This window comes from Talpa europaea (assembly GCF_964194135.1).
Source record: "Talpa europaea genome assembly, chromosome: 5".
NCBI lineage: Eukaryota > Metazoa > Chordata > Mammalia > Eulipotyphla > Talpidae > Talpa > Talpa europaea.
The window spans coordinates 32,114,582-32,366,457 of NC_140071.1; the positions used below are offsets into that span (position 1 = coordinate 32,114,582).

General features: G+C 38.3%; 4 protein-coding genes across 4 annotated transcripts; 2 read left to right on the forward strand and 2 right to left on the reverse strand.

Annotated features, from left to right (window-relative positions):
- Nucleotides 1-23,077: 23,077 nt before the first annotated feature.
- Nucleotides 23,078-39,055, forward strand: RIOK2 (RIO kinase 2; the record flags this gene model as incomplete). The annotated part of the gene is made up of 10 exons (XM_084233212.1): nucleotides 23,078-23,143; nucleotides 24,866-25,004; nucleotides 25,745-25,861; nucleotides 27,497-27,672; nucleotides 30,181-30,269; nucleotides 32,124-32,315; nucleotides 33,556-33,648; nucleotides 35,033-35,521; nucleotides 37,364-37,460; nucleotides 38,891-39,055. 10 exons carry the CDS (start codon nucleotides 23,078-23,080, stop codon nucleotides 39,053-39,055), a joined length of 1,623 nt encoding a protein of 540 aa, XP_084089338.1.
- Nucleotides 39,056-48,824: 9,769 nt separating this feature from the next.
- LIX1 (limb and CNS expressed 1) lies at nucleotides 48,825-99,143 on the forward strand (the record flags this gene model as incomplete). The annotated part of the gene is made up of 6 exons (XM_084233403.1): nucleotides 48,825-49,074; nucleotides 68,928-69,091; nucleotides 88,487-88,627; nucleotides 90,766-90,861; nucleotides 96,643-96,720; nucleotides 98,856-99,143. The coding sequence occupies exons 1-6, from the start codon at nucleotides 48,993-48,995 to the stop codon at nucleotides 99,141-99,143; spliced, it is 849 nt and encodes a 282-aa protein (XP_084089529.1). The 5' UTR covers nucleotides 48,825-48,992.
- Nucleotides 99,144-107,870: 8,727 nt separating this feature from the next.
- Nucleotides 107,871-125,646, reverse strand: LOC311170503 (2'-5'-oligoadenylate synthase 1-like; the record flags this gene model as incomplete). The annotated part of the gene is made up of 7 exons (XM_084232918.1): nucleotides 107,871-108,027; nucleotides 108,669-108,878; nucleotides 113,139-113,328; nucleotides 116,272-116,376; nucleotides 118,613-118,683; nucleotides 123,370-123,530; nucleotides 125,530-125,646. The coding sequence occupies 7 exons, from the start codon at nucleotides 125,644-125,646 to the stop codon at nucleotides 107,871-107,873; spliced, it is 1,011 nt and encodes a 336-aa protein (XP_084089044.1).
- Nucleotides 125,647-147,952: 22,306 nt separating this feature from the next.
- Nucleotides 147,953-233,570, reverse strand: LNPEP (leucyl and cystinyl aminopeptidase; the record flags this gene model as incomplete). The annotated part of the gene is made up of 18 exons (XM_084232869.1): nucleotides 233,435-233,570; nucleotides 195,998-196,835; nucleotides 192,771-192,909; nucleotides 190,963-191,094; nucleotides 185,545-185,665; nucleotides 184,750-184,904; nucleotides 182,101-182,214; nucleotides 180,308-180,439; nucleotides 176,424-176,555; nucleotides 173,687-173,847; nucleotides 173,345-173,433; nucleotides 165,802-165,985; nucleotides 164,259-164,415; nucleotides 153,879-154,063; nucleotides 152,315-152,476; nucleotides 150,046-150,186; nucleotides 149,330-149,411; nucleotides 147,953-148,084 (listed from the first exon to the last, which is right to left on the reverse strand). The coding sequence occupies exons 1-18, from the start codon at nucleotides 233,451-233,453 to the stop codon at nucleotides 147,953-147,955; spliced, it is 3,075 nt and encodes a 1,024-aa protein (XP_084088995.1). The 5' UTR covers nucleotides 233,454-233,570.
- Nucleotides 233,571-251,876: the final 18,306 nt, after the last annotated feature.

The following is a 251,876-nucleotide window of genomic DNA, read 5'->3' on the forward strand; positions in this document are numbered from 1 at the left end:
TTTTTCAGTACTCAGATCTCTGTGTGTGCTCCAAAAAGAAGAAATTACACAACCAGACTAAATAAAATAAAAAATGAATCATATAATAGAGCTATGAACTCTCTAACAGTTCTGAAAAATGTTCAAGCTAAATTATAAAATAAATGTTCAAATATATATTTTAATATCCTCCCTTGCACATTTCAGTATTTCCCTGTACCAATTTTATGTACATATAATTTATGTCTCTATGTCAAACACCTGCATGTTATAAATATATTAGCACAAAAACCCATTTTGAGGATTTTATTAAATCAGAAGTATGTACCAGTGCGCTTCCATCCAGTTGAAGAAGTTAATACAAGAGTTGTTGGCTAGTTATGGTACAAAACTGAGCCAGGAAAAACATTCATTTATTTATACACTGTAGCACCTGAAAATGTTTCATTTACACTGTGCCCAGAATCCCAAAATTTATCAAATAAATTTCCAGACTCCCCCATCCAAGTAAAGGCTACATTTCTAAATACACTGTAAAATTCATTTTTTTTTAAATATTAGTACTATATAATTGTATCTAAAAAGAAAAAATAGAGTTCTGTAAATGATAAAAAAGAATAATGTATAAAAGATTTTGTAAAATAAAGCATCTTGTTCAGAAATAATAATCCTTATATTTTATGTAAAAAGATTAAGATTTCATATGGTAACGTTAAAAAAACAAGGAGCCCTGACTTAAACCAAATTTATACTATTGTAACAAGCATATGTAGGGAGATGTGAAAATTTCTATTTTAAAATAATACTATGATCAGACTAAAATTATGTCATCTAAATATTCAAATCAAGTCAGTTAGCACTATAAGCATGGAGCCTAGCCAAAAAGTCCCATCCCTATAGATCAGTGTTTCACAAGTAGAGGCAATTTTGCCCCCAGGGACATTTGACAAAGTCTGAAGAAGACATTTTGTTGATTATAACTGGGGACAAGAGGAGGCAGTGTTACAGCATCTTACAGGTAGAACTCCGGAATTCTTTGAAACATCCTCAATGTGAGTACAGCAACCCACATAAAAGACTTAACCAGTCCGAAGTGTCAATAATTCCCCAAGTTGAGACACCCTGGTGTACAGTAGATGCTTTCAGACACCCTCCTTGGCAAACCTGCTATGAGCAAGATAGCAGGGTCAAGTGGAACAAAGGATAGTAATTTCTAGAATGAATCCCCAAAAAAGGGCAATGTATTTGAACGTAATATGATCTATCTAGCTGATGTCTCAGTAAAATAGAGTGGCTTCTATTCCTCTGTCCCATCTCTTCAAGACCTCTGCTTAGCTAAAAGTACATTCAAAGTGTCCTTCATTTTCACTTATAAGATCCATAGTACACAAAATAGAATAGCATGATATAGCCATTACCCAAGTTAAACAAGTATCAGCATTCCTTCATTTTTGATCTTTTCATTTGCATTTTTGCTTTTGCCACTGTTCTTGTTCAGTGGTTTAGTAAGGCACTTATTTTTGGCCATTTTGTTTACTTTTTATTCTTTTTTAAATTAGTTTATAATATAACATTATTTTTAATTTTTTGGACAGTATTATTGCTAAGGCATTTAAAAGCAAATCTCAGACAACATATTTCACCAATTAGTATTTCATTTCCTCCCTACTTATTTTCTCCTCAACATAGATACTCAGAATAAACTGAGTATGTTCAGCATGGGAAGTGGGCAATAATGAAATGAGGTTAATTAGTCAAAAGGAAGATGGATGGACCAGAACAGACATTCCAGACCTAGACAGAAGTAGGGCAATTCCTCCATGTCTACAAGAAGTGAGGCGAGGGTGGCTTACATAAAATGGCAATAGCAAAGACATTTATGGTAACTGCAGCCAGACACAAATCCAATAGTTAGGATCTGTAGGGGAAGTAAAACAGCAGTGGGATGGTATCACATAAATGCCAGCAATAAATAGTCTACAACAGGAATACTGATAAGTTCTAATGCTCTTGCCAACTCTAACAAGTTAATAGCTACCTAGAGTACTCCTTATAAGGATTCTGGCACTCAAAGGAGAAGGAAAAAAAATACAAGATGGGTGGAAAATAGAGAGATGATAGTACCTATGCCACAGAGTTGTCATTTCTTTTCTGGGAATTAAGGTAATAAAGCATTGAGAGGAAAGAAAACTTCCATGTAAAGGCAGACATTAGCTGAGGATCTAGGCAGCCAGACGATGGAATGCAAAAGTAACATGCATCATACTCAGAGACTCAAATGTAAGGCTGATGTCCTTCTCAGCATCCTGCCTGTTCTTTATCAAATGCAGGTGGACCTACATCCACAAGTTTGTTCAAAATATACCAAGAACATAGACATGGCTTGACTTGTGTGTTATGACTATGTCTAAATAAAACTAGGAAGCTAAGATTCCAGGTGAGTACTCATGGGAAGGATGTAAAACCACTGTTACAAGTCAAATATGCTCAACTCATAAACATACAATCCAAAGAAAGAACATGTATCCTCTCTCCTTTGGTTTATTCAGTTTCCCAAAAGTAGCCTGTCTTTTATGAAATGCAAATCTGATGAGGCCACACCTTGCTTAAAACCCTTCAGTGATCCTCACCGCACCCCAGGATAAATTCCAAAATCCTAACATAGCCTTCCCTAGCTCTTGCCTACTTTTGCTCTTCCCATGACAAGGCATCCTGCTTCAGGATCCATCCACACTGGCCTTCTTTCAGTTGTTCTTCCTTTCTCAGATAAGAATAATGTCATGCTTGTCATGTCCCAGATAGTGTGGTAAGCATTTTGCAATATATTTCATTTAATCCCCTCAAAACTGTATAGGACAGGTGTTGTTATCATCTCCAAAAGAGAAATAAATACCTGCAGTGGAAGAGTCAAGTGCAGTGTCTAGTCAGGCACTAAAACCTTCTGCAGTAAAGAATTCCCCTAAACAATGTGTTTTAGATCACAAGTAAGGACTATTCTCAAGATGTTGGGTCAGATTTCTTTTTAATTAAGGAAGCTAAAGCAACACAAGTACAAGTCCCGACTTAAACCAGGTCAGACCTCTGATAATCTCTAGCCTTGAACTACAAATTGGTTTAAAAAAAAAAAAAAAAAGGCTAGGGTCTCCCCTGGTGGTGCAGGCAGTTGAGCGCAGCACTGTGAAGCTGTCCGCAGCCTCTGCAGGACAGGTTCAATTCCCGGCCAGGCCAGCTGGCCAGGCCAGCTGGCGCAGCAAACCTTTCCTGTCTCTCCCAATGCTCCCCTCAGCAGTGTATTTCAGTAGATCTGCCTGTTCTACTCCCCGCTCTGTCTCTGGTGAATCCTCTCACCCTCCCGCACATCTGGCCTGTACCCCGGTTCCTGTATGCATGAATAAATAAATCTTCAAAAAAAAAAAAGGCTAAAAGAGCCATTGTAGAAACAAAAGTATATTGTTACATGTTTTAAAATACAATTAGATCAATGAGGATTGTAAAGATAGTTTATTTTAAGTAAGAATAATAAATAACCCCCAGAGGCCTCCCCTGGTGGCGCAGAGGTTGGTTGAGCGCTGGGCTGCAATGCTGCCTGCAGCCTCTGCAGCGCTGTTTCCATCCCTGGCTTCCAGCAAGGATCCCACATGGCGCGACAGACCTCGCCTGTCTCGCCCACTGCTCCCCTCAGCAGTGTATTTTGTCGGTATGCCTGTTCTGTTCCCCGCTGTCTCTGGTAAATTCTCTCACCCTCCTGCGCTTCTGACTATACCCAGTGCTTATATAAATAGATAGATAGATAGATAGATAGATAGATAGATAGATAGATAGATAGATAGATAGATAGATAGATAAATAAATCTTTAAAGGAAAAAAAAAGAATTTTTGAGAATACTATTGATGTGAAGTGCCCTTACCAAGGCATCATATCACAAGGTACATGATATCGACAGCACCCACCTGGTGACCTTGATGACTTAATTAATATAATGTCAGGCAAGTTTTTTACTGCAAAATTACTATTCTTTCCTTTCTATACTCTATTTTACAATAAATGGGTCACTAAATTGCAAACCACCCTACAGGGATATAATTAAGCTTTATCTTTGGAGGGAAATATGTCAGACCATTAGTGGGCATATATTATATGATCATAGTAATTAATAAGTATTTGGGGGAGATACTTTCAGGCTACACAATACCCTATTTCTTATAGTGTTGCCCACTAATTTTAAGATCCATTATTAGATCTGCCTGCAGCAGTTATTATCATGGTCTGCTAATTATTATTTTCTTTCCTTATTCCTTTTACATGTATTATTTGGAATTCTTTTATAAGAAAAATTTGTCCCTTCTCCAGTTACTCATGTATTCATTTATTTACTTATGTAAGTATAGACTCACAAATATTTATTTTATTCTTTGGGTTATAATCCAGTGCTATTGGTATTCATTTTGTTGCTAAAGATATTCCAGCATTTGCTACTGTTTCTTTCAGTTTGGTGCTGGCATCCTCAAAACAGTCATTTTTTAAGCATAAAATTCAGTGTTTTTTAGTATACTCTCAAGGTTGTGCAGCAGTCACCACTATTAAATTTCTGAATATGCTCATCATCCTAAAAAGAAACTGACATGATTCTTTCTCTGAAACTTCTGACATCAACTATGTGTCATTTCCATATCAACAAACAATTCTCTGTCACCAACTGTGTGTTCAACAATTCAATTTAATTCTAACACGAATTCCTGGAGTTAGTGAAACCCCACAGGTTATGAGCTCAGTTTACAAGATTGCCTCAACTTCAGATGCCAGCTGCAAATGGGGTACACATGCTATCCACACTTCTACTCAGCCAACCACATATTCAGAGATTCCCACATCCCCCATTATGATCAATAATTCACTAGAATGGCTCACAGTACACAGAAACCACTTTACTAATGTTTTTCTGATTTATTATAAAGGATACAACTCAGAAGAGCCAAATAGAAGAAACACAGACAATATATCGGATGGGTTGGCACAGAGTTCCTATGCCCTTTCCAGAGGTGCTACTCTGCCAGCATGTCGATATATTTAGCAACCCCAAAAACCCTATCCATTTAAGGCATTTTATGGAGATATTATATTGAAGTCATGATTGATTGGCCATTGATGACTGAATTCAATATCCAATCCTGCTCCCATCCCAGATTGTAAGTGGGTGGAGCTGAAAGTTCTAACCCTCTGGCAATCAGCTCCAACTACAGTTCCCCATGACTGCATTAAAATAAAATAACACCAACTGTGTATCCAACAATTCAATTTAATTCTAACAATAATTCCTGGAGTGGACAGTGTTAAAATAAAATAAAATGGAGAACATGTTTGAAGACCCTTCCAAGCAGGCAAAAACAATCATGTAAGCAAAACCTAACTAGTTTATTTCATGAATGGAAAAGAAACAATTTAGGCTATTTCTTATAAATGCCTGATAATCATAAATATAATTTGTTATTTACCTAAAATAGTAAAAGATAATCACTTTTAACCAACCACCTGCCATATGAAATTCACCATTATAACTAATCATATTTATGATTAGTTTATAATCACAATTATAAAGGTTAAAAAACTTCTTCATAAGAAGAAATAAAAAAAAACCCATCCCTTTTATTATTGAAACAAAAAAAGTCAAATACTTGGGAATAAATCTAACAAAAGAGGTAAAGAACCTATACAAAGAAAACTATAAAACACAGTTAAAAGAAATAGAAGAAGACACAAAGAAATGGAAAGACATCCCCTGCTCATGGATTGGAAGAATTAACATTATCAAAATGGCCATCCTACCAATTATTGATGAAATCCTACCAAAAGCAATGTACAGATTCAATGCTATTCCAATAAAAATTTCGATGACATTCTTCAAAGAAATAGAATAATTATTGATGAAATTCATATGGAATCACCAAAAACCCCAAATAGCCAAAGCTATTCTGAAAAAAAAAAAGAAGTGAATGGAAACATCACACTCCCAGACTTCAAACTATACTACAAAGCCATAATCATCAAAACTGCATGGTATTGGAACAAGAACAGACACACAGAACAATGGAATAGAATAGAAAATCCAGAAATAAACCCACAGATTTATGGTCAACTAATCTTTGACAAAGGAGCAAAGAATATGCACTGGAGCAAAGAAAGTTTGTTCAATAAATGGTGCTGGGAAAACTGGGTCGCTACATGCAAAAGAATGAAGTTTGACTACTAGCTCACACCATGCACAAAAACCAACTCAAAATGGATTAAAGAACTAGACATAAGACCTGAAACCATAAAATACATAGAAGGAAATATAGGCGAAACACTACATGACATGCACATCAAAGACATCTTTATAGACACATCACCCAAAGCAGTGATAATGAAGGCAAAGATAAACAGCTGGGACTACATCAAATTAAAGAGCTTCTGCACAGCAAAAGAGACAATAACAAAAACAAAGAGAAACCCCACCGACTGGGAGAACATTTTTGCACACAACACTAATGATAAAGGACTGATTGCAAAAATCTGCAAAGAGCTGATGAGACTCAACAACAACAAAGAAAATAATCCAGTCAAAAAATGGGCAGAAGAGCTAAAAAGAAACTTCTCTGAAGAGGAAATGCAAATGGCCAACAGGCATATGAAAAAATGTTCAACATCACTTGAAATCAGGGAAATGCAAATCAAAACTATAATGACATACCATCTTACACCAGTGACAATGGCACATATTAAAAAAAAAATAGCAACAACAAATGTTGGTGAGGTTGTGGAGAAAAAGGAACTCTTCTGCACTGCTGGTGGGAGTGCAAACTGGTCGAACCACTGTGAAGAGCTGTGTGGAGCTTTCTTGACCTACTAAACATAGAGCTTCCATATGATCCAGCAATTCCACTCCTAGGTATTTACCCAAAGGACACAGAAACAGTAATTCCAAAGGGCACCTGCACACCTATGTTTATAGCAGCACTATTTACAATAGCTAAGCTATGGAAACAACCCAAATGCCCAAAAATAGATGACTAAATCAAGAAGATGTGGTACATATACACAATGGAATATTACTCAGCAACCAAAAAAAGATAAACACATGCATTTTGCAGCAACATGGATGGAGCTAGAAGGGATCATGCTCAGCAAAATAAGTCAGAAAGAAAAAGAAAAATACTGAATGGTCTCACTCATAGCAGGAATTTAGAAAACCTAAATAAGAGACCAGGAAAAAGACTAATCAATACAAAGTAAAAATCAAAATCAACAAGCAACTATAAACCAGAGACACACTACAGGGGGGAGGGAAGGGTGGGGAGAGGAAGGACTAGAGTCAAAATGGGGGGGGGTGCAATTGTAAGGGGAATATAACCAAAATGAAAATGCATATATTGTGCAAAGATGAAAAAAGATGTAAGAATTATATAAAATAAAATATTTTAAAATAAATAAATATAAAAATAAAAAACTTCTTCATTCTCATGTTATAAGCTATCCTCTACCTCATACCTCTGTGCTTCATACCACATTTGAGTTTGAACTCTCCCTATCCAAAACACTTTGGTTTTTTTTGTTTTTTGTTTTTAAAGATTTATTTTATTATTTATTTATACAAGCACTGGGTACAGTCAGAAACATGGGAGGGTGAGAGAATTCACCAGAGCCGGAGCAGAGAACAGAACAGGCAGACTGATGAAATACACTGCTGAGGGGGATCAGGGGGCAAAGCAGGAGAGGTCTGCACACCATGTGGGACCCTCGCGGTGGCCAGGGATCGAACCAGCACTGCAGAGGCTGAGGGCAGCTTCTCAGCCCAGCGCTCAACTGCTGCCCCATCAGGGGAGGCCCCAAAACACTTTGTTTCTCACTCAACAAAACATTCTCACCAAGTAAAGCTCTTTGAGTTTTCTTTTGACAACAGTAAATTCCAAGACTTTTAGGAGCTCTGTGCCAGGAATCAGGGTTAAACACCAAATATTTATTTATTATACCACAGCATGTCATACCAATAGGACATCATTCCAGATCCCTACTCCCCCATTCCCTGGCAACCACTAGCCTACATTTTTGTTTCTATTTATCTCCATATTTTGGACATTTCTCACAAATAGAGTTAAATAACATGTGGCTTTTTATGTATTTCTTTCATTTAGTGTCATGTTTTCTAAGTTGGTATGTGTTACTGAGTGCAGCAGTACTTCATTCAACTTTGTAGCAAAATATTATTCCACAAAATGGATATACCACGTTTTTTTCCATCATCAGCTAATGAACATTTGGATTGTTTCCACTTCTCAGCTATCATGAGAAATGATACTGTGAATATTGATGTAAAAGATTTGATAATATCCATTTTTTTTCCTCTCAGACTGTGCCTTTGGTGTCACACCTGAGAAAAAATTTCCAATATCTCAAAGATGTACGCCCCTGTTTTCTTGTAAGATTTTTATAGTTTGAGTTATTACATCTCAGTCTGAATCATTTTGAGTTAATTTTTGAGGTAGGAGTCCAACTTCATTTTTTTGCATATAGACATCAAGTTGTCCCAACACACTTCTTAATTCTCAGTTCTACTCCATTTATCTACATTTCCATCTTAATTCCCTCAATGTTTTAACTACTGTTAACTTTGATATAAGTTTTATAATTAAAAAGTGTTTATGCTCCAACACGGTTCTTTTTCAAGACTGTTGGGCTATTATGTATCCCTTACCTTTCCCTCCAAATTTTAAAATCAATTTGCCAATTTCAGTCAAAAAGGAATCTGAGGGCTTCCCCGGTGGCACAGCAGTTGAGCACTGGGTTGCAAAGCTGCCTGCAGCCTCTGCAGCGCTGGTTCAATCCCCGGCCACCGGGTGAGGGTCCCACATGGCGCGCAGACCTCTCCTGCCGCCCGCTGCTCCCCTCAGCAGTGTACTTCGTCCGTCTGCCTGTTCTGCTTCCTGCTCTGGCTCTGGTGAATTCTCTCACCCTCCCGTGCTTCTGACTGTACCCAGTGCTTGTATAAATAAATAAATAAATCTTAAAAAAAAAAAAGGAATCTGGGGTTTTAAAAGGAATTACATTGAATCTGCAGATCAAATGGATGTTTCTATCTTAACAATAATAAGTCTTCCAATCCGTGTATTTCAATTTATTCAGATGCCTTTTCAGTGTTGTTTTATAGTTTTCTGTATACAAGTCTAACACCTCTCTCACTAAATTTACTCTAACATGTTTTATCCTTTTTGGTGCCACTGTAAATTAAAGTCTTCTTAATTTCATTTTTGCATTATTTATTGCTGGTGAATAGACATGGAATAGAGTTGCATATTGATCATTATACTGCAACCTTCCTGCACTTGTTTATTAGCTCTAATAATTGTGTGTGTGTGTTCCTTTGGATTTCATACACACAAAATCATGCTATCTCCAAATACAAATACTTTTATTTATTTCTTTCCTATGTGGATGACTTTTATTTATTTTTCCTGTCTAATTGCCCCCAGCTTGATCTTTTAGTACAATCTGAACAGAGGTAATTAGAATGGGCATCTTAGTCCTGTTCTAATCTTAGAGGTAAAACCATCAGTCATTCACCATAAAATGTTAGACTTGGATTTTTCATAGATGCCACTTATTGGATTAAAGAAGTTCACCATGTACACAGCATACTGAGTGTTTTCATCATGAAAAGGTGTTAGATTTTTTTCAAATGCTTTTTCAGCCTCTTTTGAGATGGTCATTAGTTTGAATCTTATATAGTATTAATATGGTTATTATGTTAATAGGTTTTTGTACATTAAATCAACCTTACATTCTCTAGGATAAACCTCACTTGAGCATAATACACAATCCTGTTCAAATGTTTGCTGGATTCAGTTCATTGTAAGTTTGTTGAGGAATTCTTGTTTCTACATTCATAGAGAATGAAGTTTTCCTTTCTTATAATGTCTTTAGTTTTGGTAAAAGAGAAATAGAATGATTTGAGGTTTTATATCATCTTCTAGCTTTTGTAAAATATTCAAAAAGTTTTATAGCATTTTATGTAGTCATTTAGCAGTCACATTTTGAGTGGAAAAAAGGTAACTATAGAAAGGATTTGGAAGAGCATACATACTTTTAGCCACTGCACAATAACTAGTACTGAATTTACCTCTGCTACAATTAAAAAATAGGACTAAATTTTTGATTTACTGTTTTTATAAACTGAACAGCTAACAGCACAAAAAAGAAAAAAAACGTTATGAGGTAAGCTCTTGGATTCTTTCTGCACTATGGTGCAGTGAGGAAAAGTTCAAGTGGGAAGTGTCATCTCAGTCAGCTGATGTGGCAGAGATTGGAAGATAAGGTAGTAAATTACTGAAATTTAGGGGCCATATTCATGGGAGAGAAAATTGTGTGAGGGGATAACACAAGTGTCCGTATAGACGTTGCCCTAAATGCTTGGGCCAAGACCAAAGCCATTCATTTCAAACTGAGATTCCCTAAGGCTTAGTAGTAAGCAGAAGCTAAGAGTTGACTGAAAAGAGAGAGAAGTTACACAAAACAAGAAAAATATTATATTTGGAACAAAGAAAGAGGAAAGGTCTTATAGAGCTGGTCATACATGCAGTTATAACACCTAAAAAGGATACAGTTCAATAATAAGAAACACATCCTAAAAGAAACCCCAGGACTAAGGAAAGATCTGAAATTAACCCACAATAACAAACCACATTTCTAGTTCTGATAGATTAAATGGATCTTTTAATAATTTAACTTCTTACCAGAAAAAGAAGAATTAAATACCCAAAGGAAGACAATATAATACAGAATCCCTACAAATCACCATTTATAATGTCCAGCATAAAATGAAAAACTACTATATTTGAGAAAAGACATAAAACCTGATCCATGTAAGAGGAAAAAAGAGTCAATAGAAAAAGGTCCTGAAATGTCTCAGATGCTGAAAGTAGCAGAAAAACTGTTAGAAGTATGTTCAATTGCTTCAGGTGAAGATAGACATGATGAATGAAAAGATGAGGGAGGCCTGCAGAGAATTGGAAACTACAAAAAATACTCAACCTGGGGCCTCCCCAGTGGCACAGCGGTTGAGCACTGGGTTGTGAAGCTGCCCACAGGCTCTGCAGTACCAGTTCAATCCCCGGCTGCTCCCAGGGCACCGGAGGAGGGTCCCACATGCCGCGCAGACCTCTCCTGCCGCCCACTGCTCCCCTCAGCAGTGTACTTCGGTCCTTCTGCCTGCTCTGCTCCCCGCTCTGGCTCTCCTGAATCCTCTCACCCTCCAGCACTTCTGACTGTACCCAGTGCTTGTATAAATAAATAAAAATAAATTAAAAAAAAAACTCAACCTGAAATTCTAGAAAGATGATTGATAGCTAGCTAGCTAGCTAGATATAAATATTTACAATCCTTAACTCAGTAAGAAAACTGGAATAACTGAAATTTTAATACATTTCTAAATTATTATTGTTAAAATTATTAGAATTAAATCAGAAACAAAAACAATAAAAGATACAGGTTAAATTAGAAAGGCCATTATAAAAGATAATTTTAAAGGCTATGAATTATTATCAACATTAGCCAAAAGCAAAAAACTTCATCAAAATTGAATTTTAAATGTCAGTTATTTAAATCCCAGAAACACAGAATTCACCGTTATGAAGAAATTCTGTTGGTAAGAACTGTTAAAATGTTAACCGTATATTTGTGATACAGATTCTTCACCAGAGACATGAAATATGATGGTAGAGACCTCAATGTTGTATTACTTAGTATATTTAAATATGAATCAAGAGGAGAAGAAATATTGATTTATGGCTCCTTGAAGTTTTAGCTTATGACACATTTTATGCCATCATATACTTCTAGATAAAAACTACACTTAATATAAATGATCTCCTGTCTTCTCAGTGGCAAATCCAATTAAAAGGGTTTTTTTAACCAACATGAATATATAAACTTTTCTGTATGTAGAGGGAATCACCTATTCCTAACTATAACATTAAATTTATTGATACACTTTATCACTTACTTAAAACACATAGCATACTGGGCCTCCCTGGTGGCACAGGGGTTAAAGTCTCAGCACTATCAAGCTATCGCCAGCCACTGGGGCAAGAGTTTGACCAGGCCAGGGAGCTAACCCACATATGGCGCAGCAGACCTCTCCTGTTTCACCTACTGCTTGCTCCCTCCTCAGCAGTGTGTTTCAGTAGATCTGCCTGTTCTGATCCCCAATCTGTCTCTGGTGAATCCTCTCACCTCCTACACCTCTGGCCTACACCCCAGTTCTTTATACACAAATAAATTTTGTTAAATCTTTTTTAAAAAATATCACATTACATAATAATCCAGAAATGATGCTTTCTTCCACTTAGGGAATGATGAAACAATTTTAATCAAACTTTTCACACACATCTTCAGTGTCTAACTCTTCAATATTACCAGAGCCATTCACACCATGAGGAAATTTCAAAGTATTTTCAAGAAATGAATAGACAATTCACCTTTATCATTGCTACAAAGGATTTTGTTAGTGGGTTTTAGAAAAGTATTTGTAAAAAGGAATTCATGAAAAAAACCTATAATTCTGACCTAGAGAGAGACTTAAAAAAAATAACCACCTGAAACTTCTGTGTTCCGTGCAGCTCGCTGGGGGGGGGGGGGGGGGGGGCGGGGGCGGGGCGGGGTGGATACATCTACTGAGTGACTTGCTCCTAAGAAAACCAAAACAGATTATGACAAAATAGATAGGGCTGCAGCCGGGAGGTAACTCACTCTCTTCCAGTGGCTTTAAGATTCAAACTGTATGAATCTTAAAGACAAAATGTGAAATTCATTGTAGGTATGTTGGCTTAGGAGCTTTCAAATCAAGATCCTATCCAAAAGGAATACTTGGCTTTCTATTCTATTCTGTCAATAGGTTCAAATGAGGAGACTAGGGGAAAGGAGGTAGGGAAAAGAATGTCAGTAACACCCAGCAATGACAATACATCCTGGCAGAAAGTTGACCCTAAAGCATTAGGGGTTATAGTTTCACTCCCAAAACTACCTGCATGTGTTCCTCAGAGACACCAGACCAGATTTGCCAGTACCCCTCCCCAGATACTTCAGCCCAGTACCCATAAACCTGGAGTACCAGCATTAATCAGGCAATGACAACTTCTTAGAGGCCGCAGTCCAATTCAGGATCCTGGATTCAAGTCCCTAAGATTTAAAGGTACCAACATTTTCCCTTTCGCATCCCCAGATTTAAAGAGAGTGTCTGTTTTCTAATACCTGGTTAATAATTCTTTATATAAAATTCTCTGTTAAAATAATTGGAATGGTTCCTGCTTCCTAACTAGACTTTGACTGATTTACTTTATAAATTTTGCAGTCCTCAATAAAATCTAATGCATAACCCATGAATATTATATTGGGGAATTTATTCTGAAGTTCATACTGAATATGTGGTAACTACAAAAAGACCTTCCCCTGGCATAATAATGCACCCTTACTGGCTTTATACCCAGTAACTTGCTGTGAAAGGGCAAAATCCTTTAACCCCTTCGAGGTTTACCCAACCAAAGTCTGGAAGCACAAGATGATCTCAATACATCTTGTGTTTTAGTAACAGTCCCTTTCAGCCTGCCTCTGGATTTAAGACACTTAGGAGTACTATAGCTGCTCTATATCCCCAAAATTTCCTGGGCCACTTGTTAAGTTCTATTAGTGCGTCTTTTTAAGGCCATATCACTTGACTTGAGGTAGAAGCTAGCATCACTCTTCCATTTGTGGAAGACAAAACATTACAAAACACTGATCTCTCTACCAAAAAATACTCAGTACATACCTTTGCTTTTTAATTTTTAATAAATAATTTCCAGTCTACTTTTATATAGGATAGAGTTAGGGGATAAAATATTGAGTGCAGGACTGAGTTTTGGAAACCCTCTAATCTTGCATTAAGTTGAGGTATGAAGAGTGCTCAAATTTAGAATGTAAATACCAAGCATCTATGGGCCCTGGCTTCTAGTACCTCCTTTGAAACTGTAAGCCATCAGAAAAATTTTCACTTAATAATCCTATATGGATTAATTCAGATATAAACTAATCTTTTATAACCAAAGACCCTAAAATAAAGTAGATCAAAGAAGATAGAAGATTGCTGTTCTCTCATGTAACAACCAGAGTAACAGGTAGGGCAGGATGAGAAGGTCACCTGTTCCATGGGGTCAGCCAGGAACCAGGTCCTGCCACCTTATTTTTCAGACATACCATTCAAAATAACCTACACTCATCAGAGTTGAAGCTGCTTCATTACCACAATGATCGAGGTCCCAACTATTTAACAATGGAATGAAAAACAGGGATGTGCATACTCAATTTTTTAAAAAAGACTCAGAAGGAGCATTTAAAATTTCTACTATATGTTATAGATAAAAACTTACTCAGTTACCACATCTAGCTCCACAGGTTGGAAAATGTGTCCTTAGTTCATCGCCCATTTGCCCAGCTAAGATCAACTGCTTCTATCGCTAAAAGGAAAAAGGAAAGAATGGACATTGGGGATATGTAGCAAATCCTGCTAACAAACATTTATAAACACATTCAAGATTAAAAATGAATACTGAAAAATAAATTACTAAAAAAGTTTAATATGAAGTGCTACATTCAGAATATACTTTCAAAAAATGAAAAGGGTTTCTCTAAATATTTAGTTCCCAAATATTTAAACATTCATAAACTATGATCTATCTTGACATTTAAGGAACTAATGTTGAGAACATGGAGCTCTACTTTCAGTGGTCTAGAGAAACAATGCAAACGATGAAAAAGAAGATGCTTTGGATGAGCTAGGACCCTCAATGGTAACACCTTCAAAACTCACAAGAAACAATTTATCAGTCATCTAAAATAATAATAATAAAACAGCAGAGATTGTGCTTTATTTCTTTTATTCATCTATCCTGAGTTAGATGGGAAAACTTTTAGAACAGGGAGCTCAGTTTATTCGCAAAAGGGAGCTAACCTAAAAGGGAGCTCAGTTTATTAGCAAACTAAAAAATCAGTTCCTCCAGTGACTGTAAAGAGGCCACATATTAAGTACTAGAAGACACAACTCTAATATTTATAGATAGTGAAAGTTCTAAGAATTACCAGCTAATAGGCTCTTTTTAGCTAAACTACACTGTAGGAGCTTGATTCCATACAAGTTTCACTTTTGCCAGGCATGTTCACAAGAACAAAACAGTTCAACATGAACTAATATTCAGCTGGCAACCACTGATTAAAGCCCACCTCTGACTGGCTTGAAGAACTCCCGAATTAGTTAATAAATGAATTTGGGGCATCGGAATATCAGTGACTGTAGTAATCCCAGTCATTTTTAAAAAGCTCACGCCAACGTTTCCAGATGTCCCCTCACTACAGATAGCAGTTTAAACAAGTTGAGAATTCTAAGATAAGCAAACGATTTACCCTTGGGTGACCTGAGGAAAAGGGACACTGGCAGTTTTAAAAGTAGAGCCATTTGAACATGTCTTGAGAAGAGTGGTTTCCCCAAATGAAGATGAAAGAATCCAGTATGTGATGAAAGAATCAAGTGTATGAACTGCCCTTTTCAGTATGGACTTCTAGCAAGCATTTATAAATTTACCTACGGAAAAGAATTTGTAGTATTTGGGAGGCTGGCACAGTTACTGCCTTTCATTAAGCTTAACTAGAAGCCATATTCACAATTTGGATCTTAGAGAAAGTGTGTTTTGGGACCATCATATATATATTTTTTTTTAAATAGAAAATGCAAGTTTTTTCCTAGATTATTCTTTATAATAAAGTTTCAACTGATAAACAAGTAACTAAATAACTACATTTTCATGTTTGTTAGTTTATGTCAACAGATATTTTAAGTACTCTTCAGCTAATTAAACCACCATTCCACTTTTAAACACCTCGTTTTTAATATTCTCTATTCATCTGACAATTTCCTACTGAAAGTGTAATACCACATTTTATATAAAGTCCACTTTCCATGAGAAATCCTTGTGAGCAAATAATATTTTCATCTTAAGGGAGCATATTAAGCCATGTTAAAAGGGGAATAGTAAGAATGTTTAAGTTTAGAAGTCAATCAGTAGCTTAGACTGAAAATAAAAAATGCTATTCTAACACAGGGCCAGTTAAGTAACACATAGTCTAAAGAATATTTTTAGAGCCAAATTTCATTATTCAAAGACAAAATCCATAAAAGTATGTAAAACTTAATGTGTGGAAACATTTAAAATTCCAGCATTTGAAAAAGTAACTTGGAATAATGTCAAATGTTCTAATTTGTAACCAAGACAATTACAATACTAGTTTTAGGTAACTGAAATGCCTTTATTTAACAAAAACTTTCAACACAATGAAGGGATTATTTTAACTCTTATAAACAACAAATATAATAACAATCACAAAAAAAGGCACAAAACTAAAATAGGTACATTCATTAATTCAAGTAAGAAAATGAAACAGAAGACTAAAAATCTGAAACAAGTTATTCACTCCCTATCACGGTATATAAAAAGAAAACATCTCAAGAAAAGGCAAACCATTAAGATGCTTACTTGATTATTATCCTGTGCAGATCTAATAGGCAGACAAATAGAATCTTAAAGATGAAATTTATTCTAGAGGTTGTGCCATTTACAAAGTTATTGTCTCTTAGTTCCAAATCCAGACTTCCACACTCCCCTCTCTTATGCTAGGGTTGAGACTTTGTAAACCAAATTTCTGCTTTACCAGCTGGCTCCATGTTGAACTCCACCAAAACGAATCCTGGGAGGAAGAATCAACTTCTCTGTCCGCTTCCCATTTGTGTCCCCCAGGCTTCCAGGGTGTGACATTTTTATTAGCATCACCTCAAAGCTTCTTCAGTGTGGCGGCAGCAGTGCCCATCCATAGCATAGCTGACTCTAGTTTGCAATTATTCCAACATTTGCCATGTCAGTCTTATCATACCCATCATGCCCTCCTTCTTCAGAACAAACTTCACAATGGCTCCTCTTCAGAGGTCTGGATCTCAGGTCCATGTGGCCTCATTAAGTCATTAAAATCTTTTGTTTTTGTTGCTCCAGCCAGCCTTACCGGTAGTAGTTGCAATGCCTTAGTATTCACCTTTCCCCTTTTCAGTTTTTTTAGTTCACTTTATGCTAAGTTCATAATTCTTAATATTTATTTCTCTACTTAAATAACTACTATGGTTTCTGTTCTCTGAAAGAACCCAGCCTGATCCAGTTCCTAAGGTGAATGTGCTATCAAAACACCAGGGGATTGCTCCCTCAGTTCAAGTTTGAAAAGGCCTATCTAATACCATGCTATATAATTTTCTATTTGTAAAATATAAAAATATTATTTTCATAAAAAAATTCTTTGTTCCAAGTGAGGCACAGAAGAGAGTGGTTCTCAACCAGAGCAAAATGGAGGTTATGGGTCCTGAGATGCGGACTTAAAGTAACAGAAGGTTTAGAAATATCAATTCAACTCTAATCCTTTCATAATATAAGAAACCTAAGATCTATTAGACCTATTAGCTCCTTAATCAAAAGAGCTAATCTGCCTACTAAAAATTTTGATATAGTAAACATTCAAATAAAAACCTGTGAGTTAAGAGTTCCAAAAAAGTTGTTAGTGGCAGAATTAAATCTAATGGCCCATCTCTCAGTGGGAGGTTTCATCCTGCCTATATCAATTTCACAGTCCCATTAACATTGAGGATCCAGAATCAGAGGGAGGGAGGGAGAAGCACAGGGGACTGTGGTGATGGTGCACAGGTGCACTGGTGAAGGAAATTCTATAGGGACTACACCCGAGGGCAGGGGGGGAGCAAATATTGTTTAAAAATGAACAGTGATATAAAAAAAATTAAATTAAATTTAAAAAATTAAATCATCATATTCCACTACAAAAAAAAAATTGAGGATCCAGAAAAACATTGGTAAAGGTTGATTTCCCCAGGAAGCAGAATTTGTACTGTCAGGAGTAGTAATAGCAATATTTTTATTATCAACTGCTGGAGAGAGAGAAAGAAACAGGATTAAGCAAAGGGAGAATTCAACTGTGAACAGTACCAAAGGAGGCTTCAGTTGACTCTACAGGAATTCTGAAGATAGGATGATCCTTTAAAGTTATGCTGAACTGACGTAAAATAGTTGAGCCTTTAGACGTCTATGTCAATCAGTCTTTAGATCCAGACCCAGGCAAACCCAAAAAGGAAGTACATCCTTAGCCAAAGGGCTTCATTCAGCCTACTCAAGCCAAGTAGAAGAAGACAGTATATCACAGTATCCATGACAGTCCAACTTGTGTGCTGCTTGGACTCACTTCTTTGTTTCTGGAAGCAGTTTCTTCGGGATTCCAGTAAGCCCTCATCACTGCAGCTAGTCTGGGCTATAAATGATACACATTATTGCCTTCATTCACTACCCAATTTTCAGTCCTCTCATTCTCAATTGGCTTGCCTGCTAATATCCATAAGTTCTCTTACTATATAATCCAGATCCTCTCCTAAAGTTTCCATGTCCTCTCATGGCATGTCTCCTTGAAGACTTGGTAGTAGCCACCTAGTGTCCCCTGGTAGAAATATTCTCCCTTTAAAAACCAAAACTTCTAAATCCTCAGAACCCAGAATTGCTGATATGGAAATTCCACAAGTAGATTATTGAGAAAGACAGCAGGCAGAGCCAATAGCTATTTCCACTCCTTGATCCCTGAATCCATGCAGTCTACCAATTAGGGGCCATATAAAAGTGTTTGGCCTCCTGGAGGATAGCAATCCAAACTCAGAGTATTATCTCTCAGCTAACACTTCAGCAGCTCCTGCAATAGGCTGTTCCTTCAACACTTTCTATCATCCTATCACACCAGCAGCTTCTGAGTGGTGTAATAGGTAATATAAGCAGGACTCCCAGGGTTACGTGCATTCTGCTGTATCTCTTCGGATGCAAAGTGCAGTCTCATGTTATTAGAGCAAACATTCTATAAGTCTTATGATATTGCTTACTTCATTGAGGGAACTTAGGGCAGTGCATTAAGGAAAAGGAAATCGATGCCCAAAAGACACATCTATTACTGTCAATGCAAGTCTCTGGTTCTGGTGACTCTATGTTAGAAGGAGTCCTATCCAGTCAATTTAACATGTGAGTGATTAGTTTCTTCAAGGGATGGCATCACACTGGGAACTCAGTATTGATGTCTGTTTAAGGCCAATCGGTGTTCAGGAACAACAGTAGCTGTTTTAGCCTCAATAATTTGGGGCCAATATTGTCAAACCATGCATAGCCTTCTCCATTTCTACTACATCACTGATTCATCCTACCAACTGTGCCTTCACTGGACTGGTTGCAATAACAGAGGTTACCTTTCTGGTGGATGTTGATATACAATGCAAAGATCTTCCCACTTCTTGTTCACTCCCATATACTCATAACTCTACCTCAGACTACCTTTGATCCAAGCTAACAACTTTTCTCCTTCTAAGCCCTTGATCAACCAGCCAACCTGAATCAACCTGGTTAATCTGACCCTGAATCCAATATTGGCTATTTCTCTTGCAACATCAAATGGAAAACCAGTTGGATCCCAAGGTACTGACCATTGGAAGGCTATTCTATAACACTTCTTTGAAAGCCACTCGAGTGAGGCTATTGCTCAACCACAATATCACACTGAATCCTCCATGAACCAAATGGAGATTTTTCTTCTCCTTCACTAACTTATCAAAAAAATTATCCATACAGGTCTAAGCTGAAGATGAGGTATTTGGGCAATAGCAGTAGATAAATAGCATGGGTGTCCAGTCTACCTACTCATACAAGTTGTGTCCTCTAGTCCCATTTGTGTTTAATCCTGAATGTACCACTAGGTTTGCTCAACCTTTAAACAAGGCTGATTCAACAGAAACCAGTCCACAGAGGACAGATGTTACCACAATGTCATTCAGTACCACCATGTCAAGCACTCCACCTCTCTCAGGACTCTGCTGATTTTCAAAAGGAAGATAATTCTCTGCAGCATATATAGTCATGCTTTAGAGCCCTATAAATCTGTAGTTAAATCTCTCATTGGTAGATACCATAGTTTCTACACATCCATATATTCCATACTGTGTCTTTTCCCACCAGATCTCTACTACCCAAACACATGGCACTACAGCCAATGTGTATCTTAAACATGTCATTTTTCTTTTCCTTGACTTTAAACTTTTTATTTATTAAGATTCACATTTTTCCATAATTAATCCAATTTATGAACTATCAGGAGGTTTAAAAGTGGCCAGTTCATTAAAGATAAAGGGCTACAGAAGATTAGAGAAGGGAGAGTTTACTTCCCTGTGAGACTATGATAGGATGAATAATGAATGACATCCCAAAAGATATCTATGTTCTAATTCCTAGAACCTAACAATTTACTCTCTATGGCCAAAATTGGGGAAAAAAAAAGACTTTGCAGATGTGATTAAGTATTTAGGTTGGGCCCTCAATGCAATTATATTTAATTTTATATGTAGAAACAGAGGAAGTAAGACACTAAAGTGGAGAAGTAGTAACTACAGAAGCAGAGACTGCCATGATACAAACATAAGCCAAGAAATGTCAGCAGTCACTAAATGGTGTAAGAAGCTGCATGAAGCAAGAAAGAGCCTGTTTTAGAGCTTCCAGAGAGTGCATGGTCCAAAACTATAAAAGAAAAAAAAATTACACTGTTTTAAGCAAACAATTTATGGTAATTTGGTACGGTAGCCCTATGATACTACTGTAGAAATCCAGACAGGTTGCAGAGCATTTGAAGAATGGTAGGTAAGGTGTACAGACATGGTGACTGAAAAAAAAAGGAAAAGGGAAGGAAAACGAGTGTTACAGATGAAGAAGAGAGGTGATAAAAGAGGAAATCAAGGGAATTGTACAAAAAAAGTTGTTATACAAGAGTATATGCAACTTCAAAGTAAGTAATGATATACACTAGATCCTAATGCCACTCTAAGAAGTCTGAACATTAACCTAAGAAGAGTGAACTGTAATCTGCAAACACTCAAAATGCTCTACATCTTTTGAGCACAAGAGAGTGTGCTCTTGTGTGATGGAAGTGGGGGTCTGGAAGGGGAAATAATGATGTGATAAATTCTGTGAATACATGTCACACTAGTCTATAATTTTTTGTCCCTCTCCTTCCACAAGATTTAAGTGTTGAGATTGAATTTTATCAGGACTGGCTGAAAATTCTGGCCAAAGTGTGTAAGTGGTATGAAGAATATCACACATTATTTTGGTTTAGTCATTACTAAAAGTGGTAACACAAAGTAGAACAGAATATTGTGCAGTACTTACATTGCTCTTCAACAGTCTGATTAAGATGACTGCATTTTTAAAAATACTGAAATTATAAGAGATTTGGGTTCAATATAAATAACCTCAGAAAAAGACTCCAAAACCAAGATAGCCATTCTAGCCAAATCCAATCAATGAGCGATAGTTGTCTGGGGCAGAATTGAGACTTAATGTAAGGTTTGTGCCATAACAGATCAGCAGTGTGTTTATATGTTGGATTAGGAGCAGAAATCTAAATGACTTGTTTCCCATTCCATTCTTGTTCCAAAAGTTAGTCTTTAAAAACCTTTCATACATATATTTTATGTGAAGTACTGAAATAAATATTCCATTTCCATGGAGGTTTCCATTAGTTGAGCATGTTTGAGCAAGGATTTACTGCATTCAAGTAAAAAGGCAGCAAAAGCTTGTAGTGTATAAGAGATAGGGAGTTATTCTGCTTTCTGATTTCCATGATTTCAAAGTACTGACAGGAAAAACAAGGCAGTTTCAACGGTCAATCTTGAAATACCAGTGCATGTTTTATGAAAAGTCTAACTCTGTTTTGGAAGGAGCAATCTACTCTTGGAGATTGTAAGGCCTTGGAGAGGAGGAAAATCAGCATTTCACAGTCAGTGGAGTCAGCTGGGAGTTAGAGGGAGTAGATGCAACTTTCTAAACTGAATTCCACTTACACTGAAAGTTTTAAAACTGGACCCAGAGAAAAATTAAACATCAGTGATTGGAACTTAGATCATGTATGAAATGGAGCACAAACTTCCGTGACGACTTGTAGCACCCACACTTAACGTGTGCCAAAATAACTGCCTTTTCAATGTTTAAAATACAGTTCATGAAACAAGATATAAAAAACGCAAAGATTATTACACAAGGTTTGTTATCTCTGTTGCTAATACGCACCCTCTGGTCGGGGTGCAAGATGTTTAAGGTCCCACTCCAGTTATCATTTTTGTTGACGTAAAAGGATGTCGTGGGCCCGTGTGGGAAGCCCCTTAAGAGTGGCTGGGTCTTCAATAGTCCAACCCACTGAGCTTCGCTCTGAATCATCAAAAAGCTCGTTTTCCTCCAATTGCGCGGGCGAAGAGCACTTCACCTAGATGCTCCAGACGTTGCCCTGAACCCCGCCCACAACGGACGCAGGCGCATTACGGTGCCTCGAGGACCAATTTCACAGGGCAAGCGCGAAAATAGTTCTCTATAACCACGCCTCCCCAGCTCTGAGTGGGCACGTGTAGAAGCGCGTCTATGCGACTGCTACAGTTTTTTCAGCTTTTTGACTTTTTACCGTTAACGGCCTTGACTGCCCGAATCCTGCTTAGGTTCATTTCCCCCTATCTCAATGGAAGTCGCTATGTCTAAATAGGAGTTGCCGTTTGGGGTAAAACGCGCTCCTCCCGTTAAGTTACCTTCTGCTCTTAGAAGCGGCAACAGGCCCTGACAGAGGTGAAAAACAAAATGGTACATCGCAGAGAAGACCTGCAGTCCGCCAACTCGGTCACATGGCAGAGTCACTATTTTAAAAACTCGACCTTGTGCCACACTAAATTCTTCATCATACTCAGGAGTCGTTTTATTTTCGCGTGTCAGGGAGACCAGTACTTCCGTTTCTTTTTAAGGACCTGTCAGTAGTAAGCAACAGCGCATGCGCGCGCGCCCCGCGGCTGCCCGGCACGTTGAGTGGCGGAAGTACCGACATGCCCTGCGCCTTCCGGCTGTTGTGGAAGCGGCTTCTGGGCTCGGTGGGGCTGCCATGGGGAAGGTAAATGTGGCTAAGTTGCGATACATGAGCCGGGATGACTTCAGGGTTCTGACGGCCGTAAGTAGCTCCCTGATTGTCCCGTATCTCCTTCCTTTTCCACCGCGCGTCCTCTTTCTCTTTACTGGGAACTGAGCGCTCTGCCCTGCAACTCGATCTGGATTGGAAATGGGGGAAAAGAGGTCGCGGAAGGGGATCAATACAGGCTTTTGTTTGGAAGCTTTGATCCACACCCCACATAGTGCAAGGGTCCCTCGTGTGATATTTCTTCCTTTATGCTACTTTCTTGCCCTGAAGAGCGACACTCTCAGCTCTGTGGCCTGAGAACAGTCTCAGACCCCAGACTTCCTACCTGTTTAGAAGGTTTAAGAATTCTGAAGAGTTGATAGCTTTAAATTCCCACTCAGGGACTAATCACATGGCATTCCCTTAGGGTTATTCAGTCAACTCATATTTCTACGGTTTTTAGTGACAATTTTAGGCAACGCAGTGATGTACAAAGCAGACAAGACAAAGGAGGCAGATCATTCATTATCAAATAAACGAATAAGCAGGATAATATCAGATAAATGCTGTGAACACATAGAAGACAATGAAATAGAAAGTATGCATGATGGGGAGCTAGGGCACGAATGCTGATTTCCCATTTTGTTGTCAGACTGCCTAAGTGCCAGAATTTTGTCTGTTTCCTTTTGTAAGCACATGTATAATGCCTTTTTTAAAAAGGTCCTGGCCTTGGTAGATACAGAATAAATATTTGGTAACTAAAATAAGGTTGAGTAGATAGGGAGTTAATAGGACCTAAATGAGAAGAAGCCTGCCCAGTCACGTACTTGAAGGAGTTGGGAGCACATGAAACAACAGTGTAGTAAGTGCAAAGGCCCTGGGGCAGGAGCAGTTTTTGAAAGACTTTCCAGAACGCCAGTGTGACTGGAGCATAGTGAGCAGGAGGCTCAGTGGTTGGAGATATTGCTGGAAAAGGTGAGAGCCAGATCATGTGCTATAAACCTTGTAGGCTTCAAGTGTTTTCCTAGTTTTCTCAGTTTAAAGTCTCAAACTCCTTGGTCTCTATTTCAAGACCCTAACTTACAAGAAAGTGTTTTCAGGCCATCATGAAGTCTACATGTTATCCCATCTGATGCTCCACTATACGAGCTGATACCTGTGCTCTGTGCTTTTCTTCATAGGTGCTATCTTTAAAACTTTTTTCAATTATTTCTCTGACATTCTCTTGTCTGCTTTTTCTGTATTCTGCATTTTTCAAACTAAATCTCAAGTGCTGCTTTTTCCTAGAAATTTTCCCTCACCTAAAAATATTCACGTTCTGCTTCTAGCCAGTCTTTTTTAAGCATTTATCATTTCTTACCTTCTAATAAAATTAGATTTGTATATCCTTATTTCCCCAATTAGATAGTATATTGTCCAGAAGTAGTGTATTTTTACATGTTTCTTACCATCCACAGTGTCTGCATATGGCACTTTCTCAAATATAATCTTTATATGAAATATATGTAGTTTTTAAGGACAAGTATATAGATGTTAATAATATATTTTGCACATCAGTGACTGTTAACACTCAGAATTTTTACTCTTAAAGTACATATAGTTTAGTGGACAGATGGAGTGGTGAACATCAGTGATTATATATCAAATATGATTTAAAATATGCCCAGAAGTAGTAATTATATCTCAGAATTGGTTGGGAAGCTGCATAGTCAGAGAAGTTAATTTCTTGGCAAGATTTTGATTTTGGCTATTACAAAATGATTCCTTTCATTTCAGGTTGAAATGGGCATGAAGAACCATGAAATAGTTCCTTGCAGTTTGGTTACTTCTATAGCCAGCCTTAAACATGGTGGCTGTAATAAAGTTTTAAGAGAATTAGTGAAACATAAGCTCATAGCTTGGGAGCGGACTAAAAGTAAGTATTTGAGGCATCATTTGTGATTTTTCCTGTAACTGGCTTCCCCTAGAGATGTTCCAAAAGGCAGGTAGTGGCAATTGTCAGACCAGAAAAGCACTTGACCTGGAAGTGACATACCATATATCCACCATACTCTATTGGTAAGAGCAGTCACATTGCCCACCCAGATCAAAAAGAGTGAGGAAATAGTCTCAGCTTCCTAATAGAAGATTAGCAAGGTCCAATTGCAGAAGAGCAACTATGATAGAGAGATTGTTACTGCCATCTTTGGAGAATACAGTCTGTCACAAAACTCTAGAAAATTATTTTTCAAACCATCCATGGAAAGGAATATGAGTTTCTTTTTTCAATTTACTGTGAAAACATATTTTTATAAACTAATAAAGAATAATTACTAGAAAAATAAAAATCTTATACACAATTTTTTATTAGGGTTTAAGGTATATTTAATTCAGTCAAATTGATATAAAAATTTCTGGACTTAAACCTTAATTACTTCATTTCAGCTCTATATCTTGTCACAGACTTGTAACAAACATTTATAGACTGATTTCAGTATGTGAATCACACTTTAAGTAACACTGTTCTGAAGAAGAAATACAAATTATAGGAAGAAATGCCAACCTAAAATCTTTTCCCATGAAGATTTCCATGTTTAAATTCTTATCATGTCTTGAACTGTTATAACTTGGTACAATGTAACTAAAATATGATCTTTCTCCTTTGATTTTGTCTAGCTGTTCAGGGTTATCGACTAACAAATGCAGGCTATGATTATCTAGCTTTGAAAACACTCTCTGCCAGACAAGTGGTTGAGTCTGTTGGCAGCCAAATGGGTGTTGGCAAAGAATCTGGTAAGTGCTAGCAGTACTTCTAATCACATTTTCTTTGGTTTAGTTTGTACTAGAAGACAGTATCTAAAACCCACAAACATTTTTTCACTACAGTCATGTGATCAGGAAGACAAAGCTAGGTATGTGTAGAACATAGAAAAAAGCATTCTGAAATAGTATTGAACAATACTTCTGTATCTATTTTCTATGTGGAAAATAGGTAGAAATAAAAAACAGGGCATGATTTTCTTTATACCATGCCCTCTTGTATACTGCTTTTTATCTCTATTATTACTTTTAATCTAAACTGAGAAAGCAAAATTAAAATTGCAAGTAAAGATATTATTTGGAAGCCTGTCCCAAAGAAGACTGTGGTGGTGCTGTACATGGTTTATATTTCTTTTGTGTTAATATCCAGATCATCATCAAAAAGTAGTGCAGAAGTGCTGCATATAGCTGTGTGTGTGTGTGTGTGTGTGTGTATAAAATGAGGTGATTAAACACCTTCTGAGATGATGCTTCCTCTTAATTTTCTGGTGTACATTTTGTAATTTCAAAAATAGTAGCTTTTTTACTTTCAAAAGCTTAATTGCATGCCAAATGTGAATACAATAAAATGTAAGTCTTATTCCTAACCCAGGTCTCAGCCTCCTGTTACTTTCCAAAGCTATCATTGTTTATTGTTCTCTGACATATCCTTCTAGAAATATTTTTTGTTAATACAAATATATAATGCACTAAGGAGATAGACACACATACACACACATCACAGAGTCACAAATTTTGATGGCCAGTGAAACAAACAGTGCTTGCTATTGTGTACTTTGATAGTTTCCACTTGATGGCTCCCTAATGTCAGCAAATACGTCTTTCTCTTAGCTGCCAAGTATAACATTATGTGGATGCTCTGTATTTGATTTTACTAGTCCCATTTGTTTAGGACATTTAAGTTACTCCCTATCTTTTTTTGTGTGTGTGGTAATAATTATGTGAATAATCTTTTACAAATGTCTCTGTGAAGATGTACAAATAAATTTGTAAATACATTCTTAGAAATTGGATTATTAGAGTAAAAATTTGATATTACCACATTTCCCTCCAAAAGTTAGACCAATTTATAACCCCACCAATGCAACAGAGGCTGTTCCTTGATAGAAATGTAATAATTAAAATTTTTCATGAATAATTAAGACATTTTCTAAATGTCAGCGTTGCAAATAGCAACTTGTTTTTGATAGTTGGAGTAGTTCTGGGGAAGTCTCTATTCTGCTTATTATAAGATTATATTCTGAGTATTATTCATTGCAGCAATTGAAGATTTGAACTTTGTGTTATTGAAAAGCAAGATAATAAGAATTCACTTCTCATTTGTAGGGCTCTAAGAAACACTTGGTATTTTTCCATTAAGTTGATTTGAGCATTGAACATCTTTAGAAGCTATAACCTTTAAGACATTGCATTACTGTTTTCTTTTATCATACATATTAGTATGTGTCATCTTTTGGGATCATAATTAAAGAATTTTGCTGAATGTTAAGTATTCCTGAAAATTAGGCAAGATAAAATTGGATACCAATAAAGTCAAAAAGAAAGTTAAAATTGTTTCAACTTACTGGAATAAAATAATAATTTTTTTTTTTAAACTTTGGACTCTAGATATTTATATTGTTGCAAATGAAGAAGGACAGCAATTTGCGTTAAAACTTCACAGACTGGGAAGAACCTCTTTTCGAAATCTGAAAAACAAGCGTGACTACCATAAACACAGACATAATATGTCTTGGCTTTATTTATCTCGTCTCTCTGCCATGAAAGAATTTGCCTATATGAAGGTATTTTGTAAATTTTGTATTTTTAATCAAAAATATGTTTATCTGAGAAGCTGTACTGACAAACATCAGTCTGTTGCCACCATATCTCCCCAGCCCCAATCCTTATAGTCACCTTTAACTTTATCGATTATTTCTTTTATTTAATTTTCTGGTGATTTCCTTCTGTGTAAAGGTATTTTAAATTGTTATAAATGCATAAAGACACTGTGTATTCTAGAGTATTAATAAGTTAACCTGAAATAATTAATGATGTAAGTGCCTCATAAATGTGTATGTGAATGTATTATCTAGTCAATGCATGTAACTATATAATGTCTATTTCTAATTGAAACTGCCAGGTGATTGCTATCTGTAGTAGAAATATTAGTGTCTCAAATAAGTTGACTAGTATTTTTCTTAAAATAGAAATGTCAATTTACAAATTTGCATATTAGAAATAGTAAAAATCTTTAGTTTTTAACCTTTCACTTTTAAAATTAAAGTCAGCATAGATTTGCTAAATATCTTTAGTAATGACCAAATTAATTATCTTTAGCAATACTAAAGCTCAAAATAACATTGCCTTCTTATTCTCTCTAATACGATTTATTTGTTATGATTTATCTTCACTTTTTGAATTTGAATTATTAAAAGTTGAGTCCATGTATGACCAATTTCTTGGTAATTTTAGTTAGCTAACCTCTTTGAATAGGTTATTTTGTGTGCTTAAATTTTTAGTGATCATTGGGGGGGGATTTCTTGAGGCATATAAATAAGTGATAGCATTGTATATGTAATGTATTTCATATCTTATACTAATAGTTTGTATCCAGTGATAGTCAATAAGTAGGTATAAGGATCATACTTTTTAAAATTGTGTTGGGCTTTTTTCTCCGGGTTTTACATGAAGGTACAGCAATGATTGTGGTTGTATATAAATATGCTTCTTAAATGAATTGATATTTTTTCTTAAGAGCAGTTAAGATAAATTTAAGCTATGGTGGGCCTCCCCGGTGGCGCAGCGGTTGAGTGCTGGGTTGCGAAGCTGCCCGCAGGCTCTGCAGTGCCGGTTCGATCCCCAGCTGCTCCCGGCTACCGGAGGAGGGTCCCACATGGCGCGCAGACCTCTCCTGCTGCCCACTGCTCCCCTCAGCAGTGTACCTCGGTCCTTCTGCCTGCTCTGCTCCCCGCTCTGGCTCTGGTGAATTCTCTCACCCTCCCGTGCTTCTGACTGTACCCAGTGCTTTTATAAATAAAAATAAATCTTTAAAAAAAAAAAAATTAAGCTATGGTACAAGGGCTAGACCACCACTAAGGTTATAGGCTATTGAGGTACCGAGGCATGTTCAAAATCACTTAAATTGAATAAAAAAATCTTTAAAGTTCAATTTCTGTCCAAAGAAGGTAGGGAGTTGACATCCTTTTAAAATTCATCCTATTAATCACTAATGATATATTTAGTATGAGCACTGTGTTTACCACTTTATTGAGAACTAGGGTAGGGTGTGGTGAAGAAATAGATATCAAAGAAATGCAGTCTGTATCTTAAAAATCAGATCATGTGTTTGGAGAAACGTTTATAGGGTAGACAAATCAATGAAGGAGATTTCATGAAGTAAAGGAGAGTTAAGCAGAGTCATAAAGTATGCATAGGAGATTTGGGTACAAGGAGAGGACAGTAAGTATACAAGAGAGAAGCCAGTATAGGCAAAGACATGAATATAGGTGTGAACCTTTGTGTAGGTGACAGTCACTAATGTGACTATCCTGATACTACCCCAGAGTGCTTATTAGAGAGTGTTATCAGAGCCTGATCTAGAAAAGTAGATTGAAGGGCATTTTGAAAACTTAAAAAAGGTAATTTGGGCTGAAATCAATATTTACAGCCATTGTAGATTTTTATTTTGTAAGAAGTAGTAACAGGATTTGTAAACAATGGGATAGAAAAAGTTAAAGGGGAAAAGATGGATTCATTGATGATGTGAAATAATATTTGACTCAGACTGTTACATTATGTATGTTTGTCCCTTAATAGATGTATCAGATATTTTGTGGTCTGAATAAAAGGTCAGTGCTCTATAAACAAAAATGTCTAATCGTTTTGTATATTTAATTTCCTAATATGCCAGGACACAGTTTTTCCTAAATTATAATTTATTTCCATTTGAACAGTTTACACTGTTTACGCTCCAAAAAATGGCACAGAAACAAATTAGGATATATTCTAAGAAACCATAGCTTTTTGAGGGCAGATACTTCTTCACTAATTTTTTTTATAACATTCACACTGTGCATAATATTTAGCAAATGTCCAATAAATGACTGGTGAAAGTAGTTTAAGTAAACTGGTTTAAGTTTTTCTTTTTTTATATACTGCTCTCTCTATAAGTTACCATACGTAAGTAATCATGTGTTAACTATAATTTTATAATAGATTTTTCCTAATTGTAAGCAGACACATTTACTTTTATTGTTCCCCCAAAATTAATGTCCTTTTCATTTTTTTATACTTGTTTTCCTATGCTTTAGGCACTGCATGAGAGAAAATTTCCAGTTCCAAAGCCAGTTGATTATAATCGCCATGCAGTGGTCATGGAGCTCATAAATGGCTATCCTTTGTAAGTATTTGCTATTCTTGAAACTATGGGTCCTTAATAAATCTAGGTTCTGTTCTTACGCATATTGCTCCTGTGAGGTTAGAAATTAATAAAAAGCAGTTGACACCAAAGCAAATTAAAAATTCAATTTCATTCTTAAAATATGGACTTTGTAATCTCTGTGAGTTATTCAATAACATTAACAGACTAATGTGCACCAAGCACTCTCCTAAGTTCAGCAGTAAGTGAAACAAAGCTCTTATCCACTGATGGTAGGAGACATGCAATAAATAGCTAAATAAAGGAGTGCTTGACATATGGTAGTAAAAGGAGGGAGATAGAAATTATAAGGTGGGAATTGGAGACAGATACTTTACATGCAGTGGTCAGAAAAGGTCTCACTGGTAAGGTGATTTTTTTTTTTTGGGTGGGGGGAGTGCAGAATCCAAAAAGAAATGAGAGACAAAATCATGCATATAGCTAAGAAAGCATTCCAGGCAGAAAGAATAGCACTGCCTAAGTCCTGAGATAAGACTATACCTAGATGTTCAGGGAACAGTGAAGAGGCCACTGTAGCTGAAACTGAATGAGTAAAGGAGAAAGTGTAAGTGACAAGATCAAAGAAGTAACAAGGCACCAGGTCATTTAGGGTTTGTAAGCCATTATAAGGACTTTTTTATATTTATTTGGTTTAAATGCATTTGATGTAACACATATAAATTTAAGGTATATAATGTTGATGTGATTCATTTATGTTTGTGATATGATTGCCATTTATAGAGAGTTTGCACAAAGATTTTTTATTTTGGTTGAGATAAGAAGCCATAGAGGATTTTGAGTTGAGAAGAGACAAGATTTCTGACTAAGGTTTTCAGTTGGATCACTCTGGCTGCTGTATTGAAAACAGACTGGAAGGAGACAAGGACAGAATAAGGAAGACAAGTTAGTAGATTACTGTAATAATCTGTGAAGGAGATGAGGATAGTATAGATAATGAAAGACATGAAGGTGATAAAAGGTTGTCTGATTCTGGATATATTTTGTTGATGGGGCTAATATGATTTGTTTGGAATTCTGTAATAATCAGAAGGAAGGGCAGGTCAAGGATAACACCAAGTTTTTTTTAGCCTGAATAGTGAATTAATTGGAGGAATTAAGTTGCCATTTACAGAAATTGGAAAGACTATAGGATGAGCAGGTTGGAATTAGATGATAAGGCAAAATCAGAGGTTCAGTTTGGGACATGATGTTTGAGATGCCCAGAAATTTGAGAAAAGTCTAGATTGAAATCAGTATGTATATTAGTGTTTAAATCTATGAGTCTAGGTGAGGTCACTAAGAGTTATTCTCAAAAGGTCCTAGGATTGATCTTCAAAGAGCTCCAAAATTTGCAGGTTTGGAAGAAGATGAAGAACTCTTCAAAAATTCTGAGACAAAATAATCAGTGCATAAAAAGGATGGACTGAAGATTTGGGGTACCAGGAGTCAAGTGAAGGAAGTACTTAAGGAGTACTGAGATAGACTGGATGTGGTGAGCATAGAATTGACTGCTGGATTAGTAACACAGAGGTCATTGCTTGGATTGACGAGTTATTTCATTGGGACAGATGGTTGAAAGCTTGCTTGGAATGGGGAAAAAAAATGGAGAAAGCACATGAAGGGGAGTTTGATTGTAATTATCAAAGAAAGAATATGGTAGTAAAAATCTGAGGCAGAGTGTGACTTTTTTTAATGGGTGGGTACTTTTATATCATGTTTTTATGCTGATGGGAATGAAAACTGTTAAGACAAGGAATGAAAATTTTATACACACACAGTAGTTTTCATTAAAATTATGAGTACAAATAGTTTATTTCATACTTAAAATACTTTCAGGTGTCAGATACACCATGTTGAAGATCCTGCATCAGTATATGATGAAGCTATGGAACTAATAGTCAAACTTGCAAATCATGGACTGATTCATGGAGATTTCAATGAATTCAATCTCATTTTGGATAAAGATGACCACATCACCATGATTGATTTTCCACAGATGGTTTCAACTTCTCATCCCAATGCTGAATGGTATATGCTGAAACTAATTCTAGATTTGTGTGTGTTTATGTGATGCAATCATTTTATTCATAGTTTTTCAACTCTGTAATACTGTCTTTTGGTCAGTAACTCTTGTAATCTGACAGACTTCCAAAACTCAAACTTTCTTAGCCTTGCAACTCTTTATTCAAATAATTTTTTAGGTAGAAGCCCAAATTTTAAAACAAAGGCTGAATCAGAAGTAGATACATAAAGAGAACCCTAGAACCCCATCCTCTCTGCCTTCCTCCTTTTTCTCTCCGCTTCATGGTTACATCCAAGAGAACTTGACCAAGCAGAATTTGATATCTTGTTGACCTTAATGAAAGTTGTGGTTTTGAATTGCGCTCAAGTTGTCAGATCATCTTTAGGTTTTATTTTATTATTAGAAAATAATTCACCAAAAAACCCTCATCCTTTACACAAGGAAGAATCACTTTATTTACTGATTAACCAAGTTGAGAAATCATACCTTTGGCTTTGTTTTCTGTGATGCAATTGGTTATAATCCAGGGCATTTTTCTCTCCTGTTCCAAGTCATAATATGAAAATAATAACTATTATTGCTTACATAATAGAATATGTAAAATAATAACTATTATTGCTTACATAATAGAATATATTCATTCTTCAAAGTTTGAACTCAAATCAGTTTGTGTTCAGTGAAGCTCTTCTTCCTTTTGATTTTCATTGAAAAATATCTACTTATTCTAGAGAGAGAAATGTCATTTAAAAATAAATTTAAGCAATATTTCCAACAAAACAATACTGATATATTAATCCTGGACTTTTGGTCTCATATCTTTGGGTGATGACTAATCACTATTTTTATTAAAATGGAGTGGCATAGTCATACTGTAAATGAACATCCTGGAACCACTAGAATTAGAAATGACATTTTCCAAGTTTGAGCTGCATTATTCTATAGGGAGACATGAGTTAACTTGAAAAATACTGTTCATAATGAGGGGAAATCTTGAGTTTTTTATCTTAGGAATTATATGATTTTAATAGCTTATATTCCTGGTTAATTCCTCTGATTTTAACTTTTCAAAACACACTGGTAACTAATCTGCTTTTTCTTGTTTAGTGATGTCTTTTTTTTTTTTTTTTTTTTTTTTTCATGAAGGAGTAGGAGTGTCATAACAAACAGTAAAGATGTTGTCATTCATTGGCTAATGAGGAAAAAGATGAACAAAGGCTATATCAAAAATGATTCTTGCTTTTGCAGGTATTTTGACAGAGATGTTAAATGCATTAGAGATTTCTTCATGAAACGTTTCAGCTATGAAAGTGAGCTTTATCCAACCTTTAGTGACATCAGGTTTGTACTCTTCATTACTTAAAATGATAGAACTCCAGGTATCTAATTTCACTTTTTTTCAAATTTCTGTCTAAAAGTGTTTGAAGAGTGACCTTTGACACATTATAATCACTGCTACCATTGCTGTATAGTATGTAAAAGAAAGTTAAAATACCTGCCTTTGGTTCAGTAAGGCAATGTTACTAAATTTGGGAAAGGAACACCCCTAAGTTCTTATAAATAAAAGGACCTTTATTCATTATTGGGTGCTCTGTAAATAACCCATTTATTTTTTTTTTGTTTGCTTGTTTGTTTGTTTTTAAGATTTTTTTATTTATTCATTTACACAAACACTGGGTACAGTCAGAACCACGGGAGGGTGAGAGAATTCACCAGAGACAAAGCAGGGAGCAGAACAGGCAGACTGACGAAGTACACTGCTGAGGGGAGCAGTGGGCGTGGCAGAAGAGGTCTGCGCACCATGTGGGACCCTCCCCTGCAGCCGCAGGTGCTGCAGAGACTGCGGGGCAGCTTCGCAGCCCTGCACTCAACCACTGCGCCACCAGGGGAGGCCCTGTAAATAACCCATTTGTAAGGAACCAAACCAGTCTGCTTTTCCTTTGTTTCCTTTATTCAGAAAAGAAGCTATCTTTAATTGACTCACAATGATGATAGGTACATTCTTAATGCCAAGTTTTCTCATTTATGTACTTACGATTGTTTCCTGATTTGAGGTAATTTACGTAATTTAAAAGAAGAAATCCTTAGTCCCCTTAGAAGTTAATTTAAGTCAATTATCAACCAAATTATCAACCAAAGTTTCACTAACCTTTCCACCAATGCATGTAGCTTTTTACAGTCATGCTATTTTATTTTTTAATAATATACAATACTTTTACATTTCTATACTGAAGTAATTTAATCATTATATTTTAGGCAGAGAAAATCTTTAAAAGATATAAATGATGAGGGCCTCCCCAGTGGCGCAGCAGTTGAGTGCTGGGTTGCGAAGCTGCCTGCGGCCTCTGCGATGCCGGTTCGATTCCCGACTGCTCCCCGGCCACCAGAGGAGGGTCCCACATGGCATGCAGACCTCTCCTGCCGCCCACTGCTCCCCTCAGCAGTGTACTTCGGTCCTTCTGCCTCCTCTGCTCCCCGCTGTGGCTCTGGTGAATTCTCTCACCCTCCCGCGCTTCTGACTGTACCCAGTGCATGTATAAACAAAACAAACAAACAAACAAATAAATAAAACATGCCTCTATTTAAAATAAAAAAGACTATTCTATTAAAAAAAAAGATATAAATGATGAAACACACTTAAGCTAATAACTTACCAGAATAATAATATTTATTCATGTCAGATGGATTTTTACCTCTCTGAATTCTAGACATTCTTTTTTCCTAGGAGAGAGGACTCTCTTGATATAGAGGTTTCTGCCAGTGGTTACACAAAAGAAATGCAGGCAGATGATGAACTGCTTCATCCAGTTGGTCCAAATGATAAAAATGAAACAGAGGAGGGATCTGAATTCTCATTTTCTGATGAAGAGTTGTCAGAAAAAGCAAAGGTTTATAGATCGGACAATGAAAGTGAACAAAACTCTATAGATCAGTCAGCTGACTGCCATTGCATATCATCTGGAGACCTTCAACAAATAAAGGAAGATGATTTGTCAGAGGAGAGTGCTGATGCACAGAACTTTAAAATGACTGGATTCAATCAAGCTTTAGAAGAAATAAAAGATCAGGTTGTTAAAAATAATTCTGTAACTGAATTTTCTGAGAAGATAAAGAAAACTGGAAATGACATCAGGCAAGATGATCAGACAGGTCAAGGAGTAATCCCTACAAGTTCTGAAGAATATGAAGATGAATGTCCTCATCTGATTGCCTTGTAAGTAAACAATGAATCCAGGTCTAGCAGCTATAGATTTCTATTGATTGATTTTTTTACTTTAATCTGGAGACCTTCATTTCTGGTAAAAGTGTTTTTTTTTTGGTTTTTGGATTTTTCCCAAATGATGTGACAGAGCTGTACCCTGCACTTTATATGCAAAATAAAAACAAATAATCTTTGTGTTAAAATTCAAATCATTGGGGCCTCCCTGGTGGTGCAAGGGGTTTAAGTCTCAACATTATCAAACTATGTATGGCCAGCCACTATGGCATGAGTTTGATCCCCAGTCAGGGAACTGACCCATATATGGTGCAGCAGACCTCTTGTCTCGCCTGCTGCTCCCCTCAGCAGTGTATTTCAGTAGATCCTCCTGTTCTGCTCCCCACTCTGTCTCCTGGTGAATCCTGTCACCACCACCACCCCCCAGCATTTCTGACCTAGACTCCAGTTCTTGATTGCATAAATAAATTTAAAGAAAAAAAAAAACTTAAAAAAATAAATAAAATTCAAATTATCTTCTACAACTGACCAGATCATGGATAGCCTATTGATTAAATTTTAAGCAGTCCTGCCTTAAAATACAAACTGCTGATTAATTTCAAAGAATATAGGTTTCTTGACAAATTGATCAGGTTTTAGATAGGGGAGTTGTTCCTGTAGTTTTGTAATTATGCATCTAACATATAGCCCAATAAATATATTGTAAATTTATTCTCCATAAAGTATCTGTTTGCAGTGAATACTCTCTGGTACTTTAAATATTCTGTCCTTATTCACATACAGGTAATAATAGTTAATGTTATGTCATTTTTTTTCTAAGAATATTTTTTTCTTATAAATACTAAAATCCACCCTCAGCTTAGATTAGCAAAATATCTAAAATTTAATTTTTTGGATTTGGGATAGCTTACCCAGGATCAAACAGCTGTAGTTTAATTAGGTTTTCAGTAAAGGCATATATGACAATTAAAATTAAATAAGCAATACATTTTTACATTTCTCAATACTTTTCCAAACTTACATGCTCAGGCTACTTTTATCTGTAGAGTTTTATTGTAAAGCAAAGCATGGGAATTTTATTCCCTTTTTCATACAGCTTTTATCTTGAATCTTTGCACTACTACCACTTGAACAGTAAACATGTAAAAATTAAAATCAACGATGGTAGTGTCTCAGCATTTTCTGTATTATAAGAAAATCTACATAGGTTAACTAGTCTTCTCAACACAGAATAATTTGTTCTGACTCTGAACACGTGTTCAGTAAGGTTTTTATTCACAGTAGGAACATAAAAGAACAAATGCTGTTTAAAAATACAGACTTTTGGAGTTAATATTGTCTGAATTTCTTATACATTGTATACATTAAAACTTTGAGCAATGTGTAAAGTAAGTTAGACCGGTTTCATGTTTGCAGTTTTTTCTGACTTCACAGAGCAGACTGTGGAGACTACTGTCTGTTCCCATCAAATATACTACTGTTTGGGACAGTGGCAAAAGGTGTTCCAAGAATCTGCATGATGAGAAGCAGATTTGTGTAATTCAATGAGGAAGAAGATTACTAGAAAAGAGGCATATGAATTGTGGGAAAGTGATCAATTTTGATTACTAAAAAGCACTCTAACATTTTGAAATTTTGATAGTGACTATCAGAATGCTTAGAAATGAAAATTGTTGATATATTTGGTAAAATTTGTATACAGTTTTACCTTTTCCTTCACAGAAGCTTTAATCTCTCTGAGGTATTTTATCTTTTAAGCTTTACTATCATGAAGGTATATAAATTAGACATAATCATAAAAATTGACTGAGATAAATTGTAATTTTGTTTTAATTTTAGAGAAGAAGAAAATATGGAAAATACTAATCAATGTCGAACAAGAACTCTGAGTGTTACTTCTATGGGCAGTGTATTAAGCTGTTCAACAATTCCTCCGGTAACTATTCATTCAGCAATTTCCAAATGTTTATTAAGTCACTACTGTGGACAGATTACTGAGCTTTAAGGCACTATGAGGATTGCATGATATGAAACAGCCTCAACCATTTGAATCCTATGTGTGAATAGTACAAAATTGCAGCAGGTATAGATGTAGTGTTAGTGTTTGCTCTTTAAGTGGAATGATCCAAGCTTTCAAGGAAAAAGCAACATGTGACTTAGCTTAAACTTGAAAGATATAAATGAAAAATTTAGAACAAAGGGTAACTTTGTTGATTTTCATGAGGTCTAGTATAAGCGTTAGAGCGATGAAGAAATTGAGATCCAGATATGTTACCCATAATGAACAGCTTACAGCTGAAATGTGAAAATGCATCAGTTTCACTAGCTAGCTAGATCTTAGATTTTGAAAGAGAAAATGAGGCACTTTTAAAATTTAGATCTTGTTGTACATTTGGCAGCAATGGCTAAATGAATTTCGTAAGGAACATTTTCTAGGCAGCATAATCAAACAGTCTACCTCCAACCAAGGAGGTTTTCTGCCAGTCAGCTCCTCACTAGGCCACCCAGGAGGAAGAATCAGCTTGTTTCCTTTTGTAGGTTGTACAGAGAGATCAAATTACTTAACTGGCATTTTGGGTTTTTGCCTTCTACTTCAAGGTATTAAGTTGAATACCGTTGTAACCAATTTTCACTGGTAACTTAAAATAAGCAAAAGAAGAAAATAACTTTTGAATGTGGAAAAGAGAAAAATAAAATTATGTGCAAAGTAAATTCAAAAGAAAAGGGGACTTGGTTTTTTCCTGAATTTCCTATTTCTCCTTTAGAAATACTGTCAGTAAGTTAAAATGTATGTCCTGTGGTAAATATGAGATATTTACCCAGTTAAATTAGAATTATCAAAAGCAAGCTAAAAATAACATCTGTTTTTAGAATTTCTGGGAACTATACTTGACAATAAAAAGTTTGTTGAAGTGCTTTTTATCTACTATAGTGATTAAAAATATCAATTGCATATTTAAAAGATAATCACTTTTAAGTGATAAAAGCTTTTAAAAAATAATTTCCCACTGAAAAGCTATACCTACTTTTACCTAGCAGTTTTTGTTGATTTTTGTTTTGATTTTTTTTTTAATTTTTTTCCAGTTTTCCTGATGGACACTAGGTGGCACTGTTGTTATTTGTTAGTCCAAGAATTGTGACTGGATTACTTTTGCTCTAACTTGTAGTCCTATAGGAATTTAATTTCTTCTTTGTAACTATTATTTGGTATTTTATTGCTTGTTCATACAGAACTATCAGTGTTTAGAATTTAAAATTCAAGATCTTTAAAAAAGTATCAGTAATATAAATAATGTAAATCTTTGATTAAATATCCTTGTCAAAATGGTCAATTATCAATGATAGTAATTCATGAAATCTTTCCAGGAACTGGTGAAACAGAAGGTGAAACGTCAGTTGACAAAACAACAAAAATCAGCCATCAGACGTCGACTGCAAAAAGGAGAAGCAAATATATTTACCAAACAGCGGAGAGAAAACATGCAAAATATTAAATCAAGCTTGGAGGCAGCTAGCTTTTGGGGAGAATAATATATCTACAGTCTTAAATAATGTCTGTATATTGTTCAAAAAAGTTGTTATGATCCCTTTTTAAACTTCTTTAAAGTCTCTTTTTGAACCAGGGCAGTTATGTAAACTATTTCATCTATAAATTTGACTCGTTCATTGTTTCTTCTAAAGAATAATTGTAAGGCCTCCCTGGTGGTACAGGGGGGTAAGCATCAGCACTGTGAAGCTGTCCCCAACTACTGCAGCACTAGTTCAATCCCCAGCCAAGGAAGGTGACCCACATGGTGCAGCAGACCTCTCCTGTCTCACCTGTTGCTCCCCTCAGCAGTGTATTTTAGTCAATCCACCTGTTCTGCTCTCCACTTTGTCTCTGGTGAATCCTCTCACCACCCACACCTCTGGCCTGTACCCGAGCTTTTGTATGCATCAATAAATCTTAAAAAAAATAAAGAATAATTATAATAATTCTGCTAAAGCAATCCAGTTTTCCAAGTAATTATATGACTGGTAAATTTGCTAAAATCTATTTTTAAAAATAGTTTTATTAGGAACATTTGATATTTAAAGATCTTAATACCATATTTCTATTAAAGAGATTGCTTAATTTGAAGTATCAGCTTTCCCACTATTTCTCCTCTGTTCACAGTTCTCTTGTTTTAAAGAACATGAGAAAATGCTCAGAAATCATTTAGAACATTGCCCAGCCTAATGTAAACAGCCAGTAAAATACAGCAATTGTAATAATATTTATCTTTTCTGAAATTTTGCTGACAACTTGGTTGCTGCACTTTTTTAACTGTATGCATAATTTTATTTTCTGCTATTTATATTGATAATGTGGCCATAGGAACAGGAATTTGAGTCCCATCAGGATTTTTACAGTTGCCAATTTTCATGTAAACCTGGGCCATGAAGAGTTAAGGGTTAAGGGAGGTAGTAGAAGGAATAGACAAAAGAAATGCCCTATTATTCCTAGCTGGGTAGGTCCAAAATATGTTCATTTCAGCATGGACACATAACTTACTGAGTAAGGAAAGAAAGAAAATACATGGTTCTATCTCCAAGATTTTATAATCCAGTGAGATATGATGGGTGCGTAAGTATGTATACCTCAAAGTATTCAAGTTTCTTCAACATTTGGAATCCAGAACAGTTAACAGTGCCTGTGAAAAATGACCACCAGATGGCAGTGTCACCCCACAGTCACCAGACGGCATTCTTAAATAACTTGTGTTGGTGATTAGATTTACCAGAGAAGATAAAGGCAGAGATTTTTCCAAGACACATAAAGGCGGCAGATTTCCTTTCAACCTCTAAAAATTAATTCTGACTACTTGCAGGACCTATCATTACCTAATAAATTCACTTTAAAAATACAGGTGCGGGCCTCCCCGGTGGCACAGCGGTTGAGCGCTGGGTTGCGAAGCTGCCTGTCAGCCTCTGCAGTGCCGGTTCCATCCCCGGCTGCTCCCCGGCCACCTGAGGAGGGTCCCGCATGGCGCGCAGACCTCTCCTGCCGCGCCCCGCTGCTCCCCTCAGCAGTGTACTTCGGTCCTTCTGCCTGCTCTGCTCCCCGCTCTGGCTCTGGTGAATTCTCTCACCCTCCCGCTCTTCTGACTGTACCCAGTGCTTGTATAAATAAATAAACAAATCTTTAAAAAAAAAAAAAAAGAAATAGATGATGCTTTTTAAAAAATAAATAAATAAAATTAAAAAAAAATAAAAATACAGGTGCAAGAAAAGGCCAAACAATGCCCTTGAAAATTAACTTACACCAATTTTGGAAATAGGTAGTTTTGAATTTTAGGTATGTTTGTAAACTCAGGTTTTCATTTCTTATAATATCTACTTTAAAGCATTTTGATAACAGCTTAATAGACCCACAGGATGTTCATTTTAGAATGTATTTTTTTTCACTGTCAAAGTATTTGGGAAGGAAACTGTGACCAATTCTACTCAGCTTTACTCAGTGAACACTGGGTACCAACTATATGTATGTGAAAAGCATATTACTGTTTGAGGTCTTAAGAAAGCAAGTCTTAACCTTGTGGGTCACAGAACAAATTATTCAAATGTACAAATCTGAGCAATTATTTAGATTGCAAAATAAAGTCTAACCTTTTGGGATAATGATTAGTGCTAGCTACTAAAGATTTAGTAATAAATGATCTGGTAAGGGTTTAATTTTTTCTGAGTTACATCGTTGGTGCTCATAGGAAAGGGTACTAACTGAAGCTCAAGATAATAATTCTTTTAGCCAAGTACTCAGTAAATTTTCTGACAAAATAGTTGCCTCGTTAACTCAGCATATAAACCTGCTGCCTACATGTTTATCACTCACTTCTCCAGGATGGAAGGATGAGTTTAGTAGGTGCTCTGTAAGAGCACTTCCTCACACCGTCTCTGGGGCAGAGGGTCATTTCATCATCAGATTCAATACCCTTGGGGGATGAAGGCTTACTATCTTCATTGTTCTTCATCCCTCAGAAGTTTGACCCTGATTTGCTTTCTGCAGTACTAAAGCCATCTTATGCAACAGTATAGGGCTGAGGAAGAGGTCAAGTTCAGGATAACCATGAGTGACACATAACCATGGGAATGGAAGTAACTCCAAAGCTTTTACAATATTTGCAAAGACTGATATTTCATTTTAAAGATAAATTTTTCTTCTACCTTAATACCGTAAATAATGATGTCAAAATTGATATTTTATATTACATTTAGAATTGGATTATTGTTGACTTGGTTCCATAAGTAGGAGCATATCTCATAATACTAATAATACATATTAATGGGAATGTATATCATAATACTACCTGCTTCCATTTAAAAATAACCACTTGAACTAAACAATTTTTTTTAAATGCTTACGATAAACTTTCAGTGGGTATAAGAGGGTTAACTTACTTTTAGGGGGAAAAAAATACATGTTCACACATCAGTTTCCAATTGTTTGGTATCATATGAATGATATCAGGAGGAAGTACACGAATGTCTAAAGAATTTCTGCTAGCTGAAAGTGTCCTCTATTTGGAGAGATGAGAATAAAGACACACAGTTACAAAGCAGACTACTAAAGAGCCTGGCATCATTGAGGCATGCTGAGGAAATTCCAAGTACTGTGGATGAGTAGAAGGCCAGAGTGATTTGGTGAATTTTCGAGAGAGAAGGAGGATTTGGTTGAATAGGTAGACTGAAAAAGAGAGAGATTGTAAAGAGGAAATCATGCATAAAATCTGAAAGCCAGCAATGAATGTAGTACCCTCATTATGCTGTAGTTGGGAAAATAGTGTTTGTTTAGCAAAGGACAAACTAAAGAGGAATTTGAATTTTTTTTTAAGTCCAACTTGACTTATTAGGAAAAGGAATAATTGTAGGTTTTTAAGAAGGGCAGTAATTTGATTTTAAAAGGAGGAAAGGGTAGAACAAAGGGAACTTTGCCAGTGTTGGAATAAATTGAAGGGACCTGGAAAGAATCTTAGTTTGTTTCTACAGTGTCCTAAGTATTAAGGTTAAGAAAACCTGGAATCAAATATTCTTATATCATGCAAGTGTTTTAGGGATTCTTTGTTGTTTTTATTTTAGGGCTAAGTAAACACTTTTACATGTTAAATTGCTTGCCCAAAGTCACATTGAGTGAGTACAATTGAGGTTGAGTAGAGGAAAACAAACTTTGTGTTGAGCCCAATGGTTTCTTCTGCAAATTCACTAGGGACCATGACCTTTGACTTGTCTTTCTGGTACTGTAGACGTGTGAGAGAAGACAGTACTCACAATCTCACAAGAGGTCCAAGTTCAAAGTCCTATCCTCCAGAAAGTTTTCTCCCCTTTTAGAAAACAATGACTTTCGTGCATCCCTGGTGGCGCAAGGGGTTAAGATACAACCTATGAAACTATCCACAGCCACTGCAGCCTGAGTTCAATCCCCAGCCAGGCCAGGGAACAACCCGCATGGTACAGCAGACCTCTCCTGACTAGCCCGCTGCTCCCCTTAGCAATGTGTTTCAGTCAGTCTGCCCGTTCTGTTCCCCTCTGCCTCTGGTGAATCCTTTCACCCCCCACACCACTGGCCTATACCCCAGTTCTTGTATGCATAAATAAATCTTAAAAAAAGAAAAGAAAACAATGACTTTCCCATAAGTCTTTTCATCTCACAAACCCAAGAAAACCCATATCCACAGATGAAAGTCCTAACTGGAACTTTTCTAATTTTTCATGGGCAAATTGGATGGCAGCAGAATGGTTGGCCTTGGAGAAGTTTTTTTTCCTTGAACTCAAGGCTACTGAGTTACCTTAAGAAGATAAGAAGAATATATTACCCTCTAACCTGGTCTTTCTTCAGTTTCAATTTGTGGGGGGAAAAAAGTCCCAGCCCTCTTTTTATAGTTTCTTATTTCTCCTTTAAACAAATTTTCAAAAGAAATAATGTTTCTTCTGTGTCAGCAAGATGCATGCTAAATGCAGTGCTCTGGTTGGGGCTGCATAGGAAGTAAAATGGAAATTATAGTTTACAGTGTGAAATGGATGGGCACAGGCTTTTATCTTAATGTAAGCATAACCAGAAATGTGGCCTGAATTGAATTAAGAGTATACTAATGATGCAGTCTTTACAGGAAGCTCCATCTAAAATATATGGAGCTGTGAAATTACTGGCTTGCTTGAACCTAAGATCTCCATCAGCTAGCTAACCTCCGGTTTAAGTTATTTGTTTATAACCAATCAACATTCTCCCTGGGTTTGTTTTAATCTAATAATAATTTTTTTTCATTCTTTATCTGCTCACTAATGTTGCAAAGATTTCAACATCTCATTCAACTCATATCCCCAGAAACATTACTTTAGCTAAAGAAGAAAAGGTAGTTCCAGTTAGCCGGTGCAGACTGGGTGTGTGTCTCCTCCACAGCAAGTCCAATGAAGACTGACTCAGTCTCAGCTGGAGTTTCCATGCCTCTCAGGATCAGTCTGATCACTTGATAGCCACAATTTGTGTAGTTTTCTCCTGACTACCCAACATAATAAATTCCTGTCCTAAATAGGGGGAGTGGGGGGAGGGGGAGATTTTTGTGGTAAAATGTGGGGAGAGGGAGAGGCATAAACAATTAGATTAACGTTTATGAAAATGTAAAGGTTGCTGGCTAAATCCACTCCAAAATCAAAACAAAAAAAATTTAAACTATCCTTTTCAAAATACACACATATTACGCTGGAAGTCAGCCAGTTACACTTAAGGTAATCAGTTCAGCTTTCACAAAACACATATCTAGTGACCCTAGAGTTTGGTGTCCTTATCTCCAATCTTACACATCTGAGCTTCCAAATTCTCCCACTTTTACATAACTGACTTTATCCTGGAAGTGTAGGCCCAGGAACTAGCAAAGGCTCCCTCAAGGATCTCTTTTGTCTCTAGAGTATTTCTTAAAGAATCAATGTTATTTCCCTTGGAGATCAACCAATATAAGGCTGAATAACAGAGCACATAAAACAATCCAAGATGACATGGGCTCAGGGAGATTGGATTCTCAGGTAAAGGGGTCAACTGCATGGTAGAAAATAGAAACCAGGCTTTGGGTGGCAATCATAATGCTGTATACCTGAGTTCTATACAGTGGAATAAGTCAATGTTCAATAAATTTTTTTTAATTACCCCATGAAAAGAAAAACCATTAAAAAAATAATAAAGATGATTGGGGCACATTCAGGATGTCAGAGAGAGAGGTATGTGTTTGTATGTGTCCTAGATAAATGAGAGATTTGCTTTCAAAGTGTTTTCTGTTTAAGAGTGTTAGCTCTGCTCAGGAAAATAAGAGGCACTTTACTAGTGGCTTTATCTGCATGGGGGGTATTATTTTAGAAAAGCATTTTTCATAATTTTCTATGAAAGTGAAACATATTTCTGTAATCTCTAAATGAGATAAAATCAGTTTCATATTTGTTCATGTAGTTCAACAGATTAATACTTATTGATGATTTCCTAATTGTAATGAAATACCAATGAACAAATGTCCAAGATCAAGTTTTTATGTAGCCTGCGATTTTAAATTTCTTTTGTCTAATAATCTGAAGTTGCCTTTCTAATTGACCGGCTCTTAAATACATTGATTAAAACATCTCTTTGGTCCTTTCTTAGTTGAGAGTAAACAAAGTAACAATGAGCAACCATTCCATTCCTTTGACTTGTTCCTTCCCTGTCAAGAGTTGATGTTACCCAGCCATTTATTTCTCCCACTGGTCTCTTCCTATTTGAGGTTAAACAAAGCTGACACTGAACAGTCATTAGCCAGTCATTACCGCTGCAAATTCCATTTCTTCTTGGCCATTTTCCCTCCCACAAATGCCCCAGGCAGCTCTGGCCCTTCCCATGCCCCCTACCCAACTCCCATTGGAATCTGGAAGGACATGATGTCAGTCATTTCCCATTGTTTTTATAAACTATTTGCTCTCTCTTTTAATCCATTTAGTTACATGACTCCAACTAGCTATCCTTTATTTACTCTATCTTAAATTATACATTTTTAAGAATTGAGGCATTAGCAAGTAAACAAAGAAATTATTTCAGGAAAAATAACTTTCCTGAAACTCAATCAATATCTGTTCCCTTCCACAATCACCTGATTCTCTAGAGATGAATGGTTATATATTGATTCGCTCAGGCCCGATTACTGCAGATTTAGTCTTTGGTGTCCGCATGTCTTGTTCTGAAAACTTTCAAGACTGGCGTCTCAGCAATTTCACTGCAGCTTCCCCATCATTACCACTCTCTTGCTTTACCTACCCTAGCCTCTTCTGAACATAGCAGATTATGTTGTGGGGAGTCCAGGAGGATATTGGAGGCTCCTTCCTGCTGTTAACTAAAGATGATTCTTTGATGCATTGGTTATGTTTTCTAACAATCTGGAGTTTATTTCAATTGGTGACTCCCATCTTTTTATCATTTGTGTACCTGTAAGGAACCATTTAACAGCAAAAATGTTATGAGGATGCCTTTCTCCCTAACAATAGGAATGAGTTTTCTTTCCCTTATCAGAAAAAAATCATTGCCATAGACATTTTTGTCTCATTGTGCATAAAATGGTGCAAAATATTGACCTTGATTTGACATATTCTCAGAGGTCTCTGTATTCCCTGGGGCTTGGACTGTGTGCTATTACATGAGCCTTTCTATTTCCCCAAACTCTCTATACTTGGTATTAGTCTGATAAGAATTATGAAAACATCATTTTGGTTTTCATCATAGTCATCTGCCGTTGTTTCAATTCTTTAATTTTTCTGCTAGCATTTGCCTCAGGTGGTTGTGGTTGATAGTGAAATCTAACATGTGAACTATATAGCATCTGCACTAAAAATAGACACATGGCACAGGGGTTTTTCAGACTCTTCCATTTCTATATCAAAAGAGAATAGTGAGAAACCAGCTAGTTGTTTTTCTAGAGCAAAAGACTTTGAAGAGGAGAAATCGTTGTGGGCAGAGAAGGAAAAAATACATAAGCCAGGGTTTTAAAAAACATCTACTAAAAGATGAAGCTTAATGGGAAAGAAGAAATTATAACTATTCAAATGAGAGCTTGTAAAATCCACCTTTCTAGAATTCTCTTTTCATTTCTTAAAGTATAATTCATTAAAGATTATGTTATTTTTGTGAAATTATCTTGGCAAAGTTGTCTTGGGGGTTTCTAAGAAGATGCTCAGTTTGCCACTTTTATAAAAAAGTCTTGTGAAGGTTGAAAATTAATTTCTTAACACATTCATATCTTTCATTTTAGTTACTAGCATTGGTGTGAGTATATTTGAATTTATCCTATTTCTTTGTGTCTCTTGTATTAATAAAAGGATATGAAATTATAGGAATACAAGTGATTTGTTTGAAGACCAGTTCAGCTTTTAGGAAATAAATGCATGACTACCCCAAAGATTAAAAAAGTCTTAATAGGACATTTATTTTACATGGGAAAAATTATTTGGAATAATAAAGCAGGAACTTTTCCTGAAGTTGCAATTTGAAAAAAAAGTTTTGATAATATCTTTGCTTATTTGTAATATAACCACAGGATCGTAGAAGCTAGATCTAAAAGAGACCATTTAGTTCAACCCCCTAGTTTTGTAGCTGAGATCTCTGAGCCCAGCAAAGACAAGTGACTTCCACTAAGTTAGACACATAACAAAAATTGAATTCCGAGTCTTACTAATTCCAAATTCAGTGCTCCCTACACTACTTTACACAACGAAAATATTTCTATGTACTACTTGAATTAAATTTAATACCATATAAAGGCCCATTTGTTGATTGAAATCGCAGCCTCAATCATTTCTTTTTTTTCCTGTGTTTTATATTATCAGCCTCACTCCTTTAAAAATTCTATATTACTTTTCCTGTTTCTGTATCAAAAATCTTGAACATCTTGGCTTCCAATTCAATATCACACAGAAAATACTCATTTATTTGTACTTTGTGACCAGTCAATGTATAATAGTTTCTGTCCATAGAATGTCTAGTTTCTGTTTTAAATTATAAACTCTTAGATGGCGAGGACACAGGCAATTTCCCATTCTGAACAACCCATGAAAGCACACATTGGGACCCTAAACAAGTATCTTAACATGAAGTGCTACTACGTTCAAGTTCTTTTTTACAATACTATCCGCACTGCACAGCTCTGTGTCTCTGTCGTGTGTGGCACACACTCCCTGTGGGTGCTTGCTAAGTGTGATCATTATAATAGGAATTACTACTGCAGCTCTGTTCCTTCTGTTTCCTTTTATTAAGCTCACCCTCCTACCAACGAGCTGGAGAAGCTTATCACATGGAAAACATTATTTTTATATAATCTTTAAAGGACTGGTTTCACTTAATCACATAATGCAACATAATTATGGAATCTAGAATGTGGAAAGAATCTCTTGTGCCTAGCCTTGAACAATATTTTTCTAAAAAATAAAGAAGTTCTCAATAACCCTTCCACATAGGTTACAGTCTTTTGTCTCTGACAGAATCCTTATTACTTCAATGGATTACCATGACTTATATTTCTGTCTCCTGTGGAAAAACATTTAGCATTGTTGTGAGACGTGTAGCACATTGGTTAAAAAAAAAAAAGCTGTTTTCTTAAGATCTTTTAATGGCCACTATATTCTTTTGCTAAGTTTTTGTTTGTTTGTTTTGCTTCTCCTGAAATTTTTAACAGAGAGGAATAACATAAAATGAGAGCGAGGAGTGCATGATATCAGAATTAAAGTCAATCTTGGGAATGATTTGTCTTGAAGAGTAAATAGGGAAAGAAGTATCCCCAGGCAAGTTGTAAGTGTCCCAGATTTGACTTGCTGATACCTCTCAAATATGACTATAATGGGGGGGGGGGGCTTACAACCAGGTTCCCAAAAAGATGCTCCTGGATTCAAATAGAAGTGACCCTTTGATGCCTGCCTGCATCCACAATCTTTATAGCTCTTCTTTATCAAGAAAGAATTAAGTTACTCTGATTATGAGCCTGAAGCCCAGAGCTGGAAACTCCTTTGTTACTATGGAAATTTCCTTGAGAAACAACCTTCTTGATTCTAGGTAGTTGGGGGCAGCACAGTTGAAATTGAGGGACCAGAAGAAATAGCCACGTCAGAAAGCTGCACACCATTCAGGCAAAATCTGGTTGGAGAGGAAAGCTATTCCATGATTCCGGAACTTCCCCAACTAGCCTGTAGGTGGGTGTGTTTAACAGAAGGAAGCAATGGGAATTCGCCTGTCAGCCAGCCTTTAGAGCTAATTAGCTCAGCATACAACAAAGATAAGTGAGCCTAGGAGGAGGGGCCCCTGTGGGGTCTTTAGATTCTGGGAAATGTCTGATTGGCAGATGTTAAAAGGGATTCTTTGGTAATCCTGTGCATCAATGAGCTGCACAAATTCAGTCCAGGACTGCAAGAATTCAGGCATGAGGACACTGTGCAGCAAGCGCGCACAGGCAGACTCAAGATGGACAGAACCTTGGAGTCCCTGAGACATATCATTGCCCAAGTCTTGCCTCACAGAGACCCAGCTCTGGTCTTCAAAGACTGTAAGTACTGAAAGGGAAAAAGTTGTGTTTTTTTTTTTTTTTTTTACTTTTTTAGAAAATAGCCCTAAACGCCTAGTCACATCCTATTTAAGCATGATTTCTCCTAAATCTCTGTAGTCGTGTGCTGTGGTCAGAGTGATATTTAACTTGTTCCTGACTTCAGTCAGATGAATCATTTCATTTCAGCTATGGGTATTGGTCACTGGGTTATTTTGTCAATGATAGAACTTGCTAACCATTTAGAAGTCTTGCCTAAAAATCTAAGGCTCATCTAAGATGTAGTGAACTTTTCCAGATGCTGATTTAAGTAAAGCAAGGCTGATTGGTACTAAGATTAAAACTGAAAATAACTTGAGTATGATAATAATATTTCCCTTTATTTGTTAACCTGCTTAAGCTATTAACATTGATTAATAGATTCTGTTAAAACAAGTTTTGTGTTTGTTGAAATTTTTGTTGCAAACAAAAACTAACAATAAATCACCACTGAGGACTTGAATTTTGGTGATAAATTATAACACTTCAGTAAAATACCAATAAAATAAGATTTCTCTTCATCAATACCCTCCTCCCACACCCCCCAAGAAATCTAAATGTCTATGGCAAAGTTATTTCAAAATATTTTTTTAATGACTATGAAAAATAATTCAATCAAGGTTTCCAATTCTAACAATACTATTAAACCATTTGTCATGTAACTTTGTTTCTGGAACCAATTTGATTTCTTGCTGCTGCAAAACAGACTATCTTCAAGTTGTATCTTATCTACAGTGGGTTTCGCATTACAAAGGGCTTCTGAAATAGAACTTTGCTATGGAACTGCCCAAAAGGTAAAATGCATATGGATTTTTTTTTTTTACTTCAATAGGTTACAGGTTTCTTTGTGGATTTCGTTATGTTTGTCTCCATCAAACATCAATGGTTTGCCTTCTGATTGCTGAATAATGTTAGTTTCCAGATGTCCCTTTGGTTTATATTTCTCATGTGTGATGAAGAAAGAAATGTTAGACCATTTTATTCTATAAATTTTTCTTCTTAGAAATTAAATTGTAACCAATCTGTTCTCTCAGGCATAAAGAAAAAATTCCTCTCTCTCTCTCTCTCTCTCTCTCTCTCTCTCTCTCTTTCTCTTGCGCTCTCACCAATATTGTCTTCAAGGAAGTGTCAATAGCTGTTAGAACTAATAAAAATCACTCTCTCCCCCAGTCTAGCCTAGAGACTATTCGCATGTGATGTTTCTTTAAGTCAAAAGGGAAGGAAAGAATGTCTCTTTCTTACAATAACACAGAATTTACTAGTGAAAGGCAAAAGGGCTCTTGACCTGCCTAAAACTTTAGATAAACTGCACAGGACCAGTGGTCTTATAATGAGGGTTTAGCTAGTGGAATCAATGAAAAGAAGCAGAGGGAAAGTTTTTCACTGAGCTCATTGTGAATTTTAGAAGTTTAATCCAAAATTCTGTGGTCCACTTTTTTTTTTTAAAGATTTATTTTTGCATGCAAGAGCTGGGGTACAGACCAGAGATGTTGGGGGGGGAGGGCGGTGAGAGGATTCACCAGAGACAGAGTGGGGAACAGAACAGGCAGATTGACTGAAATACACTGCTGAGGGGAGCAGGGATGAGGCAGAAGAGATCTGCTGTGCCATGTGGGTTGCTCCCTGCGGTGGTTAACCCCTTGCGCCAGCAGGGAGGCCCCTGGGGTCCACTTTTTAAACTGAATTAAATTCCAGCAATTGTTTACAGTTTCGCAGAGAGAATAAAATAGAAAAGTGTTAAAATAAAAGTGTACATTTTATTCTTCCATCCAGACTTTTGGAGTCCTTTTTTATATGTTTTCATTCATTAACAAAGAGGCTAAATTTGTTTCATTGCCTCTTATTTACGCTAGAATAGACGATCCCTCTAAATCTATTGCATGCCTTAGAAAGTGTGAATATATTATACCGCTGATCCCCTCTCATAAGCCAAATGGCAAATTTTTTTTTTTTTTTTATAGAGAGGCATGTTTTATTTATTTATTTATTTGTTTGTTTGTTTGTTTTGTTTATACATGCACTGGGTACAGTCAGAAGCGCGGGAGGGTGAGAGAATTCACCAGAGCCAGAGCGGGGAGCAGAGCAGGCAGAAGGACCCAAGTACACTGCTGAGGGGAGCAGCGGGCGGCAGGAGAGGTCTGCGCGCCATGTGGGACCCTCCTCCGGTGGCCGGGGAGCAGCCGGGGATCGAACCGGCGCCACAGAGGCTGCGGGCAGCTTCGCAACCCAGCGCTCAACCGCTGCGCCACCGGGGAGGCCCCAAATGGCAAATTTTGTACCAGGATTTTTCATACCATCAAAACATTCAAACACTTATTATCCTCCTGGAATAAATGGGCACGAGCTTTCTTACATTCTGGAAAAGGATATAAAACATCTGCCTGAGGGCCATGCCAGACATTGGAAACCTATCTAGCACATGGCAGAGGTTAGCATGAGGAGTCATTTTCTTTGGCCAACCCCTAAGTTGCTGCCGCCACACTCCTGTTTTACACAGCCTGTAAAAAGCTGCCATCAGCCTTGAATGGCAGATTCTGAGCCTCCTCTCCTAGAAGTTCCTGACTTCTCTGCCCCCAGCCCAGTCCAATTGCTTCCTGCCAGAAAGAAAGAACTAAGCACATGTCACTGCCAATTCCTTAAGAAAAATTGCTACCTTGCTTTCCTGTAAGATGAAAAACCAATCCACAAATTTTTAAAATCCAGCCCAGCTGAACAAAGAAGAACAAAAATCACTCAGAGGTCTTTTTCTAAATATCTCTCCTATAATTGCAAAGGCATTTTTCTCTCTTCATTTTTGGAAACACACAGTAGAGAAGATGCAGAGGATCATTTGATTAATCTGTTGCCCTCAGTTGGCTTCTGACTTGTTAAGAACAAGCAATAGTACATGGAGTTTTTCCTTCAAGTTGGCCAAGAGACGCACCAACAGAATTTTTCTGGTCTGAGACAGATGCACATAGGATTAGTATCATTCACTTAATTAAATAAAATTTGCTTTTCTCAGCCAAGGAGTCCCTCCAAGTGACATTTTGCAAGCATTAAACCTCTCATTTCTTTTAGACAAAGTGTTCATCTGGCAAAGTTGTGATTTGTTTTTTATTTCCTTTCCTGGAAGGAAAAGAATTCTGTACCATGCCCACCCCCCCTTCCCTATTTCACTTTTCAAATGAAAAGGCATTTGAGGTTTATGCAAATCGACAGTGGGCTGTTCTCCACTATCTGCAAGTCTCCATCTTGTACCAAGTAGCACTGGGAATCCCTGCACCACCAAACAGAATGTCTCTGCAGAGAAATTAAGGCGTATCTCCAAGCTGCTCTCCATTCTTGGCTTTGTGTAATATCCAGTTTCTTTTCATGTGTCATGTCCAAATTCTAGCAACCAAAGATGAGCTATTCTAAAAACCAGCCCCTGTCAGCAATTCTGAGTATATGTGAGCTTACTATTTGTTTGCCACTGTTTGACAATTCCTCATACGTTTTCTCAAAGGAAACCACCACATGATTTCAAGATGCTTGCACTTTCAGATTCTAATCTGAGTCTTAACTCTTTCAAATTATAAGAGCAGGTAATAGTCTTATCTGCCATCTTTGGACTCTTTCTTCATCCATTCATAGTAATACTCAGATGTCAAGTCCTTATCGTGTGAAGATGGGCACTATGCTAGGAACATTTATTCTTCACAGCAAGCCAGTTATGTGGGTACTGTTGCTATCGATAGGTGAGGGAACTCAGATGCATTATGGCAGTTAAGGTGACTTGTCCAAGGTTACAACAGCTTGTAAGTAAAAGAGCCAGGGTTTGCTCTTCCAACTCACCTTGAAGTCATTACAAAACATTGCCTCTTAAAGTTGCTATATTACATATTAGTCATGCTGTTAGATCAATAACTGTTTGGAAAACAGAGGAGGTAGAGACCTGAACTTTTCTGAAAGTAAGGAGAAAACCCATTCAATAGGCAAATCTGAACAAGGGTATAAGAGAGAAGGGCATCTTTGAGGAGAGAGAACTTGTCCAAAGCCAGATCAGGCAATGCAAAAAAAATCGATGCATTGAGGGAGGTGGAGACAAGTCTGAGAAGGCAGGTGGAGTCACACTGAAATGTAGGCAATGGGGAGCCATTGGAGTTTACAGTGATCCTAGATTAGTTCTGGAAGTTTATGGCCTATGTTGCTTTCGGGAAAAGATTATATTGACATCTGTTGGAAGTACACTTCCTGACACCAGGCTGGAGAGAACTAGCTTTTTCACAGCAAGATTCCTTTTGTCTATTCAGGCAAGATACAAGATTTGTGAATGTGAGCCTGCCCCAGGGAAGAAACCACTTTTTCTAAGTGAAGGCCAAGGTCAAGGCAAAAGTTCTCAGATTGTTGAAAAGTAGCTTAGTTGTCACTGCAGCCATGAGCATGCTTAAGTTTCTTACAAAGTGACATGATAGATTTCATTGACATGTTTCCACAAATTTTATAATGAAAAAATAGACTTGAAACTTCTCCAAACATTGCACAGGTAGGAGGAAATTTCTCACATATTTACATTACCTCTTCAACTTAGGGGAACATTTTTATGCATAAAAGGTTCTATTACATCAGATAGGTGAACACATAAAAAAAGTACATTTTATTTATAAAAAGTACATTTTATTTTTATTTAAAAATATCTTTGTAAACATGAATCTGGCTGTATGCAACATGAGAGCAAAAATCCTCAAGAGTCATGTATTTTCTCCATCCTCTGCCTCTTGGTGTAGTTACCTGAAATCTATGAATTTGATGATACATTTATGGATTTTGCATTTCACAGAGTAGGATGTAAGGGATGAAGGTACTTATGCAGTAAAATCCCTACACATATTGCATTGCATTCCACTACATAAAGTGTGCCTGAAAAAATATAGTTTAGGAAAAAAAAACCAAAAACCTCCACTGCTGCATAGTTCATTTTACATTAATGATAACATCTTAATTACAATAATTGAACTCTGCTAATTGTGGCATCTAAACTGTGGGAGTCTGTTCCACTGAAGCCTATTTAAATACTAATTTTACTTTATTTACTACAGGATATGTCTTTTTTTATCTGAATTTATGCTCAGAGAAAAATGCATATTTCATTTTCAGCTATTACTGACTTAAGCACTATCCTGTTCTTTTTAATTTAGTAACTATACAGTGTGAAGACTTCAAATACTGAAAATATCAGCCTTAATTTTTTGATCACGAGTGGCCACATCTGCCCTAATACATTTATTTCTTAGTATGAAAATGAGATTAAACAAATCAAAATAAAATTTTGATTGACATCCATTCTGTGATCAAATCTGATACCTCTTCATGGTCTGCTGTCTCATCTCACCACAGGCTTTTTTTTTTAACAGTTGAGATTTGTTAGCCTGAACTCAACTTTAACAACTTCTGAAATTCATGTGTTAAGTTACAGCCCATAATAGGATACAGCTGCACGAGGGTGAGTTTCTAAGCATATGATTTTTCTGTTTAAATGACACGGTTTTACTGATTATGTGCTACAGATTGATTTAAGAAATGTAAGACAACTTTAGAAGCCTTTCATACAAGAATCTTCTTTATTTAATACATTTCATATTGAAGTTTTAACCCTAAAGGCTCTGATTTCTTTTCCTCTGTGTTCAAATGCTCACAAAAACTTACTCTATCAAGATAGTTAAAACAATCCTATTTTAACAAAAAGAAAAAAAAGAATCCCATTGGAAGTTCAATATTGACAAAACAGGCAAGGCACTCCCTGAGTCTCTCTGTGTTCTCTCACTGGTGCCCATGGAATGCTATTTGAGTTATGGTTTTGCTTTTTTTTTCCCAGCTGCGATGATAATCAGTTGATCCCTATTTTGATCTCATCCACTTAGGCAGCTGCAGGGACCCATCATCTAGTCACCACTCCTCTGGCACATCCGCCTGTCCTGTGTAGTTTACATTTCTCTCGTATGGTTTTGTACAATGAGTTATAGCTTGGCGGGCATGTTTTTATCCACAGCTACATAGGAAGTCCCAAGAAGGCAGAGCCATACCTTGCACTTCTGTGTAACCCAAGGTGCCCCCCACAGCACCAGGCACCGAGCAGGTACACAACAGACATTTTCTGGTTGTGCATTGGTTTTCTCCTTCATTAAAAGGATGTTATATTTTTTCCCATTATTAGGTGTTAGATGTTTCCCATTGTTTATGATGAAATAAACTGTTTCATTTCAATCATGCCTTCTAAGACTTCCTCCACTGGCACCTTGATCACAACTGAGTTGCACACAGGTTAAGTAACAGTCAGGTGAGACAGAAACCTCCATAGGAAAAGAGGCTCCAAAAATAAACACAGCTACCTTGGACAACTTCCCCAGAACACTGCGTGATTGGCGATGCCCCACATTGGCACCGTAACTTAGTTGCTAATCCTATGTCTCTCCTAGGTCTGGCCTTTAGTGTGGGTCCCCAAAGGCTATGCGCCTTGCTCTTTAGAACCAAGCAATCTCTGTCCCTTGTACATAAACCCTAGGTAGATTGCTGCAGTGGGGTCCTTAAGAACTTTCATTTAATGACTAAACTCACATTTGCACAGATTTGATCATTTTAGCTAAACAGAATTGGTCAGCAAAACAACAATTTTGTTTCTTTTTTTCTTGGCAGGGTGGGGATTCCTTCTTAGTTATCTAAAATCAATAGTCCTACAAAGTCTCTTTTAACTACAATGAAATATTGATGCCTAATGGAACATGGGAAAAATATATACTTTCTAATTGGTTAAATAGATTACATCGGGCTTTTATTTTATGCAGTTTTTGTGATTGGATGACGTCATCTGACCCAGAGTGCACATATTAGCCACACATGGGAACTCAGGCTTGCTGTTACTGTTTAATCCAGTACTCAATGATATTTCATTTCAATTTAACTTTGTCATTCCCCCTTGCTCCTTCATAGTCTTTCCTCTCTACTTTCTTTAAAAAAAAAATTACCCTGCACTTCCAAAGATATATAAGGGTTTTAAAAATGTGTTATTTAAATTCCTCCCACAAATGATTTACAGTTTAGTAATTTTAATTCTAAAGATGAAAATTAAAGCAAAAAGAATGATATCTTGCTTTCATATTTTGGAGAATCTCCCAAGAAGTTAACTGTGTAAAACAACCCAAAGGATTATAATTCTCTCAGGAAAGTATTCAGGATAGGGGATGGAGACCAGACCAGAAGAAAAGAAAAAGCAAACAAAGGAGAAACACAACCAGCTTGCCAGCTGCTGCAGGGGCTGGGCATTGACTCTGGAGCATTAACTAAAAGAAAGTTCCTCTGCTGGGAACAAAGCAAGACTCCGAGCTGTCTCAGTCCTGCTGTGTGGCTGTGGCTACCTTTGAAAGAATGTCTACACAAAAGAAAAAGGGGCCCAAGATTCCTGCACATTGTGGCCAACCCACAAGCTTTGTCAGCAAGATTTCATTAGCCTGGTAAAACCTGGAAATGCCTGAGGATGGTTGGAAGCCACTAGACAGCCCCTCGGCTGGTCCATCAATGTCCTGGGTTCCCTCAAGCCAAGCACAAGACCCAAAGATACCCCATTTTGCTACCAATTCTGTGAGAAGGGAACCTTGGTGTGAAGTCTTGAGCCCATTAAACTCTTGGGGGGATGGATCCTTTTCCATTTTTTCCTCAATAAAACTAGGAAATCACAGTGGTTGATTGAATTGCTAGAAAAGAAAATACAAATTAACTTTTAAAATATCACCTGTTAAGGCTAATTTAATTAGAGATTATATTAAAATATTACATAACATAAATCCATCTGCTTAAAGGCAGAGAATCAATTTGAAAATATGTGAATCATCTTGAAAGCCTCTTAATGATTTATCCTTAAATGGTAGTCTTTCCAATTTGTCGTTAATTGTTTTTGGCAAGGGAAATTACACCCAGCTTGAATTTTTTCTCTTGGAAGGCATAAAAACAATTGGTTCTTTTTTATTTTAGGTAGATTTATAACACACTTTAGGATCCGTTTTTGCTGACAAATGACTGTCTTCCATGCAGGACTCACCTCATATTAGGTAATTGAACTGGACAATGAACTATATTTCTACATTCCTGAAGCATAAGCAGTGATTAAACATTAATTTAAAATAATTACCTTCCTTTGTAGTTTTTGCTAAGAACAGATCTATTGCCTTGAGATTCATTAAAAAGTGAAAAATGGGGCAAACCTCCATGTTCCCAAATTTTGAGACTTATGTAGCATTTCATCCATTCATTTTCTGACTGTGATAGTGTTGACTTTACAAATGAATAAATATAAAAAAGATTTTTTTCCTTTCCATCTCTGAACTCTTGCATATTTTAGAAATAAATTAAATAGCACAATGTACACAATTAGAAAGCTTCCAGACTTGCTGACTATTTTTAGAATATTTAATGACATGGTTTCCAATCCAGGAACACTTAGTAGCAAGATGCAATATGCAAGCATATAATCATGCCTTTTCCTTTCTTCCTTTACCTTCTCTAACTGCACAAATAATAGCTACCACTCTAGTGCTTTCTATGTTTGAAACTATTCTGAACATTTTCCAATGTAAGCCTTACACCACCACCACCTGTGATGTAGATACTGTATTTTACATCTAGAACTGAAGTGTGGAGAAGTTAGGTGTCTGTTTTTTAAAGATTTATTTATTTATGCATACAAGAACTGGGGTATAGGCCAGAGGTGCAGGGGGTAAGAGGATTCACCAGAGACAGAGTGGGGTAAAGAACAGGCAGACTGACTGAAATACACTGCTGACGGGAGCAGTGGGCGAGGCAGGAGAGGTCTGCTGTGCCATGTGGATAGCTCCCTGGCTGGCCAGGGATAGAACTAGTGCTACAGAGGCTGCGGATAGCTTCGTAGTGCTGTGCTTAACCCCTTGCACCACCAGGGAGGCCCTAGGTAGGTGTCTTGCAGTGAGAGCGACAGATTCAGACCTAGGTAATCAGAGTTCAAGCTTTTAACTACTAGGGAAACTGCCTGTTGATAAAAAGTAGTGAGATAAGATGCAGTATGCATTTTTGGGGTGTTTCAACCAGCATCTGTATTTGAGGGCTCCTCTCTAATGTACACTATAAGCCATGGGGCATTTTCACTCTCCTCACCTCAAATTCCACATGAAAACACAGATCATGTGTCCCTATTAGCGGCTCCATCATGTCCAGTCTATGAAAATGACAAGCCCTGAATTTTCAGAATTAAAATGCTCTGAGTGTCAAGTTGTTGACACTCGGACTTCCTGCCTCCTTTAGGCTGGCAGAAAAAACAGCCTTGCTTGCGTCATCTCCTACCCACTTCTCAGAGTTTTCTGTCCGAGTTCCTCCCAGAAAGCATTCTTCTCAGGCTCACCCAGATGTACAAGAGCAACTGTACATTTTCCACAACTGTCTGGACCCTTTCTCTGCATGAAGGCACCACCACAGGCAGGGCAGCACCTTAGCAAAAACAAAGGACAGGGGACTCTGTGCTTGGCTGTCCCCCCTACTTGGTTAAAGCTGGGGCACAGGGATCATGGAACTGGCTTCCAATTTTTAGGAGAAACTAGCTCTCCTTACTCCACCTCTTGTCAAAGTGTACCCCCTTCCTTATGGTGCCTTTTCCTATCCTTCCTGCACATAATTCCTTGAATGAGACATAACTATTTTCCTTACGCTTTTTGTCAAATGCCACCCTCACTCCTCATGGGGCACACCTGTCTCCCCACATCTGGGTCTGAACCTGAGGTGATTCAGCTTAGGTCCTCCTCCTATATGAAGATTTTTCCTGATCTTTTCAGCCCATATGTATCCACCTTTTCCCCTTGCGTTTATTTAATTACTATGCTATAAACTTTTAAGTTTAAAATACTAATATAAAATCATCTCTGTTCTGCAATGTAGCACACTAATATTTTGTCCAGTAATTATATTGTGAATATACTATGTCTGCAATCCAATTGTAGGTCTTTATGAACAGACGCCTGTCTTGAACTTTTTTTTCGCTCTAAACTCAAAGTCAAGGTCACCAGGTAGACCATGCCAGCGTCTCATTGCTGGATAATCATGGTGTTCTGTTCCACTGATATCAGAAGCAACTTTCAATCCTTTTCAAAGATGTCCCAGAGAGTCAACATAAATTAATTTAGCGTTGGCACTCCAAGAGAAAAGTCCTCACCATCCCCACTTAGCATTTTTCTAAGTTTAGATATCATAAAGCAAGCAAGTGACCAGCAATCACATGTCTACTCTGACAAGCCTTCATTTTTCTGTACCTGCTCCACTATTTCCAACTGGATCATGCTCTGTGGGCACCAGAGAGATTGACACATGAAACTTACTCTTCCACAAGCATGTTTTGACCTCTCCATGAATCCCAGTGATTTCCCTAACCTTCTACACCTTTAGACAATTGCACTGGAAATTTTCAGATATGTAGAGTTTTCTGATTCCAAATAAATTCAACAACTCCTTCTAGGTGAATAGCCTTGTGCTGGACACCAAGGAAGCTATAGAAGAATAAACTTGAGCTCCTGCCCTCTATAATCTCACAGTCTGCTGTGAGTTAAAAACAGGAAGCTGGACTCTGTAAGATGAATTGTTATCACAAGTCCTTTCATTCCTCTGAACAGAAGGAAGTCCAGCCAAGTCTGACTTGATAAATTTAGCCAGGAGCACCACATCCATTTTATTAGCATGGTTTCCAAGAGATTAAGTGCTAAGTCACAGGGCCACTAATGGAATAGAGCTCAGTAAAGAAGATTCATGTAGGCTGGAACCAGTGAACAAGGTATGATGGAGGAGGCGGTATTTCCTTTGAGGTATGGATGGATAGAGGGGAGGGGAAGAAACAACACTCAAGTAGAAGGGAGAACTTCAACAAAGGCAAAAATAAGCACGATGTTTTCAGAGATAGGTAAAGACACTGCTTTGGTTAATTGAGGATTTCTGCTCAAGTGTCAAAGTTTGGACAGCCGAGGAGTGACACATTGTTGGATGCCTTCACTGGTTGTTTGCCCTCGTTAAAGCCTCAGTGATGGCCTTTATAACCAAAGAGAAAGCTAAAGGACGGAGAAAAGAAAATGGAAACCTCATTTATTAGAGATTTGCTTAGGAATCTAATTACCACTCTGAAAACTGTCATGTTCAAATGTTAAAACTGAGTGAAGAAGAAAGCAGAAACACTAATATGTATAAACTATGTAACAAATTGTCTTATTGTTGATACATAAAATATTCACAACTGCTGAAAGGATTTGTCTTGGTCAGTTTGGGCTGCTGTAAAAAAAATATATCTATATCTATATATCTATATATATATATTATATAGATATAGATATATTTATAGATATGTATATATATACCATAGACTGGCTGGTTTAAGCCACAGAAATTTATTTTCTCACACTTTTGGAGGCTGGGAAGTCCAAGATCAAGTTGTCACCAGATTCACTTCTTGGTGACTACTCTTCTTGGCTTGTCAATGGCTGCCTTCTTGTTGTAGCCTCACTGAATTGAGAGAGGAAGTCCTACTATTTCTTCTTCTTATAAAGGCTCCATTCTCATGACCTCATATAAATCTAATTGCCTCCCAATGGCCCCACGTTCTAATACCATCTTATTTGGAGTTGGGATTTCAGCACATGGATTTGGTAGGGGATTTGGGGAAAATAAATGATCAGTCCATAATAGCATCTATCACTTGTGTTTGAACAAGCAATGTAGAGTGGAAGAATTAAGAAATGTAATGTGCAAAGTCAATTCAGAGGTTCAATGACTTTCTTTACCCCTCAGATGTTACAAGCTAATAGAATTCACAAAGAGAACTGAATTTCATGTCACTATTCCCAGGATCTCTCCAATGATCTCCTCTCCCTCTAGTTCCTTCCACACCCCAGCCTCAACTATTTAGTAATTCTATTTCTTTATAGTAATCAGTTACTTGACCACCTGTATAGTCATCTGTTATATATCAGTTACAATGACAAAGGCAAAACCAAAAAGTGACCTTTGGTTGCTAAACCCTGAGTTAGAAGGGCTGTTCTGCTTGTTCAGCATCAAATTGCTATTATCTGCTCTTCAGGTCCCCAGTTGAGGATTCACTCCCTCCTTCATGGCTGGTGGCTAGATTCACTGGATGACCAATTTATCTTGTCCTAACTGTGGATAAAGTCCTTTTTCTCTAGTCAATTGGGACTAAGTAGAAACTTTTCAGAAAGAACTTTACTAAATGTTGGGAGAAATAGTACATGGCCAGTAAAGGATGAATTCCAGACTGTAGCTTCCTGACCTTGTAGTAGAAGGCACATTCAGGCAGAGAGACCTGACCTTGACTATGCATATGCCCCTCTACCCAGGAAACCTCCTCTAAAACCTTGGTCTAGAGAGTCATCTGTTTTTGTTCCTCTTGTAGTCTCTCCTTTAGCCATTTTTTTCCTTGAAAGAAAGAACTAGAGATGGAGACCTCATCACAATTCTCTCTGAGGCAAATATTGACTGAAGGTGGGTCATCACCATACTTGTTCACATGGACACAGGCTGCTCATTCCATTTAAAAGTTTCAAGCTCGGGCCTCCCCGGTGGCGCAGCGGTTGAGCGCTGGGTTGCGAAGCTGCCCGCAGCCTCTGCAGCGCCAGTTCGATCCCCGGCCGCTCGCCGGCCACCGGAGGAGGGTCCCACATGGCGCGCAGACCTCTCCTGCCGCCCGCTGCTCCCCTCAGCAGTGTACTTGGGTCCTTCTGCCTGCTCTGCTCCCCGCTCTGGCTCTGGTGAATTCTCTCACCCTCCCGCCCTTCTGACTGTACCCAGTGCTTGTATAAATAAATAAATAAATCTGTAAAAAATAAATAAAGTTTCAAGCTGGAAAATTGGCAAATCATTTTATGAAAAATATATAAATATTGGCCTTGCTTTATTTGACTTGGTCAAGAAAAAGTGCCAGGAAAAATGGACCCTGGGAAAAGGTTAGTGAAGTAATTCTTATAAGAGCTCCTTATACCGCCCCCCACCAATAAATATCCTCACAAACGCAGCATGTCTTCTACACTTTTGATGACATTCAAATACTCAGCTAACATGTATCCATTCCTACTATGTTCTAGACATTGTGGGGTTGGAGAAAAATTTGTAATTATTTTTCTAAAGATCACTGTCTCCAGTGGAGCTAGATGGGTATGAAATAAACTTAAATGCTAAAATAATTAAGACTTGACTTGAGGTGAAAGCAGAATATAGAGTCAATGGTTATGTGATTATACCCTGAGCATCTTTTATTTCTTATCTATAAGTTTTGGCTGATATAATTTTCTAGGAAGCATAGTAAGGATAAAATGAGAAAATAGTGCCTGTCGTATAACAGGTATATGATCAGAGATATAAAGATAGCACTATCTTCCTAAAGCAATACTTTTCGAACTTTAACTCAAGAAACTGTATCAGTTGCCTGAGAATCTTGTTAAAAATGCAGATTCTGATTCAATAGGGCTTTGATGGGAACTAAGAGCCTGAATTTCTTACAGGTGCCCAGGTAATATCTGCTTTTCAGGGGCCTGCACTTTCAACACTTAGAAATAGTTTTGTTTTTGTTTTCATTTTTGAGGAGCTAACGCTGGAGGTGAAATCTTAAAAAATGAGTAGGTGCCATCCAGGAAGACTACTAACAGTAGAAAGAAGGATATGCCAGTAGCATTAAAAGTATGGGAGAGTGTGAGATATGGAGTAAAGTTTGGAATGAGAGTAGCAAGACCATAGGGTTTCTACATTTGCCAGGAGTTACTTATTCTGAAGGACTCAGTAAGATTTTAAGATGTGAGTGATTTGATCAATTATGAGATTCAGAGAGATTATCATGGAAACAACTGTAGAATGGGTCAGATGGGAGGCGATCAATGGGATATTGTGGTATATTTGATGATATGAACCAATCCAGGCAGTATGGACTCAGTGGAAGTGATCACAATAGGAGACATTAAGGATATGGAATTGACAAAACTTGGCCATTTATTAGCTACAGCAAGAGGAAATGAAGTTTAAAGCGTCCTGATTTTGGTGACTGTAGGTGATAACATCACTTAAAAATTCAGGTGGAATAAAAAAAGTTCAAAAGCAAGAGAAGAGCTTATGGAAAAGAAAATGAGGTCAGTTTGGGAATATGTTGAATTTGTGTGACATCCAAATGTATCTTTGTTAGTATCTGATAGCAAAGGTGGAGTTATAAGAGGATGATTTGGGAAATGTTGGCCTATATTGTGGTAGGTAGAGTCATGAAAATGAGCTCTGGCATTCAAAGAGAACAGTAAAGAGGAATCAAGAGACGACAAGGACAAGATTCTTATACAAATCAACATAAGGGATGAGCAGATGAGAGAAATCCACAAAGAAACTGGAAGAACAGATTAGAGACAAGCAGAAACAGGAAAATGCTGTCTGAAACGTCTAGAGAGCTAAGAGTTTCCAGAAGAAATTGATCATCTCTAGCAAATGCAGCTTGAGGTCAGTTAAATTAGGATTTAAATTAGGAATTGGAGTTTTGCCAGAGGTTTTTTTTTTGGGGGGGGAGAAGGGGGGAATGGATGTCCTGAATGAACTCCACAAGGTTTTATGGACCCCACCCCCTCCCCCCAGACCAAAGAAATCCAAGACACCAAGGACTACAAATCCAATAATGTCATCACCACCAAAGGGAGAATTGCTGGGAGCTGAGAGTAGAGTTAAGCAGCAGGCTTGGTGTATAACCAGACATGTGGGCCATGGGGGGAGGTCCTTGGTTTTTTTGCTGGTTTTCAGTGTGCTATTGGGGTTTCAGCTCAGTGGAATTGGTAGGACACATTCACCAATTTTTCTCTCTTTCTCTCTGAGTTTTTCCTTTCTTCATTTGCCCTTCTTATAAATAAACCCTCTAACCTTTATGTGTGTAACCGCAGTTGAGTCTCATCATAAGTCCCTTTTAAGCACACAGGTGAGGACCCACAGTCAGGCCAACCCATTTCATATTGGGGTTGTCCTGTAACAGTTTTAGTCAAATATTGTAGAGGAAAGTCAAATTGTGGCAGGTTAAAAATAAATGGAACATAAGAAAGCAGAGTTCATAATGTAGACTATTCAGTTTAACTGCTTGGTTATAATGGTAAAAATTTAATAATACTAGAAGTAGTCCTAAGGTTGAGTCTTTTATTTATAATAATTGATTCTTTGATTTATTAATTCATTGTCTAGCATACTTATGGCTCCTGAGGAGTAAAGAGGAAACATTTAGAAGTAGGAGTTCAAGAGAATGACTTAAATAGAACAATGCACAGGACAGGAAGCATAAATTCACTGGAGACCGGCAAAATAAAGGGGTGCTGTACACTTGTGCAGATTGGTCCTGAGTTTCAGGAATGGATATTGCACGCTTGGTTGCCCAAGTTTATTCTGTAACATGGCAGCAGGATCATGGGTGAGCACTGAAGCTCACCTGCAGCTGGAGACGAAACTGTTTAGTGATACCTAACTTCAAACTTGTGTGGTTTTCTTCAGCAGTATTTGACCCTCTTCTCACATTTTCTTTCACAAAAAAATAAAGGAGCATGTGCTTCATAAATGGAGCATCCTCTGATAAACTGATCTTTAGAATTCCAAACAGCAAGCTGGCCTTTTTCCCCGTGCACTCCATTCATCTAGTTTCCCAGTCGACAAGAGGAGATAGAGATAGAGAGATGGATTGTGTGTGCACACGTACACATGTTACACTGCTTAGAGGCGATGACATACATAAAGCTATCAAAGAAATCTTCTAAAGTTGAGGGATGAAAAATTTGAAAAGTGCTGCTTTCATTCATGCAGAAATTTTACTTTGTACATACTTTCCAACTCTTTAATCCACATAACTTTACATGCCAAACATTCTTGTGTCATTTTACCTAGATAAACATGTGCCTTCATCAGCTTTTTCCAGTGACCAGCTGAACATTATTCAGCTATGAACTAACTCAGCAGGCTAGTGGCCCTTGTTGACTAACAGAGCAAGAGGCTGCTGGCTTTGGTTTTAGGTTTCAATTGTCAGGCCATGTCTGCTGAATCCCGGAGGTCAACTGCAAGAATCAGCACAAGTCAGCCAGCTCAGAACTCCTTGTTTCCATGGAAATGGGAGGGAGGAGAGGATGGGGGCAGAAATACAGTTTAGAAAATAAAAGTTCTAGTTTTATTTTGACTTTCCCCAATGGGTAAAAAATGTTTCACATATTTTTGGATGAATGAAAAAGCTCTGTGAGTACCCATCTTACTTTGATCACTTCACTGTGGATTGTATTGGTTAATTCAGTTATCCCCTCTGATAGTCTTACATTTTCCAAGTTTCCTTCCCAAAACTCTTCTTAAATACTAAACGCCGCATGTTTTAAATATACTCAGGCATCCAATTCCATCGGCATCTTCAGAACTTGCCTGAAGTATGCACCATAAAGCTGATCCGTGACCTAAAGTTGTGGTTGAAGAGCCAGGTGGTCTAGTTAACAATTAGAAGGTGACTGTGCAATGATTTTGCCTCCAGGTCAAACTGTAACTCTCCTGCCTCCCTGAAAGTTATCAGGCTCCAACATTCGGAAGCACATTCAGGAAGGCACTCAGGAGAATGCCAAAGGGCATAGATGCCATGTTACATGAAGAATGTTTGCAAGAACAGAAACACTTTTATCTAGAACTTGAGGAGACCCAGGACTTGTCTGTATTGGTACACGTTCATGTTTAAGTGAGAGCCACTCATTCAAAGCAGCTTGAGGAAATAGCAGATGCATTGGTTCTGAAAACTCCAACATCCAGTCAATAAGCCTAGATTTGGGTATGGCTGGAACCCGAGGCTTCAAACTGTGCCATCAGAACTTAACCTCTCCTCCATTTCTTTTCTCTACCCTTCTCAGCATTGGCTGTCTTCTCAGCCGTATTTCCCTTTGCTTGGGCGGCACCACACCTCCTATCCCCCAGCAACACTCAACATTTCCAGCAAAAGTCATGGGTTCATTGGCTCCAAATGTCTGGCTTTGGTCAGACCCTCACCCCTCAGCCCTAGAGAGGACATGGTTGAAAGAAATGTGGTTCATAAAGGAAAACCTTTCCGCTGTCCTCATGAGAGATGCAAATGCCAGGCGGCAAAAACAGCAGGTGTCACACACAATCTTCAAGTATGTGGTGGGCTTTCACATAGATGTGGCAACCATGTGCAGGGCAGGCAGGCTGGACTGGGGGTTTGGAAGCTGGAAGCAATCAAGTCCCCAGCAAATGTTTACTCTTTGGTCTTCCTCTCACAGTCGGCATTCGTCTTCTCATAGCTACAGTAGCCGCCATAGCCGTCTTCCTGTCTGAGTGATGCTGCCCTTATATGCTCAGCCTCCAGACTCAGGTGTGCCAACTCATACACGCCACACCACACTCCAGTTGTCCGCCATTAGGGACGTGTGCCCCAAGCCCACGATCCCAAGCACCTCCTGCCTTTAAAGATGCAGGTGAGGGGCCTCCCTGGTGGCACAAGGAGTTGAGCTGCAGCACTATGAAGCTATCCGCAGTCACTGCAGCACGAGTTTGATCCCCAGCCAGGGAGCTGACCCACATGGTGCAGCAGATCGCTCCTCTCTCTGCCCACTGCTCCCCTCAGCAGTGTATTTCAGTCAATCTGCCTGTTCTGCTCCCCACTCTGTCTCTGGTGAATCCTCTCAACCCTGAAGCTCTCACCTCTACCCCAGTTATTGCATGCATAAATAAATAAATCTTTAAAAAAAAATAAAATAAAGCTGCAGGTGATAGCCACAGAGGCCAGTGGTGTAAAAGTCTAACAATCACTTACCCTTCAAGGGAATAAATGTCCACAACACCTCAGAAATGAAAAGCTGGCCACTTACATGAGTCTTACAGGAAAGCAGATTTCAGCTTACTCCCCAAAAGGACATTTTCACTGTTAGAACCATTAGCAGCTGAAATGGGCACCCTGAAATGTGCCAAATACCCAGTCCTTTGGTGTGTGCAGGCTCGGGCCAGATGGGCAGCTGTCAGGAACATTATGGGAGGAATTCCTGCATTAGGCAGAGCCTTGCCAGCATGACCTGTAAGGTCTCTTTTGCCTCCACAATTCTATTATCCTTGTTAATTTCCACAATTCAATTTGCAGTACAGGATAAACAAACCAAACTAATTTGATCTGGAACTTCTGCAGGCTATCACAGGTCATTTAATCTAAAACACATGGCTATAGCCATTACTATGTTTTCTGAAGTCCTCTAACAGACCCGGTCCTTAACAAGGTCTCCCTGTTATTCGTTTCACTCATGGCTTTTTCCAACCCCCTACCTATTACACAATTGCCTTTCATTAGCCTTTAGATTGGGGTGGAGAGGAGCATAAAAGAATTTTCTTTTTGCCTTTCTCCTCTTAAATCTTATAGTAGGTCAATCCCAATTAAAATTATACTGCTTATATCTTTACCTCTGAATTTGACTTTCACTTTGCAAGTTTAAGATTCTAAGAGACATGGGAGCAAGAGCTTTGCAGAGTCAGCTCTGGGCAAAGTTTTATGAAGGCAACTTTTCAAAGAAGGAAGAATGAGCTTTTTAATAGGATAGTAATTAATTTACAAGATAAATTTAATATCTTGCAATGTTGTTAGAATTGGTGAAACAAACCTCTTGAGCCATACTCAAAGAAATGTACATATTTGCATATTTGTATTAAATAAGCTTTTCTTTCATAAATGAAAGCACACTCCCTACCTCACCCCCCAACTATAGAAATAATCTGTTCTGCTTTAACTGGAATTGAGGGGGCCTCCATGGGTTAAGTCTCAGCATTATCACTATTACAGCCTGAGTCTGATGCCTGGCCAGGGAACTAACCCACATATGGCTCAGCAGACCTCTCCTGTCTCATCTGCTGCTCCCCTTAGCAATGTATTTCAGCAGACCCATCTGTTCTGCTCCCCATTCTTTCTCTGGTGAATCCTCTCATACCCCCCTATACCTCTGGCCTACACCCCATTTCTTGTAGGCATAAATTTTTTTAAAAATCAAAAAGTAAAGGGCCTCCCCGGTGGCGCAGCGGTTGAGCGCTGGGTTGCGAAACTGCGCACGGCCTCTGCGGCGCCGGTTCGATCCCCGGCTGCTCCCCGGCCACCAGAGGAGGGTCCCACATGACGCGCAGACCTCTCCTGCCGCCCGCTGCTCCCCTCAGCAGTGTACTTCGGTCCTTCTGCCTGCTCTGCTCCCCGCTCTGGCTCTGGTGAATTCTCTCACCCTCCCGCGCTTCTGACTGTACCCAGTGCATGTATAAACAAAACAAACAAACCAGCAAACAAATAAATAAAGCATGCCTCTATTAAAAAAAATAATAATAAAGTTTAAAAAAAAAAATCAAAAAGTAAAAAAAGAATAAACTGGAACTGACATGATACCCAAGTAAAATTTTGTTTTCATCATGGTATGTTCATTCCTAATAGCTGATTACAATGCAACCACCCCATACCGGGTATGCTAATCACTGTTTCAAGCAGACCTGTTGGTGTTTTCACGCTCTCCTCTGTTCCCTGTTGCACTTCTCCGCGCTCCTCTATACTCCACACCACGCTGCTCCACACCACACCATCCTCTGCCTCCCTGGCCTTATATGCCCAGTCTCTTGGCCCAGGTGTACCCACCTTCACATGCCCGCACCCCACTCCAGGTGCTCGTGAGTCAGCATGCATTCAGGACCGCAGGGATCCATCATCAATCCTAATGGCGGGAGGGCAGAGTAGCCTGATACTTTTACTTACCCTACACTCATTCATGTTTTTTTGTCTTTTTCAGTGAATGTAGTATCAATGTTACAAGAATTTTGGGAAAGTAAGCAGCAGCAGAGAGCCGCATTCCCAAGTGAAAGTGTGGTGGTATATGAATCACTGCCATCTCCAGGACCTCCCTTTGTGAGCTATGTGACCCTCCCCGGGGGAAGCTGTTTCGGCAACTTTCAGGTGAGCATAATTCAGTGAAAGTTAATTGAGTTATTTTTTAAAAAAAGAGACTCATAAAATTTTAGCATGATGAGTCTTAGTGGTTGTAGACGAAAAAGTTGTATCATAGACACACAAACACACACACATATATGTGTATATATGTATATACTGGAAAACTAGTATGATCTTCCTTTTTTAATGTGTGTTTATATTAGGGTGTCCTATGTTATTTCTTTATAGAAAATGAATTTCATAGCATTTTATTTGCCTGATTTATTTCCAGTTTATTTTATAATAAAACTGGAAGAACAAGGTACTGGGCAACATTATTCCATAAGTAGAAAGTCTCAACCTTCATGAATTTCGTTATCAAATACTAATCAAGTTACTACACAACAAAAGTTGAGAATCACAGGCCTGGGGTCAGGCATCTGTGCTGAGCATGATTTCTGCCTCTGAGTAACTACATGCCCGACTGCACTTCTTGATTTCCCTGACTTCATGATGGCAGATACCTGCAGGGCTGATCAGGGGTCATATGATACACACCTGAAATGTGTTTGTCTTGTTCACAGTGGGTATTGTAAGTATTGTTGTGATAATTATTATAGACTCCTTTCTAGTTAGTTAGACCTTTGTTATGCTTATGATGATGTAAATGATAATACATTTTTAGTTGTACACCCACTCACACAAAAACGTTTGCCTAATTAATCATCAATATTTGGTTATCCAATGTATCTAACAAATACTCATTGAGCAACAAGGATATATCAAGCATTAGGTCAAGAAATGAAGCTGTCTGCAGCCCCTGCAGTGCTGGTTTGATTCCTAGCAGCCAGCCAGGGAGATACCCACATGGCATGGCGGACCTCTCCTGTCTTGCCCGCTGCTCCCCTCAGCAGTGTTTTTGGTTGTCTGCCTGTTCTGCTCCCCACTCTGTCTCTGTTGAATTCACTCCCCCTCCCACACCTCTGGCCTGTACCCCAGTTCTTGAATAAATAAATAAATCTTTTTAAAAAAAATCCACACACCTGTAGGGATTCATGTTTGTCTCTTAGCATTTGACAACTAGGCATCCCAGAGGCAAAATTTCCAGTACATCTCTCTGTAGTGTGAGTTGACAAAATGTGATGTCATGTAATTTTTAGGGCTAATCTCATACCTGATATTTCTATTTCTACTTTTTACTTTCCCTTTGAACTGAGTGCCCCTCATTTATTTTATCTTGTTGCTCTAGATTTGTTTTATGTACAAATCCTTTGTGGAGTGAAAGAAGATATAGTTTAGTAAATAGTCCCACAAACCTGTGTCTGCCTAAGGGAAGTCACTGAAGTCTTTGTAACAGATGCCATCATGAGTTGAAGTGTGCACTGAGAGTGTCTTAAGCTGTCAGCATCGGGAAAACTGGGTACAAAGGTTTAGGGCAGGAAAAAAACACACTCGTGTTCAAATCTGAGGAGTAAACTTTGTATGTGGCAAAAAAAATGGTGGAAGATTATAGTTGAACACTCACAGCAAACCATAAGAGATCTTCACACTCTGCAAAGGGGAACAGGTTTTATTTCATGTAAATAGAAACCCCAAAGGACTCTGAGCATGAGGGTTATATACTCAAATGTGTTTCAGAAGGATTATTGTGGTAATGGCATTGGGTCATTCTAAGGCTGAAGAACTGCTTTCAGAATGTCTCAGCCCGCCAGCCAGTGTAGTCTTGCCTTGTTCGATCCTGAGCAGGGATCATTAGGGGATTTTGACCTCTGACTAATAAAAGGGAATGATTTGAATGTGAGTCTCACAGCCTCAGAACAGAGCTTAATGTAATTCTAAACTCCATAGCCAAGAGTGAGGGGCAGGGAAGGGTGAAAAGGCAGCAGTTGAGGAAGATTCCTTGCTCCTCCAGCGTATGCAGATACATCATCAAGCCTTCCCAGGTGAAGCGTGCCCTCTCATACAGAGCTGCCATCAGCCTTCCCATTCAGAGAAGCTCTCCTAGGAAAAGGCCTAATCAGCCAGAGCAAGGTCCTGCCAATCATCTAAATGAATCTATTTCTTTGTCCATGAATGCCAATGGACGAAAGATCACCAAACATCTGAGGAAAACCAAAAGCATAGGAGAAAAGGCCAACGCAAGCAAAAAAGAACAAAAATATTTCAAGCAACAGAAGACATAAAAGAATATTACAATGAGTATCATCAGAGAACTGTGGGAGCTTATTTATCGCTAAAATAGTTATGAAAAAAGAACAAGCAAAAAACAAGGAATGAGAAATATGATCAGCAAATTAGAACAATAAAACTAAATTTTTAAAAAAGAGTAAATCATGAGTAGACATAGATTACAGCCAAAATTAGCAAGAGTAACAAAGTAAAAATAAAGAGTAAAACTTACAGAATTTAGAGCAGGAAAACTAAGGCTGGCAAAAAACAGTACAAGAAAGATGAGGATAAATCCTAGAGGTAAATATTAATCTAATATGAGTTCTAGAAAAAGACAAAGGAAATAAATAATGGAAGCAATTTTCTTTGAGTTAAAGGAAAGCACAAATTTTCAGACTGGTGTGACCTGCCATATTTCAAGTAGGACCATGACAGCTCTCTGAAATGTGACACTTAGGGACAGCATTCTGCTGAATTGATGACTCAAAGGACTTTTTTGGATACTGCATCTTTACATTAAACTTACTGTTACTGTGTGTGTGTATGTGTGTGTGTGTTAACATAGATTGAATTTACATGTGAGACAACTTTGGGGTTGCTGATCAAGTGGAACAAAACTGGCCAAAAAAAAGCAAAAAAAATGTTTTGAAAAGAGAAATAAAAAAGACAAATCTTTGACTCTTCTGAATTAGAAAAACACCAAAGGACATACAGTACAATACGCTTCAGAAAGGGGGTGCCAGAAGGGTATAATGCAAGAGTGTTACATAAACCATTATAGCAGAAAAATATGGAAACATCAATGACATTGACTACTTTCTGGAAACTGTATTATGTTTGCAACTCTTCTATGTCTAAAAATATTTCAAACTAAAAATGTTTTTAGAAAAAGGGTTTAGATGATTCCCTATTACCTTATTAAAGTCTCAATTCTTTATTCTGACAATAAAGACTACAACTGGCCCCAACTTCTCCTTCCAGCTTTATCTCCCTGAAGTCCTTTTCTGATGTTAAATGTTTCAGCCTAACTCTTCCTCATCCATGCTTGGACCTCTTTTTCCCACACCCACACTCATATTCTGACCTACTCCTGAAGGGCTATTGCCCCCCACTCTTCCTAAGGAAACCCTGACCATCTCCCAGGACTCCACTCAACTGTCACTCTCTCTATGAGTTTTTCTTGAATCTTCTGTTATAAATATCTACTTCTTCTAATTTCCCAAAGTAGTTCTCTATTTCTCTTCTAGTCTTTTTTTTTAAAAAAAGATTTATTTATTTATGCATACAAGAACTGGGGTACAGGCCAGAGGTGCAGGTAGTAAGAGGATTCACTAGAGACAGAGTGGGGAACAGAACAGGCAGACTGACGGAAATACACTGCTGAGAGAAGCAATAGGTGAGTCAGGAGAGGTCTGCTGCGCCATGTGGGTAGCTCCCTGGATAGGGATCAAACTCATGCTGCAGTGGCTGCCGAAATCTTCATAGGTTGCATCTTAACCCCTTGTGCCACCAGGGAGCCTGCTGTCTTCTAGTGTTCTGTGTCTTTTACGTCATGTTACAGATACTTGTGCATGTCCTCTCTATAATAGCATGTCAATATCTCAAGGACTATCTGTAACCTTATATCCCTATGACTGCAAGCCCTATATTTTGCATATAGTAATAGCCTAGTACACTTTATTGAATGAGTAGCTATGTGAATGAATAACAAATCCCAAGAACAAGTGAAATCTTTATTTATTTATTTATTTATTTATTTATTTATTTATTTATTTGTGGGACCCTTGCCGGTGGCCAGGGATCGAACTGGTGCTGCAGAGGCTGCAGGCAGCCTCGCAACTCAGCGCTCAACCGCTGCGCCACCAGGGGAGGCCCTGAAATCTTTATTTATCAATTTTTTTTTTCATAGTCAATAATCAACTAAGGTAATTCACCTATCTCTGCAAGATGGAAGGCCAGGAAAGAAAAGTCAGTAACATTAAATCAGCTAGTATTATTATGTTTCTATCAGTGGTTAAAGTTCTGAAAGTGGATTAATTTGAAAATATTGATTTAAAAAACCTTGACTAACCAAGATTTGACCACATTCACACCCAGGTATGCATTATGATTATTCATATGTAATAAAAGTGCTCATATTCTATCTAGAACATAATGCATTTGACAGATCCGTGAGTGAATGTGGAGTATATGAGCCTAAGAAATTCTAATGTTCTTGTTTTTGTTTTTGCTATCTTGAGAATTATTCCCAATCATCTCATAAATTTCTACCCAAAATGACAGGACTTCCCTTAGGTAGTACATTCAGCCTCTTCCCTGTGGTCTTTAAAAAATAGAAAACAAAATGAAAAAACTGAGCTCTTCAGGAGGGAGGCCCCTTAGTGATTTCCCTGATCATTTCAGGGTCTCCTTTTCCTTATGCTGAAATCATCATAATTTAAGGTTCTCAGGAGGATTGTAAACATCCTTGCTTTGAAAGATCCAGAATTTCCTGAATCAAATGTGTTCTGAAAATGTATTTGGGTGAATGGTTGTCAGATCTGGCCTTTTAATCCATTAAACCCTCCAAGATACAATTTAAAAAAGGAAAACCAGGAAGAAAAAAGAGAGATTTCTTCCAAAGCAACACCCTTACACTATTCTTAGTTCAGAAGCCATTTTAAATGCTATTTTCACTATGTACATTTCATCCTTTTTTTTTTTTTTTTTGCCAGCAGTTGGCCCATAAGAGCCTACATGCTCATTCCTACAATGCCTTTCACGTAATCAAATGTCACCCCTGTGCACTGCAAATCATTTTATGATGGATTATTAATGCCAAGACCATGTGCTGAGACATGGAGAAACAATTATGCCAGCACTAGCCTTACTGAGCCGTGGACGGCACCTCCAATGGTGCCAAGTAATTGAAAATATTTGAGGTGGAGTTTAGGACTGGATTTGTAGGGCTAATCCCTTGGGTTTCATGAAAGCTGTAAGAGATGATGGTCATTCATTCTTTAGAAAAGTGATATTCAAAGTGAGCTTTTAGTCTTCTGACTAATCAAAGGAAAGCACTCAAAAATCTCTGATGGACACAAACCACTGGTTTTATGCAAAGAAACCTCTCACTGAAGTAAATGGGCTTGTGTCCATGAAGACTAATTAAAAAATTTTCAGTTAGCCTTGTCACCACCAGCTGAAAAAAACAGCCAGCCAGGAAAGAGAGCGGCTATCACCCTGCCTTTAACCACATCTTCATAAATTACTGCAGCATAGAAAAAGAGAAGTGAAAACATTTTTTTTTAATTTCTAAGCAATAAATACAATAATCTACTGATACTAAATTATTTTTCTTTTAAAATTATATTGAAATATATCGGTCCTTCTTATGTCTTTTATAAAAGAAACCATCTTCTCATTTATAGGATTCATTAGAAATTCATGTGTTTTGCACATATTTTCTTTGTACCGTTTTTCTCAAGGTGGTTAATCTGTCCCTAGCTACATATCATGACCATGAAAACTTGCAGTAATTTCCATTTTTCACAATAAGAACAACACAAGAGCCATCAGATCAAGGTCTGGCTCCCCTCCTGATGAACTCAGAAGGAAAGTCATTCATAGCTTCAGCAGCTGGTTTTATTTCCAAATCCAAAAGGAGAATTTAATTATTTTACTTTGTTTTATATTTTGATTAAAAAGTTGTGATTCAAGTTTTGTTTTCAAGTCAGTGACGTGCTCTTCCCTATAAAGTCTATTAGGGTGATTTGGATTAGTACATTTCACTCTTATTTGAAATAAAAAGCAAAAATTCCGTTGGGTGTAGTTCTAAACCATGTGATTATTTATGTACATTAGTTATGATTAAATAAAAATGTGTCCCCTGGCCAAAATATTGATGTGATAATTTAATTTATTTGAAATGTAGGACATTATTAGGGCATTGTATCTCATCACATAAGTATGTTGTTGTTGCTGCTATTAAAATTGGTTCATAGAAAATAAATACAGCTGTTAAACACTGAGGTCAGGTAAGAGGCTCTTTGTATATTGTCAAATTATATAATTGAGACAGTTAATATCTCCATAGTTGAGCTGTTGATTGATTTTTTTTTTTTTTTCATTTCCAACTAGTGTTTGGTGTTACCTAACAGGACTGCACAGCTGAAAGAGAGAGGAAATAGTCTGAGCAGATGAGCTCCTGGCAAAGCTCTTTCTCCAAAGGCCTTTGATTTTATGCCACTTAGTTTTCAAACCAGTCTTTGCCTATGAAGAGTTCTAGAAAAGTTACTTTTCCGAGGAATGTACTGTCTAAAGGAAGGATAGGGGTTTTGTTTTAAAGCAGCAAGCGCACTTCTTACATATTGTTAGATATAAAAACACATGTTTTATACTTTCATACACTAAATGAGCCTTCTCAAAGTCCAGGGAATTAAAAGCATTCACAATGCTTTTGTGAATTACAACTAACTAAACTACAGTGGACTAAGTTTATAAAATTAAGTTTTTCCCATGAGAGAAGGACTAAGAGATTTGATTAATTCGTAGACTTGACTCAATGGAATTGTAATGCTCTTTTTACTGATCATTAAAATAAAGCCTAACCTTAACATTCCAGGCCCCAAATAGAGATTTAGTTCCTGCCATAAAATTGAGACTATTGCCCTGCACTAATGCTGTTTTATTGCTAAATATTTCTATTTGAAATCATCCATGACCTCTTTTCTGTCTCTGGAGTTATATACCCTAACTCAGATGCATGACATGCTTTGCAATATAACTTAACTTCTAAAGGAGGAATTTCCTGGTAGAAATCTCCACAGGAAAGCATCCTGTTTTACAACTAATGAGACCCAAAGATAGGATGGTTAGTTATAACCACTTCCCTTTGAAAGTCATATGTCAGCTAATGATTATATTAGCTTAGAGACTTGAGTGACCTGCCCATGAAACTGGGAGTGAATGTTGTTTTAATGAGACCTATATTTATTCCCAGGCTCATCTCTGACTTTATTCTGTGTCTTTTCTTATCAAGCCAAGTGAATAGAGATGCTGAACTTCCGAATGAAACAGAATGAAAGGATGGCTTAGGAAAAGGCCCATGGGAAATAAAGACAACATGTGACTCTCTCTAAAGGTGTCTCTTTCTCTGCCCCTAGTTGATAAGCTTCTGGAAGATGCTCATTCTGTGTCTCAGTGAGGAAGACAGACTCCATCTTTCCCCCGCCCTCTCCACCCCCTTTAGCAGTCAGAGCCATGTCCTTTTACATCAAAGCAACTATAAAAATAAACCCAAGCTTTGAGGCCTGATCGATTCATTTTGTCTTCACCTTAACTTGAAAAAAGAAGAAGGAAAATAAAAAAACCTCAAGGAGCAAAACACAACCTGGTTTTGTAATAGTTACCAGGGACCTTGGTCGAGGTATGTGTGTAGAATCGCATTTGCAGCAGAGGTAAATGGGGAGGAGGCCAGGTGGTTTGTATTATAAAAATAACATTCCTTCTGACCCACCATGTGCATGAAACGTTTCTTTCAGTTGACAGGAACTGGTGAGTTTTCTCTGAAAATTGGACTCCCAGACCACTCCCCTCCCCCATACGTAGCAAAGCTCCCCATTCCCAGAACACACAGTGCTCCAAATTGTTCCCAACATATTTACAGTCAGCCTGACCTACAGAGAAAGAGAGACACGATATTAACTTGGGTGACTGAGTTTCAACGGTTGCCCTTTTTCACATCACCATCTGGAAGAGGGGGAAATGCTAATATATCCACAGTTAGATAAATTGGAACACATGCAAATGTTAATGCTTAGACCAGGGCAGTCAAGGTCTTAAAAGAACTGAAAGGGGGACAATTAGCAGCAGGGCCTGGTTTGTGGCACTCTTTGTGCTGACGGCTTGCTGTCAGGATGAAACTGAGGTGTTGGTGACACTGCCCAGAGCTGGCAGGCCGTACACACAAACTCTGCAAGTCACTTGCTGAGACTTGGACTCTGAGTCACAAAACCAAAATGTTCCCAAACACCTGAATGACAGACTTGACAGCCTAGAGGATTTGGGTAAGAATTCTCACCTCTCACCGAGTCAGTTTATTTGATTTTGCCACCTACAAAATCCCAGCTCCAGAGATCTCTTTGGGTTCAATGTGCTATTGAGGAAATGCCACCTCAATAACATTGACCTGACCTTGACCCCAAGGAAGACAGTATCTTCAGCTTCAAGTTCACACATAGTGACAGTCTGTCACATTTGTTATTTATTACATTACTATTTTTATTAAAGCTATGATCTGTAGAGACCATTTTGCAGCCCTTGGTTACAATTGGTAGGCACTGAATGGCATCGACCTAACTTGGTCTTTGTACAATCTGGATCTACAGACATTTTTTTAATGCATACAAGAACTGGGGTACAGGCCAGAGGTGCAGGGGGGTGAGAGGATTCACCAGAGACAGAGTGGGGAACAGAGCAGGCAGACTGACTGAAATACACTGCTGAGGGGAGCAGCGGGCGAGACAGGAGAGGTCGGCTGCGTCACGTGGGTTGCTCCCTGGCCGGCTAGGGATTGAACTCGCGCTGCAGAGGCTGCGGACAGCTTCACAGTGCTGTGCTTAACCACTTGCACCACCAGGGAGGCCCTGATAGTTTAAAAAATAATGAAAATTTTTAGAAGTCTGTTTATGAGTTTAAATAACTTCTCTCCAGAAGTCACGTATGTCAATGTCTTTCCTCAGTGCTTTCCCAAAGAAAGCAGTGCAGTTGAGATATATAAATAGCAAAATCTTCAGTCCAGACACAGTTCCTCAGCACAGCATCCTACCTACTTCTAATACAAAGCATGGAGAAAAGTTATTACATTTTTATAAGAACAACTAGAATTAATGGGGGCATTCACATTACAGTAATAAAGCTACATATACCATTAAACTGACAGCTAAAAGGGGGAGGGAACGTGGTGAACGTCTAGGCAAAGTTTAGAAGACTGGCACACAGAGTAGGCAGGACTTGGTTCAGAGAACTTCAGGAATCAGTCTACCTGCCACATCTGAGGTTTAGAGAACTCAAGAAGGCTTCGGGACCACAGGCATGGAGTCCATCAGCATCTCTGGGAAAAAGTTACTAACCAATTGAGAGCTACCAGGAATATTACTATTCAGAACATAAATTCAGAACATAAATCAGTCTGGCTAGGAGGTATTCTTCTGAACAGTAACACACTATAAACCCTTTAAAAGTTTATAATAAATAATTAACAATAAAACTAATTTCTAATTGGGCATGTCAACTTATAACATGTACCTGTCCAGCAAAATTTTATTTTCATTAATTTAAAAATCTCTATAAAAAAATCAAGCTATTTTATTTTGACAGCCTACTGACTCACAAATTAATCTTGTCTGAATTTTCTCAATGTACACTATGACTATTTTATTTAGAAGAAATAAAACTTGCTCAATAGAAAATGAAATTGATATTTCATTTCAGTCAGTGGTATGTACTTCCTAAGACTAATTTTAAAAGAATGGTAATAAAGGATTTTGCTTTTCAACCTAAATGATATTTATCATTAACTTTGCATAGAAGCAGTTTCTCTATTAAAAAATTAGCATTTTTGGGCCTCCCTGGTGGTGCAAGGGGTTGACGCAACCTGTGAAGCTATCTGTAGCCACTGCAGCATGAGTTTGATCCCCGGCCAGGGAGCTACCCACATGGCACAGCAGACCTCTCCTGACTCACCCGCTGCTCCTCTCTGCAGTGTATTTCAGTCAGTCTGCCTGTTCTGTTCCCCACTCTGTCTCTTGTGGATCCTCTCACCCCTCCACATCTCTAGCCTGTACCCTGGGTTTTGTATACATAAATAAATAAGTCTTTTTAAAAGTTAGCATTTTTATATTAGCAGAAGTGGATTTATCACGGTGATATTGTGATTTATAATAAAAAAAATTTTTTTTGGTCTTCATCCTGGTTCCTGGCACATAGTTCCTAACACTCTTGGAATTTCCTAAGTGATAAGAATGATAAAAGTATATTTTAGTACTCATAACAATCCCCTTTCTACCACACCTGAGCTTATACTAATGAGGTGACTTTTGGAAAGCCCCTAGGCTCTTGGTTTGTTGCCAGGGGAACAAATTGAGTGATTAGAGGGTTAGAACTTTCAGCCCTACTCCCAGTCCCCACTCCAGGAAGGAAAAGGAATTAGAGATAGACTTAATCACCAATGGCCAAAGAATTCATCTATCTTGCTTATTTTGAGAAGCCTTCTGATGGGTTTGGGAGCACTTCCAGATTGATGTACACCTGGAGGTGCTGGGAGGGAGTGTGACTGGAGGGGTCAAGATTCAAGCCCCTGCCCACTAATCTCTTCCTCTGGCTGTTCCTGACATGTACCCTTTTATCATAAATCAGTAATCTAATAAGAAAACTTTTTCCTGATTTCTGTGAGCCTTCCAGTGAATGATGGGCCCAAAGGAGGGGATTCTGGGAGTCCCTGATTTATAGACACTTGGTTGGAAACATAGGTAACAACCTGGACTTACAATTGGTATCTGAAGTGGGGGCAGTCTTGTTAGACAGGGTTCTTAATCTGTGACAGTTTCAGAATGGAGTTAAATTGTGGGACACCCACTGGTGTCAGAGAACTGGTCAGTGTGTGGGAAACCCGCACACAGTTGATGACCAGAGTACAGAAGTGTAATAGAGGAGCTAGCTATTCTATTCAACCAAAAAGCTAGTGAAGCTTCTGCATAAGCCCTTTCCAAATCACAATACCAAATTTTTAATTTCATAATTTTTAAAAGATTTACTTTATTTATTTATGCATACAAGAACTGGGGTGTAGGCCAGAGGTGCAGGGGGTGAGAGGATTCACCAGAGATAGAATGGGGAGCTGAACAGGTGGATCTACTGAAATAGACTGCTGAGGGTGAGACGGAGAGGTCTGCTGCACCATGTGGTTTAGCTCCCTGACCAGAGATTGAACTCTTGCCACGGTGGCTGGTATCTTGATAGTGGTGAGACTTTAACTCCTGCGCTACTGGGGAGGCCCTCATAATGTTTTTCTTAAACAAGTTCCCCTAAACTGTATAAGCCTCAGAGTCTACAAAACCTGATTCTGTTCCTGCCAATAGAAAGAAGACACAGAAAATGACTAATCCTCACTCCTCAACTTCAGGATCACCTGCAAAGATTGTTAATATGCAGATTTCCCACTGTGATCCTTCTGAAGAGACTCTCTCCCAATAGGTTAGGCTGGGATCTGGGATGTGCATGTGTTAAGTTCCCCCAGGTGATCTTACTATGAGCACTAAAGGTTTCAACTACTTGTTGAGACCTTGACCGAGGCTTATTGATGATCTTTGTGTATCTGTGGGTGCCCACTAGCTTCCTGGTGATTAAAATCCAAAATAAAACACAAGGCCTGAATGAGCTTGTTGGGAAGTGGGGGGAAATTCCTTATCCAACAGAGCTGGGGGAGATTAAATTATTTTTGCTCTTGAAGAATTATCAAACATTTCCAAAATTGTTGAGGAATCTGATGTGGTAAAATTCCAAATTCTCTTGGCCCCATGCTTAATCAAGGGGTCACTTTCAGTCAGAAGGAGAAACTTCCTATAGGAGATAATATTTTGTCTGTTCTACTCATAACTGGCCTTTCTCTCTTCATTTTCCTTCTCCCTACTGTCCAGGTAGAAAAAGCATCCAAAGGGCAATAGGCAGGGAGAGGCACAGTGTGCTGCTTCTGCTTTGGTCTTTCCTTCTGAGTGAGGTTGTTAGTCACGTGGGAGTGAGAGCAGATACTCTTCGCATCTTTTGTCAAAACATCCTATGGAATCTCAAGTTGGAGATTTGGCTAAAATACTATATTGATTTGGGGATTGCTTCAGTCAAATTATGTATATTCTCTGTCCCAAGGTGAGTGATCATTTCTGTGACAAGCAGAATAGTGTAGAGGTTAAAAAGGTGCTGAATTTTGTTTCAGTCATTTCTTTTTTAAAGATTTATTTATTTATTTATACAAGAGCTAGGGTACAGGGCAACGGTACAGGAGGGTGAGAGGACTCACCAGAGACAGAGAGGGGAGCAGAACAGGCAGATGGACCAAAAACACTGCTGAGGGGAGCAGCAGGCGAGACAGGAAGGGGCTGCCGCGCAAAGTGGGACTCTCCCTGGCCAGCCAGGAATTGAACCCGTGCTGCAGAGGCTGCGGACAGCTTCACAGCACTGCATTCAACCCGCTGCACCACTGGGGAGGCCCTGTATTTTGGTCATTTTTTAAGTTGTATGACCTTAGGATATGTAACCTCTGATTTTGCACCTCAGCAAAGTGAGGATAACAAAACCAACTCGTAAGATTGTTAATAACTAAATGTGACAATAAACTTAAAAGTGCTTAGTTCCTTGCCTGTAATGTCAGCAATAAAGATCACTGCCATGGTGCCCTCCCTCAGGGTTTGTCCTAATTACTTAATTTGAGTTAAGCCTTTATATTAGTTCCCTATCACCAAGTAACAATTACATTAATCAGATCACAGTTTCTGAGGCTCAAGAATCTAGAAGCTGCTTAGTTGGGTGGGTTTGGCTCAAGGTCACCTGGAGGATGTAGTCAGGTTGTCACCTGGAGCTACAATCATCTGAAGTTGTGATGGGGTCTGAAGGATCAGTTTTCAATCTCATTCAAATGCTGTTGGCAGAAGCCATTTGTGGTTGAACACATGCCCCTGTAGAACTTCTCTCAACTTGGCAGCTGGCTATTCCCAGGAGGGATCCGCGAAAGAGATAGAGTAAATGTGACCAAAGCGGAAGCCACCATGTTTTTTTACAACCTAATATCCAAGAGACATGCCACATTCTATTGGTTACACAGACCAATTCTGCCAGTGTTAGAGGCTCCAGCCATCTTCAAATCTGCCTGCCACTGCCCCTGATGCTCATACTTTTTGCTTTTGGTTTAATGTTAGATTAGAGTTGGGGGCTTTGAAATGATTATAGTGGGGCCTTCCGGGTCGTGCAGTGGTTGAGCAGGGCTACGAAGCTGCCTGCAGCCTCTGCAGCGCCGGGGTTCAATCCCTGGCTGCTGGGGGAGGGTCCCACATGGTGCTCAGACCTCTCCTGCCACCCGCTGCTCCCCTCAGCAGTGTACTTCGTCGGTCTGCCTGTTCTGTTCCCCGTTCTGGCTCTGGTGAATTCTCTCACCCTCCCGTGCTTCTGACTGTACCCAGTGCTTGTATAAATAAATAAAATAAATCTTAAAAAAAAATGAAATTATTATAGTGATTGATAATGTATCAGAAAATGAAAGGCACTGGAACATCAAGATAAATATGTGAGTGGGGTCAGCTAGCCACTTGGAAAGCATGTCGCTCCACATGCCTAAGAAATCCACAGCTAACTTTAGTAGAAACTTGACTATTAAATATTTCAGTTCTGCACATTCACAAAGTGCAAAGGACAGAAGCTGTCTCTCTATATTAACAAGTAAGAATGGCTAGGGGATAAGGCACGGTTTACAAATCTGTATTTATGGTTGGGGTCTGGCTGAAAAACAGCAAGAATAAACCATAAAGCCTGGGAAGTCTAATTCTAGCAGGAAGTTGCTTTGAAATCATATCATACCTCACTCACTCCTGAAGCCGTTGATGACCAGCTTGGACACATTGGTTTGGACACATCAATAAAACATTCTGTCACTTACCATATTTTATTTTCTTACAGCATTTCCCATCATTCCATGGTAATTCAAACATTATCTTTTCTTATAGCAGAATCCATCTTCTGATTTAGATTTGCCAAGTAGATTGCTCTTGGCTAAGTTTCTTGCCTAAGCACAGGTCCTTAGGGTTGGTGAGGTCCCGTTAAAAGATCCCTACAGGAAAATATGCAGCCCTTACTGGCTTGTATTTGTAGCTGCAAAAATTTAGAAGAAAGCGGCTGGTTAACATTATAGACATTTTGAAGTACTTGTCTTTCAGAAATGCAAAGAATAATAACAAGAAAAGTCCTTTGATGGCTCAGAATTTATTTTATTTTATGTACTTATTAATTGGTACACTTTCTCCTCCATTTTAACCAAAGATTCTGTGCATTGAAACAATAAAATAAGTAAAGACATGTGTCTCCTCTAAAATCTTGATATTGGTTTAGTCTCTGTAGTCCTTTTTCATGCTTTCTGGGTAAAGGCGCTCTGTTCTCTCAGCCGGGCAGTACTTTGATCTCAGAAGCAGTGCCATTTGGTTGTTGTAAATATATGTGGTGCCTTTGATCTAGTACTTAGCTGGTCTTATTTAAAATAGATAGCTTCTTTTATCTAAGCAGTGTTTACTAGGTCTCTATGAAAGATGGTTTAAATTGCTATTATTTAGCTAGAAATTTACATAGTTGCTTCAGAGTGCTGATCTGAATCTAATTCTCTCAATTCTAAAACTCCAGTGTCTCTATTATAGATTTTGTAAAGCCAAATTTATACTCAAATGAACTGTTCCTACAGATGTCAGATAATATTTGCAAAACTTTGCTTTTTAATGGAAAACTGATTTTTCAAGAATAATAAACACAGTCTATATTCACACAAAAATAGTACTTTCAGAGCACCTGAACCTACTGGCTAATGTACCTCTGAAATTCACATATTAACATTTTTATATTGCTGGGTTATGCATACTATACTGGGTATATTGAAATGAGATTTTCACTAATAACGATAAGTATATATCTTTAATTCTCTTTTTTTTGGTTTTTTTTTTTTTTTTTGGTGGGACCCTCGCCGGCGGCTGGGGATTGAACCGGCGCTGCAGAGGCTGCAGGCAGCCTCGCAGCCCAGCGCTCAACCGCTGTGCCACCAGGGGAGGCCCATATCTTTAATTCTCTTTAAGAGGGATTCTTGAGCATTTTGTTAGGTGGTGCAGAGATTTGTGTTTACGTTTCCTAGGCTGCATTCAATTATTCATTCAACAAATTTTGTTGCAGGTACCAAGATATAAAGGTTACTAAGTCACCTTTCTACTCTTAGGGAGCTCAGTCTGGGAGCAGGAGGAGGGTGCAGAGGACGAGCAGACAACTACATGGCAATATGGTAGTGCCTTTCATGGACAATGGTCTCCCTGTCTAGCCTTGGAAGTGATCAGGGAGAACCTCCTGGAAGAGGAGGTACCTGAGTCTCAGTGTAAGGTTGCTGATTCAGAACTCGACATCCCATAAATTCCCAGTCAAATCCATAGTAAAAAGTCAACCTAGGGCCTCCCTGGTGGCACAGCAGTTGAGCGCTGGGTTGTGAGGCTGCCCGCGGCCTCTGCGGCGCCGGTTCGATCCCCGGCTGCTCCCCGGCCACCAGAGGAGGGTCCCACATGGCGCACAGACCTCTCCTGCTGCCCGCTGCTCCCCTCAGCAGTGTACTTCGGTCCTTCTGCCTGCTCTGCTCCCCGCTCTGGCTCTGGTGAATTTTCTCACTCTCCCGTGCTTCTGACTGTACCCAGTGCATGTATAAACAAAACAAACAAACAAACAAATAAATAAATAAAAAACATGCCTCTAAAAAAAAAAAATTACTCTTTAAAAAAAAATAAAATAAAAAATAAAGTCAACCTATTTGTGTAGAACCTCACTCCCTAGTCCCTGGTTTAATACAAGTGGCCTAAACTTTGGGAGAGGTCTAAATCTTTTACGACTTTGTTGCCTAAAGCTTCACTAAGGCCTTCTTGCTTTTCAGTCAAGGAGAAGTCTAAACTACTTTTCACATACATGTTGAACTTTAGCTCTATTCTTCTCTTAAAGAAGATACTGGCAGTCTCCCTACACTGAAAGTTAAAATTACTGCCTTGAATTGTTCCGCTTTGTTAGGCTCTTAACATGTTTTTCACCCTCCTTGGTTCGTTCACATGCTACCATGACCATGTTCAAGCACATTCAAGTGCTAATCTTTGGAATAGGCTCTCTGGAGGGTACTTAAGAAGTGGAAAAAGGGCCCTTCCAGGCCTGGAATTTGGGAGAAGGGCAAGGAAGAAGTATTTTGCAGTTAAGTCCAGGATTGTGGGATCATCTCCCCAAAAGGGTTAGATAAGCTTTTCTAAAGATTTATTTTTATTTATTTATGCATACAAGAAATGGAATACAGGCTAAAGGTGTGGAGGCGGTCAGTGAGAGGCTTCGCCAGAGACAGAGTGGGGAGCAGAACAGGCAGATTGACTGAAATACACTGCTGAGGAGAGCAGCAGGCGAGACCTGCTGTGCCATGTGGGTTAGCATCTTGGCCAGGGATTGAACTCATGCTGCAATGGTTGTACCACCAGGGAGGCCCATGATAGCATTACTTTTTTTTTTTTTCCTAGTACTTCAAGAGAGTAGTTTATTTTTTATTGTTTTTTAATTTTTTTTTATATTCCCCATACAATTGCAACCCCCTGATTTTGGACCCCATTTCCTCCTTTCCCCGCACCCCCCCCCAAGTGTGTCTCTGGTTCATAGTTGTTTGTTGATTTTGATTTTTTTCTTTATTATAGTTATTCTTTTTCCTGGTCCCTTATTTAGGTTTTCTAGATTCCTGTTATGAGTGAGACAATCCGGTATTTTTCTTTTTCTTCCTGGCTTATTTTGCTGAGCATGATCCCTTCCAGGTTTTCTCAGGCTTTTATTGAGCTTTTACATGTAGTGTAGCAACCAGGTACACCGCAGGCAGGAGTGCCGGGGGGCCAGGAGGCAAAGAGGCCTCCAAGACCCAGACAAGTCTTCACTCTGGGCTTCTTTCTCTTTTCTGGCTTTCTCCCCTTCTCTCTCCTGCCTCTCCTGCTTCTGCTTCTTTTTGTGACTCTCTCAATACTCCTCTCATGGCCCACTGAAGCAAACAAGACAGCTTATAACAATGTAACAACTGCAGGTGCCCCCTCAGACAGGGCAATCCTAATGGTGGTGTTATAGAGCAGCCCCGATATTGAACAAGTTCCTGGCTGTGGGTCCCCACCCGCGTGATTTAAAGGGACTTATGAATACTCCACTACAGGCACACACAAAAGGTTAATAAAAGGTTTATTTACAAGGGAAAAGGAAATAAGGAAAATGTACAACTCAGGGAGAAAATAGGGAAATAAAGTCTTTAATGCGTCCTACCTGATCCGCCGACCTGGAAACCCAAAGTCACTCTCAGAGCTGGCCAGACGCTGTGAGCTGGCGGAGAGCCAAAATGGGGGACCCCCCCCCCAAAGCCCACGTGTCTGCCTTTTATATCAACCTGGCTGCTTAACCCCACCCTCAGGTCCCAGCTACCTTTCCTTTGGTGGTGATGGGATTTGGAGTTCCCAGTGTCTTTGGCTTTGGCCTGGAATGGGGGTGGAGTCCACAAAGCCTGTATGGAATTAGCTTTAGGACATCCTTTTCCCCCTAACAGTGGGAGGGCAGAAAAGCCTGAACACCATTTACCAAACCATTTACCCTACAATCTCCTTGTCTTTCTTCTGTGCCCTTTCCTAGTAGGAGAAGAGATCACCACTCCATAAACTTTGGCTTTTTCTCTAATCAAAAAATCAGTCACTGATCCCCCTTTTTATGACCTCACAGGGGATTATCACCCAGGTTTAGGTTTATCAGTGAACATGTCCTCTCTGTGAAAATCTTAACTCTCTGAGTAAAAGAGGAGGTCATCCCCTCCTTATCATGTGACGCCTTCCCCGCCTCTCTGCTTGACAGCCTCAGTCCCTTGCACATGATGTATAGGCCTGGTTTGCCCCAGTTTACTTTAGAATTTATAGTTAAGTTCTCTATAAATATGCTATTAAGTTTTTGTGCAAACTCGTCTGAGGCTGTGTTGATACTCCTCCAATCCCAGAAGAACCCAAAAGGGTGGGGAATATCCCCCTTCCCCTAACAGGATTGTCATGCTAGTAGTTACAACTGCTGAAAGAGGGAGGGGTAAGATCCCCTGTGATTCCAGGGGACTGATGCTGGAATTGTGAAGCTGGAGAGGAGAGGCTGGCCCCTGGAGGCCACAAGACCATGAGTTTGGAGTCTTCCTGGGAGGATGCAGCGATGTCAATGTGGAACAGATGAAGTGGAGCAGGCATGCGTTCAAAAGCACAGTGGAAGGGTTTGTTTTGTTCTTGTGGGTGGCACTGAGCCCTAGAGGCTGCAAAGCAGGATGTTAGGTACTTCCCTTTCTTTCATGTCAGTAGGCAAGTAATGCTCAATCTGAGAACCGTGCATTTTAGGTTGGAGGCGCTCTGGAGATTTGCCCACTCGTCCAGTGAGGGAAACAGTCCCCAAAATTCAGGAAACCCAGGTCTCATGTCACTGAGGGGCAGAGCCAGGAGTATCTGGCTACCTTGTTAACCAGGACCCAGACCAGGGCTTATCTGCCTGGGCCTTGTTTCCAGCTGGAAGTACCGCAGCAGAGTCTAGGACTCAAGGTGTTTCACTGGACGTATACAGGAGAGGCCATCACGCTCTGATGTCTTCCAGTAGGGTCGGGTGCAGGAACAGCGCATTTCTCATTGGATTTCAGCCTTTTATCTGCACCCCAGGCTCTACCCTACTTGCCAGAGCTGAAATTTGAATCCAAGCAGTGACTTCAGAAACTGTACACTTAGGGCCTCCCCGGTGGCGCAGCAGTTGAGCGCTGGGTTGGGAAGCTGCCCGCAGCCTTTGAAGTGCCGGTTCGATCCCCGGTTGCTCCCCGGCCACCAGAGGAGGGTCCCACATGGCACTCAGACCTCTCCTGCCGCCCGCTGCTCCCCTCAGCAGTGTACTTCCTCAGTCTGCCTGTTCTGCTCTCCGCTCTGGCTCTGGTGAATTCTCTCACCCTCCCGCGCTTCTGACTGTACCCAGTGCTTGTATAAATAAATAAATAAATCTTTAAAAAAAAAAAAAAGAAACTGTATACTTAATTACTATATTAAAAGACTCTCCATTCTCCTTCTCAACTTACATTTTTTTCCTCTGAAATAAGGATTTGAGGAAGGCTCTGATAATGAGAACAGTCACCTAGCACACAACAATGGGCATTACTTTATTATTACGTATTAACCAAATATGCAAAACCTCTGGTGCGTAGTAGACATTCAGGGACCGTGATATGAGACAAAAAGCATTTGAAAAACAAGATCTTTGCATGGGCTCTAGGGCTGAAAGAAAATCTTCATGATCTTCAGGGGATTAGCAATGGGTATGAAAGAAAAGGTGCAGACAACAAATGTGTGAATAGAACGTCTAGAGACCCATTGAATCAGGGATGAAGTGGTGAGAGGCCGAATCTTTTAATGACTCCTTTCTCCTTCCCTTCTCAAGTGCTGCTTAAGTAGAGCTGAGGCCAGACGCGATGCAGCTAAAGTGGCCCTAATCAACTCCCTCTTCAATGAGCTGCCCTCCCGCAGGATCACCAAGGAATTCATTATGGAGAGTGTACAGGAAGCGGTTGCCTCCACCAGCGTAAGTGCCCACCAGGGAGGGGAGAGCTGGCTGTTCTGAAAGTACTGAGGTGTTTGAATCTTGGGAGAGATGCTGAAGTGAGCAAATTCTTTAAGAGGTGTGCAGCTTTAATTATTACCCATTAAGTTGTTAATTTCCCGCAAAAAGAGTACTTACTTTGGAAATCATGAAATCAGAACTGGTTCCCTATTCCACAACTAAGGAATATTTGTTAGCCTCCCTGGATCACAACTAATCAAGCATTGGATCAAGATAGATAATTTGTTCCACCTTGATTTGTTTATTTGCATGTTTGATGTTTCAGAAGTTTTGATTCTTTCAGGCCTTAAGAACGAGTGATATTACTTTAGTCGAATGACAGACTAGTTTAGTTTATCACTGGCAGCTTGACTAGTCATAAAATAATCTGAAGTGCTTGTTAAAAGCTTCTATTCTGAGTCATCTTGGGGTCCTGCAATCTGTATTTTCAAGGAAATTCTCACCGCTGAGATATGGGAAAAGCCACATGCCCATTATTTGTTAGCTTTTAGAATTATCATGCTTAATTAATATCAATCATTTCTTTCAGAGACCTTTGGAAATTTCTGTAATGGACTTAATTAAATGCCAAATGTGAAGATCAAAAATGTATGTCTTGGAAATTTAGCTGGGGCCTTCACTCAGCAATCCAGAGTGGATGATTCACCCCCTGAATTATTTGGCATTCCTGACCATTGTTACCTCCAAACTCTAAACCATGGAGGAATCCTTGTGTCCCCACCTGTGACAGGTATCTCCCTGCAGGTCCTCCGAGGGCAATAATTTGGCATCACCAAAAGGATTAGCCACCTCCTGGCCTCCCCTTTAGCACAGAGAATCCCCCTCTGAGATTTTCCTTCTCTGATTCTTTTAAACTGATTGAAAAGGCTTTGTCATTCCGGCAAAGCTCCAGATCATGAAGGAGACAACATCACAATAGCAGTGGCCCTTTCGCTCCTTTTCCTCTCATAAAGCCTCTTGTCATACAGAAATGAGGGAAGGGGTGAGGATAGAAAATGGTGGACTGGCAGGGCAGCAGCAGGGAGCTCTGTTCTCTATCTGCTCTGAGGATGAAAGGAAGCCTTTATTTTTGAGCATGCATGTTTGAAGGGCCTTTGAGGAAGAGAAGTTAAGAAAATGATGCCTGATTTATATGTGTGGAATTTACTCAACAGCAGGGAGGGGCCTTCAGTGTAAATGTAATTTATCATTTTTTCATAGAAATTTCTAAGGAAAGAGAATATATATGGTTTGCAGGCTTCTGGATGGATTTCCTGTGGGATATTTTAAAAGCCAACATAAATATTTCAGCAACAGTGTGTTAATGTTATTGCATTCAAAAGTTATAAATTTGCTGCTATCTGATGCTGGCAGTTGTTAGTTCAGTCTCACAAAGCCACTGCCCACCTTCCCAGGAATCCAGGACCGTGGGATTTTGAAGGGCAGGCCCCAAGCCCATTCCAAAGCTTGTGTTAGCACTTACACCACCACTCACCCCTAACCAAATTGAAGGGGCATTTCATTTCTACTCACACCCAGCCACCTTGTTTCCTAAAGATTGAAAGGTCCAGAAATGAAAAATATATACAAGCCAAGATCCCTGTCTCCAGGCCAACACGAGCGTATTATGAAAAGCTTCCATTAAGAATCATGGCAGTGTAACATAAATGGTGCCTATTACTTTTCCTGTCAGTTATAGCATCTTGCCTGGTTACCATCAGAATCCAATGCAGCAACATTGGTGTTTCAAAATTTCAGTTGTGGGTGAAAATGTTCTCACTGAACAACCACTTAAGCATCAATGCCACCAATAAAAACCCTGTACAAAGTTACTGGAGTTTCAGCTTTGGAAAAATTATCCTTTCAGCGAATAATCAATCAGTTCCCATTTTAATCAAAAGCTAGATTCCAGTTGATTACAAATTCCTCTTTCTTCTGCATCTTCTTGAGATTAAAAGGATTTTATCCTACATCGACTGGGGATTTGACTACAGAATGTGCACTGGAAAACTTAGGGCGGTAATAGGAGGCTGGCTGTGGGGCCACAGGATTAATGTGTGATCTCCCAAAGAAGAGGAGGAAACATTTGAAACACTTTCCTTCTCTGCTCTCCTTCCCAGGGCACTTTAGATGATGCAGACGACCCCAGCACAAGCATTGGAGCCTATCACTACATGTTGGAGTCCAATATGGGGAAGACTATGCTGGAATTCCAGGTATCAGACTTCCTGCCACGGGGTCATTGGCTCGCACAGCCCAGAAGCCTGAGAGAAGCCACACTGATCACTCACATTTTTTACCTGATAACCTACCTACTTTTATTGGTTTGTTTTGGTCATTCTAATTAACCCTGTTGGACTGCAGCAGCCTGCTCTATTTCAACTTCTCTACAGCAGTTTAACACAAACAAGGTACATTCTTTGCCTTTTGTTAAGGAAATGAGATACTGGCTGGTGAATGGTCTCATCACCCAGTTCTGGCCTGCACCCCAGTTCAGGCAATTAAAATAATAAAAACAAATAAACAAATAAAATAATTTTTTTTTAAAGACTTTAAAAAAAATTAGGAATCTTAGACTGGTGAGGGGCATCACCATCTTAGGACCCTGTAACATTTCATGAGCTTTTCAGTACAGAATTTACTGAAAGCAAATCAAATAGTTTGAAGTGTTGACTATAACCATTTGAGTCTCAATTTTCAGAAATCACAAATGAAGTTTGCTGCTAAATATTTTAAACAATGCCCCCATCAGTTCTGGCAATTTTATTAAACAAGATCTGCCACCTCCTGTCACTAACTATATAAAAAATTTTAGCAACTTGTAACCAATTTTCATTTGGTGCTGACAAGCAATAATTGAGTTTAGGAACTAAATTACCTATTATTTGCAAGTTAAAGAATTAATTAATAACAGTGCAAATAACAGAGTTGGCACTTGTTGGATGCTTACTTTGTCTGGCATTGGATTAAGCAGTTAACACGTTTAACCCTCACAAAAAGCATGTTGGTATTTATTATCCCCATGTCATCATCGAAGGAAGTGTGACATGTAGCTCAGCAAACAGTAGAACAGTGTTCAGGCAGGCTGACAGCTCATGTGCCGATTATTCTAGATTGACCTGGGAAATGAAAATTCAATAGTGTGTGGGCATGAAATGTGTGCCACTTTAAAGAACTAAACTTAAATGGAATTGAACGTCCATATACATGCAACGCAAATAGGAATCACTATGCAATGTTATAAAAAATAGATTTTATTCCCATATTAATATTTTTTAGTTTCCATTCCCAGAAGCAATCAGAGGTACAAAGTTTTAAGGACAAAATTGTTCATCACAGTGTAATTTTCAATAGTGATGCAGCTGAGCCCTGAAGCCACAAACTTTCAAATACCTTCTTGGTGCATTTCAAATTCTTTTCTTACAATGGCATAATCTGTCTCTCCTGCCCATTTTAATAAATCAGCATTTTTGTATATCAGTTGATTGAAGCAATCTTCTGTTGGGGAAGATCTCTGCCATCTAGGGTTTTCCTAAGTGGCCCTGGCCTCACTGATCTTAGTTTGAGGTGTGGCTTTGGAAGAGACCAGATAATCTAAAAGCATACCCTCTGGGGTTTTAGCCTAGGTCTATTCCTCACCTCTTAATCTGTTTCTTTGTATGTAAAACAGGGAGAATAATGGTTGTGTGCCATCTCAGAGTTTCATGGTGAGGATTAAATGGCACAATAGAGAAAGAGTCCAGAACATTTCCTAGCATATTGTTAATGCTCAATGTCGGTTAACTACTGTTGTATATATTTCTGAAGGAGGACTGCTTTACTTGAAATGCCAAAGGCTACTGATGAATTCCCTTGACAACTTTATGTAACCCAAAGGCTTCAGATGAGCTGAAGGGTACCCTCCAGCACTGAAACTTTCAAGGCCCCTAGTGTATAATAAAAGGGTGGAACTATGAAAATCCTTCATCTCCTGGCCCCCATAACAATCTAAAGTCAAACAGAGAAAATAAATAAATAAAAGGGAGGAGTATAGCACAGAGAACACCAACTTTAAAAAATCAAATAGACCCACGTTGGAAGTCTGCTCTTGGCACTTGTGAACTTCAACATTCTGAGACTGTTTCCCCATCTTCCAAATAAGAGTCATAATGACCATTGTTTAGAATTTTTGTGGGATTTACATAACAGAACATTTATAACTCCTCTAGTATAGTGATTTCCCCCAGGGAAAAAATCTTATTTATTCCTCCACTTTTAAACCCCAGGGAAAAAAATTGTACTTTTTAAAATTATACAATGAATGTGGCGTGCCCCAGTACAAAGTAGCTTGTATGTGATTTAGTAGCTATTTTCAGTGATATTTGAATGTGATTGGGTTAGTCTGCCAAAGATGGGGAAAGCAAGATTGAAAAAAAAAAATTCTTAAAATTCCTTCCAAGTATTATGAAAGGCTCCACTCAACCACCTTTTAGTAATACTTTAATTGCCTTGCTATGGGTTACATGTTTTCTGTGTGGTCTATGTAGTAAGGTATTTAAATACATGAAATAATAATTTGAATCATACTGTGGAAATACTTCATACGTTTTCATAAAGGGGGCTGGGTGCAGGCTGGGGACAAAGGAAGAAGATGTGAGGGTTGGGGGAGAATCCAAACTCCAGCTCCCAGTAGGGATGCTGCAACCCAGGAGGGGGGCCATGAAGCACTTCCTTTTCCCTTCCCCAGCTCTAGGTCACCTGCTGGGTCCCGGCACATTCCTTGATGGGCCTGGTTAAATGCATCAGCTTGTGCCTGCACAGAATGGGAACTGACCACAGACCTGGGCTGTGTGCAGCCAACACAGCAAGTCAGTGCCCCTGGTGGGTAATAGATGTGTGTTTGTATGTAGCTATAGATGACTATGCCATTAAAAACAAAGGCTGGTGTCTCCTGGCTACCCTCTGACTTTCCAGGGGGCTGCCAAGGAGGCAGCGTGATTGGCCTCTGCTTACCTTCACTTTGTGGGAGGGAAGCTGGGAAGCCTGTTTTGAGGTAGCCCTGCCATAGAGAAAGCTGCCTGATGTTTGGGGGGAAGGGATGGCGACAGCCACTGGGTCTTGTCAAGGTCAGATTGAAGGCAGACTTTGACTGGAGCTGGTTAATATATTTATTCTGAAGCCTAATGCAATCCCAGGAAAAGTTGTTTATTTACATCTTTGCTAAATTCTCCAGGTTGTCTTTTAAAACCTCATCCCATAAACAAATTTCCCCTGAAATCCATTCTCTTGGGTGGGGAGATGGTGCCCACCTGTTTTTCAAGTTCTCCATTTACAGTGTTTGTTTTTCTTATTTCTGATGAATCACAGAACCAAGCCAGTCTCCAGACATAGTTCCAGAGAGAAGGCAGTGTGCATTTTCCCCCCACAAAGTAGCTGAAAATCCAAACATTGTTTCTAATAAGAAGCCACACCAGGAAGCAGGAGGACAAAGCATGTTGTTGGTCTAAACGGAATGAATGACAGAGATCCAGGGAAGCTGTACAATGAAAGCTGCAACTGCAGTTTTCCCTGAAGAGAAAGTAAACACAGACCTGATTTTTCCTTTCAATTTTAAATGCTCTTTGCTGATCAGGGAACAATGAAGTTTTTCCTACATATAATTTGCAGGACCCATTGAAAAATGAAAATGCAGGGCTGTAGGAGCAGGAAGGGCACAGTGCAGATTTTCTGATGCAGAAGACCAGTAAAGGAGGACTCCTGGAGCCCTCGGTGGGTTTCTCAGGCTTTTATTGAGCTGTTACATAAGAGCAGCAACCAGGTACACGGCCGCCAGGACTCCAGGCCCCGGGCAAGTCTTCACTCTGGGCTTCTCTGGCCTTTTCCTCCCGTTCTCTCTCTCTCCTACCTCCCTCCTGCTTCTGCTCCTCTTGGTGACTATTTCAATATTCCTCCCACGGCCCACAGAAGTAAATAAGACAGTAAGCAACCATGTATAAACTGCAGGTGCCCCATCGGGCAGGGCAATCCTAAGGGTGGGAGGGCAGAAAAATCTGAAAACCATTTACCCTACAAGGGCTTTTGTTCAAAACTCACTTAAGAATTTCAAGACAGTGGAGCATTAAACCAAGCTCTGTCCCGGGTGTGACTGCAGGCCTCTCCTTGTCAGTCTGCAATGAGGCAAAGATTTTTTCTGGAACTGGTGAGAGGCACACTAGGATTTCCTCAGACTGATCCCAGGGCTCAGGCAGCTGTGGGAAGATCTGAAGGTAGTGGATTTGGTCTTATGAAGGGAAATAAAGGAATGGGACAGGAAATATATAGAAATATTTCAGTATACTTTATGTAATGGTGGTTAGATGAGCATTGACAGAGGAAGGCAAGAACTAGATCAGGACATAATACAAGAAGGTCAGAAGGAGGTCTTCTTCCCTTGGGATTTTTAGGAACAAAATACCTGAAAGCAACACGGAGCAAGAGGAAGTTGTGTTAGTGCAGAAGAAAAAACTGCTTGGTGATAGGATAGAAATTCAGACAAACTGGAAAGAGTGAGGATGATGTGTATGTACTTCATGTACAGTTGAGAGATACCTGGGGCAAAACAGTAACTCCCCAAGGTGGTTTAGGATTAGGATTAAATACCAATTAATAGGGAAAAGGGAGGGGGGGGTGGAGGTCTTGTAGGGGAGAGTAAATTACTTTTAAGAAAGATGAATGCGGGCCTCCCTGGTGGCACAGAGGTCAAAGTCTCAGCCCTCTCAAGCTATTGCCAGCTATTGCCAGCCACTACAGCATGAATTCGATCCTCCCACCAGGGAACTACCCACATGGCACAGCAGATCTCTCCTGTCTCACCCACTGCTCCCCTCAGCAGTGTATTTCAGCAGATCTGCCTGTTCTGTTCCCCACTCTGTCTCTGGTGAATCCTCTCTCCTGCCGGCACCTCTGGCCTGTACCCCAGTTCTTGTATGCACAAATAAATAAATAAAATAAATCTGAAAAAAAAAAAAAAAAGAAGAAAGATGAATGGGTCTCGGAATAACAGATGGAGGTCCTATAGTTTGCCACAAAGTTAGTCTGGGTGTAACATGGATTTCTAGTTTACTCCCCATGATAAGTCAATCTTCCCATGTTGATTAAATTCCTTTTGGAGACTCTGTCTTTAGGCAGATAAGGGGAGTTCAGTGAAAGCCCTCTCCTTGCATTTGCTGTCTTAATGTATTTATAGCTCAAAATAATGGATATACCAAAGTGGCCTAACTTGAAGAGGCATATCCTGAACTTATACTTTGGGGTGACATATTTTGCTACCCTCACTACCACAGTGTATTTATTAATCATTCCTTTGCCAATGAACCCTGAAAATATTTCCTGTCTCAGACAATTATAAAAAGCAACATGATAGGCCTCCCTGGTGGCACAGGGGTTAAGTCTCATTGTTATCCAGCTATCACCAGCCACTGCAGCAGTGAGTTGGATCCCTGGCCAGGGAGTTAACCCACATGGTGCTGCAGACCTCTCCTGTCTTGCCTGTTGCTCCCCTCAGCAGTCTTTTTCAGTGTATTTGTCTGTTCTGCTCCCCACTTTGTCTCTGGTGAATCCTCTCAAACTCCGCACCTCTGGCCTATACCCCAGTTTTGTATGCATAAAAAAATAAAAATAAATCTTAAAAAAAAGCAGCATGATGAATAATCTTGCTTAGACATTATATTATTCTCAAGGATGCTGGAATACACAGATAACTTCTTGGCTGTAGAATTGTTAGAGTGTGTGTTTTTTTAATGTTGAAAGTTTCTTGTCAGATATTTAGTCATCTTATTGTGCAAATGTGGACGTAGCAGGGAAGGAAGAATACTCCAGAAGCCAAGGGACACTGGCTTTTGAAATTTCAGTGTGACAACATTGCATATTCTCTTTCCCTGAGATTGATGGGTCAGAGTTATGCCCTGCTCAGCTCTCACAGACATACCTCCTCACACATTTCTGCTATGAGACTAATGACAGGTGCTTGGGTTTTGCAGGAACTGATGACCATTTTCCAACTATTGCACTGGAATGGAAGTCTAAAAGCCCTTCGTGAAACCAAGTGTTCCCGACAGGTAAATTTTCCATCAAGATGGTCTTTCTAGATTCCTTTATGTTAATTCTTCGCTGTTTAAATTTGGTAACTTATTTCTTGAGTGAAAGATGAGAAAAATATATACATATATGTAGCAATCCATTTGAGTCCAGAGCTGAACAGATAAGTACACCAAAAAGATTGTTGGCTGGACATAGGATTGAGTTGGATACCTGTGCTGGGTGCCACAAGGGAGGCTTCACCGGGACAGATGGATTGGATTGTCGAATAAATCATGATATATCTTTTCTGTTTTTCAAGCAAAAATGTGTCATGACTTTTCTGACAACCCAATAGTTTCTAAGTCAAATGCTGAATCAACTCTATTTACTTGCCAAGCCTGCTTGGAGTTTGCTCCCTCTTCCACTCTCCAATGCTAAAACCTAAGACTATACTGCTTCTCAACCTTGTCACTTGAAGAGAGGTGGTGTTGGCTGTAGTGGGATAGTTTTTCTCACTTTCACCAAAATCCCCAATGCATAGCAGAAGTGACTATAAAAGTGGACAAGCTGGCATTCAAACACCCCAGAGTTTTGGTTTTAGGTTTCTACTTTATTTTTCTCACCATGTCTTTGTTCTTTCCTTTTTAATGACCATTCAACCCCTCTCTTGTATATTTTGCAGTTTTCACCTACTATCCTCAGAGATTTATCCTAAATTTACTCACAGTGAGACTTTGAATGACGGTAGTTCATTTTAGGAATTTGCAAACAGGTATTTACATGAGAAACAAGGTTTCTGCAGTCAGTGACATGAGGGTATATGTAAGAGCTTCCAAGCAATGAAGCCCCAGGAGATTTCAGTTTTCCTTTGCTTAGAAAGTCTGACTTTCAGAATGTCAAAGATGGAAAAGGAATGAGTATCTGACAATGGCTTTGGCTATTTTTTTTCTTTTCCTTTGATTTTATAAAAGGACTTTGAAATATGCCGGGTTGGTTATAAACACTTTTCCATGATTGTTTTTAATTTGCTAAGGTCATAAATAAATACCATATGTTCTCGAAAATAAAAGTAAGCAATACATCCACTCTGTATGATCTTCTTAAAATGTATCCATCAAACATATGTATGACTCTATAATGTATTGGCAATTTTCTCACCTGAGAATTGATAGGTAGTGACTAATTTTCAGTTTCTTGCAAAAATAGGAGACAGGGTAAAATGAAGGTGGCGTGAATGCCATCAATAACAATGATGCTTACATTCTATTCTTTGAAAATATAGTACACTTTGAAAGTCTTCCTGTAGTTTCTGTGAGTCTTTTGAATAGTGCTCTCCCTCATGCTAACACAAGAGCAGTTAGGAAGTGGACTCTCCTGGCTTCTAGTGCTGAGGTTCTTTTGTTTTTTTTTGTTTTTAAAGATTTATTTATTTATGCATACAAGAACTGGGATACAGGCCAGAGGTGTGGGGGGTGAGAGCATTCACCGAGACAGAGTGGGAAACAGAACAGGCAGATTGACCGAAATACACTGCTGAGGGGAGCAGTGGGGGAGGCAGGAGAGGTCTATTGTGCCACGTGGGTATCTCCCTGGCCAGCTGGGGATCAAACTCATGCTGCAGAGACTGTGGATTGCTTCATAGTGCTAAGCTTAACCCTTCGAGCCACCAGGGAGGCCCGCTGAGGTTGTTTTGACTCAAAGCTGCTTGCTTTTTGCTTGGGGCATAGCCAACTCCAACTCTGCCCAAATCTCTCCTTAGAGCTGTTTCCCTCTCTTGCCAAAGAAGATGCTGGGGCAGAGAGCTCAATGTGCCAATGAGAAAGTGTTTATTCTCATTAGTATAGAAATGTCATTTCAAAGGAAGACGCATTTCCTAGCAGGCCCCAGCTCTGCTTTGTGAACATTATTGAATCATTTCTGGTGGCTGTGTTTTGACTCAACCTGGAGGGACCTGCTTTGCTGTACCAGCTAAGCCCTTCATTTCTTTTGAGAAGAATGTCAGAGGATTTGGTTTTGGTTCTGGGGCCTCTGAGAGGTTTGGGTGCCAGTAAACCCAGATGAAGGGGAGGGAGCAGCAGCAGAGGAGAGGAAGGGTAGATGCCGCAAGTATGGGTGCTTTGTTGACACACATAAGTGCCTTGACTGACAATCAGCCCTTGTTTCTTGACTCCAGGAAGTCATCTCCTACTATTCCCAGTATTCCTTGGATGAAAAGATGCGCAGCCACATGGCCCTGGACTGGATCATGAAAGAGCGGGAGTCACCAGGAATTCTCTCTCAAGAGCTACGAATGGCCCTTAGGGAGTTGGAGGAGGCTCGGAAAGCAGGACAAGAACTGCGGTTCTACAAAGAAAAGAAAGAAATCCTGAGCTTGGCCCTGACTCAGATCTATAGCGATGCTGACACTTCCTCCCCCAGTGATGATCAGCTGAGCCTCACGGCCCTCAGTGGCTACCACTAGGAAGACAGGACCCAGCCGCCCCAGAGGGCAGAGGAGGCCAGACTCTATCACTAGGAAGCTCATTGAAAGAGGTCATTGGAGCTTTAGCACCTGTAGCTACTACCTGAGGGCTGAACTAACTCTCCCCACCCATTCCCTTTATAGAAAGTAGTAGGACCCTTACGGGACCCAACATCTACTTAATGCAATTTATCCGTCTTACTGTCAGTAATTCCACTTCACTCTGAAAGAATGGAAAGAGGATGGTTTCAAAGATATTTCTCAGACCTGGCTCCTACCTAAAGACTGGTTGACGCGTGCCTTCTAGATGATAGATGTTGCTTCAAAGAAAGGGCCCGAGTAGCATGATGGCATTAAAAAACAAGATACTTGGGATTAAATAATAACAATATTGATGGTTCTAAAAACTATCCAAGGGTTAGGGTTCCTTCCTAAACTTTATAAGCTGAGAGATAACTTACATCACTAGGTGTAATCCCAGATTGTAGTGGGGATTTTATTTGGATACCCCACTATCAAAGATCTTGAAGTGATACAGTATGAGATGCTAATAAATTTAATGTGGCTTAAAATGGCCATTGTAATAAGAATTTTAAAAAATCTACACTCTCCCACATGAGGAAAAATGGCACTTAGAAAAGTACCTTTAATCTTACTCCACAAGAAGAACTAAGGTCCACAAGAGGAATTAATTTTTTGAGTCCTGCAATCATGTTCACTTTTAATTTACAAATGGATAACTTGAACCGATGTGGGTTTATGTTTGCCACCACAGTCATCTTTCTATAATGGAGAAAGTTATTGGCATTTTAAAGGTTAAAACATTTTGAAATCATTAGCATGTATTAGTGTTTGCATTTGACTAGTTTCTCATGCATTGGTGAGAAGAAATCTTTAGCTGTCTTTGATGATGTTGAAGAACATAAGCAACTAGTAGCTTAAGTGTAGTGTCATTGTTAAGATTAAATTACTGAGTCTACTTAAAAAGGACTAAAATATCCATCTCTTTTTGAAAATGAATTGGGTCAATCAATTGTTTAGAAAACCAAAAATAAAAACTAAATGTCAGCTTGTTACTGTTCACTTAAATTTTAACAGTGGCAGCAGTGTTCATTTTAAATACTCATAGTTTCCATATCTATAATATGAAAAGGATTATACTGCATGTAGCCCAATAATTAAAATTAAACAGTTTCTCTTAATTTTAAATGAGATTTCATTTTAGACCAACTCAGGCTAACTTTCCTGAAAGCTAAAACATTTATAATTACATTAAAGTTTTTTAAACATGACAGTTTTAGCCTCACATCTAAGTATGTATAAAGATAATTGTCACTTCTTAAGTCCCCATGAAAATAACTGTATTCTGGTATATCTTGGAATTAAACTTATTAATAGAAATTTCACTTCATATTTCTCCCACCAGGAGAAAATTCAACTATGCACTTATTCCACTCTAATGATTTGAAAGGTAACACCCTATACTATTAGATAAATTTTTTAAAAAACATTGTTTAAATAAAAATCATATTCCTCCCCATAATGAAGCTAAAAGTCACTTAAAAACATCTTTATTATCTTATATCCCCCCCCAAAGAATTAGAATTAATATTGTAAGTTGAATAAATGTCAAAATTAAGGAAACTTTCTATTTGAAGTAATTTTTTCATAGTCATTATTCTTTACAATATCATTTTGAAAAAGCCACATTTTCGCATGATGGGTATGATAAATAAAGGTACATTCACTTTTACTGCATTTGTAGCCTTTGACATGACTTTGACACCTTGTCAAGGAATAACCTGAGCAAATGTCAAATTTACTCCCTATAATTATAAAATTGCACCCATTCTGATATTAGAGATTCCCCTTTGGTCACAATCCGTTTTTCCCGGCTGGTCAAAACTGCCCACTTTTCCTAGACTGGTTTGGAAGCTACAGCAAAGATACAAAATACAGTATTTTTGCCACTCCTTGTCCATTTGACGCTCATTTTAGCAAATCACTTTTACCTAAGACAGAATGACTGTTGTTATGGCATTATAGCTATGCATCAAGTAAATGCCTGCATTACTAACCCAAGAAGTGCAGAGTTGAAGAGCAAAGTCTAGTCTTATTTTTCCTTTTCTATATCATGTTCTCAATAACACATTGTGTTGAAAGGGACTAGAGTGGACGATTCTCTACTTAAATAGATACATGGACCCGTGGGTCCTAACCTTTGGACCTCTGAGAATCGGGTAACAGCTATGGGCCTTTCCCAGGAATATAGAGCTGAGCATATACATTTAAAATGACAGTTTCAGAGAGGGTGGGACCTCCCCAAAGCCCATGGATTGCTTTATCCAAGGACCCAGTTTGTAAGTCTTAATTTTGAGCACATGTTTATATTCTCTTAAATTTTCAGCAGGGATCCAGCCTAGCCCAGACATGGCCCTACACATCCTATTTTCAGGATGTGTCATCACCCTTCCATGTAGACTTGCACTGTATTTTGACAAGAGATAGCTGCTTTATTTTCACAAAACCAAATATACCAGATTGTTATTTAAAAACAAAGAAAAAAGCTTAATGCAATTAGTCACCAAGTTTGTATGAACATATCAGAAAATTACAGATTTGATATAGTCATTGTTCCTGTAATGATCAGAATTCAGTTGTCCATTTGTTAAAAAGCTATAGGCCTCTGATATGTTTACTGTTAAATTCATTCACCTAATTCTAGTAAGGAAAAGAATCAAGCCATATATATTCTCTAAGTGTACCTACATTAACTAAGAATCTGATCAGCCAAGTATCAGAAAATAGAAAGAAAAGATAGATTTAAGAATTCTTTTTTCTCTGAAGCTGGAAACATTGTGGTAGCCTTTATCTCTGAAACGCTTTAGAGAATTCTGCATTATGTGATGCACTATCACTGACTATGTTCACAGATAAATGCTATTAAAGGTATTATTGCTTATGCATTGTATTTTTGTTTTACCTTACAGAAATGCAAATATCAAGATTTTTCTATGGTGTCCACCCTATCAAATAGCAAATATTAAGATTCTTTTTAACCAGCACTCCAGGAAAATTATTTTCCTTTCCACAATGATTTGGCTGCATGTTAGAAAATGCCCAAGGAGCTTTATAAAATCCTAAATGTATAAACTGCACCCAGACCAATGAAATTAGATTTTCTAGAAGTGGGGCCCAAGCATCAGTATTTTTGGAAATTCCCCAAGTAGTTCCATTGTATAATAAGGTCAAAAAACCACTGTTGTCCCAGGAAGTTCTGACTCAGATGCAAAGACCAAATTAGTGGAAATTGTCACGCCCTAGATTCAAACTCTTCTGAAGTAGGGAGGAGGAAATCCTTTTGCTTAAGAGGGGTAAGAGGCTCTCTTGGAGCCCAGAAGTAGTACAAGAGCACTCATTCACTTTCCTTCTCTTAGTAGCACAGCCAAATACTTCCCCATCTTTCTTGTATATGATGGATGAACTATCTGCACCAGAATCTCCTTGGGTACTTGTTTAAAAATACAAGTTCCTGGACCACACCTCAGATCTGCTGACCAAATTCTGGAAAAGGGTCTGGAATTTCACCAGGTGTTTCTGATCACACTTACATTTGAGTTCTTTTGGCCTAATGCTACTTAACACATTCTTTACTAAGCAGCACAGCCCTGGGCCTATTGACATAACAAGCCTCTTAGGGGAGGCAAGAAAGGAATAAAGCAGAGAGGGGAGGGTTGCCATAACCCCCCTGAAAGCTACAGAGAAGCAAAAAGGGCAAAGAAATATGACTGCGGTTTTTCTCCCCTAAGGGCAGATCCCCCTCTGTTATCACTTTAGTCCTAGCGTTTGGAATTTTATTTTTCAATTTTGGCTTAAATGACAAATCATTATTTCTCACAGTTTTGGTTTTTAATTAATTAATTTTCTTACATCGCTGTTCATTTTTGGATGGTATTTGATTTCTACCCTGTAGGGTCAAGAAGACCACAGTGCAGGTTTTCTATGATCCAGCAGACCTGGTGAAGGAGGAATCAGAGTCCTCAGTGGTTTTGCAGGTTTTTATTGGGATTACCAGGTACACAGCAGGCAGGGGTACTGGGGGGCCGGTAGGCTGGCAGGCCTCCCAGCCCCCAGCAGGTCTTCACTCTGGGCTCTCCGGCCTTCTCTCAGCTTCTTCTGGCATCCCCGTGATGCCGCCCTTAAAAGCCCAGTCAAATCCCATCTACCTATGCCCACACCCTACTCCAGGTGCCCGCCATCAGGCATGCATTCAGGACCGCAGGGTTCCGTCATCTATCCTAATGGCAGGAGGGCAGAAAAGCCTGATACTTTTTACCTTACCCTACATCCCCTCAGCTATAGTCTGGTAGTTCTCCCACCACCACATCACCTCTGATCCATCACCATAGTCTTTTATGCTCTTCCCTGCCCGGTTTGCCTCCCCTGCTGTATGCCTCAGATCTATGTTCAGCTTGTAAATTTTTTCTTTTTCCTAAACCTTTGTTTAGAATTACTTTTAACCCCTTGGCCAGAAACTCTGAAAATCTCAATTGGCTAATAGTTAAAGTCACTCCTTTAAAGTGACTTAAGCCTCATGGCACTTTCTTCCTGGGAGCAGTTGTTTGTGGAATAGGCAAGCAGAAGTTTCTTCTGAGAGCTGTTGTTTGTTGAGCTAGTGATTGTTGGTTTCCAACTGAAAGTCCCAGATTGCCACCAATTTATAAGGCAGCTCCAAATTGAGCAACAATTGTGGTCCACAAGTCCATTTGTAAGTCAGTTAGCAATTCAAACCTGAGAATTCTTTCAAACCCGAAAATGCTTTTTTTTTTTTCCCCAAGAGCAGAGTCAAACAATGGCAAGTTTCCCAGACTGTACATAAGCAACACGATACTACAGTGTTGATCTCTGGGACCTAACATGGCTCTAGGTTGTGAGTAGGGAGGGGAGAGCAGAACAAGGGACGGTTGTGGGTCCAGGACATGGTGTTGAAAGCCCTCCTGGGGCTTATTTCTCAGTTCCAAATTGGACCTCCAGACAGCCCCTTTATTTTCTCTTTGTCTCCCCATAGATTTCACTTGCCAGGACCTACCCACTGCATCCCTTATTGCTTCTTAGGATCACGTTTTCTTCTACTTGGTGACTTACTGAAGAAGAGGGAAATTTTCCTGCCTGTCCAACAAACCCTTTGACTATTCTAAGACTTGGTATCACCAGAAACAGGAACATTCACAAAACCTAAAGATGGCAGTTACTAATCCTCTCTGCAGAGTCTGTTTTCACCAGGGTCTTTGAGGGAGACACCTGCAGCTCGAAGTGGGACAGCATTAGTGCCGCTGGCCATGGGCCCTGTCCCATTCATCCATGTCCCTAAAGCTCCCTATTCTGTGGCATTCTCATTGAGCACTACGTGACATTTCCCATCGCCAGCACACTTGCCCCATAGCTGGGTAATCTGGCCCAAAACCCCAAACCAGATTGCTCAGTCTGTTCCCCTCAGGAAGGTAAGCTAAGAAACATGGAAGGAATTTTCAGTTTTCAGCTGAGATTTGAAGTTGGAAGAGTTATGTTCAGGATCCAGAATTCAACAGAGGAAGCTGCTCTGTGTAAAGAAAATGTTACAGGGCAAACCCCAATATAAAATGGGGTTGCCTGACTGTGGGTCCTCACCCGCATGCTTAAAGGGGACTTATTAATGCTCAACTGCAGACATACACAAAAAGTTGATAAAAGGTTTATTTACAAGGGAAGGGGAAATGGGAAATGAATAACTCAGAGAGAAAAAGAGGGAGATAAGTTTGTAAATGCATCCTACCTGTTCCGCTGACCTGGAATCCCAATGACCCGCCAAGCTGGCGAAAAACCTAGCAAACCTCCTGGCCAAGCCGGCAACACCACCGCCAAACCACCCCCTCCCCCCACCCACTGCTGCCACATGGCCAGTTAAATACCCAAACTGAGAGCCAAGTTGCTTAACTCCACCCTCAGGTCCTCGCAACTTTCCCTTTGGTGATCCTGGGATTTGTAGTTTCCAGTGTCATGGGGGTGGAGTCCACAAAGCCTGTATGGAGTTTGCTCAGGACATCCTTTCCCCCTATCAAAAAGAGAGCTGTTGGCTGATGTAGGAGGGATGTAGTCTCTCCAGGCAGATGCAAGGAACAGTGAGCATGAGGCCACCAGGGTATATGAGAGGCGCTGACCCGAACACCAGGCAGTAAGCTCAATTATTCTTTCTCTGATTGGATCACACACCTTACAATCATAGAAATCTCACCTTATTCATTTCAGAACAAAATCACACTAGATTATTCTGGACTTTTCTTAGGCCTGAAGACAGAGTTAAGTTTCCACTCACTGTCCCACCTACTTCAGTGTAAGTCTTCATGCCAGCAAGGTGTCCTTCCCAACTTGGAAATAAAGTTCCGTGTCGTGAACTAACTGTCCTTTTTTTTTTTTGTTCCCCTCCTGTTCTCTTCTCCTATGGGAGTTATGGCCACAGAGGGAAAATAGAACTCTATTTTTATTTACTTTTTTTAAGAAGGGGGGTACAGGCCAGAGTCGTGGGGTGGGGTGTGTGTGTGTGAGAAGATTCACCAGAGAATGCAGGGAGCAGAACAGGCAGATGTACCGAAATACACTGCTAAGGGGAGACAGGAGAGGTCAGCTGTGCCATGCGGGTTGTTCCCCAGCCGGCCGGGATCGAAATGGCGCCACAGAGCCCGCAGACAGCCTCACAACGCTGCGCTCAACCCCCTGCACCACTAGGGAATCCCAGAACTATATTTTTAAAAGATGGAATTCCTAACCTCAAAAGATTGTAGTCCTCTTAAAATATTAGTTACCTTGGCAAACTTATAACATGATCTGACAGTGTTCAAGAGTGACATCTTTGCCAGACATTTCTGTCACTAATTCCCCCTTGGGAATGACCCTGAGTTCCTGGGAGTAAAGAAGAAAAACAGTCTCTTTTGTTGGCTGAAAGCATTTTGCCATCCTGAACTGTCAAGGTAATTTCAGTATCCCACCACTGGGCCAAATACTTAGTAGATGGGGCTCAATGACTATTTCTACAGGGCCGCCCTGGTGGTGCAAGGGGTTAAGAAGCAACCTATGAAGCTGTTTGCAGCCGCTGCAGCACGAGTTCAATCCCCGGCTAGGGAGATATCCACATGGCACAGCAGACCTCTCCTGTCTCACCCGCTGCTCCTCTCAGCAGTGTATTTCAGTCAATCTGCCTGTTCTGTTCCCCACTCTGTGTCTGTTGAATCCTCTTACTCTCCTGTACCTCTGGCCTGTACCCCAGTTCTTGTATACATTAAATAAATAAATCTTTAAAAAAATGAATATTTCTTCATTAGAAACATGTCATCAATGTCTTGATGACTTCCTTGCTCCTTGCTCAATGAAATAATTCAGCCAGTAGACCTGTTCTCTCTTTAGGATTCCTCAGGACTCACTTGTAAGGCAGAAACACAAATCAAATCTCTCATTATATAACTTACACATGACTGCACACACACACATGTATCGTTGCTCATGGTTTTGATCTGCTTCCTTTGGGGTTGCCTCCATTTTTTAGGTAGACTTCCCCTTTCGAGCAGCAAGATGGTGGCCAATGGTTTCATGCTTATACAGTATCAGAATGAGAAATTCTCAACAGTTCCCAACAGTTCAAATCTAAATCCCAGAAGTGAGTTCCCCGGTAGAGTTATAGTTGACACCATCACTGTGCCAAGGCCTGGGTCACAAGCCTTTGCTCTGATATGGTCAAATCAGTCCACTTAAATGACTTAGGATTAGTTAGGAAGTAGTCACCTGATGTAAATATGGGTTCTATTACCAATATGGGGAAAATGTGGCCACTTTCCAAGACAGATTTGAAATTATTTCTCCTTGAGAGCCTTCAGTGACAGAATGAACAAAAGAAGAATGTGGTCTCTTTCTTGTGAGTTAGGAAAAAAGGATTCTGGGTAGACAAAAATCAACAGATGACTACTAAGAATACATTGTACCATTTCTAAAATTTAAATCCACCCTCACAGGACAAATTTTGTCACCATGCAGGATGTCCAAAAGAACATTCTCCCCTGAAGGGAAATCTGAAAGTGTTTCCAATCACACGGCTGGAATAAGCACGCAGGTTTTCTGAGGACTTGCCTGCAGGGGATGGCACTCATTTATGTGTACTCTGTCGTGTGGAGAAGACTAATCAGGCAAGTTACTCTGCAGTCACACTTCATATATCTTTAATGCTGATGAGTTGTTACCATGCAAATGAGTCAGGAAATTTCCTCTGGTCTATTTCTGGTAGCCCCTGGCTTCCATTACCTGTGGCTGCTATTGTTCCCTGATAGGAAAGAAAACAGTTGATCCCAACAATTGAAAACAGTTGTGGCAATCAGTTACTCTCAGTGGATCTGGAAACTTAGTTTTTTATTTCTTTATTGCAGCTACTTGGGTTTTTTCAAAATTTTTTTGGCCATGAAAAGAAATGGATTCAAAAAACAGGCACGGGGTTACAGTTCTCTTAAAGGCAGAAACACAGATCCTTATATCTTAAATGATGACTTACATAAATATGTATCAAAGATTGGGGTCCTAAAGTAGTGTATTAAATTGAGACAAGTTTCCCACATTCTGTCCTTCATCAGAAGTGTTCTTGTTGGCAATCTACTTTGCATTCTTTTATCTTCTCCAAAGGTATCCAAGGACAATATCATCTAGCCTAGTTTACCAGTTGTCTGTGAAGAGCCAGGGGGCCGTCACTCTCACTCTGCTGAAAAGAGGCTTCTCCAAGCTGCATCTTGCCACGTGGGCAACTTCGTCCCAGGCATTGCAGCTGTCACACATGTTGGCAGTAGGATTTACAGGGTCTAAGATGAATGGTCTAAAACAAACAAACAAAAAATCCAAAACTCTCCATTTCTTAACCTAGTTGCAATTTGCTGGGTTTAGAAGAGGGGAGTGTCAGAGTTAAAGAAGAGATTTGGTTAACACAAGGACTCTGGGAAAGGAGGGAGCAAGTCCCCAGGAGACTAATCACACCTATAAGAAAATAGCTACTTGCCTCTCCCGACTAACTCTACTTCTCGTTTTCCTCTTCACCTAAGAAGACATTTTCTCCCAACATCCAATCTTCAATTTGCTCCTCATGTTCTTGGCAATATCCACATTCCATCTATTTTATTCAAAGTACTTTAAATTCACACTTTAGAATTAAAATTTTGTGAGAAGTAATTGAAGGGAATTGACTTTGTGGCAATCAAGTCTGCCTTCTTATTTACATCGAATCCCAGTAAAGCTACTCTGCTCCACACTTCCTCTTTTTTTAATTAATTAATTTATTTTCTTACACTGTTATTAATTTTTGGACAGTATTCGACTTGTACCCTCAGGTGTAGTCCCCTAGTTCTCCCACCACCACAGCACCGGTGATCCAACTCAATACTCCCTTGTGTTCTTCCCTCACTTGTTTTGCCCAAGGCGACAATGTTCCTTATATCACAAGGACACAGGAAAGATAGTTACCTTGTGTGTTTCCGGTTAACTTTGACAAAAATGGGGAACTTGGGATGATAGTGTCTGTGCCAAACAACATCAATTTCTGCATATTGAACCAGAAGTTTGAGAATCGCCCTCATTCCCTGGACCAGGCTGAAGAACAGAGGCTTTCCTGCCAGCTCCCAGACGTGAATCGAGAGGAGCTCCACTGTATAAGTGGAGGGAAGTCTCCGGAACCTAGACACAGAGAAGGAGGGTTATATCTATTTCCATTCACCCAGACAAAGAAGAAAGAGGGCTTCCCTGGTGGTATGGGGGTTAAAGTCACAGTGCTCTCAAGCTATTGCCAGCCACTGCAGCATGAGTTCAATTGTCTGCCAGAGCTAACCCACATGGCACAGCAGACCTCTCCTGTTTCACCTGCTGCTCCCCTCAGCAGTGTATTTCAGTAGATCTGCATGTTCTGCTCCCCACTTTGTCTCTGGTGAATCCTCTCGCCCCCCAAACCTCCAGCCTATCCCCAGGTTGTTGTATACATGAATAAAGTAAATATTTTTTTAAAAAATGAAGCTTTATTCTGTGATAAAAAAAAGTCAAGCTCAACATGAAACTTACAAAAGTTCTATTTTCAATCTCACTACTTACCAAGCAATAATAGTATTTCCACCAATTAAACTGGTAAAAAATAACTACGATATTTAACAATGGCAAGTTGGTGAGGAAATTGACATCCATACTCTATGGATGAAAATATAAATTAATACCATTTTCTGAAGTCAATTATATTAAAGTTTGATTTGCCCCATCCCTTTGATCCAACATTTTTCACATCCCTGAATTCACTCTGTGGAAACAGTTCTACAGGGGCCTCCATGGTAGTGTAGGTTTAAGTTTCAGTGCTATCACCACTACTGCCTGAGTTTGATCACCAGCCAGGGAGGTGACCCACTTATGGTGTGGCAGACCTCTCCTGCCTTGCCTGCTGCTCCCTTCAGCAGTGTATTTCAGTAGATTCACCTGTTCTTCTCCCCACTCTGTCTCTGGTGAATCCTCTCACCCTCTGCTCCTCCATGCAAAAAAAAAAAAAAAATTTCTACAAGTGCTCAAATATGCTATTGTTTTTAATAGAGAAAATTGAAATGTTCATCAATAGGAAACTAGTTATTTTCATGATGTATCTCTTACCCTGCTGTCCAGCATGGTAAACACTAGCTACATGGGGCTATTGACAGGTGACTAGAGACGTGAGTACACACTGGATTTCGAAGACAAACACATACACACATAAAGTGAGATATCTCATTAATAATTTTTACATTGAATTGCATGTTGAAATAATAATGTGGCTATTAGCATATATGACATTGCATGGGTGGTTCATATTTGAATCTCAAATTATAGACATTACAAAGGAGTGACCTGTACTCTGTAGTCATTAAAAAAATAAGGTATATCTCTGTACATAAATATAAAAAGATAAAGATTAATTTAAAACAAATTTAAAGGCAATCATAAACTGCAAATCCATTTGGTTTTTGTTTGAAAGAAATTAAACATGGGTACAAAGCAAAATTTGATGAATATGCCCTGAATATTGTTGGGAGGTAAAGAAATTTTTTTTTACATTAAATCTTTTACATTACAGTTTATGCACTTTAGAGGGGAAATAGAAATTAAAACTGAAGATTAAAAACAAACCAAAGGGAGAGAAAAAATGTCAGTTTCAACATTTCGTGTTGGTTGATGTTACTCAAATATGTGTTTCTGCTGCTTTGGTATTCGTGAGCCATTGAAATTTCTTTTGGTGATAGATTACAAAAAAATTCAATTTATTTCCCTAATGGAATGGTACCATTTCTTATTATTACTATTAGTCATCATTTTCCTCAACAAAGGAAATAGAAAAAACTAAAAGTAGATCAAATTTCTTGTCTTAGTAGTGAGTAGCAAACCAGATATCAGGTGATCAGTAACTCAGTTCTCACAGTGTTCTCTCAATGGACACAAGACTCAAAAATCTGTCTCCACTGGAGCCATCTGATGCTCCCAAAAGCCAAAAGGAAGTCATGACTGAAAATTGCTTAAACAGAGGATTTTCCTCATATTTTAGGAATGTAACTTTAGAGGGGGAGGAAAAGACTTAACAAACATTAAGTTTTTTACCTCACATTCTGTAATATGTTTACATATATATATATTTACATAGCTCTGATATGTGTTCATTATCTTTTTTTTTTAAAGATTTATTTATTTATTTATACAAGCACTGGGTACAGTCAGAAGTTGGGAGGGTGACAGAATTCACCAGAGCCAGAACGGAGAGCAGAGCAGGCAGACTGACGAAGTACACTGCTGAGGGGAGCAGCGGGCAGCAGGAGAGGTCTGCGCGCCATGTGGGACCCTCCTTTGGTGGCCGGGGATTGAAATGGCGCTGCAGAGGCTTCGGGCAGCTTCGCAACCCAGTGTTCAACTGCTGCGCCACCGGGGAGGACCTTCATTATCTTTTTATACATTATCTTAGTCATTCTATTCATAGTTTCACATAAATATTTCCATGTCCTACACCATGTTTCCCAAATTTGTCTTGAAATGTACTTCATGTTATGACAAGTTATTTGCTAGTTTCATTATCTTCAGTAATACTATTCTGAATATACTTATACAAATTACTTTTTATGTGATTATTTTCTCCAAGGGCAGTTCCTATAATTATTGCTGAACTCCCTTTTTAAGTCTCTGAGTACTCTTTTTATGGCATGTTTTTAATGTAAATAAACTCAGGTTTTTTTTTTAAGCCAAATAATAAGTAAACTTTTTTTTTTTTTTTACTTTTTTAACCTGTTTTTACTTAGTGGGGAATTAAGCTGACAAATGGTGTGAGTATTTTAATATCCTTAACACATAATAAATTCTTAGTACACATTACCAGATTACTCTCCAAAAATAGGAGACCAATCACCATTTTGTAACATAAATGGTCTGATTTCCACACAATGCCACCTTTTTAAGATTTAGAGTTATATTCTGTATCACTAATAGACAAGTTTCTTCTTGCAGACCCACAAACGTTCACCACTACCAAAAAAAAGTGTTAGATTTCAAAACCAGCCTGTGATCTAAGCTAGTATCGACTAAGGCAAGAAGCTTTATTTCTTTTTGTCCTTCTGTTTTTCTATTTCACTAATAAATTTTTACTCAACCAAATGAGGGAAAAAAACACAGAATGTTTAGAGGTATTTAGAAGTAGGAGCCAATTACATAGAAGTAATGTATGTTTTTACAAAGTGATTGATGTTGTCATTAGTGTTCAACATAAAATTATACACAGAATAAACAGAGTGAGGGCCTCCCTGGTGGCCTAGGGGTTAAGTCTCAGCTCTATCACTGCAATGGCTTGAGTTTGATCCCCAGCCAGGGAGCTGACCCACATGGCACAGCAGACCTCTCCTGTCTCCTGCTGCTCCCTCAGCAGTATATTTCAGTAGATCCACCTGTTCTGCACCCCACTCTGTCTCTGGTGAATCCTCTCACCACCCCACTGCACCTCTGGCCTGCACCCCAGTTCTTGTATGCATAAATAAATAGATCTTTTTTAAAAAATAAAAATAAGTGATTCAGATGAGGACATCAAGATTATTAGCAACTTTACTCATAGAAGTCATATACAAAATAGTCATGTGTAATTATGCGATAGTAAAGCTACATCTGTTTTTTTTCCAAGTGGAGAATTCATACAAATATATACTAGCTCTCTTTTTATCAAAAATTTATCTTAAAATATCCAAACCAGTAACTGAGTGTCCCTCACATCCCTTCACTATACATTAGAGCTTGCCGCTACCAATGAGAAGGAGAGACGAAAACATGTATGTATCAAGGTTGGGGGGGGGGTCCACCCCCTGAAGTCACCTCTGCATCTGTTAGAACTCACTACAGCAGAAGAAACACATGAAACTCAAATATTAAATGAATGTCCTACTCAAATCAGACTAAACTCCCTTTCCCTTCTATTTCTGTGTTTTTCTTCCTGGCACAATGCATTTGATTATGATCTGATTATGCCACTAAATCACTCTCTCTCCCCCCCCCCCACACACACACACTTTCTCTCTCTCTCTCTCTCTTTCTCTCTCTCTCCCTCTTCCTTCCAAAGAAAGTATAAAGAAAAGGGATATGAGGGGCCTCCCTGGTGGCACAAGAGGTTAAGACACAACCTATGAAGCTATCTGCAGCCACTGCAGCATGAGTTCGATCCCCTGGCCAGCCAGGGGGCAACCCACATGGCGCAGCAGACCTCTACTGACTTGCCTGCTGCTCCCTTCAGCAGTGTATTTCAGTCTGTCTGTTTTGTTCCCCACTCTGGTGAATCCTTTCACCACCCACACCTCTGTCCTGTACCCCAGCTCTTGCATGCATAAATAAATAAATCTTTAAAAAAAAAGAAAAGGGACATGAAAAAAGAAGGGCTCACATGGTGTCCATGTGCTGGTTACATACTTGTTTTCCTCCGTGGGTTTGGCAAATGACGTCCTGAACCAATGGATCATTAACCGAATGAGCTCTTTCACCCTCATGACGGATGCCTTGACAAAGTCCACTTGGTAGGGCAGGAGGGCCAGGGCACACAGCTGTGCCTCGTCACTGTCGTCACAGAGGTACAGTTTGCGGTAAAGGTGAAGTTTTAAATCTGTTAACACCAAGAAACAAAGACAACTGTGAGCATTTCCTCCCCCTCTCCTCTCCAGCATTCTCCTGGTACAAATAAACTGTGTAACTGATTATTTAGACCTAAAACAAAACAGTTTTTTGTATTTAGGAGAGTTATTTCCTTTTATCCAAGTCATTAAACGAGAAAGCTTCAACACTGCAAAGCCTGAGCAGTTCAAATTGAGCAAACTCTGGTACGGGAAAATCTGTCAGAGATTCTCTATTGGTAGAGGAAGTTTATTTCTCAGAAGCAGATTTCATTGCCTGTGCAAATTATCATCTAACATATAGTCACATGTCATTATGCTCGCCATACAAAAACCTCTATTATCCCTCCTGTTTAATATCTAAACTGATATTTCTATATGTATATATACCTGCAGAAGAGATTCTATCACCTGGACACTTCAAGAAACTAATTGTACTATAAAGATGGTGATTTTAAAAGACATGGATCAATTTGAGAACAAGTAATCTGCTTCAGTTATTGATAGATTAATAAGGGAGAAAAGTCAGATTAAATAGCAAGAGTGATCAAATAATCATCTATAGCTAAATCCTACAATTTCATAAACCATTAACTCAAATTGTGCTCATTCTAATTGGATGATAAACATTTACTATCTTTTATCATAATTTACTGATATTGCCCAACTCAATTGCCACACAAGGTCTCTATCACTTATTGATTGTGGCAAATTCAGATTCTATGATATGTATATTAAAGTTAATTGACTAGTTACTTTATTTCACTGATAAAATACATTTTACAAAATAATACATAGATGCTTTTATCTGGACTCCCAATTTTAAGAGTATCTGCATAGTCCTTTGTTACTAGTCCAGTTTAGGGTCAAATCGGAGAGATAATAATCAGTTGATTATCAAAAGGTTAGGGAGTAAAATCAAATTCCTATGGCAAATACACGTAGCCAAACAGAATTATTTATGAACAAATATTCTCATAAATGCTATTATTTAAAAATATATATATTCCAGCCCCACACTTAAAAGGCAAGAGTCATTAGAAGTACTAAAATAGCCCTTTCAATTTTGCTGGGGCCCTATGCCTTTCCTAGCAAACAGACTGAAACAAACCTATGGCTTATGATCACAAAAAGATTATCATCTAATTTAATTTAAATGTTGGTATACAATAGGCATGGCAGATTTGGGATAACCTATTTCTACCTATCTGGCAAGGTGTAATGGTCAGGCCAGAGATTCCCTTCTCAAAGTCACTACTAATCCAACATTTCCCCTCCTTCAAAGTTCTTTATTAATAGGAGCCCAAGCTGGTAGCCTCTACCTTAAACTATTTTTTAGGCTTACAATTTTCTGTTTTGACTATGTGCAACTTAATTGAGTTATTTAAACTGATCATCATCATTATTTGTAAAATAAGGATAGTTAGCTCTCTTGTTATGAATCAACTGCTATTCTAAGTGCTTTATATTTATTAAAACAACAATTCTTTAACAAGCCTGTAAAGTCAGAGAGATGCAATAGGTTCCCCCAAATCACACAGCTAGGAAGTTCAAATATCTATTGCCCCCCTACTGCCCTCATTACAAGTCCCATCTGAGCCCATGTGTTTCCAAACCAGTGGCTAATTCAGGTCTTCTCAGACTTTATTGAGTGCAAGAATCACTGGGGGATCTTTTGCAATGGATTTTCTGATTTAGTAGGTCCTGGGAAGAGTCTATATTCCAAACAAGTTACCAAGTGAGGCTGATATTGCTGATCTGAAATCCTATTTGGGTCAGGAATGTTGTCAGTCCTATCCTTGCCCAGTCTCATGTCTTTTGACTATATCGTTGTCAACAGGCCCCACCATTAATTGCCTAGTACATATGTAAGTAGTGCAGGGAATAACATTGAGATCCCTGTAAAGATTTGATGTGATCATCTAAGTCCGCTCAGACAATTATTAGCAACATTTAGATAACCATTAAAATTCCTTGGACTCCTAGGACTTGTCTGAGTTGCTCATCTTCTGTAAAATCCATTTCCCAGCATCAGTGGAGAGAAGCAGGTTACATAATAACTTCAGTCTTTTTCAATTCATTTAATACAGCTGAGCTCAAGAACTTAGGGAGCCTAGATGCCAATGTAAAAATATGCTTCTGTTCCTCTGGGAGACACTTTAGCTCAAAAGCTACTGATACAATCTCAAATCCTCAAGATAATTATCCAGGAGCTGCTGTTGTCTAACAACTGTGCTTTTGAACTCTACACACAGAAATAGAAAGCATTTTGTACAAACACAGAGCTTCATAGTCCTAAGGATAAGACGGCAGAGTCTAAAATAGCTTCTCTTGGGCCTCCCTGGTGGCCTAGGGGTTAAGTCTCAGTGCTATCACCACTACAGCCTGAGTTGGATCCCCAGCCAGGGAGCTAACCCACATGGTGCAGCAGACCTCTCCTGTTTCACCCGCTGCTCCCCATTAACAGTGTATTTAAGTAAATCTAATTGTTCTGCTCCCCACCCTGTCTCTGGTGAATACTCTGATTTCCCACACCTCTGGCCTAAACCCCAGTTCTTCTATGCAAAAAAAACCAAAAAAAAAACCAAAGCCTTAGCTACAAAAAAAATCTTTTCTTATACATTTGTTGATCTAAGTATTTGCAACATGATTTCAAATTAAATCTCATATTTTTAATTCTTTCAACTGTTTGGGGAGGTAACTTTCTTATCCCTGTTTTAAAGATTTAATAAAAACTAAGATTTGAGGTTTTCCATGATTTAGGAATATAGATAATGTGAAATAGATCTGAGATTTGACTACAAGCCCAGTCAGTATGTTGCCTCCACTATGTAGCTTTGCTCTTATCTCAGTCTATACGGTCAGTCTACACAGGATCTGCATAGTCAGAGAGACCTGGATTTGTATCCCAGCTCTTGCACTTAGTAGATACTTACCTGTGGGCTTAAATTTTCTAAGGTTCTCTTTTCTAATATTCAACACTTCAACCCAAAGATAATATCTTCCCTTCAGTTTGTCGTACAGAATAAATGCGGGTACTTCTAAGGCAACAAGAATTGCACAATGTGCATAATAGGTGCTGGATAAATCATGCCATAAAAGATCATATTCATCTTTGTACCCCTAATCCTAACACTGTTCCTAGAACTTAGGACATGCAGTACAAGGGGTAGTACAACAGAGAATCTTCATATGAGCAGCACATTTTTCAATAATGTTGATAAGTTTAAAAAAAAAAACAGCTCAAAAAATCTCAACATGTTTCTCTGGAGTCTAGCTGAGAGTGGGTAGAACAATTGTTATATTCATGCACTCCCTTTATTCAATAAATATTATCAATGAATATTGTCAAATTATCCAGTGCTAGCCATAAAATAAATTTCCATCCTCAAGGAGTCAAAACACATTGGAAGCCAAACTTGTGCACAGGGACAATCCAAGAGCCTCACACTGCCACGATGATACAGATAAAAGACTATGGGAAATTACAAGAGGTTTGTCTAGGAAAGATCAGAGAAGGAAGTGATAGCTGAATTGAGTCTTGAAAGGTAGACAGAAAGTTTCAAGAGTATAGGGTTGACACGTTAAGAAAAAGCATCTCAGCAGAAACACTGTGCAAAGACATGGAGTTAAGAGAGAACAGAGCTTTATGAGATAATAAATATTTCAGGGTTGGTGGCCCATAAATTCCTCCATTACCAAATGTCAGCCTCAAATGAACAAAAATCTTGATCTCCTACCTAATCCATTGTAAAAACTTAATGGCACAAGGGAGGTATTCCAGAAAATGGTTGAAATAATAAAATAAATAGCTGCTGTGACATTTTCAATTGTGACCCAATATAAAATCAGCATTGCTATTCCAGGTTAACAGTAGATATCAAATAATTTCATTGGTCTATTCATTTATTTACATTTAAATATATTCTCCAGAGAAATTGAGGGTTGAGTTTAGGCTTTTGTTCGACTTAACACATGACCAAGAGAGGATTCTCTGGCATCTCTTCCTCCTCTTATAAGGGCATGAATTCTATCATGGGGGCCCCATACCCAGAACATTATCTTAAAAAGTGCCTCTCAAAGTCCTCACCTCTTAATACCATCACAAGGGGTCAGGGGTGATAGGGCTTAATATATGAATTTGGGATGAGAAAACATACGTTCGGCTCATAACAGGACCTTAATCTTTTCTAAAATGAAGACACATGATCCTCCTTTTCTTAAAAGTATGATTAGATTTTTTATTTCAGATCTGACCCCAGATAACACAACATCTTAAGGAAAAAATATCACAGTGAACAATGTTATTCTATGACTCTGTTCATATCACTTCTCATTTTCTTTCAGGAGTTCCAACTCCCTCAAACCCTCCCCTGTTTAAGATACCCCCAGGGACTAGCATATGCAAGTCTGCAGGCAAATCTCCCTGTGCCACATGGCACCTGCCATTATCTTCCTCTCCTGCTCTTTTGTGCTGTGTTCAACCTCTTCTGTGGCTGCTGCTGCTAAAATCACTGATGGCCCCACCAAAGATAGTATTGTCACCAGTGAGGGCCACACCTGCAAAAGGTGCTACTGCTCCTGCCAGGAGCAAGGAACGTAGAGATCATCAAGAGAGAGGTCCACTCTTACATCTCAATTGAGAGTGAGGGTGGTCCCCTTGGCTGGTAGGGCCCATTCATGCTGGTACAGTAACCTCAGAGCTGCTCTTTGCTCATAGACTGCAAAGCTGTGTGGACTTGAGCTCAGAATGCCTTTATAGACATCTAGGAAACAATTCTGGTTTTTACTCGTTTTGGGGGAAGTCTTTCTCCAAAAGACTGAGTATTAAACACTATCCTCTTCAACATGATCTGTTACTTCAGCTGATAGCTTTGTCCTTGATCTGTCTTTTCCATTAGAGGATACTCATTAACCCCCTTGAGTTAGTCAGATTGTGAACAGATCTTGGTACAAACTCAACTTGGCTATGTTGGGATTCCTACTACATGAAGAAGCTCTTTGCAGGCCAAGTTCATACTTGTTGTGTGCTCCTTCTCCATTCTATCATACTGGAAAAAGAGTAAAACTTGATCACACTTCTTAACTTAAAAACTGGTGGCATAAGCATGCATAAGTGACTCCTTAAAACCACAAAGTACTTAAGTTCTACTGCAAGCAGCTTGACTACGTATGCTTGACTCAACACTGTGTCTGACGTGGTCCATCCTTGATAACTATGTGTTGAATGAGCAGCCATGTACAGCTTTCCCGTGTTATAAAACAAATATATCTTACCTGTCGAGGGTGTAGGGCCCAGGATATCATAGTAGGTCATTACCTCAAAAGAATGACTGTGAAGGTTTCCACTGCATAAAAAATTGAATCTTAAAGACAGTGATGCTCTTTTTCCCATTAGGATCCTTTAGAAAGCAATGTAATATGTTATGAGAGAGAAAAAGAAAACTTAAAAAAAAAAAACCACTAGATGATTTTCAACCAGCTTTCTCCTTCCTCTATCTAGCTTGCCACTCTCTTGGCTATTTTTCAAACTTCCCACGAAGAAGGATTCCTTTCTCAGGACCTGTTGTTCCTGTGCGTCAAATATGTTTAAGTCCTTCATATGGTTTGATCCTTGGCAGCATTCAGATCTCAATATACCATTTTGCTTTTTCTGACCATTCCTTATACAAAAGTTACCTCCCTATTTTCTGTCTCTTTACCCTGATTTATAGTTCTTTAAATCCCCATTGGGAGCCTCCCTGGTGGCGTGAGGGGTTAAGCACCGCACTGTGAAGCAATCCACAGCCTCTGCAGCATGAGTTTGATCCCCGGCCGGCCAGGGAGCAACCCACATGGACAGCAGACCTCTCCTGTCTTGCCTGCTCTTCCCCTCAGCAGCGTATTTCAGTAGATCTGCCTGTTCTGTCCCCTACTCTGTCTCTGGTGAATCCTCTCACCCGCCGCATCTCTGGCCTGTACCCCAGCTCTTGTATGCAAAAATAAATAAGTCTTTAAAAAAAAATCCCAATTAGCAATATATTATTTATCTAATATCCCTCACACTGGGGTATTATGTGCACAAGGGCAGGAACTTTGTTTTGTTCACTATTCTGTCTATAAGACCTAATACATAGTAGGTGATTAATAAATAACTTTCAAGTAATTATAATTATTAACTAAGTAAGGATTAGGGCACAAGATACTATTAATCATGAATGTGATTAAGTAAAATATTTTAAAAACTATGATCACATTTCTACTTGTGGGTTGATAGCACACCAATGCTCATTGAGAAATCACATAAAATTCTAAGAGATAGGACTGCAAAGATATAAAACTAAGAGAAAAAAAAACTTCAGAGTAGATCTCATAAGTGATCCAAATATTGGCATAAAAAGATAAGGATTTTAATGGTTAATATATTTAATCAAAAAGCAGGATGGAGGGAGCTTCCTGGTGGCGCAGGGGTTAAAGACAGTGCTATCAAGCTATTGCCAGCCATACAGCATGAGTTTAATCCTCAGCCAGGGAGGTGACCCACATGGCACAGCAGACCTCTCCTGTCTCACCCGCTGCTCCCCTGAGCAGTGTATTTCAGTAGATTTGCCTATTCTGCTCCCTGCTCTGTCTCTGATGAATCCCCCCACCCCCCACAGCTCTGATGTATACCCCAGTCCCCAGTTCTTGTATGCATAAATAAACACATCTTAAATTTTTTTTTAAAAAATGGGATAGATGGTAAAAGTAGGGGAGAAAGGAAAAACTAGAGCTGGATTTTATGCACATAAAAATTGAATAAAGATTCTAGAATTGAAAAATATAATAATCGAAATTTGGATCTTTATAAATTTAGCAAAAGATTAGATGTAACACAAGAGAGAATTAGTGAACTGTAACACAGGTCAAGAGACATCCAAAACGATAAAACTATATACATATATATATGTATTTTTACCTAAAATGAAATCATATTATATAATGAAATTATTATATAATTTTTCATTTAAAATATTATTTTGGAATATATATTTCTGAATCTAAATATTATTTTGGAATATATATTTCTAAAAATTTATAAATACTGAATACATTTTAAATGTCATGACTGAAGTTCTAATGGGTTCCATCTACCACAAAAGGAATTCATTAAATCATTATTAAATTCCCTCACCTTAATTTCCTCATGAGTATATCCTTCTCTCTTAGTCAGGCAGAGTGTGAAGTTAATATAAATCAGTAGTCCATATTTCCTGCCACAGCTTAGAGAGAGCTCTTGCTATGCCCAACCTGGTAACCATATGTTTGGGAGACGTGCTCCTAGATGGGTGAAGTTTACTGTTTACTCTTGTGGATACCAGAGGGCCCAAACGGGGTCTTGAATCCATTAGGGAGTTCAGGTCAGTTCTAAAATGGGTCAAGGTTAATGAGAATGTCACCACTACCCTTGGCTAACTTACACGAAACTTAGTGCCCAATAAGTACCCCAAAAGATTTCAGCTATTATTACACGTGAAATTGGAGCATGGTCCTAGGAGTGCTTGTTCAAGAGACCTCAGGTGACACTACTCGCCACTTCTTATTTCTGTCAGCGCAGTTAAGAGCAACTCTGTGTTCTGCAATGTGGCTTGAAAGGGCTATTTTTTCAGAGGACAGCCTTAAGATACTCTGACCTGAAACTATAACAGATACATTCTTATTTCAGGATCACTAAATCAAAGCAGTAAGAAACAAGAGATCGTGGGCATAAATCCATTACAACCAACAGCAACATAGACACGGCACATATTTTACACCACTCTCTCCTTAAAACTTCAGAATATGCCTCCCCACTGTGGTTTTCAATAATAAAAATGCTGGTATGTAAGGAGAGGCGCGTAGTGCCCCTGGCGTGTAAATGAGTTCCAGCACCTTGGGCTTATTCAGCAAGTCTCCTGAGATTTCATTCACAAGCAGGGCCCCAAAAATGACTGACACAGAACAGTTGCTATTACTAGTAGGTTAAGGCGCGGACTAGTTCTAAAGAAAAAGAAAGACTTTTCTCACACCCATCTTTCAAAATAATGTAACTGAATAGCTTTAAAAATAACAGCAACAAACAATATATCACCAAAAACCAGGTATCAACTGAAACAATAAACGTCTTTACTCTCTTAGTGGGTGGGAGTCAAACCAACTGTCAGACTCACATATCTGCTTCTTTTCCATTTTTAATTCAATTTTCCCTTCAAATGAATCATGGTATGTTCGTTGTTGCTCTGAGTGGCAGAGAAGAAAGTCAGAATAAGCTGCCGCAGAGACTCCAGCGCAAGGAAACCCTTAGACAAACTGCCTGCTTTCCTGATTCCAATTCTCCTCCTCAGTCAGCCTGAAATCTTCCTCTGCAGTTACGTTCCTAATTTGCCACAGGATTCATTCAGCACAACAAAATATGCAATAGAATATTTTCTGAATATTTTATCAGCCCCTGAAGAGTCCCTGGAAGAAGGGACAGGCATTTAACAGGCACAAAGGAAAGGATGGTGGTTACCTGGGGATTTAGTTCAACTTCAAAAGCTTTTCAAATTAGATTATGTAATGGGTTGACAGAATAGTAGGAACTTAGATCTGAAAATGAGTTTGTTTGTTTGCAGTCAATTAGAATAAATGAACCAAGTGTTTCGGGGCTGTTACTTCAAAATTTGTTCTGTAAGTCTAAAAATATCAAAACTTCAAGCACTGTTTTGTCCAGGAGCAGGATCCCCAAGACACAGAGGAGGCAAGAAAGAGGAATGGAGACCGCGACTATCAGGGTGTTTGAAATTGGGTGGTGGGGGGGGGGTACAGAAGAAGGACAAAACAATGAAGAATAAGATTTTGTTTCCAAATAAGGTCATCATGGGAAGCCTATACCTTAACCTTTATTTTTAATGTGCCCTTGAGTACATTAACTGTCCTGTTTTGATAAATAATAATAACAATGGTATAATGTACCCTATCATTTACAGATCTAATGGGGAAAACTTGGAAGAGGCAATGGGTGAAAATGAAAAACATGTTCTCCTGTTTCTTTTTTTTTTCTTTTTTCTAAAAGGTGGTCTTTGCCTGTCCAAAGTGTGATTGTATGTGAAACTCCATCATTTCCCTTTTTGCTTTTCCAACCCCAACGTGCTTCATTATAGTTCCCACCATGCTATTCATCTGACATCTTTTGCTAACTACCACAATTTAGTAGGTGTTTGGTATTCCTAAAGGTAGTGTTTTTCATTAAAAGGCAAGTCAAGCTAGTCTCTATACACAACTGAAGCAAGGGCTTGGTAATGAATCTATTATGTAAATTAATAAACAGTTCTGAGACATTGTTTTAAAACATTGATCTTATTTTAGAATCCAAATGGCACACAGCCTGGTATATTTTTCTCAAGAAAATGTTTTATTCACTTTACAACAGAGTTATTTGCATTTTTTTCATCCATCACTCGGTAGACTGAAAAAAAGGTCGAGGGATGTAAAAATGAAATAGAAAAATAAATAACAACATGTCAGGATTTTTTCCTTCCTTTCTTTTTTTCTTCTTCTTTTTTTTTTGGTTAGAATTCACCAAAAACACAGACCTGATTAGTTCAACATTTGGGGCAAAGAGACCTTGTGTGTAATGTCAGCAAAGCCACATCAGCCAGAGACCCCAGGATATCGCTGAAGGGAATGTTTATCAGACAAACGTGTCTCAAAGATTCTTGGTACTTGGAGGCACCTTTCCCACCCCTTCCTGTTTGCATTCTTCAGAGTCAGATTTCAGCTAAGGGGATGGAAATTAAATAAAGGTGCATTGGAAAAGACATAATTAGTCTTTAAATCATCGGATCTCAAATTCATGAAATTTCATTGAAAGTTTAGCTAGTCTTAAAGAAAACGCCTCTGGGGCAATCTCTCCAAAGTTTTCTCCCAAGAATTTAATGGTAGCAGACACAAGTAATTATTACTCAATAATGCTCTTTTGTGCTTAGTTCAGTTTTCTTTAGCAGACTCTTCCACCTGTGGAATAAAATAATTCAAAGAAATGTATTCACCCAGACCTGTTTCCATGTGAAGTTTGCTTCAAGTTTTTTCTCAAAGCATCCAGACTTTCTTTCAGCTGTTTCTTGCAAAGGTTCACATTGGCAAACACGTCACTGAACAACACTACGTCAATCTCAGAGCATTCTTGGGTGTCAGTTCCCTTTATAAAGGAACCACCCTGTAGAGAAAAAGGACATGCATGGTGTGGAGAAAACATGGAGTGAAGCACAAATTTCAGGTTGTAGCATTTTAGAGACAAGTAATATTAGTGATATGCTTAAATATGTGTTTGTTTTACCCTTAACCCATCCTTAACACACATAAAAGAAGAAAGAACATCTATCATGTTCTACTGAGAATTTAGATTCAGTTGTAGAAAAGAACTCGCCATATACAGAAAAGGCCTGAGAATCCTTATGAATGAATAGACTCAGAAGTTCTCAGGCTCTTTCTGTTTGAAAGACACTGGGTTGTGAAAAATCCACCAGGACAAGGGTTAAGGTGACCAGACACCCAAAACCCAGCCTGGGACTCACCATGGCTGCCCTCAGTGTACATCTGGGCAGTCAAGGTGTCCACACAGCCCACACCTGTGAGAATTAGAACTTTGACTGATGTTCCTGGCAAATGCTAGTTTATGATGTTTCTAAACAGATCATGTATGATACTTTTTAAGTTTTATTTATTTATGCATACAAGAGCTGGGTTGCAGGCCAGAGATGCAGTGGGTGAGAGGATTTGCCAGAGACAGAGGGGGGAACGGAACAGGCAGACTGACTGAAATGCCCTGCTGAGGGGAGCAGCGGGTGAGACAGGAGAGGTCTGCTGCACCATGTGGGTCTACTCCCTGGCCGGAGATCGAACTCATGCTGCAGTGGCTGCTACTAGCTTGATAGTGCTGCGACTTAACCCCTTGTGCCAACAGATCATGAATGATTTTAATAAAGCATTCTGTAATGGTAATTCATGAGCATTCACTTCAAGTCTCTGACTAAATAAGACTTTATAAAAGTCAAAACTTTAAGTAATTAGCAACACGTCTTTGTCTTCTTCTTTGCCCCACAAAAACCTTAGGTTGCAAGTTCACAAGGAAAGTTCTTCAGCAGAATGTGGCACAAAAAACATAGGCAATTTCACATGAAGTCAGAAATCATTCCAAAACTCTGAATTAATCTCAGGATTTCCAGCAGTCTGCTCAGCCAGGCTCTGTGTGGATGCTGAAAGGAGCAAGAATGTGCCCTCAACTCACCTACCCTGGGGGGAGGAGCCTGAGATCGTCACAAAAAAACCCTGTAGCTTGGTCAGAGGGAACAGTACATGGATTGTGAGAAGTGTCTACTGCTAAAGGGAACAGGAGAGCAAATACCACCTACCAACAAGAGTTGGGGAGGTGAAAGGGGAAGGCATGTACGTATCTCCCACCACAGAGGATCATGAAGGATCCTTAAAAGCAACATTTCCAAATGGCAGAGCCACAGTTGAATTGCATGTAAGTGAAAACATTCCAGGTACTTTATTTTTTTTTTCAATTTTAATTTTTTTTAAAAAGATTTATTTACTTATACAAGCACTGGGTACAGTCAGAATCGCGGGAGGGTGAGAGAATCACCAGAGCCAGAGCGGGGAGCAGAGCAGGCAGAAGGACCAAAGTACACTGCTGAGGGGAGCAGCGGGTGGAGGAGAGGTCTGCGCACCATGTGGGACCCTCACCCGGTGGCCGGGGAGCAGCCGAGGATCGAACCGGCGCCTCAGAGGCTGCGGGCAGCTTTGCAACCCAGCGCTCAACCGCTGCACCACCCGGGAGGCCCATTCCAGGTACTTTAATAAGTAGGAGGGGATTTATTTCAGGGAATCATTGGAATAGCTAGAAGAATAAGCTCTAGACTAGGTTTTCAAAAATGACTTTCAGAATAACACTGCAGAATTGGCCTGCAGAGGGACCTATTGCCCAGCTACAGAGAGCCTGGAATCTAAATGCTCTAACGGCTGGTCCTAAGGCCAGACTACCTGTGCTCAGACCTAGGAATCAAGAAGCTGCCTCTTCAGCTGTCCATCCCAGAAACTCCCTGTTCTATTTTAAATCCAGAGGCTACAAGTCATCGTTAGAACTCTTGACTCCAAAGTCATTCTGCATCTTCTTCATCTGGACTAACTAAAACGGGTGCCTCATGCCTTACTGTCTCATTCCTCCACTTAACAGTTCTGAACTCAGTCAAAACTGGTAAAACTAATCGGCAAAACCTAAATCCCATTGGTGAAATGTAGTTTGCAGCTTCCTTAACCTGAGACTTCATGATACGCTAATGAGTACCGTCAATCTTCAAGAATGAATATAGGGCACAGCAATTCTGGAAGCTGATTCATCATTAGCTCTTGTTTTTGTGAGCTTCTTGCAGGACTGGAGCTAGGTTTCTGGCTCCCCATCCCTAGCTCTGTGTTCATGGCCCCACTCTATAGAAGAACATGTTTCATATCCGGGCTTTTTACCATAGCTATCTTGGCTAGAATTGATCATACTCATAATTAATATTTGCTATTGAATTACACTGAAAGATAATTTTTGCTTTTAAATGAACTGTGGTTTGAAGATGGTTTCATAACAGTGATGTGTGTTTTACCATGAGGAACAGATAAATTTTCAGAATAAAATGCTTCCAGAACTGAATCCTGTTTTGTTTTGTTTCCTTCAAGAAAATTTTCACCAAGAGGCCCTGTGCTCTATGGGCAATCATTCCTGAACACGGGGATTATCTTGAAGCTGACAGTGAACTCTTAAGTGTGGCATCTAGTTACTTCCACAGGCAGGTTGCTCAGGCATAAAATAGGGTAGGGGGAGGGGCAGGCTGGCCTTCTTTGCCTCAAATTCCCCATAGCATTTACAAATACTGGTCAAGTGTGAGCCAGGTCCTTGGCCCTGACACTGTAAAGGCACTTTTGTCCCTTGGGCAAAAATTGCCAACCTTAATGGGTTCCACAGGTTCCTTAAAGGGTTACATGGCTGACTGCCTGTGCAGCCGGCTGGCCTGCAGTCTGCCTGGAATTTCAAAGGGCCTGAGCAGGCCTGTGTCACCTCAATCAGAAGGCGAAGCTGCCCTTTGAACATGCGGCCCTGTCCTGATGATGTGCATTACCTACAAGGAAGAGGAATGGCTTCCTTTGGGTTCCGGGTTGGCCACAGGGCTGGGGGCTCAGATTACCTGGATCACTCGGGAGGTTGGCAATGGAAAGCAAGCCTGGATCAGCTCGAGCAGAGCAATGACTTCAGCTGCGCAAGCAGCACTCAGAGGACCAGAGGAAGGGCGGATTTTTTCATCTGCAAACCTCTGTAGCTCTTGGGAACTTTTACACTCCAACATATTATAAGGTGAAAATCCTGTGGACATTTGGGCTGCATAGAGAAACAGTCAGGACTTGATATTCATGGCCAAGAAATAGTGTGTGTCTTAGGAAGGATCCAATTTTGGGTGCAAATTGTCAAGTTAATCACCAGGACTGCCTTATTGTGGTATCAGGGAGCTCCTTCTCTCTGCAAGTTCAGCAACACTGGGTCATAGGATTCCACACCCTCTGGACTCAGCAGACATTTTAGTTAAGGACTCTAAGAAGAAATGGCAGTTTTCTTAGAAAACTGAGATAGTCAGACATTCCTACGTCAGAAAAAAACCTTGCCCCAATTTACTAAATTATTTTAAATTTCTAAATGAAAAGCATGTATAATAACAAGTTTTTTTTTTTTTTTTTTTTTAGAGGCATGTTTTTATTTATTTATTTGTTTGTTTGTTTGTTTATACATGCACTGGGTACAGTCAGAAGCGCCGGAGGGTGAGAGAATTCACCAGAGCCAGAGCGGGGAGCAGAGCAGGCAGAAGGACCGAAGTACACTGCTGAGGGGAGCAGCGGGCGGCAGGAGAGGTCTGCGCGCCATGTGGGACCCTCCTCCGGTGGCCGGGGAGCAGCCGGGGATCGAACCGGCGCCGCAGAGGCCGCGGGCAGCTTCGCAACCCAGCGCTCAACGGCTGCGCCACTGGGGAGGCCCTATAATAACAAGTTTTAATAAAATGATCCCAGGTAAAGAATTCCAAACTGAGTCATCTATTCTAAATTTCCAGGTCTCGGGCCTCCCCGGTGGCTCAGCAGTTGAGCGCTGGGTTGCAAAGCTGCCTGCAGCCTCTGCATCGTTGGTTCGATCCCCGGCTGCTCCCTGGCCACCAGAGGAGGGTCCCACATGGTGCGCAGACCTCTCCTGCCACCCACTGCTCCCCTCAGCAGTGTACTTCGGTCCTTCTGCCTGCTCTGCTCCCCGCTCTGGCTCTGGTGAATTCTCTCACCCTCCCGTGCTTCTGACTGTACCCAGTGCTTGTATAAATAAATAAATAAATCTTTTAAAATAAATAAATAAATAAATTTCCAGGTCTCAAACTGTCAGCCCAGACCACATTCAGCCTGCAGGATCTTTGGTTTGGTCTGCCCAGAGCTTTCAAAGAAGAAAAAACTGAGCCAACATCTAAAAATCAGTAGAGAGTACATGTTTTTTAAACGGGGACCTCAGAGGTGCTTGTCTGTTTTAAGTGAGGGGAACAGACAAGACTGAACTATCCTTCATCAGAAGGAACTGAATGATTGAATTTTTAGATTCATGGGGCCTGTGAATGAAACAGATGAGTGCTAGGCCTCCCTGGTGGCACAAGGGGTTAAGTCTCAGCACTATCAGTGCTACCTCCTGAGTTCAATCCCCTCCCCAGCCTGGGAGCTGACCCACATATGGTGCAGCAGACCTCTCCTGTCTCACCCACTGCTGCTCTCAGCAGTGCATTTCAATAGATCCGCCTGTTCTGCTCCCCACGCTGTCTCTGGTGAATTCTCTCAATCCCAACTCTTCCCCACCCCCTGCCACACCTCTGGCATATACCCCAGTACTTCTATGCAAAAAAAAGAAAGAAAGAAAGAAAGAATTATCCATATATATTTGGGGGTGGCATATACTGACTGATTCCCTTCAACAGCAAAGTCCATTAGTTCCTTAATGTTTGCACTGGATGGGTCAGGGAAAAAAAAATCCCTGCAAATCTGCCATCACAAAGTAACCCTCAATGGGGTTAATAGAATAAATTCATATTATCACTGAGAATTAATTTTACAGTGGCCTTAGCTAGCAGAGGGCCCCAGTGCCCTGAAGTAAAAATCACTAATCTTCTCTGGGAATGAAATTTCTATTGGATTTTCCTCTTCAAGTACATATGGGAAAGTCACAAAAATGGAATATAGACTTAGCTATAGATAAAACTGAACAAATGCCAGAGAACTTACATCACACAGATTGCATTCTCTGGCCACCAAGCAGTTAAATAAGAAATCAGTAACAGAATAACCAAATAACCCATATTTTTGGAAATTAAAATAAAAACATATTTTTAATAAGTCATCTATCACAGAATAAAATCAGAACAGAAATCAGAACATATTCAGAACTAAACAGAGCAAGAAACTTTGCATCAGCACTCAGGGGGCACACAGTCCCCTATTCAAGTTTTATCAATTATGTTAAATGAACAGAATGAGCTTTGGTTGGATCTTTTTTACACTTTGATTTTTTTGCATGAAGCATACCAGTCAATTTATATACTACTTTCCCTAGGGATCATCAAAAATTGATCACCTTTCAGTGACATACTTTGTATTTAGAGTCAATTATTCTTTCCTGGGCAATTTTTTCATTAAATCACAATTTTCATGAAGCATCAGCCATCAGTTAGAGGATACACCATAAAGATGAGAGCACTAGGTAGAACATCATAGCTATTTTTATGATTATCAGCTTTTTAATTAATTAAAATTACTATTTATTTATTTTAATTTTTAATATTAAAATTATTATTTGTAATTCTGGTTAATTTTGATAGGCACAAGCCATCACCTGATTCCAGCTTGGGCTCCTGACTACACTAACCCACTGTGGGCTAGAGGCCCTTAGAATCACATTTCCAGCAGTGTCATCTCTTTGGATGATGCCTCCGTTTCCCGGCATCCTCCACATGTGGCTTTAAAGACCTGTCCTCCACCCCTGCCACCCCAAGAGGTGCCATCTCAAGTCACATCCTGGTTCCATTCTCTTCCTTCTCTATCTCCTGTTTCCAGAAACAAGCTGTAATGCCTGCACTGAGAAAACCTTTCAAATATGGTTTCTCTGCTCTGTGAAGCCCCTCAGAGGGAAGCGCTGGCTTCTCCTTACCTCTTTTACTGGCTGTGAAGTGATGCTCTTGTATTTCATGCTTCTCCCGACCAAGGACGGTGCCAAAGTGCCTAGAACACATCCTGCAGGTTTTTGATATTTTTGTAGTCATATCCTTCATATTCCTCTCTTCTAAATTTTCTCCATTTAGCTTATGTGTCCGCATGGTTGACCTGTCATGTACAGACTGAGAACAAGAAGATAGTTCACAGGGATCATAAGAGTGATCAGAAAGATCTGCTGGTTTTTTTTATTTGTTGTTCATTCTTGCTAAAAGCTCCCATTGATAGGCATAGAGAATTCTCATTCTGTGTTCTCGAAACAGCAAAGTCCATTAATTCTTTTGAAACAGATGGAAAACTGCTGTCAATTAATAAAGTAATAAATCATGAGAACCACAGTCCTGAAAAAGAGAGACTGTATAAAATGAACTAAGTCTTGTTTAAAAATCAGAAGAGAGATATTTTAGAGTTTTTCTGACATCCACTACTTGCAGGGCCATGGACAAATCCTTAAATCTAACTCGGTCTTTAGTTTCTACATTTGTGAATTCGGAGGAGGAAGCAGGGAAGTATTTTACCACTATGGTCACTTTAAAGGTAAGAAAACTCGAGGACTCTGAGAACCCTATAACTCTACCATGCCCTGTTGGGTCATAATTTCAGTAACTTCAGCTGCCTTGGTTATGACACTGCTTCCAGAGAATTCTGCTGAGCCCTTCCCAGGAGTCCTGTGAAATGGGCCCTTCCCAGCTGCATCTTGCACCCCTCCCCGCCACCTGTCCTGTGGCCACAAGTTCTTGCTTTAGTTTTTAGTTTGCCTGTTAATATTTATGAAGAAAATAAAGTACCTAAACCAAAAACCAAAAATCATGGCAGGGGAATGGGGGCGGTTCAAAAACGTGGGGGCATGCCCAAATTTTTCATCCCCTTGTACCTTACTGTGATCTTGGAGCTTCTCCCTCAGAACTTCCTGGCCACATTTTTCACAGTGAACTTTTCCCAGATGTTTCTGTCGAAAGTGATACTTCAGAGCTCGGTCACTGACAAAGTCACTCCCACAGCGCTCACAGCTATAGGGCTGAAGAGCCCACATCCTTTACCAGCAAATCTATTGATGACAAAAACAAAATGTGTGAGTCCTTTGAAGAAAATGTAGTGCCTTCACAATGAATGAGCATAAAGACAACATTATTTCCATGTTTCTAAGTTGTGCTCCTTCTGATGAATGTTTCCTAAGAAATTTATCCCTTGAAAAGATCAAATATGAGAACATGAACCTATCTATCTATCTAGATCACCAGCTATAACTTGGGTTTATAAACACTAGGGAAGCTGTAAAACCCACAAAAATACCTGCAAAATTGTGAGTGAAAGCATGTATGCACATTTTTAAAAAGAATTTCAAATGAATCAGTCACCCCCAAAATTGTTAGTAACTGCTGACTTAGATGTTATCTTTACCTAAGGACTCTCTGGGAGTCATTGTTTCTTCACTTTTTACCACCCCGCAAATTCCCATATTTGAGAAAATTATCTTGAGTGATGATATATACTTATCTTTTAAATTACTGAGGTGTTTTTTTTTTTTTTTAAGTAAAATAGTTATAGAGGGATAAAGCAGAAGTTTGTACCAAGAGACAGAGTCTGGAAGAAAATGCTGGTGATCCCAGCTCCAGCTGTCTGCTTCTGAAACTGTTTATTTTTCTTGTTGCCAAGTAACTCTACTTGCATTTGTAATAATTTATCTGAAGCTTAGAGATCCTTCCTCACAGGTAAGAATTATGGGATTTGTAGTTAGTTTCAAAGCAAGTGATTACATGAGAGTTCTCTAACTGCATTCATAGATTATTTTTGCATCTGCCGTTATAACAAATTAGTACAAACTTCAATAGTGTGAAAGCACGAAATGATTATCTTCAGTGCTGTAGGTCAAAAGTCTGACCTGGATCTCACCAGGCTTACATCAAAGCACTGGCAAGACTGCATTCCTTTCTGCCGGCTCCTGGGGAGAACTACTTCTTTGCTTTTTCCACTTCTAGAAGTTACCCACCCCCTTCCTCCATCTTCAAAGCTGGGAAAGGCAAGTGGAGTCCTACTCACACTCTTGGATGGCCTCTTCTCTCCCCTTGTTCCACTTTCAAGGACCTTTGTGATTCCATCCAGGATAACCACCAATTTTGAGATCAGCTAATTAACAACCTAATGCTATCTGTATACTTAACTCTCCTTTGTACCTCAGGTAAGAAATTCACAGATTCTAGGGATCAGGGCGGAGACATTGGGGTGGGGGTGGGGCTTACTTTGCCTGTCACACTGTAGCTTTAAACTTTAATCTGAAGTAGAGACAAATCCAAAATGTATCTATAAAGTAAAAAAAAAAAAGTCAACTCTTTCCACTCTGCAAAAACTTCTGAGTTTTTGGAGTCTTTGTCAAACAAATTTAGAGCTGCTGGATGCTCTGCCTCTGAGCTTCTGCAGTTTTCACTGAGGTGTGGGACAGTTCTCCAAAGAGAATCTCTTGTCCTGCCAGGAAGATATTAAAGAAATTTAGTGGGTTGTGACCAGCATTAAAACAAAATATAACTGTAAGAAAGTGAAAATCAAAATCAACAAAAACTATGAACCAGAGACACTTTTTGGGGGGTGGGGGGCGGGAGGGGAGGGATTGGGGTCAGAATGGGGGGATTGCAATTGTATGGGGAATATAAAAATAAAATTTATTAATTAAAAAAAAAATAAATAAAAAAATAAACAAAACAAGCAAACAAACAAATAAATAAAAAAAAAAAACAAAATCAAATACAACAAAATGAGAATATTGAATATAGTGAAGATAAATAAAGATTTGTGAAACATTTGTTACAACTAAACATATACATATGTGTGTGTGTTTGTGATTTATATAAAATTAAACAAAAAGACACTATACTGTGGTCCATTCTTCTGCATTGCTACACAGCAATCATGGTGGCATCTATTCATTTACTCTCAGTCTTTGTCCAAGAGAAGTAAAAAATGCTTGAAAACCATTGATGTGTAGTGGGTACTCCAGGATTCTTTGGAGCATTCTTGGAACAACACTGGGAGATTTCTTCATCCGAGGCACATGCTTAGAATGTTTGCTTAATCTTCCTGTTTCCAGTCATTAAGATCCTTGGCTGTCACTGTTCCCAAGCTTGCTCCATAGGCTGTCACAGGCTTACATATGCCATAAACAGGAGAGTCCTTTATGCTCAGATGACAGCTGTGAGAATTTTTAAGCCCAACTGTCACAGGGCAGGGAGGGGACGCCCCAAAGCCCCCAAACCTGCCCGTTCTAAATAGTTCTGCCATCCACTGCATCAAGACAAAACATATTCTAGTGCACAGACCATTAATGGAAAGAAACTTTAATACAATTAGTGTGCAATACCGAAAAGACAGAAAAAAATAGTCTCCAAATCCAGCACCTGAAGTGGGTAATCCTCTCGTGGGTAAATGCCCAGCCAAACAGGGTTGGCCCAAAGCAAGACCACTGAAGCCCCAAAACTTGCCACAAGTCTAAAGCACGTTCCAGCGGAGACCCATAGAAAAGGGCCAAAACAGGCAGAAAAGTAAAAAAAAAAAAAAAAAAAAAAAATCAAGATAAAAGCCGCCATTGTTAACCTCCCCACAGGTCTCTCCCCCACATCTGTTTCCACCAGTCCAAGGTCAAGAAGCAAGCACAGTTTCTTCACATGTCTCTCTGCTCCATGTGCCTCCTCCAGGTCTCCTGTCTCAGTGTGGGTTGAGCAGGTCCATATCACAACCATCTGCAACCTTCTCAAAGGCAATCACCTTTGAGGACCAGCACTCTTCCTGCCTACACCACAAGGACTAGTCCTACAGATCCTAGGCCAATCCATTGCTCAAAAAGACCTGGCAGTGCTTCCCCAGTCTTGAGTTGAAATGGCTCCCAACCACCCCAGGCATTGCCTTCTCCTAGAAGGGATACTGGCTGCCCTGGGAGAGCACCACCATCAGGCTTCCCACAGGAGCAAATTCTTGCTGAGGACAGCGGCAACTCCATTCTTGGGCATCAATTTTTGGGATGCCTAAATCAGAGCATGGTGTTGACCAACTGCTTTATTGGAAAGGATGGGATATCCTTTAGGATTGGCAATCATTCTTTTTAAAATACAGAGGGAGGGTGGTGGTGCAAGGGGTGAAGCATCAGCAATCCTCAACTACCGCAGCACGTGTTCAATGCAGCACAAGTTCAATCCTGCATGAGTTTGATCCCTGGACAGGGAGGTGACCCACATGGTGTAGCAGACCTCTCCTGTCTCTCCTTCTGCTCCCCTCAGCAGTGTATTTCAGTAGATCATTCTGTTCTGCTCCCCACTCTGTCTCTGGTGAATCCTCTCAACACCCCCCTCCCCACAGCTCTGGCCTGTACCCCAGTTCTTGTATGCATAAATAAATAAATCTTTTTTAAAAATAAAATAAAATATAGAGGGAAATATTTCCATTTTTGCTACTTCATATGAAACATTTTTTTGTGTGTTTGTCTTCCTCACAAGGAGCACATTTCCTGAAATTCTTCAATTTCATCCAAATCTCCAGTGGTTGCTGGGTGAATTGGAGATCCTTACCGTGAGGGCTACCTGGACTCAGCCATTTTGGTACAGACAACTCTTCCCAGGTGTTCTTGATCTCTCTGTTAAGCACTGGAGAAGGACAAAAACCATAATTCTTCTGCTCCTCAGTCTGTTTGAAGCTGCATCCCAAGCACATTTCCAAAAGGCTTCAATAGGCTGCTCTTCACGTAAAGCAAGAACCTTGGAAGCAGCAAAGATCAGGACCCCTACTTTGATTACTAAAGCTGGAAGGCAGTAATTGAAATAACTGAGAAGGTGCCTGTTACCTAAGTCAAACAAATGGTGCATTTCCTATAGGGCACATTTTATGGATCATACTCTAGCATTTTACCTATGGGTTTTCAACTACAGGCGTTCTACCCACTTATTGAGCTCCCTGCTTTATAAGTCTATCTTGAAACACTCTCCTTATTCTTGCTTAGCACACAGAGAAACTTAAACAAGAACGCACTCTTACAACTGAGGTTGAGGTGAGCTAAGTTCATTTATTGCTAATTAGAATTTAGGGGAAACCCAGAGTGAATATGAAACCAGCAATTAACTTGCTGCCTCTTGTCATTTGCTTGGAACGCCCTTAGGAATGAGGTGTGGTTACTTGGAGCAGATCAAAAGCTCTTTTGGCTCCCAATCACCGACACAGGCTTTAAATATGGGCACTTAAACAGCATCTGTTGAGAGGCCTGCGTGTCTCACGAGCCACTGCACACCCACATGAGGAATTAGTGTCCCCAACCCCTACACAAGCCAAGGTGGCTGCTGTTATTGAAGTGACTGCTTGCACTACCAGTTACATAGTTTAAAACCTCCCACTGTGACACCCTTCACTTCTGTTTCTCATGAACCCAAATGCCCTCAACTATCTACCACCCACCATGCAGGCAGTGTTTACAAAACCCAGGTGGCATTCTCCCAGCTGGAGCCAGCTGCTAACATTACAGAGTGAAACTCATGTACCCACTGAGCTCAGGGCCGGCTGCATAGTAGATAGTAGATGGTTACAAATATTTATTGAATGATGACCCATGACAAACATTTTAAAAGTAGGGCCTGGCTTCGTTCGTCTACCAGTTGAATTTACGGCTGATTTGTCTCATACAAAGTCAGGATGTGCTCAGCTATTTTGTGCCAATTTTCATATTAGCTTAGAAAAAGAGAGTCAGGAAGGTATCTGTTGCCAATCTAAAGAGGTGGTTGGAGTTTCATTTTACAAGAAGAAATGTGTTTGTTTGAAATAAGCTGATAAGACGCTTGAATAAGGGGTGAGATGCTAAGGAGTATGTCCAAACAGCAAAAGGCCACAGTCCAGTCCTCTAAGTCATAGGCCAGTTGCTAACTGGAGCCTATTGGTTTCTTATGAGTTCCTGATGCTCATGAGCATCTGAGTGTAGAAGTTAAGACATAATGACACAAGAGAGACATTTCAAGTTGAAGGAGATGTTTAGGAGTAAGAGCGAGCAGTCGGCAAGCTTGTCGTGTGTGTGTGCATGCACATGGGACTTGGGTGAAAAGGGTAGGTGAAAAGATCCTCCAGAAATGGTACAGGAGAGGCCCTGAGGATGATGCATTTGTTGCGGCAGATGAAAGGAAATTCCCTTTTCCCTAAGTAGTGCTGGGGAAACCTACAGTGCCCAGTAACACTTTCGTTGTTGTGGGTTTTGGGAAGGAATTTTGAAGAGATGCCAAGTTCTGAGTCCGGGTTTGCTAAAGGCAGAAAAGGACTAAAGGTATTGGTGCAGGGCAGAGGAGAATCAATAGGTAATGGCCCCTCAAAAAAAGAACAAAAATATGTGATATGGCTTAAAATTATTTGTGGGGCCTCCCTCATGGCGCAAGGGGTTAAGCACAGCACTGTGAAGCTATCCGCAGTCACAGCAGTACAATCCTCTGTCAAACCCCAACCCGCCAGGGAGCTACCCACATGGCGAAGCAGACCTTTTCTCCTGTCTGGCCTGCTGCTCCCCTCAGCAGTGTATTTCAGTCAGTCTGCCTGTTCTGCTCCCCACTCTATCTCAGGTGAATCCTGTCACACCCTGTGCCCTGCACCCCTGGCCTCTACCCCAGTTCTTGTATGCATAAATAAATCTTTTTTTTAAAAGATTTATTTATTTATACAAGATTGATTGATTTATACAAGCACTGGGTACAGTCAGAAGCGCGGGAGGGTGAGAGAATTCACCAGAGCCAGAGCGGGGAGCAGAGCAGGCAGAAGGACCGAAGTACACTGCTGAGGGGAGCAGCGGGCTGCAGGTGGGGTCTGCGCGTCATGTGGGACCCTCCTCTGGTGGCCGGGGAGCAGCCGGGGATCAAGCCGGCGCTGCAGAAGCTGTGGGCAGCTTTGCAACCCAGCGCTCAACCGCTGCGCCACCGGGGAGGCCCCATAAATAAATCTTTTTAAAACATTAAAAAAATATATTTGTGAACAACAGAAAGAGGTCTGTTGAAAAGCAGGAAAAGGCAGCATTCTGCACCCACATTTAGCATTCTATAGCCCTCTGGGGATAGAAGGGCCTTCTTAGACTAAAATCTACTCATGAAAACGGTACATTTTCCCTTTCTGTCTATAGTTGGTGAAGCTAACATTTATATTTGCTCCTTCCATCCAGCTCATCATCCATTATGGCACAAAGCACTTCATCATTATTTTCCAGTCCTCTCTTCCCCCTCATGTCTCCTTTGGTGGTGACAGAACTCTGGAAGCTCCCTGATTAGAGAGGGAACTACTTCAGTGCAACCCACTTAGCTTAAATATGCAAAAATGGGCCACTCTTTCAAGATCACATTACTGGGAATCCTCCATATCATCAAGTTGAAAAGTTAAAATAGTAGGATAGTCTAATTGGGCTCTACATTCCACATGAAAACAGTGAAACCTCTCTTCAAAAACAAATACTAATATTCTCTCCAAGGAGAAGTGGCATATCATTTGCAGAAAGTGCATATTATTTGTCTCAAAGCTGATACAGATAAACCGCTTCTAATACAAACATATGTACAAAATTTAACACGCTACATTCCCCAAGTATCAGCTAAGGCATAACCTCCTCCTCATCTGTAAGATGAGGGTGCTTGATTAGGTTCCTTCCTGCACTTACAGAAATCCTAAAACATTTGGTCAATTTCTCTATGTCATGCCCTAAATTGTATATAATGCTTTCTCGCTGGAAGTGAAACTTGAATGTGCCTGATTCTTCTGCATATTTTAGGCAAAGAAATTGAGGGTAAGGAGAGGTGTATTTTTTGAGCACTTATGAAGCACCAGATCTATTTTCTCATATAGCTGTGCCTCGTGTTACTACTGCATAGGAGATATCATCCCCAATGTGGATTAAGTCAGGATTTTATTTCATACCTGTAATGAACCAAATTCAGCGACAATCTGGATATTATTTCAGTTGTGAAAGACCACATAACTTCATGTTTTTCTAATATACTACAATGCCCTTGAAACAAGAATCTTTGCAAATTTAAAACTTAAATTTATAAAGAAAATTAGAGTGAAATTATTTTTCTAATTCCTAACTGGCAAATTATATAGCACTATTCAATTTTAAAAATTCACTTCCATTTGTAATGGATGGTATTAACATCTATATACCACAGAGCGCAGCTGACAGTTTTAACAACAAATATTGATAGGTACTGTCTGTACGAGGCACTTACACAGTGCAACACTTACATAAAGTACTGGATATTTTATAGGCATTATATTCAATGATAACACCCCTGAAAGGGAGGTACTATTCTTGTTTTATTAATGAAGAAAACTGAGGTTAATAGGAATTTAAGTGGCGATAAGAAAATGATTGCACAGGAATCATCAATTCCATCCCGGTTCATGCCGGGATGAACTTTCTGAAAGCCTTTTGGAAGGCTTTCAAGTCCTATAGATTTCTAAACATTATTACTTATTATCTGGTAATAGCAATATTCCAATAATTTTGCTCAAATTCAAAACTATCAACGTCTGGCAGACAAAATAAATACGTATTTATATAAGTAGCCACTAGACCCATAGGGCAATCAATCTGCAATTTTGCATGTCACACCCAAGGGTCTCTTTAACTAGTCACACAGGAGAAACAACAGCATCAGAAAATCTTTTGTTCCATGAATTCTAAAACTGATTTGAGTATTCTCCATTCAAAAAGTCCATTCGAATCAAAAGTAGTCTCTTTTAAAAAAGATTTATTTATTTATGCATACAAGAACTGGGGTACAGGCCAGAGATGCAGTGGGTGAGAGGATTCACCAGAGACAGAGTGGGGAACAGAACAGGCAGACTGACTGAAATACACTGCTGAGGGGAGCAGCAGGTGAGTCAGGAGAGGTCTGCTGCACCATGTGGGTAGCAATCTGGCTGGGGATCAAACTCGAGCTGCAGTAGCTGCAGATTGCTTCATAGTGCGGAAGCTGAACCCCTTGCGCCACCAGGGAGGCCAAGAATCAAAGTATTCTATTCTATATTTATAATGGTTTTTACCCAATTGCATACTGCAGATATTTGTGAATAAAGTATCAAAAATCTAACCAGAAACTTTCAATTAAAATCCTTGCAATTCCTAAGAGCTTTCCCCAAGTATATTATTAATAATAACCACAAGAAATTACAAAAGGATTTTTTTATGCCCTGGAAAGATTTGGGATAAGGGATTTATTAGACTTTATTTGCCCTAAAATGCTCAACTTTAAGCCCTAATAACTACTGTAAAAGAATACTTATTCTAATTGCCACATCTGGAAGCCTCAGTCTCAGTTTTACATCAAGACTACTTATGGGCATAGAGCAAAAAAGCTCCTTTTGTAGACCTGACCGGGAATGACTGTGGTCCTATCTATCATATGAAAAAAGTTGATCATTCACATGCTACTCACATATGAACCAATGCATCTATTGTCCTTTCATCTTCAAATTAAAATAGTGACAGTTTCTTGGTTTCACTGGCATAAGTAGTGACAGGTTTTACAGCTGAAGTACTGAATTATCACTGCATCAGTAGGCTACTCAGGTGACCTCAGAGTTAACAAGAATTACTTCAAATAGTGAGTAATTGCCCTAGATGGAGTTCATGTAACTGTTACTGAGACCACTGATAAATGTGTCCATTGACAGTTTAATCTCCACACCTACTACCATCCTTGGGGACATCTGGAGACATTTTGGTGGTCATACTGAGAGGGCAAGCTGTTATTGGCGTCTGGTTGCTATTTGCATTGGAGGTCAGGAATGTTGCTAAACACTATACACAGAACAGCTCTAAGTTTCAAAAACCTTGAATTAAAAGCAATAAAGCCACTGGTAAGGGAGGAAAAACACTATCAAAGACAACAAACATGGTCCCTGTATCATAATCTGAGAAGATATACCACTTAATAAATGTACTTTTTAAATCAAAATTGTCCACATAATTTTTATATTTAAATATTTTTATTTTCATTTCACAAAAAAAAGCAACAGTGTTTGCAGTTACACATGCTTTACAGTCAGTGCTGGTCATATGCAAAACAAGTTGTCAGAAGTATAAAGAAAAATAAGCCTTTTCCCTTTACAAGTCAAACAACACAATTTGCATATATAATATATATATATATATACACACACACACACACACACATATTATTTTCAAAATCTTCCACAAAAGACAGATTATGAAACAAATTTGGAATTCCACCCACAAGCTCAGACTAAAGGAACTGGAGATCTCCATAGGTGTTTAAATATAAAATGTAATACCTTTACAAGTTCCCAAATAATTACTTTTCAAAGTATTTGAAAGAGTCTATTTTTCACAGCAACATGGAACAGTTGGCTTTAATCAAGACAGCTGCTAGACTAAGTTTTGTCTCAATGTGAGTTTATTGATTAATGCAAATGCTCCAATTATGCTGTAATTGTCATTTTATACACACACACACACACACACACACACACACACGAGTGTATTATTTGTACTGATGGCAGTACAGTTCAATTTTTGGAGCATTTCCTTCAGCTAAGCCATGACCTTTACTTGCTTTGAAGCATTTTAAATTAAGAACTGTTCAGAAACATCACTAATGACTACCATGACTAATTCCAAAAAGGTGTTCCCTTTTCTTTTATTTATGATCAAAGCTAAATATGTCATGAATAAACTTCTATTTTTTTCTACAGCAGCAGGTATACATAACAGCAAAGTATAGGCTAATTTTTTGATTTATTTTATTAGATACTAGAACCTGAGAGTTTGATATGGTAAATAACATCTCTGAAAATTTTCTAAGAGACCTATCACTCAATGATTCTAAAAATAATATGGCAAATCTTCAGCATTAGATTAGAAACGGCAAAACAAATAATGCTAAGAAGCTTGAAGGAAGAAAGGAGATGGATGGACTTTAACATGTATTTTCTTTGATACAGGCAAATGTGGAGTTGTAACATTTACCATGCAGTGCATGACGAGTCAGTGTGAAGTGTCATTTAAGAATGCTGAAAACGAACACACAGGGCTAGATGCATGAAAGCATGCCAAAACACACAGCCAATAAGACAATATTGGCGTAGATTCGTGACAGCACTTGAGGATAACATCTAACAGTGCAGACACAGAAGACAAAAGGGAAACCAGAACAGCAATGGTCCAGCTGGTGGAGAACTGAGGAGAGGCAGTCTACAGAAGAGCTCTGGGTTGGAAAGGGCCAACTTGCGCTACCACGTGTGGGTGCTGAAATATAGAAAGTGCTTGTCCAAATTCTTTTTGGATTAATTTTCTGGGGGGGCCATGTTGTCATTCATGAGAACTGTGGCAACAACTCAAAAGGTTCATTCCAAAAAATCAGAAAAGTATCTACTTGGTAAACAAGAATATTCTATTGGTGGAACTACAACCAACTTCTGAAGATGAATCAGAATTCCAGGCCTCAAAAAAAAAAAAAAAAAAAAAAAAAGGCTACTTTCAAGGGTTTTCAAATGAATTCTAGGAAGTACTTATATTTGCTTATAGGTTACGAAAGATGAATCAACAATGAAACTTAGCACACTCTTAGTCTTGTCCTCTCCCCTTTCTGAAATCTCCAAAATACAGGTTCCTTTTCACCATTTTCCTTGAGGTTGAATGAACACAAGAAACTCTACATCTGATTAGTTTTCACAGCTCAACTACATCCAATTATCTTCTCCCATCTTTTGTGTTACATGTCTCTTGCATTAGTTTCACCACCATATAGTATACCTTCAAGTCAGATGGCAGGGATTTGTTGGGTCTTTATTTTTGTCAGATATAGTCAGAGTCCTGCAAAGGGACTAAGTGTTAAAGAAAAATAATGGGGAAAAGAGAAGCAAATTATATCTCTGTGTGTATATTTATACCTTTAAAGGCATCTATCCTAGAGAATAAAACGAAATCACCACAACTACACCTTCTAACACTAAAGAGGAAATATGTGGGGAAGGAAGAAATGATCTGTCAATTAACAAAACTCAATTTTCATTGGATTCCCAAAAAGCCATTCAAAGGACTAAATACAAAATGAAATAAGAGAAATGGGAATATATTTATATGTATTTAAAAATATTCCTCTGCCAAAAATAGAAATCCCTCAAAAACAAACAAGTGAAAAATATGCACTATTCTATTCACAATTGCCTACCCAGGCAATAAGGGGAAGGAGAGAGGAGATCGGTCATACACTGATCCTCAATTTTCATTTAGTAACTATACATCCAAGCAAAGGACTAGGTGCAAAATCAGTAACATGAAAACATTTATATACACTTCAAAAAAATTCAAATCTTATCCTTTGCCTCTAATCACTACCCACTCATTTAATCCCTCCCCAGAAAAAATGAACCCAAATTATAAAACTGTTGCCCATGCAGGCAACGAGGGAAGGGAAGCAGGAGATTTATCATACGTCTGGACCTCCAAGGACTGGGTACTAAATCAAAGAACACACAAAATGTAGCGAACATTTATATATATTAAAAATACACATAATACAGTTTATATATATACACCCCATCTTTATATACACATATACCCCCTCCAAAAAAAGAAACCAAATACCTATTCTTCTACCATTGCCCACCGGGCAATAAGGGAAGGGGAGTAGGGGAGATTTTTCATAGACTCAATCTCAACTTTCATTAAGTACCTAGAGTCATGCAAAAGACTAGATTCAAAATGAATTGTACACCAGAAAGAGGCAAAAACATTTATGTACATTTAAAATATTACATGTATTGCCTAATAAGCTTACTCCGGTGAAACCCAAGCTCTGAGTCCTGCATACTACTGCCCATATACAGAGGCTAGAGGTGAAGGGAGAAAAGATTTACGACACTTCTGGATCTGGGCTTCTGCATTGCGTTTGAGATTTACAAATGCAAACAAAAATAACAACAAAAAGCAGCAAGCATTTATATACATTAAGAAGACTGCAGACCCAGAAATCCCCCACCACCCCGCCCCCCAAAACTACACAACTACACTACCAGCCATTGCCCAGTCAGGCAATAAGGGAAGGGGAGAGGGGAGAGTTTTTCATAGAATGAACCTTAATTTTCATCATGTACCTAAGTATCCATGGAAAGGACTAGATACAAAATGAAGTAATAGAAAAAAATTGCAAAAAACATTTATATACACTTTAAAAGTACATATGCCTACTCTCCCAGCAAAGGAAGTAGTAGAGTCAAAAAATAATAATCTAGACTACTCTAAAACTATTGCCCACAGAGGCAATAAGGAAAGGGGAAAAGAGGAGATTTTCATACATCCGGACCCTCCACATCTCATTAAGTACCTCTACGTCCAATAAGGGATAGGGTACAAAATGAAGTAACATAGTATATATAGTAGCAAACATTATATGTACAGTTTTTAAAAGAATATGTCCTGCCCTTAGTCCTTGCCCGCCCACCCCCAAAAAGGTCAAAGAACCCAACCTACTTTAAAACTATTACTTACAAATGTAAAAAGGGGAAAGCAGGAGGAGAGACTGATACACGCCACACTCCACGGTTCACTGGGAACCTACATGTCCAAGAGGACTGGATACCCAAGGGAATACTACAATAGGGAAACAAAAAAGATCTGTCTGTCTATCTAAAACAAGTTAACCCCAACACCCACAAAAATCTTCTGAAATTACTGACTCTGCTAGCTGTTACCCACACAGACTGAATTTCAGCTTTCTTCCTATATCTAAATACCCATGTAAAGGACAAGGTAGAAATGAGGTAACAAAAACGTAGCAAAACATTTACATGCAGTATTAAAGCAGTATCTTTGCTGTGAAACACACCTCTCTCTCACACACACACACACACACACACACGCAGAGCAGAAAAAATTTCAAAAAGTGCAAACTACTCTAAAAGTATTGCCCAGACAGGCAACAAGGGAAGGGGACAAGAGGAGATTGTTATACATCCGGAACTCCATGTTTATGAGGTACCTTCCAGTGCGGGCACCCAACGAAAGAACACAACATAGTAATAAAAACAGGTATATACAGTAAGTTCCTATGCCCGACCCAGATCCCCTACCCCTCCAACAGCCACTCTACAGGCCACTGCCCACACAGACAATATGGGAAAGGAAGAAGAGGAGATTATTATACATCCAGACTTCCATGTTTCATTAGGTACTTTATATCCTTTAAGGACAGAGTATGAAATGAATTAATAACTTTATTTATATATGTGTGTACACACCCACACACCCACACTCTCTCTCTCTCTCCCATTCCACAAAATGTAATTACTTTATTAGCTGTTGCCCAGAGGTGCAATCAGGAAAAGGGAAAAGAGGAGATTTGTCATATTCTAAACTGCAATTTTCATAAAGTAGATATGCATCCATGCTAAAGGACACATATAAAGTGAAATATCAGTAACTACAACTACTCAGGCAACAAGGAGAGAGGTAAATGGGACATTTGCGCCATTCTTCTGATTTCCAGGGTTTACAAGATCTTTATGTATCCATAAGGAGGTTAAATGATGTACAAAATGCAACAATTCCCACAAAGCAGCAAAAACATCTGTATACATTTTTAAGAGAACTTACACTACTTTCTGAGACCACTATCTTTTTCCAAAAAAGACCAGATGACTACTCTCTAGCTGCAGGCAAAATGGGAAGGAAAAAAGATCTTCATGGGATAATGTTTCATTTTTCATCAGGACAAAATACACAAAAATGAAAGAATAAAAAACACATCTGTGTATTTTAAAAGTATATACCCCCAAAAGTCACCCAAAGAAATCAGTCAACTATTCTAGTAGCTATTGCGCAAGCAGGCAAGAAGGGAAAGGGAAAGGAGACTTATCAGATTTTTGCACCCCCACTTCTTATTTGGTATTTACTTGGCAATGAAGCATAAAATACAAGAATGCAAAAATATATATATTAGTTTTTAAAGAATGAATGGAGGCATGTTGTAGGTACAGGGGAGAAGCAAGCACTTTAATGAGAGTTAATTCCAAAGGCTGGAGAAGAGCTACCTCATATCTAGAAATTTGGGTCTCATTCTGCAAGTAGACCCAGCTAGGGGTCCTAGGGGATGACATATCTCCTTAAATACACACACACCTTATCAGAGTCCCATGAAAATGGAGATCACGTGGTGTTCACCAATCTGACTGTAGATTACGGTTCCAAGTGCTACAGTCTGAGCAGACTCTGAAAACCCAACTCAGTAACAGGCTATTAGTAACCCAGCAAACTCAGCACTTAACTTTCATTTCTCACTTTCTAATATTCAGAAAAGGCTGTCCTGTACCAGTTAAGACAGGTGGGGTCCCGTATTCTCTACATACCCAGCACTCTTCTGACAGCTCTTTTGTTCCTGTAGCAGCTAAATTACACATGCACAAAACGAAAAAATGAAAACATGAATGGCATAGAACATTAGCATTAAGTAGAACCTGTGGTAAAATGAAAGCTCCTGAAACCTAACAATGGCAAACGATATAGTTTCACTTAAAGAAACATAAAACAACAAGCAGGAAGGCACAAGCTGTGTGGAAGATGTTGCCAATTGCAATTTAAAATATCTTGTCACTTCACAGTAACAGAACAAACCAGATTCCTTAGATTTCTACTTCATAACTTTTCAGGTCTCTGAAGCATAAGTTATTCTTCTATAATTCCATATTTCTATTTTATCTTTCTTAAAATTCTAGTGTGATGTGTCCTCTATATTAATTACATCAAGTAGATCATCTCTCTGCAATGAATACAACACTTGTCAAACAAGTTCTTAATTGTGTCCTGATTCTATGTGCTTATATAAAAAAAGCACGGTGACTGCTGTGCTTCAATCTATTTGATTTCTCAGAAATATAGGATAAATTTTTTTTGGGAAAATTCTTCAAAAGCTATAATTATATTTATACTACATGTTCTACATATTGCTTAACCTTATATTTCTGACATATTTTTAGTCATCTATATAGATAAATATAACATTAAAAATCATGGAATTCTGTGGGAAAATATGAGGTGAGGCCCTACTAAAATTATAAACAACTGAGATGAGGTCTACAAATACAACTACAAATAGCATGGATCTGGTATCAATGGAATGAACAGCTTTTGAGTACAAAGATTGCAATGGGTTATGAGTGAACTTTTTTTAGTCCATGTTTTGGTAAGGTTTTACTTGTAAAACACCCCCAAAACACCCCCACACACTGACAGGAAAACAATGATATAATTCAAGACAAGATTTGCCATATGCAAAGCTAACATATATTACAGAAGCAATGTAAATATGGACAGGTAAAACAAGAACCTTAACTGATTTTAAGAAGTAGCAAAATTTAAACTCTGTATCAAAGTGGAATTTAGTAATATAACATGGTAAAAAACCAGCAACAAAAAAAACCCTTTGTCAAAAGTTTAGTATTTTTCCCCACTCTAAAAATATAAAAACATACTAACTTTCAATATCAACTAAATTTTCATTTACTGAAGCACAAGAAAAATAAAGACCTACAATCACCCAGTTTCAATTAAGACATCTTTAGGTGATTCCGTGATTCTCAGGATATAATATTACATATTCTCAAACTGAGATAAATGTTTAGAAAAGACTAAGCTGGGGAACTGTATCAGGATTAAAGGAGGCTATTTTTTAGCTTGCCATCCTTTACAATTCTGCTTTATAAAAATATTTTCATAAAATAAAATTTTATACACAAACCCACATATTCTCACTTTACACCTATTGCATAAAAAAGGGTGACCTTTCCCATTGTCTGATTCTGTGGAGAGTTTTAAGTGCTTGCAAATGGGTAGCTACCACTTTTATGTACATAGATGTTAACAAACAAAATATAAAGTACTCAACAATTAATAAGAAGAAAACTTTTTTTCCTAAGAATCAAAGAAACACAACAATCTACTTATAATTCTGCATAGCTCAATAAATTCAAGTACAGTATTTCTCCCTTAAATGGAGTAAAAATGCCATACAGTTTTGAATATCTTCCCTCATTTTTCTTTCTTTCCTTAGCCATTCTTTTTAATCAGTTGAAAGAAAAAGTGTGGCCATGATAATGGAAAATTATGATTTTTCAATTAAAGAAAAGGACTGTTTTTGATAGAAAAATTTCAAAGCCCACCATACTAAACTGGAATCAACTTACTCGTATTTCCTTCCCCTTTATTCCTTTAAGGTATTATGGTGAACTTCAAATAAAAATGGTCAATTTCTCAAAGACTCTATTTTAAAATATGTAGCCTATCATATAAATTGAAGATCCACCCATGGATATTATTCAGAGAAAGTGTCTAGGATCTATCATGCCAAGAGGCAACTTAAATAAATTTACATTTTTGTAATTGTGATAAAGTCACGATAAAAGACACTAGTATTAACAAAATGCTTGCCATGAGTGTAGAAATAGGTACCTATAACTATCATAAGGTTTATTATCTATGGCAGAAAGTGATAAAGGTGTACAGATTTGGAGAACATTGGAATTCACAAATAAAATAATATTAATTAAAGTTAACCTGGTTTGGAGCTTTTGCAGATGTTAATGCTATAAAAGATCAAAAAGAAAGTGCTAAGTATTTGAAAATTTTCATCTTTTGGCTTTGTTATTTAGCTTCTCAATACAACAAAAATTAATAATTTTATAGCACCTGGCTATTATGCAGAAAAGAATAGTTATAGATCTTATTCAAAATTTTTCCAGAAAATAAAGGACTGATCAAAACCCCAAATCAAAGTAGATCTGCACACCTGAGATCAGTTCTCAACAATTGCATGTTTCATCAACTTCATTATTGTACTTTTTGAAGCTAATTTTGTACCACAATCAACCAGTAACTACCAACAAGAAGCAACAAGAAGCAACAGATAGCTCACAACCTGCAAAGATGGTGGCTCCCTGGATAGGTCTTTCCTCTTCTCATTGTGTTAGTACTTTCCAGATACTGAGAAATAGCACAGAATTTCAAAACGGTTTTTTCCCCATTTGTGTATCTTCAAAGTAGAAAAAGTACTCAATGTTTTTGTAGATGGTTGGCATACAGGTGAATATAATCTTGTAATAAATAACTATATACTGCCCAAAGACAATTCAGAAAAGACAGATGAAAAATACAGACGAGCCCTGAGCTAACTAGAACTCCTAAGAGTGCAAACAACTCGGCAGCAATCTGGCTTCACGTTGGCTTTTTTGCAAAAAGCAGCACAGCCCAAGTTAACAAGCTCTCTGAAGGGGTGACAAAATGAGGTGCAGTTGTGCATGCTACAGCCACTTTGTCAGAGTTTTAAGGTTCTTCTCCATCCACTGGATATTCAATTGGATGACTTCCAAAGCCTCCTGGACACAGCGCAGTCGAAAGGTTGCCTCTGATTGATTTTCAAAGAATGTCTGGACCTATAAATCGTAGAGAGAAGTATTTCAACAGAAGAAAAGAACAATAACTCCATATGTATTTTTTAAATGCTTGTGTTTTATTTGTTAGTTAAATACACTTTTCAAATAATCTTTAATTCAGTGATGGCTGTGCTAATGTCTTAAAAGAAACAGAAACAAGGAGTTCTTTAATAACTGGGGTACTTAGTACATCAAATTCCTGATCAAGTATGGAGAGATCTGAAGTAAGTAAAAAAAAACAAGTTCCACTTATTCCCACAAGGATCAAGTTTTCAAATTGAAAACAGGAAAAAACAGTCCAAATAAAAGTAAATGAAGTAGAATTTAAAATTAGTTTTTGTGCCCAATTTTACCCTTCAAAATAATTTTATTAGGACTTAAAAAGAAACTTGGCATAATGATTTTAATTCAAAAGATTATTTGTAAACATTGATTCAAAAGAACACCTGTACACCTATGTTTATTGCAGCACTATTTACAATAGGTAAAACCTGGAAACAACTCAAATGCCCAAAAACAGATGACTGGATCAAGAAGATGTGCCATATATACACAATGGAATATTACTCAGCAATCAAAAAAGATAAACTCATGCCATTTGCAGCAACGTGGATGGGACTAGAAGGAATTATGCTCAGTGAAATAAGACAGAAGGAAAAAGAAAAATATGGGATGGTTTCACTTATAGCAGGAATTTAGGGGAGCCAAATAAGACATCAGTGTAAAAAAAAAAAATAACAGTACAAAACACAACAAAGCAAAAACAATTATAAATCAGAGACATCCTGCAGGGGAGGAGGAGGGAGAGGGATCAGAGGGAGGGAGGGAGGAGCACAGGGGACTGAGGTGATGGTGCACACGTGCACTGGTGAAGGAAACTCTATGGGGACTACACCTGAGCAGGTGGGGGGAAGAAAATATTGTTTAAAAAGGAACAATGATGTAAAAAATAAAAAAAATTAATATAAAAATATAATAAAGAATAATAACAATATTACAAACTCTTAAAAAAAAAACAAACAAAAAAACCCCAGAAGATTGTATCAGGAAGACAGCTGTTGAAATGAAATCAGAATTTTTCATCACTGACATATATTCACTCTTCAGAAATTATCCCAAAGCAGAATTGTTACCACGGATGAAGGCAGACAGAGAGAAGAGACAGGAATTAACACTAGAAGTCACCATCTCACTTAAACTGACTAGCCTGAGGGAAAGGGCTACCCTGTGCCCCTACTGACCAACCTCAGACAAATGTGCCTTTGTTGAAAACAGGTGAGTTGATCCAGCAACAATACTTTGTATGGTGTAAGACCCCAGATGGAACCTGAAGAAACACAAATAAAAGAACAAAGAAATGAGGCAGTTGGTGGTGAACAAAGTTCCTGAGTGCAAAGGAAATGCTTTAATGGAAGGTCTACATGTCCAAGGCAGAGTGGAGTCCTGCTCCTGGGAACTGCAGCTCAGTCAATACAAAGCAGTCCTGCACACACTTAACATCAGTGGGAAGGAAAGGTGGGCAGAAAAAGGAAAGAGAGCCTCTAGATAAATTATTAATACATTTAATCTACTGTAAAGTTACTTCATATACTCAGAAATGTCATTATTACTTTAAAAGAAAGAAACATCCATGAGTATGAGTTCTTAACTGGCTCCTTGGCAATTAAGAGGTATTTTTCTACATGCATAACTAAAGAGCGATTCTGAAATAGTCTGTGGTCATGCATAGCTAAGTGACCTGGTATTCTGATTAGTACTCAAATGGAATACCACAGTTAAATGACTCATGTTAGAGGATTATTTCTGCAAATGTGAAAATTTCAGGGTGTTTCAAGAGAACTGTCACTGAAGCATTTTTCCTTCATAGAAAATTATAACTCCTGTGAACGACAACTTTGGGAACTTTTTCCAAATTTAGAGTCTGAGAATACTAGAAAGTAGTAATCCTCTGAGAAACTTACTTCTGAACAAGCTTATTCCAGTTCTCTTTGACAAAATCCCATGCCAATAAGTGTCCAGGAAAATGTCGGCCCACTGTTCTAATGATGAATGACAACTTTTGTGTTCGGATGGTATCTCCATTGAGGCTACTTGTCATTAACCTGAAAAAAAAGCAGATTTAGCATCCACAATAATTATTCATGATGAAGTGAAGACTGAATTTAAATTAGTCTTGGTTTTCTAATTAAAGCTCTGTAAAGAACAGAAGCTTATAGTTAGTCTAAGATTGATCAATAGATTGAAAATTTGTTTTTTTTTAAATTAACTCACTAATGAGATATACACTCAAATATAGTGCCACATAATAGTACTTCTTGATGTAATAAGGACATTTATGAAAAACTTTTGGGTAGAATTTATTGTAACTGTAGTATTTTTTCTGTTAGAAACCTTATTTTATTTGAATAGGCAGGTTTCTTATTACTCCTAAAAAACTGGAGCTACATTTTAGAATCTTAATATTAATAGTTAGCATTTATTGCTGTTCCATATTATTAATGTCCAATATTACTGACACAACAATACTTAAAATATTATCCCCATTTTATAGCTTAGGAAACTGAGGTTATGTAATTGTCCCTGTTACACTGACCATAAATACTAAAGCCTGGCATTTGAATGTAAACAGTCTCATCTACTATACTATAAAACTTGCTAATAGTGAGGACCCACATACCCAGAAAAGAATGTGGTATTTTTATTTATTTATTTATTTTTTAAAGATTTATTTATTTATACAAGCACTGGATATAGTCAGAAGTGTGGGAGGGTGAGAGAATTCACCAGAGCCAGAGCGGGGAGCAAAGCAGGCAGAAGGACCGAAGTACACTGCTGAGGGGAACAGCGGGCAGCAGGAGAGGTCTGCGCTCCATGCGGGACCCTCCTCCAGTGGCCGGGGAGCAGCCGGGGATCGAACCAGCGGTGCAGAGGCTGCCGGCAGCTTCGCAACCCAGCGCTCAACTGCTGCGCCACCAGGGAGGCCCAGAATGTGGTATTTTTGGAGGGAAAAGCCCACATGTCCACTGAAACATGGTGAGTTACAAAAAGTATGATAGTTATGCTATGGAATACTATGCAGCGATTAAAAACAAATGAAGTTGGCTTTATGAACTGATGTGGCAAATCTCAGAGTGACTGTTCATTAATAAAGAATGTCAGGGTAAGGTATAAACCTATGTTTATGTATGTAAATACACAAGATTAACAGTTAAGAGAAAATAATGGAAGTGAAAGACAAGAGATACTTTCATATTTTATTCTACTTTCTTAGATATTGTATAAATACTTTATAATGGGAATTTATTAATGTATACTAGTTTAAAATAACACTATTACAAATATAAAAACTAAATTTTTTTCTCCATTTACACAGCTTAGAGGCTGGCTACTGCTTATATACAGTGTATCCTCTGGAACATGAATGTAGATAGGTGCTGAGGACATCTCAGAAAAATTATTTGGGTTTATCTGAGCAAAACTATACCAGAGAAGCAATGATACCAAAGTGCCTCCCTCTTTCTCAAGTTGACATTCAAGATGACTTCATACTTCTCTTAGCTATACAGAGCTCATCTACCCTGTCAATGACTATTCATCCCCTAAGGAAGCCCTACTTAAACTGCCTCTCTTTCCTCCATGTGAAACTACCATGTCCAGGTCTGTATCAGCTGAGTATTATAAAGTAAAATTCTGACAAGTTCACAAGAAAGGGTAATGTATAAACTGTGACATGTTACCATTTTCTAAAGTGTCTTTATTTTCAAAATTATAGCTTGGACAGAGCAGTGGTTGACCAAAAAGAATGAAGCACTAAGTGGATTTAAAGACAACCTGCCAAGGGGATAAAGATGTTTTTAAACAGAAAGTAGGAGGAAGTTGTGATTCTGGCATCTACTGATGTCTTCTGGCCAAGAGGAACAGGACACAGTCTCTGGCCACTAGGAACTCACAGATGTTCACAAAATACAGAGCAATATATATTACAATATGGGGTGGCAAGTTCTATGGTAGAAACATAGCAACAACTATGGGGGTGAGTAAGAATATGGAAGGAAGTACAGTTCACTGGCTTTATTATTTTGTGCTTATCTATCCAGGTGCATCCTGAAGTGAAATCCAAAACCGCCAGGCTGCTCCATGGTGTTCAAGTCAGGTCTCCTTCCACCCTAGGAGCGCAATGCTTTTAAGCCTTTGGTTTCTATATATCATATCCCTTGGGAGGTTTCATACCAGTAAAGTTTCCGTACATCCTCTGAGCTGGCAAGAGCTTTAAGAATTTTATTCTTCTCTGCTTCTGAGCCTATAGAGACATACTTGCTTAAGAGGAAAGTCCAGCCTCTCTCAGTTTTTGCTCCCACTTTGAACACGGTAGTCATAACATCAGCAGGTAGGCTGTAAGAGAGGTGGCCAAACATGAGAACAAGAAGTCCTGGTGTTTTGGGGGTCATAGCAGACAATAATTAAAAGCCTCCTCACTGTACCATGAACAGTCAAGAAAAAGATTAGTTCAGAGGCTACTACTTTCCTAGTGGGGTGACTTTAAACAACCCCATTTCAATTCAGTACAATAATTATTCATTGAGCACCCACAAAGTACCAGCCAGGCACCTGGCTGGATGCTGGGGAGAGGAAGAGGAATGGGACACAGTCTTTGCCCATTAGGAACTCAGAGACTTTCACTAAGTACAGAGCAATAAGGACATATGTTATAATACAGGGTGGCAAGTTCTATGGTAGAAACATAGCAATAAATGTGGGGGTGAGTAAGAAGATGGAAAGAAGTACAGTTTACTGGCTTTATTAAGGTCTCAGAGTTGGGAAGGATCTCACAAAAGGTTACTCCCCATCCCAACTCTCCATTGAATCTTTTCCCATGTGCCTAGTAAGGAGCCTGGAGAGAACCAATCATCATCAAAAATATTTCTACTAACAGGTAACTCCGCATGCTATGTGTTCCTAAAATAAATGATACATGTTTGATACCATCATGGCAGCTACCAAAAATAGGTATTGGCAAACATGTGGAGAAAAGGGAACACTGTACAATGATGGTGGGAATACAAAATGGTGTAGCCACTATGGAAAAAAGCATAGCAGTTCTTTAAAAAAAAAAAAAAAAAGAACTACCATATGATCCAGTTATACTACTTCTTAGTATATATCTGAAAGAACTGAAAGCAGGGTCTCAAAGAGATATCTGAGTACTCATGCTCATAGCAGCATTATTCAGAGCAGCAAAAAGGTAGAAGCAACCCAAATGTCTATCAATGGATAAAAGGATAAACAAAATATGATAGATAATATACAATGGATTATTCAGCCTTCAAAAAGGGAGGAAATTTTGACACTTGCTACAACATGGACAACCCTTGAGGACATTATGTTAAGTGAAATAAGCCAGTCATAAAGAGACAAATACTGGTTGATTTCATCTTTATGAGATATTTAGAATAATGAAACGCATAAAAAATAAAGTAGATTGGAGGTTGCCAGGGACTGGGGGAGCAGAAAATGAGGAGTTGTTGTTTAATGGGTATAAGCTTTCAGTTTTGCAAGATGAAAAAGTTCTGGGGATTGTACACCACCACAAATGTACTTATACTACTGAACACTTAAAAATTAAGAAAGTAAATTTTAAGTTATATGTATTTTACCACAATTAAAAATTGTATTTGAATGTAGTTGCATAGTTCACCTCCATTAACACAGTATTATAACATTTCATGACACAGAATATCAAGGTCCTGTTTTTAGTATGACATAAGGTAAACACTTGAGTAGAAGTACACCCCACCTTTGAGTTCCATTGGATGCCATCCATTTATCAAACAGATCTGTGGCAGCAGCGCTGCAGTTTTCTATGCTGTGAGTACAAGCAAAATCTAGCAAGGCTGATCGAAGCTCTCGAACAGATGGGGTGCCCTCATCAGTCCAAGTTTGTTGCTGGATTTGGTTTTGAAGCAATTTAAATACTCTATTCTAGAAAGGCAAAATGGATGATAATAGAGTAAAAATAATTAGGACAACCAAAAAAATCAGGAAAACTAGATCTCTTTTTCTGAACATTTACCCTGGAAAAAGAAAAAAAAAGGGATTGGGGGAGAGCTTAGATATTACTCATTAATATTAACAAACATATGAAGCCTACACATAGTTCAGATGAAACTATTCAATAGCAGAGGCTACATATAAGGTTGCTATCTTAACAATATACGACAGAAAGAATTAATGATTTCTGTGCAATAGGAAACCTTTCTTTTGTGTATATTCACCTAGAAAGCAGCTACTTGCCTACCAGAATATCACCTATAACTACTATTGGGAAGAAGTTAGGACTTCCTGATCGCATGATATTAGAATCCAAAAATCCATAAAGCAATAGCTAGGTAGACCTTTAACTATTTCTGAATCCAATATTAAAGGAATATTTTAAAACAACTAGTTTGATGCAATAACAAATTAATCTTACCAAATTAGCAAGAAAATGAGGACTATATGGAAGAATAGTTGTTTTTTCCCCCAATTTTTTTATATTAAAATTTTTTAACCCACAGAAAAGCTATAAGAATAGTACGATGAATACCCATATGCTGTTCACCTAAATTTACTGGTTTTTAGCACCTTACACTTGCATTTTTTCTATGCGTCTATAACACATACACACTTGTGCTTGTTTTTCTGGTTTTAGCTGAACCATATGAAAGTTACAGTATATGCCATAGCACCCTGAAAGCACCTGATCTTGTCTGAAAGTAAGTTACAGCTATCATATGCAGTTTATAAATACCTCATTTTGCAACCCCCATAAGGTAAGTAAAGAAATTCTCCTAAACAACCGTAATACCCTATCATATTTAGAATATCAACAATCACTTAGTATTATCACCTACTCTTCAGTTCATTGTTAGTTACCTCTTTTTTTTTTTCCTTAAAGATTTATTATTTATGCATACAAGAACTGTATGGTACAGGCCATACAGTGGTACAGGCCAGAGGTGTGGAGGGGTGAGAGGATTCACCAGAGAGAGTAGGGAGCAGAACAGGCAGATCTACTGAAATATACTGCTGAGGGGAGCAGTGGGTGAGACAGGAGAGGTTTGCTGCGTCATGTGGGTTGCTCCCTGGCCGGCCGGGAATTGAACTTGTGCTGTAGTGGCTGGCAGTAGCTTGATAGCGCTGTCTTTAACCCCTGCACCACGAGGGAGGCCCCTGTTAGCATTACTTCTGAATGGGATGTCATTCTTTTTTTTTTTTTTTTAAAGATTTATTTATTGATTGATTGATTTATACATACATACATACAAGCACTGGGTACAGTCAGAAGCGCGGGAGGGTGAGAGAATTCACCAGAGCCAGAGCAGGGAGCAGAGCAGGCAGAAAGACCGAAGTACACTGCTGAGGGGAGCAGCGGGCGGCAGGAGAGGTCTGCGCGCCATGTGGGACCCTCCTCCGGTGGCCGGGGAGCAGCCGGGGATCGAACCGGCGCTGCAGAGGCCGCGGGCAGCTTCGCAACCCAGCGCTCAACCGCTGCGCCACCCGGGAGGCCCTGGGATGTCATTCTTAAATGTATACTATGGTGTTAAGAAATCAAAAATCTCATTTTTTTAATCTCTCCCCATAACAAAAGCATAGAAGATATTCACAGTACATGGAAAGATATCTATATTGCAAGCTGTGGTGATACAGGACAGGATGACATGGGATTTAAAAAATCACATGAAATTTACATCAATGAATGGTACCTAAAAAGAAAAAAAAATTCTGATATAAAAATATTCATAGGCATGTTTTTTTTTTTTTTAAAAAAACTCACAGCAATAAATAAGGAGAATCAAAATGAAAAATTCACAGACACGCATGCTTTCCCTGCATGTGTTATCAGCACGGGGTACTCCTTCCCACTTTTTTAACGCCACCACCACTACCATGTTTCAGCTCAAGTAAGAAAGGACCATAGACGGCCACATGCAAAACTCTTAACCCCAGCAATTAGTTCCAAGTCTTTGTAGAGCATTGTATTCTTCTGTGTACCACTGTCAATACTTAAAATGAATTCTACTTAGAGATTTTTAAACTACTGACACCATTTTCTCAGCTAACCTTTCTCTGAGTCTCTTGTGAGCTAATGATGGGAATGGCAAAAAAGAAGTTGTGTGAGGAGAACTCAAAGTTGTGATAACATGTTAACTCACTTTTTGTTTGCTTCAAAAGCAGTGAAATAGACAACAGACACCTTGTGGAACGTGTGATTAACAAAGCCTACCAATCACTGAGAGGACATGAAGTAGAAAAATACTTTCCATGATGTCTGCTAATGTAAGGTACATAAAAGCAATGCGGAGACTCCAACTGGACACACATGACTGCACTGATATGTGCTGTTTCCCATTGATTGGCTTGACCTTCTCAATGGCATGATAACAAACTATCCTAAAACTGAAGAATAAAACAAACTTAAAAGCTATTCATGGCTATCAAACAGAAACAAAGGAAGAATGTGCAAAGAAAAAAGTTATGTATTTGAAATATTACTAAAAGAACTCAGTGGAGAAAAATGGCAATGCTCCTTGGGAGCATAAAGACTACAACATAAAGAAGATAGTAGGGGGAAAAAAATGGCACTTTAAGTAAAATACGTGAAGAGAGGGAATAATACCAAAAGATGATAAGGCTAATTCCTGAGCAGTTACTCATCAGAATTACAAAGCACAATTTTACTAATTATTCCTTGTACTAAACAATCAAGGGAAATTCCCAAAATAGTTGTTTTGAAAATGTACTTCAAATAATAACAGAGTAAAATATTTTATTTAAAAAGTATACTAATTCTGCTTTTAGAAAATTCTTGTTATTATAAAGTATCATTTTTATAAGTAATCCAAATTATAGTTTTAAAATTATAAACACATTACCTTTCCTTTTTAGCAATAAAATTAAATCTCTGTTTCCATGGCTCTAAATTTATTTTCAAAATTTAAACTCATTCACAACAGAATCTGATACTTTCTTTTCATAAAGTTAAAATGGCAAGTAGGGAGAGGGAATAAATTCATGGGTTGCACACAAGCTATTAACACTGGATATGCAACAATAACAACATGATTTAAAAAAGCAGAGAAAGATGCTGGAACTTATGTTATATATTACATATTGATTTACTGGTTTACTGTTATACTGATATACCCAGCCAGGTTTTTTTTTGGGGGGGGGGGGTTTCACTTGAAAAGGCTTTTTCCACCAATCCCTCATATGTATAAGAATGACAGACTTGTAAGTGATAAAACAGGAATATGGCTGGGATCAGGTGTTATCATCAGATTGTGAACAATTTGACAGAATTAAATGTACCTTAAGACCCTACCTATCACAACACCATAGCACATAAGACAAAATGTGGTATATAGATATGTATTACGTAGTTATGTACAGCCTGTATAGCAAAATGACCAATAAATGTACACAATGACATAAAAATTGATTAGATACCAGGTCTGTTTCAAAATTGGATCCAAGGATTCTGAAATGTCCCCAATCTCTGACTACAGTGTGTCAGATTTCGTACTTTAAGAATTTTTTTTTATATATGTATTTTTTTTTTAATAGAGGCATGTTTTATTTATTTATTTATTTGCTTGTTTGTTTTTGTTTATACATGCACTGGGTACAGTCAGAAGTGCGGGAGGGTGAGAGAATTCACCAGAGCCAGAGCGGGGAGCAGAGCAGGCAGAAGGACCGAAGAACACTGCTGAGGGGAGCAGCGGGCGGCAGGAGAGGTCTGTGTATCATGTGGGACCCTCCTCTGGTGGCCAGGGAGCAGCCGGGGATCGAACCGGCTCCACAGAGGCTGCGGGCAGCTTCGCAACCCAGCGCTCAACCGCTGCGCCACCAGGGAGGCCCTACTTTAAGAATTTTGATGCTACCAAATGACCTGAAATTAGAATAAAAATTTAAAGATACATTTCTAACTTAACTTAGCCTTACTTTTTTTTTTTAAAGATTTATTTATTTATACAAGCACTGGGTACAGTCAGAAGCACGGGAGGGTGAGAGAATTCACCAGAGCCAGAGCAGGGAGCAGAGGAGGCAGAAGGACCGAAGTACACTGCTGAGGGGAGCAGTGGGCCCTCCTCCGGTGGCTGGGGAGCAGTCGGGGATCGAACCGGCGCTGCAGAGGCTGTGGGCAGCTTCGCAACCCAGCGCTCAACCGCTGTGCCACTGGGGAGGCGCAACTTAGCCTTACTTTTAACTAACAATCAAGTGTAGGAAGATCTACAGCAGCAAAAGGGCCCTGGCCTTACAACCATACTAAGCCTCTTTGTCCTTGTCCTGTCAGTCCCTGGATCCCACCCTGAAGTATGTTCCTAATAAACACATACCTGCCCAGCAAACTGAGAATCACCACCTGGGATAAAGATGCAGAGTTACTTGAGTGCCTCACTGGGAAAATATTCAAACAATTTAACTCTTTGAACTGATTTAGCATGTGTGTTTTCAACATAGGGACACCCTGAAGTAAAGATCTAGTGCTTCCTGATGCTGAGTCCTGAATAGAGTTAATGGAGAAAGGCAGAGGAAGAATGGTTTTTGCCATCATGAAATTTAACTAGCTGGGCAGATGCAGATTACTGAAGTATTCTGCTTCCTCCTAGGGCATATTCAGTACCAATACTATTATTTACTAGTGGAAAAAAAAAAGTGAGTGATATGTAATGATGTTATTTATTGCTATCTCTACTGAGTTGAATAGTTCCTCCCCACCCTGTTCATGTCTGCCTAGAACCTGTAAATGTGACCTTATTTGGGAATAGGATTTTTGCAGATGAAAGTTAATAATATGAGGTCATTCTGGATTACAGTGGGCCCTATTGCAATGACTGAACATGGAAACACAAAAGATGCTACATGATGAGAGAGGCAGAGACTGGAGTGATACATCAACAAACCAAGAAACACAACGATTGCTAGCAACTACCTGAAGCTAGGAAAGAAGTAAAATAGATTATCCCTCAGAAGCAACCAACCCTGCCTTGCCAACACCTTGATTTTAATTATCTAGCTTCCAGAACTGTGAGGAAACAAATTTTTGTTCCTATATGACACCAAGTTTGTGGTAATTTATTATGGCAGCCCCAAGAAACTAATATACTATCCCAAATGGTGTTGATTTAATATGGCACTAAATCATTTATCAAAAATTACAGAAATTCTATAATAAAAATATATATGCAATGAAGTGTACTGGTGGCAGGTCAACTGAATAACCTTACTGAAAAAAAATGAATCTTTGTATCTACTTTATACCATATACAAAATCAATTCCATATGGACAGATCTAAATGTAATGGTAAAATAATAAGCTTTTCAGAAGAGAATATCTTAGATGCATTTCACGCATGAATATTAAGAATCTACACTAATAATTAACATCATTAAGAGACTGAAAATGCAAGCTAGTTGGGAAAAGATATCTGCAAATTAACATAATTAACAAAGTATTACTATGTAGACTTTTAAAAAAACCTTTACAAATCCATAAGAAAAAGGCAGACAATATAACAGAAAAGTAAGTAAAAGACTTGGACATTCACAAAAGAAAAAAATCCAATGGTCAATAAACATGCCAAGCAATTTCTTTTCATCAGTCATTAGGGAAATGCAAATTAAAATAAAAATTGTAATACCATGATGTACTCATCCAAATGACTAAAAGAATAAACAAGAATTAATACTCAATGTTGGCAAGGATATAGAGCCAGAATACAATTACAGATGTCATATACTGTGGATGGAGTAGAAATTGGTACAACTTTGAAAAACAATGTTTAGTATAGCATTAAGTATGTGTATGTTATAATGCAGCAATTCACTTCCAGAAACAGGTTACAAAGAAAATATATTCACCAGACATATAGACACATGTAAGAATATTCATAGCAATGTTGTTTGTAATAGCTCCAAACTGCAAACATTCCAAATGTCCATCTACAGTAGCTGACTGCTAACAAACAGCCAATCTCTTTACTATACCAATAGTTGGAAGTATGTGCAAGTGAGGTTAGTTTGCCCTAAAGAGACTGATAAGTTATTTGCCTACTTCGTTGGAAATGCACATACCTATGTTAAAAACAACAATAACAATAACACAGTTTATTAACATTTTGGATATACAGGAAATATTAAATAGTAAGTTCAAAACTGCATTTTGAAGAGAACAACTAGCGGTGGGTCTGTCATTTTAAATCTTAAACACATTGCTTATACTTTCAAACTTTTTTATTTTTAAAGATTTTTATTTTTAATTACGCATACAAGAAATGTTTTAATATAAAATCCCAGTTAAAAAATAACAAAAAATAGCTTTGATCTTTCCACCAAAAAGGTATCTTGTGAAAGATGACAATGCTAGAACACAAATTAATTTTAAATACAGCAACATAACACAACGAGTAGGACAGCATTGCAGTGAAACTTATCTGGGCTTGAATCACAGCTTTAGAGTTTACTAGGTAAGTGACTTTGGTAAAGTTATTAAGTACCCTCATTTATCTAATGAGACTAGAAATAGCTATTTGGCATTTTGTGGGATTAATCAAAGTGATTTACATTAAGCAGTAAGCACTGGATGTAGAATAAAATAAGCACTAAAATCCACTTGTTTCTGGTGTGTTTCATACCTTTATTCATTCAGCTTTTACTGAGTATCACTATGGGCCAGCCAGGTATATTTCAGGTGCTGGTTTCTGTTAAGGATGGTAGTTGAAAGTCTTATAAAATAGAAGAATTATAAAAATCCGAACAATTAGAAGAAACCTAAGAATCCATCTACTTACCATAACCATCTCACCTGCTGGTAGGGATGGGGGCAGCTCTCCTCAGAACAGATGAGAAATTTGTGGGGGAGGGTACTTTTAAGCACCATGTGCCCCCTACTGACAATAGTGCAAGATGAGAAAACTTATCACAGGGGATGAGCAGTAGGACAGTAAGAGAGGCAGAAAGGAGGTTGTTAAAAAAAAAATGAGAGGAGAAAGATGGCACCAGAGAAGGTATCTGTCTTTGCTGCCATGAGGACAATCTGAAAATAGTTCAGAGTGGTACTGGACTCAGAGGGCCCTGTGACTTGGGATGAAAACTAAGCACCTCTTGAATGGAAACTAACACTGACTGTGATAGAAAGGACACTAAAGAAATTCAACTCCATACAACTGAGTGGATGAAGACAGGTGCCTAGAAACTGTAGCCAAGCTGGGAATGTGCCATGAATATCTCAGAGTTGTGATCCTGTTTGGCCAGTGGCCCTGGGACAGGGCATGCTGATCAGTATGGAGGAACACCCTTCTTAACTGAGCAGGTATGTGCAGCAGGGCTGGGATTTCCAGGTGGGCCAGGTCTCCAGTGAAGAGGACGGGGAACAGAATGGCAGTCTTCCTCTACCACCTATTTAGGAATCAAACTGATCCTGCAAAGCATGACAGAGCAATACCTCAAAAAGACAAGTCTAGAAACACAGAGAGGAGGTCTTCCACCAGTACCAAAAATACTAGTCACTCTAGTACAGTGACTGAACTCCTTCAAGGCCTACCCTATTCTGGAATCAGCAGCTGCAGATCAGTTTTTTCTGACATACAGTGCCACCTGCTGAAAAAGTGGAAGCTCTGCAACCTCAGGAAACTTGAAGAAATTGGCAACCCAGAAAGCTACAAAATGGGGAGACTGAAAAATACAATACATAGCACCTTGAGTTCTCAAGGGGATATTTTAACTCAAAGAGAGAATAAATCTCCAAAATCCAATCACAAAGACATGAATGATCTTTTCTTCCTATCAGATACAATATTCAAAATTGCCATGAAGAAAAACTTAAATGGAAAAAATGGTGTTGGGAAAGCTGGACAGCCACATGGGAAAGAATGAAGCTAGACCATGATCACACCACACATAACAATTAACTCAAAAGACACAGCTGAAAGACTGGAAACCACAGAGGATAGGTAAACACTATATCAAACTCGAAAGTTTCTGCACAGCTAAATAAACTATCTATCACTAACACAAAAAGATACCCCACTGCATGGGAGAAAATGTTTGCACTCCCTACATCTGACCAGAGGCTGATATCTAAGATGTAAAAAGAACTGATACAATTCGACCAAGAGGAAACAAAAGAAACCAATCAAAATATGGGCAGAAGAGCTAACTAGGAAATTCATCAAAGAAGACAAACAGCAAACAGGCACCTGAAAAAATACTTATCAACACTAATCATTAAGGAAGTGCAAATCAAAAATTACAAAGAGATACCACCTCACACCTGTAAGAATGGTCCAGATGAAAAAGGCCAGAAACAACAAATTTGGGGGAGCATTTAGAGAAAAGGGAATCTTCATACCCAGTTGGTGGGAATATAGACCGGTTTAGCCCCTATGTAAAATAGTATGAATATTTCTCAAAATATTAAAAATGAATAGACCATATAAACCAGTAATTCAAAGAATGCAAAATCACTAATTCAAGGAGGTGTATGCACTCCTATGTTCATTATAGCATTATTTACAATAGCCAAGTTATAGAAACAACCTAAGTGCCAAAGACAGATGAATGGGTTAGGGAATGTGGTGTATATACATAACTCAGCTATTAAAAAAGACAAGTATTTGCCATCAGCATTAATATGGATGAAACTGGAGGGGATAATGCTAAGTGAAATAAGTCAGATGGAGAAAGACAAATACCAGATGGTGTCACTTATATGTGGAATATAAAGAATAAAAACAAAGGACAGACAAAACCAAACCAACAAGCCCCAGAAATCTGTAGAACTGTGGCTACAGGGGGAGAAGGAAGAGGAGAGTGGGGGAGAGGAACAATCATTATGGTGGTTATGTTGGTGGTGGGTGTGATGTGTTAACATACACTTGACAGCCTCCCTGGTGGCAAAAGGGGTTAAGCACTGCAATGTGAAGCTATCCGCAGTCTCTGCAGCACGAGTTGGATCCCTGGCCCGGGGGGCTACCTGCATGGCACAGCAGACCTCTCCTGTCTTGCCCACTGTTCCCTTCAGCAGTGTATTTCAGTCAGTTTGCCTGTTCTGTTCCCCACTCTGTCTCTCGTGAATCCTCTCACCCCCTGCACTTCTGGCTTTTACCCCAGTTTTTATAGGCATAAATAAATAAATAAATCTTTTAAAAAAAAAAAAAAAAACAAAACAACACATACACTTGAAGGGTGTGACCCTTTACCTGTAATTCATATACAGCACTGTAAACCAATGTTGCCTGAATAAAATATAAACTAAATAAATCATTGGTGGGTTGAAACACTCAAAAGACTGGAGCAAAAGAACAGAAGAAATGTAGTTTAGAAAAATTTTGTGCACTATCTACCAAATTAATGTATCTCCTGATCAAAAAAGGAAAAAATGTAATCTAAGCTCTTCCTTTTTATCAAGGAGCACACCAAAACCCTAAATGACTTATTCTAATTCCTGATTCAATACTTTCTTCCTTTTCCTAGCTGCCTTTGACTAGGTCTCTGAAATACCTAACTAATTTATAAAGCAAACTCTGATGTCAGAATATACTAATTCAGAGATTTAGATGAAACAAGGAATTCCTTACTTCCTCCAAGCCTTACAGACTCAGTTATCAATTCAATACGACTGAATGTGTCTAAATAAGATCAGGTTATTGGTTTTATGAAAGGCAAAACAACCTCTAGTGCTAACTCTCGTTAAGTACTCTGTGAACAAACATTCACTAGTATCATCATGCACACAACAGACATTAATAAAAAAAAAAAAGGCACTCCTAAAAAAGAATATTCTCAACACAAATATAACTGTCATTTTTATAATGATCACTAGAACATTAATAGGGAGCAGTACTTTAGAAAAAAGTCTATTTCAAGCATTTATTATATAAAAATAAGCCATGATTTGAACAGAGAAATTGTCTTTTTGTATATCATGGAGTCTATATTTTGATATACAAAAAGATCATGTTATGCTTAGCCTTTATCAATTCTTTATGGTAAGCAATGGCAAAGTAAAAATTTCTCAACTATGAAGGTGAAGAAAATAGAACTTACTGGCTGCTTTTTCAGTCTATTACTATCCAATGGAACTGTGACTCTCAAAGACAAGCACAAAAGTAAGTTGGCAAAAACATAGACTTACCACCAATCTTGAAGTCAGATCCATGTGTCCCAGTTTTTCAAGGAGGTTATAGATGAGGCCTGTTTGGAACAGGGCTTCAGTGATGGGTGCAGTACAGTTCTCTTTTCCAAGATAATCAATCAAATCAAAGGCTCTCCGAAGAGGTACCTTGCCTAGGCTGGAGGGTAAAAGAACAGAGAAAATATGTATGCTGAGACAGAGAAACTCTATGCATGCTGAGAAAGAAACTTTATAGCTAGATGACGAGTATTCAAGATCTCAAATTTAAGCTTACATAGTGGCATTCTGTAAAGTTAGACATAACAAGTTCATATGTGTAACCCAAGGCTACAGACACATTTCAGAAAAAAAACAAATAATATCTCAGTTTTAATTCCACGTCACATATAAATTGCTATTGACTCAGGACACATATTACAATCTTAGGTGAGTAATGATAGAGTACTATTTTATTTATTATAACTTATATTTACCAAGTGACAGCAGGTGGCATAAAGAGGATTTGAAACAGAAAAGATTTTATTTGTGGTTTATATTAGAAAGTGTTAAACTTGTTAAGGCAAGGTCTACTGTGACACTGAGGTGAGTCCACTTTAAAAAGTAACCATTTTATAAAAGTCATAATAATGATATAATGTCATTTCATAAAAAAAATGAACCAAAATAGGAAGGCCAAGAGCAGTCAGAAAAAACACTTTTTTTTTTTTTAAAGATTTATTTTTATTTTTTATTTTATTTATACAAGCACTGGGTACAGTCAAAAGTGTGGGAGGGCGAGAGAATTCACCAGAGCCAGAGCGGGGAGCAGAGCAGGCAGAAGGACCGAAGCACACTGCTGAAGGGAGCAGCGGGCGGCAGGGAGAGGTCTGCGCGCCATGTGGGACCCTCCTTCGGTGGCCGGGGAGCAGCCGGGAATAGAACCAGCGCTGCAGAGGCTGCGGGCAGCTTCGCAACCCAGCGCTCAACTGCTGCGCCACCGGGGAGGCCCTCAGAAGAAACACTTTTGACTGTTCCTTGTGTATCTAGGCCCATTAACAATCTAAAGTGGTAATCTTCCTATTCAGAGAATATCTGCTCTCATGGTCACTACCATTCTTGGCTTTAGGGTTCTGTAATGCACAGGGTAATTAGGGAGGCCAGCAGTACACAAACAAGGGGGCTCCAACTATTTGAGATGTTCCTGAAACCTGACTTGTATAATCACTAAGTTTAATGCTCAGACCACTACTTGAAAAGAATTCTCTCATGAAATAAAACAAAGCCTGAACTCTTACATCAATTTATTCATCAAAGTATGTATTTCCTGCTTGTTGGTATTTGGTCTTGAGAGAGAACCTAAAATTTTGCCATTAATTACTCAGTATGTTTGTAGGACTATAAAGTACCTGAAGACAAAGAAGATGTTTTATCTTTTCCCAGTCCTCCAAAATGAACTGTACCTAGCAAGCAATATATGTAATTCTTTTGAACTTCTTTTAAAAGTTCTTTTCCTTAGCCATACTTTTTAAAAATGTGTTTTAAACCCAAACCAAGCATACTCTACCCTGCAAGTTCAAAGATGTTGTTGATGAGGTTGGCTCGGTCTTTGTCACTCAGGACATGAGGATTTACATTCAACTGTTTGATTAGTGCTTCCCAGTCATCATCTGCATAGTGTACAATATAATAACCACTCATGTGTATATTGACTTTGATCCACTGCACTTCTTCTGTAAGATTGATGACACCTAATACAGACCAAAATATGAGAGCAGGAGAGAAAAAAAATTAAATTACACTTTGTTTCAAAATTAATGTTCCATTTTTATAATTAAACATTCTATTTAATCTAGTCTATTTGCATCTAATCATTAAATATCAATTATTTATATAATGGTGAACAAAAGACATATCTCTTCCTTCGTGGACCTTACAGCTTAATGTAACCAGGCAACCATGGTTACATATCTCAATATGTACACATTCCAATATCATGTAAATGTTACTGATGAAAAAAGAAAATTATTCCATTCTGTGGATGCACATAGAAGAAAAGCTTTATCCCCTAGGGGAAGTTAGAGGAGATTCCTATAAAGGAATGACATCTAAGGTGACTTCAGGAATATTGGTGTTAGCCAGGTGAAGAAGAACCCTAATTATTCAAGGTCCAAAGAGAAAATATACATGGTGTGGGTCCACTAAGTTGGCTCCCAAGTTCACTGTGGCTAGAGGAGAGAAGCAGGGAGAAAAGGCAAGTGTGCGTAGGGTGAAGCAGCTTGGAAAGGTAACGCGAGAACTATATAAAGTGTGTTCCATTCATATCTCTTTTGTTATGTTACAAAAGAAAAAGTCATTTAGAAAGTCACATAATTCTCATTTAGAAAGTCACATAATTCAAGGCTAACAAAATAAACATTAGGGAAGGATTAAGGTCTCTTTAGGCATAAGAAACAAATAGAGGGTCTCCCTAGTGGCACACAGGGTTAAGACGCAACCTATTAAGCGATCTGCAGCCACTGCAGCACAAGCTCAATCAGGGATATACCCACATGGCACAGCAGACCTCTCCCAATTCACCCGCTGCTCCCCTCAGCAGTGTATTTCAGTCAGTCTGCCTGTTCTGTTCCCTACTCTGTTTCTGGTGAATCCTCTCATCCTCTACACCTCTGGCCTGTACCCCAGTTCTTGTTTACATAAATAAATAAATCTTTAAAAAAAGAAAAAAGAAAAGAAATAGAATAATAAAAGTACATTTTGGGCTCTTACCACTACAAATATAAATGCTAAGAGAATTATTAAAATGTACACAGAATGATTTCAATTGTTGTAGAATTAGTATGGCGCTACAAAGTACATAACCATAGAAATACATTATGTCAAAAGCTGACTATAAAATATATGTAGAAATTTAAAAAAATTTTAATATTACTAATCAAGAAATGTCCTCTAAGTTGGCAATAAGGACATGAGTTTAATATAACATGACTTTAATCAAACAGTTAAAGGAATGTTTCCAAGCACCTTAATGGAAGGGATCATGCTCAGCGAAATAAGCCAAAAAGAAAAAGAAAAATACCGGATGGTCTCACTCATAGCAGGAATCTAGAACTTAAATAAGGGACCAGGAAAATGAATAACTATAAGAAAGTGAAAATCAAAATCAACAAAAAACTATGAACCAGAGACACTTTTAGGGGGGCGGGGGCGGGAGGGGAGGGATTGGGGTCAGAATGGGGGGCTGCAATTATATGGGGAATATAACAATAAAATTTATAAAAAAAAAAAAAAACATAAATGCCACATGCTTATGATTTTGTTCACTGCTAAAACCGCAGTCCCTAGAACAAAGTTCCTAGCAGTACTAATATAGGTGAAGAGTTAATGAATAGAGGAAAAAAATAACTACGTTATGGTAAATGGTTTGAAATCATCTAAATAAGGTTTGCAGATATTAATGATGTAAGTTTTTTCCCCATTATAAAGTGAAGAATACTCATTTTTAAAAATTGTAAGTGAAAGAAGACTAGAGATAAGAAAAACAATCTAAATTCAATTAGCATTATGGGTACATTTCCTGCCAACACTTTTCCTATACACCTTTTTACTGATGTGGTATTTCATACAGTGGTTCTCCATACATTCGTATTTATTTTGCTTTTTTCACCTATCAGATTTCAAACCCCCCCCCACCACCACTTTGCACTGTCTTCATACATAGTGTTCGCTCTCCATAATATTCCATTTCAAGACCTACCACAGGATAGTTACTGATCGCCTAGTTGGATACATCAGGCAGTTGTAAAATTTTTTTTTAAATTTTTTTTTTTTATAGAGGCATGTTTTATTTATTTATTTGTTTGTTTGTTTTGTTTATACATGCACTGGGTGCAGTCAGAAGCACGGGAGGGTGAGAGAATTCACCAGAGCCAGAGCAGGGAGCAGAGCAGGCAGAAGGACCGAAGTACACTGCTGAGGGGAGCAGCGGGTGGCAGGAGAGGTCTGCGCACCATGTGGGACCCTCCTCCGGTGCCGGGGAGCAGCCGGGGATCGAACCCGCGCTGCAGAGGCCGCGGGCAGCTTCGCAACCCAGTGCTCAACCGCTGTGCCATGGGGGAGGCCCAGTTTTAAAATTTTATTATTATAATTCTGTAGTCATGGTTTTCCCAGGTAAGATGCTTTAGAAACAGCTTTAAATCTGTTAGTGCCTGAAATTTTAGGGTTTGTCAACTTTAGAAGCATAAATTTAATTAAGTGTATCAGATTCTTTTAATACCCTGGTTACTCCAAATCTACCGAAACTACAAAAGGTGAATAAGCAAAAAATGAAAGATGAAAAAAGGTGAAATTGCAAAAGACTAAGATGAAAAAGACATTCTGAACATGTCTTAATAAAAATATCAGCTAATCAGACTTTTCATCTGCTGATATAGCAGCAGATGGGAAAGATAAATTATTTTAATAGGGTTTATTTCTTTTCCTAGAGCAGGATATAGTTTTAAGTATTGTGATGGCAACAATAGCTGTTCAAGATGGAGTCATTTTAAACAAACCAGTCACTAATTAAATTAACTTTATCACTAGCTAACGCAAAAGATGCAACGCTCTCCAAGTCTTTTTTTTTTTTTTTAATTAATTAATTTATTTGTACAAGCACTGGGTCCAGTCAGAAGCACTGGAGGGTGAGAGAATTCACCATAGCCAGATTGGGGAACAGAGGCAGATGGACCAAAATACACTGCTGAGGGGAGCAGCAGGCGGCAGAGAGGTTTACGCGCCATGTGGGACCCTCCTCTGGTGGCCGGGGATTGAACCAGCGCTGCAGAGGCTGCGGGCAACTTCGCAGCCCAGCGCACCACCGGGGAGGCCCCCACCCCTTTTTTTTAAAAGATTTATTTATTTTTATACAAGAGCTGGAGTACAGGCCAGAGGCGCGGGAGGGTGAGAGGATTCACCAGAGACAGAGTGAGGAGCAGAACAGGCAGATGACCAAAATAGACTGCTGAGGGGAGCAGCGGGCACAACAGGAGAGGTCTGTTGTGCCTTGTGGGAATCTCCCTGGCCGGCTGGGAATTGAACCCGTGCTGCAGAAGCTTCGGACAGCTTCACAACACTGCTTTCAACCCACTGAGCCATGGGGTGGGGGGAGGGAGGGAGATGAGGGCCCTCTCCAGGTCTTTAAACAGGGCTTTGATCAAGAAAGGGCCATGGGAAGAAGGACCAAAGAAAATCAAATGCCAAATAACAAGAAATGCTAAGTAAGGCAATTTTCCACTCAATGGATATAGACAATATTGAAATACAGAGTAACTTGGCTGATAAGCAACTTGTCAGGTTGTAAATCTAGCTAAGTCCAGATGGCAGAGAAAAGGAGTGCAGCTGGGTGGGAGTTTACTTGAAATTATTACTATCATCTGATGACAGTAAGGGGGCAGTGCAGCCAACATAGAGAGGAGAATTATCTATCATTTAGAGAATCAACATACTCGTTTCTTTCAGGTCTTCTGAATGATCCCGACTGGAGGACCTTAAAACCACAGGTATCAAAAAACAACGGCTTTGCATAAAAGAGAGGTAAACTACATCTTGCATGTTGCTCAAATGTGGATGAGGCTACCCTCATATGTTTTTAATTTCTTATAATCATTAACAGATTAACAATTCAAAATTTCCACAGTCCATTGAGTTGTAAAAAAGAATGAGTGACTGCAATCTTACATGGCAGAAACCCAGATGAAGTAATCTAATAATGACTTTAAAAAACCATTTCTCAATGAGTTTTGAAAATTAACTACTGTTTTGTAAAGAAACATTAAAACACAGAAACTATCAGCAGAAACAAAAAACATGTTTTTTTTTAACCCCAACAAAGTTACAAAATTTCCTGTGTAGTTTGCTCTGGAGGGTTGGCAAAATACATACAGTTGAATTGCATCCCCTCTGGTCCAAAAGCATTCCTTTCTCTAATATCCCTTTTCTTCTCCTTTATTTTATTAGAGGGGGGAAGGCAAGAGCAGAGAATAGCACATGACAAATATCTTAATTATATGGTCTTTCTCCTTTTTACCAATTGCCTTGCAATTCAATGCCCTCTCCTTTAGTTTCAAAGAAATACTTTTGGCACAGTGATATCTTTTTAGAAACATGAATGTTTCAAGTTATATTTAAAATTTTCCTATGGTTAAAGAGCTTAGGTTTAAGATGTGGATGGGCAGGGAGTATTAGAAGGAGAGGAGAGGAGGGGAGAAGAGAAGAAGGAAGAGGAAAATACTTTTAATATAATTTCCTCAGTATGTAGCTTAGAAAAATGGTCCCTTTTATTATGCAAAAATACTATGAATTTTCAAAATTCACATATGTGGGGAAAAGTGACAATGAGCAAATATAGCTCCTATATTTGATCGAACTAATGGCTTAACCTAGGAACCCTGGGATTAGAACATATGGAAATACACTATAAGATTTAACAAATCACCAAGATAACACACTATGCTAAATTTACAGCATGAAATAAGCCTGCAGTCAGCATTTCTGCTATATTTTGAGAACTGAAAAAATGAAAAAGGAATTAAAATAAGAAAATGATTCTCACTGAAGCATAAGGAAATAATAAGACCCAGTTGTTGTCAGGGTCAGAATTTTTTGTAAGAACAGAACACTTTCAATGTGAACTCTCAAAATATGAATTAGCAGGGATTAGAAAGGCAGCAGTAGCAGCAGCAGCAGCAGCAGCAAGGGAGATAAAATAGTTGAGTAGAGGAAGTAACACGTCACTTTCATCATATTAGAGCCCTATTACAGCTCTAAATAAAACCAATTATTTTCTATACACTTTGTATATCCCCATTTTAAGAATATTTCAAATGAAGGGAAACATAATTCATTTTGAATTCTCTTTTCCTAGAACTTTTTATAGTGAGATTGGAAATTCACTTCATTACAGACAAAAATTTATTCAATCACTTTTGTGTGCTTACTGAGTGCTAAGGTTACAGAAATTATACATATGCCTTCTCTAAATTCACTGATGGTATATCTAATATGAGGATATAAGTGAAACAGTCCCTTTAGTATGTTAAAAGTAGAAAAGCAGAGAATGCTATTAAGATACGTAAGGAGGGAATCTAATCTGTTTTGGGATGAAGGAAGGCTTTCTGGATCTGAAGAATAAAAGGCAGTCAATCAAAAGTGGGGAGGCAAGAGTGTTCTTCCAGAAGAAGAAACAACAAATGCAAACTAAAGACAAGAGGCAGTATAGAATGTTGTTGAAAAAATTTCTGTGCAGTGGAGGTACAGAGCAATAGGTCCCTCTCAAACAGGAAGAAGGGATTATTTCAGCCCATTTATAGTATGGAGCTTTGTATTCATCAAAGGTAGCACTTCCTTATACCTCCAGCTATATTAAAGATACATTAAGATATGACATCATCAACCATTCTTAGGATTTTAAATAAGATTAACATTCCACTCCAATTAAACTGCAAAGTAATTGGTATGAGGTATGTGGTAGGAACATGTATTTCTATTGGCAATCTCATTAGCAATTGTTACCACACAACAGAAGGGCAACTTAGTCACAAATATTAAATAACAAAAGGTGGACCTCTCCTGGTGGCACAGCGGTTGAGTGCTGGGCTGCGACGCTGCTCGCAGCCTCTGCAATGCCGGTTCAATCCCTGGCCACCCGCGAGAGTCCCACATGGTGTGCAGGCCTCTCCTGCCTTGCCTGCTGCTCCCCTCAGCAGTGTATTTCATCAGTCTGCCTGTTCTGTTCCCCCCTCTGGCTCTGGTGAATTTTCTCACCGTCCCGCGCATCTGACTGGACCCAGTGCTTGCATAAATAAATAAATAAATAAATAAATAAATAAATAAACAAATAATCAATCAGTCTTTTAAAAATAAATAAATAAATAAATAAAAATGAATGGATAAATAAATAAATAAATCTTTAAAAAAAATCACAAAGGGTAACAGTCTTCATCTCTGAGGAGCAGTCCTATTTAAAGATATTTAAGACACCAAATTTTTACTGACACACTATTTTATTAGAGACAAATGATAAGTCAATTGTCCAACAGTAAGGAAAGATTAAGTCAATTACTATATATGATTTTAAAAAAGGCAACATAAAAAAAAATCACAAATACACAATGATTTCAACTAAGAAAAAAAAATTTAGAAAAATTACTAGAAAGAAATATTTATGAGAGTAGTGTTAGGGTGATAAGATTCATTCTCCACTTTCTGAATTTAAGTCATAGGGATGTATATTAAGTAATATGGATGTATCATAAAGATTGATTTTTCAAAATAATAGTAATAATAGCTAACATTTAAATAGTATATAAAATGTGTCAAGCATTGTTCTAGTACTTCATACAACTAAATTAATCCTCATCATAACTTTATAAAGCAAGTATAATTACTATCTGTGTTCTATAGCTGAGGGAATGAGGCTCCAGAGGTCATATTACTGGCCAAAATTATACAATTAACCAGGAATCCTGTCTCTAAGGTCAGTTCCTTTAATCACTAAGGTACTGTCCTTTCTCTAAAGTATAGGCTTGAACACCAGGCTCAGTTCCAAATTTTTCCTTCCCATCAATTGAAAGTATCACTAATGGTTCCTGTAGAATCCAAGAGCTTTACTTTCTTTCAAGATGTAACATAAGAGGATACATGGTGTGGCATTCTTAATATCAATAGTACTAACAGAAGGTCAGAAACTGTGTTTTAATTGCTTTTTTATAACCTTGTGGGTCAACATACACAATCCTTACATTTTATTATACCTGTTTTTGCTACTTGCCCTATTTTCTCATTACCAAAAATGTATACTATGCCTGCAGGATATTTTATAATTATTTACTATAAATCTAGGTTATAAATCAATAGTTATTATGCATAAAAATAACCCAGATACTTGTTAAAATGCAAATGCCACAGTCCACTCCTAGAAAGTACACAGCACAGCATAATCTAAGAAACTGCTCTATCTCTACCACTTCTTACTTTGTAACAAAAAATATTTATCTAGGATAAAAAAACATAGCACTTGCTATTTTCCACCAGAATTGCCATTTTTTATCAGAAAAGTGTAAGAGTCAAACCTGATTTCTTGTCCAGAAGTGATACTGATTGGTATTTTGAATAATTTCTTCCCCCAGAGACATAAGATAGTGGAATCTGCCACAGATAGCTGTGAAAAAAAAAAAACAAACAAAAAAAAAACTCGATTATTTCTCCTTGCAACATTGCAGTCATGATTTGTTAGACTGTTTTTTTCTTTTTTGGTGGGGGAGGAGGGACAAGAAGGTGAAATTTTTCCAGCCATTCCCAAAAAAGGAATAATCTGGTTAGGTTTCATATGCACTTATGATTACAAAACATTTTAAAAATACCTTAACTTCAGGGTATAAATGAGATATTAAGAAAAGAAAGAGGGCATGCACCTTGCATCTGAAGTCTGAATGTCAGACTTCATATTTAAGAAGAATCTTTCTTGTTGTACAAGAAGTTCCTTTCCTTTTCTTTGAACAGTCACTAAAGGAAATCCTTTTTGCAGAGTCCAGGTTTTCATCATTTTCTTAACATCTAGTGTTTTGTTTGTGACCTATAAGAAAAGAATAAATTAGTTTTCCTTAAGGAGACACATTAATTAAAAAACTTCAGTGTATTTTGTCAGTACTATTCCCTCTTTCCCTACATGTTCAGTGAAGACTACATTTAATGTTAATATAAAAAAGAATCATAAATGCTCAGCTGAATTTACATTTCTAATCTCCATAAATGAACAACTGCTAAAAGGGAAATAACCTGGAAGAGAACAGAATAACTAAAGTGAGTTCATTAAAAGCCATAAAAAGGTAATATAGTATCAATACTTTCTAGTCACAATACTGCCACTCAGAAGGCATGAACAATAATATGCAATCTAGAATCAGAAGCACTGCTACCCATTCTTGCCATCAACTGACTAAATAAAGATTTCCCTTTGTTCTCTAGGCTCTCTGCTTTTGTAAATTTTTAAAGATTTATTTATTTATTTATTTATGCAAGCACTGTGTACAGTCAGAAGTGCGGGAGGGTGAGAGAATTCACCAGAGCCAGAGCGGGGAGCAGAGCAGGCAGAAGGACCGAAGTACACTGCTGAGGGGAGCAGCGGGCGGCAGGAGAGGTCTGCGCGCCATGTGGGACCCTCCTCCGGTGGCCGGGGAGCAGCCGGGGATCGAACGGGCGCTGCAGAGGCTGCGGGCAGCTTCGCAAACCAGTGCTCTACCGCTGTGCCACCAGGGAGGCCCTGCTTTTGTAAATGTTAAAGTAGTGGTGGAAGAATGAAATACAACAGGTTGGTTGCCTTGATTATAAGGCTTTTAGAGAACAGTGCAAAATTTTTTCGATGACCAGACCCTCTTTCCCAGAAAACTACATGAATTTATCTACAAAACCTAGAATCAAGTGTCTGAGATTTACAGATCTTCTACTATCCGGTGTCAGTTCCCAGGCTCTCTAAAGCCCACTCTCTAACACATGTTAAGAAACAATTTTTGAATAACTATTTAAAGCAGATGAATTAAACTTATGTTTCAAGTTATTTTTGTAGGTTACATATGGATGTGAATTGTAAGCATCCAAAATCATCAAGTATTTAAAATGTTTGATAATATCACCTCAATTGTCATATGCATATCTACTTAAAGCCTAAAAGATAAAGCAAATCTTTTGAAATTCATTGTATTAATCTTACTTTTTTCATGGCCCTGATGTATATATCTCTGAACAAGAGATTGGGAAGAAAAGCTTGCAGAAAAACACGGTGTTTTTGAGTCTTTGGACTAGAACTGCAATGAAGAGGCCTGTCTACTTTGATGTATATGCTTAGCACCTTGAGGATAAAGGGCCTCCTGTGGTGGCACAGTGGTTGAGCGCTGGGCTGCGTAGAAGCTGCCCGCAGGCTCTGCAGCGCCAGCTCCATCCCTGGCCACCGGGCGAGGGTCCCACATGGCAGAACAGACCTCTCCTGCCTCACCTGTTGCTCCCCTCAGCAGTGTTTTTCGTCGGTCTGCCTGTTCTGTTCCCCGCTCTGGCTCTGGTGAATTATCTCACCCTCCCGCGCTTCTGACTGGACCCAGTGCTTGTATAAATAAAGAAATAAATCTTAAAACAAAACAAAAAAAACCCTTGAGGATAAAGTCAGAGGCTAAGCTGGGATAGGAGCATATTAAGAGCAAAAGGTGAAGTCAGTGAAGAAGGTAGAAATATATTCTAAATGTGACTTTCAACTAAAATGTTACTTTATGATAAGAGGAAAACAATGATTTGGGAACAACTCTTACATAATAAATTCTCAAAGAGAATTCAGAGGGTAAAAAAAGAATATCTTCTTGTAAAGTGTTGGCTAGAAAATAACAGGTTCCAGGTAAGACAAGGAGGCAGAAAGAATACTCTGTCTCAGGTGAATCCTCTCACCCCCCATCACCTCTGGCCTCTACCCCAGTTCTTGTATGCACAAATAAATAAATCTTTCAAAAAAACCCCAACAAAACATTAAGAACCATTGATCTAGATCAGGGTAACAAACTTAAATGCTTATAAGGTTTTGCAGTTAGCACATATGAACCAAGCAGTCTGGGTCCTTACACTGCCAGAAAGTATCCTAACTTGCACCAAATTGTTGGAATGTTTGCAGGCACAGCAAAATTCAAATAGCACAATGATGCTCAAACAGCTCAAGTACTCAACAAGTGGCAATCAGCTACTAATGTATCATCTACTCCAAAAGGAACAAGGTTACAAAGATAGGAAGAATCATGGGCAGAATATAAGGAATGATTTTTTTTGGTGGAAAAACTGCAAAAACATAAGGAAAAAAATTGGGGTGGGGGGAATGAAATAATAAAAAGTTAAAAACATACATTACTCCAGAAAGGACAACTTTCCTATAAAGCAGGAATGTAGGTTAAGGTGCAGAATAAAAATGATTACACAAGGTCACATTTTTTTCAACAATAATACCACCATTTCTTGAATTATAATTCTGTGCTATATCATAATTATTTATAGCTCCATCCCCCTATCTTAAATAACTAGGCTTGGTACTATAACTTTATTTATATACCTCATAAAAATAAACAGAAGAGTTTCTCTATTCATACTTCAAGAAGAAAATCAAATATTCAGGATACTTACCTCATTAAAAGTATCCCACAGATCATCACTCTGAATGGATGCATAACTGTGATTATGCAGGTAAAGAATAATAGCATGTTGAAATATATCTTCACTAAGGTAAGTTTTCAGCATCAGCAAAAGGGAAGCTCCCTGTTCCAAAAAAAAAGTGAAAAGGGGAGGAAAATAGTAAAATTCTATGTAGGTAATAGAATTTATTTATTTATTTATTTTATTGTTATTATTTTTTTCTATAGAGGCATGCTTTATTTATTTATTTGTTTGTTTGTTTTGTTTATACAAGCACTGGGTACAGTTAGAAGCGCGGGAGGGTGAGAGAATTCACCAGAGCCAGAGCGGGGAGCAGAGCAGGCAGAAGGACCGAAGTACACTGCTGAGGGGAGCAGCGGGCGGCAGGAGAGGTCTGCGCGCCATATAGGACCCTCCTCCGGTGGCCGGGAACAGCCGGGGATCGAACCGGCGCTGCAGAGGCTGCGGGCAGCTTCGCAACCCAGCGCTCAACTGCTGCGCCACCGGGGAGGCCCGGTAATAGAATTTAGAATCAGTTGTGAAATAGTATCATTTGGTCTCATATAACCAAATATGAAACAATTTTTAGCAATCTGAATGCAGTTTAAGTGATTTGAAAAGGAATTAATGAGTAGTTTCCCAAGTATACTAATTCTTCTATGAGCCATTTTGTGTGCCAATTGCCATATTTTCAAACAGTTACTCACTGTGTCAGTGTCAGTGTTAAAAAGCTAAGTGCTTATAAATATGTTTTAAATAGAAAAACACGTTAAATTTTCTGTGGCAAACACACCTCAACAGTACCCATAAGGGCCAACTGCTGGAAACAATGAATCGGCAGAGCTCTCAAAAGTCTCTCTGCTAGTAGAACATTAATTTCCAATTTTAGTATGTCATGTTGCCGAAGTAACCAGGATCTGTCTTTATCCTGTGCAGTCACTTCATATATGTTTGAAACAAATAAATGTATAGGACAGCAAGCATATACTAAGAATTCAGAATTGTGCATGCAACTATTATGGCCACACTGTATCCACTGATTTACAAGTCATTGTTCTCAGCCTTGAAACAACCACCAACTCTATGAAGTCTTTCCTGATTCCACATAGAAATCATATTTCTCTATCTTTGAAAGTAGTTTGTATTTCTTCTTGCATCTGCTATAGATAAAAATTTTTTTCCTCTTGTAGATTATAAGATAGTTGAGGGAAAAATGGAAAAGCTCGACTCCAATACACAATGCCCAATACACAATAGGCCCTCAAATAATTTTTGAATGAATTTCACTTCTCATAAAAATATAGTAATGTCAACTCATCAAAACGATCAGCTACAAATAACTGAATTTAATGCCTATTATTCTCACTTCTGAGACTTAAGTGTTCCAACATCTATAAATTAAATACTTTTTCTAATTCCCAACTGTTCCCTTTCTCTCCTGCATCACTTTCTTTACTGTAGCATTTCCATTAATAAACCAAAAACCAAGTAACTTCTTTCACTTTAAACAAAGAGAACATGCCCTTCTCCTTAATGCCCTGCTTCTTCTCGTTGTCACCTGTTTCTTGTTTGCTCTTTGTAGTAAACTCCTCAAAAGAGTTGTCTGCATTTGCAATCTCTTCCATTTTCATGTGAGCTATCTTCCAGCCATCATTCCACTGGAAGGTCAACAGTGAATTCATGGTACTAAAATAAGCCAATTTTTAGGCCCATTTTATCACCTTTTCAGTAGCATTTGACATGACTATCACCAGCTTCACCTTGAAAATCTTCCCGTACTTGGTTCTGGGCACCAATACTGATTCTTTCACATTCAGTGGCCATCCCTCTCTCGGTTTCTTTTGCTAGAACTGTCTCCTCTTCCTAAGAGCCTTACATATTAGCACATATCATGTAACATAATACCCATGTATTCACTCATTTGCAGTGTCCATCTCTCTAACTCTAACCCATAAAATGGAAGCTCCACAGTGGAAGGGACATAGTCCACCTATCTGTGATGTATCCCCAGTATCTCTGACAATGCCAGGGGCATGGCTGTCACTTGTAAGATTTTCTAAATGAATGAATTCTCATAAGAGAACCTACATCAGAATTAGGCTTGATGATTATGAGGACACAACAGACTATGTTTGCCATGCACATTCCTATACTGGCATTTACTTCTTCTAGTACACAATATGGGTAAATTATCCAGTATCCTGCTTTTCTTAAAAATATGGGCTATTTGCCATATTCTCAATTTTTAAATAAGTAGTTACCATATAACTTCACAAGGGGTTAGACTGCTATAGAGGCCAAATGATCAGAAGACACTGAATTCTGGGTTTAGAAGGTAAGGGTTGGAGGAAGACAGAGCTCTCTATTAACAAATCATGAAACAGTGGTTCTATATAAGGAAACCACTCATGACAGGACCAGTATGACCTTTAAAAATCATAGCAGTAGCTCTAATTGGAATACATTTAATGTAGCTAATTGAACTCCTGATTTCCTTACTTATTAACAGTATTAACATTTTTCTTGCCAGTCACACTTGAATCTGGAAAACATTTCTGCCTCCTTCTTTGCCGACCAAACCCTGTCAAACCACTTAGGTATTTCCCTCAACTGGGTGTTTGTTTACGCCCATCACTTTCCTTAGACACTCACTACCACTCCTAATTTCAAACTTTAACCATTTCATGCTTGGACTTCACCAGCAATTTTCCAACATTAGTTCTCTCTCCATTTAAATCCACTTTATAAACTGAAACCAATTTAGCTTTCCTACGCATTAATATTAATCAAGTCATTTCTGTTCAAATATCTTCTAAAACTTCCCAGTGCTTACAGAAGAAAAAAAAAAATTCCTCTAGTATTCAGAACCTTCTTCAACTGGGCTCCAATCTACCTTTCTCATCTTTCCCCTATTCCACATGTGGCTTTCACTGCAATCAAACATTTAGTCTTTAAACAAATATTTCTTGCCCATTAGTATCCTGACTGTTTCCTCACAGAGATCATTATCCCATTTCTGCCTTTGCCTACTCTTTCTAATTCTTTCCCACTATATTATTATTATCATCATTATTACTTAACTCACTTCAATTTCTATTTTTCCTCCAAAAAATTTTTCTTCATAATCCCAAGCAAAATTACTCATTTAGTACATATTATCTATTATTGTTACACAAGTATTCATCACCTCGATTTTGAATTCTTGATGACATGGACTGCATCACACATATTTTGTGTATTTTCTTCTCTGCACAGCACAGAATTTCAATTTACTAATCAGTTAATGTAATAGCTAGAGTACGGAGGCAAATAAAACATAACATTCACCCTTCTTTCCCAACACTAATTTGATTAACAATGATATCCCTATATTTCTGTTCTCCAACCTATGGTGATATAACCAAATTTCTAGCTTCCTGATTTTGCTTGACCCCCAAACCAAGAGTTGGTATATCTGATCCTGCACTCTAATCTCTAATACTTAAAATCTCTTTTAGCTTATTTGTTTTGGCACTTCTGTCTTTAAAACATAATTCAATTCTGAATACACAGTCAGACACTTGCTTAGGATCTTCCCTGGATATATTCTATCTATACATCTGGAGAGTAATCCACCTTTAACAGATCTACTGCTATTAAGATCTGGATTACTGCCTAGAACACAAGTCAGAGAACTTAAATGAGAGACAGAAAAAGAAAGGGAAAAAACACAAAAAGTTAAGACCAAGGTATAAACAGCAGCAAACACCTTAAAGTTTAATAAGAAAGCTGAAAATGATCACTTAGTCTTTAAAATAATCTAAATTACACAGTTTTGCTCACATATGAAATTAATCTGAAACCTACTCCAGGTATATTACTGTGCACAGCACTACCTTAAAATAGGAAAGTGAATCAAACATTTCTTCAATCTGTTCTGAGGACTGAACAGATGATGATATTGGATGAGATGAATTCAAGGAATCTTTCTTCATGGTTTTAAATCGAGCATCTAAGAAATCTTCATACTAACAAAAAAATGAAATAGATCAGGGAACCATGTTAATCAAAGGCAAAGCAAGAATAACAACTGTTTATGTGAACTAGACTAATTACCATTTAAGATCATTATAAAAAATAACAAGCTTTACTAAACTTCAGAAGATAAGCTTTAAAAAATGTAGGAAGACTGACATTAATGCATATTCTTTAAATTAAAAATAAAAATTATAACCTCCTGGCAATACGTAAAACAGCATTCTTAAACAACAGCATATGGAAAAGTTACAAACCTATTACTAAAGCAACCAAATGCCAAGTCTGGATAGTTAAGAAGAATATTCTAAAAAGTTTAATGTATATGTATTTTTTAAAATCTGAAATTAAAAATCAAAAATAAAAACAAGTACTTAAGCCAATTCTCACATATAGTCCAGCTTTTCTATTTAAATACATATTTCCCAAAACTGAGCTTTATTTGAAATAAAACATTAAGAGTAATAGACAAAATTCTTTGAGAATTCAACAGATGGGCTCTCCTGGAATATATATTAGAAGTTTTTAAACATTCTGGGCACCACCAAGTGGTGAAACTGTATATCTCATTGCTTAATTAAGTAACATACACAGATTTAGAATAATTGCTTAGTATTTTAGCTAAACATTAGTGTCTTAAACCACTTGAAATTTCTGAACAAGTCCTACACAAAAATTCCAAATTGAAAACTCTATGAGTATTCCTGTTTTGGAGCAGTGTCCAATAGTATATTCGGGAAGTTTAATAGAAGGTGACAGAATATTGAAAGGGGTCTTTATACTTGCCAACCTATTGCTTGAATTATTTGGCAGTATCTGTCATCAGGACAGATACTTTCCTCGAAGGACAGGAAAAATCTCCAGAGAGTTGAACAGTACAGTGACAAGATTATTGTGTTCTTTGTAAAAGGAACAAAATATGGTTTGTAGAAAGAGTGCAAAATTTTTTTTTTAAAAGACTTATTTTATTTATACAAGGGCCGGAATACAGGCCAGATGCGCAGGAGGGTGAGAGGACTCACCAGAGACAGAGCGGGGAACAGAATAGGCAGACTCATGAAACACACTGCTGAGGGGAGCAGCGGGCGAGACAGGAGAGGTCTGCTCCCCATGTGGGTTGCTCCGAGGCCGGTGGGGATCCAACTAGCGCTGCAGAGGCTGCAGACAGCTTCACAGAGCTGTGCTCAACAGCCTGCGCCACCAAAATCTTTTCTGTATCAACCCATGTATCACTTACAAAGATGTGATAGCAGAAGGACAGTATGTCTTTAAGATGTCTTAATTATTTCCCCTCCTTTTACATAGTATAAAAAGGTATGTTTTGCAAAAGAAAAACTTTTCAACTTTATCTAAATTCTTCACGCAGAAGGGCCACATCTATTGAAAATAAAATGCAGCAATTAAAAATGTCCCTCTTAATGACAAAGTAGGAAATAATTTTAGATTTCAATGAAAAGATATCAGTAAATGAAAAGCATAATTTTGATTGTCATGTTTGAAGAGGTATAGATAGATATCAGTAACATAGGTCAATTTCATTGTCTCTTTTCAGAAACACTCTCATTACTCCAAATGCATTGAAAATAAATGGCAAACAGGATTTGATTATTTCCCTCCCGGCATTCACAGTACACCCAACAAACATTGTACTTACGCTGGAAAGATCAGCAAATATTTTTTCCAAAGAGAAATACTCCATAAAAGTGGCAAAACCTTCATTTAGCCATAGATCATTCCACCACTGCATTGTTACCAGATTCCCAAACCACTGTGGGGAAAAAACAAACTGCTAACCAACATAGTATTTATGTTCTGAAGAACTTTTTAAGTATTTGGCAGATCAATTAGCTATAACTAGATTACAATATCTTAAAAACATAGTTATTATAGTTAACCAACATTCAAGTTAAAGGCTTACAAAATTTACTTTAAAAGTAAAATAAAGTTTTTATGTCCAAAAACAGGTAACTGGATCAAGCAGTGGTGATGTTTGTATATAAGATATATATATGTATACTACATATACACGCAAATTATATATACACACACACAATGGAATACTACTCAGCAATCAGAAAAGATAAACCGATGCCATTCATAGCAACATGGATGGAGCTGGACGGGATAATGCTCAGTAAAATAAGCCAGAAGGAAAAAGAAAAATATCAGATGGTTTCACTTATAGGCAGTATATAGGGAAACCAAACAAGGGGTAGGGAAAGAAAATAAAAGAGACAAAACTAGGAGGCGAACTATAAATCGGAGACATACAGCAGGAGAGGAGGAGAGAGAGGTATCAAAACAGGGGAGGGAAAAGCATAAGAGACTATGGTGATGGTTCATGGGTGACTTGGTGATGGGAATTTTATGGGGATTACACCTGAGAGGAAAAATCAAACCTCATACAAAAATGAACAATGATGTAAAGTATGTACATATTTATATATATTTAAATAAATATATTTCATTAATAAAAAGTAAAAAAATTTAAATCTCACTTTAATTGAATGGAAAAACAAGCAAGAAACAACATATTTATTAATTTAACACAAATGCTTTATATTAAGTAAAAAATGTTTTAGCCAATTCATTAAATGTGAGATTTCCCAGAGAATGAAATTGTCCTACCTTCTAATACCAAATTAGCAAGATTATTTTCCATTACATCTACAATCATCCACAACAATTAAAAAATAAATTTCAATGAGATTGACAGTTCTATGGCCAGAGAGCCCATACCACATGTATCTCCTCACTTACTCAGGTCAAGGACAGTATTCACATGATTCAAAATAGAACTGAACAACATTCCTTAAGAAAGCTGGCATATGTTTAAATAAATGGCATTAGAAAGATCTTTAAATGTCTTCCTTTGTGAGATTATAAGAAGGAAAAAACAATAGGAGACAGTCCTAAAAAATGTATCTCTACAATCCCTGAAATAAAGAGTGGTAACAGGGTATGCAATTTACTCAGTGCAGTCCAGGGTTTGTCTTAAACCAGCAGCAAAAGGATAGGGTACTAGATACTGGAAACAAAATACTGGTTTTTTTTTTTTTTTTTTTTTTTGTCATGTAACTGCAAGGTGCTTCTGTTCATTTATTTGTTTCCTTTTTTTTTTTAAATTGAGGTAACTTTAGTTTATAATATTGTATAGTTTTCAGGGGTGTAGTCATTTTATATATATATATATATATATATCTCCATGCCCACCACCAACGTCCAGTCACCATCCATACCAACTGGGTCATCTACCTATTCCCTCCCCACTCCTTCCTCTCTGGTAACAACCATTCTGCTGTCAGTCTTACTTCTGAGAATTACAATAATATATTTTTCAAAGACATCTTTCAAAACATGTTTCAGAGGAAGATGATTCAGGACAAAAAGTAACAGAAATATTCCCAAGTGGTGATGGGAGGACCCAGGGATAGCAAAGGAGATCCCCTAAAATTCATCTATATGTCTAAAAATCATAACAGTAAATTATTTGGTTATGTCCTCCATATGACAGCTTGTCATAAAATCCTTACAAGGGCTACAGACCCACAGACAGAATGCAGCAGAGTAACAGATAGGAGCATGTTCTACTTTTCTTCTACATCACCCCATCATCGTGACACCAACAATCCTTGAGGGCACAAGATAAGGTGGTGGAGAAAAAAGAGGGGGAGTCAGGTACCAATGCAATCTTTTTCTTTTTCTCTATGTCATACAAAGTAAAACGTTAACCCTCACTCTTTCTCAGGACCTCTCTCTCCCCCAAATTAATAGAGAACCCAGCTCTAGCAGGAGATGGAAAAACTAGTAAAACTAGTTATGAAAAGTGCAGTCTGGGAGCTATGAGAATAGAGTGCAATTTAAGGAAAAGGTTTCTTTCCAATATATTTCTATTGAGTAGCTGGTGTTTCTCAGAGGTGAAACTATTATTATTGGGATGGGTGGGGAGAGAGAGACATAGACCCGATAGTGGTTCTTCAAGGTCCATTGGTGCTATGTATTAGCTGTGTGATTTTAGGCAAATCATCTCATAAGCTGAGTTTCAGTTCCCACATTTGTAAAATGGGATTATCACCTATTTTAGAGAGGTTGTGAAAAGAAATGAGACCGGGGATGTGAAATGCTTTATAGCCTGAAAACCCTCTATAATATTAGACAGTATTTTCATGTGAAAATTAAGTTTATGTCAAAAAGCATCCTTTTATTATGAAAGCGAGCAATAGTGTAATAAAAATCTGAATTATTATTATTAGCACCTAAATCTATTCTAAAAATCTAGTGAATGAATACGCCACAAGTTTACCTGATGTGCCAGCTCATGAGCGATGACTTTAGTAATCAATTTTCTATCAGCTACTGAAGAAGTGCTGTTGTCATACAGAAGTGTCTCCTCTCGGAAAGTTAACAAACCCCAATTTTCCATCGCTCCTGCTTCAAAGTCAGGAATAGCCACCAAATCTAGACATAATGGGAAAGAAATTATCAATTTTCTCTCATGTAAGGCACACTCTAGCTAAATCAACACACTTTACCCACTGGTTTACCACTGAGAATCAGGAGGCAGTGAGTTGGTTTTATACTCCTAACAAATGGAGCCTTTGTACACTTCTCAGCTGTCAGCTCTGGAAGACATGATCCAACTGTTCCTTGTCCCTTAGGAAAGGAAAAGATACCTAATATTTTCATGAATAAATAAACCTATGAGGGCAAGGAGGACTAATCTAACTCTCTACTATTTAGAATAGCTCCATGTTGAATAGCACTGACGCCCTCTTGCCTTCCTCAGTTTCTATTACTCAGGTATTATTATTTGAAACAGGAATTTCTTAGGAAGTTAGAATTAGTCAAACTTCACACTAAGCCCTAAGCAAATTCTCACTTACACAGCACCTTTGTAATAGTACCATAAGTGATTTAAGGTCTACATTCAGATACTTTCATGAATCTAAATAATCTTAACAATTACCATTTTTAAAGCATAAAAAGTGTTTCTTAGCTTTATTTTAAAATAATTTTGGTGAAAGTTCTTTTTAAAAACATATGCAATTGAATCCAGATTATATTGGTAATGAAAATCAGGCATTGTTTTGATTCTCACCCAGTTTCTTAAGTGGGTACGGAATTTCAAAGTAGTTTTGATAAAACTCAAGAAGTTTCACAGCTGTTTCCAAGGCATGGTGAACTTGACCAATCTTTTCTGGTACAGTGTATATAGAAACCTAAAAGGAAACATGCATATGTAAGAACATGAACAATTAAAATGGCATCTTTTAAAAACAACCAACATTAGTGTGTCTGAGAACTGCAAAGAGTCTATGAGATTTTTCAGGACAGAGACTCTAGCTTACAGTTCTTTAGGCATCCCCTACTCCCTAACCTAGAATTAGCAAGTGACTTCCAAATATATAACAGTGTTGAAAAAAGTTACAGATTCCTCATTTTAAAAGTTGCCATAACATCCAAAATAAAACACTTAGGGGTCACCTTATAGCAATTTATAGGTATTTGTCATTTAATTTTATGTTACTCTCCCTCTCCATTCCTGGCAATTGTCTTTCCTTGCCTATGAACTATTAAGATTGTGAATTATTTGGAAGAACAAAACTACATTTTCAAACTTCCAGCACCTATCACAGTAACTGGCATCGAGTGGGCACTCAATACAGAGGGAGTTAATTCTAAAGTTAACAGTAATGGCAGAAATTGCACATTTGTTGAATTACTCTGGAAAACTCTATTAAAGACTAACACATTCTCTCTTAGTAGAATACAGCACATCCAGTTTTTCTTGCAGGCTTGGGACTGTTTCTTCAATTGCAGACTTGTTTTAATAGGCCAGGTTATATAAAAAAATTTATTCCTAGCATAGAGTTACACTCAATGAGACACAAAATAGGTAAGACCAAATAAGGGACTAATAGATTGCAGTCCCAATGCCACTTCATTCCAGCTCACATACTTATTACGGGGAAGCCAGATGCACTCACCCACATGAATTAAATTTTATTCTTTCTAACCCTTTTTATGTCTAAGTACAAAACTCACACATAATGTGACTAACTGTAAACATTTTGTTCAGTATCAAAAGGCAAAATTTAAGCAAATATTTTAAAAAGTAATGGGTTTCAAGAATCAATATTTATTATTTTTCAATTGATTGGGGGGGGGGAACCCATCATACTCATTTGGGAAAATGCAAAGTGAACAAAACAGTGGAAAATAAAAGCCTCAAAATATATACAGGTATTGTAGAAAATGAAAACTTACAAATTCATCACTTGGACAAGATACATTAGTGAACTCTAACTCCAAACTAATTTTAGCTTCTTATTTGAAGACTGAAAACTGTCAAAACTTCTAAGAATTCAAGCAGATTTCAAGCATAATTGTTGTGGTGTGGGGCTTTAATCACACATATGGAAGTGACATGGATTAAAATTAAATGTAAAGGAAACTGGGGCCTCCCAGTGGCACAAGGGGTTAAGTCTCAGCACTATGAAGTTGTCAGTAGCCACTACAGCATGAGTTCGATCCCCGGCTAGGGAGCTAACACACATGGTGCAGCAAACCTCTCCTGTCTCACCTGTTGCTCCCCTCAGCAGTGTATTTCAGTCAGTCTGCCTGTTCTGCTCCCTGCTCTGTCTGCAGTGAATCCTCTCACTGGCCACCCCCTCATCCTGGCACCTCTGACCTACACTCCAGCTCTTGTATGCATAAATAAATAAAACAAATCTTTAAAAAAAAATCAAATGTAAAGAAAGCAGACAAAAATAAAATGCATTTAGTGCCACGTTTCAAATCTTTGCTAGTTGCATGCCCCTGAACAATCTCCTTATCTATAAAATGGTGATAAAAGTAATTCTGACCCTCACACAGTTGTGGGAAGGATTAAATGAGCTAATACATATATAGAACTTAGAATGGTGTCTGCCACAGTATAAATGTTCAATAAATAGTAGCTACTACCATTATTCCAAACAGAGTCCCATTATAAATGGAGAAAAATATGTATAAGTAGAGCATTTCTAGCAACAGTTACTGGAAGACTGGACTTAGCCACTTAAAAATATGTTGCTGTATAAAGTAACTATGGAAGAAATTTAATCTCCCACACCACATAACCAACTGCACTTCACTAACCCAACAATCTACCATCCACAGCCCTTGGTACAGGACAATGACCATAGTTTGCTGAATTCAGTTAAAAATAGCCCAAGAGACTATAAGCTCATCCTGCTGACAGTGTGTACTTTGTGCATCTCCTTTCCCTTCCTGAGCCCCTACCCCAGCACTTTGCTAAGAAGTCAAATATGAGCCCTAAGAGGAAAAAAAAAAAACCCAGCTTGACATATAATTTCTAATTTCCTAGCTACCATTATAAATGGTTGTACCGAGATCACTTGGAATTTGAAACAAGTCTTTATTATTTCTGCCCATTTCAGTCTTACATATTTATGTTATAGTAGACACAATCTATAATAGAAGTTACTATCCTGGGGGGTGGGGGGCGGGAGGGGAAGGATTGGGGTCAGAATGGGGCATTTGCAATTGTATGGGGGAATATAAAAATAAAAATTAATATTAAAAAAATAAATAAATAAAATGTAAAGGTAAAAAACAAAACAAAACAAAACAAAAACAAACAAAAAAAAAGAAGTTACTATCCTAATAAAATACAACTCATATATCCTAGATCACTCCTCAAATATCCTTCTGCCACTCTCACCATCTGGCCATTCCATGACTCTGTGTGAAAGCACCTTTCTTTAGAGGAAAAGTCAAGAGAGAAAAGCTAAGTTTACATGAAACTAATCCACAATAGTTTCATTTCTGAAATACAATGATTAGGAAAAAAGTAGTTTGGTATTTTTCTCTTGCTTTCTACTTCTTTTTCTTTAAAAGAACATGTGCTATGAATTCTCACTAGAGATATATCATCTGATCATTAAAATTATTACCATGTTTGTTTTAAGAATAACAGAAGCAGTAAGAAATAAACAGAACAATATAGCTCTACAAAGAAAGTCTTGAATAACATTCTGGGCTTGTTAGAGTACTCTAAACACTGTTAAATAAAAGTCAACTAGAATTTATGCCTACAACTTAAAACTTCTCTTACAAGTTCTTTTGCTAAGAACTGTGGATATTTTTTAGATCTACTTCTGGTAAAAACAAAATCAAAATCAGACAATGGCACAAAAACGTTAAGACAAACAAAAACAATGCATTTCAAAATGGACCTAGAATTTTCTAGGTAATTCTGGCATTCCTGTGGCATGAAAAGTGAAGTAGGGAGAGATAAACGGAAGGACAGAGTGAAAAGTAAGTCAAGACTATACACATTTTGGGGTAAAAAATAAGTGCTGGGGGTTTATATCAAAGAGTAAGAGAACTACAGCCGAGATACAACTAAAGTGCTCTGAAAAATCAGAGAGGGAATCATTAACACCAGCTGGAGAAAAAAACAAAAAAGCTTAAGGAGATGGTGGTATTCAGTTGAGTCCTAAAGACATGCAAACCTCACTGCTAAATTGAGCCTTGTAGATTCTGTCAAGGCTACAATATTAAATCAACAGTTAAAATTTGTGGTACAATGCTTGAATCAGAATTGATTTTTTTTCCAGATATAAACCAGTCTTAGCATACTTCTGAAAGGATTCCAGAAACTTCTTTGGTTTAAACTTCACAAAAGATCTTTCAACCCAAAGACGAGTAAACCATATTGAGTACTACTTAATATGTAGTTTATACTTACTTTACTTCTTGAACAGTTCTCCACCCATAAATGTTGAGCATATGGCATACAGTGTTAATTCTGACAAAGAGCCATATAATCCCTATTTCTGTCTTATCTCTAAGAGTCAAAGGATAGCTATAATAATCTTTTCTAATAGGAGACTTTTAAAGTGGCAAAAAAGTAAGATCCAAGTGTACTGTGATTAAGAAAACCCAAATCCAAATGAATATGTTTGAAGAGTAGACAATATTCTTGGCAGAAATTAAAAAAGTTAAAGAATTCCATAACAGTTCCATCAGAACAATCATTTTTAGCCTTAAAAAGACCATTTTCTCTTTTTACATTGTCAGTGTGTGAAAATATTACATTACTATGAAATTTAAGCATAACATTCAATCAACGAATAATTTTTAGACAGGGACTAATCACAAAGAAAAGCAGAGGAAGCTAATTAGAACAAATAATCAATTTCACTCGTGATTTCTGTTCGGTTCTATATGATTTCTACATATCTGTTGAACTTCTTGTTTTGTTAACATTGTTTCTTGATTTCATTGAATTTCTTCCTATGGTTTCTTGTAGCTCATTGAGTTTCCTTTAAACAGCTATTTAAAATTATCTATTACCGGCCTTGCTGGTAGCCCAGGGGTTAAAGTCTCAGCGCTATCAAGTTATTGCCAGTCACTGAAGCACAAGTTTGATCCCTGGCAGGGAGCTAACCCACCTGGGGCAGGAGACCTCTCCTGTCACACCTACTGCTCCCCTCAGCAGTGTATTTCAATAGATCTGCCTGTTCTGCTCTCCACTATGTTTCTGGTGAATCCTCTCACCCCTCTCCCCCACCCCTCTGGCCTGTACCCCAGTTCTTGTATGCATAAATAAAATAAAAATCTTAAATTATCTATTAGAAAAAAATTATTTATTGGGTAAATCGCAGATCTCCATGTCTTTGGGATTAGCTACTAGATTATTGTGATTCTTTTATAATCCAATATTTCCTTGATTTTTCATATTCATTCAAGTTTTTGTGTTGCCTTCATATCTTAAGTAACAGTCACTTCTTCCAGTCTTTACTAACTACCCTTCCAACACAGTCTAACTCCTATTTTTTTCCTCCAACGGTGCCCTGGAAGTTTTCTGCTGGAAATCTAGAATTCCACAAAGACTTTCTTATTCATACATGATTATCTAAGAAGGTATTTTTTTAGGTACTGCAGATTGCAGAAGAGAAGATTAGAGTCAATTTATGGACTACTACAGGGCCCATGGCCAGGATCAAGGTCTGTATGTCTTGTACTTGATACAGGGTGAGCAAGACCCCATCTAAGCTCCCTTGACATATGGAACAGGACCCCACAGCTTCCACAAAGGCACACAGAGGCAAGGATGAATGCCAAATTACTCTTAGGGCTGGTGGGTCAAGAATGAGGGACACTTTATTGAGTCTAATTTAATTAATTTAAATCTAAATAGCCACATAAGACCAGTAACCATCACATTTAACAGTAAAGTTTTACAAGCTTTGGCATATAAATACTGTCATACTGAAATTCTCTTGTAAAAAGTAAAATGAAAGGAAACTTGAAAATACTATATTGACTTTCAGGTATTTCAGATATAACATTAAGTAAGCAAAAAATTAGCATTACTAGCATAAAATGTCAGAGTTGTGATCCAAAAGCTTTTTTTCCTTCATAAGCAGTTGCCAGGAATCATTAAAGCAAACATCCCTCAAGACCTCCTGTTTAACAGGCTTTTAAGACAATTACCACAACATACCAGGGTTCCATTTAAGTCCTGACTCAGGTTCTTCATCTCCCCCACAATGAAAGCAACTAGGTAAGTGCTCATCTTCACGCTCTCAAAAAACTCATCCTGAATAAGTCCATCTTCCATCAAGACTGATGACTTCTACAAAGGGAAAAAGATAATTCTGTAAATATGGGAATAAATGGGAATCACAAATAAAATACACTGACAGTCACAAATAATTCTGTAAAAGTAAACTGAGGAACTGAAAATTTAAATAAGAAATAAGTAGTAAAGATGTTGGCATATTTTAATTTGTCTGTGCTAGTTTCTTAATGGAACATAGTCCCTAGTGTCAGTCTATTCTACTGTCCTTCATCATGAGGACATGCTGAGTACAAGTACATTGAAAATTTGTGTTTTCAGTGTCAAAAGATGGTTTAAATAAACATAGGTTAGAAAGAGGAAGTTACAGTAGTTGTTTTTCTCTCCTTTAAAGCCATTAAAATCAAATCCTTTTTTATGATCTAGGAGCGTTCTACTCTACTGCTAAAAAGAATCATGAAAGAAGGAGCTACAGCTGAGATGTCCCTCCAGATGAGTGAAAATGGCTTTGGAAAGTATCATGTTGATGACCCCAAGAATGCTTAGTGAAACCAAAGTAGTAAGTCACTAAAGAAGTCTGCAGTAAATACACGGTAAGGGAAAGCAAGCAATTTGCAGAATTTTCTGGCCACATATTATGACTTATTGAGATACTAAGAGCCATTCACCTCTTTTAGAGAAAGACGAAGGTGATAAATATGACTAGGTGCAGAGCTGTTGAAGTGATATCCCTCTCAAAGGATAGGTTAAGTACTTCCTTGCCTAAAAGAGTTGATTCTATACTCTGTCAAATATGGCTGCTCTTCTCAGACAGTCACACAAGGTCCAAGGAGCTACTATTAGGCTGTACATACACCCTTCAGTGTCAACAAAAGCAGCCCTCTAAGTTTTGTTTAGCATCAAAATAATTCTGCTTAGGTCTACTCTCACTGTTTCCTAAGCAGGGTTTACATCCAAGAAAGAGGTCTAAGTTATTATAGTTAAACCTCTACATTACCACACTATTTTCAATAATAATGAAACCCCAAGGACAATCATAATTCAACACTGTTGTTGAGAATAGCTAATTCAGGGACTCCCTGGTGGCGCAAGGGTTAAGACACAACCTATGAAGCTATCTGCAGCCACTGCAGCACAAGTCCGATTCCCGGCCAGCCAGGGAGCAACCCACATGGCACAGCAGACCTCTCCTGGCTCGCCTGCTGCTCCCCTCAGCAGTGTACTTTGGTCAATCTGCCTGTTCTGTTCCCCACACTGTCTCTGGTAAATCCTCTCACCCCCTGTGCTTCTGGTCTGTACCCCAGCTCTTGTATGCATAAATAAATAAATCTTTAAAAAAAAATAGCAAATTTACAGGAAGCCTCATGAAACATCACTGTGATCTTTACTACTAATTCACAGTTTTAACATTTGTACACACTGAATGTGTACAAATACACACACATGCATATACATTGTATATTTGTACAACTCTAGTGTATATGTCTGTGTGTGTGTATATGTCTATTACTCACTTTGCATTTCCTACCCATACAGTCCATATTCAGTAGGTCTATTTCTTCAAATGCTCTTCAGGTTAACTTCCCAATTGATTCCAAAATATATTTTAACTTCTATTTTAAGTATTTTAAGAAAGAATAAGAAAATCAAAATAATTTAATCATTCTCAAGAGCAGCCTAGCAAAGAGAATGAAGTATTCATATATATTCAAATTCAAAAAATAGAATAGTACCTTAGGCATATTTGATAAAGCAGTGTATTGTTTGTCCCTTGTGATCTTGACAATAAATGTGGCTTTAAATGCTGGTTCATCAAAACAAGGAAAAGCAGATCTTGCTGCCAGGGGTTCAAACTGAGTTGCTGCAAAGTACCTAAAACAAATGCAAATTCATTCAGTGGTTATTGAGTATCTAATAGCCAAGTCACCATGTCAAATTCTAGGGATACTAAGATAAATATCATACAATCCCAGTCATTAAAGGATCAACGGGTAGAGGCAGAGATTTATAAGATGGGCAAAAAACCTGTTGGGCTACAAATCATGTGTCATAATAGTGAAAACAAAGTCTGGCCAGCAACTAAAGGCTCTGTAAGGAACCTGGTGACAAAAGATGAAGAGGGCCTTAAAAAATGAGGAATGTACAAGCAGGTAGAGAAGGGAAGAGAGTAAACTCTAGAAAGAGTAGGAAAGACAATAATGTATATTCTAGGTCTGGCTGCAGTTGGTCCTGTGTGACTAGAAGTGAAGCTAGAGGTAGGCAGCAAGTTGACAGAAGATTTTACAAGAGAGTCACCAGGGACAAGAGATGAAATTTGATGATGATAATCATTTTGGGATATCTTAAATTATGGTTTAAAAAATACAAGAATAACTATCTCACAAAAAAGTCCCACTGAGAAGGGCCACCACTTGATTTACTTATAATCTATCCTATCTATATTGAATACCATAAGGCTTATTCTTTATAAGTGACTGTACTTGCCTTCAGAAATACTAGTTGCTGTTTGAGCAATACCTCAAGTAGTACTGAAGATGATTAGTTAGTTGAGTGTCAATTAAGAGAATTCTAGACACTGGAGATAGCAATGGGTAAAGGAAAAGAGGTGCGAACAGGGAGGCAGTAAACTACAATAGTTAAGAAACTAGCCTTCGTGGTTAAAACAACCTCAGGTTTCGGTTTCCCTTCTGCTACCATGTGATGCTAAAGAGTTATTTTATGTCTCTCTGCTTCCTCATCTGTAAAATGAATGGAATATTGATATCCATCTCTTATTTGGCAGGATATAAGATGAAAGATTTAAAATGCCCTAGCATTTCAGTTCTCAGTAAACATGGATTTTTTTTTTTTATTATTATTATTGGAATTCAGGAAAGCACATAAGCTTTTTTTTTTTAGTGGCAAGACTACACTGATGAAAAAACGGCCAAATCTTGAACTAAATTCTGTTGACAATGAGGAAGTGCTAAAGGGTCATAAACCAAAGACTAACATGATCAGATCTGCAATTCTAGAAACAGGAATCTGGCAGCAGTGTGGAAAATGTGGGGGTAGGGGTGGAGGGCACAAAGTAAGGGAAAGAGTACAGGCAGGACACCAGTTAAGAGAATGCTTCAGAGTTCAAGAAAAGATACTAAGAGATTGAAGGGCAAAAAACCAAAGCCATCCTATCCTAAATTTACTAGTTCTTTTACTATTGTTTGTTATCAAGATCCTAAAGTCTATCATCAACAACTAGATTTAACTGTAAAGTCACTAACAATCTTTACCCTTTAGATGACATAGGGAGTTTCTTTACCACTGGCAGTGTCAATATATCTGATTTTCCAATCAATAATTACTTTTCCTACTTGCTTAAACATTTATTCTTATTATGACTCAAAGGAAGGGTAAAGTACAAGAAAACTGTTTTAATAGAACTAATAAGCAACATTAAAAAGCTGGAGAAAGACAAAAAATAACTGAATTATAGTTTCGGACATCTTAAAAAGTATAACTAATCTTCTAAAGTTTTATTTTGCATCAAGATACATCATTATATGAGCATTCATTTTGCTAAACCTGGTAGGGTCAGTAGAGTTATATATTTTTTAATAATAGAGTTTTACAGACAAATTTATTTTACTAGATCTTAAAATATTATTTTTAATACTCTATTTCTTAATTTTATAGAACTATTTCCCATTTTTCAAATATTGTTCACAACCCAATCCAGCCCATGGCAAGAGTTAACATATGTTAATAGCAAAAGTCATCTCTACTGCCATGTAACATTTATTCCTCTATTAGTAGTAGGCCCAAGGGACTGTTAGGGTAATAATCTCATTAAAAGCAAAGACAAGGGGATTTGTCTTTAAGGTCTGTTTTCATATTAAGATGACTGTGTTTATGTATATCATGGATTTCTTAGAAATGACGGAGATTATAGGAGAACTTAAGCCAAGATGCTCGAAGTTGCCATTGCAATTGTAAATTTGCCCTTAACGTTACATCTCATAGATGAGCAAATACTTTTGTCTAAGAAGTATCACATAAGGGGAAAAGATAAAAATTATTTATCTCAATAGGACAACAGATCCTGCTTTGTTACTTTATCCATTTAAGAAGGATCAAAAAATAATCTTAAGATAGATTTAAAATATTCATATATATTTCTCTCAATATACCAACATACATTGGCCAAATGGGCTGCACCAATTATTCTCATGCTGGTTTACAAGGCAATGAGAGAATGTTCCAAATGCATTGTGCTGGTCTAACAAAAACTTTGTGCACATTAAGAGAATTAATTAACATTATTGCTACTTAAGAAGAATCTATATGCAGTGTGCCCTGCATCTTCCCAGAAATTCCAACTACAAGCTATGAATACTAAAAGTATAAAATGTATACTTTAAATAGGGAGCTGGATATGTTGATGTCTTGAGTCACCTTTTTTTAAACCAAAGTAAGTCTCTCCTAGATTTTTATTAATTTCCACAAGAAATCCAAATTTAGTAACATTAAAAAAATAAACTAGCAAAGATTAAGGAAACTAAAAATGATATAGTTAAGTAGACACTTCTACATGCCCTCTTTCTCCATCTCTCTTAGAGTTACAGACATTAAGAAAATTGGGTATCAAAGAGTATCCACACCGCTCTTCACTATGCTTCCTACAGAGACCTTACAAGGTAACAGAAAACTACATAATCTTATGAGATATGAAAAGTTCAAGATAATGTAAGTTTTTATAATATAAAATGTAACTGATATAATCTTTATTCACTTCAGTACACCCTTGCCTCCACCAGAGAAGTGAGATATTCTTCCAAATCACCATTTTACTATCTTGCATAGAACCTCCTAAATTAGCGGGGAAAAAAAGTTGCAGTTAATGTCTCTGTTGTGGGCAAAGGGATCCATATTGCAGAAGTCATTACAAAGCAAAGAAACAGAATCATTAAAAAGGGCTACGTACTTTTTCTCCTTACTTTCATCTGTGTAGGAGATGCCATAAAACCCATAGTAAGAACTAGATATATTTGCTGAATACTCTATCTTCAAGGTATAATTGTGCCCTTCAAGAAGGGCTTCAGGGGCAACAATGGCGATTTGTTCATGAAATGGATATTCCAGGACTTCAACTTGTTTTTCTTGACTTGAAACTGATGTAAAGGTCACTCTTGAAATATTATGGCCAGTGCTGTGAAGAATGATATTCCACGTGGCCTGAAGAGCCTGAACTGAAATTATCACAGAACCACTGAATGTCATCGAGGTTAGGTTTGGGTGCAGGTTAAGTTCATAGCGTAGTGGCATAATGGCAGTGGGAAGTCTGATCTGCGCCCATGGAAACAACTTTCCATTTGTTGCAATTGGCTGAATTAGTTCCATTGACTGATTTTTTTTATGGCAGCCTTCTTTGGTAAAGGTACATCGGGGCAGTAGATAAATCACCATAATTACAGAAATGGCAACTAGAATGACAAAAGCGCAGACCACCATGGTCCTTACAGAGGGTACTGAACAAGCCCCATCTGGGCTCTGCCTATAGCCAGTTGCACTGTTCCGCAGGCCTGAGCTTCTGTTCATGAAGGACATGCCCAGCAGCTTTGCAGATGACTCATAATCCTCTTCATCCTCATCCATCTCATGTTCACCAAGACCACGCACCAGCAGTCGTGAACCCCGGGGCTCATATTCCACCTCATCAGGCTCTAGAGGATGTAAACAAGGTTCTTTGGCTAAATCCACCACATCTGGTTCTTCCTCAAACATGCTGTTTTCAATCATATTCCTGGGGAGCTGAAGCCGATCTAAAAAACCAAAACATAAGGACAAAGCACAGAGTTAGGGAAAAAAGCCAGTAATAAAATATCTACCATTAAGACCACATTTAATCTAAGATTTTTTTTTAAAATCACTAAGACTTATATTCCATCCTAGAGGTACTGAATTTAAATAAAATGCCTATAAAATTCTTGAATCACCTAGTAAAAACTCAAACGTAAATGAAAGTACATCAGAGTTATAAAACAAGAAAGCTAAACAGGTTAGTATCCAAAAAGGCAGTTTATATTGATTATTAATTTCCTTAATCATCTCCTGCTCAACAACCTGGGCTCTTCTTGAGCTTTAGAAAGTTCTGCTTTGGCTTGCCTTCCCACACAGAGTAAAGAGTCAGTAAGATCCAGCGGACATGCAAACCCACAGTCCATGTCTCCCTTCTTAGTTCTGGACAGCAGCATCCCCAGAATTCATATCTAAGAGGTGTCAAACCTGCTTTTAGGACTTTTGTGGTTCTCTTTCCTGAGTTCCATTCCCCCTAGGGAGGACCACTAGCTGGCATACCCACTTACAGGCTTGAATGATGACATGGTAACATGCTGAACTCTGAATTCTTTCCTAGAAGAGGGATGCACCTCTCCTACCACAAACTAAAAGTGGCAAATTATACAGAAAATTCTATAATCAAGAATTTTTTATATAGAAAGCAAAAGAATAACAAAACCCAATTCCAACTATAATCCTATCTGTTTTTTCATGGCTTCTAGACCATTCAGAAGCACAACCTACTCTTCTCTATAATTACCATATTAAACACAGTAAGTGAAAGTGGATCTTGGGGTGAGGTATTGGCAGGAGTTTTTATAAACTACAAAGAACCACACTGCCCAACTTGGCAAGTGTAAGAGGGAGTAAAAGATTCAAAAAGCAAAATGGTAAATAAGCAGGCATATATCAATAATTACTAGGAATAGATCATTTAGAGTTCTTTAAGAATTAAAGAGTTTTAGTTTTAAGGCATCTCAACAGTTTGATCAGTGAAACCCCCATTAGCCTTTCCCTACAAGGAACTTTATGTATATAATTTCTAGCCTTCACAACAATTCTATAAAATGGCAGGTATAATAGCAACTTCAAATAAGAAAAAAAAAAAAAAACTGGCTAATTTCTCTTTATTAGGTCAGTTATTTTAAGTCATATAAATGATACTGGGAGCAAGGTCTAAAAATCTTATTTCAAATTTTAGACTCTTCCCATTATTATATTGCATTCCCCTACTCATCAATAAAGGATAAGCGCTTATACTTAAATTACTTATTTATTTTGTACTTGGCAATAAAGTTGCTACAAGTATTAGTCCAGCATAAGGAGAACAGAAGTTACATAAAATTACATAGTAACTAGCTTAACAGAAATGCCAAGCATTCTGTACTACTCAACAAATACCAACTAAACAGTGGTGGTCATTCATAATCTATGAAACAAAGTATCAATACATATTAGGATAAAATTTACAGCTTGGCTACACTGAGTGTGGTCTGTGTACTACCAGGACCAAGAGCATCCAAATTACACTGTAGTTTTTTAGAAGAGAAGCCTCTCAAGTCTCTTCACTGAATTTGAATTTTAACAAGTCCATAGAGATTTATGTGCACATAAATTTGAGAAGCACTGGTCTAAATAAGCCTTCTTTGTGGCCATATCCTCACCAACACTAGAAATATTCCATTCCTGGGTGTGCTCTGACCTTCCAAACTGCTTCTTTTCTGAGAAGTCAGGTAACTCTTTCATGATGGCCTTCTCTTGTTTATTTTCCTTTCTGTTCCCTTTGCCTAGAATGTTGTCATTTCTCCATCTCAGTCTACCTGGTGAACACCTGCATTTCCATAACTCAACTTAACTTGCTATAATGTAAAGTAAGAAAAGTTACTTTCTTTTTGTCTTTCATTTTTCATTATTACTTTTTAAAAGTATTTTTCATTTCATCTCACATTTTCTGCTTTGGGTATCAGAGAGACTACAATTAGACTGCCTTTTCCTACTTCCTCTCCATACCAAATTTCATAAAAACTATGCTATTTAATAGCCAAGTCATGTAAATAACCTAAATGCTCAAACAGATAAGTAGATAAAGAAGATATGCTATATATACTACTCGCTATAAAAAAAAAGATGAAATCTTACCATTTGAGACAATACAAATGGTATTGGAGGGGATTATATTAAGTCAAAGGCAAGTAATGGATAATTTCACTCATATGTGGAATATATAGAAACAAAGGAACAGACAAAACTAAACCAAAACAAACCCTAAAAATCTGACCGCAGAATTGAGGTTTGTAGAGGGGGACGGTGGGGAGTGAGAACCAAAGGGGGTTGGGGGGGGGGGCAATGGACTATGATGGTAGATTATTGGTATCTTGGTGGTGGGCGTGATGTGATACCATTCTTCTACAGAGATATGAACCATATCATATACAGTATTGTTAATTAATGTTACTTCAATTAAAACATGATTTATAAAAATTTCCTTTGAATAACACTTTAAATCATTTTCTATGTGTGGGTTTAGCAAGCTGCCATCTATCTCCTGTGAATGATCTGGAAGTGAAGAAGGGTGATAAATTTAACAATCTGCTTTGGGAACTTAATCTTCTAAACTTCCATTAAGGCCCCCACTTCTTGTGATGAAGTTTTACTGTGCTTTCACAGCTAATTTCACTTGCCATCATTTAAGTCATTAACAGAGCAAATATTGCTATAATAAAATGAAAAAATTTAATTCTTAATGAATAGTTAGAAATTTTCATTGGTGGTTTATTTATTTATTTTTTGGCACAGCTGCAGGTTAGTTGCTTACTTTGCTTTTCAATTTTAAAATGTCTAAAAGGTCTTTTCTTACATTTTTACCTCACATGGGGAGATGATGTTATCTTAGACACTTACCATTATGTTTTGTTCTGTGTATGATGTAATGTAGACAGCAATGGTGTCTGGGCAGTATGGTTTTATTTAATAAACTTCTAAATGAACTCTAAATATGATCTCAACTTAATATTTAGCATATTTCTATCCCCTTAGAATTTGGGCTTTGTTATTTTTTTATTCATCATCCACATCTTGTATAAAGCCAAGGGGTATCCTATGGGGCCTCCTGCCTGCACTTCACTTTTAACAAGGATTTATTCAGATAATTGCCCAAAATACACATAACCTATATTCATTGTCACCCAGTCAGAATAATATGTATGTACAATTTTAAACTTTCAGAAATGGAGCACATCAACCCATCTAATTCAAATCTGTATCTTACTACACATTAAAAGCAAACTTTTTATGTATACAAGTCAATCTAATAAATTATATCAAATCAGAGAAAATTGTTTTTATTACAGGTATTACATGAATACTAATAGATTATTTAACAAAATATTGCTTTGGATTCTTAAGTCAGTACCCAGTTTAGCATACAGTGTAATGTAACACTAAAAAATCAGGAAACTTTCTAATCTACATATACAAACTATTTATAAGCCAAAAGCAAAGAATATTCCTAGTTGAAATGTTTCAGTTTTAAATAACAAAAACCCATGTGGTTATAATCCAAGGAAACAGAAGACATTTCTTTTCATCAGATACTGTGAACTGGTGCTCTTCAGTGCTGTCTGTGGACCAGGACCAACCCAAAAACTTTGTCACTGATCTGTGACAGGATACATGTAGAAAACTAGCATTAAAAACTTCTTTAGCAATTTGACAGTATTTTTATGTGTATGGAATTTAGTAATTTCTTAGAATGAAGTTTACTTTTTTTGGTCTTTTTTCACTTGAATTTTCCAATGATTCTGTTTTTTACATGTCATAAAATTTCTGCAATAGACTAAAAATTAAAAAAACAAGAAACTTGATTTGTCAGTTCAGATAACATAAAAAGCAGCAATGGGTTGGGTTGTCACTATAATGGCAATCCATGTGGAAATAAAATTCTCAACTATGACAGTAGCAGTGGAAAAGAAAGAAATGATTACAAGTCATGTTAAAGAGGCAGAGTACACGGGAACTGATGTTCCCTTGGGCCTGATAGGCCTGTAGGGTGGAGAAAGGGAAGTCTGTATTAGTTCCCTATACACATTCTAACTTGGAAAACTAGAAGTAGGAACATTATTCACTAATATAGGTTTTCATATTCTCTCTCATTTTTTTGTGTGTGGGTGGGGAAGGAGAGAGAATGGAGTAGAGATGGCATTTGGTATGGGACATGATGTATTTAACAAATCTGTCAGACAGCCAAATGAAGATGTTTGGTTAACAGTATAATATTCACTTAAAAGTCTAACTTTAGACAAATGTTCAAATCCTGAGTCTTCACTGATTGCTCACCAAAACCACCTTAGTTTCAATTTCCTCAGCTTAAAATGTAGAAAACATTACTGTTGTATAAGAATGACAAAGATTATGCGGGTTTGAGCTCAAAAGAGGAAATCTGGATGGAAGATTCAGATTTTTGAATTAGCTGCATGTACAAAATTAAAAAACATGCAGATGAGGGAGGCCACCGAAAGGGAGATAAGAGGCAGAGGTCATTAACATTTAACAGGTGGGAAGAGGAAGTAAAGCAGCCACTGAGAAAAAGGAAGTACTAGAGGTAGGAAACTCAAGAACAGCAATATTCCAGAAAACAAAGAAAGGGTTCTGTGAAGAAGAAACTGGTCTGCAGTAAATGTCTTATTAGCAAGGTCAAGTAAAGGGAGCCTGAACAGATCATGTGATTTGGTACCAAGGGAACCAATGACTTATGAAGCCCTTTTCACCAATGACTAGAAGCCCAACTTTAATGGTCCCAAAAAGAATGGAAAGTTACGAAGGGAAGGCAAAGGCTGCAGACTATTCTTTCATGGGAATAGTTGTGTACTGATGAAAAAAAACATAGGGTCAAACTTAAAGAAAACATAGCAGAGTTAAATCCTTTGTTTTTTGTTTGTGTTTAATATGGGAACAACTTAAGAATATATTTCTGTAAGGGAAAATAAAGACAAAATAAGGAGGTGGAGAAGATGGTGGAGTAATGTCCCATGGGGACAGGGAGACATCACAAAAACTCCAGTAGAAAGAGTAACCTTGATGGGAGCTAACTGAGTCTGGAAGACAGGAAGAAAAGACACAAGAACATAAGACGTAAAGTTGAGGGTGTGAATAGCAGAAAGCCTCCATGATCTCCATAAGTCAAAAGCAAAGAATGTACTAGCTGAAATGTTTTGATTTTAAATAACAGAGAGAGCTAGACTAGACCATCTTCTGGGAGTTAAAGGCAGTTTTGGAGAAGGTATAGGTGAGTTTAGGAGAAAAATAAAGGACAAATGCTGTAGTCTCCCCAATCCTCCTGGAGGACAAAGTAACATTAAGAAATTCAGTAAGCCCACTGGAGTTTGTCATATGACCAGTCTCCATAAATGTCTTTAGCAGAGCTTACCAACCCAGGTTTAAAGGAGGAGAAAGCATGTTATGTGTATTTTATCAGAATTTAAAATTAAAAAGTAAATTTTTAAAGAGTAGAAAAAGCAGGGCCTCCCCGGTGGCGCAGCGGTGGAGCGTTGGGTTGCGAAGCTGCCCGCAGCCTCTGCAGCACTGGTTCGATCCCTGGCTGCTCCCTGGCCACCGGAGGAGGGTCCCACATGGTGCGCAGACCTCTCCTGCCGCCCGCTGCTCCCCTCAGCAGTGTACTTTGGTCCTTCTGCCTGCTCTGCTCCCTGCTCTGACTCTGGTGAATTCTCTCACCCTCCCGCGCTTCTGACTGTACCCAGTGCTTGTATAAATAAAATAATAAATAAAAATAAATAAATCTTAAAAAAAAGAGTAGAAAAAGCAGATAATTAACCAAGGATTAAATATATAGGAAGGATGTGGTAAGAAGGTAAGAGGACAAGACACAGAAGGTGCTGGGCGAGAGAGTAGAGATTAACTGAGGGGTTAAATTTAGCAAACTGGACAAAATTTAAAGTTGTGGCAAATAACATGGCAAGCAACTTAAATTAAAAGAAGCAAACTCCCTACAAACTTTAATCCCTTAAACTACCGTCACATCTTCAGAGAAAACGGAATGAAATGGGGTATATTTTCAAATCAACATGCCAAAACAACTTTGGAAGGATAGACACAATCTAAATAAAACTTCTTAGACACATCATTTGCTGTAGTCAATATGGTGATACAGCAACCTGTCATATTCAAATTGTGTCCTAACAATAAAGGATTTTTCTTCTTCAGAGACCAGAATTTAGAGCAAAAAAAGGTGATTTTTCTGTACAGGTCTAATCTGTCAAGACATAGTCAACCACAATCTCCACTTCACACTCAAAGAAAACCTCTTCCTATTAATGACAATGTTCATGTTAAGTTACAGGTTTACATATACCATTATCTTACAGGATCTGAGGGCAGTCACTAAGTAGAGAACAAGTTTAGAAGACTTAGATAAGTGGTCCTTTTCCCTGACACATCCTGTTTTCCACTACCTCAAAGTATAAGCAGAGTCATAAAAAACAAACACAGAAAATCATGAATGCAATCCTACTTTACCCCCAAGATACAGCACTTTTTATCAAACCACATTTAATTTTCCAGTTGACAGGCCAAAGGTCATAATCCAGGATGTGGGATCCAAGTAATAAGGTCTTTCTTCCATTCCCCTCTCCCTTGTCTCTCATGGGAAGAGAGAATAGAGAAGTGAAAGGATGACTGAGAGTGGGAGGCAAAAAGATCAGAGAAAAATGATTCAGTTCACCGGCACTATGAACTCATTTTACTCTATATAGTTCTAACTAAGAGAGACTAAGATTTATTTTTCCCCTTCAAGATACCCCTAAAGTCACTTAAACGCATATAAAAATGTTATGGGAGACTTCTACTTTCAATATGACAGAGTCACTGGTACCAGACTTTTCCTTCTCTGAAAAACAAGTATTAAACTAAACAAATGATGCTACTATTTTTAGATACTAGATAACATAAGTGCAAAAATGTGATCTCTGAGAAAAGAAAAATTAAAAAAGGTGAGCCCACAATTGCTCTGGTTCTCTGTCTAGAGACAATTTCCTAATTGTTTTACAGGAAGCTGGAGTCCAAGCAGAGCAGCACTGGTGGGCAGAGACAAGGCACTACAGTGGAGGGAGCTGTGCAGAGGCAGAACCACAGAGACCTGTGTAAGAGTTTCCAGAGAATTCTTAAATCTTTGCAGGACATAACGACATGAGGTTTAGAAAAGGGTGATTATAACAAGGTTAATATGGAATAGAAATACTAGATAGAGGTCAAACAGTATAAGGAAACACTGACAGTCAAATACGACCAGAACAGAGAACTCATTAACAGCCTGGATATCAACTAGAAAACCTGGAAAAGCCTCACCATAGGAGTGGAAATCTCACCTTAGCATTAGGCCTAATCTAGAACCACACAACAAAGTCTAAAACTAAGCCCTAGTAAAATCTGTAGGGGAAACTGAATTTGGAGGATGAGTTTTGCAAACTAGAGGAGCTGAGAAAAGAAGGCTTTGGATTTCCATAGATCTGCCCTAGCAAAATATAAAGCCAAACTTACACAAGATAATCAACTAATAATTAAACTGCCTACTAAAACAATACTCAACGGGCCTCCCCGGTGGCGCAGTGGTAGAGCGCTGGGTTGCGAGGCTGCCCGCGGCCTCTGCGACGCCGGTTCAATCCCCGGCTGCTTCCCGGCCACCGGAGAGGGTCCCACATGGCGCGCAGACCTCTCCTGCCGCCCGCTGCTCCCCTCAGCAGTGTACTTCAATCCTTCTGCCTGTTCTGCTCCCTGCTCTGGCTCTGGTGAATTCTCTCACCCTCCCGCGCTTCTGACTGTACCCAGTGCATGTATAAACAAAACAAACAAACAAAAACAAAATAAATAAATTTAAAAAAAAATGAAAAAAAAAATACTCAACACAAAAATCAATTTATAGAATTTTGTATAAAATTTAGCATCTCTACAATGTATCAACACTGTTCAATATGCAATTAAAAATTACTAGACAATCAATGAGAAAAGAAAATATGAACCATAAAAAAAATTATAACAAAATGACCTTAAGATGGCCCAGATGCTATATTTAGTAAAAGCTTTAGAGAAGTTATTATAATTTGTCTCAAAAAATGAAAAGTTTAGGACTGAAAGAAAAAGTCATTGAATGGCCTCAGTAGATTGGAGATAGCAGAAGAATCAAAGACTTTAAAAGAAGACAAGCCATTACCAACTTGAACAAAGAGAAAGAGCTTAAAAAAAAAAAAATATGGGTTTGTGAGACAATATCAGATGGTCTAACACATGTGACAGGAGCCCCAGAAGAAGACCATGAAAATTCATTAGAAAAAATATTTGAAGAAATACTTGAATTTTATTAAGTTTGTAAAAAAGCACTATTTAGCAAAATCAAAAAGCTCACCAAACTCTGAAGACAATAAACACAAAGAAAATCGTATCTACCTACATCGTGATTAAACTGCTGAAAACCAAAGATAAACAGAAAATCTTTAAAGGAATCTAAACACAATGTTACATATGGGAAGTGGAGTGAGGAGACGATAATGCAAAGAACACTAACATCTCATCACAATAATGGGGGACAGAAGATAAAAGAACATTTTTAAGGGTCTGGAAGAAAAACTTAACTTATCATTTTATATCCACTGAAAATATCCTTCATTTTCAAATAAAAGAAAGATGACAAAATTCATCTCAAATAGATGTGCACTATAAGAAATTAAAAAGGAGGTTCTTTTAACTGGAGGGAAATGATACCAGATAGAGACTCAAATCTTCAGGAAGGAAAGAACACCTAAAATGATAACTAAGTTGTTTAAAGTTTTTATTCTTTATTCTTCTTTAAATTTCCTTAAATTATTTTATTTAACACTGCTTAAAGCAAGAATAATAAAGCAGTTTATAACACCTTTAGAAATAAAAGATATAAAGATAAGGCACAAAGAATTTAGAGTATGAGTTAGGAGAATTACATGTAAGAACTGGGAAGGGGAAATGGTGTCAAGGGAAAAGTAGGAGCTATGAGGTAGAAAGTGAGAAGGGTCAGGTATAAATGGTAAAAAGGTACAATACTGAATATAAACAGACTTTACTAAGCTAAGAATACATATTATTATCCCCAGGGTTACCAATGAAAAAGTAATTATAAAGATTATAGCTAAGAAGCCAACAGGGAAAATTAAATAAAATATTTTTAAATACCCCCCCATTCAATTAACTCACAAATATAAAAGAAACAAATGACAACAATGACAAAATGATAGACTTAAACCCAGCCACATAAATAATTACATTAACTACAAATGAATTAAACATTCCAACTAAATGACAGAGATTGCCACACTAAATTTTATTTTACTTTTTTTTTTTTTTTTGGTGGGACCCTGGCTGGCAGCCAGGGAAGGAACCAGCACTGCAGAGGCTGCGGGCAGCCTCGCAGCCCCAGCGATCAACCGCTGCACCACCAGGGGAGGTCCCACACTAAATTTTAAAAAGGCATGATTCAACTATACACTCTCTATGAACCTAATAACAGTTTCAAAATTCATAAAACATAAAAGAGCAAAACTCAAGCGAGAAACAGAAACATCCACAACCATATATACTGATTTTTATATTTATTTTCATAATTGGTAAAACAAGTAGACAACAAATAAGTACAGCTATCAAATATCTGAACAATACTATCAACCAATTTGGCCTAACTGACATCTACAGAACACTACAACAAACAACTGCAGAATACATATTTACCATGATGGAACAATATGCTGGGCCTTAAAATAAGTCTCTATAGCTTCAAAAAACTGGTATATTCCTTTCAGAGACTAAAAACTCTGATCACAATGAAAACAATTTTAAAACATAGATGATTTGATAGTAAATCATCTAGTCTCTAGATACTGGGGGAAAAAGTGTCTAAACAGTCCATAAGCCAAAGAATAAACCACAAAGAACTCAAAAATATTTGAAATAAATAATAAAAGTACAGCATCTTAAAACCTGAAAGTTAAGGTTTTGACCGCGTATATTAGAAAAAAAGCTTAAAATCATGATATAATCATCATTTCTACTCAACAAAGCTTAAAAAAGAATAGCAAATTAAATCTAAGAAAAAATAATAAAGAACAGAGTAGGAATCAATAAAATAGAAAACAAATAACAGCGAAAATTAACAAGGCAAAAAAATACTGCAAGAGGACATGAAAACAGTGTATTGGCACTAAACTACAACCTCCTAGAAACTTCCCTAAAAGTCCACCTATATCAAATCCCAGTAAGTCTCCCAAGACCAATTTTCGCTTCTCCTCAAAGTCTAGTTAGGTTCATTAAAGAAAAAGGTTAGAATTGCATCCTGGGCTGGAGTTAGGTCCTCTTTAAGTAGCCCAACTGTATTATATCTGGCCTTCTTTCAAAAACAGCTGGCAAACACAAAATCATTTAACCATTGATAAACTACTCAAATTTAAAAATTACATATGTTCTTCCCCCCTTCTCTTAAATAAAAAGCTAGGGAAATTTTCCTGTAAATTTAAGTATTTTAAATGAACTAGGAAGCTACTATTCAAAGGAAACCTCTTATGATGTCTTCAAAAGTAAAAAAAAAAAAAAAGTATTCTTAAGCAAAAATACCAGGTTTTTGGGCCTCCCTGGTGTCCTAGGGGTTAAGTATCAGCACTATCACCACTATGGCCTGAGTTAGATCCCCAGCCAGGGAGTTAACCCACATGGCGCAGCAGACCTCTCCTGTCTCACACTGCTCCCCTTAGCAGTATATTTTGGTAAATCGACCTGTTCTGCTCCCCACTCTTTCTCTGGTGAATCCTCTCATGCCCCACACCTTTGGCCTATACCCCACTTCTGCAGATAAAATATATTTTGAAAAAATAAATACTGATTTTTACTTATCTATTTCTGTATTTATATTTTTCTTAAAAAGAAAAATAACTTTTTAAAAGATAAACACATGCAATTTGCAGCAACATGGATAGCGCTGGAAGGGATCATGCTCAGCGAAAGAAGCCAGAAAGAAAAAGAAAAATACCGGATGGTCTCACTCATAGCAGGAATCTAGAAAACTTAAATAAGGGACCAGGAAAATGAATAACTATAAGAAAGTGAAAATCAAAATCAACAAAAAACTATGAACCAGAGACACTTTTAGCGGGGCGGGGGCGGGAGGGGAGGGATTGGGGTCAGAATGGGGGGGGGCTGCAATTGTATGGGGAATATAAAAATAAAATTTATTATTTAAAAGAAAAAGAAAAGAAAAATAACTTTTTAAGTGTTCATTTAAATTTTTAGCTACTTCTCAACAGGAATATACAAAAGAAAAGGCATTTGTAAGCATTTGAGTTAAAGTTCTTACTTTGTGTGGGGTAATCACAACTGTGAGGCTCATTTTGCAATAGTTCAGGCTACAGTTATATGAAACCAATCTTCATAAGCAGCACCTTTGTTCTGAATTTCAGTGAACCAATGGTCAAGCCTATATTTAACTTAACTAAATCAATCCTCAGCTCTTGGTCATCCTTCCACAAATCATCTCTAAAGCACATATAGTGTCTATTCTGACTGCTATCAGTCTGTAACGCCAGGGATTGTTGCAAACATCTTGGCTTCTCTCAAGCATGCATGGTTGCCATGACCACCTCATCTTTGGACCCTCATCCCCCACTCTTGACCTCAGTCAACAGGCCTCTCTTTCTCTCTCTTTATTATATAAGTCCAATGTAAACTTTTCAAATCCCTAGGTCTTTCACTTTTTTAAAAAATCAATTCAACTATTGTTGGAACAAATATCCTACTTTGATCCATTCTACTATTCTTCCTAAAATGGTACATCATAAGAGTTAAGAAGTCTACTGTTGTCTTAGGATCAAAAGGTTAGAGGGAATGCAATAAAGATATGCTTAAATTGACCCTGGAAAAACAACCGATTGAAACTTTCAGACTTTTCATCTCTCTGGTAACTCCCTAGACAGTGTAGGAAAAACAACTTGATTTATAACAAGGGACATTCTCTAGTCACCATTGTAAATTAATACAGCCAAATTGGAAGACTGTCCAGTACAGGCTTGCTTCTTGGTAGCCATTGTCCATATAGCTGTATCTATAATTAGGCTGTGCAGTATTAATCAGAACACTGGTCACTCTGCCAGTGTTCTACAGAAACTACAAGGAGAGATCAAAACAATCATTCCCAAACCATGAGTCACCTCACTCTCTGCACACTACACATCACTGGCAGCTACGCACACCTAGAGAATGGAAGGTCATAACACCTGCTGTGGGGGTGGGTCTTAAATCAGAACAGCTTAATAGAACTTCAGTGATCATGGACTCTGAATCATTGCATTCATTTTTACTGGACACTAATTCTTCAGATTACTTCTTACATTTCCTCTTTTTTCCTCAAAGTCCACATATAATTTAGATCAATTATGGTTTATGAAGCATAAAGTATAGTGAAGGAAAAACTAGGAATCCTGGTTCAGACTCCACCTCTTAGTATTTGTCGGGCTCTCAATTTTCCCACCCGTAAAATGCAGGTATTAATTGTCCTGTCTGTCTAAAGTATCACAGGGTCAAATAAAATAAGTAGGTCAACAACACTTTGAAAATTATTGTTACATTAGCCAAGACTTCATTGCTAATTTATTAAATAATTTGGGTAGTAGTTTCAAAATCATAAGCAAATAAATACATGATTTTTCAGCCAAGCACATTAGTATTTCTCTTTAGGATCCATTACTACAACCCCAGCCTCCTCCCCAAACCCCCACCTCCACACCATTTACTATAAAAATGTTTAAATGTGGCTTGTAGCACATGCCAATGGAAAAATTCATAAAATAAGAAGTACCAAAAACCTCATTTGTCTTCTGTCGTATAAATACAATATGATCACATAAGCAACAACTTGGCCTCTTGATGTCTTTTACAATAAGAACTAGCAATATCATGTAAGACTGTAGCCAGTGTGGAAAAGGATAACTTTACATAATTCTACCAGTTTTACAGAGATTTTAATACATGTTTTACATCTTAAGGCATCTAACTTCTAAGACATTGTCAAATGCCTGCCTTGATTGTAAAGATGATACAAATCTTACCAAAATATCCCTAGGGATTAAATGTATCTAAAGGCTATACTCATTTGCTATAATTGCATTTACAAAATAAAATTCAGATATACAATGACAGCTACAATTTGTAAGAAGGAAATTTAAATTATAAAATGCATGACACTTTCTGTTTGAAATAACTTAAAGGGCAGCATATACACAGACATTGATTTTACTTTACCAAACTAAAAGACTCAGCCAATAATTTAACCATTTTCAAATTCTACCCTGCATTATATTTACTGAGTCTAATCACAGTGGCAATTTCCTGTGCAGTTTTATAGTCCTGCAAGCAAAAATCAGCATTTCAGTGCTAGAAGGAAGAAACAAAGAAGATGAACTACTTCTAGTTTAATTTTATGGCTATGAAGCACATTATTTTAAATATCTATCAAGGAAAACAGTGAAAATGAAAAGGAGGCATTTTCCTAGAGAATGCCAAGGACAAGGAGGGTTTCAAAACAGAACCAAGAGCTATAGCACATAAAGAATCCTGCTATGAAATGCTTCTGATATAACATTTAATGTAAGGGCTCAAGAAGAGAGATAAACACCTATAATCTGATATAAAACTTAATTATAAAACAAGACTAAAAGAATGGAGTCATTTTCTTCAGTAAAGAAAGAAAATTTTCTACCTCAACAAAAAAAAAGAAGATCTCCTCCAAATTAACCAAAGTTTCCATTTTCACTATGGCATTTTTTTCATGCAAAGTTCCCACTGAATATCTACAACTGACTGGAAGGTCCAAGCACTATGCCTCCACCAGAGCAGTTGAATTTTTACCAAGAATTTGTTGCTTGTCCTCGAATCAGTTTATACTACTTAAAATTACAATCATGCTTATGTAACGATTATTATATTAAATGAAATAAACACCACAGTTGTTTCTATGAAGACTGATCATGTAGCAGAAAGATCCTACAAAGGTGAGTCCCAAGATAACAATGCTGCCAAATTAAATATGAGCAAGAGAAAGGGGAAAAAAAAAAAAAGACTGAGGGAGAGAGATTCTAGAGGAATTAAATTACAATAGAATTAGGAGGATTTTTGCACCCAGGTTTCAAAATGTATAAGTGACTTGGGGAAAAGGGACCTAGAAATTACAGATGCATTATGGGCATATGCTATATAAGGGAAAAATACTGCAGAACTATAGTCAGTGGACCTATATGTAAAATAAAAACTTTAGTCAATAAGATGACATTAACAACTACATTTATAGATTTCAACTTGAAATGCTACAGGAATGTGTTTTCCTTGATAGTTTCCATTTTAACCAGGTTTTAAACATTACTATGATTGAGAGGCATATGCAGCCAGGAAGATGGCATCTGGGGAAATTTCCTGCTTTGTTCTGAAGAGAGTAAATTGACCAAACCAGATACATTCTGAACTCAATGGATCCTGGGAAATGGGACAATTCGTAGGACCTCATAATCACCAGGGACCAATTCTCAGACAGCAAGATGTCCATTCAAGGGAACAAAAGGTGAGTGGAGGGAGTGGTGGTCGCTGGCATTGGAAATGTGGGTTCATAAGCAAAGCCCAGGGAAAGGGGCTATAGATCTAGGTGGGAAAGAAACAGGTGTGAATATTGTGGGAACTAAATAGATGAAGCTCCAGTGAGGAAAACAAAACTCAGAAAGGTGCTGCTCACCCCATATAGTTCCCTCAAAAACAGGTTGGATCTGGCACAGCAGACCTCTCCTGATGCACCTGCTGCTCCCCTCAGCAGTGTATTCCAGTCTCTCTGCCTGTTCTCTTTTTTTTTTTTTTTAAGATTTATTTATTTATGTGTACAAGAACCGGGGTACAGGCCAGATATGCAGGAGGGTGAGAGGATTCACCAGAGACAGAGCGGGGAACAGAATAGGCAGACTGACTGAAATACACTGCTGAGGGGAGCAGCAGGTGAGACAGGTCTGCCGCGCCATATGGGATTCTCGGCGGCCGGCTGGGACCGAACCAGTGCTGCAGAGGCTGCGGACAGCTTCACAGCACTGTACTCACCCGCCTGCGCCACCAGGGACGGCCCCTATCTGCCTGTTCTGTTCCCCACTCTGTCTCTAGTGAATCTTCCCACCCCCCACACCTCTGGCCTGTACCCCAGTTCTTGTATGCATAAATAAATAAATCTTAAAAAAAAAAAAAAAGGTTGGATATGTGGACCAAGAAAATAGAGTTGAGGCCCTGGAATTCCAGGATTGCACAAGGGTCCCAGCCCACAAACTGCAGATATCTGAGGTCTGAGGCCAGGACAGTAGGGACAACAATGTTAACTCAGACACAAGACACAGGACAGGCATTCCCACCAGCAGCCATCCCTTCCAGATATATCTCCACCACTCATTGAAGATCCAGCTACGAACTCATTCTCTCTGTCATACAACACCACCCACTGAAAAGTGGAAGCAATGCACACTTAACTAACAAAAAAGTAGGGCCTTGTTGGTGGTGCAAGGGGTTAAGATGGATCCCTGGCCAGGGAGGTGGCCCACATGATGAAGCAGACCTCTCCTGCCTCGCCCTCTGCTCCCCTCAGCAATGTATTTCAGTACATCTGCCTGTTCTGCTCCCCACTCTGACTCTGGTGAATCTTCTCACCCACCGCATCTTTGGCCTGCACCCCAGCTCTTGCATGCATAAATAAATCTTTAAAAAAAAAACTTACAAAAAAGTAAATAAAGGGGGAAAGAAAGAAGGCAACAACTGGCAATTTGATTCCACAGGGAAATTCTGTACACCAGAAAGAGGAACAAATATCCAGAACCCAACTACAAAGACATGGAAGATCTTCTCTTCCTATCAGACACAGAATTCAAAATTGCTATGATAAAGAAAGTCAAACAATTGGAAGAAAAGACACAAAAGTTGCTCAAAGACATACAAGAAAACTCAGAAAAACAAATGAATGACCTGAGAAATAAAACAAATGAATAGATTGAAATTGAAGCTTTAAATAAGAAAGTAACAGTTTTAGGATGTGAAAAGATCAATATAGGAGATAAAACATTCAGGAGAAAGGTATGGAAGCAGAATTGATTAAATGGAAGAGTGAATCAGTGACCTGGAAGATTTTAATGCACAACAAAGTGAGTTGGAAGAAGAAAGATACAAAGAAAAAAAATATTTTGAAAACTATCCAACTTCATGAGGGAAGGCAATGTAAGAACAATGGATATCTGTGAAAGGGGAAACAGTGAGAAGGGGAATAGTGAACTTGCTTAAAGATACATTAGAGGAAAACCTCTCAAATCTACAGAAGGAACTAAACATTCTAGTCCACAACGGTAAAAGAACACTAGGGTATGCAAACAGTATGAAACCTAAACCAAGACACATAGCAGTGAAACTTCCTTGAATTCAAGATAAAGAAGGGAGGGATATTGAAGCTGACTGGGTGAAGAAGCAGATAATGTATAAAGGAACTCTGATCAAGCTCACATTTGACTTCTCTCAGGAAACACTATGGTCAAAACAGAATGATATAATCAAAAATAATAGTAATACAAAACAAAACAAGAACAAGCAAACAATTATAAACCAGAGACATCCTTCAGGGGAGGAGGAGGGAGAGGGATCGAAGGAAGGGAGGGAAGAGCATGAGGGACTGTGGTGATGGTGCATGGGAGAATTGGTGAAGGAAATTCTATGGGGACTACACCTGGGGGTGGGGAGAAGCAAACATTGTTTAAAAATGACCCAATGATAAAATATATATAAATTAAAAAATTTTTTTCAGAAGGAAAAAAAGATACCATAGGATAAAAACTTCCAGCCAAGATTACTTTATCCTGCAATGCTATACTTCAGTTAGGAGAGAGAAATAAAGGCCTTCTCAGACAAACACAAGCTAAAAGAGTTTCCAAACACTAGACCTTCCCCACAAGAAATGTCAGAAAGAAACAGATAAAAAACACAAAATTAGGACAAAAAGGGTAGTAGCAGATACTCATATAATCAATAACCACTCTAAATGGACTGAACTCACCATTAAATGATACAGTGTATGGCTGGAGTAAAAAACAATTCAACTTTATGTTGTCTCCAGGAAACACACCTGAGTTCAAAATGGAGGATTGGAAAACAACCCTACAAGCAAATGGGACCTAAAGGAAGAGAGGAACAGCTATATTTACATAAGATAAAATTTCCAATTAAAAAAGAGAACAAGAGACAGGGATAGACACTATACAATAACTAAGGAAACAACACATCAAGAAAACACAATATTTAGACGCCAAATGAAGCCTCAAAATATATAAGGCAATTACTAGCATATCTGAAAACAGATATTGAAGAAAAGCACATTCATGAGAGAGGATATCTACACCCTACTTCCACCAATGGCTAGATCATCCAGACAGAAAACAAATAAGGACACAATAATCTTAAAGAATTAGACCACATGGGCTTAATAGACATTCATAGACCACTGTGCCTCCCAAAAGCTGGACAAACATTCTTTTCAAATGCACAGTCTCCAGGATTAATGACATTGCATCACAAGACTAGCATCAACATATTCATGAATGCAGAAATCATACCATGTATCTTCTCTGACCATGAAAGCATCAAACTAGAAATCAACCATAAAAAAGAAAGCAGGAAACACCTGTAATATATGATGAACAACACACTACTGAATGACTACTTGGTTAAGGAGGCTATCAAAGAAGAAATTAAAAAACTATCATTAAAACAAAAAGACACCTTACTGAATGGGAGAAAATATTTGCACACCATACATGTGACAAGGGGTTAATATCCAAGATCTACAAAGAATTCATACAACCCAGCAAAAATAAAGCAAAGAACCCAATCAAAAAATGGGCAAAGGTGCTTAACAGGCATGTCTCCAAAGAAGATATGCAGATGGCCAACAGACACATGAAAAAATATTCATTGTTACTTAGGAAAATGCAAATCAAAACCACAGTGATACCACCTCACAGCTGTGAGAACTGTCCATCTCAAGAAGACCAGAAACATTTTGGGGGGAAGGAGGAGGGTAAAAAAAATAAAAAGAAGAAGACCAGAAACAGCAAGTGTTCATTACGTATGTGGAGAAAAATGAAACTTCTTACACTGTTGGTGAGAATGCACATGGTTCTAGCTCCTATGGGAAAAAAGATTAAAAATGGATCTACATATGACCTAGCAATTCCACTCCTAGATATCTACCCAAAGAATACCAAAAAAACACTAATTTGAAGGGAAACATGCCCTCACACGCTCATTGCAGCACTATTTACAATAGCCAAACTATGGAAACAAACTACATGCCCAAATTCCTAAGGTTCAGGAAGATGTAGAATAACTACTCAGCTATCAAAAAGATAAATGCTTGCCATTTCAGCAACATCAGTGTACCTGGAGGGGATTAGGTTAAGCAAAATAAGTCAAAAGGAGAAAGACAAATACTGGATAATGGATGGTGTCACTTATATATGGAATATAGAGAAACTAAGCAAAGGATCCGATAAAGCCAAACTAACAAACCCTAGAAAGTTGACTACACAACTGAGGCTAACAGAGAAGGAGAGAAATGGATGAGAGCAAAGTGGAAGGGAGCACAACAGACTATGGTGGTACACAACGGTTGTTTTGGTAGTAGGTTAAGTATGGCAACACTTGAAGGGGAAGATCCTATACTTCTAAATCACAAACAATGTTGTAAGCCAATGTTACCACAATAAAATAATTAATAATTAATTATAGATAAATGAATTGATGGGATAGGAAGCAGATTTTAAATTTCTAGATTAAATATACAAATCCAGTATATAGGCCTTTCTGTTTCTGAATTAGTACCATAAATATTGATATGTATTGATGTGAGGCAGAGTTACAAGAACAGGATTAACCATACAAGTACTGAAGCACAGAATTCAATGAATCAGGGAGAAGGGTGTCTTAGAAAAAACCATTATGTTTGAGATTATGTCAAAGGGAAACTGAGGTTCCATTTAAAAGTGCATCCTGACAGTCAAGGGCACACATAAAAATTCTCCCTATACAAATGTGTAAATGCCTAAAAACAATTTACTAAAACACTTAAGAACCTAGCTCTAAAAAGTTATATTAATTGATGAGTTTAAATCAGAGAATTTTTTTTAATTTTGCATTTTATTTAGAGTTCTAATTATAGCCATGCTAGAAATAGTTTTAATCATTATTAAAAATTAATAGAATACATAAATTTACATGGATAAGTGGAAGTGTCAAAGATGTTCTTGGATGCTGTGTGAAAGGAAATATTCCCTTTTATAACTTTTTTCAGCTTCCCTTGGGAAGAAAAAATGGATCAGTACAAATAATTCAATTAAAAATGAAGGAAATGTCAATAGGAATAAACTAGACAATTTTTAAAATCATGTCTCATCAATACATGTCAGAAGTCTGCAATATTATCTCTGTCCAAGTAACTCCACAAGAGGAATTTATCCTAAAAGTAACTGCATAGATATATGTATAAAAATTATTTACATCTATTTTAAACATGAAAAGGCATTCAAAATATAGTATTAAGAGGCAGATGACAGAATTTTAAATAAATAAATCTCCATCCAAACACTAAGTGTTTATTTCTGGGAGGTGGATTCATGCAGTTGAGGACCAGGAAGTAAGTTAGAGGAAGGTAGATGAATCACTAAAATAATGTAACCAAATCAATGCAGCAATGCTCATTCATTTTATTGCTAAAAAAGCCTCACTCGGATCCTGTTTACTGTTTGTTGACAACGCAACTACATCATTTTCCAACCCCATATATCACATTAGGGGAAAAGTTTCTAGAGGAGAGGTATTTGGGGGACTCAGTATGGAGACTTTGTGTGTGTGTGTGTGTGTGTGTATATATATATATATCACATATATATATATATATACACGTACATATATATACACACACATTATTGTGTATTCCCTGTAAAATTCATACCACCAGTTCACCTGTGAACCATCACCATAGTCCCTTGTGCTCTTCTCCATATGGAGACTTTAAACCTAAACAGCGCATGAGAGATAAAATAACTAAATTTTATCCAAAGTTATTCAGCTGGTTAGTAAAAATGACTGGAACCAAAATTTCCTTTTTAGTGCTTAAACTTTAACTTATCTACAGGAAGATGGAAGTGAAACCATGAGTGAGTAACCCACATAACTGCTCAGCTACGTTTAGTTCTACACAAATTCAGCAGGGTGATTTTGAAAACAACCACTTTCTCAGACATACAGGAAATGGTGAAGCAACCCCAGAGAAGTAATTTGTTTTTGCACAGTGGTAGACAGTATTTTCTTAACATGAGTCCTCTTAAGACAATAGTACAGCCTAACATTGATAATTTACTCATCAATTAAAATAATATGTCTATAAGATGCTTCAAGTTTTTACTCCAGTCTGGACATTTTTGTTCCTTTAAAAAAAAAAAAGCAGAGAGAATGGTTTTGTTTTGTTTTTTAATGTTTTTAGATTTTATAGTAAAATGAATTTTCAAGACTTAAAAGAACAAACCAGAAGAATAAAAATCATTGCAGAAAACAGATAAGCTGACAATTCAAGGCTAAGCAACACAGTTCCATCCTGATTGCAGACAAATTAGACACCAGATATAATTGTTGAAAAACTTATAATTTTAGAGAAGTTTCTCATATTGTACTATAGTTAGTATTTTTAGAATTTAGAAAATCCACCTTGCTATCTCCTTTTTTCTCCCCTGTAGTACTGATTGAATTTTTGCATAGTAAAATGTGATACTTGAGATGAAAGAATCTGTATATTTATTAATAAAGGAGTTTTCTGGTTGATGAAACTTTACTATATTAAAAAGCTTTTTGTAGGTTTTTCTAACACCATTTATATTTTCCTGTTTTACAAGGAATAGTCTAAATATATGGTCATCAATGGGAAAAAATACTCTCTTTAATTTGTTAGGAAACACAAAACTCCTGGCTGATGATAGAACTACTGGCACAAATCATTATACCACAGTGAAGCGCTATTTCTCTATAATGTTAATATGTATTTCAAGGTACTCTGAATTGATGGGTTAGAATAGGAAGTATATCACAGACTTTTATAGAATTCTAATTCAGTTGGCTGAAATTATATGTACATGCAAGTGTGTAAATGTTTACTTTTGACCAGAATTTACCATATATTTTCTTTTGGGGGTAGGAGAAGAAAAATAGTTTAGTCCTCTTAAGACAATAGTACAGCCTATTTTTCAATTTTCAACTTCAGTGTCAATTATGTCTTACTTTACATACCATAACACAGTATTTTCTACGGAGATCTCAAAATAACTGACAACCCTAAATGTGGACTGGTTAGTATAGCATGGCATTAGCAACAATTTATTTATTTTGTGATCTACATGGTAGTCAAAGACCTGACAGATTTTTTTTTTTTTATTAGCTGGTGAGCACTTCTTAATCTTAAAGTAAGAGTAAACATAAAATATAAACATGGGTTAGAAGTTGCTTCAGGATGAGAATTAGGAATAACTTTTACCACTATGTCTCATAAGAATTTTTTATATGAACTCTGCTGACACAATTGGAGTGGTGTTAAAAAAAATAAAAGCTGGGCCTTCCCGGTGGTGCAGCGGTGGAGCACTGGCTTGCAAGGCTGCCCGCAGCCTCTGCAGCGCTGGCTCAATCCCCCGACACCAGGCTAGGGTCCCGCATGGGGAGTAGACCTTTCCTGCCGCCCGCTGCTCCCCTCAGCAGTGTACTTCATCACTCTGCCTGTTCTACTCTCCTCTCTGGCTCTGGTGAATTCGCTCACCCTCCCACGCCTCTGACTGTACTCAGTGCCTGTATAAATAAATAAATAAATAAATCTTTAAAAAAAAAAAAAAAAGCTAAGGGCCTCCCCTGGTGGCCCAGTGGTTGAGCGCTGGGCTGCAAGGCTGCCGCAGCCTCTGCATCGAAGGTTCGTTCCCCAGCCTCAGGCGAGGGTCCCACCAAAAAAAAAGAAAAAAAAAGAAAAAAAAAAGCTAAGATATAGATCTGGTTTGCCAAATAGAAAATATTATTTTAAAATAGTTCTTAAAAAAAAAGCCAAAATACAGTTGAGTAAGGGAAAATTTTCAAACCAACAACAAAGAGATACATGAAAATCCTAGAAATAAGCAAGCCATGTATTTTAATAGATAGCAATATATTATTTGGCCACATCACGTTCCATATAAATGAAGTCAACATGAAACATCCTCTCACGCCATTTTTTTCTGTGGGATAAAATGGACATCAAATGACCTCTATGTATGTGTGCATGAGAGACATGTGCAAGAAGGAAGGGTAGAATAAATGATTAATAGGGGAAAAAAAGAATTAGTGGAGTTCAGATTAAGTGCTATTCAAACTCCTCTACTAAACTTATTCTAAGAAAAGAACAAAAGGTTTCTAAGCATTTGTAATAAGGTCTGTCTCTAGGCTCATAGCTTACTAACATTTCAAACTAATAAATGGCCATTAGGATTGTGATAGGTGGAGGGAACACCTCCATGAAAATCAGCGTGTAGTTCACTGTAAGTACTCTCCTTTCCCCACTGCCAGCCAAATACAAATTATGTCATAGTAAACTAATAACAGATTATCTGTTCCAGGTGTAGTAAATTCCCACAGGTTGATCCCATCTGACCTGATTGGAATCAGGGGTAAAGCTCCAAGAAAGCGGATCAACCCTTGTCATCCATGGCCCCACAGAGTACAGAAGAAAAGGTTGATTCTAATTCTCTTTAAGATCTAAATCATTCCAGCAGGTATGGGACAAAGAGTTTTGTATCATTCTGGACTCCACAGATCAGGACCAGGAGGGGAAAAAAGAATCATTGAACTTAATCCTGTAGCTCTTCAATTCATTAAAATTAAAATAAGTCTTAGAATCACTAAGGGGTCAAGAAATGAAATGATGGGGGCCTCCCCTGGGGCACAGTGGTTGAGCGCTGGGCTGCCAGGCATGCCCACAGCCTCTGCAGCGCAGGTTTGTTCCCTCCCCTGCCGCAGGGGAGGGTCCCACACACACACACACACACAAAAAAAAAAACAAATGATGTATCCATATTATGTGAGTGGGTATTATGAAAGAAGGACAGCTTGCCAAAACCCTTCCTCCATAAGCAGAACATAAACATGTTAAAGGTAATCAAAGAGTTTAAAAAAGAATCGTATCCATTCTAGTTTAGAAACATCCATAGAAATAACTGCAGAATCCTCAAATAACCAAGACATCTGATGTGTGGCTTGTCAGATCTACCTGACTAGAGCATTTTCCTCTCCTGTGACCTAGATCTATCTTAACAAACTTGCAGACCAGTTCAAACAACTCCACTTCCTAGCTGCTGTGGACACCTAAGGCATTCTCTCCATTTCCTGTTTAGAGTAACAATTCTCAGGGGGTGGTGTGAGTGCCTACCTCCAAATCCCTCATACTTCCAGCAGGTCTTCACCATCAAAACTATTTTCATAATAATAGTTTTCCATTCTCACTCATATTCTCTCTTTCTTTTTAAGATTTATTTAATTTTATACAAGAACCGGGGTACAGGCCAAATGCACGGGAGGGTAAGAGGATTCACCAGAGACAGAGCGGGGAACAGAACAGGCAGACTTAAGAAATACACTGCTGAGGGGAGCAGCGGGCAAGACAGGAGAGGTCTGCTTTGCCGTGTGGGATTCTCACCACCTTTGGGCCAGGATCAAACCCGCACTGCAGAGGCTGCCGACAACCCCACAGTGCAGCGCTCAACCACCTGTACCACCAGGGGAAGCCCTCACTCATATTCTCTTGTGAATATTAGTAGAGTTCTTCACAAACTACATGACATGGGATTTAAGAGGCTGAATGCAGACGTGAATCTGAAAATCCAGGTGTCTTCTATTAAGTCAGACATTAAAGAGATTTGCAAATGTAAAATAATGCCTCTTTTTTTTTTTTGGTTTTTGAAAAATAGTTGTTTTTCATTAAAATGTTATGTTAACATGTAAAAGGCTTTTTATAGTTACTATGAAGCAAATATTTTTAAAAACTCTGTGTTAGTTTCTACAATAAATATCTAGAGATATAACCCGCATAAACAAAAGGTTTTAGGGATCCCACAATAATTTTTAACAGTATGAAAGGAGTCCTGAGATCAAAGGTTTGAGAGGCATGACAGCCTTCCAAGATAAAAAAAATTTTTACCAAACTCTCCAGACATCTTGATTCAAACATGGAAGTCTCAGTATAGTATTTGAAAAGTATATAAAGGATATAAATATACAAGGTCTGGATCACTTTACTTCAGGGAAGGGAGAGACCAGGGTCCTGGATTCCTGATGGAAAAAAAATAATTGAACTTAACCATATATGCTCCTTTCAGCAACCTCAGGCAGGAATGTAGTCTCCAATACAGTAGCTGCTATTAATCATTTTAGTTACCTGTGGTCAACTGTGGTCAGAAAATATTATGTTCAAGAAGATATTTTGAGGAAAAAAACATGCACCTAACTTTTACTACAGTATACTGTCATAATTATTCTATTTTATTATTACTGTTGTTAATCTCTTACTGTCTTAACAAATTAAACTTTATCATAAGCATATATGCATGGAAAAAAATAGTTCCATACCATCTTCAATTTTAGGAATCCACTGGGAATCTTGGAATGTATTCTCTGTGGTAAGAAAGACTACTGTATTTTGTTATGGCAGCCCTAGCAGGCTAATATACTGCCTAGACTCTGTTTGCATATAAATATTCCATAAATATAATGGATTTTCAAGACAGGAAAAAATGGAGTTTTTAGGGGGAAGGAGATGTTTAAGAAACATCTTCCCAGTTCCACACACCACAATTTATGTTATGTGGCCACAGATGGGTTTTGTTCTTCTCAAGATACCATTAAATTTTTATTCTTTAATTAACATCAGGACAAAACACTAACCTCCTAGTTACTGTCAGGTCTAAAACACATGCTTTTATATAGTCAGTCAGACTATAACTCATTTTATTAATTATTCCGCCATGTCAATGAATAGAAAGCCCCCTTAACAGCTTTATCCAGTAGCCAAGACATTGCTTCACCATCGTTCCACTTTTCATACCAATTCCAGAATATTAGGAAATTGCTCTCTTTTTAAAAGTTGATTCTAATTGCCTTAGGAATTATTTTTGTAGCACTAATGAAGGCCAAAGTACCCTAATAGCAAGAAAGTTAGCACTGCAGGAAGAGAAATTGATTTAAGTGCACCACTTTGGCCTCAAATTTTTGCACAGGAGCTCTCTCGTTATGAAATAAGCACAAAAAAATGAAAGAAAGAAAATGTTGGGTCACTTTTTAAATTTTGATTTTGAAAATGCTGCAGAATAAGAGATCCCCTCCCTCCATTCATCATCTTCCTTCTTCTCAAACACTGAGACCACGTCTTATTTAGTGCTACCTTCCCTGTAGAAAGCTCAGGGTCTGAAATATAGCAAGTTGCTCAATACTGCAGTTCAGCAGAAAGGGAAACTGGATCAACACCGGTAAGAATGCTCCCAAAAAGTGATTTGCAATAGAGAAGGTTATAGAAAAAAAGAAAAAATGCAAATTCATCTTTCCTTGGGAAAAAGAAAAGAAAACCCTCCAAATTAAAAGTACAAACAATGAAATTGGTATTTAAATGTTTGTTTTGGAGCTATTCAAAATAATATTAGTCTCAGATAATATTTATTGACCATTTAATATGTGTGGGACACTATGTTATACCCAAATACAAGAAAATTATGTTTTTTACATGTAATTGAGGGTTCCTGGTTGAACAAAAAGCATGTACATTCTTTACACAGAATTCAAAATATGGTTTTAACCTTAAACGAGTGATACCTGTGTTTCCATAACATACCATTTATGATACTTTGAGAGTTCTTGGAGAAATGTAGTCTCTAATAATTTACTCCTGAAAGAGAACACTGTATGCTTTACCCTGAGGCTCACCAGGAACAACCATGGCCCAGGGTGAGAAATAGCCATGTGATCCACCCAGGTAATCACCAGTTACTAAGTATTCCTTACATCTTTCACCTTACTGTTTGGTCAAAATAATTACCTTTTATGTTTAGCAAGTTCAAAGTATTACATCTTTGTGAGAAAAAACACATCCAGAGATTCTTGGAAGGGAAGAGGTAAGAAGGTAAACTGCCATCATATTCATAAAAGATTCCCAGAGCCAAAAGCTGTTGCCAAGTATTTATTTAGCAAAAATAATAATGATAAAATAAAGGTGTTGCAGTCACTATAGAAATGTAAAGTCACAAGTAAATTTAGCTTCTCATTAATCTCATATGAGGAAACATCAAAATAGGTATGAATATAAATGACATATTGTATACATGCCTGTTTGCATTCCCAATGTCTATGAAACAGACTTTGTTACCAGTTAATGAAATGTCCTTCTATATCTTCATTTAACACTACCTCTTTTGGTCTTAAATACCTAACTATATATTTCAAGCCCACCTAACATAAAAAAATGCTTCATAACTAATCTAAGATTGAAACAAGTTCTACATATATCAAAAATGAAGTGTTGCATATTACATTTTCTTAAAGGAACCAGAAAAACACATCTCAGCCAGAATTAAATTGGATGTAGAAATGAGTAGTTCCTCTATCTTAGGCAACACTTCCCTGAAAGCATTACAAATATGTAATAATTGTTAGTAAATATGAAATGGAAAGACACTTTGTTTACAGGCCTCAAGTCAATAATACCTAGTAAACAATTAAGGTATAAGAAATAGAATTTGTCCTTCAATTATGTTACATATTGTAGAGGTCTCACAAAATGAGGTAGATGCATAGATAGATATATGGATAGAGCTCCAAAATGAAAAAATAAAAGTACAAAACATACGGAAAAGGCATTGAACGAGACTTCTGCTCTCCAAATCTAAATTTTCTAAAACAAAGTACTAATTTGTGTGTTCACATCTTTTTAAAGAAGTGATTTTGCTAGAATATAAACTACTCAAGGGCAGCCACCATGCTACACTAATAGATATGTGTCCCAGCTTCAAAAGCAAAACTTGAAACAAAAGTTGGCATATGGTTATGATATATTTTAATGTTTTTATTTGATGGAAGTATCTTTTTAAAAACTACTAACTGTTTAAAAAGACATAAGTGGAGACAAGTCAAAAACAAAACAAATTTTTAAAATACTTGTCAACTGAGGAAAATTTAAAATATATACAAGAAAAATGTATATTAAAATTTTCATCCTATGCTGCTTCTCACGCCCCAAAATAAGAAAGGAGCAAGGAGACAGGAAAACTAATTTCGTTTGGTTATATTTTTAGTCTTGGTAATAATAATAAAAGATGAAGAAAAATTATTATCATGATGTAAAAAGGAATTTTTTTTTAATTCTTTTTTTTAAAAAAATATTTATTTATTTATTTATACAAGCACTGGGTACAGTCAGAAGTGCGGGAGGTTCCCAAAGCCAGAGCAGGGAACAGAACAAGCAGACTGATGAAGTACACTGCTGAGGGGAGCAGCAGGTGCAGGAGAGGTCTGCACGCAATGTGGGACCCTTGCCGGCGGCCAGGGATCGAACAGGCGCAACAGAGGCTGCGGGCAGCTTCACAACCCAGCGCTCAACCACTGCGCTACTGGGGAGCCCCCCCCCCCAAAAAGGGAAAATATTTAAAAGGAAAATAACCAAAAAAAGAAACAAGAATTAAACAGATTTTAACTCCGGTGTTAATAGTTTCAAAAAAAAAAACAGAATTAAGCACAAAGCACATATCCTATTTTTTTTTCCTGTGTTTATTTTCTCTGTTTTTTTAATCCACAATGGAATATAAAACCAAGAAAAATTTACAATAATGTACAAAGTTCAATAATAACATTCATTTCTACGGAACCACCAGAATTCAAAAACATTGTCAATTCCACATAGGAAATACTCTTGTTAAAAGGATACCCAAATGCAATTCAACACGCGATACATGATATTCCACAGACAACAGAATACAAACAGTATACAAAACTGAAGAATATTCCTTTTATCCTTATAGTTATCAGTTTGGCAATGATCAGAAGTCACAAAAAAATATGCCATTGTATTCACTTAAAAGCTAGCAAATATCCCGGTGTGGAAGAACAATAGAATTACTTTAGTTCTAATTTTCTTTTACCTTTCCAGGCTAAATTATTTACGCTAATGTTTAAAATTCTATCAAGCTTTTCCTACAATCAAGTTTACAATTTTTATTTCATATAGTACTTTTAAAGTCTTTCCTGCTAACATGGCTCCCACAGTCCTTGAAAATCCTCAGGCATCTCTTAGATTTAACTATAAAAATCAAAATTGTCAATAATACCTAAACATTTATGTCCATCAATTGCTTTGTAATTCCAAACAGCTGCAAATAATTTTGTAAAATATAAAGTTAAAGTCTATTTTTAATTTTATCAACTATCTGGGTAAGTTTCAAAAGAATTTTAACCTATCATATTTTCTTATTCAAGACAAAATGAATACCAATGAGTTAACAAAATGCATATCACTGAAGGAGATCTACCAAGAAAATTTATAAGAACTCTTCAATCCAAAAGGCTTCTTAGTTAAATACCTTTACTGCTGAATAAATTTACTAGACTTGATCTCAGATGGATTTGAGCAAAAAACCATTTTGATGATAATTCTATGAAATACTTTCCCATATGATTCATCAGAATGATAAAACACAAGGTGCTTGATAGTCAAATCTCTATGGAGCAAAAACTTTGCCATCAGTTTACAAGTGACTGAGAGTTAGTTTGCTTATCATTAACCCATTAAAAAAATAGTCAAAGGCTGAGATTGTAACCACATTTTTTTGCTTACCAATAATCATTGTCATTTTATTATCTGCAAAGAAAAGTTTCTATGTAGTCTTTATCTCAGTAGTGTTTCCCAAATTAGCAATTAATGAAAAGAACTATGTACCTAACTGCAATAAACAACTACACTCAAAGGTAGCTATACTTTAGTAAATTTGTGCTTGCTTCTATCCAACATAATATAGTGTATATTTATCGACAATAATTCACAATCAGACTAGACCCTCTTTTCTACATTCAATTATTTTTCTGTGTGCTTTTCTAATTGGACAGTTACCAAATCTTTTAGTAACATGTATTGATGCAGATGGAAGTGATGCTGCTGTTTTAAAGAGCAATGGATTTCTTATTCCCTCTGATATCCAATATTCTATGCTTAGTCTGAGTTGTTTTCTTAATCTAGTCACACAAACTAGATACTAAAAGGACAATGTCAGTGGCCCAAAGGGCTTAAGTACATAGCATTTAGTTCAAACAACTGAGAAACTACAACTAATAAGAACATAAATACATATTTATGGATGTGATCTTAAAAATAAAGGACACACTGGTGTCCCATCAAGCTGCAAGGGCCACGGCAGCCTTCTTTACTCATAATCACAGAGGCCCTTTTGACAATTATGGGACAAGAACAAGACAGACAAGTATTAATACATGATTTCTGTCTTCAAATCCAACTTAAAGAAATATATTTTAAGTATTTGGCTCTCCTCAATCATTCCCACTAATCTCTCTCATTTTTTCCCTAAAAAGAACCTTGAAATGGAGCAATGCTATTGAGGTGATGAATATTCTTACAAATGTTGTGAGCCTTACAACAGTTAATGTGAGAAGTACCATGGCATAAAGCCTCATTCCTCACCAGAAGAGTCCCTTTATGACACCAAATGATACCTTGAGGCAGTTGATTTGGAAACACCACCATCCAGCCCTGGTCACCATTTGCTGTGAACATCCAGGAAAGACAGAAGCACATCCAAAACTCAGACGCACCATATTTTCCCATCTTCCTGTCCCCCCAGTTTAAGAAGTTCACCCCACAGAATCATCAGGAAGCCTTCTTGAACTTCCTTCTCCAGATCATAGGCTTGGCCTCCCCCATAGCACTGATGATGGAGAAGACTTTGGACCACCCAACTCCCCAAGGTACAGAAGTCCAGACTATTGGCTTGTGTTTTATTTTGGCAACTGCATTCTTGAAATATGTGGGAAAAATGCCCAGAAGGCTCTTCATTAAGCAATACACACTAGAAGGAGAAAAATTTCAAAGGGTCCTCTACAAGTTAAACTTCATTCTCCATTGTATTTTGGAAACTCCCTTGGAATGCCGAATTTTCTTTTTTTGGCAAATGAACTGGTTTCCTCCTAGTGTAGATGCTAAGGTTGGGATTTAAAAAGAAAATTAGCTGGATCATTGTGCAAGCGTAAGCATCAGTAGAAATGAGAAGCAAAACCAGGCAATAAAGAACAGTAAGTGACTACTATACCAAGGGATATATTCCTATTTCCCTTAACAAGGAGGATAGCTCTACAGTCCTCTATTTTTTTCTTGAAATCTAAAACATTCAGGAAAATAAGTCTTAACTTACAAATGACCATGAGTTTTCTGACTATGAAAGAGAGAAGTACATAGTATGATTAAACTCATGACAAATGTTTTCTATCTCCTTTTCAGGGCCGCCAAATGCCAGCCTTAACTTCCTCAATTCCCTCTCGCCAACTTCATTTGTCCAAAGAGACCCACCTACTACCCTCCTATCAATCCTGATTCTTTTAACCTGTACAACAATGTTCCACTCCCCAAATTCAGGTCACTTCTGAGCCAAAGACTTAAAATTACTTAATAATCTCTGCCTATCAGCTTCCTGCTATATGTTCAATTTCATCTTCATCACTAATTCTCCTCAGTCTCAATTGTGCCTAGAAGTGTTTGTATTCAAAGTCCTTCTGATGTTCCCAGGATAACCATAATGGATTACAACAATGAATCAAGTTATAGTGAATCCTGACCACTCTTCCATAGGCACAGGAACTTTTTACTGTCACTTTCACCAGGGCAAAACTCTCCCTTATGTCAATTTCCTAATGCTCTTACAGGGAGGGCCAAACTGCTGCTGTTTCCTAACAGGAATATTATAATACATCAGTGGAAATGAGAATTTACTGGAAACAGATTATATTATTATAAACAGGTTACAAAGACAATTGTGTTCGGGCCTCCCCTGGTGGCCCAGCGGTTGAGTGCTGGGCTGCAAAGCTGCGCGCAGCCTCAGCAGTGCCGGCTCCATCCCTGGCCACAGGGCTAGGGTCCCACATGGCACGCAGACCTCTTCTGCCGCCTGCTGCTCCCCTCAGCAGTATACTTCGTCACTCTGCCTGTTCTGCTCTCCTCTCTGGCTCTGGTGAATTCTCTCACCCTCCCATGCTTCTGACTGTACCCAGTGCTTGTATGAATAAATAAATAAATCTTAAAAAAAAAAAAACTTTTCAAAAAAAAACAATTGTGTTCATATATTTCTTAATGAGAACATTGTCAGCTTTATTGCTTTTTTTTCCACATCTATATTTCTATATTGTTATATTAGCATGAAAATAAAACTTTATTCTTTCATATTATGTCTCTTACAGAGGTGAGAATTATCTGGTGACAGATTTATATGGTTTATTTTGTAACTGTGCCTAGCAGAAATTCTACTAGAAAGGGGACATTCCAAAAATGGTATCTGATTGAATTACTGAGCAGGAAATCACTCCTTGCTTATGATAATTTCCTTACAATCTTTCAGGTTATATATCTATTCAGATTGAGTTCTCAAGGATCATTTATAGATAGATGATAATGACTGGTTTTAACGTTTCCTAAAATATGCTGTTGATCTTTCTCAAGACACTGTTTTGGAAGTCCTTTGCTTGTTATGTAAAGCAAAAAACTTCCATCATTGCTTTCCACTTAAATACTGGATTGGTTTCTAGCTAAAGTCACAACCTTCAACTATTAAATGATGTTAACACTTGCTTTCTATATATTCCTATTTTCCTTAACTGAAATTTAAAAACCTAAGACAGAAGCTAAAACAGAACTGAACATATTTCAGCATATGGAGAAACTAATCTTCCACTTATTAAGAGTTTTTTTTTTTTCTCAGTGTGGTAGCAGAACAAGAAGAAAATAGGTGGTAAGCTCACATTTTTGGAAAGAAAATGCTAAAAATATTCTTTTAAGAGAAATGCATACCTATAACACAACTGTTTTTATAAGATAAAAAGATGAAATACAATTTTATACTGCATTACAAGCCATGAAAATCTACTTTGTTGTCCAAACTTCCCATTTTAGAAGTTGAAAAATACTTTTAACTGTATGCCACTCTTAAAACAAAAATAAAAAGTTTTGAAAGACAGGAAAGTCCCCCTTGTTTAATTATGCACCAGGCTACAGTGCTAAAGTTAGTTCCTATGGGCTTTGTTCATAATTTGTTCATGTTCATATGACAAATTATTTAATATATTTTCAGTTGTGAAACTTCAAAATATTAATGTTTCACCACCCTTTCGCTTTTCTAGAAAGCAGAGAGGAAACACACATATGCATGCGTGCGCACACACCCAGGAAAAGAAGTCTTTCTCAGTCAATATGCTATCAAATCCTGAATGTTTACTTAATAAATTTCTCGAAAGTTCCCTCTGCATATAGGACTATGCATGGTGGAGGATTATGCATGTTTGGTAGTGGGTGTGGTGAGGTAACAATCCCTTAAGAGGGAGATCCTATACCTCTTAATCACAATGTTGTAAACCAATGCTACCTCAAAAAAGAAAAATCTTGGGCCTCCCCGGTGGCGCAGCGGTTGGGCGCTGGGTTGCGAAGCTGCCTGCAGCCTCTGCAGCCGGTTCGATCCCCGGCTGCTCCCCGGCCACCGGAGGAGGGTCCCACATGGCGAGCAGACCTCTCCTGCCGCCCGCTGCTCCCCTCAGCAGTGTACTTCGGTCCTTCTGCCTGCTCTGCTCCCCACTCTGGCTCTGGTGAATTCTCTCACCCTCCCGCGCTTCTGACTGTACCCAGTGCATGTATAAACCAAACAAACAAACAAATAATAAATAAATAAATAAATAAATAAGACATGCCTCTAGAAAATTAAAAAAAAAAAAAAGAAAGAAAAATCCTTTCTGTAGAGTACTTCTAGTATCCTCAAAATGAAGCTGCAGATTCCTAGAACCAATCTCAGACCAATCAGATGGTGATCCTAGCATGTATTTACATTCCTTAACATGAATTTAAGTTTTTCTGAAATACCCCAACTCTGCCTGCAAATGAGTACACATAAAGCTAGAGTCATTAAATAATTACTTGACCTAATCTAGTACATCTAACAGAAGACCTTGAAAGTTACTATGTACTTTTTTGGTTTTGGTAATATATAAGGTAATACTTCTTAATAGTTTCACCTCTACCTTCCTTACAGAAACATGACAGTGGCAATCTTGAGTACTAGTCCAACACATTCTCTCCTCATAAAATGTCCAGAACCAAACTAATTATCCAGTCTTAAGAATAATAGTTGGCAGTCCTTTCCAATGCAAGACCAAAAAAATCTCCTGAGCCAAATTACTAGCACTACAATCCTTCTGTATAGTCCCTTCTGGAGATGTGTATATTAAATGGGTTACAGTAGTATATTACCTAGACAGGTTAACACAGGATGTTCACAAAATAAATCCATTATCAGCAGTCCACAAAAACAAAAAACAGAACCAGAAAGACAAGCCATACCAGGTGCAAGTTTTGACAAAAAAAGCAGGGAAAGAATACCCTTCTGAATTGATTTGTACGTACTGCCAGTATGATAAAACAGAAACTAAAGTTCTGCCTCCTTTACAAATTTATAGGTCAGAGTTAAAACCACTGAGAAAATTTTAACTGAAAGTTATGTGGTCCTCAATTATTCAAACTATTTTTGTTAAGCTCCCACACCTCTCTCCACATTAAGAAAGTTTAAGTGGTGAAGATTTTATTAAAAGAGGATGAATGTGTAACTAAAGTCAATACCAAGCTTGATAAGTCCCGCAATCATAAATCCTATGAATAATGAAATACTCTGTGCATCAGAACACCCAGAACTCTGGTAGAAGAATTATTTATACATACATTTTGTACTCAAAAGGATTGAGAATAAAGAAACATACTTTCCACTATTTCATGTGCTATTTGAAGACACTAAAACATTCTACAACTATACTTCAAAAGTTCTGCAATAAATAACCAATCTACCTGGAACATGAAAAGCACCTCAAATTGCTAGAAGCAAATTTCTTGTTGCCTTTAGATGCTGCAGTTTCTATTCTTGTTAAAGGATGTTAAATGAGGCTCTGAGGAGTGATTAACACAGTAACTAAAATGATGCATTGCCAAACTATCTCCAACATAGACTGAAAGTCTGGAAGATAGAAAAGAATGAGAAATGCAATTTACCACACGAAGGTTGAAGCATTGCTTCCTTTTTGTTCTCACTGGAATTTTTCCACGCCTTCCCAGATGTGACAAGTTGCAAATATTTACATCTAAAGTAACATAATCTATGAGATGAGAAAAGGTTACAACTTTTTTTTTTTTTGGTGGGACCCTCGCAGGCGAGGAACGAACCCGTGCTGCAGAGATTGCGGGCAGCCTCGCAGCCCAGCGCTCAACCGCTGCGCCACCAGGGGAGGCCCGAAAAAGTTCCAATTTTAAGACTTGAGAATGCACTTTAATTCTGTAGGCACAAATTCACAAATCAGTTAACAATCTTAGCCAAGTGAGTGACTAACCCTTGTTGTGATTACTTTTTTTTATTTAGAAGAAATTTCACATTAAAATCTTACAAATGGGGTGCATCCCTGGTGGCCCAAGGGGTTAAGCACTGCACTATGAAGCAATCCGAAGCCTCTGCAGCACGAGTTCCATCCCCAGCTGGCCAGGGAGCAACCCACATGGTGCAGCAGACCACTCCTGACTCGCCTGCTGCTCCCCTCAGCAGTGTACTTCCGTCAATCTGCCTGTTCTGTTCCCCTCTCTGTCTTTGGTGAATCCTCTCATCCCTCGCCCCCCTTCCCACATCTCTGGCCTGTACCCCAGCTCTTGTATGCATAAATAATTCTTAAAAAAATAAATAAAATCTTACAAATGGGAAGCTCTGAGCATTTTACCTAGAACAAAGACTTAATGATTTGTATTAAACATATTTTTAACATTAAAGTACTAGATGGTCTCTAAGCGCAAATCTTCCTTTTCTCTTAGTAACTTTACTAGATTATTCTTAGAACCTTAGTAATTACAAATGGAACCTAAATGAAAAAGAAAATTCAGAATTAAAGCTGTCTTCATTAAGTTTAATTGAAGAGCACAGACGGGAAGACGGTAGTAGAACTGGGCATTCTGAATTAGAACAGGGAGAATATAAAGAGTAGTTCAAGTCTCATGAATGAAGGACCAGAATATAACAAAGTCTAGCTGGGGTTTGGAATATAGTGGACCATGTGTCTGTCTCTTGGGTGATAACTGATCCACTCAAACAGGGGTAGATTGCGTCCATCACCGGGACAAACTACCCGCAGAAAAACACATGTTAACTAGGCACTGACTCCTTAAATTTTTGTGTAAATTCTCCCTTACCTGCAAGTTCCCTACTTCCCATCTCACAAGCAACTATGGCACAAAATCTAAGCCATCTCTCCCCTATTTGTGACTCAGGCACTTCTGGTCCAAACAAAAGCGATCGTTTTAACGAGGGTGGGATTTCTTCTCTCCATTCAGGAAAGGGCTGTGGCTGTTTTGCAGGACAGCCTGCAGGTTCCTGCGCTGATCCTCGCCTCGAGCCACACTGTGCATTCGGTGTTCTATTCTTTCCTCCACCAATATCATCGTGACGGACCCTTGATATTTAGAGTCTTCACCTGATACACTGACACCGTCGGCAGCGGGCGAAAGGAAGCTCGCGCGCCCTCGGCGCCAGGCACAAGGGTGGCACGCGGGCAGGACTTCCTCCCGTGCGCACGTTTCCCTTCCTTCCACTAAATTAACCTGCCGGCCCCCACCCCCACCTCGCCCAATTAGGAAAAGTCACGGTGGCAACTCGCTGAAGGGCAGGCGGACAGCTCCCGGCGCGCCTCCGAAGTTGGGTTTGGCAGGGGCCGCGCGCGGCTCCCTCCCCCGGCCCGGGAGCCGAGGCCGACGCCGCCTTCCCCGGGGGCTGCCCGGGCTGCCAACTTTCCCGCAGCCTCCTCCTCCGCGCGCAGCAGCCCAAACTTTGCCGTTGGCTCAACCTGGCCGCGCCGCGGAGCGCCCGGCATGGCCGCGCCCAACCCCCCACGCCCGGCAGGGGCAGGGCCCGCCCGACCTGCGCGCCGGCCCCCGGGCCCGCGCGGCCGCCGCCCGCCCCCAGCCCCGGCCGCCCCCCGGCCCCCTTCACCCGCCCAAGCCCTCGCGGGGAGCCCGGGATGGGGCGCCCGCAGCCCGATCCCGCGACTCCCCTGTGTCAGGACTCCCCTCGACCCCCTGGGCCCCGGAGAGCCCCGGGCCCGGCGCCGCAGGACGCCCACTCACCATTGGTGAAGGGCTCCATTTTCCCCCCTCGGCGGCTCCGCGCGGCCGAAGCGCCCAGGCTTCCTACTCCGAGAGCTGAGGCGGCCCGGCGGACTGAGCATGCCCAGCGCGGGCGCCCAGGGCGGTCGGGGAGGCGCCGGGGGTGAAGCCGCTCCTGCGTTCCGGCCGCCGCCGCTCCGGGTTTTCACAGCAGCTGCAGCGAGAGCGAGGGAGACCAGAGAGAAAAACAGCGCCCAGGGTACCTCGCCTCCCCGGCGGCCCAGGGGAGGGAGAGGAAGGGGCGGGGAAGTGGGCGGGGCATGAGCAAGCCCCGCCCCGGCCAACCCGGCCGTCCCCTCTAGCCCTGGCAGCGCGGGCCCGGGCTGTGGTCTCGCAGCCGACCTGGTGGTCAGCGGGCTCCGGGGTCCGCCCGGTCCCAGGCGATGGGACTGGACACTGTGCGGGAAACACACGGCCATTGCTCCACGGTCAGAAAATAAACATAAGCAGGCACACGAGGGCCTCCCTGGTGGTGCAAGGGGTGAAGACACAGCCTATGAAGCCGTCTGCAGCCACTGCAGCACAAGTTCGATCCCCGGCTGCCAGGGAGCAACCCACAGGGCGCGGCAGACCTCTCTTGTCGTGCCCTCTGCTCCCCTCAGCAGTGTATTTGTGTCTGCCTGTTCTGTTCCCCACTCTGTCTCTGGTGAATCCTCTTACCCCTGCACCTGTCCTGTACCCCAACTCTTGTACCCATAAATAAATAAATCTTTAAAAAAAAAAAAAAGGTACACGAAACTAAAGTAAATGTCCCGCTGAGCATGAAATCAGGGTGGTATGATGGAGAGTAAGTGGGCTGCTAGTTCTGACGGCCTGGTGAGCAGAGGTGCAAGGAGTGCCACTGAAGCCGAGATCTGAAAGCACAGCAGGAGCCTGAGGTTAGGGCGCTTCTCGGGCTGCGAAGCCGTGGTTTCCCTGGGGAAACGCGCTCTGGGCCGCTCACTACGCCAGGGCCCGCGAGAGCCAGCTCTGCGGGTCGCCTCGGCAGGGCTGCCTACTCAGAGCAGAGCGGCCCCAAGCAGTCGTGGCCGGGCGAAGGCAGGAAAGTCGCGGATGAGCCTCCACCCACCGACCGTGGGCCCCAGGCCCCCTTCACCCGGGGTCCAGGGCTCGGGATAGCGCCTCGGGGCGCGGCCTCCACAGAGTAGCGAATCCTAAAACCCGGCTCTGGATCCGCGGAGGGGCGCGGCGCCGCAGGACCTGGCCGAAGGCCTGAGAGAACCCAGATTTACATCAACCCCTGCCGGCGCAGGGGTGCAGCCGCTGGGGCCCGCGGCCGGGCGACCTAGACCAAAAAAGGGAAACTTCCTTAGTAGTGCCCGTCCCCCAGCACTCGCTCCATTGCCTCCAGCCCGAGCCACCATTGTTTCCAATGACAAATCCAGACAGAGCCGGAGAACCTTCGTGATGGGGCCCCCAGGGACCAGGAGGAGCCCCGGTGAAGCGCGTGGGGGCCGCTCTCTGACCCCCAGCTCTGCGAGCGCTCCGCCGCCAGGCTAGCGGCAGGGGCCGGGACCTCCCAGCGCGCAGCCACAGCCTCCTCTCCCCTCCCCTCCCCTGCGGCAGTCCCGGCCCCTGCGGCGATTTGGCTCAGGCTGTGCCTGGATGCGCCTGCCAACTGTCACACGCTCCTCCGAGGCTGTCAACAGCAGGGTGTCGGGTGCAAACAAGCCGGCGGCGAACGCAAACAGCCTGGGCAAACAGGCTGTCACGTCGTTTGACCCTCAGGGGAATTAGAAATTAGGTTCAAAGAAGTAAAATTGAAGCACAGTGTTGTATTTTTGGAATATTGTATTTTTAAACGTCAGTTGTATTAAATAACCCACTCCCCATTTGTGTTTTGAAGCCACCGAGGGACATCAATCGTACATAGAGTAAAAGCAAAACTTCTTACCTGTTTCTGGGACTGCGTCTCCTACAAGTGCTCATGATGCCTTGGCCAGAGATAACTTCTTACTGTTGCTGAAAGTCAGTTTCCACCCAGCTTTGTTAACCATTCTCTTGTCTGTTCTTAGCTCATGAACTGCTCTTTTTGCCTGCTGGTTCCTTCTTGTCATTTCAGTCTCAGCTCAAATGTCACCTCTGCAAGGTCTTCCTTGACCACACAATCAAAAATAGACACAAACGTGGTCTACTTTATAAAGACTGAGCCCGGCTTTATTTATTCTTCATCACTGTATTCATCACTGTTTAAAACAATGTTTTTGTTTCATTATTATCAATCTTCCTCTCAAGAATACAAACTTCACTGAGATAAGGTTATTATTTTTATTTGTTTATGCATGCAAGAACTAGGGTATAGGCCAGAGGAGGGGGGTTCAGAGGATTCACCAGAGACAGAATGGGGAGCAGAACAGGCAGATCTAGTGAAATATACTGCAGAGGGGAGCAGCAGGCGGGACATGAGAGGTCTGCTGTGTTGTGTGGGTTGGCTCCTTGGCCAGGGATAGAACTCCTGTCACGATGGCTGTCGATAGCTTGATAGTGTTGAGATTTAACCCCTGCACCACCAGGGAGGCCCTGATTACCTTTTTTGAGAATGATAGCCCAATCCCTAGATAAATGCAATAAATAATTTTTAAATGACTAGCTGAACAGATGTAATGGTATTTAGAATTCTAGTTTACCTGCATTGTTGAAAAACCCTTCCATAGAACATCTCTGTATGGAATGATGTGCTTGTGATTGGTAGAGAGAATGTGTCTGTATCAGATATCAAAAGGCTCCTCTTTCCCCACAGTGTAAAAGAATATCAGAGCCCTTAGGCTAACCTCCTGTAAGGGCACTTCAGAACCAAAAATGGGAAGAGAACTACAGGGACTGGTGCATTAGTGATTAGATATTATATAGTACAGTGGGGAATGGATTTTTGTTGAAACAACACTTTGTACTGTTTAGATAAACAGCTTTTGTCTATATTTTAGGTCATATCATGATTCTTTGGAGTTATTTTTACAGCCAAAGCACTTTGTATCAGAGATATTTAAAACTCCACAGTTTGTTAAATCCCCTCACCTCACCTTACCTGCAAGCTAGAGCCTATCATGCTTTTAAGTGTGAAATATATTACCTTGCATTTTGTCTTAAATACTTTAGTTCTGCAGAGACTTGTAAAAATGCTTCACCAATGCACTAGCAGAGAAATGTAGATAATCTCTTTCTGATTTTCTTTGACAGACAAATAACTTCTTTATCCTCTCTTTGTCAACCTCTTGCCTTTCCCATCTCACATTCCTACACACACACACACACACACACACACACACAATCATTTAAAGACTTGTGATTTTGTATTGGAGGGAAGAAATAGAGTAAAAACAAAACCAAATCCTACTTATCATCAAAAGAATAATTTTTTTGTTTTATTTTGGTTTTTTTAAAAAACCATTTCATATTTGAATTATGAAGTCTTTCTGAGGGATCATAATTTCACTGATTCTCTACTGGAACCCTTTATGTTTCTATCTTTAATCTCCTTCTGCCCACCCACACAGGACTTCCTCTTTAGTTCAAGGGTATAGCAGTTTAACTTATTATGAAGCTATTATTCATTATCAGAGGAGATACTGTCTATTATACCCACCTACTATTTTCAGAATCCTTGCTGTCTACTGTTTAGCGTTTGAAAACCAAAAATTTGAAGGACTATTTATAACATAAAAAAAAAAAAGGAACAACATGAGCTCCCTAAATAGCAAATAGTGTTTATTTATTTGCTCCCTGGTGGTGCAAGGGGTTAAGTCTCAGCACTATGAAGCAATCCACAGCCACTGCAGCATGAGAGGGCATCCTGAGCCAGGGAGCTAACCCACATGGCACAGCAGACCTCTCCTGTCTCACTAGCTTCTCCCCCCGGCAGTGTATTTCAGTAGATCTGCCTGTTATGCTCCCCACTCTGTTTCTGGTGAATCCTCTCACCCTTCTGCACCTCTGGCCTACACCCCAGCTCTTGTATGCATAAATAAATAAATCTTTAAAAAAAAAAAACAAAAAAAAAACTTGGTTTTTATCAAAAGAAGACATTTAATCTGCTGCCATGGGTTACCTAATTCCAGCCTCAGTTGCACAGATGTGGGAACTGAAGACTAAAGAGGCTAGGAGAGCTACTCACAGTCCAGTGGTAAGTATGGACTAGAATGCTCTGTGTTCTGAATCAGAAGTTTACTCTTGCTCCCATGCTCCCACTGAAACATTTGGGTGAGTGACAATAATTCATGAAATGGATAAATAATAAGAGAAACATAGTTAACCTCAGATTACTAGATGACTATTTAATAATTAAATGATATTCTAATTTAATTTGATATTCCATATCAGTTTTAGATTTAACATTACAAAATGATCCCTCTAATTATCTATAAATAAGCAACAAATACATTAATTCACTGTACATATTTGAAAATGATACTTGTCCAGCACTTCCACTTGTCCAACAGATGGAGGAAACGACTTGCTGCCTGGACAAGTATGACCCCCATGAGGTTCCCAGCTACTCCAGAACCTACAGCCACTTCAGGATTGTAGGAGTTAATAGCTCCACCCCTGTAATCTATTTGCAGTACTTTCTCTGCAACAGTTAGTGCTGTTTGAAGTTATACCAAATAAAGAAATATTTAGAGCATGAGGAAAGCAGGATAATTATCCAACAGAGTTCTTGTAGTGCATAGACACTAGCAAAAAGTTCAGATATTTAGTCTACCGAAACCAAAACCCTGAATCAAACTAGTTTAAAAATCACCTCATGAATCCAAAGATAAGGCAATCTCCAGTTACAGCTCCTCAACCTCATCAAAAATCCAACATTTCACTTTGTCCATGCTGAACAATTTTCTGAAAGACCAATTGCCTTGTGGTCAAAAAAAGGTGACTGCAGAAGGGGAGGAAGAAAGAACTTGTGTTTTGGTATTTCTTTCTTAAGAGCAAGGAAACTTCTCAGAAATCTTTCATCAGAATTCTCCTTAACCCACGTTTGCCAAAACTGTATTTTGTACATTTCTAAACCAGTCACTGAAAAGGTAAAACAAGGTGGCCATGATCTGTTTCTTTGACAAAGCAGAGTTTAGGAGTGCTGAGTTCAGGATCACCTCCTTTGTTTCAAATGGGCAAGGAAATACATTTGGATAAAATAATTTTTCTTTATCAGAAGGGAAAAGTAGTGCTATGCATGAATTACTAAATCTTTAAAAATAAGAAATAAAAAAGGTGGAAAGGATCTGAAAAGACTTTTCTCTGAAGAAGTTATTCAAAATGACTAATAATCGGGCCTCCCCTGGTGGCGCAGTGGTTGAGCGCTGGGCTGCGAAGCTGCCTGCAGCCTCTGCAGTGCTGGTTCGATCCCCGGCCGCCAGGGAGGGTCCTACATGGCATGCAGACCTCTCCTGCCATACCCCTGCTCCCCTCAGCAGTGTATTTCGTCGGTCTGCCTGTTCTGTTCCTGGCTCTGGCTCTGGTGAATTCTCTCACCCTCCCGCGCTTCTGACTGTACCCAGTGCTTGTATAAATAAATAAATAAATCTTTTTAAAAAAAAAGAATTAAAAAAAAAATGACCAATAATCACATGAAAATAAGTTCAATAACATTAAACTGAAGAAAGTACAAATGCAAACCAAAATGAGATTCCACCTTGTAGTATGGCTAAGCATAGGCATAGGATAGCTAGAATGAAGAAGCTGGATGACAATCAATATTGGCAAAGATGTAGAGAAACTGGAACCTTTGTATACATTTGGTGGGAACATAAAATAGTGTGACTGTGTTGGAAAACAGTCTGGCTCAGATAAACAATTTTTAACTAAGATAAAGAAAAATAGTTACCATAAGATCCAACAATTCCACTCCTAGGTATTTAACCCCCAAAATTGAAAGCTTACACTCACAGAAAAATGGGTATGTGAATGTTCTTACCAGCACTATTCATAATACCCAAAAATTATAAGCATACAAATATCCATCAAAGAAGCCAGTTACAGCAAACCACATATTGTATTATTCCTTTTTATAATCAAATGTCCAGATTAAGCAAATGTTCAGATTAGGCAGATTAGAGACAGAAAGTAGATTAGCAGCTGCCTGAAATGGAAGGGAAGGAGGAATGGGAAATGCTTGCTAATAGGTATAGGCTTTCTTAGTGGGTTGATGAAAATGTTCTAAAATTGATCATGTTGATAGGTACACTCAAATCTGTAAATTTACTAAAAACCATTGCCTCTGTTGTGACTATAGCAAGGTACTTGACCTCCTTGTGCTTCATTTTCTCCTTTGTTAAGCATCCCGTCCACGTCCCCCCACCAGCCAACATGCACACTTAGAGCTATTGAGAGGATAAGATGAATAACAAAGTGAAAGCGCTTTAACCAGAGACTGACACAAAATAAGCATTAAAGTATGTTTGCTATTATCACTCAATGTAAATTGTGAAACTTTAGTACCATGTATATTCTATGCAAAAAAGTCTAGACTTGCAGAGTGTAATGTGAAAACTATTTGTAATTTGACCATTCAAAATAATGAAGTTCTGAGGAAACCAAGTTTTGGTGTTGAGTTGATATGCAAATCTCACATCAGGTAGGGCCTAGCTAGTCCAGAAGGGGTGAAGATGGTGGGTCCTACTTTAGCCATGAAAAATAGTTATAGGCCTTCCTCTATAAAAATCAGAAATTATAAAACACGTTTTAAGAAACTATCCCTAGATGAACTTTTGATTGACTTGTTCTTTCTAAAGAGTTTATACTCCCGAAGATTCTGATTCAGTTTTCATTTCCCTTTATTTCTATGCTGAAGCAAAGCCTGTCTCTGGTCTATCTGTGTAAAATGCGTAAAATTTTTGTTTGTTTTTTGAGGATGACAAGGTTCTATAATATTTATGCACAAAATTACACTTGACTGCTTCTTGGCTGACTCTCCGCTGACTCAGATGCTTTTATCCTCCCTCTGACTGATCGCTGTCAGCACAGACTGTCAGCCAGCAGCATTTGAAGCATGTCACAGTATGCAGGGCCCCTAAAACAAGACAGGAGCTAAAGTTTTGCTTTTAATATGATTGCAATACCTTGGGCTAATCAGGACAACACACAAGATTTCTTCATGATGCGCAATACGTGACACGATATATATAATTGTGTACTAGCCATGCTAGCTAAAAGCAAAATTGCTAAGAAGGTTTGTCTCTAAGTTTTCCTTGGTTCCTATTTTTCTTTTTCATTTATAGATGCTGCTTCACATGGTCAACAAATATTTGCCAAATGCCATCTCTGTAAACCCTCCTTGAATTAAGTCACAGATATAGCCCTTTGGGGGTTTGCCCTCATTCCAGATACTGCCTCCAATCCTCTGTCAGTTTCAGGGTCCTCTTTTCCTCTACTTTGGACGCCTTTCTCAGCTAGCAGTAAGGAAATAGGTATATAAAAAACAACAAAGTCACACTAAGGCTTGACTAGTAGTCATTTTAATTATTGGCAGCCCAAAGAAATAAATCTGCACTGGTGAAATTAGAAAAGAATAGGCAACTACATTAAGGGTATTTTGAAAAACACTGTGTGGTTTCTTTTTTAAGACAGCACTTTTTTTATTTGGATTTGCAAAGCCAACACTGCAGGTGTTATTTCTATGTCCTCAGAGAGACGGAATTGCTGACAGTTAGTGTATTCCTCTTGGCCTTAAAATCCAAATAGCTAAGCTTCCTAGAGAAACAGTTTTTTGCAATTACAAGAATATGCTTTTCCTACCTGATAAAGATTTTTCTGTAATATGGAACATTATTTTCCAAACAGTGCTTTGATCAGTAGTGTCTTAACTGTTATCAATATATAATGCACAGCTTAGAAAAAGAATAAACAAATACAAAGTCACCCTCTTTCATTAACCAACAACTTATTCATTATTGGCTAAGTGACCCAAATCCAGTCCCTGAATGTGAGTTGAATAAATTCACCCAGGAAGTTGGGCCTGACCCCTTTGGGCTTTATATGGTCCACACAGGTTTCGCATAGTTGTTTCAGACAAGATCTTTTATTATTATCAATTTAGGTCTCTACCTATTCATCCCTTACCACCTAAAATGTTCTATGTGTCCTTGTAAGAGTCCCACTTTTAGTCTTTCATTTATATCTCGAGGAATGTATAGAAAGAAAATAAAATGATATGACAGCAGTCTCTTGCCTTAGAGGCAATTATTTTTCTATTAGAAAAAGTTCCCCTTTTTCTATTTCCTAACTCCAACTCAAAGCATTATAAATGAGTTTCAGAATTCCCAAACTCGGTTTACCAGAAAACAGCTTTTAAAGGGAACTACTATTTTAAAACTGAGAAATAATGTATATTGTATCTTTTAAGTCTTTTCATAGACAATTTGTTTGCTTGCTTTAAAATAAGGTTTGTAATTAGAACTGAGGTATTGTTAGAATAACTGAAAGGACATGAAAGGTGGAATTAATCTGACATTTCTTCCAATGTCATAAACTTGAAGTGTTTCACTGAAAGAAAGAAATATGGTTACTTCAATAGAGGAAAACATGGACTTTGAAGCATGGGAAATCATATGTGTAAATACCTAAAGATGAGGATTAATGAGTCATGTACAGAGAATAGAAAACTGATTTTCAGTTGTATCTGGGGGCATGGTAAACGATGAATTTGAGGAAAGGAGAACAAATTAGCAAAATATCTTAAAGTTATGCTTGGGAAGTAAATCTGCAGAGGTGATTGAGACATAGAAATGTCTTTCTACCTTATTAATTAAGTTTGCATTTCTCAGACTTTCTATTTCTCCTTATGATTATTGGAAAATTTTCCTAATTTAAATTCTAAGCAAGTGTTGTATTTATATTGCTTACTTCCTATGTATGAAACTGTGCTAGGTGTCCCACAATCATATTTATGAGAAATCAATACTACAGTCAATGCTGTAAACCAATTTCTATGCTAAGGATTCACTTCTAAAAATGTTATCCATTTGCATATGGGAAAATAAATTATTATGGCTACTGAAAATATGCTGGATTAGCTATCCTAATTGACCTTCCTATTACAAATAACTAAAAATGTAGGTAAAGTATATTTAAAAATTGTTTTAATGCACTGATAATCTGGAGAGCTAGTAAAGAATACTCATGGATCAAAAACTAAGTTGAGTCAGGAACCCTATGGGGTAAACAAAAGGTTGAAGTCAACTTTCATTGTGAGGTTTATATTTTTATGCCTTTGAGGTTGCAGAGAACTGATGACAAAGCCTAGGGGCTTTCCAAGTTGAGGAACATAATTAGGAAACAATATTCACATATGCTTGTTTACAGAAGACTCATTTAAAAGAGAAAAATTCAAAGTAATAGGATACAAAAAGATCTCCCAGGCAAATAGCAGAAGAAACTCAAGGCATAGCTACTATACACATATCTAGGGAAACTATAATTTGCCATGGAAGATATTATTAGATACAAGAGGTTAACATTTGGTACTGACAAGTAAGTACACAACATACAGAGAGGAAGAAAGTGCATTAACAACCTCTTTCAGAAAAATAATCTGACACTATTTAAATATTAGATTACATAACATACACACATGTTTCAATCCTGAAAACAATCCTCACCCTTTCTCCCTTATGAGTTAAACATGATTTTGATAAGACTAAGGGTTCAAAAAGCAGACAATATAACAGATGATTGACTTAAGTCCAAAAATGTAAAAGTTGTAAACCACCTTATGTTGAAGTGAAAAATAGTGACACATGGATAAATAAAAGAACATTAAAAGGAAATATAAGTAAAGGGAAGTTGTAGAGTAAAAAATGTGACAATTTTAAATAACCTTGTGATTGTAGCCATTAATGTTGAATTGAAAAGCTAATTCCTACAACTATTTAGAGGTCCCCTTGTAGGTTGGGGAGGAATTTGATTTGCAAATCAGATTTGCTTCTCTCTCTGATCCTGAGGCTCAAATAGATGCAGTGACACAGCATCAAAGAATGAAATACAGATGTATATAAGGGCAGACAAGAAATTCCTGTAATGGAGTCCAGCAAGATGGCAACAGAGTGAAGATGCTAGGCTCATCTCTATATACTCACAACTAGATTGCAGCCAAACAAAGCCAAAAACCTCTGGAAGAGAAAACAGACAACCATAGCACATACTTGAAGCAATGGTAAGGCAGAAAGGGGTAAGAAAAAGTTTAAGTGAACCATGTTTACAATGATACTGGGGCAGTACAACCCACAAGAGAAAGGGGTGGCCTCTGTGCAGAAACAGCTACCATTGCTGACTTGGGAGCACACACTAGTATTGTGGACCCTGAAGACTTCCCCCCAACCCCACACTGAACTGAGTAAGGGGGGCACACAGAGTTGGTTCCCAGGACAGAGGGTGCACTACTGGAGAGCAGCAGGGACTGGGTGCAAAGCAAGGATTACTGGCTTGACCCTGAGGCTCTCAATATAGAACAGCTGCAGCCTAAATCATCAGGGAGAAACAGGTTACATCACCTTTCTCTCCTAGAAAAGGTCACTCTTCAGAGCCAAGATGGGGATATTCAAAACAACTGGCAACACCACCCCCACCCCGGGGCTAAAACCAAAGCAAATGAATACTTGTATAAATTAGAATTTAAGCACCTGTTAATAATGGGGGCAAACACCCCAAATAAAGCTCTGGCCTTTGACACAATATCACTATCATCTGTGTCCAGTACTGCATTTGGTGTTCTAGTATAGAGGTAGAAGTGGATACAAGGCCATAAAAAATATTAAAACAAGGAGCTTGCCTAAAGGAGCAATTACCACACAACTGGGGTACCCACAGTAACATAGGAAGTGTGAGTAAGAGTGAATTTCTGACGCTTACTGGAAGTAATTAATCCTTTGGTGCCCCACTGCCCCAGTCCTTTCTTGTACTTATCAGCCATTATCATACCATTTCTCTGGTTGCTCCAACAGCTGTAAAGACAGCAGTCCAAAATTCTATCCTTTTTACAATCCATTAAAAACTAAAAATGAGGAGACAGAAGAACATACCACATAATGCTGGAGCACAAAAAGCACAAAAACCCGGAGGAGTCTCAATCAAGCAGAATATGACTGAACAGGAGTTCAAGGTAACAGTTAAAACATTTGTAGGACTCCCAAAAAAAAAAGAAAGAAAAAAACAAACAAAACAAAAACACACACATATATATGAATGACGCAGAGAAAATATATGATGCAGTTACAATTAGAAGTAAATGAGCTAAGAAATACCATGACTTAATTAAAAAATACAACTGTGAGGGCCACAACAACAAAGAAAGAAATGGAGAGAATTAATGAGCTCAAAGAAACAATGCTTGAGAATACACAAATAAAACAACATAGGGGAAGAAGAATAAAAACAAATGAAAATAGTGAAAGAGCCCTTTGTGATAGTTTAAAGAGAAATAATGGTCCCCATCATGGGGGTCTGTAGGGTAAGGTAAAAGGTATCAGGCTTTTCTGCTCTCCCGCCATCAGGATAGATGAGGGAACCCTGTGATCCTGAATGCATGCCTGATGGCGGGCGCCTGAAGTGGGTATACTTGCGCTAAGACTGTGCTTTTTAAGGGCGTCGTCACAGGGATGCCAGAAGCCGAGAAAGCAGCAGCAGAAGCCGAAGAGAAGCTGAGATCACCAGAGAGCCCAGATAGAGTGAGGATTTGCTGGGGGCTGGGAGGACTGCCAACCTCCCGGCCCCCCAGCACCCCTGCCTGCCATATGCCTGGTGAACCCCAATTAAAAAACCTGCAAAAAACCACTGAGGACTCAGACTCCTCCTTTACCCGGTCTGCATGGGATCAGAAAAACTGCACTGTGGCCTGTCCTGCCTTTACAGGGTCTCAAGCAAGAATAGTAGACAGATCAACAAGACAAAGAATAAATAAGAAAACAATGACCTCAAATGAAGAGGTAAACAAAATAGATTCAACAGACATCTACGGAAGAATCTACCTAAAAACCACTTCATATACAGGTTTTTCAAGTACACATAAAACACACAAGGGCACAAGGGGTTAAGATGCAACCTATGAGGGTGTCTGCAGCCATTGCAGCACAAGTTCGATCCCTGGTGAAGGAGTTACCCATATGGCACAGCAGACCTCTCCTGACATCCCCCTGCTCCCCTCAGCCGTGTATTTCAGTCAGTCTGCCTGTTCTATTCCCTGCTCTGTCTCTGGTGAATCCTCTCACCACCACCCCCACCTCTGGCCTGTACCCCAGTTCTTGTATCATAAAAAAAAAAATCTTTAAAAATTATACAAAGTACTCTCTCTGACCATAATATTATGTTAGAAAAACAACAACATCAAAAATTTTAAATAGAAAAAACTTCAAATACGTGAAGAAAAAAAAACATGCTGCTTAATAGCTATTGCATGAAAGGAGAAATTAAAGCATGAATCAAAAAAAAACCTTGAAAAGAATAAAAATGATGATACAAACTACCAGAATCTATGGGATGCAGCAAAGTTGTCTTAAGGGAGAAGATAATTGCATTAAGGCTCACAATAAGAAGCAAGTAAAATCCCAAATAAACAATACTTCTGCATCTAAAGCAACTTCAAAAAGAGGACCAAGCAAGATCCAAAGTTAGTGCACAGAAGGAAATAGTAGGAATCGATGAAATAGAGATCAATGAGCCTATATAAACATCAATCAGTGAAATTAAGAATTGACTCTTTGAGAAGATAGGCAGCAAAGACAAACTTCTATCTAGACTAACAAAGACAAGAGGAAACATTAATAAAGAGAATCACAACTGAAAGAGGAGCAATCATCCCACATAGCACAGAAATACAAAGGATCATAAGTGAATAATTCGATGCCAATAGACTTAATAGCCTTGAAGAAACGACAGATTTCTAGATCAATGTCATTTACCAAGACTGACCCAGGAAGAAATGAGTCGAACAATAACTTGTTAACTGATGACAAGCATGGAAATTGAAACAGTAATAAAAATATCTGAAAAGCAAAAGCCTGGGACCAGATGGCTTCACAAATGAATTTCATCAAATCTTTAAGGGAAAACTAATGCCCATGTAACTGAAATTGTTTTTAAAAAAGGAAGAGGGGGGCCTCCCTGGTGGCGCAGCGGTTGAGCGCTGGGTTGAGAAGCTGCCTGCAGCCTCTGCCGCACTGGTTCAATCCCCGGCTACTCCCCGGCCACCAGAGGAGGGTCCCACATGGCGCGCAGACCTCTCCTGCCGCCCGCTGCTCCCCTCAGCAGTGTACTTCGGTCCTTCTGCCTGCTCTGCTCCCAGCTCTGGCTCTGGTGAATTCTCTCGCCCTCCCGCGCTTCTGACTGTACCCAGTGCTTGAATAAAAATAAATAGATAAATACATAAATAAATAAATAAACAAACAAATAAATAAATAAATAAATAAATCTTTAAAAAAAAGAAAGAAAGAAGAGGGAATGCTAACACATTTCATGATACCAACACTACCCTAATACGGAAAACAGAGCAAAAGAAAATTATAGCGCAATATCCCTGGTGAACATTGACACAAAAATCTTCAGGACAATTCTAGCAAGTTGAATTCAACTGCATTTCATGAGGATTATACATCATGATCAGAGTCATACAACATGATCAATTTAACAATTTTACACCAGGAAGACAAGTATGGTTTAACATATATGTATCAATAATGTAATGCATTATATCAACAACAGTAAAGGTAAAAACAATAGGATAATATTTATGGAGGCATTTGTTAAGATTCAGCATCTATTAATGCTAAAAAAAAAAAAAAAAAAAAAAAAAACCTCCAAACAAGATGGAACTAGAAGAAACCTACCTCAATATACTAATGCCATATATTACAAACAACTACCAATATCATACTTAATGGTGAAAACTGAACGTTTTCCCCTTAAGATCAGGAACAAGACAAGGATGCCCATTGTCAGCATTTGTGTTTAATTAGAGGTTTTGGCCAGAGACTCAGACAAAAACAGGACATAAAATCCAAGTTGGAAATGAAAATGTGAAACTATCACTATTTGCAGATGATATGATATTATATAAAGAAAATCCTAAGGGTTCCATCAAAATGTTGTTAGAAATAATAAATACAGCAAATCGGCAGTTTACAAAATCAACATACAAAAATCGTAGCTTTTTTTTTTTATGTGAGCTTTTTTTTTTTTTTAATTTTCTAGAGGCATGTCTTATTTATTTATTTATTTATTATTTGTTTGTTTGTTTGGTTTATACATGCACTGGGTACAATCAGAAGCGCAGGAGGGTGGGAGAATTCACCAGAGCCAGAGCGGGGAGCAGAGCAGGCAGAAGGACCGAAGTACACTGCTGAGGGGAGCAGCGGGCAACAGGAGAGGTCTGCTCGCCATGTGGGACACTCCTCCGGTGGCCGGGGAGCAGCCGGGGATCGAACCGGCTGCAGAGGCTGCAGGCAGCTTCGCAACCCAGCGCTTAACCGCTGCGCCACCGGGGAGGCCCCCAAAATCGTAGCTTTTTATAGCAATGAACAAGAACAAGAGAAATTAATAAAATAATTCTATTATAATTGTTTCATAAAGAATTAAATATCTCAGTATTAACCTAACTAAGGAGCTAAAAGACCTATACAATGAGAACTAAAAGAGGTTATTAAAGGACTTAGGTAGTGACATAAGGAGATGGAAAGATATCTCAGGCTCATCAATGGGGAGAATCAATACACTCAGAATGACTATCGTGCATAAAATGATACATAAATTTGATACAATCGCCACCAAAATGCCAGCAATATTTTTCAAAGAAACTGAACAAAAAATACTGTAATTTATATGGCACAAAAGGCCTTAAATTGCAAAAGGAGTCCTGAGCAAAAAGGAGAGAAGTGGAAAACCACATTATCTGATTTCAAACTTTGCTATATAGCCACAGTATTAAAAGCAATATGGTATTTCCATGAAAATAGACACATGTATCAATGGAATAGAATTGAAAACGGAGATAATGATAAAACATTCATGTCCATACAATGGGGAAAGGACAGTCTCTTTAATAAATGGTGCTGGGAAAATTAGAAACTAATACATGAAAGAATGAAGTTAGATCATTCTAACTTCATACATACAAAAATTCTAAATGGATTGAAGATTTATATATTAGGCCTGCAATAATAAAATATATAGAAGAAAAATTGGTAATACATTCCATGACATCAATGATAAAAGATGTTTTTGGTAACTTGCCCCTATACAAGAGAAATAAAAACAAAAATAAACAATTGGGATTATCTCAAGTTAAAAATGCTTTACACAGTGAAAGAAAAATGGAAGTTTAAGAAAGACACCCCATTGAATTATTTTCTTTAATTATTATTTTATTTTATATATTTTTACATCATTTTTCATTTTTATACAATGTATGTATTTTCATAGTCCCCGTGAAATTCCCACCACCCATTCACCCGTGAACTATCATCATGGTCCCTTATGCTCTTCCCACCCCTGTTTTGATACTACTCCCTTCTCTTCCCCTGCAGAATATCATCCCATTGAATTAAAGAAAATATTCACCCAATACATAACTGATAAAGTATTAATGTCCAAGATACATTCCTACAATTCAACAACAACAGCGATAATGACAAACAACCCAATTATAAATGAATAGCAGATTTGAACAGACAGTTCACCAAGGAGGACATGGGCCTCCCTGGTGGCACAGGGGTTAAAGACAGCACTATCAAGCTGTCACCAGCCACTGCAGCACAAGTTTTTTTTTTTTTTTTTTTTTTTTTTTTTTTTTTTTATTTTTTTATTTTTTTTTTTTTTTATAAATTTTATTGTTATATTCCCCATACAATTGCAGCCCCCCATTCTGACCCCAATCCCTCTCCTCCCGCCCCCGACCCCCTAAAAGTGTCTCTGGTTCATAGTTTTTTGTTGATTTTGATTTTCACTTTCTTATAGTTATTCATTTTCCTGGTCCCTTATTTAAGTTTTCTAGATTCCTGCTATGAGTGAGACCATCCGGTATTTTTCTTTTTCTTTTTGGCTTATTTCGCTGAGCATGATCCCTTCCAGCGCCATCCATGTTGCAGCAAATTGCATGTGTTTATCTTTTTTGAATGCTGAGTAATATTCCATGGTATATATGTACCACATCTTCTTGATCCAGTCATCTATTTTTGGGCATTTGGGTTGTTTCCAAAGCTTAGCTAAAAATATGGAACGCTTCACGAATTTGCGTGTCATCCTTGCGCAGGGGCCATGCTAATCTTCTCTGTATCGTTCCAATTTTAGTATATGTGCTGCCGAAGCAAGCACTGCAGCACAAGTTTGATCCCTCTGGCTAAGGAGCAACACACCTGGCAGGGCAGACCTCTCCTGCCTCTGCTGCTGCTCCCCTTAACAGTGTGTTTCAGTAGATCTTAACAATCAAAGATATATTTGAATAAGAAACTAAGAGAAAAAGAATTTAAAACTTGGAAATACAGGGTAGGTAAGATACAAAAGAGAGAACTTCACATATTTATGGAAATGTTGATAGTACAGCTGTACCCAAAGTCATACACATTTTTCTTCTTAATTTACATGTTATCAAAGTAGGAAAATAGCGCTCTTTACTCTTTCGATTTCCTAAAGTACTGATAAATTCTAGAATAGTAATAACAATGGTAATATGCAGACTTTAGTATGACCCTGGCCAGGGAAAAACTAGAGCCAAAAAATGCTTCAGAGAGTCCAAGAAATAATATGAAATCAAACTTAACAAAACATACATTGAGAATCCTATGGTCCATCCAAACTGTATTCTCTCAGACTGTAGCACTAAGAAAAGGTTCCATATCATTCTAAAATGGATTGGATAATACCTTCCCCATTTTTCCTTAACAATACCTACCTGCCTTCCCAGGTGAGTCAATTATTTGGGTAGTTATTCAATTTTTTCTAGAACTTACATATATCTTCATTTTAACTCATGTGGGATCATAAATATAGTTTTTTTTTAAACATTTGTTTATTTATGCTTACAAGAACTGGGGTACAGGCCAGAGGTGCAGGGGGTGAGAAGATTCACCAGAGACAGAGCAGGAACAGTACAGGCCGATCTACTGAAATACACTACTGAGGGGAGCAGTGGGCGAGACTGGTGAGGTCTGCCGTGCCTTGTGAGTAGCTCCCTGGCCAGCTGGGGATCGAACTCACTGCAGAGGCTGCATATAGCTTCGCAGTGCTGTGCTTAACACCTTGTGCACCAGGGAGGCCCATAAATGTATTAAGTTTAACATTTATATAGAGACTGATTTTTTTTTTATTCCACATGTCTTATTCAAACAATTAAAAGAAGCATCTAGAAGGACATTTTACAGCTCAAGAGGTTACCTTAAAATAAGAAGATATGCTCACACTGGCTACAAAATATAGACACATTTTAATTTATATTAAACATGATTTAACTCAAACTATACAAAATATAATGTAATTCTAAAACTTTTCAAAAGAGGGCCTCCCCAGTGGCGCAGCGGGCTGAGTGCAGCACTGTGAGACTGTCCACAGCAGACCTCTCCTGTCTCGCCCGCTGCTCCCCTCAGCAGTGTATTTTAGTCCTTCTGCCTGTTCTGCTCCCTGTTCTGTCTCTGGTGGATTCTCTCAACCCTCCCACGCGTCGGGCTTGAACCCCAGTGCTTGTATAAATAAATCTTTAAAAAAAAAAAAGGAGTTTAAAAATAAATAAAACTTTTCAAAAGATTTATCAAAAATGCAATAGCACATGGATTTTTAAAAAATGGTGTGGATAATAATTACCCTCCTGTACTGCTGCAACTGCAGATTTCACTTCATCTGAAAATGACTTCATCAAACTAACCTTGAGGATCTTCATCAAAGTGAGGTTCAGGCCAAGAGCCCTTCCCGGCTTCCTTGATAAGTTCTGACATCTAGTTTCTAATAATTTGAGATTTGCTGACAAAGTCTCCTTTACCTGATTTTTAAGATTTATTTATTCATGCATATAAGAACCGGGGTACAGGCCAGATGCACCGGAAGGTGAGAGCATTCACCAGAGACAAAGCAGGGAGCAGAACAGGCAGACTGACTGAAAAACACTGCTGAGGGGAGCAGCAGGCGAGACAGGCGAGGTCTGCCACGCCATGTAGGATTCTCGCGGGCCAGCTGGGATCGAACCCGCGCTGCAGAGGATGCCGACAGCCTCACAGCACTGCGCTCAACTGCCTGCGCCACCGGGGGAGGCCCCTTTTCCTCATCTTTAAGCTTCATAGTTTGTATCAGATTTTTCATGAATGGTAAAAATTAAATTAACTGTTCAGGATGACTTGAAGGAGGGGGCAAATGAGATAGAAGGATACAAATGAAAGATTAATGAATTGGCCATTATTCCTTGATGGTAAAACTGGTTGGGGAAAAATACTAAGATACTAAG